General features: G+C 41.0%; 3 protein-coding genes across 8 annotated transcripts; 1 reads left to right on the top strand and 2 right to left on the bottom strand.

Annotated features, from left to right (window-relative positions):
* Positions 1 to 571: 571 nt before the first annotated feature.
* On the bottom strand, positions 572 to 12565 carry ASB4 (ankyrin repeat and SOCS box containing 4). The gene is made up of 5 exons (XM_082753175.1): positions 12337 to 12565; positions 8860 to 9159; positions 5743 to 6233; positions 2967 to 3080; positions 572 to 1489 (listed from the first exon to the last, which is right to left on the bottom strand). The coding sequence occupies exons 1-5, from the start codon at positions 12548 to 12550 to the stop codon at positions 1301 to 1303; spliced, it is 1308 nt and encodes a 435-aa protein (XP_082609301.1). The 5' UTR covers positions 12551 to 12565; the 3' UTR covers positions 572 to 1300.
* A 16504-nt stretch (positions 12566 to 29069) lies between these two features.
* LOC309874407 (serum paraoxonase/arylesterase 2) lies at positions 29070 to 41317 on the top strand. Its single transcript, XM_082752526.1, has 9 exons — positions 29070 to 29160; positions 31753 to 31823; positions 35642 to 35697; positions 36652 to 36817; positions 37872 to 37998; positions 38696 to 38896; positions 39543 to 39624; positions 40152 to 40280; positions 41037 to 41317. The coding sequence occupies exons 1-9, from the start codon at positions 29087 to 29089 to the stop codon at positions 41193 to 41195; spliced, it is 1065 nt and encodes a 354-aa protein (XP_082608652.1). The 5' UTR covers positions 29070 to 29086; the 3' UTR covers positions 41196 to 41317.
* A 903-nt stretch (positions 41318 to 42220) lies between these two features.
* PPP1R9A (protein phosphatase 1 regulatory subunit 9A) lies at positions 42221 to 202647 on the bottom strand. 6 transcript variants are annotated; one of them, XM_082752523.1, is made up of 19 exons: positions 202521 to 202647; positions 189802 to 191459; positions 110654 to 110786; positions 110044 to 110164; positions 104603 to 104707; positions 89504 to 89639; positions 81414 to 81569; positions 76165 to 76218; positions 73567 to 73796; positions 72129 to 72225; positions 71850 to 72021; positions 64773 to 64930; positions 63897 to 64197; positions 59674 to 59761; positions 59494 to 59571; positions 56219 to 56417; positions 53460 to 53579; positions 50150 to 50332; positions 42221 to 49155 (listed from the first exon to the last, which is right to left on the bottom strand). In XM_082752523.1, the coding sequence occupies exons 2-19, from the start codon at positions 191254 to 191256 to the stop codon at positions 48943 to 48945; spliced, it is 3999 nt and encodes a 1332-aa protein (XP_082608649.1). In that variant the 5' UTR covers positions 191257 to 191459; positions 202521 to 202647; the 3' UTR covers positions 42221 to 48942. The 6 variants fall into 6 exon arrangements, with proteins under 6 accessions (XP_082608649.1, XP_082608646.1, XP_082608647.1 ...); XM_082752520.1 differs by lacking the exon at positions 202521 to 202647 and adding an exon at positions 192228 to 192323; XM_082752521.1 differs by lacking the exon at positions 202521 to 202647 and adding an exon at positions 192168 to 192285.
* Between the last annotated feature and the right edge of the window lie 22839 nt (positions 202648 to 225486).

Here is a 225486-nt window from a genome sequence, read left to right as displayed (position 1 = left end):
CTGAACAGCTTGACCTCTCCTGTGTGTCTGGGAAGAGCCTAACGTGCTCAATAAAATGGGTTTTATCTGCAGGTCAAATCACACATTTGCCCTTGCTGCAGGATACCTAGTGTGTGCCCCTGCATCTCACCCTGTGAACAGGAGACAACAGCTTGGTAAGAACCAAATATTTCCTGCTGAGCAGGAAACCAGCACAGACAGGTCTGAAAGCACAGAGCATCTGGCAGGCCTGGTACAGCTTGGCCAGCACCTCTTCAGTGTGGAAACACCTTTCAGTTAAGGTGGGATTCTTCTCTCCTGTGCCTAGCTACCAAAATAAAAACAAAACCAAAAACCAACCAACCAACCAAACAAACAAACAAACACAATGTGGAATATAAGTGGAATATAGTCTGTGTTAATAGGCTAGGAATATTTTGTATTAAATGGACAGAAATGTTTGTGTTCTTCACATATCCCATCCAACACCATCCTGAGGGATGCACCTGTGTAAGCACAGTTGTTCAGCTTACATGAACAAGTCCAGTCCCTCTGCCTTTCTCAACACCAGGATGCAAATTTAATGTAGGTCACACTTAGGGTGGAAACAGGGACAGTTTCTTGCTAAGACTTACCCAGGCATAAATATGAATGCTCAGAAATTTCAGTGCTGTAGATTTTGATCCTGTTCACATACAATGACTGAGAGTGGGAAAAAAAAAATCTTACAATTAAAAATGATATTATTATGACAAAGCTTTATAAGGTACAGACAGGTGTAGTGAAGACTGAACTAAGACTGAATTCAGCATCAATCCGTAAGCAACTACTGAACTCCTGTCTGTGGTCATGATTCAAAGCAGTTCCCCCATTTCCTTCTGGGAAAGCATTTCTATGACTAATGGATGTACTACTTTTTGACAGTACCCTTTCTTTTACTCCTAAAATGACAGCTGAATAAAATTACAGTGAAACGGTACCAAAGGTTGCTTGGATTGAATCTAATGATATCTAGCAGGCAGTGGAATAAATACTCAAAGAAATGGAAGCATCACTGACAGGGTCATTGAAGCTAGAATGAACAAAGCATCCAAACACACAGCCCTGTGTTCGTATGGAGGGAGGCTGCTCCAGCTCTGCCTCCCTGCCCTGCTCTGTGGACTGCAGCCCCGAAAAGGGCCATAAATGCCAGCCCAGCTGCTAGCTGGCCGGAGACCATACAGAAGTGAAGGTCTCTGTGAGCCTGGAGCTCCAGCACCACGCAGAGGCGTGCAAATCTGGGAAGAGGCAGGCTGGGGCACGCAGCCAGCTCTGCTGCAGCTCAGTAGATTATCCCCTCTGGCTCCAGCAGCAAGTACTTCTTCATGGACACGGGGATGGAGAGTAAGGGGACGCCTCGGTGGCATCTTTCTGACAACATCACCCGAATAGCACATCTGCATAAGTGCATGAGCGACCGCGGTGAGTTGCTGCACACAGTGAACAATGAGTCGTAGAAATCCTGGTACCGCTGCAAAACACGAAAACAAAACAAAACAAAACAAAACAAAACAAAACAACAAAAAAAAAAAAAACACACAAGAGTATTTTAGGGCACTAAAGCTTCTTTCCTGTCCTCCCTTTCCCCTCCCAACACACGGTTCTTAGCAAGGGTAAAAACCTGTAGAGCTGCCCTGTCACCTTAAGCCGCTCACCGCAGCAGGAATTTGGTTTGGCCAAAATTATGCTTACCTCAAATACTTCGTGTTTATTATTACGCTTCATTATTACTATTTAGGAGAAAAAGGTCCTTAATGTTTCATTCTGTGTTCACATGATTATTTTTTTTCCTGAATAAAGCTGATCTGAAAAAAACAGTTGGTCTTGCAGTTCCTCTGGCTGCATAGCTCTGCATTAATAATAAAGATGATGTTCCCTAAGCATCACTGACAATATAAAGCAGACATTGGTATACTTAACTTCAGCACTGAGTTGAACATCCTGAAAAACCCTGGTATTAATCAAGAACTAGCTTTAAAATGGAATATTGGGACTATGCAGATTTCTGAAGTAATGGGATAATTATGTCAAAGCCCATCCCCCAATTTGGCACTTTGACAACATCTCTTCCCTCTTTGACCTCATTTTTCATTTAAATTCTCCCCTGTATTTGCAGCTAACCAGTCCTATGGTTAGAAACAGAAACTACAGAAACTTAACCCATGCAACAGAACCTAAATGTCTACCTAAATATATACCTTGTAATATGGTGCTTTTAAAACAATCGCTGACCTGAAAAAATATATAAATACACTCACTGGTAGATCTGAAGATACACCAGTCACAGCCAGAATATTTTGCACTTGCTGAGTGCAGGGATATCTGAGCTTCTGCAGCACCCCTGACAGGGAGTGCAGCAAAGGATAATGTCACTATGAGACTTTCTCAAAAAAAAAAAAAAAGTCTATTGAAATCTCCAGGTGACATAGAGATCCATTTATCTTCATTTTATTGAAGGAGATTCAATTTAAAACCAAAAACTTTTTACCCAACATAGCTGGAAAAGCAATATTTTTATTGGAAATAACTTTTTCTGAGAAACTATATTCAACTAAACTGTGTGAAAACATTTCACAAAATAAATAAATAACCAGCTTGTATGTCCAGACTGTTCTGAACTCTCTTATTCTCTCTTACAAAGATAAACTATTATTTAAAGCTACAGCATAACCCTGAACATCCCACATCACTGAAATTCCCACTGTCATCAGGACAACACAGAACAATCTGTATTTCTTAAGTGTTTTCAGCAGATTTGGATATGGTACCTATCTCAAAAGAAAAAATCCCCAGTTTGGGGCCAGCTTGTGTGAAGTGAATGATATTAAATGGAGAAGTCCAAATCCTCTTGTGTGTTATTTCCTTTCAAAAGCAATCTCAGTTTTCTGTGGCCAGGTACAGATAAATAAGCCTGGATTTTACTCAGTTACAACTCATTAAGAACTTACCTCAAAGACATCATCAGGTATGGCTGCTTTCCACTTAGATGTTGATTTGATGTGCTCATAAGAGTTGACGACAATCTCCACAGCTCTGGGGTGGGAATGACAGGCCTGTAGCACCTGCAGTCAGGATGTACAGAGACTATGAGCACCGCCAAGAGGCACTGGGGCTAGCCTGGCTGTGAGGACACACAGGAATGGACACATCTAAAATCACCTCTGCCTAATAACTTTAGCTCAGAAGGAGGAAATTGTTGCTCACACCCATGGAATAACACTTCACATTCACACGGTAGGATGTGCATTTCTGACCCACACAGCAGACAGGCTTTCACAGACAAAGCTGAAGAGCATCCCTCTGGGATAAATATCATCCTACACATTTTGCAGATGGGAAATGATAGATTGGAACCGAGCCCCGCTCCATGCAATGGGAGAAGGTGGAGGCAGGAAGAGGAGCCCCCAGGCCTGGCTCTCAAACACAATCTAGAAAAATTAGTTGTTTTGTTACAGATAGGACCAGCTCATCCTCAGCTCAGGAAGGCAAAAACAAAGGTTTAACATTTTTTTCCAAAGGTTCTGGTTGCTTGGATTGATAAAATTTTATATATACAGTGGAGGGACTGCAAAATTATGCTGAAGGCAAAAAATGAGAGAAAATGAGCCCTGACTAGAGCAAGCTTACCTCATTGCCTGATATAAGAAGGCTACCAGCTACAGTGCTTTGGGCTTTGAAGAGCTGCTGAAATTCTTTGGGAGGGATTTTGCAATTATTATTATTATTAGTAGTAGTAGTAACCAGCTATGAACCCAGGCCCAGAATTTCCCTTTATTTCTCACATTTCCTGAAAACAAGCCCAAGCTTCAGTGAGATCCATTTCAGTTTGAATGGATTTGTATTTCTAAAGGTCAGAAGTGGCAAACTGAATCATCTCAGCTGACCTCTAGTCTTTGGTTGAGGCCATAAAATATGCATTTTGTACAACCCAGTTCAGCATATTGGAGCCAGGTTTGATGAAGGCATGTAGGTTTTCTGAAATGAGAATGTGAATCAGCTCTGAAAAATTAGGCTTGAGCCAGCATTTAGAATTTGGAGTTTCAGGCTGATTAAGAGTGAATATGGGACCTGCATCTGGTTTCTGGCATTAGCAATGGCAATTTTGCTTCAGGCAAATGATATCAACCTTACAACAGATTTTGGGCATTCTGAGTCCATAGTTTACAGGACTCCTGCAAATCCTGGTACCACCAAACCCTGAATCACAGAATCACAGAATTTTCTAGGTTGGAAGAGACCTCAAGGTCATCGAGTCCAACCTCTGACCTAACGCTAACAGTCCCCACTAAACCATTTCCCTAAGCTCTACATCTAAACGTCTTTTAAAGACCTCCAGGGATGGTGACTCCACCACTTCCCTGGGCAGCCTGTTCCAGTGCCTCACAACCCTTTCAGTGAAGAAGTTCTTCCTAACATCTAACCTAAAACTCCCCTGGCTCAACTTAAGCCCATTCCCCCTCGTCCTGTCACCAGGCACGTGGGAGAACAGGCCAACCCCCACCTTGCTACAGCCTCCCTTGAGGTACCTATAAAGAGCGATAAGGTCGCCCCTGAGCCTCCTCTTCTCCAGGCTGAACAAGCCCAGCTCCCTCAGCCGCTCCTCGTAGGCCTTGTTCTCCAGGCCCCTCACCAGCTTTGTCGCCCTTCTCTGCACCCGCTCAAGCACCTCGATGTCCTTCTTGTAGCGAGGGGCCCAAAACTGAACACAGTACTCGAGGTGCGGCCTCACCAGAGCTGAGTACAGGGGGACGATCACCTCCCTAGCCCTGCTGGTCACACTGTTCCTAATACAAGCCAGGATGCCGTTGGCCTTCTTGGCCACCTGAGCACACTGCTGGTTCATATTCAGCCGACTATCCACCATCACTCCCAGGTCCTTCTCTGCCTGGCAGCTCTCCAACCATTCCTCTCCCAGTCTGTAGCTCTGCTTGGGGTTATTGCGCCCCAGGTGCAGGACCCGGCACTTGGCCTTGTTGAACTTCATGCAGTTGACCTCAGCCCATCGGTGCAGCCTATCCAGATCCTCCTGCAGAGCTTTCCTACCCTCGAGCAGATCGACACACGCACCTAACTTGGTGTCATCTGTGAACTTACTGAGGGTGCACTCGATGCCCTCGTCCAGATCATCGATGAAGATATTAAAGAGGACTGGCCCCAGCACCGAGCCCTGGGGGACGCCACTAGTGACTGGCCTCCAACTGGACTTGGCTCCATTCACCACGACTCTTTGGGCCCGGCTATCCAGCCAGTTTCTAACCCAACGAAGCATGCGCCAGTCCAAGCCAAGAGCAGCCAGTTTCTTGAGGAGAATGCTGTGGGAGATGGTGTCAAAAGCCTTGCTGAAGTCAAGGTAGACCACATCCACAGTCTTTCCCTCATCCACCCAGCGCGTCACTCTGTCATAGAAGGAGATCAGGTTCGTCAGGCATGACCTGCCTTTCATAAAGCCATGCTGACTGGGCCTGATCGCCTGCTTCCCCTGCAAGTGCTGCATGATGACTCTCAGGAGGATCTGCTCCATGAGCTTTCCTGGCACTGAGGTCAAACTGACAGGCCTGTAGTTTCCCGGGTCTGCCCTCCGGCCCTTCTTGTAGATGGGCGTCATGTTTGCTAGCCGCCAGTCGATTGGGACCTCCCCCCCTGAAGTTTGGGTCTCTCACCCCCCTCCTGTTCCAGACATCCCCTCTCTCTGTATCCCCGTGCTGTACAAAGCCATCCATTAACCTTGTGGAATTGCAGAGGATATATCCTGGCTGCTCCGTGGTTCAGCAGCAGCTGGTAGCAGATGTCAGGCTGGGCAGCTGGCCGTACAGATGTCACTTTTATGATGTACTGCAGGGGCGCACAGCCGTTGACATCCATGATGTTTGCCTCTGCCCCTGCCTCCAGCAGCATGTGCAGCAGCACGTGGTCACAGTTCCAGGCAGCTTTGTGGAGTGGTGACTTGAAATCCTCATCGCGGCTGTTCACCTCAGCTTTGTAGTCTAAGAGCATGCGGCAGATGAGGTGGTGGTCTGGGCTGTACGTCTGGTCCTTGTAGTGCAGGGCCCAGTAGGCCGCGCAGGCCAGCGGGGTCTCCAAGTGGGCATTGACGGCATCTACCTGTGCCCCTTGTTCCACGTAAAAGGCCACGAGCTCGGGGATACCCAAACGTGCGACAGTGTGCAGAGGGGTCTCCTCGTCCTGGTTGTTGGTTTTTATGTTCACGTTTGCACCTGCCAAGGAAAGATGATAGGAAAAAAAAATAATAATCAAGGGAACAGAATCCCAGTTCGGACAGCTCTCTGCTAGAGCCCTGCTACCCAAGGAGACTGTAAAGGATTGCAAACCCTTTTTTTTTTTTTTTTTTTCACATCAAAATACAATCAGCAAGGGTCAAGGATTCTGCATTGCTGAGGCCTCTGGGAAACCCTCAGAAACTTCACATTCTTGGATCCAGTTTCTGGTGTCATAGCTTGGCCCTTGAGCTGATAGAGGGCCTTTTCTGAACACTGCTTTGGAGCAGCATTCAGGTCCAAATCTCTGTGTGAAGTGCTTTTTCCTATAAATTAAGAACTGAAGGAAAAAGAAGATCTTTATTCCTACTCTGTAAAATAGCTCTGCTCAAATCTGTACCCTGAGAAAGCTTCCTGCAGCACCTCGTTGACTGTGAGCCTAGAAGGACATTTTATGATAGATCCATAGATTATTAAAATAAAATAAAATAAAATAAAATAAAATAAAATAAAATAAAATAAAATAAAATAAAATAAAATAAAATAAAATAAAATAAAATAAAATAAAATAAAATAAAATAAAAAAGAAAGTCCCCAGCTGAGGGTCTGGATCCTGTTTCCAAGCTGTTAACAGGACTGCTATAACAGCTCTATTTGTACCGAATTTATATTCCAGTTGAAGCAACAGCACCATCTACTGTGCGCCGAAGGGCAGCTGCTGCAGGACAGACGGACAGGAGCCCGGCCCCTGCCTTCTGCCAAAATAGTGCCAGGGCTCCGGATCTTGCAGCCCTGGGACTTTCCGGCTGCCTCCTTCCTTTCCATCCACCAGCAATTTGCGCTGAAGAAGTGCAAATTGCTGGAGGAATAGTTCTTAACACTGCTTATTAGAGGAAAGATCGGCGAGAGCCTGTTCCTGAAAGCAAAGCAGAACTGCAGTATAGTATATATCGTGTATACAATGTATATAGTGTGTGTGTATAGTTACACAATTTTATTTACTTATAAATAAATAAATAAATAAATAAATAAAATTGTTCTCTCCAGCCTCACGAAGCCATTACAAGGCCAAAGTTACACTAAAACCGAGCTGTACTAACGGAGAGGGAGAAAGAGGCGTGAGAAATTACCTCTGGGCTGAGTGCTAATCCCACTAAACCACGCTGAGCGTTACTCACGTTACACGGCCCTGAGAGGATCAGCAGCACAGGTCTGGAGGCGGTAAGCAAACCCGGGCACAGATCTGCCCGGCTGGCCGCTTGCCCAGGTGAGAAATGGTTAAACTGCGTTTACCTGAGCTGACCCGTGTGAGAGCACCAGTGCAGAGGGCAGGGTGGGAGATGCCAGTGGGAATCCTTGGGACAGGGACAGAAACAAAACCCTGTCTTTGGCTTTCGGGTGTGTGCACACTTGCCATGTTCTGCTCCAGACCTTGCCCACCTTGAATCTCTGTTTCACGTGGAGGTTTGTGTTTGCAGGGTGCTTTGGGATGAAGGCTGGCTTGCACAGTGCTATTATTCACTCACTGATGGGTGGGTGGAGGAAGCCTGCAGAATACAACCTTTCATTTGCAGCATTTTATAAAAGTACATTCGACTTTTAAGCTTTTCCATGGTAGCAAATTCAACTCCTGCTGTCAGGACTGCTTGCTTTGGGCAGGAGACAACTGGCAGTATTTATTTTCCTTTCTAGCAAACAAAATAATATGTATCTTTCCAGAAGAAGAAAAGTGATGTGGTTATTCATTTGGGATTTCAGACTGCCTTGCCCACAAAACATGCCTGGGCTCTACATCTCAAGAAAAACCTTCAAAACTTGTAGCCAAAAAACAACAACACGTGTTTGTATTTGCCATGGCACAGTGTGACAAATAGGGGAATCTGTCTATTTGTAACTTAGGGCTCTTGAACTGCCTGACTTTGCTGTACCCCTTTTATTAAGTCCTGAGACATTTTCCTGTGTAAAGGACACAGTGGAAGGAACAGCAATATACTTATCCATGAATTATATCTATTCATAACTTCATTTGTTACAGATGATCAACTACATAACATATCTCACTCCAGGAAAATTAAATTTTATATAATAACATTTTTTCCCCAGTAGGTACAGGAGTTTGGTAGCTGGCAATTAAGAGACTGTATGAAAAACTGCATGTTTTTCTCAGGGACAAGTCAAATACAAATTAATAGAAGAATTTATGGAGATCAAGGAAACGTGAGCAACAAAGACAGGGGTAGGGGCGCACTTTCATGTGAAAACTTTTCAATAGTAAATCTAGATGAAGAAGACAGAAACAAAAATAGAGAAGAAATTCATTCAGAGGAGCTCTTCTGCTGAAGGACTGGCTGGGCAGCAGGCTGGAAGCACTGAAATGGGAAACAGCCCTGGAGTAAGGGCCTGTGGCCAGGGTGAGGGGAGGTCAGATGGGGTGAGGAATCAGGGCAGGAGAAACTTCAGCTGATCAAAGAGATGGGGAAAAGAAGTCTGGGATGAAGAGGCGAGTCAGCTGGGGATGGGACGGATAAATATACGTACTTTGGCATCTTGCCTCCTAAGGCAAGCCACAAGTCATGCCCGCCATCTCTAGTCACACCGTGAGAGACTCTCCAGAGTTTTACCTTACCTCTCCAAATCAGCTGCTGGGCGCAAGGCATGGAGGTTCGTGTCGTACAGAAGTGCAGGGGCGCCTGCCCGCTCATTGAAAAGCAGTTCAGCTTAGCTCCATGGTTGCAAAGGATCTTGAGGCACTCGACATTTGCTGTTTCACACGCTATGTGGATTGCAGCTTTTCCATTGGGCCGGCAGTTGATTGTAGCTTTGTGATTGAGCAGGACCGAAAGACTCTCCAGATGCCCGTACATGACAGCCAGATGAAGCCCAGTTGCCCAGGATATTTTTAATTTGTAGCTAGGTAGCCAATACCCTGTACGAAACGAAAAAGCATTACCATCCTTGGCTAAGATTTTCCTTTGGATTATCCACCTACTGAGAACAATGGAGGAGGAAGAAAAGGCTGGAGATTTGGCTTAATTTGCCATCATTTCACCAGCTAGAGTTTAGTGCACACGTAGTTCTCTCAAGCATAACTTGATTTTCATTAGGTACTTTTCCTATGTGCACTGAATAGCCTGTCTTTTGGAGAGATAATTCCATGTAGATGTACTCCAAAGGCAGCTTTTGTTTTTCTGGTGACCTCTGGAGACTGAATGATGATGATGATAATAATAACAATATTATTATAACAATAATAACAATGCAAATATAGTAATATTTATATAATAATAATAACAATAATAGTAAAGGCTTAGTGCATTTGAAATGCCACTAGCTAAAAATACAGGGGAAATGGGCTCTTCAGTCTGCCAACAGCTAAACAAATAAGAATAAAAAGGAGTAAGTTGGAATAAGAAGGCAGTATTTACTCAGGCCAGTGACTCAACAGACAGCTTATCCTGCTGTTTCTGCGTGGGAGACTGCAGGATCATGCATGTCAGGAGCTGGATTCAGACTCCTAGTGATGCATTGCACATAGATGACCCGTGGCAATGTGGCTGCAGCTGTATCACAGACCTTCTGCCAACTACTGCCCCTGAGGAGCACGGAGTGAGGAGTTTTGATGTAGATGTAAACTTGGTGGAAGAGCCAAATAGAAGCAGGGGCAGCTTAGTATGAAATTTGGCTCCAAAATGTTCAGATTTTTCACAGATTTTTTTTTTTTAACTTATAAACAGGTGTAAGACCAATATTTGTTCCCAAGATAGGACTACATGTTTAATGCAGTCTCTGAAGTGATTACTATAATCATTTGTTAAAAAAAAATTATAAATAAATCTGTGCAGAAGAGCAGGATAAATCTGAAACTTTTCTTTCTCTTTATTTTTTTTTTTTTTTTAGGTACAGCAGCTGCTTCTTAGCTAGAATGTGCCTATAAAATTTTCTGGGTTTGATTTATTTATATCTACTTGGACAAATGCCTGGTTAAATACTGTTATCAAGAAAAAGAAAAATGCTGCAGATGTATAATGAGGCCAAATTAATTCAGACCTTTGTTTTTGAGTCTTTAGTTTTATACAGTTTTTCCACCTTAATTTCTCCTAGATACAATTTTTGCAGGAATCATATGTACTGCATTAGACAGGAAGAGAGATGGAGAGGAAGGAAGGAGACAGAAACAAACCACTGGTGGCAGAGAGAAACACCTTTTTCATCATTTGTCCGCAAACTGGGTGCCAGGTAGGTGGGCTGTATCCCAGAGTCTATGCACGCAGCACAGCAGGATGCTGAAACTGGATCCCCAACTGAACTCACATTTGGTGTTCCCCCTTGCTACCAGCCTGATCCCACACTGGGGTGGGCCTGAAGATATGTAGATGCCAGCCATAAATGATGTGAACAGCAGGACAGTGATCCTTAAAAGCCAAGTTACCCCTTTATACAGCCACAGCTTTCCTGCCTGAGACCACCCTTTATTTCCTTTACTTGTGCTGCTGCAGGTGAGCATCTCCCACATCCCCTGCCCAAACCCACAGACATCCCTGAGCCCAAGGGGATGGGACCTGGCACTGAGCAGGAAGAAGACACAGGCTTTGCAGGAGGCCTCTTTAAGCTCATCTGTTTCTTGGGGTGGAAACTAGCAATGGTGCACGAAAGGCCAGTGTCCTTGGCAGCTCTCAGCCTCTTTTGCAAGAGAGGAAGCCCCTCCGACACCCATGGCATCTCCTTCCCACTGCATTGCTTACAGCAGAGCTCAAGTTGTTTGAATGGCAGAGCTTAATTTTTCTCCCCTCTCCCTCCCCAAGGAAATCCCCCTCTTAAATCATGGTTATCTGGGATTCAGAACAAAGGCAAAATTTGCATTGTAGCTGACAGGGTGCCTTCTGCCTTTCAGAAAGACACAGCAGGTATACTGCTGTGATTTAGGCAATAGGGTGCATTTATCTCTTTCTCCAAAAGAAACGAGTTAATTCTTGCTGCCAAATGATCTACAATTAAAAATCCCATAGTCTTAAACTACAACCAGAACACATTTTAGCCTGCTGAGGGCAGAAGAGCAGATATTTTAGGATACACTCATCATTGTGTGGGTTAGCTCAGATGCTGTCCCCAAGGGAAGTAAGTCATGACTGCATCATCCTCACCCTTATGGAACCAAAAGAACAGCTGTTCGCTAAATAAGAGGTAAACACAGAACAGGGGAAGGGGTGGGATGTTGTCCCTCCCTTATGCCACAGGGGGAAAAAAAAAAAAAAGTGCATTTGCTGTGCTGCTGAGACTGGAGGTGTTTATCTCCACGTATGCCTAACTTCCTAACTTCTGGCAAAAGTTGGTCATTGCTGCTTTTCAGATACTCATGAGGAGTCTGTTAGCAAGTAGGTAATGAAGTCTATTGATTTCAGCAGACAGCAAACTTGTTTCATTGTTTTGAACTGTAAGTTTCTGGAAACTCAGTATCTGGCTGACAGCTGGTTTGGATTTTCTACCTTCCAGAACAGCTGAAATGTCTTCTCTGTTTTTGTTTTTGTTTTTTAATTATTATTTTTAATTTTAAGCCAAAATATTTTGATAAACCAGCAAATCCTCACTTTCTGTGAGCTTGAAAAACACAGCTCCTCCTATCCAGCAACATTCAAGGTCCATAGGTTTTCTTTAGCTCTCCTAAGCCAAGAAGAATTCACTGTACTACTATTGTAAACTGCAAATGGAAGAGACTGAACATTTTGTTTCTGAACTGTCTGTTTATGTGTTGGGGAACATGCAAGACATTTGTACACCACACTTAGCCTTTGTGTGTCTATTCTGGGCTTTGCAGTCTAATTCTCTGCAAGGAGATGGCAAAGGACCCCTCTTTCTGGACTTCCCTAAAGCTACAGCAGCTGCCCTGGTGGCGTGGAGGCTGGTGCTGGTGTCTGGCCTGCCCTGCACCAAGCCCTGCAGCACAGCTGATAAGCTCCCCTCCAGTGACCGTGGCCGTATGAGCCTCCTGACATTGCTGCCTGTGAGTCAACTTAGGCTGCAGCTTTAGGAGAGGCATGAGGCCACAGTTCCTGGAAAACTACCTGAACCCATCTACTTCCTGGCTTGTGAGTGCTGCCACGTTTACCTTGTTTATAGGATGCCAGGATCAGGTTTTCATCTTCCACTTCAAACACCGTGTCCACATCTATTTTCTTTTGGTTCAAGAGCTCTTCCAGTGTCTCATAGTCATTGGACTTCAGGGCTTCAAGGAAAGCCTTTTTCACCAACTTTGCAGCTGCATTTCGAGTCATTTTCCTCTCCGTGTTCTCTCCTTCTTTGCATGTCTCCTCCAGATCCATTTCCAAATGTATTTATTTGTGCTGTGAAGAGGGGTACACTGAGGTCCCTATAGCGCAGTTACATGCTGAAGTTCCTGAAGACCAGAAGGTAATTTTATCACTTGGTCATGCTGATCTGCTTGTTCTATTTATATGAGGAGCATTTCAGGCATTGAAATACCACTCTTAGATATCACCACACTCTTTTTGTGAAAGTAAGGACAGACACACTAGCAATAAAACCAGAATAAGAGATATCTCTACAGGCTTTATACACATTAAGCTTCACTAACCACGTGGCCGCCCTCTGCTCCTGCCATGCACTCACATTAAAAGACACTACGTCCTTGGTGCTGTTTCTCAGCTGGAGAAATACTTATATTTCCTTTCATAGTTACCATTAGTGATTTATTGACTGAAGAGGGATGTGGTGCTCGCTCTGCAGAAGCCTTTTAGCTAATGCATTTCAGAAAGAAAAAAAAAATCCAAGGGACTCTTCTTGTGGGAGGCAGCTCTTTCTTCTCCAGGACAGCATTCATCCTGTTGGTGCCGCTTGCATTCCTCCAGCCACCAGGCAGGCTTCCACAAGACCCCCCCACTATGCAGGTCTCACAGATGCCCTGATACATAAAGCCCCAAACATGGCTGTGTTGATCCAGCCGAGTCTGCTGCTGTACAATGCCCCGAGCAGCAGGAGTTCCCCAGGTTACTTAGGGACCACAGGTGGAAGGTGGAAGTGCACCCAGGAAGGAGAAATGCAAGGATGAAAGGGCTGCAGAGCTGTATGGCCACATTATGGGACAGGGGAGCTCTTTATACATTCACACTCCTTCCTGTGTGATTGCCTCCCTCTTAATTTCATCCTCTCAATAGTGGATGTCTCCACTCCATCCTTTAGGAGAAGAATGCTTGTCTGTCTGGCACGAGCAGAGAGACAAGATGTGAACTTCACATCCTATGTCACATCCTTGTTACTCACATGGCTTTTTTAAACCACGATATTCCTGAGAAGTCATGGGTGTACAGAGCGCTGATATGTGGCTGTCCTCAACAGTTCACCTCAGCTACACTTTCCATTTTGAAATGGACTTTTGTCTGTCTTTCATAAATATTATAGGATGGCACAAAGACACTCAATCTAGCTGTATAAAGGACCATGCCAGTACATCTCCATGTTGCTCTGCCATCTCACCAAGGCTGAGGTGCACAGACAAGCATGTGGCTGTGACAGACTGCTGTACGTCTGCTGAGCCATCATGCTTGCTCTTCATTGACAACCAAGGTGAAGTAATTTATGGTAGCTTGGCCCACGGTGAAAGAGAAGGCTGATCACAATTACCTCATAGTTGTCGTGGTCCAAGAGGGTGCACAGAGAGTGCACTTCAGAGGCACTACAACTTGCTCGCCTTCAGTACTTTGTGTGGCCCTGCTCTGATTCTCATAAAAATCTTCATTAACACTAATGAGCTTAACATAGAGAAAGGGAACAATTACAGATACCTCTTGCCTTTATATTTACTCATTTCCTGTAAGCTGCATTTGGGTCTAACCTTGACAAACCTACTTCCATAAGTACACTGGTTGTTTCAGTACCCTGGTGCTTTCAGCACAATTATATACAAGAATAAGGAAATGATATTATAAAAATAATAACAAAAGACGAGACTATTTTTTCCACAGGAAGACAAAATAACTTCTATTTATTAGCTTAAAGTGTGGTAAAAACACATTTAAGGATATAAAAATAAGGTAAGCTATTGGTGGGGTAAAAGGAGCAATTTTTACTGTGTCAATATTTTTGCAATATAACTTCCTACTGACTTCTCCATCACCATACCACAAGGTGGCAGTTTGATTTTGAAAGTCAAAACTGATGTCAACCAAGCCCCAAAGCTGCCAAATATTCTGAACATCTCACTGTGAAACAATGGCTCATTACTTGCTTAAAATAAATAACAGTACTGTTATTAATGGTACTTGTAGGATAGACTTGAGGCCACTGTGATGGGCACTGCAGACACACACATTATATCCTCTAAGAAATGTAGTTTTGGTATTTAGGATCAATTGTCCAAATTACACAGCTAACACAAAAGCAGGTTTTTAGAGGAAAGACAGCTCCTACCTCCACAGCTCACCCCTCCTCGTATGAACCACAGGCACAAAAACACCTGCACCTCACCAGGGCTGCCCTTGTAAGTGACTGCAGCAGGTCAGAAGAACCAGTTGTGAAGGGCTGCAGAAAGAAGAAAAAGGGCAAACAACACTTCTGGGGCACATGCTGCTTTCCACCTCAGGCAATGGGAGTGTCACCACAGACTTCGGATCAGCTGTGAGGACCCTCTTGGTCAAACAAAGCAGGTTATCACAGGCTTGCTCCAAAGTCCACTGAAGTCAAGGGAAATATTTACACTGATTTCAGTGGTTCATGTTCTTTATTAGGCTGGGCACTGGGCAGCAGAACTGAGCCAGGGAGAGCTGCCTAAAGGCAAGTGCATGAAGTAACATCGGGGTGATATTATGAGATGTGTGAGTGGTGGCAGAGGAGTTCATGTGAAAGCCAGAGATGTGATGGCTAATAAAAGACAAAGACAGCCTTAAGGAGAAAATGAGGAAAGATATACTGGTAGGCTGTGTGGAGTGTGTCTCCTGGGGAGACTGAAGGAGCCAGGGCCCCCTCATTAGCACCTGCTGATGCAGAGCAATGATATATTGGCAGCTCTGCAACCCACACCTCCACAGCAGTGTTGGAACAGCTCTAGCACCACAGAGCTTTGGAGGTGAAGATCAACATCCTGAACTCTATGCTGGGGCAGGCAGAAAGCCAGCAAAAGGGAAAAATGCTCCAAAAGGAGAGTTGTGATGCAGCTGGAGTAGTGGAAGAGAAAATACAGGATATACAGGAATATAGAAACCCATCCTAGCTGAGATCCAAGGTGAGCACAGCTGCCCATCAGCCTCTGTACAGCACCGCTGTCCCAGTGTCAATGACAGTAGCAGGGACCTTGAAGCATTGTGTGCACCCCACAGCTCTGAACCTTGCAGCAGTGTGAGCACACTTGGCTGGTGAGGCTTCAACTCTGCCCTTTCCTTGCCTCAGCAGATCGCTGGCTAAAGCAGGTTACTTAGGCAGTAATACTGCAGCCTCCATGCAAAGCCGTCTGTGCTGCTCAGAAGCCTGGCATGTTAAGGAGGGAAATGTACTGACATTCAGGTCTGTGTCCCTGAAGCAAGAAACAGATCATTGAGCTAATCCCACGCTTTCATCTCTTCTGAACAGTGCATGCTCTTAAAAATGCTGCTGCAGTAGTGATCGCAATCCACTCGCTTTGCTGTGGCTCTTACAGCACCTGCAGTACCAGGCCAAATCCGCCACCCCACTGCCCATGCTGCTTACAAATCCCTTGTTTCTTCCTGGCTGCTCTCACTTCCCAAACAGGATAAAGCATGATCCTTTTACCTATTTGTATCACACTTCTTTTGTCAATATTTGCACTGATTTTTTTCCTTGTTGTACATCCTTCTGCCTGCTTTAGCCATTGTTATATTTGATCTGATTTTATTCTTCCAGGGTGCTGGCTCTGAGTGTGAAGATTACAAAAATCTTTTCTATGTTCCTTGTTTTATTTCTCAGTAGAATAAAAATAATACAAAAATCTCTTCAGCTGTGCCAGGTGCAAACTATTTTCTCCAGGTGCTCAGCTTGTAAATCATCTTTTGAGAAAAGTCCTCTCTGTAAAATCACCCCTGTGGCTGCTTAACCTGAAACCACCTAAATATCATCAGTTTGGAATCCTCCTCTTGTTCTTTGATGCATTGTTTCACTCTTGTTCTTGTTTGCTAGGGATGGGGAAAAAAATGACACAGATTCCTCAAAGGCATTCAGACATCGGATTTCTGAGTCTCTGGAAGTCAAAATCCCAGAAGTGAGGCATCTTCCAGAGCCTGGGCATTCTAGTTTTTTCTTCAGTAAAGCAAGTATAATTTAGAAACATTTGTCAATAGAGATGCTTTGTCTTAGGGACATGTGTGTTACAAAACCAAAGGTTGACACCAGCAATCCTGAATTGTGCTCTCATGGAGCTTCATGACTGAAAACTTCATGACAAAAGCTTAGCCTATTCTTCCATGGGTTTCTTTGTGGTTTTCATGAGTGCTATTTCCATCTTCAGCTCCAAGGATCTGCTTCGTTTCTGCAGATTGTTCCAGCTTCTACTATCAATGTATTTATTAGGATGTCCAGAAGCTGCAGGGGGTTAGGGTTGCCTTAGCTACTGATGTTAGGATCTTAGCTCTTGAATTAGGGGTGTTTCAAAACTAAGAAATAATTTCTAAAAATGACCACAAACAATATAATTATTTGTTGACCTGTATAAAGTATGAACCAGACCCAATTCCTTTGCAAAACAATTAAAACAGATTCCACCTTTACCCACACACAATGCTTCTAGCCTCTCTTTGCTTCAAAGAGCAGGAATATTGTAAACAAGATACATCTATATAAAGACAAATTAAAATCTTATGATGAACAGCAATTTCAATGACTGGGAAAGAATCTTACCTAGCTATGTTTCCTGGATTTTTTTTTTCTTTTAGCTTTGTATTGTAGTATCTTACAATATTTAAACCAGCAGGATTTTGTAACCAAACTGACATGAATCTCTTACACTTCTTTCCTCCTGTTGAAATGAAGCAAGGACTATTGGATTGAAACGAAGCCTGTGGAAAGCATTTCTTTAAAGACAAGTGTTGCTTCACAACAGTGAGACAAAAATAATTCATTGCACACAGAAAGAGCCCCGCAGGTGGCTGTGTCTCTCCCACTCTCTTTCAGAGCTGACTGCGGCTTGGCCATGCTCCCTGGCAGGGCTGGCTCTTGCTGAACTCTGACAGTTGTTGGCTGAAGACGAGACATTCTCATCAGGCTGTTCCCAGCCACTTCTGCCTTGTCTGCTGAAGTGAAATCTGTGCAGAGCTGAGCTGTTGTGTGTGAGATGTTTCCTATATATGTTTTGCAAGTGTGGCAAGGCTCTAAAATGCCAGACTTTGGGGGTCAACATACTGATGCATGAAGGAGTATTAATACATTCAGCAGAAGCAGTATGGAATGACTATTCCTGCTCTCAAAGACTAAATTTGAACTGATGTTGAAATAAAGCATGTGGAATAATCTGCCAAAAGGGTGGAATGTGTGAAGAGGGAAGATGAGCTATCGCCAAATAAGCAGTGCATAACCACCAAGGCTAGATGCAGCAGAGATGCAGATAGGGACAGTGCAGGCCTGTGGTGGCTCAATAGTCATCATGCACTCGGGTGAAGGTGCCAAGGGTTTGGTGAATATTTTCAGTCTCCTGTGTTCTCTGTATTTATAAATCAGTCAGTGATAAACAGCAGTTTGTTGCATTTCTAAGCAACAGAAGCTGTTAAGCTTGCTTCTTTCTAGTGTTAACACCTACCTTCCCTGAATGTGACAGACCAAATCATTAGTTGAGTAAGTAATAATACAGCTATGTTAGTCTAAGTAAGAACGTGCATATTAGATGGGGTTTTTATCAGTACGGCACTGGATAAATCTTGCTTACACTGCAGGAATCCCAGCTCTTATTCACAGATATCAGAAATTTACATGAATGGTGCAAGGCTGGCTTGGCCTTGGTGGTATTGTAAGGGATGCAAAGCAAAGGGAATGAGAAGAGAATCATACTCTCCCACTGACCATCACAGTGGAGACTCTATGAAAAAAATTCTTATGTTGTATCAAAAGAATTAAATATGTTGATTCACCATTCTGAGTCCTTTAGCACAAAAGCAGAGAAAACAAAAGCAAATATTTTCCTTTAAGTTTACAGTTGCCATGATTTACACCAGTTATTATAAGATTCTCTAAGGAAAGAAAATAACTAATGCTACCATTTATCTCCTGAGCTTCTGAATGACTGAACCATTAATATGCTAAAAAACATCAACATCTTCCAGTTTATATTTTGATTCTCCGCGTATGGGTGTCAATAATGTTATATGGAATATCTATTGTAAAATTATATTCACTTTAATGAGGTCTAAATGCGTTTACTAGACCTGTATAGAAAAATGTGCTTGCAGTATTAAAATAATTTTATTTCCATTTAAAATCTGTTACCATAGTGACCAACCACAATTTCCTCAGTAGCCTTGTCTAAGAATTGTTTGTAGGCTTTATTTTTGCTTTGTTTTATTTTCTCTCCTGCAATCTGTGGGCCAAGCACTCATTTAAGTAATTTTTATTCTTTTTATGACCTGTCCTTTTCCAACCATATTCTCAGTTAAGTCAGTAAGAGTTCAGACTGAGTTTAAAACAAAGGTCATGACTTTGGCTCTTCCTTTTCAATAATTACTTAAGAAATAAAAAGATACAACGCTGCACACTGTGTGCTTAATTTTATCACCAACAGAGCATGCTAATTTAACATAAGAAAGAGTCCTAAAGTATCAAAAGCCTTGGGAGGCAGGTACCTTTTAGTATCAATATAATAGTCATGTCAAAGATATGCTGAATTGCATCTAAAGCTGAAAAGCACTTGGAGAAAAGCCTCACTATTTCAAGAAGGTTCTTTGTAACCAAGCCTTTTAAAAAATCAGCCCACTTATCACTCAGCTGCCGTCCTAATCTTTTCAATAATGTACTTCCTTTTGAGAAATGATAACTTGAAGTGGTGTTTATATTCCTGCTTGAGGCATGTGTCTTCTTCCAGGGAAGAACAGTCTAAGGAGCCTGCATACCACCCTGTTCTCTCCTCGTGAGGCTGTGGAAAATTGTTGCACTGGGGAGGCAGTGAGAATGTTTCTGAAGCAACAGTCAGCAGGCAGGAGAGATGCAGTTACTCTTTTTTTGCCATCACCCTTCTCAAGACCAGCCTTTTTATTCTTTTTTTTTTTTTTTTTTTTTTTTCTTCATGCACAGAGAAGCATAAGAAAACTATGCAAAGATAGATAGATCTTCATGCTCTCAAGTCTGGTGCTGGTACTTCTCCCCACCAGCTGGCTCTGGCTGTCATCTTGGCTCCTTCTCATTCACATCAGTGATGTTTAATGGCTAAATGGGAAAGATGAGCATGACCTGAGCAAATCTCTCACACCAAATCCCTCTCTAGCCAGAAGAAATATCCTCATCACCATAATATGTTCTGCATTTTTTTTTTTTTTTATTAAATTCAGACAACACCAATTTTTCAACACAGTTTTCTCTTCTGGTCAGAGTCCAGCTACACTGTAACTGAATATCTGTTTTTGGAGATCTGTGCTCTTATGGGAGGGCTGTCCTAACCTGCATAAAGCCTGAGCAGATAGCCTTCAGCAACACGTAAACCACTGCCAGACAGAAGCAACTAGCAAGAAGGTGAAGTTTGCCAAAAGAATAGGCAGATAATATATTACCTGGACTGTTAATGAATAAACCAAACAAGTGGTGCTCTGCAAGAGCAATCAAAGAAATACAAGTGACGAGCAATGAAACTGAGGCAGCAACAGATAGAGTTCAACAGAGCCCTTGTGAGAGGGTAGCTACCAAGTGGCATAATATAAAATATTCCAGAGTCTCCTATGTTAGTAGCATGTTCTCTTGTGTTTGTAGTAAATGGAAACAGCAGTCTGGTTGCTTCAGTGGTTGAATCTGTAAAGGCAAGCCAATCGTGAAAGTGATGGGAAAGACTTAATAGCAGTAATGATTTATGTGAGATTAACGATAATCCAAACACACTGTTCTCAGCATGGCTGCGTGTGCAAAAAAAAAAAAATAAAATTGATTGATACAAAGAAGATTAGAAGCATACAATATCTCTCTCTATTTATTTATTTTTTTTTCTTTAGAAACCAGTTCTTGCCAGCTCTACAAAGGAGACTGTGTGGGAAAACAGAATTAACCCTCTGTGTTTCAAACAGCAGGTTCTGTTTCCTGTGTACTGCCAGACAGAATTTCAGCTGGTCTCTGGGCTAGTTTATCCCTTTCTCAGTGAGGTGGCCCATGGTTTTGTGGTATAGTTTCAGTCCTGACTACCGAGAGCTGCACGTACTTTAAGTCACTTAATGTAGATTCCTGGCTGAGTTCCTCATTTTCTAGGGAGTGGGATAGTGGGATGTGTTGTAGCATAATTTTTGAAAAACATACAGATGTTTTAAAAATATTTAATAACTTTTAATTCTCCTGAGAATGCCTAATATTTAAAGATGACAACACAAGACTGGTACCTGCTGACTGTTTTAACCAGCTTTGACTAGGCGTACACGATGCACAACTCAATACCTTTTCTAGAGGCATAGTTTTTAAAGTCCACTACTATTTTAATAGTTTGCTAGCTCTGAGAGGGTAATTTTTTTTTTCTTCTTCTATACGTGCAGAACTTAGTGCAGCATCATAGGGGTTTGTTACTAGGACTTCCAGATACAAGACTAATATAAACATTTACAAGTCCTATAAAGAAATTTCCAACCTTCTTTCAAAAGTAAATTACAGATTTTTCAAAATGCAGTATTTTCATCAATACTTAGTTAAACCAGCTGATTTTTAGAATGCTTAGTAAAAATACACAGAAATAAAAGTTAATTAGTAAATAAGGAATGTGTCGTGGTGATACTAGAGACTACTTTCAAATCCTGTGAAGAAATAGAACATTATTTTTCTTTTATTATTTATATGTCTTATTTGTCTAACACCCAGATCAAACTTGTGATAAAAACAACTGCTGTGCTGTTCAACAGAACAAAATGAATTAAGTTCATCTAACTGCTCATCACTGAGTAAATGGAAAGTGCAGTGAAAGAACTAGTTATCCTGCAAATATACCTGATTCTTGGAGGATAGGTCTGCTATAAAAAATCTGTATCAAAGTCAAAATCAAGCAGTGTCTCCTAAAAAGCTGTTGGCAGCCAAATCCTAATACTTTAAACTACATGATACCACGCTGCTCATGCTGTACACCTGCTGAAGGGCTGCTAGAACAAGCCACCCAGGGTACTCAAAACAGATGAAGAGAAATTTCAGTGTTTCTGGGTATCAAGGATCCAACACCCCACTCTGTGCACCTTCTAACTCTTCTTTGTGTTTTCCTCGTGATGATATTGGGCAGAAAAGGCAAAGTCTAGTTTCTTTTCTAGAAAGTCCATCATGGCCTGATGGAATTCAACCTGCTGTTGAGCTGAATGAGGTTGAGAGCAGGGTGGAAGTTCACATCAGGCAGTGCTCTGCAGCATCCCATAGATGCATTCTCACTCTGCCACTCGTATTTCACCTCCTGCAGAAAGGCAGAGTGTAGAAGGGGTGTTTTTGGACTCTGCAAAGGCTCTGGCTCCACCAAGGCCGCATTCTTTGCTCCTTGGCACATGTTTGCATGCAAGAGGCTATGATGTAGCAACTCAGCGATTTCAGTGAGAGTTGGATTGGATCCTAGATTTTTCCCCAAATTATCTGTTCACGCTTTATGCTTAAAAGACTAAAATAGCTTATGAGTCCACATGAATTATACCTTTACATGTACATATGCTGTTGCAACAGTGTATATCTGTATATATGTGTATAACATTATATCTGAATGAAAATACTATGAGAGCTAAATAACAAGAGCGTTACCATAAATAGGTAAACCATCTCGTATTTAGCAGTGTAACTACAGGAATCTGTTTGCTTTTTCAGACTTACAGTGAGTATAATTTAAATGGACTCTTCCATGGGGCTAGTATTGGTTTTGTTTGCCCTTCTAGCTTAAGTAAATCTTAGCTGAAAGATTTTACACATTATTTTCATCTTAATTCTAGTGGAGAGTGGGTAATCATCCTGTGTGTAGGGACCAGATGTTACTTGCATACTCTATATTTAGTTGTCTGTCTCACCCTGTATACCCTGAGGATTAGATATCAGTATGTTTTCAAGTCATTGCTTTATGACAGTATATTTAGTTTTCACATCAGTTGTACCAGAAGGGTTTGAAATTTCAGAAAACAAATCTAGACACAGACAAAAACAATAAAGCAATACCTGCGTAAAGTTCTTCCCACTGAAAGCAGCACTAAGAATGTGTCATTCTGCTTGCTGGTGCTTAGGCAGGCTCGTGGGCTGGGTTTGTAATAACCCAGCATAACTGCCAAATATCTTTTAAGACTATTACTCAAAATTGCCAGAAAATATGAACAGAATTGATTCTGTTACTTCTCATGCACTGACTCTTCTGTCTTGCTGTCTTGGCCTCCAGACTGCTTTGCCTCCTTCTAGGTATGCTTCCCATGCTAAGGGCAATAGCTGCTCATTGCAATGCTGCTCTCTGGTTTGTAAACACTTTGCCCTGTACACCAATAACAAAATGAATGATGAAGGGTTATGGGTATGTGTTTACCCATATAAACAATCTCCCTACCACAGCAACTCTGTCTTCTCTGAATCTGTGATTCTCTCACTTCTAAGAGAAGGCCCTTAGCTGGAGCTCCCTGAGCACCCTGACAACAGCCCTTGCCTCTCCCTGCACATCTCCTGCCTGCAGCTGTACATGAATCTCTGCCTGCCAGATAAGAGAGTGGCTCAGCCAGCTCACTGCACACTGGGTGATCAGGCCAAACAGGTCCATTGAAGACTTGTTGCCATCTCACCTGGAGGTGAGGATGTTAATTTTGGTCTCTGCTGGTCCTGGCTCTCTGAATATTCCAGCCATACACTGCCTGTAGTCTTGATTCACTTGTAGAGTTTCAGGGTGTGGCTGCCATCCCTCCAATTAAGGAGTACGAAGTACTTTCCATGACACAGAATTGATGATAATACTATTATAACATTCTGCTTTAAAGGTTTCCTTACCTTTGAGTCATGTAAAACCTACACAGGCAACACCTACACTTACGTATTTGAAGCAACTCCGGTAATGCAAGAGTAACCAGGACTTGGAGCTGCGAGATTAAAGCAATCTTGGTGGTGTTAAACTGGATTTACATTGATGTAAATCTGAAAGTAGGATTAGGTAAACATGTGGGACAGTCCAGAAAGTGAGGAACCAGGTGTAGGAACCATAGTTCATGAAGAAACAAACACTTCTCTATTTATTCTTCATTTCCATTTCATCCTTTTCTTTATGCTGCATGGTGCCAATACAATTAAAGAACCCCACATTTTATAAATAAGCTTTGTATACTAAAACCCCTAACCAAAAAGTATCTATTTTAGCACAAAACATCTAAGCACAGTGTGTATAATAGCTTTTCTTGTTTGTTACAGGGTATATGTGTCAAGGCTAACTCCTTCCTTTCTTTGTCTTGAAATATTTTAAAAGCTGCAGAATTTTAAAATCTCACTTTGTATCTTTTTACTGGCATATTGTACCCTGAAAATTCAGAGCTTGAATTTTCTTTTCTGAGCAACTTGCCTGTTACTTGCAATACATTAAAAAAAAATAATAAAAATCATGGTAGCACAGAAATAACGCTTAATTAGGCATTTCCCTCTCGTTCCTTTTCTGTGTCATTGGGTTGTTCCACTTCAGTGAGAGGCTGTGATGGCATCAATACATCATCGCTATCACAGCAGACAGCAGCGAGCCTCCTGCATTGTGGATGTCTTCTCATAAGGCTGGGCTGGACTTTACCTTACCTTCCAGCACAGCACACAACTATGTGCTGTGCCTTGAATGCTGCATGCACTGGTGCTCACACCAGTGCAGCCAAGCCTCCAAGAGACACTGGCAGTGGTTAATATTTGACAGTGCTTTGAATCTCACTGTTCAGTGTTGTCCTGACTGCATTTTTATCTGAAAGAGCATGAAAGTAGTGCTCACAGAATGGGCTGATACTCTTGGTGCAATGCTTTTGTATGCCTGAGACTCTGAATTGGCAGAAGTGATGATGACAGGAACACGACTCACCTTTACTTGCATTTGAAGTAAAGTGGCTCCTTTATTTCACACACAGCTTTAATCTTTCAAAAGCTGCATGACCCTCTGCCTCCTTTGCATGACTGTTATCAGTCGTGGTGTTTGTTCGAGGCAGCTTGCAGCCAAGACAGCGGGATTTCACCTGTAAGTCTTCAGTATTGTATTGCAAGGCACACTACTAGCTCAGCATGCTTCTGCCTGGAAAAAGGCAGCATTATTTGCTTTATGCTTGTGACAAGGCTGAGCCATGGCAGCGCGATCAAAGCCATCAGTAATACCCTGCACACCCAGTGCTCTGTCAGCAGCAAAGGGCAGATTGCCTGGGAGGACCTCTTTGACTTTTAATTTAGCCTGGCATCTCTCCAGCTTAGCAATTCTGCCACCTATAAAATAATTAAAGCATCTCCCTTCGCTGCTGCTTCCAGATGCAGCAAGAAGTAGTGCTGCACAGCAGACAGTAAACAAGAGCTGTGCTAGGACATAGCCTTGCTTGGGGCTGTTTTTGACAGTGACAGTTTTTGACATCTTGTCATCACTGAGAGCCACTGCATTATCCCGTGCCATCACTAAATAAGCAAAATATGTTCAAAAACTTATTTGGACATCCAAATTTATGCATATGCCTCTGGGCTGCTTGTGGCTGGCAGTGCTGGAGTCTTTGGTTAGCTCTGCAAAGGCCAGGTAGAGACCTTGACTCTGCTCTCCTCAAACTAGGGCAAGGATGAAAGCCAGACTGTTTCTGCAAAAGCCTTTTCAACAGCCTCCCGAACAAATCTGTTGATGTCATTTTGACATGGATTTTTCTCAGCAGTTGAGAAAATCGATATACCTTGGTGTCACTGCAGGAATGTTTTTTACCTTTTTCTTTGCAAAGACACTAAGAATCTGTATTCCTGAACCCCTTGGGATGCCAACTCTTCAGTAGGTAATTATCATAACTTCCAGCTTTCAAACTAATTGGTGCCACCACATTTACATATAACAGCAAGATGTGAGCAGGGACTTTGCCTTGCTCTGTGACAGCTGCCCAACTGTAGGAATCTGTGCTCCTTGCTCTTGAATGGGGAGCAGAGAAATATTATTATTTTTTTATAGCTCCAGCAAAAACGAAGAACGCAGGGCTTAAGAAATTGCTGAGATCTTTGAGTAAGCAATCTGCAATTTCCCTTTGATCAGCTAACGGGGTTAAAATGGTTTTAGGCCATAGCCTTTGCAGAGATTTTTGCAATTTTTTTAATGATTGGCAGCTTTTGAAGCTCTTTCCCTCATTTTTATCTTTCAGTATGCAAGCCACAGGCTTTGCTTGTGCTTTCTGCCTGATTTCATGGTAAGCAGTTTGCTTGCTTGCCAGATTTTATTTTTACCTGAAGCTGGTGCAGCACCTGCATGTCAGCAGCCATCTGCTGGATTTGCCCTTGTCGTTAGTCCACTTCTATGATCTGTGTTCAGCAAAACGGATGGGTTCAGTTTAAGATTTCAGCAGTCTGTCTTCGAGACATTCCACTCTGTGCTGACATGTTCAGCTTGTTTCTAAAGTTAAGCTGTAGCAGCATCAAGGTTGGTCTCTGGTTGCTTCCTCATGTCTGTCTTGTCTTCATGGCCACATGACCTCTTCCAAATTTGACTCAGTATTTGTAAAGTAGCTCTCAAGACAGTGGCAGCTGTCTGACTCCTCACTGGTTATGGATCAGACTTGCTTTCAATGCCCTCCATAGCTTGGGAATTATTGCTCTACAATCAGTGCAATAATGATCTATTCCTAAATGTTTTTGCAAGCCTCTTCCATGTAACAGTGAGATAACACATTAGGAAGATTTCTAAATTATTAGTTACTTATCATAGAATCATAGAACAATATGGGTTGGAAGGGACCTTAAAGATCACCTGGTTCCAACCCCCTGCCATGGGCAGGGACACCTCCCACCAGACCAGGTTGCCCAAAGCCCCATCCAGCCTGGCCTTGAACACCTCCAGGGATGGGGCATCCACAGCTTCTCTGGGCAGCCTGTGCCAGGGCCTCACCATCCTCATTGTGGAGAATTTCCTCCTAACATCTAATCTAAATCTCCCCTCTTTTAGTTTAAAACCATTACCACTTGTCCTATCACTACACCCCCTGACACAGAGTCCCTCCCCAGCATTTCTGTAGCCCCCTTTTGGTACTGGCAGGCCACTATAAGGTCTGCCCAGAGCCTTCTCTTCTCCAGGCTGAAGAACCCCAACTCCCTCAGCCTGTCTTCATGGGAGAGGTGCTCCAGTCTCTTAATCATCCTCATGGCCTTTCTCTGGACTCATCCTAACAGGACCATGCCCTTCCTGTGCTGGGTGCCCCAGGGCTGAAGGCAGCACTCCAGCTGGGGTCTCAGGAGAGCAGAACAGAGGGGCAGAATCCCCTCCTTCGCCCTGCTGGCCACGCTGCTTTTGATGCAGCCCAGCAAACAGTTGGTTTTCAGGGCTGTAAGCACACATTGCCAGCTCACATTGAGCTTCTCATCCACCAACACCCCCAGGTCCTTCTCCTCAGGGCTGCTCTCAATGCCTTTGTTGCCCAGCCTGTATTTGTGCTTGGGATTGCCCCAGCCCAGGTGCAGGACCTTGCACTTGGCCTTGTTGAACCTCATGAGGTATGCATGGGCCCATTTTGTGTTGATACATCCTGAAATAATCTGAAGAGTCTAGTTAAGTTTGTCACGTCTGTGTTGTAAAAAATGCAATTAAAAATGTTTTAGCTTTTTAAAAGTTGCTTTGGTAACACACATTGTGTTTCATTAATGATTCAAACACGATGCATTTTGAAATAGTTTGTTGTGAAATCCAAATCTGTGTGGACACAGCTTCTGTATCTTATCTCCCAAAAAAGATGATACGTGATAGAGAAGCAGGCATAAAGGGCATATCTTCCACAAGTGAGACATTTAAGGCTTCCACAGGTAGAAATGATTTCCTTTACCTTTAGCCATGTGACTGTTACCTTGTGTTTACTCAGAGAGCTGTCTAACACCCTTTTACTGTGAGCAGAGAGAGGAAGACTAGGCATTTACGGAGTGCTGCTCACCTGGTTCTCCACATGAAATGAATCTCCTCCAACATGTTTACAGGGGGCCTCTCTGCTTTCCTTGTCTCTAGAGGAATCTAAGTGATTTAATCAGAAGAAGACATCCCACCTCCCTGCTCTGCTCACTTCCTCTGCTCCCCAGCTTGTTAGATTTTCCCCGACATGAACTCTACAGCTGATTATGTGCACACAACTCATTTCAGCTTTCAGACATCATTCTACACAGCAGGAGATCACTCCCAGGTCTCTCCCGTATTTCCCAAAGGCAAAGAGCTCAGGGGCAATTGTAACAGACGGAAGAGCAGCAGGGGGTTTCCAGCATTGCTGCAGCTGCTTGGCCAGCCAAGGGGGTGCTGGGGAGGGGCTGCTTGGGGGCTGACAGTGCCGAGGGGCGGATCCTGGGCTGGAGGGGTTATGTTGAGGAGGTAAGCTGGAGGTAAGCTGCTGAGACAGCCAGGCTTTTCTCTCAGTCAAGGGGGACCTGATGGGCAGAAACTTCAAGGGAGATTTACTCCCCCAGGCATCCAGAGAGTAGAGTTTTGTGCTTGGAGTAGTGACCGGAGGCTCCTTGTCTAAAGAACGCAGAGAAATGGCCACTTTTTAGGGAAGACATCCCAATCACAAAGTTTTATACTCCTTTCATAGGAATTACTACCTCCATGTAACTGTTTTCCTGCCCTGACTATGCAGACTGCCTAGGTGGTGTGATACCAGCAAAGAAAGCGATAAAAGCACCACTCACTTCAAGAGGAGACAGGGAACTACTTGAAAGAGATCTACTGAGAGTTACTACACAGGCAAAGCTCATCGACCTGAGCTGAAAAAAATTAGAAGCTGGGAAAGAGACTTGGGGGATTAATCCAATTTGCCCCTCGTTTTCTTATGCTTCCTTAAGCCCCTGGCTACAGCCACTGCTGGCTGTCGAGACAGACACTTGGCACATTATGACCAGCTCTGATGTCTACTCTTCATCTCCCCTGTGGATATCCACATTTTTTCAGATGAATGGCACCCACTTTTGGGACACTACAGGCAGTAAGTAGTATGTGCTTTTTCAAATTTAACTGCAGTGTCAATAACTAAATGAAAAATAACATGCCAACAAAGTGGTGCTGCAGCAGGCTGAAATACAGAACAGCTCTGGTGTAAGCCTTTTTACTCTATTGAACAATATGCTCCCAACTGGTCACAGTATGTTTTGTGATCTTACATTGTAATATTTTTTAACATATATAAACATATACACCCTGCAAGGCGTGCACCCCCAAAGCTCTGCTTGAGCAGCCTGCTGCGTGGGGACCCCGTAGGAGACCAAGGGGAGAAAGATGCTGGTGGGAGTGGGACGAGCATCACCCTTTGGAGGAAAATGGGAGGTGGGGTCACTTTTGGGGGGAAACTGAGACCTGGAGTCACTTTAGGGGGGAAATGAGACGTGGGTGCTCAGGGATCCCCGCGAGGACCGAGGGCAGAGGCTCCCCACCCGGGGCAGCGCCGCGCTGGGAGGGGCGGCCCGGGGCGGAGCGGGGCAGCCAGGCCCGGCCCGGCCCGTCCCGGGGCGGAGCAGAGCGGGGCTGGGAGGTGGCCGGGGCTCGGGGCTCGGGGCTCGGGGCTCGGGGAGCGGCCATGGGGAAGCTGCTGGCGGTGGCTGTGCTCGGGATGGCGGCGGCCCTGGCGGCGGAGCGGCTGCTGGCCTTTCGGTGAGGGCCGGGCGGGGGCGCGGGGGGCGGCCCCGCAGCGGGGGCACCGGGAGCGGGGCTGAAGGGAAGGGAGCCCCCGCGATGTTTTCCCCTGGTTTTGACACAGCCCCTGCGTGGGTGAGGTCTCCTCTGACCTCTGCGGACCGCTGTGGTCCTGAGGTTGGAGTTGGGTGGTCTTAGAGGTCCCTTCCAGCCCATTCTGTCTATGCTGCTATGCCCTCCAGCTCTCTGAGCCGTACGCCTGCAGTAATTGCCGCTAATTGCAGAAGGAGGTGAGCACTGCCTGCAGCCAGCCCCCCAAAACTCAGGACCCCCCAGGCACAGGTGTGCGTGCACCTTGCGCTACGTCCACAACTGCTGGCACCGTGCAGTGACCGTGGGGATGCCCCGCTCCCGGCCCCAAGAACAAATGCAATACTGGGAATTGGGTAGAGCCGTCTCTCCTGCTAAAAGCAGGGTCCCCCAGCATCTGTAGTGCTCGGTGGGTTTTCCTGCAAGTGGTGTTTTCAGCCCTAAGACAGGCAGGGAGCTGCGGCTGCTGCTAACGGCGTGCCCTGCAATCGTGGAGGCACAGCCCTCGGAGGAGAGCTGTGGGAATCCCAAATTCCCCTGCTGCCCACCCCCACCCAGAAGGCAGGAATCCAGCAAAGCCTTTTTGCGCTTCGGGTGCCTTGGGTATATTGTGTGTACATGGTGTGACACAAAAATCCCTGAAATGCTCAAAAGATAAGGCTTGGAGAACTGTTACAAGTCCTACAGACCTAATTCTTCCTAAACCGGGTTTGTTTATGCATCTGTTGTGTTGTTGATAGCTGCAGACTGGTCTTGAGTAAGACTCACGCAGCGGGAAAGAAATTCTTGTGTGTTACTGACTGAACTGACACGGATTCTGCTGTCGACGACTTGGAGTTGCTAATTCTTCCTTGAAGAAAGCCCTTACCAAATTTATAAAACCTGAGCATGATTTATACTGTGTTACTGGTTTCCTCAGAAGAATACACATATATGACATTGGCCATATATACATGAACACAGTGTTCCTATATGTACGTATATACGGGCATATATGGATTTTATATATGTGAACAATATCTATACGACCAGTATCTATTGTTCATATATGTACACAGCGTTATTATTTGATAACACTCCGTGCTGATACAGCCCTCAGCTTGCGTCCTGCTCAACGCAGCAGCATGCTTGCAGGAAGATGCTGGCGGTTTGGAGAGAACTGGGAGCAAAACCAGCAATTGGAGGTGATTTTCAGTCCTGTCAGGAAGAGGAAAGTTCTGGGACTGCTTAGTCGAGAGAAGAGGAGAAGTGAAAGAGAGAGAGGGCTTTGAATATGTAATAGGCTGCTGCCCAAGGAGGGGGAATGCCCACTGTGTGCGTCTCACAAAGCGGGACAGGGGGTGGAGGACTGGAACTGGAACAAGGAGGTGGCTGGGGAGAGGTGCCAAGCACTGGGGTGGCACCAGCTGGCAGAACTCCTGCTTTTCTTGAAGCTGCATCCCCCCCCAGTCTGCACATCTGATGTGTTTTTGGAAGGCCAGCTCGCTATCTAGGCCATCTGGCTTAGTAGCCGGGGCTGCCCGAGCTAGATAAACTGACACATTTTGAAAAAGCCTCTGTGTGTGCTGTAGGCTTGTGACCAGCGTCCTTTCGAATTACTCTCATTCCAGTTCACAAAGTGTTTCCCTGGGAATGCCGTCGGGATATCATCAGCTCTGCCTGGCTGCTGGCTGCGGTCCTGCTGTGCTTTGGGCGCTGCGGGGCTCGCAGACCGCTTGGGGAAAACTCTTGCAAATGGGAAAGGGAAAAGTCCCAGGCAAGCAGCAGTGCAAATGATCAGCCCAAGGCAGGGAGGGCTGTGCAGGGGACACCAGGGGCAAATGTAGCTAGATTTTGCTGTGGGATGTTTGCATTCAGAGTGTCCTGTGCTTGCAGCAAGTACATCCTCAACAGGACCGCAGAGTAGGCATGCAAAGAAGGGTGCATTATTAGATGTTAGCCTAAAAGGTTTTTAAGATGAAGGGACAGGGAAATGATTCTTGAGAATCCTACTTCCAACTCCCACTTGTTAGGACATGAGCAGTCCTGCCTTGCAACAGCACTGCTGCTGCTTTTGGATGTAGAATAAGAAATGGAGCGAGTAGCTGCTGGTGGCCTGGCCACCAGACGTAGCTGGAGGTTGGGGCAGAAGGTTGCCCTCTCCTCGTCTGAAACACTGATCCTAACTGCAGGCTGCTGCCGTGCTTAGGTGGTGGAAACCTGAAGAAAGCGTGGCTGACCCTTGAGTTATTTTGTCATTTTAGCTGTGGTGGGTGGCACAAGCTCCTGAAAGCTTGTGAAACTCCTGAAGTGGGTCAAGCTCCTGGAGATACTCCGTTCAGGAGAATCATTTCATCTCTGGATGCCTGTAACCACGGTGGTGGTTTGGAGCAATTGTTGTCAGGTCTGGGTTTTGCTTATTCAGTAATTTACATCTGATTCATCACTGAGATATGGCAGGCAATAAACTAAAGACACACAAGGAGTGTTGCTTTTTTTAGAAGTGGCTGTGTGCTGTCAACCTACCCTTTTCTCTTGCAGGAACAGACTCAATGCTGCACGGGAAATCGACCCCGTAACCCTCCCGAATTGCCAGCTCATAAAAGGGATTGGTATGTATTCAGAAACGCCGAGTCCACTGCTTTTGTCTGGTTTTATTCTGAAGCAGGTTGTGAAAGCCAGCTTCTCAGCCTGATCCTGAAAGTGCATTTGACTTTCAGACACACTTTGCTGCTTGGGCTTTCAAGCTAGGGAGAAGCCACAGGGAGAAAATTATACTGAAAATCTCGTTTGTTTGGCATGCTACTTTTTGTCATCGGTATTTAAAGCTTCTGTTCCTTTTTTTTTTATTATTTTATTTTTTGGATAACAAGTACCTTGCACACGCGGCTCCGCTGCTAATTCACTGAGTTTATTTGGCATTTGGATGAGGGGGAGCTGGCTGGTGGGGCAGGTGCCTTCAGGTGGCTGTCAGCTGGTGACAGCTTTAAGATGGGCCACGCTGCGAGGGTGGAAGCCTTCAAACAACACCACAGGCATGTGGTGAAGGAGCTGCCCGCCAGCTCCATGCCACCCCCTGGCTCAGCTCCTCGTTTTGGGGACTTTTAGGAGAGGATTGGTACAGCTCAGTGCAAACGGCGGAGCTCAGCGCAGTCACACAAAGTGGCTGTGTGGTTTCAAAGACCAAGGGGTCATATTTGTCATCTTAGTCTGGTTTGTGAAGAGGTTCAACAGAGCAGCTGGAATGTTGACTTTGTCCTTCAGGTCACGTGTTTAACACATGGGAATGCTTCTAACTTTTTTTTCCTTCTCCCTTTTGGACAACCCGAGTATAAAACCGACAGCTTTAAACACGCTGTCCGTCTCCCTTCCCCCCAGATTCTACTTTTTGAACTTAACAGAGCCTAAATGGCTTCTTTTTCCCCCTTCCTTACTATTTTCAGAAATGTCTTATATTCTGTTGAAATTTCCATGTATTTTGCATGGGTAATAAAGTCTTTGGATGAGGCTTTAGAGCCTCACCTTTCAGCTTGCTGAGTCACTGTGTTGATTTCGTCAATCTTGCTTCTTCCTCACGTCAGGAACATCTTTGTAAAGTCACATTACTGCAACGAGTGAGTGTATACAGAGTTCCTTTGCCTGGGGTTGCATGCAGAAGAAATACTTAGAAATTGCAATTGAAAAAAACTTTCCAACTCTTCAAGACTGAGCTGTAATTTACTCAAACAAGACTCAGGATAGTGGTTGATTGATGGTGATCTGTATATACATCACTTCTGAGTAATTATTTTAAGTACATCACTATCTCTATTTTACAAGACCTTTGCAAAATGCTCTGTTGAGGAAAGAAATAGAGCTGGAAATCACAGCCATTGTTCAGTTTAATTTCCAAACAATATCTCATTTTTGGTGCCTGACATTTACATGGGGATTAGGTGAATTCTGAGAACCCAGCCCTCCTTGGAGGCTGCAGCAGATCAATTTACAGAGCTCCATTTCTGCTTCTCCCCGGGCTCCTAAAACACCAGCCCTTCACACGGAGCTGTGTGCCACGCCTTGGCTCCACTCTGTCGTTTGCTGCTCTGAGAAAAATCAAAAGACAAAGCTAGCTTGGCAGGTCCGGTATGGTGGAAATAGAAACAACAAAGGGTTGCTGCAGATTCACAGGTTTGCATGTCCATGCAAACATCTTCGGTAATTCATTTCATGTGACTGGGAGGGCTGAATTAGGGACACTGAGGAGCCCTAGCATCAAGATGCTGCACAGGTAGCACTATTCGAACCAGGGCTTTTGCCCAGATCTGTAAGTTTGCTCACGTGGGTGGCTTTGTTTAAGTTGTCTTTGTACCTCTGCATCTTGGTCCTCCCGGGCCTTTTTCCTTTAAAATTCTATGATACATTGAATAAACAGTCTGTCTTTATTTTATTCTTTAAAATAGTCCTCGTGGCCTCTTATTTGGGACATAGGTAATGAGCTGGGTCAGCTCTGAGCAAAACAATTGTCAACTATCCACCCTGTGCATGGAAACAGAGGCATCTGGTGCAGTTTATCTTAATTACTTGAAAAGCGATGTGTCAGTTGTAAGGGAAGCAATGAAAAAATTCTCTAGTGGACCCTTTTATTTCTGCACAACTTCATCCTGCTTTCTCTCTCTTTTTTAAGACTTCGATCTGTTCAGCTTTTCAAATATTGTGCAATCTAAGCAAAGATGCAAACATTGAGCAAAGAAACAAAAAAACAACCTTGTAGCTCATCCTAAATCTCATTCTCAAATACGCAGAAAGGGATGGATTTGTTGAATAAACACTGTCTTCTGAATTTTATGGGTGTCTAATCATGTTGCTGGTTTATAGTAAGCTAACCATATGCCCTGAAGTAATTCCTGAAGTTCAAGAAGTGACTGCATAAATTGCTGGAGAAACGTGCATTTTGGAAGGATTCCTGGGACGCAGACATGCTAGTCACTTCCTTTGGGACACAACACTCATTTTTTGTTAGATGCCTCAGCAAAACACCGCGTACTGAGATAAAGAACAGAATAAATCGTGCTTCTAGGATAGACAGCAACTTTTCCTGGAATCTTGATTAAAAAAAAAACAAAACCCTACCTATTCCGATATTCTGGTGGACAAGCCCTCGGCGTGGCACAGTTGCCCAGCTGTGTTGCCCAAACTCCATCTGTTTTTGCCACCTAACAAGTCAGTTCCTCTCCCTTCTGCTGCAGGTGCCGGTGAGGGCAGAGCCCTCCCATCACATCCCCCCGGGGCCCCCGCAGCTCCGTCTCCCTCTCCAGCTCCTGCAGGATGCTGCTGAGCAAGCTTTTTCCTGCTTTCCCAACCGTGCTCTCCCTCTGCCACACGCGCCAGGAGCCCAGGAGCGCCCAGAATTTGCTTTGCTCTGCAGTTCCTAGGCGGCAGTGAGTGCTTCTGCAATTTGTAAGCAGCAGGGCAGCGCTCTCTCTTTGCTCCTCTCCCGTCCCAAATTTGTGCTTTTTAACCATCCACTGCCAGTGGGCTCTCTTCTCTCCTTCAGAGGAAGTAAATTACACCTCACACTATTTGCTGGCTCACCAGCGTGGTCTGCCAGCAAATGCTGTCTGTCTAGCTCATGTCACCACGAGCCTCTTGACATTTATCCATGTTATCTTTGCAGCAATCCCAGCAAGTGGGGAATTGCCACCAGCCCCGTTTTATAAATGGGTCCAGGCTTGTGGAGCCCAAGAGCTGGGGCAAAGAAAAGGAGCTTGTTGCTTAAACCAGCACGTCAGTAGAGCTGAAAATTCAGAATTTTAGTTGGGAAATGCAGGCCTTAAACATCTCTGTGCCCGCTGCCTCCAAAGTCCCATTGTGTCACCAACCCTGGTGTCTTGCTCCGCTGCAGGCAGCCCCAGGATGTGCTTTGGGAAGTCACCAGGCTGGGGTGGCCCCGGTGTGCCGGGATAATGTGGGGCAGGGGAGGTGTGATGGTGTGACCCACGGGGTGCAGCTGATTTGGTGAGAGCACTGAAAGGAGGGGATGGCAAACGTGCTCCTGAGTCAGACTAAAGCTCAGCGGAGAGCACTTGATCAAAGCCTGAAATTGCTGTAGTGCTCTTACTGAAGGGCTTTTATTTTATTTTTTTTCTTAGCAGGGAAAAATATTGCAGGGGCTGCAGGAACTGGCGATACTGGAAGCGATTACCCAGTTAAAATATGGTCTGATTATTCAAGTCCTCAGCTGTTAGAGCAGGTTCTCAGCCAGTCGAGAGCTTTAACTAAATATTTGGCTGTTCATCTTAACGAAGGGTCCCAGCCCAGCCCCAAGGATCGGCGTGCACAATTCCCTTTCACCAGAAAGTGGCATTCGTGTGAGCTGGGATTGCGCTAAATGGAAGTTGTGTGGGTTTTTTTCAGCGGAGAATGTTTAGGTTGTTTTATCTCTTTCTTGCAGAAAGGGGCTCGGAAGACATCGACATCCTTCCTAATGGTCTGGCTTTCATCAGCTCCGTAAGTGCCCGCGCTCCCTCTCTGCACAGGGGCTGTCTGCAGAGGGCAGAGGTGAAACCCGCAGCATGGGCTCCTCTTCTGCCCGCCTGGCTGGCTCCTTGGGATCAGCCCGGTCTTGAGTCGGCTTCACCACCCTTTCCTTCTGCTTGAGCAAGTGCATTTCTCAACACAGAAGTGCTGGTGGCGGCTCTCACACGTGTATCCCACTGCACTTGTGTAACCTTGAGTTTCTTTCGTGCTGCTTGCTTGAAATGTTGAAATGCCAACCTCCCCCTTGTTGAAAAGGTGTGTCAGCTCCCCGTCATCTTTAAAAAGCCCACACGAAACACAGATTTCGTGTGCTGATTTTGTTGTTCCTGATTGTTTCTTCTGGCCTCTAGGCTATAGTTTCTCAAGCTTTTCTTCGGAATCAGAAGGCCTAGGGATTATTTTCTAAAACAAAAGCCATTTAGTTTTGAATTATGTGCTCTGGGGACACGCAGAGAACAATATCATTGCAAAATGCATGGCAGAAATTGTGAGCTGCCACAGCACTGCCACGCACCACGGCTTTAGTTCGTTTCTGCTGGATGCGTTTGGCCGCACTGGGTGCCTCTGTCCCCGGTGCTGTGCTTGGTGCTGGCTGATGGGAACACTTGAGGTCTGGCACAGCCATTGGGCACCGTGGTGGGGCTGGTTGCACCTCAGTGGTGGCAGGAGGACACGGGGAGCTGGGAGGAGAGGCAGGGGGAAGGCTGTCCCAGCCAGGATGGGTGCCACCACAGTGGTAGAAGCTGGTGCCTTGTCCCCAGCAGCGTGGATCCCTCGGCCCTGTGACTTCAGGGTGCACGGGGGGAGCAGAAGGCAAGGCTGATGCACACTTGCAAAGCCTGAACAAGGCTGCAGTGTTTTCAGCCTTGCGGTGCTCCTGTTACTTTTCATCCAGAAACAACTTCTTATATTTTGATTTTACAGGGCTTGAAGTACCCAGGACTAAAGAGCTTCGCACCAGACAAACCAGGTGAAATATTTTTGATGGATTTGAATGAAGAGAAGCCCAGAGCAGTTGAACTGAGGATCAGCCGTGGGTTTGACCTGGCGTCGTTTAACCCTCATGGGATCAGCACTTACATAGACAAAGGTAAAGAGAGCTTTAACCTGGTAAGATATTAAATCTCAGCCTAAAGGGCAACAGGAATCCCTCTGGGGTCTTGCATCGGAGTCCCAATAGCCTGCGTGCACTTGGCGGGGGAGAAAAAGGTTTCCAGCCATTTGGTCTTTTTGGGTTCTTTTCTAGAGGTCGGCTGCTGAAGCAACCACGTTTGCATGTGGTCTCAGCCTGTCTGAGACAGAAAGCTGCCCTGTCTATTGAAAGGGAAGGAAACATGAGAGATGTTTGAAGAGTTGAAAGCCACACAAGGTTTATTTTGCCAGTTTACATCTGTCTCACCCTCGGGTTCAAGGGCTTTCAGGAGACACATGCTTGACGGACTAGCAGTGAGCAGACAAGAGGCAGTGAGTGCTCTCCAGTGACAGGCCACAGCCACCACTAAAAGATCCTTATGCTCTCCATCCTCTCTTTTTCCCTTGTCCTTTCACTGAGGCTTTTAGCAAGGCAATAATAGTCCAGCAAATGCTAAGAGAAAGAGACTCATTCCTGCAGCTTCACCTGCATCCGAAGGCAGGTACCCTTTTAGAGAAGCGCTACTGGAGATGTTGGTTGGCAGATAATTTAAGGTCTCACCAGCAGAGACTGCAGCTTTACAGGGATTACAAGAGAAGGCTTGAGGGCAGTTTTCTCAGGGGACATAAATAAACCAAAGTGCCCAAATTTGCTAGGGTTCCAGCCCTCCTTCCCAGCAAGCTGTGGCTATTTCATGTACCCACTCACTGTAGAGCATCAGACTGCAAAACCCAATGGTCTGGGCACAGAGATGGTGCCCTTACTTAATTTCTCCATTGGTAAGAATTGTAAAAATCTAGTTAATATGTCTGTGCTCCACAGGGTGAGCCCAGTCAAAGCGTAGCTGGAGATATGGATCCAGTTGCAGAGGCATCCTGTATTGCTTTGTTACTCGTCATTCTGCTTCTGAAGAGCCAGAGGGGAAAAGCACCAAAACCAAACCCAAAGTGTCCCATGCTAGTGTTGCAGAGATCTAGTGAAATTCATCCTTTCTCCATTTTCTCCTTTTAAGATGACACCGTGTACCTTTTTGTTGTGAATCACCCGCACCAGAAGAGCACAGTAGAAGTGTTTAAATTTGTAGAAGATGACAATTCTCTTGTGCATCTGAAAACCATTCGGCATGACCTTCTGATAAGGTACTGGAGCCAAATACAGTCTTCCCCAGAAGAACAGTAAAATCCAATGTAGGATGATTTTGGTATTAGAGCCTTATTAATACGAAATATCTTCTCTCTAATCAGCTTTCTGGTTTCTCTTATTGATTACTTCTTATCCTTACCATTATAAACTGTGTTCCTCAGTCTCTTCTATAATGAGATTTTTAATAGTTGTACCACTAAATCACTCGTCAGCTCCACTGCAACTGATGCCAGTGAATTAGCTTGGTTTGGCACTCACTTCATCTCTCATGTAACCCAGTCTCAGCTGATTGCAGATATCAATCTTCAGATACTTTATTAGTCTGAATTTGCGGTGTTGTAAAAATAAGCATGCTTTTAGCTATTTCTTTTTTCATTTTTGCATGCAGAGTTTTCTTGGTCTGCACTAATGCAAATTGACTGTAAGATAAAGGTAGCCTGAAAGATAAAGTTGTCACAACTCCTACTGTTTTTTTTTCTGGTTTCCAGCTGAATGTAATAAAAAGAGAAAAATTTCGATGGGCTTGTAGGCAGGTAGCCAGATCTCCAGTTTATGTCCTACCATCCTGGTCAGGTTTCAGCACTGCATAGTGCTGGACCTGTTTACCTTTCTCTCTCCCTCTCCCTCTTTTCATTTTCTCATTTTCCCTCTTTTTTTTCTTTCTTTTTTTTTTTTTTTTTTTTTTTTTTTCAGCGTGAATGATATAGTGGCTATGGGGCCAGACAGCTTCTATGCCACCAACGATCACTACTTCTCTGACTTCATCTTGATGTTCTTGGAGATGTTCTTGGGTTTAACCTGGTCAAACGTTGTTTACTACAGTCCAAAAGAAGTTAAAGAAGTAGCAGCTGACTTTTATTCAGCCAATGGAATTAACATTTCACCTGATAAAAAGTAAGTTTCTCCTTGCCTCAGATTTTGTTCAGTCAGGCACAAGAATCCTGAAATCCTACTCTGGGCACACAGGAGCTCTGTGGTCAGTGGCTAAACCGGCTCATATAAGGCAAGGTGCCACCTGCAAAACATAAGCGATGCAGAGGGTTTGTAGAACAGAAATCTTTAACTGCAGGCAGTGTTTCCTGCTCTGCGTGGTGGTTTGTGTACAACTGGAGCAAAAGCTGTTCCGTTTTAACCAGCTGATACAGAAGGTTGTGCATCTTGCTTGCAAGGATCAATGGGGCAGAATTTCTGAAAGCGAGGAAATGCTCTACAGTCCTCAAGTTTGTACCCCTGTGCTAGCCAGTCGTCTGGCTTAGACAGGTGGCCTTAAATTAAAAAAGAAAATAGATCTGGGGATATGACAAACCAAGGCCTGGTTCAGTGTCATAATGGAAGAATTGGCACAGTGTGAAGCTCCATTAGTGTCTCAGCAGGCTGGCTTTGGTTCAGTGCACTCTGGCCTGCTTGAAATTTCTATTACTATGCGAGGACTGTGAGCTGGCATTCCTTGCAGGAAGAGCCGGGTTTACACGTGAGGAACTGACTGTTCTTGGGGGTCTGCTTACTCGTGCACATTGCTAAGAGGTGCTTTCTTTTGAAGGTACATCTATGTTGCAGATGTATTAGATCATAAAGTCCATGTTATGGAAAAGCATGCTAATTGGAATTTAACCCATGTGAAGGTAAGGTGCTGCTGTTCCCCAAAAAGGCCTACGTGCAGGTTTCAGACAGATTAGTCCCCGTGAGGCTTCACCCCTCAGCCTGCTCACATGTGAATATTTGATCTGGAACAGCTCCTGCCGTGGGTTGGTGCCCCACTGCAGAGCTGCAGGTCTTCACCAGCAGGTCCAACCAGCAGCAGAGAGGGATCCTGAGCGCTGCTGGAGCCATGGTGGAAGGCTGCCTCGGGCAGCGTGGGTTAATCCAACAAGCACAGATAAAACCAACATGAGCATGGCTTGAAGGCAGCTGAAGGGGGAAGCCCAGAGCAGCGAGCAGGCTCCCAGCTCGGAGGAGGGGATAAAATACACTGGGTGGGGGGAGATGGCCCTAGGGGAGGAGAGAATGAAAAGAAATCGGGTTATGTGCAATGAGAGTCATGGATAAGCCTATTGATAATGACTGCAAATAAGACAGGTTTATACTTTGCTTCCAGGACTTATGATAGATTTACTGTCTCTCTTTTTCTTGCTTTCTCTCTGTTGGTTAGACTCTGCAGCTGGACACGCTCCTCGATAACCTGTCTGTCGACCCTGACACTGGGGACATCTGGACAGGCTGTCATCCCAATGGGATGAAGCTGTTCTACAGTGATCCAGAAAATCTTCCTGCCTCTGAGGTGCCTTTTGGGAGATGTCACTGGTCTCTGGGCTATGTCTGTGCCAGAAAGTGGCATTGTCCAAATCATCCTGGTTTAACTTAACATAGAAACAGTGCCTGCCTGGCCTCTCTGAAGGCAAAGACCACGCTGGCTCCCAGCTGAGAGCTTCTGCCCTCACATGGGAAACCTGAGCAGCACTCGCTCAGTTCACAAAACACCAATTCAGACCCTTTGGAGACAACAGAATAATTTCCACTTAGCAGTTCAGTCCGTCTGGACTCCTTAGGCTGCTTTCTGTGCAGCTGTGGCGGCGCAATCAGGTTTTGATGAACTGTGTTAATTACTGAGCCAGCACCTCTTTGCCAAACGAAAGCACTGACTGAGCGCAGAGCAGGGCCAGAAGCGTTCTCTCTGGAACGATTTGTCTGTGCAAGCGCTGCTCATCAGCAGGTGACACTGCAGTCCTCCTTCCCTCTGCACCCAGCGAGGCCCTGCAGCGGGGCATGAGGTGCTGATGGCTGGACGTTTGGTTTTAGAGCTGTCTGAAGCTCCCCGTAAGACACTTGTCAGAATTATCCCATTCGGTAGCAGCAGATTTAGGATAGTGGGCAGGTGTTTACTCTATCTGGAAAAAAAATACAGGGCGAAACTGCTGCAGTACGCAGCAGCTGATCCAGCTAATTCATTTAAATTAAGGTCTGGACGTTCCCTCTGCCCTCGGGGGGGATTTCCACCCACAGCACTCTCAGTAGACGTCTCCCCCTCCTCCGGCAGGTCCTGCGCATCCAGAACATCCTCTCGGAGGAGCCGGCGGTGACGCGCGTGTATGCAGACGATGGCTCCGTGCTGCAGGGCAGCTCGGTGGCGTCCGTCCATGATGGAAAGCTGCTCATCGGCACCGTCTTCCACAGAGCCCTGTACTGTGAGCTATAGCTGGTCCCGGGTAAGAGCTGCGGCAGGGGGAAGGATTTTAGTTCCTCGTGGACTCACCTAGTTTGTGCTAGATTTCCTAAGGATGAGACTGTTCCAATAAACGTTAACCAGAGCCATGGAAATGCATTGTAGCCTTCCTCTCCAGACTGAGAGATTTACCTAGCGGTAAAGGAAGCGGAACTGAAGGTGAGAAACCAGCTTCTCTTTAGAGTGGAGTGCCTGACGACAGTAACAGAGGGTAAAGCAGAAGTTCGGATGACAAATGACTGAAACCGTCAGACTCCGAATTGTCTGTTGTGACTGGACTTCTGGGTTTTGTCTGAGAAAATTGGTTTTGTTAATGAGAATTACTAACGACCAGTCTGGTGTGCTTTCTTGGCACTGACCCTGGCCTTTCCTAGGGACTGTGCTAGGGGTTCTTTTTCTAAGCCTTCCTGATCCGGGCTTTCCCTAACACTTCAGAAATCAGTGGAAGGAGAATAAACGATATTTTAGGCTCAATTCTTCCCTCTTCCCCTTTTAAACCATTTCCTAACATTACTTCACTTTCATGAGTCTTAATCCTGCTGAGAAAAGAGGGGGCATCGCTCTGGAGTGGTTTCTTACTGAGCCTTCTGGAGGGGGCTTAAAGAAGGCTGTTTTTTCCTTAATGAGCAGGAAACCAGTCCCAGAGACCTCCAGTGAAAAGCGCATTAGCTGTTACTGTCTGTCACAGCACAGGGAGCCTTCGAGGGCGCTTTGCCACAGTGACTGGCACCTGGAGTGGCTCCTGCCTGTCCTGTGCTGAGCTCCAGGCAGTGCGGAGCTGATTTCGGTGTGTGCTGGGCCCCCATTTCACAGTCACCCATCAGCACGTACCAGCAGCATTGTACTCTGCCATTAAAGGACCTAGCTGGGTTTTCATCCACTGATGTTTTTAGGGTGCTGGTTGCTCATCCTTTTCAATAAACAGAGTTAAGTGTCCTCTGAAGCTGGAAGTCACTTCAGTGCTTTGCAGCGCGCACTGCAGGACACTGGTCCTGCCGAAGCCGCCATCTGAACCACCGCTTGCCTGCCTGCCCCTGAGCGAGCTCTGCTTGCCTTAGCTTGCCTTTGCTCACAGTCTCCTGGCGCACAGACTGTGCCCACGGATCCTCTCCAGCAATGCCCGGCCCTAACCCAGGGAGCCGAGTGCTGCCCAGGGGCTGCTGTCTGCCTGTGGAGGCTTCGGTAAACCAGGGACTCATCCAGCTGCAGCAGGGGTTCAAGTGGTTTGCTCACCACAGCATGCAGACGGCTGATCAAGTGCCCCTCTACCGCACAGAATGGGCCCCAGATGAGGACAGCTTCTGTCTCGCTCTTTGCAGGTCTCGGCTTTAGCACCAGCCAGCAGCACCATGTGCTCAGCAATGCCGTTTACCGCAGCTCTGCCTTTGCTGTGCCTTCCTTTGCGATTGCTCTCCCTGCAGGATATTTTCAGTTTCCCTGGGAAGCGGCGTGCTTTCCTGCAGGGACCTGCGGCCCCTTCCAGCGCTGAGGAACACACGGTGTTCCCGAAGCAAAGCAGCAGGACTGATCCGAAGGAAGGGCTCACAATAAAGAGAGGCTGGGCTATTAACTCACTAGTGATTAGCCACCAGCATCCTGAGCTAACTCTAAAATAATTACTTTGTTTGTGTCACTCTTTGTTCTCAAGTTTGAAGCAGTGGTGGTAACAGAGCTGAAACACCGACTAGTCACTGTTTTGGGACTACATTTATGCTAACTCTAACGACCCCAAACCCAACCCTGCAGGCTCAGGCTGCAGGCTCAGGATGCTGCTGAGCAGATGCAAGTTTTGGACTTAGAGCCTCAGTGCTGTAATGCACCTATTTTAACTAAGTTCATCTGGTTCATGGGTTGGGGATGCTTTTATCTTCCTGCAGGTGGTGGCCGTATCAGCAGAAGGAAACATTTGTGATTTAGCCACGGGGAAACCCAGCCTGGGTTAGGAGGCTTCCCATCAGATTAAGGGCTGAGCACTTGGCCTAGATTCAGCCAGATGCAAATCCCAGGGACTGGAGTCACTAGACAGATTGGACAGTCAGTGCCCTCCTAATTTAATGCTTTAATAAAATAGAATAAATAAAATAACAGACTCGTTACCATGTCCAGCAGATGAGCTGTACTTTGGCTATGCAGAACGTCCACTACAGCCAACCTACACTTGAGAATAACAAGTTCAGTGCACCAAAACTAACGCAGGTTTAAAGACAAACATCGGCCAGCATCAGTGTGAAGGCAGCCTATTTGTATGTCCACCTGCAAGACTGGATGTACATTTCATCTGCATATTCAGAAAAAAAGGCCGTTACCTTTCCCTACCCTATTTTTTAAACCTAATTTAACATAATTACAGACTGTACACGATCCAAGCTGATGCCTGGGAACCACAGCCCTCTGGCCAGGAGCTGGGTTTAAAGTGATCTTCGGCAGCGAGCAAAAGGGAGGAAGGAGCGAGTGGGGCAAGGCTCCCCCCGCTGCCAACCCGGCACGTGCAGCAGCAGCTGCCCCCCATGCCTATCAGTGATTGTGTCCCGAAACAGCCAACAGCTGGGCAGGGAAGTGAGGACTCGGCACAGATTCTAATAAAGATTCAGGATTTCTCATTTTATTGCATTCGTTGTCTAACAACAATAATACTCATTGGCAAGAAATTTATTTACACTAACAAATTAACTTCAAACCACAAGGCTTTGTTGTTGGTATTTAAACTGTAAGAAAACAAAGGGCCACCATGATGTTTTGTTTTGATGTCTCCAAATAATGAAATATTAAAGAAAATTGTTTTCGGGGAAAACTCAACAATCTATAGAAGTTCGTATTAACCAAGCACAAGGGAACAAGCTCAGACATGGCACTACTGCGTCTTTCATGCAGATGATTAGACACCAAGATGTACAAACAAAAAGTTCAGGATCAACATGCACTTCATATACATTTAACCTCTTTAAAAAACAACAGAAAAAGGAAAAAATCTGAAGCGCAACCACCTCTTCAACCATAGAAAAGGAAACAACGTAAGAAGCCAATTTTTACAGTGAGCACAGTGCATTTTAGACCCACCTCTGTCAAACCATCTCCTCACGCCTGCGGCAGAAGCACCGGTCCCACCACCCCTTAGGGACAGAAAACGCGCTTTGTAATGAGGGATTGGAGGGCTCAGTGTCACGGTGGTGGTGTCACAGCTGTGAAAAGTCACAGTCCTACGGGTGGAGAAGCTACAGTGAGACACGCGGAGGAGGTCAACAAAAGGGACCGTGCCATCCCGCCGTCAACTGCGATGCCTGGGCACGTCACGGTGGGGGTCACGCACAGCCCCGCTCAGAAACGAGCTGCCGAAAGTGCGCCAACAGAACCCAAAGTCAGGTTTAGAAAATACAAAAACGGGTTTTTCTTCCCAGAATAGTAACACGGACACATCAGTCCTGCCAAGCTCCCCCTCACCACAAAACCACCCCGAGGCCAACACATGGGAAGACCTCCAGAGGAGCACCGTGGGGACGGTTTTAACAGAACTCCAAAATCTCTCCATCTGCAAAATACTGGAGACCCTACAAAAAACACAAGGGAAGCTCAGGGCGAGGGCTTCACTCCTCCACATCTCCCCCAGCCCCACGGCTCCCAGGCAGCCGCTGCCGACCTCCGTGCAGCGGGGCCTGCATGGATAGTGATGGAAGGACTTGTGCCTACACACACAACCCCACGTGCACCTATTTCAAGAGGAATCAAGCCACAAACAACCCGAACGTTTCATTTCTAGAAAGACCAATTAATTTCCTTATTTTCAGCCACTACCAAAACGAAACTGAACCCAAACTGTTCAACTCCTCTGTGCACTTTGCCCAACTCACCTGATAAGGACTTACGAGTTAATTAAGCATGTGCCTGCTTCTTTCAGACGTTTATTTATTTATTTATTTTCAGCGTTTTGGCCCACGGCACAGGTTTCCTGGGGTTTTGCAGTGAGGGAGAGCGTGGAATGAGGGAACTGCAACCAAAAGGGTCAGCCCCTCCGCCACTGGGTTTGATGGTACCGCAGGGGAAGTGGCCACACCTAAAAAGAGCCATGGTCGGGTTTTGTTTTTCCTCTGTAAACACATGGCTAAACAATTAACACACGACTTCATTCCTGCAAGCTTCCCTTAATTTTCAGTGCTGATAAACAGTACGGGCTGCACTGCAGGGTCTTTAAGGCGCCACGCCTGTGTGCAAAGATTTCGTTCTGGTTCTTAGTGACGCAGTGGTGCCCACAATGGCACTTCTTGGCCATGCACAACTAAGTAATGATCCTTCTCCTTCCTACTGTACAACTGGCTTCTGCACTAGTAACAAGTGGCATTTCTTTCCCTGGCTTTACATGGAGCTGAATGAACTCTCCAAAATCGCTACACAACATCGCCCACTCCTTGTTTGCCAGCACGTGAGCCAGAAGGTGGAGGGGGAGCAGCTCAGGAGGCTCCTTTCCAAAGCTCCCCATCCAGCTAACTCCCTTCTGTGGGCTGTGCCAGCTCCCTGCCAGGCTCTGTCCATGCACGTTTGCAGACCAGCAAGGTGCAGCAAGGTAAGCACAGCCAGAGCTCACAGAGGTGGCCTCACCTTGCAGAATCCAACTTCTCCGGGCAGCTGCGTCACCCCCCTGGGCAGCTGACCCAGGGACACGGCTAACGCCAAGCTGCCTGCACAGCTCTCTGAAGTCAGCACATCCAGAGCTGCTCTAACTCCAGAAATAAACAGGCAAAAGTAGGCTACAGTTACATCTGCAGGTGGTGAGCCCAAAGAAAAACTCTTTCCAGTCATTTAGCGTGGAGCATTTGTCTCTTCTTATTACACACACACACAAACCATTAGGCTGACTTAGCACTGGTGTACAGGAAATTAAGTCGACAATGATGAGACATCCTCATCTTCTGCTTCGTGTATGTCATTACACAACACAAGGGGAGGGAATGCAATGCAACTTTAAAAATCCTAGAGAACAGGAATACAAGTTTCAAACTGCACCGGTGTTCATGTCTGTAATCTGGTGACATTTCCATATGTCCCCAAAATGTTACCATACTTAATAAAAGGAACTGCATAAATTAGCACAGAAAGAGGAACAAACTCTTGACATTGCTTGGTTTGTTTTTTATGTGTTGATCAATATGCATTTATGGTTTTATTTTAAATTAAAGCTACTGCTTTTTAAGTTAGATTTTTTGCTTTTTTAATCAGAGACTAGCAAAGTGAAATTAGCACAAAGCAATAAAACCCACCAAATACCTAAAGGACTTAAGTCAAATTAGTTATTCTGCAGAGTAAGAGCTTGATTTACAAAGAAATTAATGAGAGACTGTTCTAGGCAGCAAGAGGGAAAACTCAAAGTGTGTAATGCCGAGCAGTCTGCTCAGGTTCCTAGGAAAACAGAGAACACAGAACAGGAACACCACCACAGATAACTGCATACAACCACTTAAACATTGTAATGTAAACATAATTTAAAATCATCAAATGCATTTTATCAACATTGTATTTAAAATATTAAATTTCCAGTTTCTTCCAGATAACTTCTCTTGAATATAAATTCAAAACCTCCTAAAATAACAGAATGTGAGTTTTATGAGGCTATTAAACATCTGTATATTTTTTCTCCAACGAAGAGTGCAGAAAGATTCATTTCAACGTGGAATTCTTGTTAGCAGGTATATTTTTTTGCCAGTGGTTTATCTCAAGAAAAATATCACAAGCCTTTAGAAATATTATGAAGTATCTCTTACGGTAATTTCATTTTTGTATTTGAATAGAGTATACATCAGAAACTTGTAGAAATTGGATTTGGAAGGAAAAATAAAACTAAGACTAAATAGATCTGTTGTGTATTAGTTTTGAATGAACTAGGCTCTGTCAGTTGACAGAGCATTTTACACATCATAGAAATTATTATGATCAAAGACATTTAACTCTAAACATTGCACCCCACCTGTTTCAAATCTGAACTTCAGAGAACTCGACAGACACAGATCTGAATGTCATAAAGTACAGAGCAGAAGAGAAGCCAAACTAAACAAACATTTTCTTCCAAAGAATTCAGTGTTGGCATTTTTTAGGCCGGCAATTGTTATGTTCAAATTTGTAAGTGTGCATCGACGTCTTAAACAATTCACATGTTAACGTGACTAACTAGATGGAGACTGCAACTTGCAGGATGCACAAAAGGAAAGTGATGCTTTTCAAATACAGACACTGCTGCATCCTTAGCTTTGACTAAGAGCAGTAATATAACACCTTCAGCTTCTTGCTGTAGATATTTGCCAGTTGTCTTTCCATTCCTTTCAAGAAATACTGAATATTTTAATGCTGCTCTTAAGAGGCACTAACATTATCCACTGCTTGTGTCATAGTCAAAACTACTCAGCAGGCTTCGCCAATGGACTCACAGACTGGGATAATAGAAACCTCTGACATATGTAACAAGACCACTGTTAATCCATCCAAATACTCTACAGCCTACACTTCAAAATTCTTGTTTCATTAGGGATATTCTTTAAACACATTAATAAAAACAGTTAATACATGGCAGCTTTGGATTTAGTAACCTTCACCTCCAGGGCAGCATTGATCCTAACAGAAATGTACTGAATTTAATTTTAGCCAGAATCCCTCTTCTTCCTCTTCTTAAAGTGCACTTCTGTAAAAACTGAAAGTCTTTAGCAGACTCTGAAAATGTTTCCAATGACAGCTTCATAACAGCACAGCACAAAACTTACACTTCCAATACTTATTGGAGAATGCATCTGATAATGTGGTGTTTTTCTTGGAAAAAAATACAAAACAAAACAAAATAAGCCCAGTTTCCTGTTCAAAATACATGAAAAAGAAAGCGGAGTGTGCTATAAGAAAGTTGCCTACACACTGGGAGCACAAAGAAATTTATACAGATCTATATGCTGTGCTCTAGTTAGAAATTCATCCTTGCTCAGATACCTAAAGGATAAATGTTATCCTCAGATTTCTGTGTAAACCCACATAATCATTTAAGGCTTTGCCTCCTTCCTGGATTAACTATTGTACAGTTAACAGAAAGAGTTTCACCTCCTGTCTTTTACCCAGGGTGGATGTCAACTCTCCTGTCTTTATCTCCAGTGTATATTAAGAAGTCACTGAACAGTTGTGTTTCCAGAGCAGCGTCGCTTCAAGGTACTGATGCAAGCTGAAACTTACTCCAGTAGACGGAACTGAGTATCCAAACCCAGCAGAGAAGCTGAAGTTCAGTCAGAAAGTCAGGTCAGCTCCTACCAGGCAGAGGATGACTCCTTGTACCCAGCTGAAGAAGCATTCACTGATCGCTTTGACTGGCCATCCTGGTCAGAAGAGGGGAAGCAGTGGACCATGCTCCTCAGCATCATGCTGGTTATTGAAGTGACCAAACACACAGAGCTCAATAGAAAAGAGTAGTTTGGAAGAAAACACCGCCACACGAATATGGAATTTGTTAGTTGTCCACAACAACGAAACGAACCGAGGGGCTGGGGCTGTTTAACATGGCAACAACAACGCGCGTGAGCTGGATATGGGGGAAAATAAAACTACACGATATAAAGTTCCCTAGTCGTCCTATTTATAGCCCCGTTTCTCTGTGCACACTCATGTAATGGATGCAAGAAAGCTGAAGGGGCAACAGAGCGGATAGGAGTTTCTCTTCCCCCGAAGTGCCTCCAGGTTACTAACTCAGCAGCACTTCTGCTCATCACTGCTCATTAGTGCCCTCTGTTGCATCTGATGAACACTTGTCTGTTTTCTTCGATTTCCTCTGCAGTTGCTCTTGTTCCTTCTTCCGAAGCTTTTCCCTTTGCTTTTCCATTTTCTCTTGAGCTTTGCGAGCTTTCTCCAGGGATGCTTTCATTTCCTTTAGCTTTTTTTTAATGATTGCTCTGTCCTGGGAAGATGTCATACCAAGAGCCTGAGATGGGGAAAACAAAATTAAAAAAGAAAGATATATTCATATTGTTTAATTTATCACCAAATTTATCGTATTCTAATAATAAATCTTCTCAGGTAGAAGACTGTCACAACTAAGCAAATTTGAGATATAGTCAGATACATTACTGAAGTGAAAGTAATAACTTTTTACACCTGTACTACTTTCCATGCTTTCCACTTGTACAATATTAAAAAATTAGATCTCATTGTAACCAAAATTCTGTTACACTCATTCCTTTGATCAAACGAGACAAAGAAATATTAAAGCTTTTGCCTGAAGCCATCAAAGTCTATGCAGAACAAGATTTCCCAATTCTCATGGCTATGTCTTAGTCAGAAGTTCTCTTGCTGCCTTCTAAAAACCTTGGAGTTAGTGAAATTTCAGAAACACCAAACTTTGACTCTCAGATATGCTGAGCCTCCCACAACTGCTTCCTACAGTTATTCCAGACAACACTAAGCTCATATTTTCACTGCAAGAACCAATGCATACTTTATACATCAGAACTGTATTTAGCTCCAAGAGAGTACAATTGGTACCCAGCGTTTGCCTCCAGTATCACAGTAAAACATTTTACAGTTGCTACTCCTGATGCATTTCTATTCACAATCTTCTCTGAATTGCCTTTTTGTAGAACAGAGCTGGATGAGAAATACACGCATGCAAATACCACTTATACATGCTACCGTATGATTCGTGCATGCAAGTATGGGTACATGACACGCACCCAGAGTTTTCACACAGCAAATGCCCCCTGTTTCTGGAGCTTCTGAACCTACGTGCACATGGGAATTTCTCCAAGTGCTGCTGCAGCTTTCTACTCCTTGTTTATTATTCTAGTCTATCACCACTCCACAGATGGGGTCCTCTGCTTTCTGGATTCTTCCTTTTCTCTGAATTCTTGCTTCCTTTAAGATTATCTCCAGTAACAACAAATAATACAGTTACCCCTTAAGTCCAGTCAGGCAGTTACCTTGAGCTTACTCCCATCCAGCTGAAGAAGATGCTCCCCGTTAATGTTTTGGGCACTGAACTCAGACACATACTGTTCAAGGTTGAGGCTCATTAACCAGTGGGAAACCTGTTGCACACTCCACTCCTGAACAGCCCGGTTCTGGCACTGACTGTGTTTTGGAGACTGTCCATCGTCCAGGATCTGTGACAAAAACATGCTGCGTTATTATTAAGAGGGTAACACCAACCAGAGACAGCATTTTTCTGTACAAACCACCAACGTCAGAGCAGAGGTGCCTGTGCTATCTTTATACTGCTATAATAACAACTTCACGCCACTGTGTTACCTCTGTACCTAACCAGATACCAGAATTGATGCATGGTACCTAAAAAGTTTTTTATTTATAAATAGAACAAGAAAAATGAACTGGCATTCCCTTTAACCCAAGCAGGGACTGAACTGTCCAGGTGGCACAGTTTAAAACAGGTACGCTCCTATGCCATCTCAAGACGTTTATTCCCCAAATTACAAGGTTTCTAACGGACGCAGTGAATTCTGCATCCCACTTCCTAGGCACATTCACTGATCTTTGTGCTGTGTTTAAGCTATAAAACTGGAAATTCAGGAAAAAAAAAAAAAAAAACAACTCAGAAAACCATTCTAAAGTTCAAAGCGGTGACACCAAACAGCCAGCGAGACCGATGTGCTACCCATGGAGGACTATGGGATGACACAGAGGGGTGGTAAGGAACACACAGTGATCCCACAGCCCTGCCTGTGCTGCAGAGGAGAGCACAGACACGGCACCAGGAGGGGCAGGTGGGTTTCAGCTGCTTTAGCCCCCCCTATGCCCCCTCTCTGCCACTTTCTTCCACCCAGGGTATGACGGTGGGGCCTGAGACAAAAGCTGCTCTGTTCAAGCCCCGGTCAGCAAAGCAGCTGCTCCGGGCTGCAGCAGCTGCCTCCTGTTCCTGCAGCTTTTCCACTGGGTTAGACGATGCTGGGAGCTCCTTCAGCTTCTGGCCACCCATCTCACAGGGACAGGAAGATAAGGGTTTAATCTCTGTCTTTTCCTCCTCGTGTAGCCAGCAGAAGCTTGGTGCTGCTGATGCTAGGCCTGGAGGATGTGCTCTGACACGGACCCTCCTTCCCCTTCCAACACACACAAAAACTGCACTTTGCCATGGCCGTGAGAGGAGAGAGGAACTGAAGACAACGCGAGAAGAAGCAGTGACAACTGCGTGTTGTGCTGGAACGAGGGGCTTTGCCACACGACACGGTAAAACAAGAAATGCAAATCTGCAAATGAGACGACACATTGCCACGCGATGGTCACACAGTTCACCACAACAGCACACTGGTATCTCACCTCATCATCAATCATATCCAGGCTCTGAGTGAGGGAGCAACAAAGAAATGGGAAAGAAAAGCATTATAGAAACAAAATACAGAACATGTAACAGCATGTAAAAGTTTGGGCAAGGGCAGCACCAAGATTTGCAAACAGATATGGCTACTCAAAAAACAAAGAGATTTCTTTAAAAGAAAATTATTTCCAGAAGCAGAGAGATTATGTTGAAAGCTCAGCACACACATGGTTTGGCAGCTAAGCCTTAAGCCTGAGATCGTGCCCGTGAAACCCCTTGAGCTCCTGGTCTTGACACACTGGAATCAATAGGCCCTTGCCTGATGGCTCCGATTGCAAGAGCGAAAACTCCTTAGTGAGAGGACCATAAAACACAGGCCCAGGGCTCCCTCCTGACCCTCTCCTTTAGTTGTTTTGTCTCCTTCAAATAATTATGTCAATATGCCCAAGAAGCCTGAGCAAAGGAGTGCTGTCAGCAATGCACCACAGCGGGTTCAAGAGCAATGGCAGCCTAATCCCTGTGAGGGTGGCTGCACAGCTTTCCCCTGCAGCTCTCACTGACCTTGCTGTCTTATTCACAGGCTGCAACTTGGGACGCTGCAGAGGATGGAGAAAACACTTTTGTTTTTACAGACCTGTTCGGACTTGGAATTTTTGAAGTAGAAAATCGAACAAGCCAAATGAAAACATTCTCCAATTTTTAATTCAGTGCTACTGGGCATTATCACAATCAAATACATAATATAACTCGAAGGAAAAATGATAAAAGAATGAATTGTATTATCAAGATAGTATTAATACTAAAGAAAGTGTTAATGATCTCTTTGCTCTTTTCAGTAATTCAAAGAATATACAGATTCCTGTCTACCCCTCTCCTGTGATTCTTAAAAACTGTTGCCCTTTATTATCTGCAGTAAGTAACCTCTACAGAATGGTTGGTCTTGCAGACTTCCATTTTGGCAAATGATGTTGGCATGGAATGGCTTTAGTTCTTTAAACCTATGCAAAGCATGCCAGCAGTAATAGCACAACTTAACTACTGTCATTAAGGAAAAAAAAAAAAAAAAAAAAAGGCAGAGATGCTTAAAGTTCCTCCTCTCTAGAGAAAACCCTGGTTCAAATCTGAAGTGGGAAATATTAAGTTCGTAATGAGTGTTTGAGTGTTTATAAGAGAACAAAAGAGCAGGTTTCTCGAGTCCACAGGACACATTGTCAGCTACTGTCAAATTGCACAGCTTCACTGACAATTGAGACAAAAAACAGAATCACAGAAATGTGTTTTCAATATATTATATTCCATTCAATTCTGTTACCAATTTATGGAGATAGGAATGCTTTTTTGCGTTATCACTGTTCAAACATCTAGTTTGATGAACTGAGCTCAAATCCACTGTGTATGTGCAGAGCAAGCACAAAGAGAAGGCAAACTGGATTAACACATACACATTCTAATCACTGCATACACAGGCAGGTACAGGAATACACAATAGCTGCATGTACAGGTCATTAGTATTTTAATGTATTAGGGTAAAATTAGTCTAGGTGAAGGTACCATACATTTCAACCGTATTTATCCAGTTATACTGTATCTTTATTATCTCAAAACTGTCTCAACTATATCTTTTTTAGTATATGTACATATAGGTCCACATATACATATTCAGAACGTAGGGAAAGTGTATTGAAATACGTGAGGATGGAACATCTCTTAGGAAACCAACTGCATTTTACAATACCGCATAACAATCCTATGATAAGACCATAGGGCCTTTATTTAAAATAATCATTATAGCAGCAACAAAATATAATCTATATAAAATATAATCTAGAAACCAAGATTAATTTCCTTCTCCCCTTCTACTGCCTAAAAAAATCCCTTAATTATTTCAGCAATTATCAAGAAAAATGCCACAGGACAAAGAAAATGACTATTTCCCATCTTAAACAATTTCATCAACATACCTCATCCGATGACAGTGCTAAGGAGTGTGAGAAACCTGGGGTTTTAGGCTCTGCTCCTAAACCACTCAGATCAGCTGAACTTGTGCTGCTGGGGCTGAAGTCATCGTTGAACGCAAAATTCTGTGGAGAAAAAAGAGGAGTTAGAATGACCAAACAATCTCAAACATGTAGCTAAAAGGGAAATTTGCTTTCTGTCTTCCAGGTTGGCATAGGTCAGGAGTGATATCAATTATTTACCAGAACAGTAACAATACACGTGAGGAAGCCTAATCTTTTGTATTGTTAATGATTTATAGAATACATAGAATATTTTTTGCCACTGTGTATTTCCAGAGACATCTTTGCTGGCTTAATGTCTCAGTGAGCAGCAAAATGGCCTGAAAGCAATTTATAGACTTCCTCTTAAGATACTGTCTATCATCATGGAGCTGTATTATTGCTTCTGCCGGTTAATCGATAGCATTTTGCTGTCCTCCAAATATTTAGGACAAGCATGGCGCACGCAGTAGTACAAAGAATAGGACAGAGGATTAATTAGCAGAGAGAAGTGGAAACTGCTACTGAAAGAGCAATGAGAATATCCTGTGAACCCATTTCTGATTCTTCCCTCTTTGCCTAAACCTTTAGAAAAAAAAAAAAAGGAAATTGAAAATAAAGAGATCTTCAAATACTGTATTGAATGTTATTGACTGGAATAATAACCATAAAACATTTTTTTCTTAAGAATGACAAATACCACACCTTTTAGCAAAGAATAGCAGAAGTGTGCACATTTTTTCAGAAATGCAGCAAAATTACCATCAGAAGAATACAAAAATTAACATGTTAGACTGGGAAAGCTTGACTTGGGAACCATAAAAAAAATCTAAAAAATATCAACAATTTAATATTCCACTTACATCAAATATACAGTTGATGATACAGACCTCTATTCTCTTTTGAGACCTCTAATTTCTACCCTATCACCTAAATAAGTATCAAACTTGATTTATCTTTGACAATCAGTTTTAAAAAAAATGATCCAAACATCAAAACTAAAAGGAACAACTAAAAATGATTCTTTTATCCCCCCCAAAGACATTTGACCTATTTTATCTGACAAAAAAAAAACAAGCCTTCCAAAACACCATGTCTTCATCCTCTTCAGTTTGCTGGAAATCCATCTGAATAAGTGGTATCATGCTGTGCTTTAAATCCTAAATAACAGCATAGATACTGTTAATTTAAGAACTTGCAACCTTACCACAGAACACCAAAACACTTTCCTGTTCAGATTTCTCACACCTACTTTTAGAATTAAGGTCCTGCTTTTCCTATTTCTTTGCAGTAGATGATAAGAAAATCTGAGCAGGTTTCTCAATATGGAAACTTTTAGACCACACAGCACTCTTGGGCCAGGAGTTCAACAACTCTAACTCCTGCTGTGTGAAGAACATTTTTTTTTTCCTTTTAAGTACTCTGATTTTTCTTTTAACCCTATTTTGTGTTTCACTTTTACAATGAATTTTAGTCTTTTTAATTGTCTGTGTGAAAAACACAAGATAGCCAAGGCCTGCTAGTAATAATAATGAGAGAGCAGGATGAAGGAAAACTGAACACAACAACCTTCACAACCTCACAGTAACTGTAAGAGGGTACGGGTACGTTTTTTTCCCAAATTGAAAATTATCTTTACATGTTTGTTTAACAACACAAACAAGATTTACATGTCTAATCCTCATCTTTCTTTTAAAAAGAAACCAGGTAGCTGATTATGATTATTATTTTTTATTTTAGGACTTCATCTGTGGTCTTCTCTCTCAATCTGACTTGCATGGGCCAACCTTGTGCTGTTCTCCCTTCCATATGGCAAAACCCCAAGTGTGACCTCGCATGGCTTTGTGCACAGCACAAGTAAGGTATCACAAGCTTATGGCACCAAAAGAAAAAGAAATACCTGTGGAAACAGCTATTAGGTATGTGCATGTGTATGCCTCTGCAGCAGACAGAGAAATTACATTTCTGATTCAAATTCCTGTATATGCAGTTGAGAACCACATCTGTTCCTTCCTACCAGACCGATATAAAAAGTAAATTGCTACAAGTTAGGAGAATACAGGCAGAGAAATATTTTCCAGAAGTGAAAATAAACATGAAAAAGCTAAGTACAGTACTAGAACTAAGGGTTATTTAATGAGTTATCATGCTGAAACATTCATGCACATAGAAGGGAATCACACAGATGTATTAAATCACAATAGTTTGTATTTGTAGTTCAAGCATCTTCATATAGAATTAAATCCAACATCCAACATGCATGACGAGCAGATTTCATTATTGGGGGAGAAAAAGGCAAATGACTGACAGCATACAGCATTTCTTCACTTGCAAACATCTCATTTGAATACGTTAAAAATGCGTAGGTATTCCCACAATCAGTCCTGAAGAATGCAGAAAATATCTACAATTGAATACACAAGTCTAGCATTTGTTCAGTGGATCCAAATGCTAATTTCCACTGGCACCACTTGTTTTTGTTACAGTACAGCACACCACAGTTAGTTTACTGAATTAATGTACATTAGGAGAAAGACAGTAAAAAGGTAGAATGTGGAATGGTACAATGATGGAGATGCTCTGCTCAGATGAACTGTTACCGTACAATGAACACCATGCACTGTTTATTGTAGTACTAACATATTGGCCTGTTCTTTTTCCAGAAACATGAAGCCAATTATGCCACTCAACACAGTGGGAATAAGGTAGTTTTTATTTTCTACCTTTGACCCTTTTTTAGCTGGACTTATATTTTCAGAGGAAGGTTCGGTTGAGCTGGTAGGTGATGGCAGGTTGCTGGAAGAATTGGATCCCTTGCCACTCTCTCCATACCATGTGAATGGTACACAGTGTGGGAGAGAGGAGGATCGCTCTGATAAAGATTTAGTGTTTGCTGATTTCTGCAGCATCTCTCTGGTGTTCCTGTTTAAGAGAAAGGAGCAGGAATTTGTGTTAGAGTAGAAAATATGAAAAAAATGCTACAGAGGTAGTTAATTGTAAAAAGAGTGACATTCCACGTAACTGTGACTAATCACCAGAGGGGCATGCAGCTGGTAACGGCATTCTTGAAATCTCTCTTTTAACAAAAGAAGAAAAAAGTGTGTTCTGATTTTTTTCTAACTCAAGCTCTCTTAGACAACATGTATCCAGAGAATGGGAAAGATGCCAACCCAAAAGACCTGTGTTTTGTTGTGAACCAGCTCTAGTCAAGAAGCCACACGTTGTGCTGGTGCCTTTCCAAGCCCTGGTGGTATCTCAGCACGATTAAATAGATCAGAGAGCACTGTCCCAAGCAGGCTCTGGTTCCCAGACAGGTCTGGCTCAGATTTGGACAACAGGCAGAATGAACCAGGTGTGCCTGTAACCACTACGTAGATGTACCTTGGTTACAACACCTAAATACTGATAGAGATCTAGATTTAAAAATTATTAAATATTAAAAATACTAATATAGAAACTCCTATGCAGTATTAGTAGCTTCTCTCTTTGTACTAACAAATGTTACAATGGATAATGTGATCAAAGCAAATGTAACAGTTATGAAATAAAATGCCTGAATTATTGGCATTTTATAAATATTTATATCATGTCAACATCATAGTATGCAAATTGAAGTTATCTATTCCAAGTGCCTACATCAAAGAACTTATGCGTATATCATGTTCTCACATTATCTGTATCAACTTCTGTATTAATGTTAACTAAGCCTGCTTCAGAGCTTGAAATTTGCACTGCCCTTAGCAGCCACCAGTAAACTGCAATCATATAAATCTCCCCTCAGCTTCCACCTTCTGGACAGCTTCTAAATCATGATGAACATAATCCCTAGCTCTGTGTATTGTGAAACCTCTTCTCTGTATGGATGAAATGGAGGTTGTCAGAATGCCCCCAGGCAGCGAAGCAGAACAAGAATCCTTTCTCCCTTTTGCTATATAAAGGTAGATGTGTCTGACACAGTCCTGTGCTCCTTCCTCATGCTCAGATATTGCTTGAGAAAAGAAAGAAAAAAACAATGATGTTGCTTGAATCACCTACTGCCAGTGTGGGGATTATGTATTTTCTACTTAAATGGGAGATTTTTAAAATATATTTAACATGAGTGGTAGTCTTAGGAAATAATTCAGGATTTTGAGTGCTACTTTTTGGCAATGGCAAAATAATGCTTGCAATATGCATCTGACAGCATGATTAATCCTATGACAATCAGTTGCTCTAAGTAATTATAACAGGATGCTGTCTTTTAATCATCTTCCTTGTTTCAAAGATCTTACACAGCTTTGGAATGTAAAGAAGACATCCTCACATTTTTCTCAGGCAAATTCTGTGGAGTTACTAACAAAGCAAGTGACAACTGGTGTTTAAGAAGTTATACTGAAATAATAACATTTCAGCTTACAGAGGCACAGTGAGGATTAAAAACGCTTATGAATTTTGAGTTTGAAAGCAGCATTAAACTCTGTTTTTGGTAACTGTATCCGAATTCAGAAATATTCAGTAACAAACAATACAAGTAACTGATTTATCAGATGGTCTAATAAGCAGCTGATCATCCTATGCTGTGATCTGCTTCCTCCAAGGAAGATAACTATTGGATCTCACAAGCATCTGTAACATACCATGCTGGCATTAGGAACACACCAAGTTCTGTGGGGTGTGCTTCCTACAAACAAGTGTGTATTCCTTTCTCCCACGCTGTGCTTGGTATGTAAATGCTACCCGGTGTTTAAAGCCCTCCTAAAGGCACTACCTGCCTTGCAGCTATGCACAGGTGCAGAGAATTTGGTTTAACAATCTCTCTCTCCCTCTCTTCCACTAAGGAAATAATGAGCATTAACTGCAGGGCACACTGCAAGCACTTTATGCCAGTGGAATTTCGACTGCAACAGTTTTTCTGACACTCGCGTAGAGGTGGTGACTGCTCTAAGTTCTCTGAAGATCCTGCCAGATCCGTGCAGAACACGGACGTGTGCTGCGTTACAACATTGACAATTCAGTACAGTGTGCCTAAGGGGTAACTCCAGAGTCTAATGTTTCTTCTGCTTCTGTGATTTATGGAGACTTGTCACTGGGCCTCCATGTGTTAGACTGTCAGCAAAACTCCACAAACTGTTACATACTGATTTTCAACTGCATACATTTTATGAGGAGCATTTGAACTTTGCTTTCTTTAGCTAGCTCTTCTACCATGTAGGTTTTCTTTTGCATTATTTCCTATTCAGAGAGTTTTTGAGTTGCTATGTCCTTTGGACTTTCAGAATGCATTGTGTTTGCTCAGCATTCCCAACATTTAACTGAATGCTTGCCTCTCATACCTAGAACCAGGTACCTGGGACTGTGTCAGATTCATCAGTATACAAGGAGAGGCCTTCAGTAAAAATCCACACTAGCTTTTGCAGAAAAGATTGCTTCCTGCCATTGAATGTTCATTTATTTATTCATTCAGAGTCTAGATGCTGATGATGTGGTCTCATCAGATCTCACAATTCCTTGCCTGAGAGCTGGGGACATGGCCAATGCAGTCAGCATTTTTCCTATCTACTTTCAACTTATGATGTTTACCTTCAGAAACAAACTCTTCTGAAAGCATTCCTGAAGTGACTGCAGTGAAGCTGTAGTGAATATCTGCTGCTCATCCTTGCTCTGGGGGCTTTTTCCAAAAAACGCGTGGAACTGTGTTAAGATTTCTGGATCAATGGTATTATTAACTTATTCTGAGTGTGTATGCATCTTGTAGGCCAGCTCTAATAATGTATTTCTGCAAATCCTATCAGTGGATGCAATGGCAGAAGTGATGCAAGCCTCCAAGTGTTTTTAGATTATTGGTTAGTCTTCTCTTAGTTAAGAAATCTAGGTTTCTAAGCTCAGAAGGTTGCCTCAAAGTTTAAAACATATTATCTGAAGGCAGTAAGACTGTTAACACTCCCAACAGCCAGGATGATTAGGTTTTCCCAGTATTTCTGGCATACCATTTCTTACATACTCCATCTTTTACCCATACCTACTGCCACAGGTCACCCTAACAGCTTCTTTCTCTTTCCGCTTCTTGCCCTTGTTTGAACTCCTTCTCAAGGGAGCCCTATAACAATATTAGAAAACATTAGGAAATGTTTTTTTTTTTTTCAAATTTTACTTTCATTCATTTTATTAAATAGTATATTTTAAGTAACAAAATGCTTACCCAAGATCTGCAAGTTTTCGCTTTAGTTTTTCTGCATGCCCTATAGTAGGGAGAGTTGATCTTGCTGCCTGGGCACATGTGGCACCATCTAGGATACATTCGTACATGGGAGAATGTACATTATTATTTTTAATTGCTACTGATAGCTATTCCACTTTCCATCCATCCAGAACAGTTTGTATATCTGTTCACAATTAGATATGCATACATGTACACAATTTAAAGATGTGCATTCTTCTCATTTTTAAGATGGGTGTGAAAAGTAATACAAACATAGTTTCACAACTTGAAAATACACATGAAGAAATCTTATTTTAATCAAAGAAAATGAAAAAAAAAGTTAATTTGGTTGAGCTTTAGTGAATATGTAGCAAGACAAACAACAAAAAGGATTTACAGGTAAATGTTACAGCAAATCCATTTTTGAACTCAGCTGTTCTCATTTTACAGAAATCATGTGGTAAGTGCACTCTACTTCAAAAATGATTGCTGAAATCCTTGCTTGAACTTTGGAGCAGAGGGTACTTCTTATGATGGATAAGCTAGGTGATACTTATCTGTTAACTACTCAGCTAAAATGAGTACTTAACTTGAAATTCAACCATTTCTATTAATAATAATAATAAAAAAAGTATTTTAGTCAATAAATTTGCCCTAAGACCTCTACCAATTTCTGATGGTTTCTGCATAAACTGTTAAAACCTAGAGGAAACTCACTGCAGTACCCATAAAGCAAAAACAATGACTCTTAAGTATGCAAAACACCCTGTGAAATCTACACGGCAGCTAAAACACGCAGCAGCTGAAAAAATCAGACACAGTTTCTGTGATTCTTAAGCACAAAGAGTGCTCCCAACTCTTCTAGAGGGAGCAAATGAAGGTCAGTTATTCGTGTCACTTGCGATTTGGTGACTTTACAATGCGACCTCAGATTTACAGTTGCTTTTAACCAAAAACACTGCTAGGTTTGTGGATTTCTCAGAAGTTAAGCCCTCAGAATCAGCCCAAAATACCACAGGACAGTGTATGTTGCTTTGTGGATAATATTTGGCTAAGTTTTCATTCAAGTACAAAATCCAGTGTGCAAGTGACTCATAAATCATTACGGAAAAAGCAGGAAAACAAGCCTCTTGAGACATCCATGCTCCAAAGGCCATACTATTTCTACTAACAAATGTTACCTTATGTTAACAAAAGCACTCAAGAACAACTGACAAGTATCCTCATGTCAAAAAAAGAAAACAAATAAAAGTTCCCCATGAGGAAAAAAAACAACAGAGTAATACAAAATGACAAGAGGTCAACATCTCTTGAGAAGAAACCCACCCCATGGCGGGTGTGGAGAACCTTAAGCAAGGTGCACTTTGCACCAACTCTACACTGTGCACACTCCTCTCTTTCTCCTCAAAGATCTGCTCATGGTTCCTCTTTCATCTTTAAGGTATACTTTTCATTTAACCACTGTCAAAATTGCCACTTTCAGGACTAAAAGATCACAATGCCTCTTTTCACACTGTACTCACAGCCAAGTGGAGTTTGGGAGCTGGGGGGTGGCGGGCTTTTGGTGAAATATCTTAATGAAAGTAAATGAAACTATAAGATGCCCTGCTTTAGTGGTGGGCAAATAATAAAAACATTTAGTAACTGGAGGTTTTGCTTCTGTAGTAGAGGAAAAAATCTGTAGAGCTCGGCAGGGAAACATAGCAGCTACCAGCTCCAGCCAGCTCCTGTCAGGCTTTTACATCACTCTGCTCCCACTCACACACAGCTTGGCCCAGCTGGAGTGCTTTGAATAGTGAGGATTTGCTGGGAAAAGCATTTATGCTGGCTGTGAGATACAGGGGAAGGTGGATGAGCTAGGCCCCTGTAACAGCTTTGGCAGAGGTTTAAACCTACAGGAGCTTGCATATGTGGAGGTACATATACATGTACTCATGGCAGAGGCCACGGAGCAGGACTGCAGGGCCTGGGCAGGAGGGACATTTGACCACCCTGGAAGGCTGCACCTCCCCTGACTCCCTCAAGTTCTTCAGAGAGGGTGACAGAGAGCTGGTTCTTCAGCATAAATCACACAGAAGCCATTTAATCTATCACTTTTGGCCTTCGAGAGCTGGTGTAAGTGATCTGCAGATGATGGATGTGAACGGAGCCTAGCCCTAACTTCTTGTCTCAAGGTCACAACACAGCTGAAGTCAGCCTCACATCAGCAGAGGATTGCCCACAGCGGTCACTTCAGCTGCCTTGTACGCAAGGTTGCACAAAGCAAGCAGAAGTGAAGAAAAAAGAATCAATCACACTTGTACATGAAAAAGTCGTGCTTAAAAGACAAAAGCAAGATTTTCACCATTTTGCAACAGAAGTGATCTCCTGACATTTCAGCTTGTCTACAACATTCAAGATCTCATAAGAAAAAAAAATATGATCTTGCTAAAGCTCACATTTGCTAATCAGAGATTAATCAGTGGACATGCATGTGTTCTCTTTCTATCTCTGAAAAAAAAAAACAAACAAAAAAAACACCAAAAAACAACTAGCTAAACACACAGAACAAACAGAATGACTCTTTTAATTTTCTGCAATGTTAGAGTTTGACAGCCCAATTAATAATCAATGAAAATAGTAACACTACAACACTTGTTGCAAAACAACTGCTTTAGGATATAGTTTGTAAAATTTATTAAGTGATTTTTTTTTTTTTAATTTGAAAGAAAATTGTTCTGCTTTGGTTTTCACATACCCATTAGAATCTGGGTACAATACTCATTAGAATCTGGATACAACCAAAAACACTGGTTGTTTATGTAATGATCACAGTGGGGAAGGCATGAAACCCTTCCTTATTTAGACATGGGTTATTTTTCAAACCTAAACTGGGAAGGAAAAAGCAACACAGCAGGTGGAGTATAACACCCTATTCCTTACACTATAAGGCTAATCTCCACCAAATTTTTATCAAGATATTTTTTATACATCAGATGTAAATGCAGGAGTTATGTCCCCATTGATAGAATAATGGCATGCTTACAATGAGGAGTCAGGAAAGTCATGTTCTTATGTTCACACCCTTATTTTTCACTTGCAAAATTCAGGCTCAGAATTTAACCCTGATTCATGAAGAAGCATACAATTAGTAACTATACAATAGACTAGCAATTTCAGATCCCATCTAAAAACGCCAGCATATATTAACCTATTCTAAATTAGACAAAACTTCATTAATCTGTCTTTAAAGAATTGGTATGAGAGCCTTGTATGACGATGAAGAAAACATAGGTTGTAAATAAATGGAAAGTCTTTTCATTTACACGGACAAACAAAAATCCTCATTGGGTTCTTCTTTTCAGTTAATTCCACTTAGTCAAAGACTATTCTGAACTTATCCAGGCCTATTCCTGCAGCTCTTACTCACAAACAATTTTATCATGTATTTTAGCTGATGTTACACTTAGAGAATGCAATGTGCATAGGCAAGAATACTAATGTGCTGTAAATTGCTAATTCTGACTTCTCAAGACATCTGAAACAGAGGGCTCAGCGTTCTGTGCAATATTGTATTGTGAATGCACTGAATAAACAAGTATTTGAGAAATGTACTTCAACTATGTATCACTGCATCATGTTACATGCAGCTTATATTCAAAGAATCTGAATGAAATATCTAGCAATGTGGCCAACTTTTCTAACAAATCACTCTTTCTTTCTATAAATGCAGAGTCCCCAGCCACTGACCTCTTGTTTAATCTAGAGTCTGTTGCCTCTCTGCAATTAAAAGCTACAATCTGTTATTCTTGCTTTACACTCTTTCTGACCCTCCAAAAAAAGCATCTAGCAGTGCCAAAATCACATCATTCAAATAAGTACAATATGTTAATCATGTTTCTAACACAAAGATGTCCTGAGGCCCAATAATTTTATGTTTTGAAGAAAACAGAGAAGATTTTCTTAAAGGCAACTTCCCCATATCTTTTTCAGAGTCTTTTTTTTTAAAAAAAAAAAAAAAAAAAAGAAGAAGAAAGATAGCTGTTCCTGAACTCATTTTAACTTTGTCCTTTTCTTATACCATCATACGAGGTCAACTGCAATTTTCTGACTTCCAGGTAGACAAAAGCAGTTATGAGAAGGTGGCCTTCTAGTTGCTATGGTTGTAGTACAAAATAGAAGTTCATAAATTAGATGTAAGTGAGCAAACTGATGCACCAATTTATTGTAAAAAATAATAATACCTTTATCTTGTAAAACATTCCTGCCAGATGGGTGATGCAAAGGAGATGCTTCAGAGCTGTGCCCAGATTTTGAAGGAGAGGAAAGTGGAGTGTGTCCCCGGGCATACAGGGAGAGGACACCTCCTTTGTGCTGCTGTCCTTCTTCTTGGTTTTCAGTTAGGTTGTCAAGTGAGATTGCTGCACTGCTAGCCACTGGGGAGAGGGAGGAAGCACCAGAATCTGATGCTGGTGAGGATGCTCTCATACAAATGGGCAGTGGTGATTTTGAAATGTGCATGGGACTACTGTAACTGTTTGACGGCTGTTGGTATAAGAGATTATAAAGCAGGTTATACCATTTAGTAACCAATCAGAGCAAGGTTTACTTTGAACATGCACTTCTTTTATTCATTATTTATTCTTCTATTTGTAAGAAGCACTTTAGCAATTCATGTCATTCATTACCTTTTAATACCACATAGTGTTGTTTATTGATATTTGCTTTCAGGTAGAAGTCAGAATCAGATAAAACAATGAGTAAATATCATATCAATTGTGTTAACAAATTAACAAACAGAGAAATGTAGGACTTAAGTTCCTTTCACCTCCTGCATAAATTAAAGGACCCACTTTGCATTATAAAGCACACATAAATCAAGAAGGCCAGGATTCCTGTTAAAAACAGAAAAAAAAAAACACAACCAAAAAACCCAGGTGTGCTGACTCAAAGGAGACTGGACTCACACATCACTCAAGGGCATTCATAGTGAACTGGCCACAGAGGAATGCATACTGCCTGTGCTACAATGCAAGGACAAAGACAGGGGATGAAAAGACTTACAGGGGCAATCTAGCATTCCAAAGGAAGCCTGAGAGAGAGGGCAGAGTCCTTCTCACCTTTCGTTCAAGACTGTCCTCTCCATCAGTTGAACTGATGCTGTCATAGAGCCTTGTTCTCGTTGGCCTCTGCCGCTTGTTCTTCACGGAAAGCTGAGCTCGAGTTTTCAGAGCTTTGGAGTCCAGTCTCTCTGTTTCTGGTACTGCTTCATTGAAATCTGTATGAGAACATGATTTAAAGCTGTTTGTAAAATATGTATCTTTTGGAATTAAACTAGTTTCTCCTAGGATATGGCCTGCAGCTGCTAACACACGCACTTTGCGTGTTTTACTCACATGTGTTTTTGGAATTGCTAGCAGACACACAAAAACCTAAACGTAAACCACTGACAGATCCATATCTAGTAGCTGCATCACAAAGAATCACCTGCAGATTTTAAAATTTTAGAGATTATTCCCATTGTTACATGATACCACAGCAAAATAATGTAGTTGCCCAGCATAGCTGCACTAGCCCAGAAAGCAGGTCCAAGATACTCCCCCAGACCTACTTAAATGCGCTTGGTCTACAGAGTGCTCCCCAATCACATCTTTAAGCAAAGGAATCCTCATCTCACTGCTGTTCAACAGACATTTTCCAGCATCTGGATGAATATATCACTTGAGACCTAGTAGGCCTAGTCATTTATTCCCAATCCTGCCTTTTTGAGCCACCCGAAGAGGACACACTGGACTGCAACTTCCTTGCACAGCTGCCTCACTAAGCATCTCCCTTATAACTTCACCAGTTTTGCAGGCTGCTTGTTGAATTACAACAGAAACATCCAGAGCCGTCCTCAGGCTGCTCTATATGTTATCATAACCAGAATGGCTGACAAATTTGGAGAACATGACTTGCTCTCTCCTGTACCAGGCGCCCTGCAAATAGCCTTGTACAATATGTGCAAATTATAGACGAGCAATGTCTGTAGTCAGTAGCACACAAGGTGTGATACAACTAGTATCCAAATAATCAGATAACCATTCGGAATTGGACTTATTTACAGGCAGCCTTTCTCGGGATTACGAAACAAGTGCTGAACTCATTCCTTTGGACCTCGGGACAGTGAAACAGCTTGCTTGCTCTGTCACAATATCCTTCACAGGAGGGGAAAGCAGAGAGAAATCTCATCTTCTGGATGCTGAGGTAGTCCATTGTTCAAAGTTATATGTGACAATGCAAATAAGGTGCCCAACTGTTTGCTCCAACCCTTTTGCAAGCAAAACCACATTTTTATTAGTACTGAATCTCATTTGTTATTTCCTCCTTTATTGCTCTGTCCTCAGAACCATCATCTCCTCTTGCAGATTCTTCTCTGCTTTATTCAGAGTTCCTTCAAACTCAAAAAACTTAAGCAAACTTAGCTAAGAAAAATGTTGCTGTCAGCACCATGCCTCATGGTCCCTAATACAAACCAATTAATACGAGCCACCTGACACCAATACAGCCCTGCCTCACTTGCTCTAAGACCACATCAGAAGCTACTTTGTCAGGCTCCTTTCCTTAGTGGGAGTCTAGAGGCCATGACTATTATTGTGATTATCACCATGTACTGTAGTTGCCTGTTTCCAACCTTCTAACAGCAACATATTTTGGCAAAATCATTAGTGAAGTAGTGCTACAGTTTTGCAGAAAGACCCCAAGAGAGCTGAAATAAATTTTCACTGCAGGCAACTGCCAGAGATGTTCAGTGAAGTTTATCATGACAGTTGAAATGAAATGAAATTAATCCATCCAGAAGACCCATGAAAGGCACCCCAAATTACAGTCACTCAAGACAGGAATGGGATGGCCATATGCTGTATGTGTACATGACAGAAGGGGCTCAATTTCTACCTGATCAGCTAGACAAACAACTATACTGTGTTGAGCAGGACATGGACTGTTAGGTCTGTTATTATGCTGATCTAATAGCTCAAAACCCTCTGAGAGATTTACAACAAGCAGTAATTATCCCAACAAAAATTAACAAGACAGTCATCAGAAGACCTGTGTGAAAGCTGGGAGATGTACTCTGCAATCCTGTTTCTTAACCCCTACAGAGTTGCTGTACTTTCTGAACACCTGGGGTTTGTGTAGGAGATGTTGTACTCCACCGTATGTACTTTAAAAGATTAAAATGCAAAGGAAATCCAAAGCTGCATTATTTTTTATATCATCATAAAAGAGCTGGACACTGACACTCTCACTCTTACTCCCTGTTGTCTTCATACATCTAACTTTCTGCTGGAAAACACAAGAAATTCTGTTTCATCAGTTTTGAAGACAAAGTAGGATTACATATTTCCCCTTTCATCTGCTGCTCAAACACCATTATGTGATGCACAGAAGTTGGAGAAATATTTCATATAAAAAATGGAACTGAGAAGCCAACTCATCTGCCTAGTTTCAAAGTCGCCCCATTCAAGAATGCCTTGTGAGGAAAAGCATACTAAACACTTCATCTATGACTTGCCTCTACAAATAGAGCTGACATCACTGCTGTTTGCTTAGCTGTCAATCATCTATTCAAATGAAATCTGAGTATTTCGGCAAAGTTAACATTTTATAAGGCCGCAATAAGGCAAAACTTTTTTTTTTCACATTTTATGCCAGACAAGAAATAGATTATTTATGGTTTCAGCCTTCTTTTTCGTTTGGCAATCCTCAAACTACAAATCAAATCAAAATCCGTTACGCTAATTTACTTGTCTAAGTACTGCATTCCTAACACACTAATTAATTAGCAGCCAATCTTACTGACATCTTTGCTTTAAACAAAGACATTTAGCTTTAAACAGAGACATCTTAGCCTTGCTGAATCCATCAACTTTCATAAAGCAGAAAATTTCTCAATGCTTTCCATGGCATGATGACCATCTCTCAGAGAATATGATCCAGCCCTGGGTGGAAACAGCTCGGTGACTTAACACCACCACCAAAATGCAGAGTTCTTGCTCTCTCCTCTGTATCCACAGCCCCTAGCTCCCAGTGACACCCTTCCAGCCCACCAGAGGATTTGGACCTCAGCTCCTCTGCAAGCTGATTGAAATGAGGGAACCAGAAGAAACTATCTGATTTTAGTCTGACATTCCAACTTCTTCCCTTCTTAAGTCAATTTTCTGTTGTTCTGATGAATTGAATGAGTGCACCAAGTGTCCTAGTGCTACAGCAGGACAGTGGATGAAGCAGAACCATGTGGTCAGACAAAGGGATGTTGTGGGGTCTCCCAGTTCAACACCAATGAGCTGTCAGTTTAGCTCAAACTGTCTCTTGAAATCAGAGCCACAGACTGACTTAGTAAAGTCCATTACATAGCTGAAGAGTAAGACTCCTTTAAAACTCATGTCTTTTTGCAGATCCATGTTGTCTTAAAGCACTGCAAGACTTCCAGCAGGGTGTCTCGCTTTTCTTCTTTGTGTAAGAGTTAAACTCCAGATATAGATGAAACTAGAAAATAGTGTAAAATTATGTTTCTGACGTTATTTGATAGGATACCCATCTATTGTCATGATTTGAACTTCTCATATTTTTTCTGTCAGGTGCACACAATCCCATATACTCATTCTGCTGATTGCCCAAATTATGCAAACCATCAACGCGGCACTGCAAACACTTATTTAACTAAGTGGTCACATTGGCCTTGTTTAAGTGAACCACCCCCTGGGCCTGCAGGTTGCTGCTCCCTCCATGCTAGAGCCAGGCTGTGAGCTCTCAGGGCCAGCTCTGAACTTAACCTTGGTTCAGCCTGCTGCAAAAAAAAATTGCTCAAAAGCATCAGGAAGGGTATTTTCCTAGGAATCTTCTAGCACACTAGGGAACATGATAAATATCTCAGAGGAATGTTATAACAGGTTCGATATTGCTTGTGGAGACACTCTAATTGGACTTTCTTTCAGAGGGCCTTGAACCACTTCACTGCAGAGGGCTTCCCTCTGTGTTATTTCAGTACCACTGTGTAGTGGGAAGCAGACCTCCTGTCCTCCCACTGCGTTTCCATTATACATGTACAGGCTGATACATTTCAAAACCTCCTTCTGTGAACTGATGCATCCCTGAGCATCCCAGGGCACCCAGCACAACCATCAAAGTGGCTTGAAGGGGCATTTGCAGAGATCAGCAAGGACTGTCCAAGCTGGTGTCAACACTGAACTGTCCAGGTTTCAAATCCTTGGCTCCTTCCAGATCATCTGTGAATAGCTTGATTCTCTGCCATGGACACAGCTCGTGACCACTAACTGAAGGCTTCATCAGCTTTTCTGTAATCTCAGAATAAATCAAATATTTGTAAAAGAAACACAACCCACAGGCTTCTGGTATTCCAATGCAAAACAAAGGACTCCGGGCTGTAACAGTTTTGCTTTCTCTCTGTAGCTTCCACTGATGTTCCTGGAAGCCTCTCACTATCAGGTTATGTGACAGCCCGAGGAGCCAGGCAGTCTGACACGATGTCCTCACGGCCAGACCACCTACGGGCAGGGACAGCCGTGCTCCTGTGGGCATGGCAGGCCAGTGCATCTGTTGGCTAGACCCAAATGTATTACAACACAAGAATATGATAAACACCTCAGTTCACCCTGAAGCAAAAAAAAACAACAAAAAAAGATATGTGCTTGCATCATTTTAATTTAAGGGATACATAAAATATGTATTTTTACATGAGCTGATTTTTAGGGAAGACAGACACAAGCTTCAGAGTAAAAATGACAGGATGCGTCTGCGCACATGCAGTCTCATCCTACCAACCTAAAGCTGAGGCTGAACAAGAAGTGTGCATTATATTGTTTGAATAAAAACTAGAAAAGAGACAGCAGTGCTTGTGTCAATGTCACGAAGATGCACAACACACTGTGCACTTAGGGAATCCTGATCAGCCTCCAGAGACATCATGGGCTTCTCCTCCTGCACTCAATAGCTCCTCTGCAAGAACGCATGGGGTGATTAGTTATTACACATATTGCCAGACAATGGTAAGTCCTTTTCTTAAAAGGCTTACATGGGAACAATATGAAGATATAGGCTCTGTCTGTAAATACCAAGTATCACTGCATTACAGACCGACACAGACTTCAGACACTCTGATACAGAATTTACCAGCAAAAGTATAAGGAAGTCAAAGAGTGCCACAGCATGTTTAGGTATCTCTTTATTCTAAAGAAGTCCTTTTTCTCTTGTTAAAAGCACGAATTCAGCCTGGAATCTAAGATCTAACTATGGCTTTTCTACTTCCAAAATATCATTGATGATTATCTGTTTTTTCTATCAAATAATTTGTTTTTTGTATTCAGGTAGTTAAATTTGAGCAGTTTTAAATTCACAGATTGCCCATTCTAACTCTCAGAAGCACTAACACTGGTCAACATCTTCCCAGGGGAATGTTGTCCTGGTGAAAAATGGCAGCTCTTAGAAATTGAAAATTTTCATGCAAATATGAGTTGAAAAATATGATTAAGAAGTACTGACATAGAGTTTTAATGCTTTAAAAAGATGCTTTTTGATTTTTTTTTACATGTAGAAATTCCTTTCAAATTGTATACAAAAAATAAAAAGTCTTATCAGCATTGAATTTTGCAGTCTTAGTGAAACAGAACATTCCACTGAACCACGCAAGGTACATATTGAAGAGGATGTCTGAGAATGCATTTCTCCTCCTGAGCTGTGGATGTGTGCTGACACTGCTAAAAATGTAAACATGATTTCTGGGAGGTAGGTAAACAAAATACACTTTCCTTCCCTGCTGTGATCTACTTGTAATGCCTACTGAGTCTCTATGCAGAAATACAGACTTGTCACCCTGAGTGCTTTCCTGAACTTCAGAGACTTCAGGATAATAAACACTTGCTAGAAAGAAAAAGCTATGTGGAGATTTGTGGAAACCAATTCCACAAGGTCTGTGTATCACACAGATACTGTTTCAGAAGGACAAGCCCTTTTTTATGTACATACATTATGTTAAAATATAATTCACATTGATTTGTCTGCAGAGCAATACTCAATTTGTTACTCCACACATGAGCTAACTGCTAAAATAGCAATTTTAATAAAACACCCCCGTGATTGCTAGAAATCAATTTAATTGGTAGCGCAATGCATTTTTCTTCACCAGAAAAATAAATAATATTATAGATTATTGAAAATGAAAATATTTCTAGGAATGAACTCTGGTGCTCCCTTGTCATAATCCCAGAACCTGATTTCACAGACTGTCACTAAATACACAGTAAGTATTGCTCCTGCACCAAACAATTTCATTCCAATGCTGTGAATCTAACGTTGGCTTCAATTCTGCATATACCTCAACAGTAAGGAAACACTTGCAGTTACAGAACTTAAAACTCTAACTGAAGCTATGAAAGTTATGTGTGTATTTTCACTGGCACAGTCTGAAAAAATAACAATGATCTTTTCTATGCAAAACAAGTAAAGGTTACAGTTACCCTGCCAACAGAATCATAGAATCATAGCACCTATCCACATCTTACCATTACCATAAGTTGTTTTGGCTCTTCGATAATGTAGAACAAAGTCCAACAGTTCTTATGCTGTAAATCAGGCTGTGCTGTAGACTACTATTATTTAATGAATGAACCAGGAAAGATTTTGCATTTTGTTCACAGAAGGCCCCATCCTGAGAAATGGTGAGCTCTACCTACACAGCTGCTTTTGATGTTAGTACCAAGGTGAGATCAGAACCCTGAAAAGATCCATTCAAAATGCTAAATTTAAGCTTGTTTTTGTAATTCTGGTAACTTCGTTCTTGCTTGATCTTTGGTGATCGGGTAATTAAGGATGAGTTTAGGAATGCAAGAAAACACAATTTTCTCCTATTTTATTAACACAACAGAAATTGTGGAATTAAACCTAAATGTTGATGGCATCTCACTGAAAATTCATTTAAGCTTTATGAAATCAACAATGGTCTTTATTAAAACATGCTAGTCACTTCCATTTCTTAATGAATATTCATGGTATAGTTATTCTGGAACTCTTTATTGTCATTATTTGATGACCTCTGGAAAAACAACAGCATTCCTGTGTTAGTACTTCCTTTAAATCCTAAATGATAACCATACTATTTATGTACACATTACAAGAGTTATGGATTGGTTCAAACAAACCTTGACTTAAGCCATCCAGACAGGACACTTGCTTAGTATCTAGATTTTCCACTGGATCTCCTCTAGAAACTTCTCCAAAAGATGTCTGCCTTTCAAATATGTTGTTGTTATTGTTAACCTGGCTCCCATTTTGCTTCAGTAGCCTGAAAACTTCTGCTTCCAAGTCTCGTATCTGGAAGAAATACAACACATTTTTAACTACAGCACACACACATCTGTATTTTTTTTCTGTATTATCAGACAGAATTGTCACCAAACCAATGAGTAAATAATACTCACACGAGCTTGTAAGCCTTGAACCTCTGCAAGATGTGCTTTCTCCAAATCTTCTATTTTCTTTCGTTCAGCTTCCTGGCGTTTGATGAAGTCAAGTTCTCTTAGGGGAAAAAAAAAAGAACAAGAAAAAGAAAAAGATGTTCTTGCTGTCATCAAAAAGCAATCACATTCAAACAGAAAATAAGATGTTCTGGTGTACCAGATGTTGGACTACGCATCAGAAAATTCTGTCCTTAACAAATATTTTACTATTAACCTAGAAATAAGTATGAAACTGCAATTAAGACAAAATGTAAGCAATTATTTATCATTCTATATCAATATGCTATGTGAAAATACAAAAAATAAAAAAGTAAAAGTCTCCATTCTGCTGTGGGAAATGGGATAGAATCTGTTTTATGAGAGTGCGACTGTACTTTTTCAGTGAAAGGACAGCCAGAAGTTTTCAGGTACAAATTTAATTTTCTAGTAAGTTTTAAGGAAATCTGTTAGGTGTTTTTAGGAGTCTAAGATAGTTAAAAACAATGGACTACATCTTTTACTAATATAAAGTGGAATAGCAACAGAAAAGCTATACAAGGTCAATCTATCTATTTTTCTTACTTCCTTTTACTTTGAAAATTGAAGGCACTTATGTTAAAAAGCACATGACATACCAGTTAGTTCTGGAACAGTCACGACATTCCAATATAGGTAATGACATTTTGAATATCTTTTTTTTTTTTTTTTTTAATTGGACAGGGTATTTACTTCTACGCTTCCAGTTTTCACTTGACATTGCTGTACATTTTTGAGTTTTCTTTTTTAAATGACCACATTTCAGCATTAATTAAAAAATGCTGCACAAAAGAACATTTGGGGAATGGAAACCATTATAGAAATATAAGATGTTATTATTCTTGCTAGCCATCAGGGAAAGGGACCACATGAAACAGAAGGGGGCAGGTAACCATCAGTTAGCTCAACAGCTCAAATAATCCTGGCATCTACAGGAGGAAGAAAAATAAGATGGAAAATGTAACAAAACAAATTGCTTTTGCGTGTTACATTAGTACAAAGCAGGAGTGAATCCAGCTGATATGTCACTATAAATTGCAGCAAACATTTCTAATCAAATGCTCTACTATGATTACTTTTGGTTGTTTGCAACCGTGTTTAGTTATCTACTAATCCTGAAACATTCTAATGTGGAATAAAACAGAATAAATCTTTATTTAGTTATAGTTATATATTTTTTCAGCAATATAAAACTAATACTTGAATAATACTAACGTTTTTGTTTTCAATGAAGACCTTGTGGTTTTCATGATAAAAAAAGTGAAAAATGTTGTTTACCTTACAGGGATTTAATAGTGGGTTGGTTTCATATAACAAAATATATCACATACATGTTTCCTATCTGGCCACTAATTCATTTGCTGAACCTGGCGTAGCTGCTTACTTTTGCTGAAAATCCTTGATTAATTTCTTTGCCTTGTTATATTTCTTCTCCAGAGCCTGATACTGGCTTTGCGTCTCCTTGAGGTGCTCATTCACTGTGTGACACAGGGTTTGTGCCTCAATCCAGTAACTCTCTAATTTCATCATCCTCTCCTTATTCTCCTCAATGTTCTGCTGCAGTTGGGTCTTCTCCAGCTCCCACCTCACCTTCTCATTCTCAGCTGCCTGCAGCTGAACAAAACAGTATAGATGCCAGTCAGTAAAAAGGTGCAAAGTGCAGCCGAATAGATTAGGATAAATTCAAACAACAGGAATAATGAAAATCACTGATTAACTATAAAAGTAATATGCTAGCAGAGAAAAGAGCATTTCAAGACTAGTACATACACTGATGCATACCTTACTCTTTCTCCTAAAATGAGGTAGAACCTTTGCTCTGTGTTACAGTGCAGCCTCATTGATTCTCTGAGATACACTAACACATTTTAAAACATCAATAGTGGAGTATTTATGTAAACTGCAGGGTTAATCAACCAGCACTGCAAATGAATTTTGCTCTATGTATCTCGCCCAGGAGTTCGAAAGCTTTCATACCCTTTCAGATGATGAGAAACATCATATCTGAAGAGGAATTCCAGATTCTATATTTAAGAACAATTTGAAAAACAATAGAAAAAAAGCCAATTGCATTTAATCTATCTGTTTTTTCCCCCAAATTGGAAATCCTATTGAAATCTTACAATGCCTTTTTTCATATCATAATCTTGCTTAATCTAGAAAGCCAAACAAACGAGGCTGGAAGTAGAATAGAAAATTTAACATCAGGTCATAACCTAGGATTATTTTCTGTTTAAGCAGGCATTGAGTTTTGCATCTAACACTGAAACGACGCCAGAATTATTATGAGGACAAAGACAACCTGTTATATTACTCTTGTTTTCTTTAAACTTGCTTACCACATTATAAGGAGCTAATATTAAAAGGAAAACATATCCTTGCTGTTGTAGATTCCTGCCCTTAAAGGTGCTAATTCTGCCAGACATATCAGCACTGTTTAACTTTCTGATCAGTGCGGTTCCGCTGCTATGTCCACTATTTGGCAACAGTGAAGTCCAGTGTTTTTTTCCAAGTGACCTCAAAGAAGCCTGAATATTACTGCTGAATTTATAATAATCCTTAGTGCCTGTGTAATGTTTTTTTTTTGTGTTAATTTTTGTTGTAGTTAGGCTTCTTAATTTCCAAAAGCTAGTTGCAAGTTTCAGCATTTGGCACCAAATAATGTTAGGGTTCAGGGTAGTGTATTTTTGCTCCCAGAATTTATGGAAGGAAACCCTGTCTTACACATCCCTGTTTACTTATCAAGACTGCTTCATTTGCTCTTGGCAGTTCTGCTAGCACCACGGACGATGCACACAAAACCAGAATAGGTTGTTTGCAATTTTAGTAGTAACACACACATAAACTAGCCACATTTTCTTTGGCTCTATTCAAAACACCATGTAAAGAAAGAAGTCCAACACAAAAAGATGTATTAACCCTAATCTTGCAAATGGATTTGCACAGATGAATGTTTACACCCACGCCATGAAGTCAGTGGGGCTTGGCACAGTCCCAAGGGATTGACCAAGCAGCTCCAATTGTTAGATTGGAACTGGAAAGTAGATGGGAGAAAAGATTTTTGACTTTTTGAACTGAAATAGTACAACAGAAATTGTTATTACAGAAAATAGTTGCATTCAGAATTTGATTTTAACAATACTTAATGCAAATTTGATAAACGCTATGCAAAATGCATGGTGAGTGCAAATGGTTGCTAGAAAGAAACAATCATCTAAAATATTTTTCTGAAGTACAATTTTCTCTTTGTCTTCCTTTATTTCCTTTATAATGTACTCAAACTGAAAAAGAAGGATGTTATTATAAAACCTAATTTTACTCAACAACAGAATTATCAGTTGACTTCCCTTAAAGCTTATCCTAATACAAAAATACAATTTCTTTTTATTGCTATTGCAAATTCAATCTAATAACTAGCAACCAATTGTGAGATGTTTTCTGTTAAGCTGGTAAGAACATCTAGAACATCTATTAAAGAGAACTGCAACAGTAAGAAACAGCTTTTATTTTTTTCCTGTATAAAAAAAAATAATATTTTAAATCTAAAACCTTTAAATATTTTTTTAAATGTCGAAAAAAGGAAACTAACATAAACAAGATATCTTAACATCACTAGCAAATAAAAAAATCTATTAATTTAGGCTTGAATATTCAATCCAAATATAATCTAAAAACCTGAGAAAATGCATTAGAATTGTAAAGCTAGAAATCTGCTATTTAGCCATTATGATATTCCTTAAAATGTATGTTTAATTGAAGCTGCACAAGTTGGCAGTTTCTCTTAATAGCAGCACTTAAGATTTTACGTGAAACTTTGAATAGAGAATATACAGCAAGACAAGATTGAGCTGAGCCACTGTGTTTCTTAATCTGCCTTTAATAAGGACGTTGATTTCTCCACCCACATAAAGATACATGTCTTCAGATCTGATTTTGCATGAGGAAAAAAATCAGCGTGTATTAACTGCATATTGATTCTTACCTTCGTCTTCAGCTTCTGAATTTCAGCTTCTGTAACTGCATGTTTGATTTGCAACTAAAATTGAAATATAAAATAAACAAGTGAAGTCACAGAGTACTCCAGTATTTTTAAAGCCTGTGCTGCAAGTTGAATACCTTATTACATAGCAGAAGGCCTTGAAGAGTGCTGCAGTGCAGTAGATTGTAAATTAAAATGTCTAGCTTGCAAAATGACTCAGACTGTGCAATCTAATTAAAGATAGGATGCCATCTAACCACTCATAATTTCAAATCAGAACATCCAATCTGTTTAGCAAAACCAAATGTCTTCTGCTTAAAAAAAAAAAAAAAAAGAAAAAAGAAAAAAAAAAAAAAAGATGTTATCCTGCTGGGCTGTGCTCTCCTCTAATGTGAATGTGAAATATGTCCCAGTGCTGTCAGGAAGTCCCTCGATACTGATTAAAGCAGGCATATTACAAAAGAGCAAATACAGGAATAAGTGATTTAACAACTAAGGGAGTTGGAAAACCTTCAGGGGATGACTCCACGTGTTTGCTCCACGCAAGAGAAAAGGTAAATTGATGCTATCCTTCCCCGCCATTAACTTGAGTTACTCTGCTCAAGCTAGCTAATTTCAAGGGAGAGCAGTTACACCAGGAAACAGTAAAAAAACAGGAAACAGCATACAGGCACACAAAATGACTGCAAGTAGATTAACAGCCCTGGCATTGTGCTAAAGGTTGTATTTACATTGCCAAGCACCGTGCCACAATAACAGGGGTTCTGTGCAGGGAAATGGTGGGTGCTGAGGACCTGGCACCCAGCTGCACGCCTTCCAGGGGATTTCTTTTGGATTAACCTACATCAGTCTGCTCCCCCCGAAACATCTTTGAGTTTGGTTTCCCCCCAGAGGATTAATATTTGCCTGTTCCAGGAATACACTGAAGCAGAAGCTGAAGCACAGCTTCCAAAGCATAACCACAATCCCAACGGCAATGATCATATGTACGCGTGTGTCCGACAGCGGCCTGCACCCAAATCCCCGCTGCTTTGCTGCTTAAGGCACACGATGCTGACAAACTGCTGGCAGGCCCCAAAACCCTACATCTACAGGACAGTTTAATGTGAACCAGTGACTTGTGTGTTGTCGGGTGAGGAGCAAGGGCATGGGCAAAACCCGAATTTAGCTTGAGCTAACACTGCAGGGAAGACAAAACCTTAGTTCATTATTTATGAATACCAGGAATCGTTACAGAAAAGCATGTTTTACACAGTGGTTACTACTCTTACAAGACTAAAGGAAGCCTTTGGGAACAGTTTATGTTGAGCTAGTGGTGCGCATGAGGGACTTGCACTGAATCACAAATTATCACCTCTTATGAAGCAGAGGTTACATTCTCAAAGGCCAGGCTGTTATAAAAAAATAAATAAATAAAAGAAGGTACAAACAATTCAAAAGAGAAATTCTTTTGGAGAAGAGGAATAATTTTTGAAATAGCAGCAGTTATCACAGAGCTGATCAGTACAACCATCCTTGAGAAAGGCCTAGCTGCTTTTGAAGTTCCATTTTCAGGGCACCTCTTGAACCCTCTTCTTGTGGCAGCGCAGGACACACATCCAGTTTGGTTTGCAAATCAGCCTCAGCTGATTTAGCGGATAAGCCTAGTCCCTGTTGCTGGAACATTACTGAATTTATTATGGGAGGAATAAGGAGGCACTCATGCAACTGGTTCCACCTGAGGAACTGTTCAGGCATCTTCTCCTTCCACCAGTCATCTCTTGGTTACTGTCTCTACAGGAGAATGTGAGCACTTCTAGTCCCTAGGGTTGTCAGCTGTCACTTAAATTGACCTCCCAACTTTGCACTAAAAAGCATTATGAATATTCTGGTGCAAGAGGTTAGTTGCAATTTTTGAGCTCACTCAAGCCAACCTCTGATCTGTAACTTGCAGAGACATTGATAACTAATTTTTCTAATTTTTCAATTTCTGTTGGTAGTGAAAGACAATGACAAAAAAATAGGAAAGAACAATCTCAAAATGTTACGGTGTTTATATAATGCCCAGACCTTTGCTTAGTTCAGGTCATTGAACCTCACATTCAAAACCTCATTGTTTTGGAGTGAGGTAAAATCAGGGGAAGGATGGACGCAATAGACTTTGCCCTTTGCAGAGTTAATAATGAAATCAAAAAGCCAAGACTCAAAGCCTTAGGCTACCTGCTCACAATCCATTCCCATCTCTAAAAATCCCACAAACCAGTAAGCAGCATTTATACAGCTTATTATGACATACAAATAAACTCCAAATTGTTGCATAAATGGCAATCTGCTCAGGTACAGATGGTTTTAACAGTTATTTTTACACTCTCTGTTATTATGTTAAAAAAATGAATACTGAGCACCCAGTTGGATCATTGAATCTGTACATGGTACAGCAGATCCCACTGAGGCAGAAGAAAAAAGACACTTTCCTGTCAAACAGGCAAATGTGTAAGGTGGACAACTAATTATGCCTGCAGAATACATGAGAAATACTAACACATTGTGGGTTAGACTGAATAGTGGGCAAGGTGAAGGATTTGACAAGCAGATTTGGACTCCATAGTTAAAAATACTGAAGCAAGTTTTCTAATAGGAGAACAAATATACTTTATTCCATGTCCTATATAAAGCCAGACAAATCCTTGGCAGATACTATTTTGCATTTTTGTTTCCTAAGTCAACATAAATCTGTGAAGGCTTCATTTTAACAAAAGATATTTTGAATAATTTTTGGCAAATTAATTTTCAAAGATGTCTTAAAAGCTGATTTTCTTCAAAACAATACAACTTTTTTTAATATACTGAAAGAGAGTATCTTGAATTCATCTAAGACTGCGAGAGGTAGATTGTAATGAAAAGCTAGTAAATGTTAAATAGCTGGAGTACAATGGGAATGAAAGCACTCAATAGAAACAAATAATATACATAAATTATTTTGTATAATCATGGCATATAATAATGCTATATATGTACATGATACATTCTAAATAATTTGCATATAATAATCTCTTTTTCTATAGATTTCATTAAGATGTGTGAAATATAACATCTAATTCTTAATAAGATGTCCCTTCTCCCTACAGATCTTGTCCTTCTTTAACCACCACAGCTAAAATAAAGCTTCCAGCTCTTTCTATAAAAGAAGTTAAGGAAAATCAGTCTCATTTTTTCTGTTGTACAGCCAGGAAAACAAGACACGCCAAAGTAGGGTGATTCACCCAGGAATGCCCACCTCTATTCTGACTTCCATTCCAAAAGCAAAGCATTTTCAAAGTATTTGAGCATATTTTTCTTTGCAAATACTGAATTCAACTAATTAGGTCAAACTATTATGTTTAAAGATTATGTCCAACCTACTTGTTTAATACTTTCATTAATCTCCACAGTAAGAACAGGAAAGAACAGTTATTCCTTAAATACAATTCCAGAAAACACTGTGTGGGCTTGTGCAATGTGATCATGAACAAGTCCTCTAGTGTTGAAGAAATTCAGGGCAAATACCAAGAAAAATACATGCACTCACTCTGCAAGAGCCAACAAAACGCAGCTGTGTACTGTTAAATACAATCAGCAAAACAAAAGTGGCATGCTCCTACCAGCGATAACTGTGTGGGTTAGTGAAAAAGAGTCCACTCTTATGCAGGAACATTTAATGTTTTCTTCTCAGGCTCTTATCCGCACTTAATCTGGAGGATTCCAGAGTCCCTTAGTCCAAATTTAATTCCTTACATCTGCATTTTAAGGCCATTAAGCCAGACAGGTCTACAGATAGCTGCATATCAGTTTGGACATGTTCAAGTACCTCAGTAGCCCAAGTTGATGGAAAATGTTTTCAAGCATAGCTGTACAGGTAAATTATTCAAAGCTCAGTGTCTTGTCCATCACAGCACCTCTGCTTTCCATAGCCTTGTTGCACTGGCACGGTCAGAATGGCAGCATCTTACCACCACATTGAGAAAATCATTATGCACGATGCAAAGTATTAGAAAATGAAGTCAACTGTCCTGCTAATTTGCATAACAGCCTGGACTTCAAAGTATGGAGTGAGAAAATTATCAGATAACTAAACTAAAAAACTTTAAGGAAACAATGATGTAAAAACAGTAAGTGTCCAGAAGGTAAAGAGAACACCACCAGAAAAAGGAAAGTCTGGTTGCTCAGTGACTGATTACTTTTTACATATTACTCTCACTGGAGACAAGTAACAATATACATTACACTTCTATAAAACACTGGTTTTGAGTGGAAGGAAAGGAAGAAGAGAGGACAGGGGAAGAAGAACAAAAAGTGAGCCTCTCTCTTTTCAAACTTCTGTCTGGGCCCAGCTAGCTTATGCTGCCCAAATCTCCTATGACATTCTGGTTCCTTACAGCATCTTCATTGCATTTAGAAAGAAAGATGATCTTTACTGTCATTTATTGTCTTTATTACTCTGGGTTTGGAGAAATCCACCTGTTCCATGTCTATTTGCATCAGAGTTCAGGAAAGTTCAGCAATAAACCACATTAAAAGCACAACCTAAAATGAGGAAGAAATGTTTCTCAGAACTTTGGTATGCTACACGAGCTCAGTGACTGTGATAAACATCATTGATAAAAGCTTCCGTTAGTGCCAGTGGATGCTACACAAACTCTACAACCACAGAGGTTTGGTAAAAGGCCAACTTGAAGCAGGTCTGCTTCCGCTGTATAGCATCTTTTTAAACACATAACTAAGTATATAATACTGCATACACTGATGAGTGCTGCATAATGATGCAAGAACTATGCAGAGTGCTGCATTTTCACTGAAATTTAATATTCATTATTTGATTTTCATGATCACTTTTGATTGGAATCGTACCAGAAAAAAAAAAAAAAAAGGAAAGAAAAAAGAAAGAATAAAAAAGCAACCTGCTGGTAATGAATTAACTTACACTTTGTCTTCCTGGTAAAAAAATGCAAATTAAGTGCTGAAGTAGAATAACTTTTTGTTCTGAAAATTAAATTATAAATTATCCTCCATCAACACAACAGTCCTTGAAAACTGATGTTAAAAAAAAATCAGAAAAACAGTTCTTTCTACTTCTTTTAAGCAGAACTTTTACAGCCCTTCAACAGCACCAGCTACACAAACAGCTAGAAATCAATTCTAGTATTTAAGAGAAATAACAAGCACAGGGCATTGGGATTGCTAGAAATCTAATTCCAGTAAGACATTTCAGAAATATTTTCTGATCTATAACTTACCTCTTTGAACTTGTGAGCTAGCTTGCTTGTGTCCACATCACTGGGGGAGAACATGTCATCATTTTCTGGAAGATCAAACACTTCGATAGCCATGTCACCTCCTGGAAGGACAGGTCCCATGTCTTCATCTTCTTCATCTGTAGCATATTCCCCTGTCTTAATTTTATAGCATTTAAGAAATTCTAGTTATCATCTTATTAGGCAGACTATTTAAAGACTAATAAAGCTAGCGGGCAAATACAGCATGCCGAATACAAGAAAGGTTATATTTTTATTTAGATATAATGCAAGCAGTTACAAATTCTATCAGATAAACTATAATTCCACAGTAGTATTTCAGAACATTAAGAGAGAGGAGAAAAGCATATCTTAAGCACTACACACTTCTAGGGGCCAGTTACTGGTTATACAGTTTTCATCCTTTTACAGATGAAGCTTTCTTTTCCATAGAAAGACCTCTCCCAATTCATTTCAAACTTAACAAGGAATCTTTTCCAAACAGAAATGGAAGCCAAATAGGATGGATAAGATTTTCACTGGCCTTTTTAAAGCCATTTGGAGGTAGAAATTCTCCAGAGATATTCCACACTGAATTTGAAAATCCATTGGTTTGTTCTTTATAAACAAATTCATGATATGAAAGTGACACCCACGCAAAAAGACAACAGCAGAAAAAAGAAACCAAGTGTCAGAGACAAGTTTAGAGACAAGTTAAAGTTTACAGAATTTTCACTCTGAGTAAGGAGCTGCTTTAGGTAGCTTTAAACAGGAAATGGGGGTGCCTCTTGGGCTAGTAAACCATAAGATGTGAACAATTTGCTGACAAAACTCTAAAAAAATCATAACCCATAATCAGTATCTCCAGATTAGACAAAAACAGTAATATTGAAGAGAAAATCTTGCAATATTAAAACCCAAGTTGCCTAGACAATCTTTCACACATACACCTGTACTCATCTCTTCCTGTACCTGATGTGGCTGGATACCTCTCTGCGGCAGCAGGGCTCCCTCTGTAAGCTGCAGTACATTGCATACGAATCACAAATACTCTGCTGCCTATGCAAGTGTGTACAAACATATTATAAAGCAAACGCTTCCTTCAGGGCTACATCTGGATTTATAAAGCACGGGAATAAATAAGCACATGGAAAAGGAAGGGTGGGAGAAACGGTGCAGTCCTTCATAGGTTAATGGAGTAATGCTTATAACACTGAGGTTTCGACAGAATTACACAAGTGTTTCTTCATGCCCTTTTGGCTCCTGATGTGAAGGTAAATAAAAAATAGTATCAGAACTGTATTCCCAGTAGTGCTCAAATTATTGATTAGTGCCATTTTTGTCAAAACAACTCTTCAAGAGGCAAGAAGTCAGATGTCCGAACAGTTCAAATCTCAACTTCCTACCTTCCCAGCTGTCATTTAAGCTTCTGTCTCTGTCATTTAAAAACTCGTGCATGCAAGCACAATGAGTGTAGATGTGTAAGTTTTAAAAAAAACAACAAACACAAAGCACACGGAAAATACAGAATGATTTGGTAAAGTAAGTGTTAAAAGAACTGCCATAAAGAAGGCAAACCACCAACATGTATGACCCAGCTGTACTTTAAGTATGTCACTGATAAAGCAAGCAATTTTTTAGGAGAGTTATCTCAGTCTGTATACATAAGTGGATATATATTCTGCAACTGAATATACACTAACCATTTATTTTATGCATTGTACGTGCACTAAGAATCTTCCTCTTAACCCCGCCCCGCCCCCCCAAAAATGGCTATACGCAGTTTCTGTCTAAACAAAATTATACAACTAACTTTCCTTGCTTTTTCCAGGAACATGCAACACCACCTTCACGTACTACCAGGGAGGCAAGAAGCCTCTAAAGAACTCTAAAGAACTCTAAAATCTCAATGAGATTTCTATTAAATGAGTTACTGTGGGTATAAAATACTAGCTAAACTCATGTACTGTCAATTTTGCAGTCACTGTCTCTGAAAAGTGTCTAAGGTGATATGCAACTATCATTTCTCCATGAAAACAAACAAACAACAAAGCACCTTGGCTGGTCCATTTGCAGTGGTGAGGAAATATCTGAAGCATGCAAAGAGGAGGCATCTTGGCTCAGCTCTGTGTGCTTTTTAAAGCAATATATTAATTTCATGCAAAATGCATTTTTAGTAAAAGAATAAAAAAAATGAGTTTAGTTAAAAATGATGTCTCCAGAGACTTAAACTAAAAAGAAATATTTCACAGAAAAAGAAGAAAAGAACATTTAAAATGGACTAAGTTATACTGGGGAAAAAAATCAAGAACAGGCAATATTCTACTGGTCTCAGGAGCCCCAGTGTTTGGGGAGGGACATCAGGCACATTAGAATGAGCACAAAGGAAAATCTTGCTGTACAGACTGAGTGTTGATGGGCACAGTCATTTTTGCTCCAATTAATACAAAAAGTAGTAATCAAAGCCAAACTCTGCAATTTGGTGGAGTAAACAAGACAGTGGGATGAAACAAACACATTAGAGAGCACAGAAATAAATGGGACTTCTGCTCTTGTCTTCAAACGATGTTCCCATCTTACAATCACATGAAGCACAAATAACAGGTTCAAAAGAAGTGATGTGTGCTTTACAGAAATAGAAGTTGTAAACTACAAAAAACATACTTTCCATAAACGAATTCTCGCTTTTACCTGACATGAACCTACTAACAGGTTGTTCAGACCCACTGCCAGTAAGCTAGAATAAGAAATTTAGTGTTTTACAAAAGCAGACAGACAGACAAAAGTTATTTAACTCAAAAATAACAAAGGGAACAGCAACTGCTTGAGGTTCCTCACAATTCATTTTGGTTTTGTAGTTGACAACAATATTCGTTGTACAGTAGCTAATGAAAACCCATGTGCTCTTTAAACAAAACCTTGGTCTCTTTAGTCTCTACAGGTGAGCAAAATTCATCCATGGAAAACAGGTGAGCAGAGGTCTATTTATTGTTTCAAAAGTACATAGGCCTCAAGGTTTCCCCATCTGCAGGAGTAGCTTCTGCTCCTAGCCATCTAATTTTGCTATACACTGTCACAGCAAGCAGCATGAAATCATCTTTATGAACATGAACTGCGTTTCCCACTTTAAAGAGGAAAATACATTATTCACATTGTTTAACTATGTTGTAAATTCTTGAAACAGGCCAAGCCCCCACAAGCACAAAGGAGCAGCAGCACCAGCCAAGAAAAGGCAGACAGACCTTCCCAAATCACCATAACAAAGGGTGCATCAAGCTAAATGTTGCATTGTAACTCCACGCAGTCAGGGAATGCCATTTGAAGAACTATAAAAATAGCTCGAACCCATCTCTTCATTTGATATTTCTGAGAGTTTACACTAAATTCTTTCAGAAGAGCTATATAATGCTACTGTATCAATCATTGCTTTTACAGAAGTAATTCATATTAATGATGGAAAAATTGCACTCTGAGAGGCCTTGTCTCACAGAAGTATTCTTTACATTTTAAGACATTTAAGCACACTGTACCATTCTTCTTTTTGCCTGTTTTGTGATATTCTCCAATGGTTTTAATGTTGTTTTCCTCTCAGAATATCTTGATAAATAAGAATTAAAAATGAAAAAGTACTCAAATGACTATTAGTGTCGTTCAAATACATAAAGATGTTGTTTCAAAGATGCCCTACAACCACTTGTCCATGGCCAGAGTGAACAGGATTTGTCAATATGATAATAATTTCAATTCCTGCATCACTTCAGGGCAGCAGGTCATCTGCTTCATGTGACTTTTGTCTTTCCGTGTTGAACACAAAGAAGATGGTTTCAGGTTCAAACTAAAATTCCATGAAATGTCATAATTTGACTACAGCATGCCCAGAACACTGTGTTAACACAGCAAAGTCAAGAGGTTTCAGTCAAGGATACAGATTTGGGTTTTATTTAGCAGGCTAGCTAGGTGATACAATGACAGTGCCTATTTGAAAGCCTTCAGGTCTTGTTTTTTGACAGGATACAACAAATTAGAATGATGTGGGATTTTAGGAAGCCAGAGGAACTGGTGATGAGTAAAGTTTGCAGCAGGCTACCTAGCAGCAGCACCTGAAATGCCATACTGTCCAATATTTGAGCTATCAGCAGCTCAGAGCGAAATGACATTTACTGCACGTACTGCTAGCACTGCCAGACCTAAGTAGTACATGAAAAATTACAGATACTGCTGGTTCTGCTTCGCTCATAGGAACATACCAACAAATTGTGAGCTGCTGCACATTTATCCTGCTTGCCTTTGCATGGATCCCACTATGCATACCTTTTTTTTTTTTTTTTTTGAAAGTGTTTGTCACTTCTGCCCAAGTTCTTGTGTTTCCGTGCAAAGACATGAATGACGCAGCATTTGAAAGCATCTTACAAGCTGTGACAATGTGCAAATCATTGTAGTAACAGATTCTCAAGTATATGCAGGACACTTCAGGGTTCGCACTACTTTTACAGTAAATGATGCTTCTTTGAGAAACACAGTGTTAGCATGAATCTTCCCCACCAAATAACGGACATACAACATTCCTGCAAGGTGAATGAGAAATTACAGCAGGCAAACAAATATCTAATTCAGCACATGACTGAAATCCAATGCATGCTGGCTGACAGAAGTCAAAATTTTCTCAGCATTGCTGCTATATTACATAACTATGATCCTTCCAGAATAATTAGATGAAGCTTGGGTTACAATGAAGACTATTAACCCTCAAACCAGAAGAATGCCAGCCAACTGGTGACACAGCAGAATACCAGGACCTGAACGTGCCTGGAACATGCTCTCTTCCTGTGATTTGGTCAGCTCACAACTTTAAAAAACACAGTCATGTGTAGCGACTCTAGGACTCAAACCCAGATTGCTGATTTCCTGCTCAGGAAACCTGATAAAATTTTGCTGTCTTTGAGGCTCAGAATTTGACAGCTGCAATGGAGGGTTGATAATGATCATTTTTTGTGTATTTATGTAGTGGTGTCGTTGGATATCCATGTCACCACATTTTAAGAACTGTATGAAAATGAATGGGATGGTTTCATAGCTCTGAGACTGAGCAACTCTTGTATAATTCTTTGTCATCTCAGCATGTCACATCTTACACTGGCAATCCACATTTTCCTGAGCTTCATACAGTCAGAATCACTATCGCCGTGAGCAGATAGACTTGAAAGTGTAAGTTTTTTGGTACATTTGTGGATGCATATTCATTCAGATAGTAGAAACTGGTATTTTCTTGCACCAAAGATGCCTTGCATACCAGAGCCAAAAAATGCAAGGCAGTGGAGTCTGACATACAGCCCCATTTGCCATAGCAGAGTAAGGTAAGATCAAGTACTGATGTTCATATTTTACAGTAAATAGAGCAGAAGTGTTTGTGGTGACCAAAAATGTCTTTGTACTGTGTTTAATGTGCATTAGAGCACATTACTACTTCCAATGTGACAATTGCCTGGTTGCAAATTATATGAGTTTACTTGCAAGGCACAGTCAGGTGACAAAAAAATAAACCACACTGAGGACTGCTGCAGGTTCCCAATACAATCTACTTCTTTATAATACTGTTAATTAAGAAGGGAAACATGACCTACTGCATACTTCAGCAACTACACTCCATCCATTTATTCTGAGAATAAGGCTTACCACCCATCTCCCATACACCATCATGTGGGAAATGGGTATAAAACTTTGGTGATCCCAACATTGTTTGTATTTGAGAACTGATGCACTCCTGCATTTGTTCTGAAGCCTAATTCCTTCTCCTACCAAAAGCAATTTTTGATGACACTCTGGATTTCCTGCAGTAGATGTCTCTTCCTTTCTTCCTCCCCCTTCCCTCACATACTACATAGACGTCCCATTTGCACTGCATAAACTAATGGGCAAAACATACAGATCATAGTCACAGATGTGGCCATCACCCCCTGTGTAGTGCTATAATAAGAAAATCATGCCTTTAAGCCTGTTAATTATTTGTACTACCTTCGTTTCTCTATGAATAGAAAACGCTTCCTGCATTTAACATTTTTCCTGTTAAAAATTTATGTCGGGAATGAAGCTTAAGAGTTTTTAACTTCTGAATTGCAAAAAGGACAAGAAGACACATCACAGAAAGTATCTGATACCTAGTTACTCCTGTCCTGTTTCACTGCTGTGCTGAGAAACCTTTGCATGGTCACCTGTATGAAAGTGTCACTGTTAGCATCAACACAGCAACAATACCTACTGAAGGCTGAGGTACCACCACGATCAATATTGATCCACACAGATTTAACAAGGTTTTCTTTATTGTCAGATGCTGAGTTCTGACATTCGCCTGGAGCATGAGGGCCAGCAAACCAAACCTTTGAGATTTTTGCAGGTGGATGTGTTCACTAAGTAAAAGGCTTAATGCATCAGCTGCTCGTGTAGGTCTGCCTTCAGCTACACATCCCTTTATGTGTACATCAGCTATCTAGGACACACCTCTCCTGCCAACACAAAAGCCACCAGACTATGTTTAAGACAAAAACGATGTCATGGGTCTTCAAACCCTGATGTCAACGGCATGCTGTGATGAGTTGTCTAATGTTCCAAAGGCTGGAGGGAATTGTCTCTTTTTTATTTCTGAGGTGAGGATAGATTTCCTTCAAGAAACTAATCAAGATCTTGAATTTTAATTCTAGGTTAAGCAGGAGTTAGAATAATAGCATATTTCTATTGGTTGAGGAGGGAACAGAGAGGATACGGACTTTCTAGCCTTCATGGTCTTGCACAAGCACACGTACATATTCATCCGTAATACCTACAACTTTCACTTATATGAGTTAATTATGCACCTATGATGGGATTCATTCTAACACATATTCAAAAATTTTTATTTTTAGCATCAGTGGAAACTGAAGTGACTGAAAGCATCACTGGGGCTAGATAGGATTTTACTAAGTTTTCTGGAACACTTCTTATGATCCTGACCTATTGCTAGTTTAACAGTGTGTTTCAAAATACTCTCAGCCAAGCATATCCTTATTTTACTTCAGACTATTTTTCTCCCACTTCACTGTTTAGAAGCCTTCTCTCAGGACCTAAAAGAATACTAAACTGAATTAAATGCATTGCATAAACTCTCTATCCTATCTCTCCTTCTCTATCTTCTCCTTCCCCAAATAAAAGAAAACAAAATTTTGGCCTCGGAAAAAACACAGTAATACATGGAGTCTGAGATTTCAAGTAATATTGTTCAAGATAATGTGAAAGGAAGGTGGTACGCTTGAGCTATGTGGAAGTGATTGGTTACACCAACTGCCTTTTATCCTAACTCAACCTAGCAGCTAATTTAGGGGTAGCATAGTCGTCTCTGAAAAAGATCTCTCGTTAATCTTTCTAAGTATCTTGACACTCAGGCATACTGGGAATTTTAAGAGCTGGAAGAATTTATGAAAAATAACTGAATAAAGCTGATAGCTTTAGAACCTTTGTATTGGAACATCAGGCACTAATCATGAAGATCAATAAATGCTTCAGACAAAGTAGGTTAATTCTGCATTCTGCAGAATAGCTGTTCACACAGAAACAATAAACAGTGCATGGAAGGAGGAGTCTTACTGGGAATTTTCAGAACATTTCTTAATGTTCTGAATAAAGACAAACATTAATTATTCTAGGAAAAAAATGAAAGGTCTAAATCTTTCCCAACCCTGTAGAAGTCAGAAGGTGACTTTTACCAGTTTTCACAAACATACAAAAAAAAAAAAAAGGCTTCAGAACATGCACAAGCAGATCAGTTTTTTTCCCTGATCTCAAACAAAGCAGGCACCTTCAGAAGAGCACTGATTACAGAAGCATCAACCAATTTGATATTTGCTTTTATGGAACAAAAGAAATCTTCTAAGTCCATGCTGAAAAGCTTTGCAGTAACTTTGTTCTTCAAATCAGATTGACTGCCAAACCCTAAAACTCAGCAGCAGGGGTAATTGACGGGTGCATAGTTGACCTCTGTGTGACAATTAAAAAGCAGAAACCAGGAAAATAGAAAACAGAACATTAAAAACCACTGCATAATGAAACACTAGAAAGCGAGTTACCTCATCATCATCTGCATCGTATTGTGCATAATGCTGTTCCAGGAGCTCTCTCTGGCGGCGTTCTTGTTCTAGAGTTTGGCTGATCAGCTGTGCAACCTCACTCACTTGTCCTGGTTTTTCTCGTCCAATTACGAACCTATAAAAAAATAAAAATGAAAAAATGATTATTCCTATTGTTTTACCAAAGTTCTTGATTTTTACCTGTTTTTAGTCTAGGGAGTAGCCTTTTTCTTCACAGATACATGGATGTGATCGCTTTAAACGTGCTCCGTGGACTCTTGTTTGCCAGAAGGGCACCACATGCCAGACACTGGGCGATCAGAACATCACGGTATTTATGGGATGAAAAAACAAAAGTGAAGGTGACCACTAAAGCATTCACTCCAAATTTCTGTAGAAAAGATTTACTGAAGTTGAACTCCACAGATACAGACCTAGAGCAGGGCAATTTTTTTAAAACAGTATCAGCTCTTCCAGTCCCCTAAGAGAAGCACATTTCTTGGAGGCCTATGGCAGTGCAGAGGAACAGTACCAGTATGAACAAACTTCTGACAGCTCACAGTGAAAGGAACATGTGCTAGGGTAACTTCTTTCTCCATCTTCTCGTACAAGACATTTCTGAGCTTTTCTATTATATTATATATATTATATATTTATATAATAGAAATATTATATATTTTATTATATTATATATATTATATAATATATATATATTATATTATATATTTCTATTATATATATTTATTATATAAAGCCTTTCTATTTGCTGTCTATAACAGAGAATCTCTTTCCACATTTTTAAACCTGACAGATACAGCCTCCCTAACTTTAAACTGAATTTAAAGCCTTTATTTCATGAACTTCAGTTGCTAGGGAGCATTTTTCTCCACTGTGAGCTATCATTGAACACTGGAAGTGTATTTCTTTGGCGTAACAAAAGACAATGAAAGTTACCTCTTTTTCTGGCTGAGACTTAAAATTCTGCTTCTGAGTTTTGCTTTCCACAACTGAAATTCAGAGTTGGCTTTGATTGTAACCCTTTTTTAAGCACAATGGCATAACCATAGTTAGGCATTTTGCTACCTGTAGCATTAATTATAAAAATACATGCTACGGTACTAACACTGTAAAATACTGAACAAAAGCTCTATTTAAAAACGTCAAGTTCAAGGAGTATTTTCTTAGCAGGCTAGAAAGACAATTAGGCAATTACAGATGAAAGAGTTATTATGCAGAGCTGAAAAGCATAATCAAGTGACATACTGCATATGATAAACTATTTGTTTCCACAACATCTGGCTCAAAATGATATATTTAATTTATTATTGGAACAGGAGGTAGAAGTGTGCATTATATCCTGTGTTAAGAAAATGATTTTGATTAGTACAGCCTCTTGCTGTTAATGTCATTTGGGATTTGGCATCCATGAATAAGCCAAGTTCCTGTGAGTGGATGAACCTGAATCCATTTTGTATGCCAAATGATTTGTCAGACTCTATGAAGTCAGGCACTATAGAAAGGAACACAACATGGAGAATATTTCAACATCACCAAAATACGCAAGTCAATAATTACTTCCAAAAGGTGAGAATGAGTGACTCTCTTTGAAACGACACAAGGTGCTCTGAAAATAATTTGCACGAAGGTGTCTTAGTTTAAAAACATTGATAAAAAGTAGAGAAGAAAACAGAAAAAAAACACTCAAGTAAATAACATCATTTTAATCTTGATCATAGCAGATCACAGTCTGGCACTCACATGCTACAATTACAAAACATGACAGCAATGATAAAGACCTGGGGCTGAAAGAAAAAGAATGTTTCTTCATGGCCTCTGTTCTTCATCTGTTCTGCACACTGACTCATAGTCGGATCCTGTTCCCTCTGAATTTTAATTTTACAGCCAAGTATTACAAAGACTAAAACAGCCACGCTTTCAGTCTCAAATGGGAGGAACAATGAACTTTCAATATTACTACATGCAGTAAAAAAGGATCCAACCCATGCTTGCCATGTATTTCTCTCCTCTATGTAAAAAGAAATTAAAAGAGAATATGGAAAAAAACCTTCTACTTTAAATAAACATCTTAAGCAAGGTTATGCATGAGTGTATTATTTGTACGCAGTAGAGAGCATGTTTGTAAACACACGAGGGAGATCACAGATATGGTAAATTATGGAACTACTAAAAGTAGTAAAAATATCATATTCCTTCCTGCCCTCTGCCTGGTACCTTCACCTCCCTTGGGAAATAAGATATTCAAAATCCTTCACACAATCATTTTTTATACTCAAGCCCTAGGACAGACAATATGTAATGGAACTAAAGTTGGATAACGCCTGATGATTTGGGATTAATTCATGAGGACTTTGGAGTTCTTACACTAGAAAAGGAAATTTTTCTGGTTTCCAGCTGAACTCCATTTGCATATTAGGAACGGTTTTGACCCTGTAGACTTTATTACAGTAATATTTTCATATAGACAAGGAAGTTCACGTAACAAATAAAGCTTTTTTTTTCCTCTCATCCCAAAGTCATACACAGTTTATAATGATTTTCAAGACTTGAATCATATGTCAGAATGAAGTTCCTCAATGACACCTGAAGCTGTTAGATGACATGAATAAAAGCCTCAAAGCAATGACAAAATATACAACAAATGCTTTCCAAAACAGAAATATGCAAGGAATCTTTTATTTTCCTATAATTTATTGCTTTAAAGTGAAATGTTTCCAAAGTGTCTGAAAATAAATATTCAGAAGCATTCAATCTGTGATTGATGTGAGTTCTAGGTACAGGATAGCAAACTTGTGAAATGGAGTATAATGTTGCAAACATTACAATTTTTACATACAAAATCAAATCTTTTGACATTCCATGACCTTAATAATACTAAACCATATATTACTTAATGAAACTATACTATATATTATAATGATGTTTAACCTACAGCTAAAATAACCCATAAAGTATAAATTTGTAAATGAAAGAGAGTCTTCTCTCTTTCAAATAAATATCCTTCTCCTAGAAGGAGAAGCAGTTATTAAAATGCTAAGCATGAATTAGATCTTTAAGCCCAGAATGGCTTTAAATACAACTATCATAATCTGAAGTGCTTAAGTATGCAAAAGAGACATAAGGTTGTGATTCACTGACCAGAAAATTAGTCACTGAACCATAATATGCACACTTCAGCGAAGTGGCTAATTATGTATTTCCCATCACTCCGCCTCACCAAAATTAAGCACATGCATTTCAGACTTGATTAATTAGTCTCAAGGGCCACAAGTATTATAACAAAGACCTATAAATTCTATCAGCAATAATGTCTTTAAGAAGCTGGTTATGTTTCTGGATATGAGACAAATGAGGGTTTTCAAACCTCAGGAAAGTCAGGAAATGCAAAATAAAACCCAGCAAATCTGCAAAGCTGTACTACAAGCCACAACTACACTAAATCTCAGACCATTACAGATAATTTCTGATGCCCACAAAACTGGAAGAGAGGAGAGAATGACACTGAGAAGCAGGGCATAAGCTGACCTTGATACTCACAGTTGCACATGGTATAGCTGAATTACCAGCTGTGAAATATTCTCTGCGGTCATGGTGTTAAGATAAACAGGGATAAGGCTGGGAACATAATTAGTATTTGACTCTATTTCAGAAATAAGAATATCTAAAAAATACAAAATCTGGAGAAATTGAAAATTAAAATGTAGTATTGGTGGTTAAGAAAAACATTCTACTGAAAGTGGCAGCAACACCAACATCTCCTGCAATCCAGTCAGGATTTAATGATTTTAAAGCAGACCCAGTATATGGCTTTCTGCATATTTGCAGGTTTTATTAAATAAGGATCTGCAGACCTGTGCTTCTTGAAATAACAAGTGTATATATATTATATATATATATAAAATATATATATATATAAAACTAGCCATGGGAAACAGAAACATCATTGTAAGAATTAATATAATTAAATAACATTTCCATTCTTCTAAGTACTTTCATACTAGCAAATGTGTAGAGCCAGCAGCTCTGTGACACAAACCTGAAGCTCTATAGCATGGATTTTTAGTGACTTATTCTCAATGAATGATTTCTCCTAAAAATACTTCAAGCATTATGTGCTCAGTAAAAAATAATTTAGCTTTGATTACTTAAATACAACAAAAAATAATTAATTAAGAATAAAACAAATTCACTTCAAGAAATAAAGAACATGTTTTTACTGCAACAGGATTCACAGTGACATTTTATCTTCTAACCCTTCCTAAAATATAGTTTAGTCAATAAAAAAAAAAAAACTTAGTAAATTTCATTGAATTTTTTTTACAGATTTTTTCTGAAGACTGGTTTAAAAAATGGCTTCCCTCTGAGCTTTAAAGCACAAAGCTGCTTCTGCTACCATTTATCTAATTTATTTCAAGATGTCTTTAATTACCTACCCTGGCTGCTTCCATTACAATAATAACCATATAATTAATCCAAAGAGCTAGAAGTGGTATGAACCCTGTAAGAAGGCAGTTTTATTTAGTTTCAGCAGTGCAAGCTGGAACTCGTCACTTCTTCACAAGATGGCAGCCTGCGACATGGAGGTCACAGACCGGGCATCAGGAATTCACCAACTGTGAGGTGCAATTACAGTTGTTCAAATTAAATGCTCTGAAACTTCAGAATCATTCAGGCTCTTGGAGGCACTGAATAGTTTGGGATGTATGGGAGCTCTGGGCCACCCCAGCCTTCCCCAGCTCAAAGCAGGGCCATCTCAGCCAGTCGGTCTGGAGCGGTTTTGAAGCCAGGGATGGAAAAATTCTGCTGCCTCATTGGGGAACCGGTCCCAGCGTTTGAGTTACCTCATAGCGCATTTTATTTTTGGATAATATGGAGTCAGAATTTCCCTTGCTGCAACTTCTGTTCACTGCACAGAGTACATACAAAGACTCTGGGTTCACCCTTTCTACCTCCACAAGGCAGCTGAGGCAGCAGGAAGATCCCTAAAATCCCATCCCGCTTTTCTTTGGGCTGAGGAAGTTCTTTCCACCTCTTCAGGGTGTTTTCTGCACAGCTGCTCAGCAGCTTGCCAGCCCCAGCTCACAGTGATGTGCAGGCCTGTTCTGCTCCAGGTGCAGGGTTCTCATTTGATAGGGTTTCTGCCAGCTCGCTGCTTCAGCCTGCACAAGTCCCTCTGTACAGCAGCTCTGCCCATTAGCCTACTGACCACTCTCCCCAGTTTCTTATCACCTGCAAGCTCCTAAGAGGCTTTCTGTCTTACGTCTGCCAGTCCACGCAGCCTGCCCTTGCATCAGAGACAGGCACACGTGCAGCAACCTGTAAAGCTGTTAGCTGGAACAAAGGAGAACTGAGGGCGAATGGCAGAAGGAAGTAAACGAGGTTTGCCTGGAGATTAGCGATGGCAGCGCCTCAAAATGAGCACAAGCAAGAGAACAACTCTGCCTGGAGATCAGCACCCAAAGTAACATGAGGAAGTAACCATCATCTGGAGGTGAAAGGGGCAATGACTGAATGAAGTCACCCAAGGTCATGTAAGAAACATCTGATGCAGCAACCCCTGCAATGCCCAGCTCAGGATGTTGACATGAAAAGCCAGCACAAAAGAGAGAACTTTGCTGAAGATCCTCCACAGAGCCTGGAGAAACAGCTGCCAGCACACTGAACTGCTGTGCAGAAACTCTGTAGAGCCTCTGTCCCTGACCCCACAGCCAGGATGAAGTAGGCTATGTGCTGTACCTCAAATGTGACGATGCATAGCAGCACCCTAAGTTATCAGTCATTTCAGCCAGTTGCCAGTTCCTTTTGCCCAGTCAGCACTCAGGACAGGTGTATGGGAACATGACTTGGTGTGGCCATGGCAGGAGCTGTAGGTAATGTGTAACAGTGATGAACCAAGAATGAGATGTGCGTGCAGTATGTGCTGCCAATTGCTGTTGTTGTTGAAACATTATTTTACTAACTTTGCTTATTTTTGAATTAATTTTAATTATTAAGTATTTCAATCGAACAAGGGATTATCGATTTCACTTGCATAACCATACTCACAACGACTGATCAGCTGCCACAGCACATGGTGACAAATCTGGTATATGGTGCATGGGCAGCAGGCGCTAAAGGTACAGAGAACCACATATGAACCCTTGCAGGAAACGTGGAAATGGCCCTGCAAGAATGTCCACGTCATTAATAAAGATATTAAATAGTACTGACCCCAGTATTCATCCCTGAAGGAATGCTACAAGTAACTGTCTGCCAGGCTTTATAATAGTGTCCATAAATAGACCTCTAACACTCTGGACCAGAAGTCCAGTTGACTTTCCACTCATCTTACAGACACTCTCCAGTCCCAATTTCATCAGATAGAAGGATATTTAAGGGGATCATGCCAAAAGCCTTGCTAAAGCCAACTTAAAATCTACTGCTCTCCCCTCATCCAGAGTCAGTCAGTGGAAAAACTGAGGCAATCACTGATTTATCTCCAACTTTTCTGCATCCATGGTTTCCTACTTCTGTTGCTTGAAACCCATCTTGTTGCCCTTCACATTCTCCACTAGTTTCAACTCTGGCTGAACTTCCACGTTCCTAATTCCGTTCCTACATGCTCAGCAACACTGCTATGCTCTTCTCAGGTAGCTTACCCCTGCTTCCACTTTCTGTGAACTTTGTTTTGAACCTTAACTGAGACAGCAGTTCCCTGTTCATCCATACTCTTCTGTCACACTTGCTCAAAACTACTGCACTACTTTTATGGTCCAAGGAGGGTGTCTCTTGGGCTCTTTTACCTTCCAGGTCAGTGTCCTACAGCATCCTGCCAAACAGATCCATGAAGAAGACAAAATTGCTCACCTGAAGTCCAGAGTTGTAATTCTAATATTTATCTTCATTCCTTTCCACTTTTTATACTCCACTATTTCATAGTTAATGCTGCTAAAGCTGCCATCAACCTTCACTGAAGAACTCAACAGTCCTTCCCTATTTGTCAGTAAGATTTAGCACACTGCTCACCTCAGCTGTCCCACTGAACACTTGTGTCAAAAAGTTGTTTATGATACACTCCACAGGTACCCTGGATTAATTGCACCCAACCATGCTGCCCTCGTGGTAGATGTTGGAGTAGTGTAAATCTCCTGTAAGTCTCTAACCATAACCTCTGAAATCACACGTCCACAGAGCCTTGTGACATATTCAGGATCTTCTTCAGTGGTATTAGTGGTGCTGGTGGAAGAGCAGCAAAATAACAGCTTAAGGGCCAGAAAAGGCTCAGCAGTCTCTCCACAGCATCTTGGATAGAAGTCCCTGACAAACTATGCTACTATCAACACTAAATGGTTATTAGAGTTAGACAATTAGAAAGTCATGTAAAAAAAAAAAACCAAACAACAAAACAGCAATATTAATGCACTTAGATTAATTATTTCCCCTAGAAATCAATTCTAGGCCAGGACCTCACTGACACATTAGCTTTATTCAGAACCACTTCAAAATTAGCCAATGGATTCAATATTTTGGCACCTCTCCAGGTTCTGGTCCTTACACTGCTCTGTGCTTCTGAGAGCCCTGCCAGGGAGCACTCTCTTCCATCTCCTCCAGCCAGCCTGACAGTTTCCCAACAAAACAATCATATAACAGTTTTTCTTGTATACACAATAATCATTTAATCAGCATTCTCTATAGCACCACACAAGCCTTACAGGAACGGCCTCAAAGAAACAAACTTGTAAGTCTATGCTTTACCGTTCCTGAATGTAAGTGAAGCACGTATGCCAACTCTGTTCAAAAGGTGCAAGTCCCATCTGGGAATGTTTCTACAACTGGACTGCATTTTGGGGTGAGATCTGCCTTTACTCATCCTTACCCTCGCTGGTATCTGTGGGAAGCCAATCCAGGAAGGAACTGCATATGGGTCAGAAGTAAGCTGCTGAGTTAGGACCACATCCACAGTCCACGTAATTCCATGACCCAGATTCTAGCCAAGCTGAACCACACTCATAGCACAATCCAGGTGCGGCCAAATGCTCTTATAACACCATCTTTGTGGTTTGCTGAGTTACCCTGCAAGGATGAATGTTGGGTATTTCTGCCCAGCTGTCACAATGTTATATCAGATTTATCAAGGTGCACCAAAACTTGCTGGCAACTTCCACAGCAAAACATATTTCACTTAGAAGGATGGAAGAAATTAGCTTAACAAACATTTATGGTGGCATTTTGGTTGCAGTGGTATGTTACTATGTTTAGATTCAACTGACTTGAGGATAAAGCGATTCAAAACCTGTCAAGTTGTTCCTTTTTGCAGAAAAGGAAAAGAAAACCCACTCCTTATGAAATCCAGCCTGATTAAATCTTATTATTTCATGTCACGTGCATTTTAAAAACAATGCTCTAGATACCTAGCAAAATAGTTTATATCTCAGCTAAAATGTTTGCATGAAGATGTATTTATATATTTCATGCTTAAACAGAGAATATCCTGTCCAAATGTGCAAATATTCCAGTAAGTAACTTACCATAAAATTCAAACTAGCTAGATCTCAGGACAGAGGGGCTATGCTTATGCCAGTAAATTTAACAGTGCCAGGAAGGGCTCCCAAGCATTAGTTATTGGTCATCTACGCTGTTAAATGACTGGAACAATCTTTGGAACTATTTGGCCCGAGTTAACTAGTACTCTACAAAATAATATTCAGACACAGTCCAGGAGGTAGCCCAGGCTAGGAGCTAGCTTGGATGTTTCCAACAGACAGTTTGGATGTGGCCACTCTGCTCTGCAAGGTAAAAACGCTGAACAGTGTGAACACAGAGCACTCTGGTGCCAGCTGGCTTCGGTGCCCACGGGCAGTCTGAGGCATGCTGCACCTACTTGAACAGGCTCAGCCAAGAAATACAAACAGCACTGCTGCACATCCAGCAAAGCACTGATGAGTGCAGTCTTACCTCCCCATTGCTAAGGGTTCACAGTGCTCATAAATAATTTTTCACGTTACGTTCAGCATGCTATGCCTAGTAGTCTTGTAGCATGGTTACCAGTCCTGATAGGTTTTATATGATGTAATTCTTTGTAATACTATACCAAAATCAACAGGAGAAATTCACATTGTTTTGGTACGAGGCACCACAAATTAAGTTTCTACTGGGTACCTAATTCAGGTTTATCAAAGACTTAACAATCTGCTCAAGAATCAGAACATCCACCAAGCACAAATGGCTTCTTAAGCAGCTCTTTATAAAGTCCCAGCACGACAAGCAGCACCGCAGAGTAAAGGACTTTTCTTTCCTTCTTTCTCTCTCCTTGGCTCCAGTACTTGGATTCAAGGAAACAGATAATGGCAAGAAAAGGAAGAACAAAAACATCACCTCCAGCCAGAAAGAAAAAAAAAAAAAAAAAAAGACGATTTAATCCAGCTCTCTGATTCAGACACAGAGGTAGCATCTTTTGCTTTTGGCTGCTGTGTCATTACCCGGGACTGGAAAGAAACAGAAATCTCTCCTGTGTCTTCCGCAGCATGGATCTGCATGGAGTATGGAGAATGCCAGCAAACGTTTAAAGGACACAGTTGTTTCACAGGACAAGAGCAAAGGCAGAGAAATTAAGAAAGAACAAGAGAAAATCTGCACAGGCAGGCACACTGAAGAAGGAAAAGATGATTATCTAGGGAAAGGATGCACAGAAATAAAGCAATGCTCTTCATGCTTACCGTGAGCAAATATCGTTCCCCACAGGGGTAGACGGCTGTTGGCTAGATCCTGCTGTTGACTTCATCTGTCCTCTATACTGTCTGATTACTTGCAAAGACACAACTATTTAAATTACCTTTCCAGATGTTATGATGTTAAACAAAAGTAACAACAGGCATGCAAATTACTGTTTTCTGAGACAGTATATTCTCCAGAAAGAAATCAGTTCAATGTTGGGGGAGAAATAGGCTGAAGAAAGAATAAATGATTTATCAAGTTTGTATTAATTAAGAAGTGAATATTTTAACTTTCTGCCCTTCAACTGCTCCCTGTGTAAGAGCTATCTAAAAAAGTAAAAACTTCATTCTTGCATTTCAGATTCCATTTGCACTACAGTAAGAGATAAAGAAATTAGGCTATGAACTGGGAATATGGGTTGAGACAAAGTCCTACTTTGAATTAAAACTGTCCAGAGAGGAACAGGCACAAAATGGTAATAAATGATTCTTTATGAGAACAGAGAATAATTAATAGTAGAGAGCCTCAGGGTTTGACTGCTATTGTTGGAACCTCTTCTTCAATGGTCTAGATTAATTAAACAGCAACACAGCAAAATTTGCTAACTAATTATTTAGCTTCTTAGCATCGGAAGATTTTGAGACATTTCAGAGGAGTTTAATTAAACAAGAGTTGTTAAATTCACTGCTGGGTCAGAATTAATACAATTAACTTCAAGGTGGTGCCTATCACGAGAACTGTTACAGGTTTTACCCAGGTTCTGTGGGGCTCCCTGAGAACTCAGGAGCTGACTAGGAAAGCACCATGAGAGCAACCGCTCAGTGCCTAGCAACAGTTTGGGAAGCTGAGAAAATGCTTAGTGGCATTCAGAAGACAGGATATGGAAAGGAGGACACGGAATTTAAAATTTGCCTCTCTAATAAGACTCTGAATTTGCTTAAATCTCTTAACAGAAACCTTCAGAGGAAAGCAGTAATGATAAAAACATACAAGCAGCATATGAAGGACTGGGATTTTCAGACAAATCACTCTCATACAATCCCCTTTCTTCTTATCAACCCAGTAAGACTTTCTGGCACCCTGACCTCCTTTCCTGGGACCCTGTGCTTCCCACATCTGCATAGGCATAAATCTTTGTCTTCGGTGAGGCTGCGAAGTGAAGTCACATCCCCCCAGTAATTGTTCCTTCATTTTCCAGACCCTACTGAAAACACCCACTTTTGTACTAGGAAGGACTGAGACTAGGCACATATAATAAAAAGCTGAAATTTTCTTTGTAAAAGAACTAACTTTTCTCTCTTTTAGGTGTGTTGAAGAAAAAACAAAAATCCCTGGAGGCATACAACTTTCCATGTGAACTTTCTCTGATAAGGACATTATGGTCCCTGGCATCCTTGCATTATGATGAAGAATGATCAGAGGGATGAGTGAGGTCACGCAGGCTCAAGATCACCCAAGCAACTTCAAAGAACTTTAGGTCTGCTACTCAGCACCACAGTCCATGAGGAAACAGCAAGCTAGGAAACAAAAGAATCCAGAGAAGCTCCACAACAGGATGGGATTCCCACTGTCAAGTTGCCTCCTTACCCTGTATTTCATGAAAGGAGGCACTGCTTGCAAGCTTCATGTTGATGGATTAGGTCCTAAATGGGTCAGAAGACGCACTGACCAATTAGTCACACTAGTCTGGTGCTGCCCTCTGACTGTTCCATGAACCCTATTAGAGAAGGACGACGCTCAATGAAACAGAAAAACAACACAAATTTCAAAAGAAAATTCCTCCTTTACACAATCAAAGATAAGATGTTAGTAAACTAAACAGTTAAGCAAAATTACAAAGAAGACTTGATATTTACGTGAATTAAAATAGCATTCATAGTTGCATTTGCCAGATTAGAGTCACGGGGGTACTAATTCTTAGCCCTAAAGACAGAAGCTGATTGCCAGCTGGGATTATGGAAGAATTCCCTCTCCTTCCTTCATCTCATAGGTTACCAGACTCCATCTGGTGGGTGCTGATTATCTCTCTATAAAACACTGTAAGAAAGAGTTGATGAATTTGTTATTGGAGAAGCCAAATTGGTTTGGCCAATGATCTTCTATTACGGTATGATAACTCTTCCAAATAGTTCAGTGCTTGAAACAGTGGACGAGGTAATAATAGATGCTTATATTTGCTCCTTTTCTCCCTCCCCCTCAACTAGAACAGTTCAAAAGGTAAAAGTCATGTTTTCATTTTCACAGATTCCTTACTATGTCAGCTACAGACAGTTTGGATATATTTTTCTGGCAGAAACATTGCAAAATCTATTCTAGGTCAATGACTTCCACTGTCAGGATAATTCAAAATGTTCAGAAAGCTCTAAGGAGAAAAATATATCACTCACTATTGGCATTACGCAAGCTTCCTGAAGAGGTATTGACTGCATTTATTGTAAAGAATTAAGAAGTGGCTTTAGTGTCATTCCGTTCATGAATGTCCTTTCCTTGCAGCTGATCCCATATAATAAACTTTGCTACAAAAACTAGCATGAGCTTTGACTAGATTCAGGAGAACAGAACTGTGTATATGTAATGCTGTGCTTTACAAGCAGAAGGTGATGCCAGCGAAATGCACACCGATCTGTGTGTGTGCAGGACACCAGGCAGAAGAAAGGCACACACATGTATGCGATAACCACTAAGATAACTATGCTTACTAAAGCAATTCCATAAAACTCACTGAACTGACACTGTTGAATAGCACACGTGAGTTAAGTATGTGTGCAAATTCTCTGGTGAGGGACAGACTCATGAAGATGCCTTGTCTTGAACTGAGCTGTGTATGAGTGTGAGTACGTTGCCTAGCCACTTGTACTTCAGAGGAGACACCACCATCAGGAAAGGCAGCAGGTATTTGTACAGCAGGTCATCTGGAGATGCAAACAACCTCTTCCAGTACTCCTGCTTCCCCCAGTGACATGGATTATTAACGGCAGCTGCCAAGGGAAGACTGCACTCAGAGGTCACTAGAACTGCTCTTCACACTTCCAGCAGGCACCAACTAATGGCTGGGGGTGTGTGAGTGAGGGAACCTGCCCAAAAGATCCCCTTATATTGCTCCCAAGGCTCCAGTTCAAAGAGAGTGGACATCAACAATTTTTCCATCTCAGCTCTACGAGTGTACCTGGGAAAGAGCATCTGACAAAAAACAACCATTCTCTCCACAAAACATGCAGAAGGCAGGGCCCTGGTATCATACAGGAAAGGAAAACAGTCAGCAAGATATAAATGCATTATTTCCTTTCATATCTAAATTCATCAATATTAGCTGTAGCTTACTTAACAAGCAAATGTTTAAACCTACAATAAGAACAAAACCATCAAACCATCCTGAAATCTCCATCTCCAAAAATAAAAGCTTTCTGGAACCATTTCTAATTTTGAACAGCTAAAAATCAACATAGCCCATTAGTGTCAGCAGAGCATCTGACAGCACGGCCATCAGGATCTGACCAGAACCTGGGCAGGACACTGATGCCACACAATGCTTAGCAACATCATTAAATCTTGTTCCCAGTTTATAGGAAACCGGGAAAAAAATCATGCATTTCTCAGCCAGTCTGTGTAAAACAGAAGAGTGATCTTTCTGTTTTTTTCTCCCATTAAGTTTTAAATGAAGCAAAAATAGAGGCAGTTGCACCACACTCTAGCCATTTCTTTCCTCTAATTATGTATACATTAGTAAGAGGCTGCTAACCAGACAGTATGCGAGTATGCACACAGATCCTTACACATCTATTTTAGTTAACAATATTTAAGTATAATTTTTACTTTAATACTAAAGTGATTTTTTTTTAAATCTGGTTGTGATACTAATGCACATGGTCATTTTTCCTGTGAAAATACAGTATCTTAAGCTTACTCATGAGGAAAATACAGAAGCTCACGCATCTCTCCTTGATAAACGAGACCTGTCAGAAACCAGCTATCCTTGCACACAGGATGCCTACCTAGTATTCTTGACAATGTGAGATCTACAGCAATGGAGAAACACTTTCTGCAGTGTATTATTTTATGACAAAGGGGGTCTAGATTACAACCAGTCTGACTGTAATTCATACACCATGAGAAGATTCTGGGAGCATTCTGTGTGAAAATCACTTCACTTTTCTTCCTTCCTCCAAACCCGTTATTTTTCCATAGAAGCAAGTATTCTATTCTGTAACTTATTCAATAATAATTTCACAGACCAAGCTGATTATGTGAGTACTTACCTTTTTCTTTTTGTTCTTTTTTTTGAGTTAAAACATCAAACAGAAAATACATATAACATTTGCTTTGTGTACTGAAACACAGAAGACATTATTCTCTGTCATAAGGATGTTATGTTCAGACGTCCCAGCTCTGCAGAAACCTAATAAAGTTGATATTCATTTTTATAGCCAACTTGGTAGGAATACTCACAGCATGTGTGTCTTCACAGATATGACCCATGTAGCTACAACTGCAAATGTTACACAAAAATATATTCACCTGTAATTATGCTATGATTTTTAAGATTTTTTTTCCTAAATAATCTCTTTTAATAAAAACCTTGACCAACCACCCCCACAACACTTTGCAGAATACATATTCCAGTATTATTCCTTAATGTTGTGCTGGAACAGGCATGGGATTTCTGTAGAAACCTGTATATAACATCACTGGCTGGGGGGAACTGCACATCTTACATCCAGTAGTTTAGTCATGGTTCAAAAGAAGTCAGCCCCAAAATCATCAATTAAATGTTTCAGCTGTATTCAATAGAGAGGATTTGGAGAGCAAGCTGAAAGGTGCCTACAGAATGGTTGCTGCTTTGCAATATGCCAAAGATATTCCTGGAATTATTTTGTAGAGTTAAATGTTTGCTGAAATTAACAAGCTATTAAGCAGAAAAGCTATGTGACAGAATATGTTTTTAAATGGCAAAACAGTTCATTTCTCAGGAAACACTGTTCTTATTCATTTACAAACATTTTACAGTCTTGTATTTTCATTCAGTTTCTAGGCTACTAATTATTTTACAGATGCTTGCAGTGATGCCTTTCAGTTAACTACAGCCTAGGATCAGACAGTCAGAATCCCAGAGATGGTGTAGGGACACGGGGAACTCAGTGAAAGAATACTGGGCTGTTAATCAAGCCAGTACTCTCAACACTACAGTGCCCAGTGCCCTCCTCCCTCAGAGGCTGCACTGGAGAGCCCTGGTGGGCTCACTACCTTACTCCTCCAGCCCTGGGGCTGTAGTGTGGCCAGCAGAGAAGGGACAAAAACCTCTGCTTCTACCAAAATAGACTGACTCTCCTATTAGAGAACCCAGGTAATCTTAAGTACTTAACCACCACTTCTTACTTCTAAAATACTCACCTGACCTTTCCTTTGGTGTTTCTAAGAACAGTCGCAGCAAAATTTTGTGTAACACCAACCAAACTGATGCCGTCAACTTCCACAATTTGGTCATTCACTTGGATCCTTTCAGAAGAAAAACAAATATATAAATAAGTTATGGTGAATTCTGGTGAATTCTTGGCAAAACTCAGCATACAGATTTTTTTAAAAAAATTGATTTTAAATGAAGACTTTAAACACAAAGTCATTCATAAAGTGACTGAGGTAAATATCACACACGCAAATCAAAAGACTTTCTTCCCTGAATTGAGACTGTGCCTTCCAACATAATATTGGCAAGTGCTAGGAAACATCATCAAGGGAGCAATGAAGAATGTATCTGTCTGCCCTTGCACATATCATAAATCCAGGTTCAAAGTTACCACTACAATTAACTGCATCAATCATCCAGTCATTTTCCCTGTATATAAATACAGCAATACAAATTCTTGCATTTGTCATATGACTTAAATTAAATGAGATACTTGAACAATTCTTATATCATTCTTTCCAAAGCCAATTTTGAAAAACAGCATAAGACATAGCTCTGGTATTTCACGCTAATGGAAAAAAATGTGGTATTTAACTAAAACAACCTGCTCATCTGTAGAGAAAAGAGCTTGTGCATCAGACTTAATTGTGACCTACTCTCTTAAAATATTTCATCTAACTTGCTTCAAAAAGATGAATTCCCAGTGTAAAAGAGATCATGGAGCACACAACAATAAGATCTAGGGCTGTTTTAACAAGGACTATCTGTTTGAAACCAAATGCCAATTTCCAGTTGATACACTGTTCAATGCAGGAAAAGTTAGGAGGAATATGAAAAGCGCTGCTTTATCTGAAACAGGCATAGCTCTGAAGTCCCTAGGGCTGGCATAAGAATCATCTGGATTACAAATATTTGGAAGGAGGACTACTATTTTAAACTGTCCTCTAGAGATACACAAACTCCTACAGCTTCGAAAATGAAAAAAAAAAGAAAAAAGAAAAAACAAAAAAGCATTCAGAATTAGTCAAAATGAGCAATTTTCAAGTACTTACATAGATGTTACTGATCCAAACAATACGGTTTATAAAGCAACCAAGAAACAGCTTTGAAAATTTTCCATTTTAATTATATGAAACTAACTAAATAAAGCGATTTAATTTCTTAGGATATCTTAGTGATAAGATTTCTTTTCAAAGACGAATTTTCACAGTAGAGGCCTTGAAAGAAGCTGAAGCATTTTGACTTGGGGAACACATTTCACTGTAAAGTCTGAGCCGATGCTTTGCAGTTGTACATGTGTTCAAGCTGTGTCTTCAATTCTTGGGACTCTGCTGATGAGTAAGAATTTCAGGATTTATTCTTTGGCAGCCTCACAACACGGAATGTCACTGTGTTCTGGAAGGGTTCTCCCTTCTGTACATAAGGAATTCCTATCTTGAAAATCACATCAGGCATTTAAATCTCAATTTTTATTTTTATTTTTTTGTGAAGCATTTAATAAATACACCTATCACATTGGTATCTATTGTATTTGGATACTGAAAAATTAATATTTTTACTGTAATTTAGCAAACACGAGGAGCAGTCAGATGGCAGCAGGTGTTCCAGGAAAGGAAGTTTAAGAAGCTGGTGCCCACTGAGGGGGAAGCTGTCACTTTCTTGGAAGAAAACTATATGGTGGAAGAAGAGATTCCTTTGTAATGGCAGCTTAGCTCCAAAACTTTACAAACTTCACTATGCAATGCTACTACTGTTCACACAGATACACAGCACACTATTTCAGGTGAGGAAATGTCATCGTAGAGAACTGTTGTCTGCAGCTTTGTCCACAGACTGCAACTGACTGATTCCATTTGTCTTTCAGATTTTGTTTCTCCTTTCTTGCCTGTACGGCTCCTAAATTCATTTCCAGCTCTTATTTTTATGACCATTGTCTTCTGAACCTCTCCTTTGGTGCATACACATATTTTAATTATACATAAGCATGCATATATATCACACAACATGCAATTAACATAATTAGCATTCAAATTATATAATTATGTTTAATTCAAAAAGAAGTTCCCTGTCGCTTGCCGTGTACTTTGCTGCATTGCCCAGACCAAAACACTCTCACAGCCATGTTCTCCTGGTGGTCTCCCTCTGCTGTGGGCGGCCCCTCTCCAGCCCCCTCCCAGTGCAGCTCCGGACTTTCCCTGTATCCAAAATGCAGCCCTAACCCCCACCGCAGGCAGAGCACCAAATAAGCCACCCCACCCACCCTCTAACCAAAACTGTGAGGAGCCTTCCCTTTTTTTGTTGGAAAGCCCCTTTACAGCCCCCTCCACCTGGGGCTCTAGGCTTCCTCTGTCTCTCAAATCTAATTTCCAACATGAAAGAAGAACTGGACTCAGCTTGGCAAAGCCTCAATTGTAAAGGCTTAACTGATTTTATCACTAATGACATTGGTAATTTTTCTGATAATTATTTTCTAATGGCCATGACTTAAACCTCTGCCTATGTAAAGCAGCACTTCAATAAACTAGCAACTACAGAAGTAAACCAACTAAAGTCAAATAAATACTTGCCTAATTCTGTATGATGAACTTGCCTTGCTCTGTATGATGAACTGAAAAATTTAACCTGTGCAGAGGTGAAGGCCAGAGTATTTTTCAAGTTAGTAACTATCTAATGTTTCAAAACAGTTGTTCTTGATGTTCTCAAAATACTCTGAAATGACTCATCATCATATTCACTTGAAAGAAAAAGCTATTAAATTAGTCAAGAAAAAATTTTTCTTATTCGCTCTAAGGACTGATGTTCTATTTTACACACTAATAATCACTCTTATTACTTATTAACGTGCTTCCATTTGGATTTATCTCAAAGCGCCCTCCTTGGTTAAAGACTGCCACAAAATGCCTTTTAATATGCCAACTACACACTTACTACATGTTTGTTTTTATCAACTTGGATCAAGCCTGTGCTTCCCAAATATTGAGAAACCTTTTTGTACAGATTCCAGGTCTCCAAGTACTTTCTATCATGAGTTGATGGGTCTTGCAATACACGATCGAAATTATCCTACAGATATTAGAATTGTAGAATCAGTTAGGTTGGAAAAGACCTCTCAGATCATCTAGTCCAACCTCTAACCTAGCACTGCCAAGTCCACCACTAAACCACATCCCTAAGGACCACAACCACACATCTTTTTAATACCCCCAGGGATGGTGACTCTACCACTTCCCTGGGCAGCCTGTTCCAACGCCTCACAACCCTTTCAGTGAAGAAATTCTTTCTAATATCCAACCTAAACCTCCCCTGGTGCAACTTAAGGCCATTTACTGTAATTTATTTATTGCAATTTATTTTAATAATAATAATTTATGTATTGCCATTTATTGCAATTTATCATAATACTTAAAATGATAGCTTCAGAGAGGCTGCTTGAAGATTGCTCTTCAATTATTCAGAGTATCTGATCCAACCACTGAAATACAGTTTCATTTCCTGTTTGGAGACTTTGATTTGCTATCAGTGTTAATGATTAACTGGGCTTTTCACAAAGAGGAAGTTAACAGGACCCTTTACAGTTGATGCACTTTATTACAGCACCGGCTGCTCCTGACTGAGAGGATTACATATCCCCTTCTCAAGTGAATGATCAGTCAGGCTCTCAAAGAAAATGAGAGGGCTATTTCTCAGCTGACTGAACATTCAGCCAGTTGAAAACCAACACAAATATTAGAATAGCCAAAGAAACATATATATATTTTTTTTTTCTCAGCTGACAAGCTCCTTTCAGAAGCCGTCTAGGGAAATGAAAGAAGAGCCTTGTAATTGAACATTAACTTCTGCAGCCCACTCAAACATGTGAATTATGAGCGGAGCAGAAAATACAGATCATCACAGACCAGGTGTGAGCTACTCTGATTTTCAACCACAGATTTTCACACAGAATGCCAGTAGTGAGCTTAATGCCTTTTGGCTGAGCTGGAGCATACCTTTCAGAAAAACTTTAACTTAAATTTAAAGTAATGAATGAATCTATGACATCTTAAGATGTCAGCTTCTCTACTTCCCTTCCTGATGTTTTAAACCTGTGATAAATCAGTCCTTGGCATTCAAGCTGGGGTCTTATTGCCAAAATCTGTTAAGATACCTGCAAGCCCAATCTGGAAAAAGCTATGCTTTAATAGTTTCAGAGCAATGTTATTAAACTCTGCAGACCCCTGACAGGTAGAGTCTTCTGATTTAATTTGTGTAGGGCTTCCACAGCAGAACAACCTTCTGGCTGGCATTTTAAGTACACAGAATGGGTAATGCACACCACTTCCATACTTTGCACAGGATGAAAAGTTGTATCAGTAAGGAAAGTATTATTGCAATATAGTTTTTAGAAGACAGCATAGACTTTAATTTAGAGTTTATTCTCACTCTCTTTACCTGTTATTGTGGTTAGTATTACTTGTAACTACCATTACTAAACATTATATTAGTCCATTTTTACATAAGTAGAGAATGCATAATTGCTAATATATCAGTTAAGTAATATTTTAATTGTACGCAAATTTTCAAAGGAATAAAGCAATGAATTACATGGATTGGAAGATGTTTAAGAATACCTTTTATCATTAAATGATTACACAGTAAAGTGCTTTTCTAACTTATAATGAGAAATTATGGCCTGATTGTGGCAGGTACTGTTTAATACAGAGACAACTCTACCCCATATGGTAAGACATACTGTACGTTCAAAAGAAATTCTTTGAACTGCATGTACCAAGTAAACAATTCTATAAGCAGACAGGTTTTCCACGAGCACTGTAGAAGACTACAAAACCCAATCCATTCCTTTAATGGGCAAGATTTATGGTGCAGCTTCCTACTGCAATCAAATAACGCAGTTTCAGTGCTGCAGGGGTGAAAACTGAACTTTGGAGAAGTATGCATATTTAGAAATACAAAGTAGCAATCTGTATTAGTAAGCTTAAAAGGGAGGTGCACTTAATAAAAGTTAATAGCTCAGAAACACCAAACTATTTTCCTAATCATATGTTGAGCAGAACTCTTTTTCATAAGTACTGATTATTTAAAGCTGGTTTGAAGCCAAAAGAACGTGGGACCTCAAAACCTTTGAAAACTAAACTACCTTCAAAAGAAATGTACAATTTGGAATCTCCAGCTTTACTCACATTAAGGCATCTTGCTTTTCAGGCAGTCACACACATTGGCAAATCTGTTCTCCTTTAACCATTTAAATTTTGCATCAAACTAGTGTATTTTCATATGTAACTTCAGGTACTTGAACCATACCAATAAAGTCTCAGAATTTTACAGCTTTCAGTTATCATGATATACATTAAACTAACAACTCTTTCTGAAGAAAAACATAAAACATAATAATTATTGCTGGGAAAGTTTCCAAATATTGAGTCTAGTTTACCTGCCATCTCTTTCTGCTGCTCCACCTTCTGTTACTGTTTTGACAAATATTCCCAGTTTTTCAAGGCCTGCATCTGCTCCGACTCCCATTCCAATAATGCTTATGCCAAGTCCATCTTCATCTGTGAAAAAGGCAAGCAAAGGCAGAAACTTCTTACATTTGTTTTATATAGTTACCTTGTAAGTAGACATTTATGCTTTGGTTCCTCTTGGTTTTCCATGTAAACAATGTTAATTCCTTTTGATTCCCCTTCAACGACTTGCTATTCTATTGTATTAACTGCACACAAAACTACTGCCTTTGCTGTATGAGGAGCTTAGAACAACAATCAAGATTTTTATTCTGCCAGTGGAGAATGAAAACATCACATAAACCACTGTGTGCCATCACGTGTTAGGGCAGTGACATGAAACAATTTTCTTAAGAAAATAAGGAATTCCACGTTTCTTAACTTCTTAATTCCTTATTAAAAAATTCTTAAACTCCAAAAAGCCCAGGCCATTAAAATGGATTCATGGAAATTCAGGATAGGCTGTGTAAGCACAAGTGGACTTCCTCAGACCTGCAGATAGGTTTCACATGAACAGGAACTGACACTCAGACTACATACCTTTTTCTAGTTCAACTGGGAAGAGCTCCAGCTTTTCCACACGCTTCTCAAGTTCATACTCAGCTGATGCAGCTACTGGGTCAACTTCATCGTTTCTTCTGTCATAGTCTTCATTGGAATATGTATTGAAAACCTGTGGAAACAGACCAAAAATTACTCAACTATCTACTCCAGAAAAAGTGCCAATTTGTGAAAACAGCTATTGCTTTTATCCTGTGATGTTGCAGAGTTTGAAAAGGCTTTTTTAAAGGCTTTTTAAAAAAGGCTTCTAAAGCTTGTTTTCATAGTTCAGATGCCAGAGTTTGCCAACCTAATTCACTTAACTGCCCACATTTGGCAGTAATGAAAGAATACTTATTATTAGTAGTAATAATTTTACTGAATTTCAGTCCCACACTGTATCATGTTTGTTAAGTCAAAGAAAAAAAAATAATTTTCCGTATCTCCTCTTTCCTCTGCATGGGCATCCTACAGAAGATTCTATTACAGAATCACAGAATCATGTAGATTGGAAGAGACCTCCAAAATCACCAAGTCCAACCTCTGACCCAACAACAACTAGCTCTATCACAGTTTCTCTCACAGTGTAAAGCGCTGCACCATGGTGTATAGCTGTACAGCTATTCCGAAGGTGGCAGGAAGCCTTTTTTTTTGGCATATAGCTGCACTTAGAGGCAACTCAACAGCTGCCTATGGAGCCAGGACACCAACTTGCTGCCCACAGCCATGCCAGGAGCTGAGCTCCTCTCCTCCTGAGGTTCACCTGCCACTTCCACTCGTCAAAGACAGCAATGGACTTTCAATACAAACTAGGCACCTATTTCAAGAACAACGACTGGTGTTTAATCTGTTACTGTTAAATGGAGATAAGTGAATACAGAGATAGTAAGAGATACGATACGTCAGATGGCAGTCTAGAAAAACAGAGAAAAACATCATGATTAGTCATGTGAAACAACTCTGAAGGTTTCTTTTGAGCGCCTTTCAGTAATAATGACAACAAAAGTGAATTTAGAAAAAAAAAAAACCACACAGTAGATTACATTGCTACTGACCCCAGTGTCTGTGTCTCCCCTATCCAGGTGTTTGTCAACAGAGGCTGTGAGCAACTGACTCCATTTCTGAGACCAGATGGACGCACTTCATGCTTAGAGAAAACAAATTTTTGAAAAACAATCCTGCTTTCCATCTAATCAACAAGCCAAGTGAAAAGAAGAAACAGTGATGACATACCTTCACTGGGAGATGCTGACTGTCCCAGAGAAGGTAGATAAATCTGTGCCAGGTTTGCTTGGCAGACCCTCCATCACCTATAAACTAGCAGCAGTGCCATGGAAACCTTACAAATACTCTGGGAAATGGAAGAAGCAACCATGTGCAAGTACTGATAAAACTGTCTCATGCAATAAAGACCTCATTGAAAGGCTGCTAAAATTTACTGCACATTAAGTTCTTTTAAATAGTGAATATATTAATGTTGCAGTAAAACACTCTTCTATACCACCATAAGTATAGTATCTGTATGGCTAACACAAAACAGCTGCAAAAAATATTTGCAAAAAGATGTTTTGTTCAGTGGGAAACATTTAACAAATTGCATCTTCCAAGAAAACTGACATAATGAACATTTTAAAAGAACACACAAATATATCTTGTATTGTTTGTTAGTAATATTGATGCAAGCAAAACTCTGTTAATTCTGGAATAATGATCCTAAGAAGCCTTCACAAATGTATCTAAAAGAAACGGAAGACAAGTCACACACTGAATGCTGTGCACTGCTGCTCTCAAGCCCTCCCCTAGACTTCTGTTTGGGGATGCACCACCTGCATCCGCATCCCGTGCCCTGGGAGGGCCGTGACTGATGCGTTACCTGCAGCTCCTGCTGTTAGCCCCACGCAGCGTTTGCACTGCCAGCTGAAATGCAGAAACAGAACAGAGGGTTTCACTTTACAGCCTGACAGAGGAATTCTGAAGAGCCTGTTGTTGCTCTCTGTTTTTCAAAGACTTAATGTTTTTCTCTGTTTTACACAAGGAAAAGCATTCTTCACATTACATATCACTGCTCGCTGCTTCTCTGTGGGTCTGAACACTTGAAGCGAGGAAGAAGCATGAACATGTTTTTCTATGTAGGCAGTGGCAAGCTAGAAATCAACCTGCAGATCTAACATATGTAGCCTGTACGTAGTGAAAAAGAAGTAGGTACAGGACAAAAGGCCATCCCATTTACCTTTCTGTTTACACATCTCTTCCCTGTCACAAGACTAGATCAAGAGCTCTCTCCCCAGCACATCAACTTGGTGGCAGACTTCCAGAAATGACTGTTAGCACTACGGGGTCCAAATCCAATCTTATTTACACTGACAATCAGCATTAAGGATCAATTGGTGAAGCTATACCCAATTAAAACTTTAGTGAGCTACGGTTTGACCACGAAGCCCCTAGGTCTGAAATGCAGCAGAGTCACAAAAGCAAGTACAGGTTAAGAAGCACTGCTGTGAGTTTAGCTTGGATTGTCTAATTTATCAACCTGATAAGAGAGAGAAACGTGTGTTTCAACTGTAGAACAGAGATGGATGTTATCGAGGGAAATGGAGGTACAGTCACCAGCTGACAAAGGATGGCAAGAGAGGCAGTATTGCTTGAAGAACACACAGATTAGATGAGGGTGAGGTATGGGAAAATACTTTATCACAAAATGAGTATGTTTATTTCTCGATTCATTTTCATCATGTTAACTGGCCCCACTTGTTTCCTTTTGTTCAATGGCTGCCATTAGTATATATTTAGGGCTACGAAGATGGTGAAAGGCCTTGAGGGGAAGACGTACGAGGAACGGCTGAGGTCACTGGGCCTGTTCAGCCTGGAGAAGAGGAGGCTGAGGGGAGACCTCATCACAGTCTACAACTTCCTCGTAAGGGGGTGTCGAGAGGCAGGAGACCTTTTCTCCATTAACACTAGTGACAGGACCCACGGGAACGGGGTTAAGCTGAGGCAGGGGAAATTTAGGCTGGACGTCAGGAGGGGGTTCTTCACAGAGAGGGTGGTTGCACACTGGAACAGGCTCCCCAGGGAAGTGGTCACTGCACCGAGCCTGTCTGAATTTAAGAAGAGATTGGACTGTGCACTTAGGCACATGGTCTGAACTTTTGGGTAGACCTGTGCGGTGTCAAGAGTTGGACTTGATGATCCTTAAGGGTCCCTTCCAACTCAGGATATTCTATGATTCTATGATTCTATATTTCAGCAGCAGCTTCAGATTAGCTGCAAAGAGACTGGATATGCTTCAGGAACATTTTCTTTTAAAGCCTCAAATCATATATTGACCTCTTGTTTGGGATGATCTTTATTGAACCCAATCAGACAGAAACCATGGCTTATAGGATCTTGCTTACTTCTGTGTAATATTTATATTTGTACACGAGAAGTGAATTAAGGATAGTACTGGTGGTGAATACTGTTACCATTGTCTTTAAATACAACATGCCACTCTTATCTGCTTTCTTATCTAAGCATTCAAAATGAGGCTGTAGGATCACTGATAGCATCAAGGTAAAAAAGTCTGTGTTTCCTACCTGGCATTAACTCACCATATTTTGTGTATTGGTCATACGATCTTGCCCATTGCCCTCAACGTGTGTTTTTACAGGAAGAAAGACGAAATTCTATTATGCCATTTACTTCATTTGGCACGATCACATTTAATGGTTGACTGATTCTATCAAATGAATCTACCAGTATTAAAACTAAGAAAAGGAAATTCGTGGTTGGATTTTTTTTTCTTTGTGACAGTCAATCCTCCATAGTAACGAACCACTTGTTCGTACAGACATGAGAACTGTCAGTCAAGACTTCGGTCTGCTAAAAATATAAAAGTTATGTTTTTTTTTCCCCCACAAAGTATGTTTAGCTTAAGTAGGCCTACTTCACCAAGTCTGTCACCACTGTGTTTCCTAGAGCATGCACAGGGTTGCAGATTTACAGCAACTCTCCCATTGCCTTGATAAACCAGAGCTGGTTTTGCCCTCACACTGGTTAAGTACCACTTCAAGGAAGTCTACTGAGCTGTTTCTTAAAGATTTTTTTTCGGGAATATTCAGTACATCATCCTAATCTGTGCTTGTACCTCTGAGGATTTAGAAAAAGCAAGTTTTCACAGAATTCATCTTTGACATTTACAAGAATTTACAAAAACACTCATAAGCACAGGAGGTGACAACCTAACCAATACTCAGGCTAAATGTGTATGTCAAGACCACCAAAGCCTGGAGAACTGACTGGTTCACCCAGACACGACTGTTAACAGAACTTCTGTCTTCGCTAATGTGAAAGAGAAAGGGTCATCAACAAGTCATCTGGCACCAAAAAAAAACACAAACATACGTGACCACTTGCTTTTCTTTCCAAGAGCAGTGACAGAGCACAGTCTAGAAGACACACATCACTAACTGCAACAGTACATGTTGCAGATCCTAATTCAGAAAAAGAAAAACATTCTAGATGTAGTAATCATTTTAATGAATAAGACCAGAAAAATGCAACAGCAGTTGGAAACTGATTCTTCTGGGGAAAAGGAGAAGTTGTATAGGAAACCAAAATTGGAGCATTTTCTTGCAGCTCTCAAGTAGCAAGAATCTTTGCAGAAATTTGCTGGCAGTAGTCAGGAGGTAGTAACAAATTTTAAGGAAGTAAAAAAGGAGATGAGCTATGAAGAACCACATGTGCTATCCTCCCAACTAGCCAGCTCAGTGCTGTGTTCACCATGCTATTAGTGCTGCATACTGTAAACCCTGCAACATAAAAACTGACTCGTGTTAAAAAAGTCCCAAACAGACTGAGTATGCCCTGGATATGTTTATACTTCCTTGTCATGTTGTGCCAAGGAACAAGACCTGATCCTTGGCCCAGGCTCTGCTGCCTGCCTGGCTGTCTGTGACTTTTGTCGAGGGACTAGTGCCTGATATGGGGAATGAGCTGTGTGTGAGCTGCATGCTGCTGGCACCTCTTTGCAGCAGCTGTCCTACCACATCTGCAGTCACACAAGTCTTTGACACACTTGCAGTCTCTCTTACGGACAGCTTGTGATCACACCAGGTCATCCCACCTCAGGAGCCACTGCCAACATAAGCTGGTGACCACTGTGTAATGCCTCCTATGAAACCATGCCTTCCACCCACCGCTGCTGTTGCTGTGATAATGCCCACTCCTCATGCCTCTGTCCAGAAATTAAAAAAAACAACATCTAAGATCCAACCCACTTAGCTGGATCACCATGCACAGGAAAGCAGCACAGCAGAAAATGGCACAAAACATTCGCAGTAAGTCATGCCTCTGGCACCAGTTCTGGGGCAGGGAGTAGTTGTCACAACCACTACCTCACTGTAACAATGCCACGTAAGAACAAGGGATTGCTACTTTTCCCCAACATTTTCTTCTTTCTGAAAATTCAAGGGTTTTTTGGTTTCATGGGTCTTGCACGGAGCCATGGTTGCTGCTACGGCAGTCACGTAGCATCAAGAAAATGAATGTGCCTTCTCAGAGACACACCTGATGCTCATCGCTTCAGTGCAAGATGCTTGCTTTAGTACACACAACAAGCTCCATCAGAGTGATAATTATTATTATTAACCTCCTCGTGTGCTATTTTTAAAACTTGAAAAATTTGGCACAGCTTTGTTCCCTATCTTCCTTGCATAAGCAGCAGCACACGAATAAATCATCTCCCTCCACATCCTGGCAAGAAGCCCTGAGAAGGATCAGGTGTTCTTTTTGATATACAACATTACCATGCAAACATCCAACGCAGGAAGGTGAATAATTACAAAAATGCCTTACAGTTTCTCTTTTTATTATAAGGTATCCCCAGGATGCACGATGTATTTCGTGGCAGGGTATAAAAAGACCTAAGTGCTGTGGAGATAATGACAGAGGACTCTCACATGGAGGGAACAAAACTTGGCACAAACAGTGTCCGTATTTGGGGAGTGCAGATCTTACGAGCACAAACTCTGACCCTTTGCATCACCCATTGTCCCCCCAAGGAGAATAAACTTGCTTTCCCTGCACTGAAATTGGGAGAAAACTGAAAGGTACAAATGCTAAAGACAACTGATCGCCTGACACTATGGATGCATCCTCTGTCAACCTTCATTACGACAGCAATTACAATTTCCTTCTGCTGGTTCTGCCACATACACCCCATTAACTTTGGGAAAAGATGAAAACTCTGAAGTTGTCTTTAATGCAGACATGGACGAAAAGCATAAATATTCTGTACAAGAAGTATTATTGTTAATTTAATTATAGCTACAGCTGGAGTTTCAGACTGTCTCGTTTCAGTGATTGCACAGACAAGTTCTGTTTTGACTGGTAGCAAGAATACAAATGAGGAGACATTAATTACACCATTTTGACAAAGGACATTCAGAAAAACATTACAAGCTGTGGATGACACCTTCAATATTTTCTTGGGTCTTTAAGTCTCCAAAAGCACATAATGGCACCTCCCTACCACCTGTGAGGAGGAACAGCTATGTTCCCAGGTTTGTTGCAAACAATTTCAGTCATTTTACGCTCAGCTCCTATTTTAAGAATATACTAAACCAGACTGCTGGGCTTCCTCCACTAAGGACGAAAAATTCTCTTGTGGGGAGAGAAGTGAGGAAGAGCAGGTGTCGTTTGAGGAATCAGACGTGTTTATGGCCACGGTGCTGATCTGCTGTGCTGCGCTCCAAGCACAAGCAGTTCGGAGCAGTGTTCCTGTGCTGCACGCTGTGAAGGCAGGAGGCAGATGAAGCGCTGAGGACAACCCCTCCTGCTGTGCTTAGGAAGCTAAATAAGAGAAAAAAATCAGTTTGACCATTCGTTATCTACTGCTTCAAAATCTCCTTACAGTATAACTTCAGAGTGGAGGGGAAGCTCTGACAATGTCCGAAACGGATGATTTGTCTTTGCTTTTCTCTCAAAGAGTCTTTTTTCCTGTGATGTGGTCCCCTTGTTAAAGCAAAAAGGAGTGAGTCAGTGAGAAGGAGCTGACAGGGGCTCCCTCCAACCCTGCTGGCTTCGCGCTCCCCCCAAACCTGCGTGGGCATCAGCTGTCACACACACTTCGGAAGGGAAGCACCAAGGAGATGAATCTTCCCAAGAAGCAATTGCAGGGATGAGACACAGATGGGAATTAGACAGTCGCAATATTGAAAGAAACTGATAGTCTAACAGCAAAATCAAGTCTGGGCTTTCCCTCAGAAAGCTCTGCAGGAGAAAGATCTGTTCTAGGCTGCCTGAAACTCTGGCAAAAAGAACTGTACAGAATATTTTAGCCCCTGAAATCCTAAAAGTATCTGGGCCCCAGACTTCTCAATCCCACAAAGACCTCTTCTTACACATGACAGAGCGCCAGGAGCAACTGCTGCCACGCATGATCAAACCATTCAATTTTTGGATGCGAAGCTGGAAAATATTACCTCCAGATACTCTTTTAGCCAACTAGCACTCACTACCAAGTCTTCTGGCTATTAGCATGGTCCTGAAGACTGTGCCTAGTAAAAACAAGCTGTGGCACTGCCACCACATCTCAGCAGACATCCATGCAGCTTCACTCCCCTGTCCACAGCAGCATGTGCTGCATATGGCCAGCCCGTGGGCAGAAGCACCCAGCTGATGCTGACTCCAAAATGTGCTTGGCACTGCCCACAGGGACACAGGCATCTCAGTGCACAGGTTAATCACTTGGCATCCATCACGCCTCTGACACACCTGGGCTTTTGCTTCCTAGTATAAATGGTTAGACAGCCAGACAGACTTCATTTTTGAGCTCATTTCACTCGAACTAATATCCTCAGTTTTACACAAGGCAGTTTCAGGCCCAAGCACAGAATTGAAATTGTTTTGGTGGCGCTGATGGATCATCTCCTGCTATCAACGAGGAAAGGGTGCTCATTCTCTCTGACCTCATTACTGCATTTGCTAGGGTTAGATCAAGAGGTCCAACTGCATCAGCTCAGAAGGACTGCAGGGACTAAAAATAACCCAGCTAAAGTGCTCGAGTCCTTCCAAGAAGAATACATCAATGTAGAGCAGTGCAGGGAATAGCTCTTCCACTCCAAATCCCTTACCTGAGCATTTATAAGCTCTCACACAGTGATATTTAAAACATTTGTACCACTTATGGTTGGATGGAAGTCCGTCAAAGATGCCCTCATCTGTTCCTCACCGGGTCTCCTCGTAGCTAGATTTTAGGGCTGCAGCACTTCCTAACATTTTTCAGCTTTCTGATCACTCCCAAGTCCTATGTGTACACCTGCTCTGAACTCCAGCATAACTTCAAATCCCTTTTGTAAGAGTTAGCGGTTAGGTAAGAGCCCGCCAGAGCAGATGAACAGAGCTCTTTTTACTACATCAACTGCATTACATGATATTTATTGACATGACACTTAATTCTCCAGTACAGAAGGATTTGATTTCACTGTCATATTCTTCTGTAACTCTTCAGTGAGATTTGACTTCTCCTACATTGATCCTCACTATCAAATTTGTGACCAAGTTTTCTTCACCCTTTGCCCAGACAGGTTGAAACAACTCGATCACTGTGAGACACCACTGGCAACCCTACTTCATTATGAAAAGTGACAACCTGCCTCACTCTTTCTTCTTCTCTTTTAATCTGTTACTACATCAGTCAGTGACCTTTCATTTAATCCAGTGACAGTTTAATTTTCTTCAGAGTGATGAAGATGCAGTGAATGTCTTTTTGAAAAATATCAGAGTACCAGACAGATCTCGCTTACCTTCTGTCCTGCTAAAGCCTTTGCAGTACTGTAATGAAACTGTGAGGCATGACTTCTCCCTATGAAATGATTACACAGTCTGTACATGTTTCCAATAATTTTTATTACAGAACTCTTTCTACCAATTTGCCCAGCATATAAACTAGCAATCTGTGGTTTTCTGTCTTCCATCAGAGTCTTGTTTTTTTAAACTGGTATTATCATGCTGCCTTCCTGTCCTCTGGTACTGAGGCAAAGCAGCACATTTCACTCTGTACTTAATACTCCTGTAATTTCATACTGGAATTCATTTGCAATTCTTGGGTAAATATAATTTATTTCTAGTGGTTTATTACTATTCGTTTTTTCAATGGTATACAATTTCTTCTACAAAACTTTGAGATAATTTCTCTACTTAAAAACACCTTAATGCAGGGACTTTTTGTTATTGTGAATGGCAACGCAAAACATCCATTAGCGTTCCTGTCAGGTCAAGTAGCTTCCCTAAGCAGTCCTGTAGCATCTTGGCAATCATTTGGCTTTACCAATTTTCTAGCAAGCTTCCTATTCCAGACTTTTGAGGTTTTATGTTTTCAGCAAATCATTCTTCAAAATCTTTTTTCTTCCTTCTTCTGATCCTGCAGCCTCGCATACTTAAGAACTACAGGCTGCCAGGTCTTGTCTTCAAGTAATTAAATTACCTGAGTTGGGATATTTAAAACTGGCTTTACCGTAATTTTCATCCTGTATCTTGAATACATGAAATGTCCTGGTTTTGAATAAAGGCATGACTTGTTTGAGATAATGCTCTTCCAGTGGCTAATCCAAGAGGTGGGTAGCTCCCTAATGGCTTCTCTTCTTCAGTAATATCCATCAATATTTGTGTACCAGAGAAAAACAGGATGTGCTCCTGATACGTGACTGTGCATCCAAATTCCAGAAAAGAAACTCCACTTGGGGAGAAGATCAGAAATGTACACAGGATGCATCTGTACCAAGGCACCCACGGCAACACCCTGAGGAGGGGAGAGCGGTGGTACCACCAGCGCCTGTCCTGCCAGCGGGGGTACAGCTCTCCTGGGTGTGGACCCCTGCACAAACAACTCTCACTCCCAACAAATCTGCTTCCTATCACCTCTTAATGTACTTTACAACATCTTAATTGCAATATTCTCTAAAAAGATTATGTTTGGCTATATTTTCAGGCCAAATCCATAGCATGGCGAGCTTTACTAAATACAGGCGCTAACCTAAAATCAGCAGTAACTACTAAATTACATACTCAAAAATGTCAAAATTACTTCTCAGAATTACAGCATTGAATAAAAATATATTAACACCTGCTATGCCATGAAGCCAATATTTTCCATTCCTACTGTAATTCACAAAATTAAACTATTATAAAATAGAAGAAAAATCTCATTAAGCCTATTTATGTTCTTCATTTTCTGTTAATTTATTTTCTAATTAAGAAAATAATCTAAACACATTTCTAACTCATTCTTTCTGTTTCAAGTATAAACACCAATGCCTCTTACTTTTTCTAGTAATAGTCCTTATCTCCAAGATCATGTTGTGTGAAAGACATCAACTGCTTTCTCAGCCCCACCTTCTTCTCTCATAGAACGCAGTAAGAACTCCATGTAGCTCAACTTTGACATATTGGTAGAAAAACGTGGCCTTCTTGGCACCTTTACATCAAATAGTAGGCCAAATGTTCAGATTTCTGCTTATCCGTAATCTCAAATTTTCTATGTTCAAATAGAATTTTCATCTCATCCCATACTGCTACTTGGGACTCAGTTCAAAGTGTGATTTTTTTTAGGTATCTGTTTTTATTAAGTAACTTCCTAGATTCAGAGAGGTTATTTACCCTACTAATTATTACTTAATCCATTTTTGTACTAGTTTTGTTACTGATGTAATAGTTTTATTACAATTTACATAACTATTTGTCCACAGAGCAGAAAAATACAAAGTCATTGTTGTTGGAAATTAGATGTGTGCCCCATGTGAAAACTTCATGCTGTTACTCTTAAGATAGGTCAGAATAATTAGGAGGTAAAAATAAGCACCAGTGCTGAAGAGTAGCATCTAAGTTAATACAGATCTGATCTTCAGATTAGGTCTAAAAAAAACATAAACCATTTGATTTATATTGTGTCATTAGAAATGAGTATTATATGGTAAAGGAGATTACGATCACCTGAAAATACTAAGTTTCATATCACTGCTATACAACTCTGCTCATTAAAGGTAAGTAATTTTTTAAAAGTAATATTCAGCCTTTCAGATGTAAATATTCTATATTGTGTGTGCTACTACAAGGATGGTCAATGAGGAGATACAGTACTCTCTTTTCTTAGGGTGAGTTTTCCTCATGCTTGAAGGGGATCATTCCTTTCTGAAAACACCGAGTCAGGAAAAAAAATCAGTTCAATCCCTACGAAACAGAAGTTGTGTGGAAGTATTGCTCTCTAGATACCAATTCTTGTTTGACTCCATTAATGAGCTTGGGTTAACAGCACTGCTGCTTCCTATATGGGGGGGCACGGATACCCCTCTGACTTCACCTGTGTTTTTTTATTGAGGTGTATTTTTCAAAGCCTCAGCCTCTTTCTTCCACAGCAGTGTGTATTGCTGACCCTGACGGAGATAGTCTCCAGCCCTCTGCTAATTACCCTCCTGGTCATTGCCAAGCAGCATTCCTCTTTTTCAGAGATGTTGGAACATGAGATCCCTGCAAAGCAAAGAGAGGCAGAACAATACTTGAACAAATGATCTCACAGAACAAAAGCAGCCGAGATGCAGCCTGCCCCACAACTCCTGGTGAGGGCAGTTCAGAAACAGAGGCTGAGAATGGCAGAAAGAGAAGAGGGTGCTCTGCAGCTTGAGAGCGAGCTACTCTGACTGTGTCCACTGAATGCAAACTCCTGCTGAAAGGGAACTTCTTGGAGGCTGTAATTTTAACAGGGACAAGCTTTGCAGTGGCAGAATGGGAACTTTCCCATGTTGCATCCCTTTAGGGTTGGTCAATAGCCTGTTGAAAACCGGGACTGCAGCCCTGCACCAACAGTCTTCTCGGGGGGGTTCGGGGACTTGAGAACAAGGTGGGGTCCTCTGAAACCAAATTAATACTTATGTACTTAACAAGCTATAAAAACCACAAAGCTGATCTGAGGACTCTAGTCTTCCTTATCCATTCCTGTACCCTTGTTTGCCACCTTGATCTAGCACACAGAGAACTGTGGAGACCAGGCTCGGGTTGGGGTGAGGCCTCGCAGAGGGCTTGGCCTGGTCCCTCCGGGGAGCCCCCTGGGGAAGCAGCAGTCCCACCCCACCCAACTTCAGGGACAGCACACATGCCATGAGAAACACAGAAGACATAAATCATTTTTTTTCTTTTCCACACAGGCAGCAAATTATGGCCTTTAGAGTGTTGCAGGCAAATATGCCTCTAAAGCAATGCTGGAAAACCTCAAGGTATTTCCCCATGGCAACAGCCCCTAATCCCCCCAAAACCAGTTCCCTCGATGGCAAATACTGAATTACTTCAACACACAACGTTTTATAATGTCTCTCTGCTCTTTTTTTTCATTTTAAACTCATTTTCCATGCAGCTCTAGGTCGTACCTGAACATTATTACACTTATCTTTTGCTGAAAGGCAGACTGAGGAATGGAGAAAGGCTCCCCCTCCCCAGGCTTTGCAAGATCTCTGCTGCTAAAACACTGCTCTCTGTGAATCCACAACTTTCACAGCTATTTAGCTTGCTGTGTCTCAGTTTTGTCTTCATAACTGAGCGAAACAGCATGGTGCCCTGAAACCTTCAGCTGACAAAGACATCTCAATATTTGTAACTGAATATTCATTTTTTTTGCATACAGTGATTATAATGCAATGAGTTGATTTTTTTTTTTCCCTTTCTATCCTCACTATTTTTTTCAGTCATTACCATCATTACAAATTGGAAATTCCAATACCATCCTGTTTTTCTCCAATGTTAATGGTACGCGCTAAATGATTTTCACTGAATTCTGCTTGATGAGTTTTGCAGACTTTAGATCTAAATCTTCTTGGGCAGCACGCTACTTTTTTTTTTTTTTTTAATATATAATGCAGAGGATTGGAAGCAACAGTACAATGGGATGAAGAAATGATGAATGAGGTGACTCCCCAGCATCTTAATCGTTATATATGAATCCCATGGAGACTTTTTAAGTTTTGTGTACTTTTAGGTATGCTTCATGTGTAATTCCTTCCTTTGTCCTGACCATGTCTTTTTTTAAGTCTACTTTGTATTACTTTGTAAACATTTGTAAAATTTGTAAATATTTACATTGCAATTGTTTAAGTCTTCCACTGCCTATTTGTTAGTAATCCACAGTTTAGAAATAGAGAAGAAAAAAATAAAGGAAAAAAAAAAATCAAATTTTCTCTCATGTAGCTTGACAATCACATGCCCAGAGGCAAGCTTCACTGCACTACACTTCCATAAAGCTCAGGGTTCCTCAGAAACCTTCTCTTGCCAGACCTCCTTCACAGATCCTAGATACATCTAGGTACAGGAATTTGGCAAGTTACTGCCTATAGCAGCCTGGTACCTGTACATCTCAGCTGCTTTGGCTGACTGTAAGTCCACTCCTGTTTTGGGGAAAGGTAAAAACATTTGTCTAGGCCCTGAGAATCTCTTTGCAATGAAGTGAAGAAGCAGTTCCAAGCATACATCTATAGATACGCTGTATTAAAAAATATATTAAACTATCAGTAAGAATATTTAAGAACAAAATTCATTTCAAATGCAACAGCAGATATATTTTATCACTCCCTTGGCATGCCCTTCTATTGCCAAGGTAACAAACTAGCATGTTCAAGAACTCCTTGTATTTCTGAATGTGAAAATAAGCATGCAAAAGAAAACATTTGTAGTGAACTGAGTCTGACAAATTAATTACAATACAGTACAGCCCTATGACACAGCCCGTGAGCCAGACCTTTAGCATCTGAACAGGTTCAAAGGACAGGAGAGCATGAAGCAAAGCTAGAATTTCTTTTGCTAAACATTTATTCCTGAATCTGCTGCGGTATTTCTTCCAGATCCTTGCATCACTGCCAATTTACATCGTAACTGAGGGTGCTATTTTTCTCCTGCCTTCGTGAGTGCGACACACGAGCTGGCCAAGAGTAAATACTGTTTCTGGTACCAATTAGTACAGCCTGCCATACAGTAGCGATGTCACCATGAATCAACACTTCAGTATTTCTTCTGCCAGCAACCACTCGCTCCCTCAGTCTAGAAGTCAAGGCGTCCAAATGCAAAGTACAAATGCCACTAATGCTCCCAGAGGCAAACAACTGAAACAAAATATTGAATATTCATAAAACATTCTTAATTCTAGTTAAAATGAACCTCATCAGAAGAGATAAATTATGTAATCTGCATATTTGCCAAAAATAATTCTACAGAAATAAAATTTGACAAGCAATTCATTTTGTTCATTTACACATTTCAGAACTGTTAGGAGAATAATTTGGAGAATAAAAACTATGCAAGAAAGTGATCGTGCACATTACATTTGAAGACTTTCTGAATAAATTATACAGAGGCAATTCATCCAATCCTAGTTTTATTGTGAAATTATTACATATATTATAAACTGAACAAGAATGAACACAATGGTATTAATACACAGTGCTATGTACCCCTTTAAAGCAAAGAACAGAACAGGGGTGGAAGAAAAGATTTAGATGGAAACTGTCTGACTTGGTGTCCAAGTTTCTCAGTGTATATCTGCATCTGTTCTACTTTTTACAGGTGCAAATGTGCAACTACCCAGAAGGTTTTATGACTCTCCCATATACATTGCCTCATTTCTACCTGATAGTGCACTTGGTACTAATTGATACTGCTGCAGATGCAGCAAAGCCTGAATGACCAACTCAGCAAGGAGGCTCTCCAGCACCGTCAACCACAAGATCTTCAGGACAAGGCACAAGAAGCAAATGCAAATGCATGATGCTCTTTGGTGGAAGCCCTCCTGAATCTCTAACATTGTCTTACCATCACAATAACTACGTTCATATAAAAATAAAAAATAAAGAAATGCTTGGCTATTTTTTATTTGAAATTCTTACTTAATGAATTCTTATTCAATGGCTTAGCAACATAAAGATATTCCCACAGTGTAAGAAGCATGTGGGAAATTCTGTTATAATTGACAGAAAAGACTCCAAGAAAAGAGAGTCTTGGAGTTTTTTAAGAAAAACTCAAAGATGAGATACACTCTTCCTTTGCAGAGTGCCAGCACAGAGACTACTCATTACTTAAGTATGGGGCTTAAGAGCTGAAGCATGGTTTAAGTATGACACTAGGTATTAGGCAGCCCTTCCACCACCCTTCTGTACAGGGTAAAGATAATCCCCCTGCTGAAGGTAGCATGTTACTGAGGGTATTCACTTTCTACTACAAGCATGTATTTTTGCACATTGACTAAAATGCTCATGATTTAAAAAATATGAAGCCTTTTCTACACTATTGCTATATTCATGTTAACTTTACCATGCAACAATATAAACGAGAGCAATTAATGCAGTGTTGAATTCATTTGGTAGGTGTGTTGCATCCACTCCCACCAAAAACCAGCCACTCATCCTGTTAATGCTGTTGCTTGTATATAAAAATGGACAAATGGGCAGAAGCTAAGAGGATTAAAGGAAAAGCTTCTGTAACGCAGCAAAAGGTTTGCTGTATTTTGTAAACATCCTTCCAATGTAAAGTGCAAGGCAGCAGTCTCGGTGCCAGATCGCTACTCAATTACTTCACATCACGGATTTACCAATCCCTTAATTGCACCTGCAGGAAGAATTCATTTTGGCTGACTGCATTTCTTCTAATGATGGTTTCACATTCACACTGTTTAGCACAATGAATTGCATCCTAGTAAGATGCAAAAAGTGCCTGGAGTAAGCAGGAGAATGCTTATCCATTAAGCATTCCGACCAAGTGTATTGTATTACAGTTAACCACTCCAGTGCTTCCAAAATCGGACAGTTTGTATTTCCAGAGGAGTTTATTCTCCCTAATGCCTCCCTCCTAATGTTGTACGCAGGGTAAGAGAGACTGACAGAAGCTGAGAACAGGGGTTCCCTGATCTGACCACGAAACTGGTTCAAACATGCCAGCTGTAAGTGCAATTTAAAAAATGGCATTAGCTGAGCAAGAAACAGAAGGTTGCAAATGTGTGCATACAGTAGAGCCAAATGAATAGACAAAGAGAAGGAAGGATCACAGGGATAAGCCGGTATTAATGAATAAGGCTAGCTCGGGATGAGACTACAGCAATAATGCCGTAAAGTGGGGATTCAGAATAAATACATTTAAAGTGACTCGATTCAAAACTGGTTTTGGACGTTTTTCAACTTCATTGTTTGCTACACAACATCAGCACAAAATCTGATACTATTCCCTTGAGATCAATACCAAAATTGACTTTATCAACCCCAAGAGGAAGAGATACGTGTCTATTCTATGGCTGTTTTCTACTCTACTCCTTATACTTTGAAAGAAACAAAATGAGCACAGAAACTACAATGAATCTACAATGAGCTTTACTTGCATGTAGTATTTACACAATATTACTTGTGTTCAAATTTTCTGCATGAATTCTGATTTTTTAGATGTTTCCTACCTATCAATTTGTGGTGGATTTGAAATGCTGGAGAGCCAAATGCAAAGCACAGCATCTACTGCTGTCCATCCTTACAAAATCTTTGTGGAGCTACATGGAGCCCAGACTGCCAGGACCAAAGCTCTCCAGTTTTTCCATCGAAGACATGGAGGAAATGTTCTTGTGCTACTTTACAGGGCTGTTACTGCTGTGACTCTATAAAACAAAGCTGAAGACTTTGCTGGCCCCATTGACACCACCTCCTTGTGCAGAAGGGTTACATGAACCTTCTCCATCAATACCTGTTGGGAGAGGAAAGAGTTCTGACTCCTGCCATGCTCCTGTCATTCAAAATGCATTCACATTTTGCTTTGGTTTTGTTTTGTAAAGCATTCTGGTATTCATTTGTTGTTGTTGCTGTTGTTGTTCCCCCCCTGCAGTGACACATTGCTTTACTGTTCTGGGCTTGGCCACCATCTCCCTGTGCGTGTCTGCATGGACCCAGCACACACAGACAGGTGGGCAGAGCAGCAGGTGGGGCACCATGTCCGTACCCATCCACTGCAGGACATGAAGACAGACGTGGGCATGATGTGAGCCCACAGCTGCCCCTGCCACCCACAAGCAGCGAAGGCAGCCACGGAAGTAGATGGACAGCCAAAAAACTCCCGGGTCTTTGTAGCTGACTTAACTGCTCCAAGCTTCCCAATTTCCAGGCTCAACTTCTTGACTTGCTTCAGATAGAAATAACCAAAGCTCAAGACAAGTATTCCATGCTAGTGAGGGAAAGTAAAATACACGGTGTAGCCTTCTGTCCAGATGTGACCAAGCGGAGGAGGAGAAAGCTCTGCTTATCGTTTGCAGAAATTAAGAACTGTAAAAGTTTTGGCAGAGCCTCTCCCCATTATGCCAGAGAGGGGAATGAAGCAGAGACGTTCACCGGAGGGCAGGCCAGTTATTCCTCATACGGCTGGTACTGCTGGTACTCACAGTAACTGCATTCTGGTTGCAAACAGCTGCACATTTCTCTTTAAAGTAAAGCAGCCAGCGTTTAGTGGAAGCTGGACACATGCCAGACAACAAATTAAAACGGATATAATCTGTGTATGACAGCCTATAAACCCAGTACAGCAAGCCTTGCCATAATCTTAGCAGGATTTTAAGAGTTACCCCAACCTAAGACAATGAATAAAGAGAAAATACACAAAGATCTCTAAAAAAATTATGACAGTGAAATATTTTTATGTTAACTAGTTTTTATCATCTTAAAAAAAAAAAAAAAAGCGAAGATGTGGTCATTGCCTAAACTACCATCTGAGGATGGATCAGAGGAATTCAGCAAACTAATCTTACAAAACTTTGCTAACACACATTTAAACAGATAACCTACATTTAAACAGGCAACAGATAACCTCAGCAATTTTTAAGAATCTCCAAGTAAAAAAACCACGTGTGTCCTTGTCCGTGCTTTTAGAAGCGCATCTTTTACAATGCTCTCTTACAGTTCCAGTTTTAAGAATAACTAAAAATGCTGAAAGGCTCCATTTTTGATCAAAATATACTTGATTTAACTTTTGTAGATCAAATATAAGCAAAAATAGAAAACAATGTAAAACAATCTTTGCAAGTCCTTTAATATTAGGAACAAAAGTCAGTAGTAGCTCAAGAAAACCAAAGGCAATGAATTTAGCACTCACTGGCAGATTGTACATGACAGAGACAACAGGTACAAAGCGTATGCAACTCCTGAATGCTTTTTACCCCTAAAAATACAATTGTGAATAAAGCCACTGTTTTGGATGACAGAGTTAGAGACAAAGTAGTGTGGGAAAATAAAGATGTGGCTGGACATCGAAACAGTCTGCTAAGCTGGTAAAACATTTATCTTGAAATCTTGAATTTTAACCTTACTGTTATTGATTAAACACTGAAACTCTAAGGCAACAAAAGAGCACCGCTTCCTCGCAAACAAAGTATTTGACAATGTAGCATAACATGATTATTTTAAAAAAGGCTTTTCTGTTGTACTAATAAAATTAATAACCACAACCACAGTTCTGTGTATAAATCAGCTTGAGTTTTATCTTTCTATTTCTTGCAATTAAATAATAGAAGCCACAGTGTTTAAAAAGATGCTATCAGCCACTTTAGTCTCGAAGGAAATAAATGTTTTCTCAAATTATGGAATAAAGACAAAATGATAGAAAGGTTTGCCAAAAGTAAAGATTCATCCAAACATATATATATTTCTCAAGACCAACAGGGTCAGCCACACACAGGTTGTGCAGATCCCCTACCTGAGTCTGGACTGAATACCACACAGTTTGGAGACAAGGACCCTGCAAATTTAAGATAGGTTCCCTCCACTTTTTTAAAAAATAGAACACAAAATATTGCCTCTTTGGAATTCAAACATCTCTAGAAGCATGAACACCTCCATTGCAAAAGGCATCATAAATTCATGAAGCTACAATAAAAAAGAAGAGTGCAGAAAATATTGGAGAGGAGAAAGGCAGTCAAGTTTCAAATTGCAACTGCAACACTGGGGAGCGTAGGGCATTTATCATTTTCCTTAACTTTCCAAATAACATTTTAATCTAAATGGCTGAACGGTTTTGCTGCCAAAGGGAACATCAGCAACATGCGGTTGTTGCAGAAAATGATGCAGAGAACTGGGGGTTTTATAACAACAACAGTTACTGAAACCTGGGTGCCGGTACTCTGAATTAAAACCAGATTGAACATATCATGCACGTTTATGCCTATTTCTCACGAAAGGTACATGACATTCCTTTAACTCAAGTTTTAAAATACTTTATCTGATTGAGCAGGCCTTCTAAAAGTACCATTAAAGTAATCTTACTTCACCCACATTTACATTGAAAGCCCACCTGTCTGACCAGAAGGGCAGCTGTCCTAATCTGCATCATACTCAAGCTTTCAAATGGTGAAGATACACTATCTTCCATGCCCAAAGCTTAATTTTATTTATGATAAATGTCATAACTCAATAAAGAAGGCACAATAAAAATACAAAGTGTAATTCTTACGTCTTTATGCTGTTAGGGCAAGCTAAGCAGCAGGAGATTTACGGAAAAGCCATCTTGCCTCTGTTTAGGAAAGAACTTTTATTTTATTAACCCAGGAGATTTCTCTGAGCTTTTTCAAGGACAGGTGCTTGAAAAATACATGCACAAAATGGATTTTATCATGTGCACAGAAACTGAATTTTGGATACAAGAGTGGTTCTTCAAACTCAAGCTCTGTAATTGTTGTACCCAAGTCGTATGACTTATACTGACTTCTGCCAAAACAGATCAGGACAAAAACCCTTCCACTGAGCAACATTAATAATTTAAAAAATGTCACTTTGCCTCTCAAAAATCAAATGCTTGATTAACTAGTGACTTATCCAAGGAATCAGGAGGTAGCTAGCGAGAGACTACTGCTACGTGATAACCACCTCTACCAAACCAGCACTGCTCTTGCCTAACAGACCATCTGCAATGGAGATATTGCCCCTCCACTACGGCTGAAACCCCTCAGGAGGCTCATTAAGCCTTCATGGTTGTGAAACACAAAGCCACGAGCCTACTCTTGGGGGCAAAGCAGGCTAAATCTTGCCCTCTGGAGTTAAAGCAGCACATCCAGGACAGTCATAGCGTACCATCCATCCTCAGTGCTAGAAACAGCCTGAGAGACTGGAAGAAGTTTTTCTCGAGTGATAGTTATGAAAAACAGTGTGATGCTAAGTAATAAAAGCAAGCATTTTTCTACTTTCTTATCTATTACTGACAAGGTGAAATAAAATACACACCAAACCGTTTGTGTTACCTCCAGTTGAACCAACAAAGCAGAAAGAGGAAGAAACCTCACATCTGGCACTAAAGCAAGAGGAGGCACCACTCTCCATGGGCTCATTCACTTCTGTCTGCTTTTAATAAGGTCTTAAATTACATTTTTAAAGAAGAAAATTTAATCCACTCCGGAACAAAAGGCTTTCCTGTAATGGCCCCTTAAGCAATGAAAACCCAGTAGCACAACTTTGCATTTTGAACTTTCTTTTTTGCCTGCAGTTTGGGTCTCCAGGTGGGATGCAGTGCCCTAGCAGTTTTGTGATGTGCTTTTGTGAAATGCTCCACACGGCATCCAAACTCCTCCTGACAGTGCCGCAAATGACAGAGAGGAAAGATGCAGTTCATCTACCCAACGAGCACCTGGGCACCGGCTAACAGCAAGGTTGAAAGTACATATTTAGTACAGAGTGTGGCTTGTGCATGACTGCACAGTATCAGGGAAAAGGAAAAATTACTTCTGCAGCTGGGATTTTTCACCAGAGGGGCCATAGCAGCACAATTTTCTGCATGAAGCACATGATCTGAAAACCAAAATCACAACTTCAAAAGAGGCACAGCAGTGTTTTTTTTTCAGTGAGATTTAGAAGTACATCTAAGAGAAATGGAACAGGAGAAAAACTGTATATTTCTGACTAACTTCAGTCTGGTGGATCGAAAACCGGAGAACAGTATGAGGCTGGAAGATACGAAAATGTCTTGATACAAAGTTACAGGGTTATCAATGGCACTCTGTATTCTAGATCCAAACAGTATGTTTAAATAAAAAAAAAAAAAAAGCAGTTCATAAAAGTAATATATAAATGTAATTTCCAAAATACTTATTTATTTTTTTTTTATGCATGGTCCAGGGACTCCTCTTGTGCTCGGTTGCAGACCCGCAGCACCCCGGGGTGCTGCCGGCTGTGAGCAGGGCAATGAAAGTGATGCTCCTGGGATGCTCATCTCAGCAGCACCTGCAGGAGGGGAGAGAAGGCCTCACCTCCCTCATGTCCCAGGAGCAACTGCAACATTTCTGGGCTCCTTTACCCACTGAGCAAACAAATTCATCATATTTAATCAACTCAGTGTCAAAAGGCGAATACTGCTATCTGAGGAGTTCTGTTAACCTAAAATATTCTCTCATTTCATGACTGTTGAAGTTTTACGCTGTGAAATAAAAATATTTAAATAGCAATGTGAGGTGTGTAATAGAATACCAGTAATCCATCACACTTGCCATATCTGAAATACCTTTTTGAACAGCCAAGTGAATGAATGATGCTGTCCGGACAGCTAGGTTCAAAGCTGAAGATGGGCGTAAGGGCTCATCCTGCCTAACCATCACCTGGCTGTTTGATCTGTAAGGACAAGTTTCAGCACTAGAGCAGCTACACGTTATATCTTAATCACATTCCTCTGCAATGAAACAATCAGCATCAAGTTCTGACCTGAAAGTTACATAAATCAGTTTATTTTCCTAGAGGATGGGATGAATGCAGATGAAGAATTGATCATATTACTGGTCCTCTATCTGTAACTGAACTGGTCAAAACTGTATTTTGTTATATGTTCATATCATGGATGAGACCAAACTGATATTGATTTTTTTTCTCTACAATAAAGTCAGAAGAACTCAATTTAGAACAAGATATTAAAAACAAAACAAACAAACGAAAAAAACCCTGCCCAATAACCTGCCGGTAGAGTAATATTTCAAAATAGATATTTATAACTGTCCAAATATCAAATTATATACTATTACAATAATGCTACATGAACGTATTTATTGTTTTCTCTAGCCATCCATTAAAAAGACCTTATTAAAAACGTGTTTTCCCAAGATACACTTTTTTCTCTAACTTACGATAGCGCGTTGTACATCTAAAAAGCCATCGTCTCTCTCATGAGACATTCAGCAATTTTTAAAAAATCTGTATTGCATTTACATCACATAAACATACTTCTAATATTCAAAACCCAGCAAATTCATTATATAACATCCTTGAAAACTATTTGTAGGATTTAACAGGTAAGGCTGTACGTAGAAACATCTTCATATAGGGTGAAAATGGTTGTCAGAAAGGATGCAGCCTAATATATAAGTTTTAAATACTACTGTTAACATTGCAATATTCAAAACTATTTTAAGTGCCCAAAATTCACGTTTCAAACAGACATATTTTAAGCCAAATTTGGGAAAGAGGGGAAAACAGGAAGTTGAGAACAGATCAAACCTCATATTTTTAGCCTTTGTCTCGATACTGCCCGTAAACTCAAAAAGTAGATGCTCCCCAGTTCTATAAAATATCTGCAATAAAATGATACAGGTATAAAACCAACTCATGACAGAGCACGTCTTTGAGTTTTGTGTATTTGACAGTGTGTGCCACCATTAAATTCTTATTAATGAAGAGGCTTTCATATAAACTATGTTAGGATAATTGTAACATAATAATAGCTATCACAATACCAATTATTATACATAATATGTATTATTAATGTAATTAAGGTATTATTATATAATATTTGTATAATTAATGTAATGTATATTATTAATGTATATTCTCATTATATTATTAATAAGCAGCTATTGTGAAAGACATCCAAGTTATATAATTATTTCCCATTTAGCCAAAGTCTAAACTCCAGGAAAATACATATACCTACGTACATGCATTCATTGATTTTCTTTTATTTCAAAAAATGTGGCCCCATCATATTTTATTTTATTACTACTTCCTCACCTGTCATCCAGTAACTGAGGAGACCAAGTATTTCACCAGTCAACCTAACAAATAGTAAGCACCACTGGCATATATTCTTGATCCTATGAGGTCTTGTGAGTCTGAAAGTTGTGCAGTGGATGGAAGCAGAATTGAAGGAAAAAAACATATGAGTTCCTGTCATTTAGGGCAGATTTAAGTATTTCACTTTTTGTGATTTCAGCCCCTCTCCCTCCAATCATCGTGGTGAAGACATGCATCTGGAGTCTTCCCCTGCTGCTACATTTTAGATGCTGTTTTGTATCAGCTGATAAACACCAAATATCTTTCCCTTCCAGAGAGAAGCATGCAACGATCCCACAGAGGACCACGACAGGGTCAGTAACCCACGGCATACACAGAAAGTGACACAGGCACGCAGGCTTGGCAGACCTGGGTATGGTAACAAACCACTTTTTTCTGAACCAGAGACACTTACTAGTTCTACTGTAGAAAAAAAAATAATGTAAATGACATGTGATGGTGTGTTTTCCCCAAAACAAGAAATACATTAGTATTTCTTGGTAAGAACATGACTTCTTAAATCAAAGCCTGTGCTGTGGCTGCTGGTCAGACATGGTCTAGTAGAACGAGGAATTACGTCCTTAGCTTTGTAAACTGAAGGCTTGTCTTCAGCATTTTAAACATCAGTGCTTTTAAATACTCCTTTCTTTTGACAAATTATTTTCAGAAAATTTATAAAGTTTGATTGCAGTTGGTATATCAATAGCCTGGCAATCTCCTTTTCCTCACAAGCCCATGACTGCAAGTACTGAAATAGGCAAAGAGAGATCAGAAAGCCTTAGAAAGATATTTCCATGAGAATACAGTTGAAAAATATGAAATATTTTTGAATACAAAAACAAAATATTATGAAAAGTGCCATGCTACAGAAGTTATTGTGTAAACTATGACTGCCTAAAATGTTCTCCCAACAGAAAGACAACTGAAGAAAACCAGGCTTCAGCAATGAGGGATTTTGGAAGCTACCACAGCACACTGAGATACTTGGTCTGAAGATACCCGTTTGCTATGCTCTGAGGTAACTGAACTGCTGCTTAAACTATATACACACATGAACAAAAATAACCTGGATAACCTAACGCCCTATTTTGTTCTACAGACCTTTTGTAGAACAGTCTTTTTTTTCTACAAACAGCTTGCGCAATATGGACACTTCTTTGCCTTTTTCTCCAAACTCCTCCAAAGAAATGCAGAAATTTTGAAAACGCAGGCTATAGGTAAGGTGTCCAGAAGCAGGGAACATTAAAACCACACAGTAAAAGAATTAATTAGCAGAAACGGCCAAAATACAAATTTGCATTACAAGCAAATTGTTGGTTTTGCATATTTAAGTCAGAAAATACACGTGCTGAGAGAAATTGGTCAACCTGACTGGTCAAAATCACAAATCAAACAGCTCCAGGCTTAGCTGGAGTGGTCAAGAGTGATTTCCAGAGAGTCTCATCAGAGACCTGATCTGTACAGAAATGGACAGATAAGCAGAAATGGATGAAAAAAGACCAGAATCAGATATGTGACTAAACCACTGCTATTTCAGCTACTAGCAATGGCCCTTGGGGCTCTCAGTAGCTAGATGTAATACAGAAAGGAGTCCCATTATAATACTGAGAGTGTAAGGAGGGATTCAAACCACCACCATCCCCATCCAAACTACTCTCATGCCACTGGACTAACACAAGCACACTGAAACAAGCTTCACCCCCTGTAAATCCATTAACGTCATGATGGCAAGTTTAAAGGCATTCAGATCTGCCTTCCAAACAAGTCACGGAGACATTTCCAATTCATTTCAACTGTCAATATCAGGCCATTAGCCAGTGGTTTGCAAACGCCTACCACCCTGCATTACAGATTGTTCCTATGCAGGAATCACAGGCATACACTGAATTGGAAAGTTCAGAGGCTCTTCCAATGGTTCTTGCGCAATATGGACACTTCTTTGCCTTTTTTTTTTTTCTTAGATGCGTAAAGGCATCTAAGCTACCCAGGAAGGTCCCAGGTAATGCATACATGCTTATTTCATTTAAGGAAACATCACCCTTCAAGTATATAATCAGGCTTCTTAGTGAGACAGGAAGTCTAGTCCTGCCTGCAAACATTGTATTTCTCAATTACTAGTACATAAAATGCAAAGATGAGGTTATAGGCATCTGACGCCAAGTTCACTTCCAAAAAATTGTTTGTAGACAAACAGGAATAGCACAGAGATTTTGACTAATTCCTTTTCACCCTGTCCTGCTTCCGACCCAAACACACAAAGGGACCAAGATGAATGACATATGCCACCTATCAGCAATTTTTAATTTAAAATTATTTTCAGTATTTTTATATCAAAGAACAACCAAAAAAGGCTACGCCACTGCTCTTTTCTTTGTAAGTAAATATGGGGAAAAATTTACTCTTTTGTAATGCAGCATGTGGCTTCCTCCTTCAGTGGAACAAGAACACACGAACATTTCCTTGTCTTTCCTATTTTTCTTTCTTATTTTTTAACATTAAATGTTTATGAAGCACAAGATGCGCATTTTCTGCACTTTAGAACAGATGTTTTCCATTTTCTTTGGTTAGCCAAATAATCCCTTAATTAAATATCTACATAGAGAACCTTGAGAACTGAATTTATGTTTTAAATCACATATTCCTCTACTTTGTTATTTTGCATTTACTCACCCTGCTATGTAGACATGTTGCATATAAAACTATACATGGCAAATATGAACAGTACTGATTCTCAAAAACAAAATTGTTTTACAAGATCATCATTTAAGTCACTATACTTGTATGATTTATTATATCTGTATTTCTATATTAAAGGTGAAACAAACTTAATTTGTCAGCTAATTGGACAATTGTACTTTTACAGTGACAAGTAGAAACTAATTCCCAAATGTTGCCCAGACAGCAAAAGCATAAATGCTGACCAGCGAACAGCCCTCATATTGAACCTTTTACTCCCACTGTTTACTGAAGACATTTCAGAGAACAAGCAGAAAAAAAATGTGACTATTATCCCATAGTTAAAATGCATCATATATCCAAACAGTAAACTGAATACTGAGATGAACTCTATTAATGAAAGAATTCTTCAAAATATATTTCCAACATCATAGCACTGCATTTTTTCTCTATTAACTTTTAAGAGAGTCATTTTTCAAAAAATAATTACACATTTATACATTACAGAAAAATGACCTCAACATTTCCTGTTACGGATAGGAGACTTATTTAGCATTCATATGGGAAAAGTATTTAGAAGTCTGGTTATCTGTCCCTCAACATACTTCTCTAGAGTATAACATTGGATCAAACCCACAAACACGTTTTTACTGAAGCAGAGAGGACTGCAAGATTAGGTTAAAGCTACAGTATCTGTATCCTTTTCCAGGGCATCAAACACGAGGTAATCCTATTATTTCCTAATACACTGACTAATTTATTTGGCATGTTAAAAATACCAGCAGTTCACCTTTGCTCACCAGTGAGGACCCTACAATAAACTGCCAGTGTTTCATGGCATCTACCAATTATTGACTGTGATTTTATGTTCAGCAGTTAGCTCTCGTATTAAAATCCAGGAGGTAGCACAGTTACTAAGTGAAAGAAGGAAAACTATATACCATATTAAACATGCTAAATTTAGAAAGACAAATTTCCCCTCCAGAAACGAAGTTTTGTAATAAAATGCCTAACAAACATGTATAAATATCATATAGATTATATTAATCTATAATACAATTATTTCAGTATTGATGTTGATTTATATTTTTGCTTTGATTTTACATATTTATATATTATATACAAATATTTAACATTTGTATGTTGATGTTTTCCTATTAGAATATTAAATGCCTATATTAAATATAATTTTAAAAAAAGCATGACATATATAAAATACAACTTTCACAGTGAAGGAAAATTTGGATAAAAGACGAGCAAGTCCATAATGTATCTAAAATAAAGGGTGTTGTATTTCTCCTCAGTGGATTTTCTGCGGTTTAGGTGCTTTTACTTGTAAAGTGATCGCTTGGAGAGTCTCCCAGAATCTCCACAGAGAATCCAGGACAGACCACCCCAACCAGCACGCCAAACGAACACACAGCAGTCCCAGCCTGGGCCTTCAAATCTACTACAAATCATTCCTGGAAAGAGAATATCATGGAAATTTTAAATTGATGCTAAAATTGGTGTTGGCTGACTTAAGTGGGTCTGTAGGCGGTGTGAATTCTGCAGCACAGAGAACTCGCGGCAGCTGGCAGGCCGAGAGCCGCGCTGGAGGCCCCTCGGCTGGGGTCGCAAGCCTGGGTGTGAGAAATTCCTAGCAGAAGGCAGGGAAGATAAGGCTCCATGAAGATGCTCAGACGTTGGAGCAGGTTGCTCAAAAAAACTGGGGAGTCCCCCTGGTCTTTGGGGAGACTCAAGGCTTGCCCTGAGCCGGCCTCAACCTGCTCTGCACCAGGGTAAAGGAGAGGTCCCCAGGTCCCTTATTTACAAATCCAACCAGTCCGTGCTTCTGCAGATGAGCACAGCAAAATCTAGTGTTTACACATCAGGTAATTACATTTAGCAACACACCAGCAGGCAAGATTGAGATAAATCCCCAAAGAAAAGCTTTAAAACATCTTCTGAAGCATTTCCTAAGAGCGAAGTACCACATGTTGCGACTGGCCATTACCTGCCACAAGGCTTCTCTGTTGCCCTGGCTCCTTCCTGCCTCTGCAACCTGGCTGATGGAGTCAGCCCCAGGGGCCGACTGTCTGCTCCACTTCCTCACACCACACGTGTGCCTTCTGGCCTGCTCGGTGACGGTGACTTCTCTCCGGCAGTGCTATTTTTGACTGCCCAGGGCCGGCCTTCCCTCTTAGGGATGTGCCAGACATCAGACGGCTTTAGGTACACAGCTCCCACTGCACGACGCTGTTCTCTCTGGCACTTTCTCATGGAAGTAAAAGTTATTATTACTTCTCATTTCAGAAACCTCATACTTGGGGTGATTTATTTTCTCTTCCCACTACCTGTGTCAATTACCATGCATAGTTCTCGCATTGTATTCAACGATAAAAGAGTATGCCCTAAAGCCCCTACAAACGCCCTACAGACGCCCACCTATCAACAACATTTCATTCAGGGATGAGTGGAACTCATCAATTAGTTAAGGAATTTCATATTTCACCCACATTTTTTCCACCTGTGAGCTCTGTCAGACAATCCTTTATTGTGATCCTATGGTTTTAATTTCTTATAAATAATAATGCTGTATTTGTAATAGAAATGTACTCTATTAGCTATTTTAAAATGGCACCCTGTAGGGGATACGTAGCCCATGAAACTCAAGAGTCACGAACAACTCAATAGCATGCAACCCTGCAAAAGAAAAGATTTCATTATTTATTTCTAATACATCTGAAGTCTGCATAAAAATTCAGCTCCCCAGCTTTAACTTCAAGGAGACAGAAATAGGACTGCCTACAAAAATCTTCCATTTTTCCACAAGCCTTGCCGGAGAGCGTGAATTTTGCTTTTGTATTGTTCTTTTTGCTAGGAAGCCTACTAAGAAAGCAGTATTTGGACTACTTTTTAATTACTGCGTAGATATTGCTGGGAGGAAAATCTACTAATTTTAGAGATTAGTATAATTATTTAACTAAAACTGGCAATGAAAAAAGGGGGAAAAAAAAGTCTTGTATTTAAAAAAAAAAAACACAGAAAACTGATTACATCAGTGCTTGAAAAATTTATATTTGTAACCTGTGGGTTACTGTGATCTACTAAGACAATAAATAATAAACAGACCCTGCCGTAGGTCCAGTATGTGGTCAGTAAAGGGCTGATATATCAGGAAAGGCTTAACCTAGTCTCCCTCGCCTGTTGAGTACCTAAGTGGCTTAGCAATTTGGTTCACTCTACAAGTGCAACATTAAATACCATGTCTCCATGCAGTTCTCATTGCAAGTCCCTATGCACAGGAATCTAAAGATTGCTAATGATCTGTAATCCAAAAACAGAAATAAGAAAGAGGTGGCTAATCTCTTTGTGAGGCACTCTCCTAAAGATTAACAGATGACTAGACTGCAAGAATATTAAAGACCAAAAGCTGAATGAAAGTGACTAAAGGTATTGTTTGCTTTGCCGTTCTTTCTTAAACACATCTAATTAATTAGCATTGTTAATTAATTGGCACTATTTCTTCATGGCAAGTTCAACTAAGAAGTTACTCAGGTTCTAGTTCAACTTTTGGAAATAAATGGAAAGAAGGAGTCTCCCTCATTTGTTCATAGTCTGTTTTATATAGAAGGGTATTTCATGTATCCTATCAGGGACAAAAATTCAGGACATTATTATACTTAATCATACAGTGCAGATATTCTCTCACTCCTCTCTTCCCTGTTTAGGAAAACAGCAATATTTCAGGTTGTGCATGATGTATTTTTTCTTATCTTTCTGCAGTCTCCTAAGGTGCATTTTACATTATCACTGCTTGCATAAACACCGTGCTTTCTCAAATGCCATTACTGCCGACAACTACCATCACAGTTTGACGTCAGAAACACTGAGGGGTCAAGTGCTTCACATAAAATTTTAATCTGTTTCCAAAAGCATTTCTTTTGCATCACCGTTGATGCAATTTCTGCAAGAAACAGAGGAGAAAAACATGAGCTTCAGACTGTTACACTGGATTATTCAGGAAACTGTTCAGTAGCAAACCAAGCTGTTAGCAATACCCTATCTAGACTGAACAAGGTAGTCACACTGGCTAGTGGGATAAACAGAGACATAGAAAAGTTACAATTATAAAATAAAAATTGGGACACGGAATCGAGAGACAACAAAACACTGAATGGCATCTTCTAGAATAGACTGAGAATTATTTCTTTAATCTCTTATTGGTAATGTAAAGATTGTCCCTAGAAGATATCCGCCTCTTACAGACAGGCCTCTCTGCTTAGCATGTTGAGAAAAGAGCTAAGGCATCCTTCCAAACTGCTGCATTTAATTCAGCAGGAAAACTCCTCTGCATTGCACAAACAAGTTAAATGCTCGTACACCTTCAAGCGCAGCTCCCTTGAGCCCTGGTATAGCACTTCTGCCCCTCTTAGTACCAAAGCTTTTTCACCTGCTAGCTCTCAGAGCAAAACCTCCCCTTGTGTTGGACCCGTTCCTTCCAAAACTAGCAGGGAGAGCACAAAGGCTTTGGCTCTTAAAAGAACCATGTCCTCGTACAGAAGCTGTCAATGCTCCCATTTACAGTGTTCCTAGGTATTTTTGCTAAGCTATAAAAAGTGCCTCTTTCAAATACATTGTACAAAGAAGGAAGTCAAAGTTTATTGTCTGCCTAAAGTTAATTTCAGAAGAATAAAATTTCCATCTCTTTCATTATGGAAAAAAGCATCTACCATCATATGCAGACACTAAGAAAGGTAAATCACTGAGGTCACATTTCTTCATCATTCCTTGTTCAGATCTTCTGAGCACTCATCCAGGCGCTAACACAAAGCCTGGTGGCACTTCTGGGGCTGTAATTACCATTCCGTTCCCTCGGTGGAAACTTCATATTTGACTCAAAATCCTTTATACTTATAATGGTGGTTTTTTATTGCCAAAGTAGTAACAGAAGAGCAAGAGCAGATTTGCAAGACAAAATGAGCTTCTCACCACGTCGCAGGTCGGACCAGTCCCAGCAGTGCCTTTTAGCCCGGTGGTGTCAGTGCTGACCATGAGTGTTTTATGTTTGGAAGAGCAACCAGGACAACCCACCTCTGACAAAATGATCTGAGAGCAGCAGATCAGTCTACCTCAGTTTTTAAAAATGTCTGCCTCCTGTAAAATCTGGAGGTACTCACGGCTACCTGACGTGGAACTAGTGAAGGTTTGCTTGCTGAAGCAGAGGCTGAAGCCGCAGCCTGTCCGGCGCTGTGCTCCTGCACAGCCACGCTGTTGGAAGACAGAAGGCAGAGAGGGGAAGAGATCTGGGAAGGCCCCCTCTGGTCTAAACAGCAGGCTGCTGGGAAAGGATTTAGACACACTCAGCGATGGGACAAAGGACCTTTGAGTTGAGAACAGCATCAGTTCATTGCCGCTCCACAATGAACTCTCCTTCTTGAAGACAACTCTCTCAACAGAGTTTTTTGGCATCATTTTCTGCCCGTACCCTTTTCTGGGCCAGATGCATGGAGCCCATTCCCTACCCCTCAGCTCTCCAAAACCACCACAAACACAGGCTGATGGCCAGAGATGCCACCAGGGGCTGCCATGCTCCCAGCACAGCTGGTACTCCCAAAGGGATGAGATTTATCTATGTATCTATGTTGGTAAATAACAACTACTGCAAACGATTTAAAAGCACAACAGACTGCATGCCAGAGCTTGTGCCTGTGTGCAAGCCCTGCTAAGTCTCACAAGACAGGTACAGCTTTGCAGAGAAATGATGCCTGCAGACATCAAATAGGTCACTGCCATTTAAAGGAAACAAAGAGATACCAAAAATCTGCTCAAGTCTTTGTTTAATAAAAAGGGATGGGTCGGACAAGAAGTCAAACCAAATGTAATTAACCTTCAGAAAGGCTAGTGCTGTAAGATAAAACAAAAGCTGATCATACGCAGAAGGAAGATGTGCCATAAAACCTAACCTTGAATCAAATATTGCCAATAAACTAAAGCTGACTTCCAGCACATTATTATATACTTCTGTGTCTCTAAAGGCCTTTTCACCCTCCACAATAGTCCACTGTAATTGTCACATGGTAATCAGATCTGTTGAGTATGCAGGAACTTGCTCCCTTTCAAAATGTTATGCTGCTTACAAAGGATTTTATTCATTAAAGAGATTAATAGCTGTTCTTTGAACTCCCTCTCCTTCACCCAAGTCTGTGCGGACTGCCAGGCCAGTGCTGACTGAAAGGAGTTGAGAAGGGCTTCGGGAACTCGCCTGGGAGGACAAAAGCGAACTTAGATGAAAAATCTTACTGGGTATCAAAACTGAAAAGAAATTCCCAAGCAAATATGCTGTCCTTATTAAAAGAGATAAGCCATAAAAAACACATTTTCAGTAGAAATATGATGATGATTTCTTGCTCTCCATTTCATGCACTTGAGAATCAGATGATTCAGTCTATGGTTAGGAAAGCTCTTAGATAACCACGAGAAACACATCACAGAAATCTCCACCACAGACAGGTGAGCAAGGACCTTGTTGTGTTACAAGAGCTTATCCCAACCACAAGGAATCCGCAAGAAAACAAGCAAGGGCATACTTATGCTGTGTTGATACTTAATCATTGCCTTGCTTTTAGGGAGGGGTTGTTCATATAGGCTCCCTGCACAGATGTGAGGTAGTTACTGATAAAAAGAACACAGAAATTCTTTCTTCTTTTTCTGTTTGTAAATGTTTTATTCACCAAACTTTTAAAATTACATTTTAAAATCACATCTGAAACCTACTGGGGGAAGCAAATATAATTAATTTGCATTTATTCAAGCATATAATTTTATATGCATTCTGATGTCCACCTCAGTATGAAAAAGGGTCTGGAAGAGAATTTAAAGGCTGTGGAAAACAAATGCTCAATGCAAGCTGAGTTAAGTACCTACATTCCTCTAAATCTAAATTGTTAAATTTAAGTAATTAAAGAAAATGACTATGTTTGGAATTGCCATTATGGTCTTAAAATATTAAATTCAATCCCAAATAGATAACTTCTAGCATTAGAAGAAGCTTGAGAAATGTCATCCCAAGGCTTTATTTTCCCAAAAAAGCTTTAACATCTGAAAATGGCAACTTACTGCAGGATAATTTTCTTTCCCCTTCCCGTAGCTGTAGGTAATTTGATTTTGGTTCAAGAAGTGCCATTTAGGGAAGCCCAGGACTCTTGTTTTAAAAGAATTGAATCTGACCAAAAAGTAACAATGCCAAAAAATAAAAAAGGATCACTGCAAACTAGTGGCTTCCAACTTAATTTCGATCTTGGCATGCCATCTGGGTGTTTATTCAATTAAGCCTCCTGCTAGTTCCCATTAAAGCACTGAACACCTCTGATACATGGCAAACTTTGGGCAGAAATGAAGACGATGAGACAGCCGTCGTGCACGTCCCACCGGCAGAACTTCCCTGGCTGGCCTCAGCAGAACCCCAACGCAGTTGGCTCAGTACTTGCCACAGGAGCTCCCGTCTAAATGATGAATTCATCTAAACTGAATACAGTCATAATTAAGCACGGACAGAAATAAAACATCCAGCTGATTTGCAACTAAATGGCACACGGCAAAATAAAAGCAGCTATCACAGCACCAAGAAATATGTAAATGAATGCTGAAGCACAGCCGCAAGCCTAACATCGTGAAACTTGGGTTAGAGGCAATCACTGTTCCTCTGATAGCTATGCCAGACCCATTTGCTCAGAGCCTGTGCCATAACAAGAAGAAAGTCGTTAATAATGGCAACGAGAAGTCAATGCAATTAATAGGGACTTGTAGGATGTTTGCCCAGATGCAAAGATCCTTCCTGCTCGAGCAGTCTGAGGTGCCATGGTGCTACGTCAAGCTGCCAAGCAGCTCTTCCATGATTGTTTGAACATCTGGGAGGCAAGAAGAGCCTGCATGCTCTCATTTCCTCTTCTTAAGGGACAATGGCTAGCTCTGCACATAAAAATTAACACTAAAAGTCCGGAAGTAAACAGCACTCAAGGTATTTTAAATGGAGAAATCACATTGCAATCAAATCCAAAACAATAGCTAGTTACGGCTTTCAGAGCAATGTGCAACAAAAATACGGCTACTGCTTCTGGTTTATACAACATGTACCCAAAATGACAGCAACAGTTTACGGAACGCTTCCCACATGCACTACAGTCCATTTAATGGATCGGGACATCTATTCCTCAAAACCCTGCTTGCCCCCTGCAAGACTCTGAGGGAGCACAGAGCCCAGGCTCCTGCGCAGGGAGGCTGTGGAAGATGAAGGGCTGCTGGCCCCAGGAGACACCACACCTCCTTAGGAAAGAGAACTGTGGAAAACAGACAGACAAAACACCTGTAAAGCACATTTTCTCCTCAGATAAGAATTCAGTCCACCCTCTATTCCAAATCCATGGAAGACTTGCCAGCAGCAGAGAGGTTGTTTCATTTCTGCTTTTTCTTTTTCAACCTGCTTATTCCAAATTAGAGCACTACTGGAGACTGATGTCCCGAGGATGGACCTGGGCTTCAGGCTTCCCAGGTCCTGACCAGCCCTATCCCTATTCCAATGGGAAACAGAGGTTTTTAAAACAGAGGTCTGCATAAATGTGGTGTTCGATCTTAGCAGCAGCAACAAAGCATGAGGTTGAAAGGGGAAAAAAACATTTAAAATGATGGTTTTCATGTGTCTGTTTTACTGAAAGCCTGCATCCAGGTGGTGACCCTGCCCACCCCGTGCACTCCAGCAGGATCCATGACACCGCCACCAAGGGCTTTCCATGATCAGCAACATGTGAACTCAGGAAAAGGGCTATTTTTGTTCCGTCACAGCTCCTTTACTGGCTCTGACTTTCCCTAAGCAGCTCAGTAGCTCAGCAGACTGCTCCAGCTTATCAAAGCCGAGTGACTCTGCTGAACATCACAACCTTCAAGCAGCTGAGAAGTGTCCTCGCTCTGCTCACTGTTCCCTCTACCTCACCCTCCTGAACCTCTTGCTTCAAGCCAGTACAAACACGCAGTAAACATCCCACTAAGGAGGTGCCAGGCATATTAAAACGTAGAGAAGTAGCCCCAGTTTGTGTAACTACAAGTGCTCCAGAAATCCTCAAGGGTCAGCTGGTTTAGGTTACACGCCCCACATTTTCTTTCCTTCCATTGTCAGCTATTAAAAAAATCACAAAACCAGAAATACATGCCAGGGAAGGATAAGGGATGTAACTGTTCTCGTAAGGCAGATAAAAAAAGAACAAGGAAGTATAGTGCACAACAGAAGGAAGCAAAACAGAAACGACCCCTCGAAATCCTGAACAATGAACTCTGCTTGTATTTAAGGAGATAGTAAGGTGACCAACCCATCAGAGTACGACTACAAAGTTAGGTGTAGAAAGTGAAAAGACCAAGCTTTCATTACCTAAACAAAAGATGCCACTAAACCTCTGGCAGGAAGGCAAGCGCAATCCATAAACAGGAGGACAACCAGGCACCTTGCATGCTATAAATACTGACCAAAGAAAAATGATCATTCATTCTTTGTGACAGCAGCCACCAGATTATACATTAGCAGTGTAGACGCTCAGAAGCAAAACTACAAAAATACTCACTGAAACGGCCTTTGTTTTTCAGGTGTTTTAATTAACACACCAGTTTGGGGTGCTGCTTAAGTCCATTCCCAAATTAATTACAATTCTAAGCTGTGTGTACTTGGGTGCAGGCAAATCTCCTAACTCTCATTATGTCCACGAACTAACAACAGCACACTCGAAGGCTAATTTAGAAAATCAATTTCCAGTATAAAATATTTAACTATCTTAGGGGATTTACTTCCCATACAATTTACCTACAAGATCTTATATATTTGTTTTGGGCTATGCATGAGCTCTATATTTTCCCAAGGCAGACAGGAGGTTGTGTTTTTTTTTGTTCATTTGTTTTTTCCTGCCAATTTGAAAAGATTAAATGAATTTTGCATGTATTTGATTGCTCTTCCTTAACGTATACACAAAAGCAGTGTGCTATGACCTGTGCTGCTGTTCTTGAAGCCGTTTTTCCACAAACTAATTGCTCCACAGTACACTGAAACATCATGCTCATGTGTAAGCACCTTCCTGATCAGGCAAACTTCATTTCAAAAGCAACTCGGAAAACCTGTGACAATTTACTGAAGAAAATCACATCAGTAACAAAGAGAAACTCTTTCATTACGCTTCCTGCGCAGCCTGCATTTGGCTTGTTCTGATGTTTTGGAAAAGTAGGAGCTGTTTCAGAAAAGCAAAACAAAACAGGACTCTCCATACAGATAACATCAACAGATACACGCAGCATTCCCCTTTCCTAGTAGTTTTGGTAAATCCATGGGTCTCACGTAAAGCTTGAAAACAATGAAAGCCGCAGCCAACCTGAGGCAGAATGGGCTTGGTCAGAGAGAGGGAAATTCTGCAGAGGGGAATTACCTCAACAGCTGGGTTATTATTAACATCTCTTCTACATTTGGGGGACCTAACACAAAAATGTAAAGCTGCAGAACTATCTCACTGGGAAGAAACCATCTGCAGAAACCCATCCCAAGAAACTTCTGCAGGGAATGCGTGCTAGCACAGCTGGCAAAATCACTGTCTTACAGGAGCAAGCTTAGTTTGCTAACTTTGCTTTTAACCCAGGATATTTCCTTTCATTTCTGTAGCCTTTTATTTTTTCCTTTCCTGTCTGCTCGTACTTTAAATAGCATTTGTTGGCCTGGGACGACACAGAGTCAGATTTCCTGAGCAGGGACTGTGATTTTTGTATCAGCAGCATCTGATCCTGTGTGTTTCCGGCAGATAGAGCAGGGACACCACCTGATTTCTGCACTTGTGCTCTGGATGTTAAGTACCACCTGAAAGCCTGAGAGATCGCAAATCTGTGTCTTTGTGCCAGGTAAACTGATCTCTAAGAGTCTGCAATAGATAACTCCCCTTTTTTTTGTGTGTGTGTGTGAGGTTTTGTAATCCCGATTAGCCCTGTGGCTCAGCCCTGTGCTGGAGGTAAAAGCACGCAGCCCAAGCCCAGCGCAGGTGGACTGAAACCACAGGTAATTAAGAGCAACCCACATCGTACCTCTGGAGCTCCTGGCTCCTCCTGGGACGTCTTATCTCCATCAGGAGAACTGCTCTTTCTGCAATTCACGATGAACACTTTTTATAGCACGGACTAACCCTCGGAGTCCGCGCTGCAGCAGGAACTGTATGCGTGTGTCAGCACGGTACCTGATTTCTGAAAAATGTAATGATCATGTGGAGATGATGACAGATTTATCCAGGCCCCTGTGTAAACAGGATTCGGAGAAACAATGTTAAATTGAGTTATGTGACTTGATACAATCAACACCTTCCGAAATCCAAATCAAGAGGGAACACTGCAGCATTAAGTTAAATTACTGAGTTCAAGCACAGGTTATCCCCTTCACCTTTAGTCATAACATAAATCCCTTTGGAAAGTATTAATTTCTGGCTGCTTAACGATGATGTTTTATACAACTGCATATTCAACTCAGCAGGCCTTTCCAAAATCCCAGCTGTGACCTAGTGTTCCTACTGACTACTTCTGACAGATAAAGTTGCACCGAAGGTTTCTGTAAAGTTTTCAGATATGTGTGTGACAGGACCCACAGAAAGAGAGGCACTCATCAAAACTGCTTTGATTTTCTTTTGCCAGCATCTTCTCTCATTTCTTGCATTGGAATGACACTTACTGTCTGTAATCCTCCACCAGTCACCCTGCTGAAGTCCCCCCCAGTCTTCTCCTTTGCCCTATGTTTTCCCATTCTCCTTACATGACATTACAAGGGAGAGTGTTTATGCCATGTAATTCCAGGTTAGCAAGCTGGCTTTCCTCTCGAAACAATGGGAGCAGCACCTCCACCCCATGACTCAGAGCAGAAACCTGGTGAGGAGGAGCATCGATCCGAATGCACGCACCCAGGAGAAGGGACCACAAGTGCCTAGTAGAGGCTGTAACCAAGATGAGTGGTTGCTAGACACTGCATGTTGGATATGTGCCTATTTCTTCCAAAAGGCCAGGAGGAGAGAGTCAAAGTACACAGTCAATAATTCAGAGCAGGATGAAGAGCACATCGCTGCTTAAAATCACAACTACAGAAAGTGGAAATCTGCTCAGAATGAGAAGCAGTGATGGGGAACATGATTCTAAGCACATCGTTCTTCTTTTTAAGAAAAAAAAAGAAAAGGAAAATATTCTGATTAACGCCTGCTCCTCCAAAACTCACGGGTCTGTATGACAAGTGATCTGCCAGGAATTTATTTATTTGTTAAAGGGAACTTCGAAGTCTCACTTACAAAACAATCATAGGAGACAACAATTCATATCCAGACGAGCACTTAACAACCACCAAGACCCTTCCAAACCATCGTCAGGGCACACTGGCAGAGTTTACATGGACTGTCAGACAACTGACTGAAAGGTATTGCTCCTTCCTACATTCTTCCTTCCAGAACACGCTGAACAAGCACTGCGGTGTCTCACACTTTGCCCTTGGAATAGATCTTCTGTGGTGTGGCATCTGCTCCAAAGATTTAGCAGAAATCTTAACAAATATATTACCTAGTATTTTTCATCTGTTCACTTCTAATAGGACTGAGATGAAACCCATTTAATGCCTGATTCTACAGAGATTCAACCAGACCTTGATAGATTTACCAATCTCAGCGGCTTTTCTAAGATTCCTGGATCTCAAAAGCAGATGAAACAATTTCTGATGGTTTTCCATTTTGCTATACTGCATTAAAAATTGCAGCTTGAAGCAAGTTCTCACAGCTGAATTAATAGCTCCTGGACACAGCTTAAAATGGAAAACTCCGGTATAAACTACAGCATCAACATCAAGGTTAAATTCTCACAGCATCTGAGCCTTTCAGCAAGGTTTTTTCACATGTTTTGACTATATTTTCAAGGCCCAGTTTTTTCACCCTTCCCTCAAAAGAAATAACAATTACCTTGTAGTAAATGTAATTATTTGTCTGAATTACAGAGAGAACATTTAATTTAAGCAAGATCACATTATTTAAATGACAATAATTATTGGGCTTGCCCAAAGACATTTTCTCTCCATTGCAAAGTCATTAAGGACAAAATGGTCAGGAGCTTTTCAGATGGTATGCGTCATGGTTGAATACCATAAAAACAGTAAATATACAGCCTTGAGTTTAATGGAGAGAATTCTGTAAAAGGCTACAAAGAGGTTCTGGAAAGGTCCCTTTATCAGATTCCTTTCAGCTGTTTTAAAGCATAAGCTGTATATAGTCCTCTAACAGCAGATAGATTTGCCCAAAGGATGCCATCAAATTGTTCTCTTACCTAAAAATAAATTTCGCTTAATGCTTCAATAAATGTTTGTACACACACTTAGCTCTCCAATGCCTCCAGATATTTATGTGCAGCACACAACAGTGTGTGTGCAGGAGCACGTACATGCTTGCCATGCTGAATTTCTCAATGCAACCCTTAGCACTCCCATTAAGGTCTTCCAACACTAACGAAGAAACTTTCCTGTCTCATGCAATGTGCTTTCAGGTGGCCTCTAAGAGTTATTTAGCTTTTTGTTTTCTGAATACATAGCAGTAATTTATTGAAATTTTCTATTCCCTATAATTCCTGGAAGTTCTGCTGCAACAAACTCCTCTTACCTATCAAGGACTCCAGTACTACTTTCCTCTAATACTCTGACATGGGCTGTGCTTACTTCTCCATTCTCACATAAAACATATTGCACAACACAACAACTTTCATCCCCTCAGAGGGAACATCTGATCACCAGTACAGTACGCTCACTCAATTCCAGCACTGAATGCAGCCTCCCAGCTGAGCAGATGCAGATTTGCTGCATCCCAGGAAGGATTAGAAAAGCATTGCACACCTTTCAATGAGTATATGGGAAAACTGGTGTCACATTAGTCCTGATTTGGACTAAAAATCAAGAAGTGAAAAAGTTTTTCTGCTTACCACTGTGCCATCCACAGCATTTAAAGTATTTTCCCCTTAAACCAATTAAGGTATCAAGATCAGGATAGCCAGCATGTCACCACAGTATCTACCTGGAGGTATAAAGAACCAGGCACATAACAAAAGCCAGGGAAATACATCTGATTCATATTAAGAGTCACTCCAAGTATTCTAATAGGCTGGGTATATTTCTAAAGAAACATAAAAGTTCAGATTTTTTCCTCACTTTGGTACATATTTAGAACATCTGAGATTTTCCTAGAGGAAGAGCAGAATATACCAAACTTTCACTTAAAAATAAAAACTACTTTGAACAAAAATATGTAGCCAGATCTATTTTTAGCATTTTACATTATTAGAACAAGAAATACTTGAAAAAGATATTTCCCAAATGGTTAAAAACTACCACACACTGAATTTAATTTCTCTAAATTATCAAGAACACTGGGAAATTTCTGTAAATTTCTCAAAAACACTTGGAAAATCTTAAAAAGAATGGATCGCTCCACGATACCCCTAGAAATTTTGTTTGCATTCTATGTAGTCCTTACTTTTTTTTTTATTTACTTAAAACTTTCCTGAAAATCACGGTGACCAAGATAGAGAAAACCTTCTGGTCATTGCTTGCAAATGCCTTATTCTTTTTAACTGAGAGTTTGATTTAGGGCTACCTTATTTAAAATAAATAAATAAATAAAAATGCATCATAATATATATATTAAAACCTTGCTATGTTTTTTTGCTATTTTTGTCAATAAACTCCATGAAGAACTTCAGACAATGAGTTCTTCATCATGTCTCAAAAAAAATCTTCCCTGATAAAGAAATAACCCTTCTTCCCATCTTACCAGCTGTTTAATTAGCAAACAAAATGCAGCACTAACAACCAAAGGCAGCAACCTGCCTCCAGGTGCTGCAGAGGAATGAAGCTAAAGCTTGGGGGATGTTTTGGGATGGGCTCGATGAAGATCTGCTGCGATTTGATGAAGCTCTGCTGAAACTTGCAGGCTGCACCCAAAGGATGCTGTCCTCTCTCCCCCTTGGCTGTGTGTGTCTCCGTCTCCTTTACACTCAAACTGGCCATTACACAATCGCATGCTCAGAGATCAACAACTCAGAAAGCTGCGTGACTTTATGAGGGGATAAACTGCAATATCCCACAGGAGGTTCTCTTTGACGGTCCTGATCTACTGCAGTTTAAAGAAGCTGAACCGGTTTTAGTAGGGTGAGTTACTTCCTCCTGCTAAGCTGTAACAAAGAGATAATAACTTTGGACTTGGACATATGAACACACTTCTCCTTTTCTTAGTTGCTCTTCCCATGTTTTCCCAGAAGTTCTCTCTTCTAGGCCTGCCCTCTTTGACTCCTCTCTGAGACGAAACAGCAAGTGCAAGTAGTTTGTCTGCTATCGCTTCTGGGGAAGGACGGCTGCTGCTGCTGCTAGCATCAAGGGCGGTCACCTACCTGTCGTAAAGCTTGTCTCGGATCTCGAGCCTAGCAGAGGTTCAGGACAGAAAACACAGCCTTACAGCTCTTGTATGCACCACTTATCAAGATGCTGATAACAACGCAGTCCCAAATAAATCAAAGAAAATGAACAAGCTGTTAGCTACAGGGCGCACTTCAAATATGAAGCACTATGATTCAGTCATTGAAGACTGAAAAATTATTGCAAGCAATTCGGCAAGATACCCAGAAAGAACAAAATGCCCTCAGTCAAACAGAAGTCTGTCAAGTGAATCCATTCTATCTGAAGGGCTCTAAACTACAAATAAACCTTAAAAAAAATAATATACATATATGTTTACATGAGTTATAAAGAAACATTTTAAATTAAGTTTTCAAGCCAAAGTCAAGAACGCTGTAGAAGTTTATTTCTATTCTGCTCTGTTTTGCAGCCTCTGGGAGTTGAGTTCATGCAAGACTTGACCAAAATGTACTATGGGCAGGAGCAGCAGGTGCATCCACTTTCTGTTAATGTAAATCCCTGATATCTTTGCTGAGACTGGAAAAAATGCTGCTGTCACTGCACTTTGAGTTACGAGAGCTGACATTTTACATGGTACACGTTACTTGCTAAATCAAAATTACAGCCACACAAAACCTGTGTCTATGCATTCATGTCTTAGAGCACTTCCTCAAGGAAAAATGCGGATTAAACTTAAGGTTTTACAGGGAACAGTTAATTTCATGAACTTTTGCTCCATCTTACCCCTGAAAAAAGGCTGAGACACAGCAGCACGCTGCAGGTACACACCCCACTCCTCAAAGTCTCTGCTACAGAGCAATTGTTTTCAATTCCATCAAGTAACTGAATCAGAATATAACACTTCAGAGCCATTATTAGATTCACATCTACTCCTAATTCAAGAATTATTTGTTATTTCATGGAGACAGCTTGCAAGGATTCTGTCCTAATGAACAAAGGTATCCTTAAACTGGGTCTATAAAAGCATGCAAGTTCAGTCATTATCATCATAAGCTCCTCATCGATAACATATACAGTAAAAATTTTACAACGGTCAAAGAAAATGTATTTATTTTGCATGATGAGTAAACGTATCCTCAGCTCACTGTCAACAGAAGAGCCAGTCTCAAGTTTACTAAAATCAACTGGTTTTGACACATACAGTTAAGATAGAGAATTTGAGGATGCAAGTGAACTAGACACATGTAAAAATTAACTCATAACAGCTGAATACTCCAAAGTAAGAAGTCCTAATAAGACTTTCTAAAATACTACAATCTGAAAACAAAACAAACAAAAACAATCCTTTTATATTTTAAGACCTCACATTTAAATACACACGGATTCCTCTAAATTGTGTTCTTCTCTTTTGTTTTACATTTTAAAAATACTTTAGCACTAGTCACTAGAGTTAAAGGAAGGGCAGTAAAGACACTTTTCTTCATGCCAGTCCTATTATGCCTATTTTGTACTGCTGCCTGCTTCAGCTCGTATTTATTACCAGTGGTTGTACAAAGGACCTTTCTCTATATAGATCAGAAAAGCTTTTACTTCTATCCTGCTTTATCTTAGAAATTTGCTACCTACTGCTTTGTACTGAGAAATGCATCCACATGGCACATTCTGTTTTATGTGAGTCTGCAAACATTCACGACATAACAGCATGAATTAGAGGTTGCAACAGTTTTAATAAACATTTTTCCTTTTATAAAAGCCTAATGCTGAAATTGTATTCCCTTCTGCCATTTGAGACTTTATATTCAGTGAGTTCCTGCTTTCCTAAATTACATTTTCTCATGATACAAGTGCATAACTTTACTGTGTAGGCTGCAAATCTGGTGGGAAAAAAAACATTTTTTAGAAATGTCGAGTACTATCCGATTATCATTTTGTGGCAAGTTTTCCGCCTACATTAAAACCCACAGATAGTAAAAGTCAAAAGGAGCTGTGTTACACACCAGCTTGGCTTCAAAGGGAATATAATTACTGCTTTTGTGCTGAATTTAGTGGCTTTTTTTTAACCACTTTACATTTCCAAAACTGAGCCCGGAAACATCTGTATTTTAAACCACTTGTGTTATATTAAAATATATGTTTCCCAGCAGCCATGTTGTAAATTTTCCCAGTTACTCTGGATTCTGAATATTCCCAACTGCTCTACAGACGTAATACTACTTCTGGTTGAAGATTAATGGTTAAGAATATCGACAGCACCATTTTTTTAAAAAACCATCTACAGCCTCACTGGTGCTGCAGCTATTTGGGCATGGGATGAGTACCACCAGCATTGTACCCCGAATGCTGGGCATCTCACTGACCGCAGCTATGCAAAAAATGACAGGCTGAATGGTCACAGCACTTCACTTGCCACTCCAGAGCATCGGTGCATTGACTCTGAGCACTGCAGGGTAGGCAGGCAACAGGGCAAGCTGCTTGTGGGGCAGGATCTGTTTGAGGCTGGACTCAGTGATCTTGGAGATCTCTTCCAACCTAAATGTTTCTGTGACTCTGTGATCCATCCCAAGGAAAACCCAGGCTCTGACCCTGCACAAATTCAAAGTCGTGCAACTCAGTTCAAAGTGGAGATGAACGCAGCTCTCAGACTTGGCTTCAGGGAATCTGGGCTTCTGAGCGAGCAAGCTTCGGGGTAGCTGCTTGCTTTGACTTCTATTATACAAAGTGTTCTGCAAATAACAGCAGTTATTTCTCCGAGGCAATTAGACGTGTTTTAAAAAGAACCCCTTATATAAGCCCTTCGCAACTGAGGAAAGAGCAATTAACTTGCATAATTGTTAGCTGGGACCTGTAGTTTCAGCAATGCAGCTCAGCATGCCTTCAAGACGGCCAGGCATGGCCCGTTAAATACCACGCACCGCGAAACGCTGCCACCGTGGGGGTTCACCCCCTTTTCATGCACACACAGCCCCATCACTGCAACAAATGGAGGGCAGATGGAGGCAGAGACGACCTTCAAGAGCAGTCCTCAGATGCCAATGTTATTTCCATAAATTTTATTCCCCTCCTCAAGACAGAACATTTCTCTGTAGTATTATGGTTGGCTGAGCAGAGCTGGAGGAAATGTGAATTAAAAATCCCATTAGAGTGGCGCACGTCCGACTCCATACAAGTAATGAGATATAGAAATTTCCATACGATCTGTGCTTAAATAAGCATCAAGGGAGGTTTGGAACACAAGTTGAAAGGTATGTATTAATCATTAGAAGAGAAAATTTAATTCAAAAAAAATAGAAAAGTAAAAATTGGAAAAAAAATATCTATGTGAATCTTTTGGGCAAAAATTATTTTGGGGGGAATAAAGATCCCGTTATTTGAATATTTACAGATACTCAACATTTTATTTATGACCCAGCACTGCTCTGAGGGGAAAAGTGATGATGCTGTGCTGGTCATGTTACCGCCTCTCCACTGCAGCTTCAAGAAGGCAGAAAGTCTTAACGTGCTGGGTCATCTGCCCTGCCATCACCCTGATCCCTGACCTCATATTTCTGAACTCTACATTTGGGATGCTCCTTTTTTCCCCTTCTCTTCTCAGCACTTAACATTTGTTTCATTGCAAACTGCACCTGAATGCATTATTTAAGTACTGAAGTAACTACATGTGCAAATGTATGCTCTTGCTCAGTAGCTCTTCTGCACAATTAATTATTGAAAACGTAGTACGAAGTGTTCAGAGGCAGAAAGAACAACCTGGAGGTTAGCTGCTTACCTTCACTGGAGACAGGTGAGGCTCAGTCTCCATTACTGAAATTCTCTTTTGGTAACTAAAGCAGCCACCTCACAGGAACATCTCATGTAGGCATGCTGCAGCAGCACAGAGCAGGATTTAAAGCAGTCCCATTCCTTTGCACATTTTAACACACTGCAGTGCTCAATGAAGTCTGGTTTGCACTGACGGAGTCAATCAGCCAAGGGAGCTCAGCGCTTTAATTGCTCTCGTGTAAAATTACTTTGTTCAAATGTTCCTTATGCACACAGGGCAGGTAATCAGTAGAACTCACTAATTCCAAGGCTGCTTCAAACCTGAGCCTCTCTCACCTCTAAGCACCTTAATATTAAAATAAGGTACCTTAAACGGAGGATCATTATAGTCCTCTCTGCTGGATGCAAGATGAATGTTAAAAACCCTCTGTGCTGAGTCAGTGTGAGCAGACACTGCCAGGGAGTAGTGGGAGGGCAAGTGGTCACCATGTGTGATGCTGAAGCACAACCTTACGGCCTCTGGTGCTGGGTCTGGGCCTTCATCTGCCCTCCCATCCTCCTCCTCATGCTTGGTGCAGCCCTGCCAGGGGGCAGCTCCCACCCTGACCCACCTCCTGTCAGCAAGGAAGGGTCAGGATCAAACTAACAGGGGGAAAATTAGCACAGCACTACACTTCAAATTCAGGACTGTATTTCCAAAAGCAGCCTGTGGTTTGGGGAGCAACTGCTTCCAAGTCCTCCGCCTGAGATGTCTCGAGCGCTATTTTCATCTCAGCTGAACATTTACCGCTCCCCTGGAAATTAGCAGGAGAGGTGGGTGCTCAACATCTCTGCAAAGCACGGCAGTGCTTCTGCAAGGGAAAAAACGTTAAATCCGAAACGTTTAAAATTAGGAGATCTAATTGCTACCCAATTTTAGGAACAATGCCAAACAAACAATGTCTTGGAAATAAAAAAGAAAGGGTAAATTAGCTTAAAAGAAAACGTAGGGAAAAAAGCAGCAGTTTGAAATGCACATCGCTTCCACATCCACACTCTCGATTTTTCATCGCCTTGGGGATGTGCCAGCATGCTGAAAAGATGAAAAACAACGTTCTTCCAAAGGGGTCACACAGGCAACGTGCTACCAACCCTCAACAAATTAATAATACAAATGGTTTTACATTTATTTGGGAATACTTTCGATTAATAGGGCTCCTTGAAAGGTTGTTGGATATTTTATTACGGCGACATTTCTACTCTGCATGCTTCTGCGTGCAATTTATACTCTACAAAAGATCTATTTTAACACAGGAAAAGACTCCACTAAAACTGGGTATTTAGGTCATTTATATTACTGCAGCGAAGCGTCACTTATTTCGTCTGATACTCCTAGCCGTTCTGTCATTTGCCAAGAGTGATGTTTGCACTCAGAAAACTGTGGCGAGTCAGTAAAGGCAGGCAGGATCTGACCTGAACTGGCACCAGGGTTAGGACTTGAACCTTCACTGCAGGCTGTGCCCGTGCGGCAGAGCTCAGCTTTCCTTCTCACCACGAGTCCAGGATCGGCTCTCAACGGATGCAAGGAAAGAAACAAGGAAGGAGATTTCTACTCATCAATGAAAATTTTGATTTAATGATTCTGTGCAGTGAGGTATTAAGCAACACGAGCAGAATATGCTGGACAGCTAGCAGAGAGTTTAAAGTGACCACCCAGGCGGCCTCTGACAGAAGCAGAAAGGCACCAAACACCTGGTTTACAGTCACAGCACGTAAACCACAATCACTACTTCATCCCCATCAGCTCTTGGGTACCCTGGGTCTTCCCCCAGCTCTGCCTGCTGTAGGTGTCAGTCAGTTGCCTAAAAGGCAAACCATTGTTAACAATAATGTTTGGAATTGTACAAAAGGAATAAAAACCTCCATTGCCGCAGCCTTTAGGCCTGAGGAAAGACAGGATGAAGATGCCACTGGCAGCATCCTCTTCGAGTTTGTTTAAGGACAAGCGGGATTCAGTCACTGCTGGATGGACTAGGAATAGTTTGTCAGGGAAGGAGGAAAGGGGAGAGAGTCGCTGAATTGCTCTCAACACACGCTTGCCTTCAGCAGAGCTCTGGTCTGCTGCCACAGGGCTCCAACACTCACAATCTTTTGCAATCTCTTTGGACATGATTGCAAATAAAACCCAGGAATGAACAAATTTAAAATTGTGAATGTTAGTATGTAGGTAGAACTCTAATATTTAATATTTATCTAAAAGCTAGTGACTTGTGTCTTGTGCAACTCAAGCAGCAGTGAGTAAACTTGCTTATGTTTGCTTTTTTTGGTGCATTTTCAGGTAACCACAAACTGTATCCATGGAGGATGCACGTCCAGAACAATAAAACCCATAGAAGTAACAGCACATATGGTTATAACTATAACAGTTGGACTACAAACTCTTCATTTTCACTGTCTGCTGGACTTTCTGCTCTGTAGATGGCTGCTATCTTCCTTTTGCTTCTTGCTTCTTCTGTCAGTATTAAAAGGATGTCATCATCACAACTTGCCTTTATCTCCTGCCACTCTCAGCTACGGATCAGACCAATCTATACTGGCATTTCAGCTAGCAAAATTACTCCAAATCCCTTTCATTACTGGACAACTAAATAATGATTTCTCTCAGGTGGTAATACTTCTTGTCACTTTCCTGCATCCGTGTACTGATAGTGGAGAACAATGATGCATCCTAAACCTCACCAGCACCGACGGTATCGTGGTAATATCCTTAATAGTCTTCAAACTGCTTTCCTTTGAACAAGACAAACAAAAGAAATCCATTTGCTCAGACCTTTCACGAACTGCGCATTTTGAAACTTCAAGTCAAAATAAAGGGCATAGATGCAGTGATCAAAGAGCAGCTGCTAGCTTAATCCATCAGTAAAAGGATCCAAACAAAAGCTTAAACTAGCAAAATGACAAGAATGCAAAACGTTGAGGCTAGAATTTCCATTCATGGCAAAGGAAAATGTTCCTCTCAAGTAACTGCAGAGATATAAAATAATCTGCAGACATTATGATGTTTATGAATCCTCAGCTTCAGAGCAATTCATTGACAAAACCATTACAATCTACTACACAGCAAATGTAGTGTTTTTCCTGAGATTCATGCTACTTCTCCTTTACTGCTGCTAAAGAAACAGCCAGCTTGTTTGGGCTATGGAATTAAGATAGAGTGCAATTATTTTTTTGTTATTAAATGGCTTGTGAATCTACCTGTTTATTTAATACAACCCATGGTGCAGGTAGCCAAGTGGAACAGGTCTTATTTACTAAAATAATTAGATAATTTTTTAGGAAAAGTTGTTGTGAAGTGCCTGAACAAAGAATGAAAATTACAGTATGGGAAGAGCAGGTTACAGTCAGCTCAGAGACAAAGCATAACCAGATATATGAAAAACTCTTCCCAGGCTGACGCCTGAATTTGAGAGCAGAGTCCACTACTAAAGACTTCTGTCCCCTGAGGCCTGGGAACAAAGCACTTGGAGCAATGACAAGTTCATATTTAAATTGCTGCACCTACAATTACAACGGGAAGAACACCATACACCTTTTTTATAGAGTCATTTCTGCCAGGGCTGTTGATCTTTTATGTTAGTGCAATGCAAAGAAATTTTGCAAACTTCATTTCCAACAGAAATTAAGAACCCAACCCAAACCAGTGCTTTAACAACTCCTGAATTTACAGAATTGGCAATGTGAACAGGAAAGAAATAAGATGGTGGGAGACAGGAATTTATTTTTTTTTTTTTTTGTACATAGGCAGGATGAACACAGGAAGGCAGGAAGATGATTTGCTCCAGACCTCCTTACATTAAAAGGTACTGGAGGCACTGACCGCTGATGCACAGCCTTGTTGGTACATGCTGCATGTTGAGGGTTTCTGAGGTTGCATTCAAAGCCACAAGGTAAAGACAGACCACTGAGGTCTCCTAAAAGAGATTTGTCTAAGTCTGTGTTAAACACTTAGGCTTCCCAGCGCCCTGAAATCAAAGTAGCCAGTCCAGAGCAAGCTCACTTTAACCTTAGTGAAGCAACAGAGCTCAACAAAAGCACATTTTTGACTCTTAGAGCATTCAATTTTTGAGCACCGGCAAACAGAAAGGAGAGCAAAATCGCCTTAGTGATAATTTACAAAATGTAGCTACAAGATACTGATTTTCACCAAGATATATTAATTTAAATTAACAATTAATAAAACTTAATGTGCAGTTTAGTACTTCTTGGCTGAATATGATGTTCTATAACACCTGGTCTTCCCACTTGCTGATTCACTATAACCAAACTAGGAATCACTTCATGGCCGTGACTACATGCCGGCCAGCTGCACAGCCTAGCCCATAAGGGAAGATGAAGACATGAAGCACCTAACTGCAGCTCCCTTGGGGAATTAAAAAAGCTAATTTAAAGCCAAATTTATTCAAAACACTTAACTGGAAAAAATACAATATTCTGATATTTTAAATCAAGACTAAACGTTTCAATTTCTCCTCAATAGTTCTTTGTAGCAATTTTCACTAAAACTAAGTAATTGCGGATTATTTTATTCTGGGGATGTAGTCATCATTTTCCAAAACAAGGAGATATTTTTGACCAAACACACGATCATTTCATAAAAAATATAATTAAGCCAAGTTCACAGCGCAAAACTATTCATTCTTTAAAACACAGTGAATAATTGTGTTTGTTACTGTCTAAAAGTAGCTCAATAGACTTCAAAATATGGACTTCCAAGATGATTCACTCTTTGGAGAATAACGCTCCCTTTTTTAAAAATAGCACTGCTTATCAATAAGCAAAGGTAGTGCTTTATCAGAAAAATCTGACACCCACCAGAGGACACAGTCGAAGAAACACAACCTGGATGCTTTACAAACCTACCAGCAATTTACAGGCTATCAGACAGCCTCTACATTGATCATATCGTTAGCTGGTGTAACCAGTCTTACCTTGGCAAAGTATTATGGGTTTTACCCTTCAATATGTAGAATTTGCAGACTTTTGGAGCACACAAGAAATGATTTATATTGAATCTTCTCTATATTTTCACGTATCTTATGTTTCTCCATTTTCTTCCAATGCCTGTGCTACCTACATGGAGAGGAAATCTGTGTCTGACCTCAGAGCCACCTATAATTCAGTACGTGATTCATACAGACATACAGTGCTTTGCAAGAGGAGAAAAATACACACAAGTATGTGGTAATGTAACAGAGCATACTAATAAAACTCTCCAACTCTGCTTTAGCGTGGTTTTGAAGCACACAAATTCTTTTGACTTACAGAAGCACTCTGTCCAGTGCTCCATCACCCTCACAGTAAAGAAGTGCCCTCTCATATTTATCCAGAACCTCCTGTGCTTCAGTTTGTTCCTGTTGCCTCTTGTCCTGTTGCTGGGCACCACTGAAAAGCGTCCAGCCCTGTCCTCTTGACACCCTCTCTTTAGACATTTGTACCCACTGATAAGATCCCCTCTCAGTTTTCTCTTCTCCAAGCTAAGAGGCCCAGCTCTCTCAGCCTCTCCTCGTGCGACAGATGCTCCAGCCCCCTCATCATCTTTGTAGCCCTCCCCTAGAATTGCTACAGGAGCTCCACATCCCTCTTCTACTGAGGAGCCCATAACTGGAAACAGGACTCCAGGTGATCAGCTATTAAAATACTGACAATTAAACGAAACTAAAATGGCAGTGGAACTTCTTAAAACTTTTAAGATTAAACTTTTCTGTGCAGGGAGTCCTTGTTATTCTTTACTAAAACGAGGAAGCCAAATTCACCTATCACCAGCTGCAAGAGGCAGAATCAGGTGCAAACCCCTTATATGGAGATAATTAAAATGTAGGAAGGCACTTTGATTTAAGCAAAGCCAGAGTTAGAGGCAGAGACAGAGTGATTAACCTCTGAAGCCCACCAGTTTCCTTTACCAGCCTTAGATATCAAAATGTGAACGCCTGTAGCTGAGCTAGCTAGCTAAACTAGCTATGGCTAAATTCATGATTAAGGTAAAGAAGAAATGGGGCCATTTGGAATCCAGTTCAGCTGTTTCAGACATCTCCCTGAGGGATGATATTAATTACACTGGCTAGGCTGACTGCACTGTCATTGGCTATAAACCTTAAGGTTACTACCTCAGACCAGCTTTTACTGACTTTTCTACTGCATCTACTTCTAGTGAGGTAGCACTCACTGCTTAACAACATGCATTTCTCTGTACTTGAGGTCAGAATAAAAAAACACCTGTATGCTGTGTGAGACCACCTCAGTAAAAAACTGAGGTATTTTGTCTAGATGAACTTCAGAGGTACCTTACTCATCTCTACCCACGACAATGTGAACAAAAAAAAAGAAATACCAATGGATAAGTAAAACAGGATTTCTTTTTTCTCCTTATTCAGGCTGCCTGTGACCTGAAAAAACAGCAAATCAGCTGTTCATGATGGAAAGCTGGCTCACGATACATTTGCCTAGAAACACACATGGTGAAGAACACAGCAAAGGAAGGCAAGGTGCCTAGCTGTCCTCTGTAGGATTTATCCCTCTACTTTTAGATAGCATCCACTGGTGCAAGCACATCAGAAGTCCCTGGTTCCAGGTTTCTCAGTTCAGTTTAATTAACTCCCCTGACAGAAAGCAGGATAGCTCTGCTGTAGTTTTTCATAGAGAATGAGCTTAGCTATGCAAACAGAAGTATGCCTGATATCAGTGGCATTTTAGAGCTGACAAGTTTGTCAGCTCTAACACGTTAGAAAAATCCATAGCTCTTGTGTGATAAATCTGCCAAAATGAAGTGAAAAAGCATGCATCTGCAAGCATTAATTTCTTCTGTCACTGTCTTGATCCAGCACATAGAAAGAAGCTAAGGTATTTCACTTAAGGTTTTATAATATGGGCATAATCCTAAAGGCACCTTCTAATTTTTGGACCAAACTCTGCTACTTCAGGGTACTTGATAATATCTTTCACAAATGTACTGTAGCCAATCTTAAAACTACCTGTATGCCTTCTATCCTCATATGAAGATTCAAGGCCCATTGATCAAGTATTAATAACTGACCTCTATTTTCCATCCTGAATCCACCCTCATAATGGCTCTCTTGGATGCCATTACTGTCAGCTCTGTTCACCTGACCATTTCAGTGCAAATTCAAGTTTCTTAAATGCAAAACCCTGGAACTCTAAACAATTGCTCAGCCTAGTTTTTCCCAGTCCCTTATTACCTGTACTAGAAATACCTCAGCATACATCTCTAAAGACACACTTAGAATCATACAATCATTAAGGTTTGAAAAGACCTTCCAGATCATCTGGTCCAACCATCAACCTACCACCAATGTCACCCACTAAACCCTGTCTCTAAGCACTCGTCCAACCTTTCCTTGAACACCCCCAGGGACGGTGACTCCACCACCTCCCTGAGCAACCTGTCCCAATGCCCGACTGCTCTTTCTGAGCAGAAATGTCTCCTCATTTCCTACCTGAACCTCCCCTGGTGCAACTTGAGGCCATTCCCTCTAATCCTATTGCTAGTTGCCTGTGAGAAGAGACTGACCCCCAAATCCCCACAGCTTCCTATCAAGTAGCTGTAGAGAACAATGAGGTCTCCTGAGCCTCCTCTTCCCCAGACTAGACACCCTCAGTTCCCTCAGCCGCTCCTCACATGACTTGTGCTCAGCTTCATGGTTTCATCAGCTTCATGGAACTTCTCTGGACATGCTCCAGGGCCTCGATGTCCTTCGTGTAGTGAGGGGCCCAAAGCTGAACACTTGAGGTGCAGCCTCACCAGAGCTGAGTACAGGGGGACGATCACCTCCCTGCTCCTGCTGGCTACACTGTTCCTGATACAAGCCAGGATGCCATTGGCCACGTGGGCACACTGTTGGCTCATGTTCAGGTGAGCATCAACCAGCATCCCCAGATCCTTTTCCTCTGCTCAGCTTTCAAGCCACCCTGCCCCAAGCCTGCAGCACTACATGCGGTTGTTGTGATCAAAGTGCAGGACCCGGCACTTAGCCATGTTGAACCTATTCCCATTGGCCTCTGCCCATTGTCCCGTCCTGTCCAGGTCTCTCTGTTTGATTGACACTTCCCCCCAACTAGTGTCATCTGCAAACTTACTGAGGGTGCACTCAATTCCCTCACCCAAACCATCAATAAAGATATTAAAGAGGATGGGCCCCAACACCGACCCCTGGGGAACACCACTGGTGACCAGTCACCTGCTGGATTTCACTCCATTCACCACCACTCTCTGGGCCCAGCCATTCAGCCAGTTTTTAACCCAGCAAAGAGTGTGCCTGTCCAAGCCATGGGCTGCCAGCTTCTCCATGAGAATGTTATGGGAGACTGTGTCAAAGGCTTTGCTGAAGTTCAGGTAAACTACCTCAACAGCCTTTCCCTCATCCACCAGGCACGTCACCCAGTCGTTGAAGGAGATGAGGTTGGTCAGGCAAGACTTGCCTTTCATGAACCCATGCTGGCTGGCCTGATTCCCTGGTTGTCTTGCACATACTCACACACACTGCCTTTAAATATAAACTTGCAAGATAGACACATAGCCTCAACAGATTTATCATATTAATCCTATCACTGACAAAGAATAGAGGTATTTCCTTCTTTCTCCTGAATTTCCAGGAGGTATCAGTCATCAACCTGAAAGTACATAACAGCACTTCTGACTGATTTTAACTTCACATCTATTACACCAATCTTCAAGGTCTGCTGGTTCTTCTTTTTCTGCATTGTTTATATCCACAAATTTTACATGATCAACTATCTCCACAGTTGCTTTTTTGTCATCATCAGCACTGAAAACATTCTTCAACTCTTGAGAAAGTCTATCCAGCAACTTCTCACTAGCTTGACTGCTCTGCTTTCAACACTGACATGATCTACACACCCAATTTGCTACCTGCATTACAACTCTACAGCACCCGCAGGAATAAAACTGCTCTTTTTTCTACTTAAATTGAAATTACACCAATGCTCAAAACAAGTTTCACAGCTTCACAGAGTGATTGAGGTTGGAAGGGACCTCTGGAGGTGACATGGTCCAACCCCCCAGCTCAAGCAAGGCCACCTACAGCCACTTGTTCAGGACCATGTCCAGACAGCTTCTGAACATCTCCAACATGGAAGACTCCACAACTTCTCTGGGCAGTGCTCACATGTCCTCATAGTGAAAAAGTGTTTCTTGATGTTCAGATGAACAGCAGCTGCTGATTCATATTCATCTCCACCAGCGCCCCAGGTTCCTCTTCACCAACTTGCTTTCCAGCCAGGCAGCCCCCTGCATGTCATGGTGCCTGGGGTTGTTCTTCCCCATGCGCAGGACTCTGCACTTCTCCAGGTTTAGCTGCATGAGGTTCCTGCCAGCCCATTTCTCCTGCCTCTCCAGGCCCCTCTGGATGGCAGCATGATCCTCTGGTGTGTCCACACTCCTCCCGACCTTGTGCCATCTGCAAACTCACTGAGGGTACGTGCTGCCCCATCTTCCAGATCACTGGGGAAGACGTTGAACAGGACTGGGCCCAGTACGGACCCTGGGGCACACTGTAGGTTACTGGCCTCCAGCCAGACTTCATGCCACTGATCACCACTCTCTGAGCTCAATTCTGCCAATTTTGAATCCACCTCACTGCCTGCTCACATCCAGCCCCTGCTTCATCTTGTCTGTGAAAATGCTACAGGAGACAGTGTAGAAAGCCTGACTGAAGTCAACTTAGGCAAGATTCACTGCTCTCCCCTCACCTCCCAAGCCAGTCACTTCTTCCATCACAGATGGTTACCAGGTTGGTCAAGAATAGCTTCCCCTTTGTGAATCCATGTCGACTACTCCGGATGGCCCTATTTATTTTAAATGTTTTTAAAATACTGGAAAACATCATGTCTGTAATCAGGACGTCAGTAGATAAAAATGACATAATTACATCTCTTTTTTTTAAATGTAAATTTACATCAACTGAGAATATCTCGTTTCAGTCTAAAGCATGTTTTTTCTGATTTCAGGAGCACATTTTTTCCAAGTAACAAAGCAGATCACATGTCATTCACACACATATTTTTTTCCCAGAGGCAAGAGGAAAAATAAAAAGAAAATAGATTCTGTGCACACTTTCTAACTACATCTTAAAATTTCAAGAGATTTCTTATGAACTTTAACAACCAGTAAAAAATCCCTCTTAAAACCTATCGCCAAATCTTTGGTTTCTAATTGTTTGAATCCTAGTAGGTAATTGTAAGTGTACTAATCAAGCAAGAAAAACTGCATTACGTTCTAGGTAAGTATATAAATCCTGCTCTCAAATATTTTTCCTTCCAATTAAGCATGTTTTAAACATGATAAAGCTTACAAGAAAAATACTATTGAAAATTCCAGAAACTCATCTTACTACAGATTTCAGGATGAAACTTTTTTTTTACCTGAATTCCAGAATAAATAATATCTAACAATCACATATAAGAATTCTGTTCACCCTCAGGAAATGTTTCAATGACCTGAATATGTCAGAAAGAGGGAGAAGCAAATGACCATACTGAGAAATACGTGAATGAGAAAACAGTAAGCCAGCTATTTACTGTGCCACTGTAAATAATTTTTACCACAATTCAGCATATGCTTAAAATTACTTAATTACTATTTAAAAACCATCTGTGATGCACAATATATGATTTTGCTATATACACTGTCATAAAGCATCATCTCAAATACACCAGAAGGCAAAAGCACAGATAGTTCTGCCTAGAAAGCACAATATCGCTGGAAGTCTCTTGGGAGACAGAGAGCTTTCTCTTATCAACACTTTAATTTTCAAGAAAAGCAACCAGAAATAACAGATAAGTAGCTTTATATTGAAAATAAAATACCATTCTGATTTTCAGAATAACTATTATTCAACTTCCATGTTTATAGTTAAATCTGAAAAAAAAAATAGTTCAATGAAGTCTCGTATCATTGGAATAAAGTACCAGGAGATAGGGAGAAAAATCAGTGTTTCTATGCTGTGCCAAAAAAAAAAAAAAAAAAAAAAAGAGTCAACAAAGAGAGTCAACTTTTAGTGTTTATTTATTACATAAGTAAAAGAATGAAATTGTAATAGCATGGAGATTGGCAACTGATCAGTGAAAACTGAAGGAGAAGGAAAAGCTAAAGGGGAAAAAAAGAAGCAATATCTTATTGTTCCTTTTCTGGTCTTCAATGAAACGCTAAGAAAAATACAGCTCTCAGGAGAGCCTACCCCAAGGAAGCTGGGACTGAACAAATCACTAGATTGGGTATCAAAGGAGATGCATGGCCCATCCTACTCGCCAGCTCCAGGGCAGTACCACCGTGTGTGTGCTGAAGCTCCTCTTGGTGACACTGCGCAACAGCTGCTCTACGCCTGTGCAACCAGATGTTTCTGAACTACCACTACACAGCTGCATAATTTAACCTCCGACGTCAGCGTACAGCTTTGTGCCTCTCCATTATTGTTTTTGTTTGCTTGTTTTTGCATGCAGTTGGGAGATATTTATATCTTTTCAAAATATACAATAACATTAGCCCTTGCTGCTGTGTTTTCAAGGGCTAAAATGAAAAATAAGCACAATGTGTTACTTGAACTTAATAAAAAACTCTGAAATACTAATACATCTGGAACAAAGAGATTAACATTCTTCAATTAAGACAGGAGAAAGCTTGCCTCAAATTGATTTGCACTCAGTACATACTATTTCATCCGTTCAGAGATTAGATGTGTGGGTAAACTGGTTTCCAAGGTAACTGGACTAACCATGGGGAAGTCATCAGGGTGATAAGTAATTCAAAAAATTCGGAAGGTACCATGCGGAAATGGAAGTCATTGAACTGTGGCTACTAAGATAAACCTGAGATTTACTTATTTTACATAAAGTAGAATAGGATTATTTAGAACAGTGTTTCTAATGTTAAACTGCAAGGTCATGAACGGTGCCTGAAAATCTGACATGCAGCCAGCAGGGAAGGTACAAGGAGCACAAGCATGAAATCACTGACACACGAGCTTCAGCGCTCATGCATCCCCAGCTCTCTCCAAAGTTTTTGCTGCAGTGCTATCATGTAGGGTAAACCAGCAACACAGACCCCCAAGCAGCAACAGGGAATCCGCAAAGTATTATAACAGAGAAAACAGCTGAAGAATGAGTGTTAGGGCTTGGGAGTTAAGTTCTGCAACAAATGCCCCTGAAAGAAAGTGAACTCAACAAACCCGGATGTCTGCACACTGATAATGGTTTTTTGTTTGTTTGTTTGTTTTCTCCCCAGGTTTAGAGCTCTAGGCAATGCAATTCTTAGAAATACAGTGAGATAACAACAAAGCAAAACATTTTGCTTATTTAAATGTTTAATTCTTACACGCATGCTTAAGTATCACTAAATACAGTACTTAAGATTGCAATTTTGGATTTGGATACCATGATTCAGCAAATGTTTAAATTGACTACACAAACTAGAAGGAATGAGCTTTTCAGCCAAAAACAAAACAAAACAAACAAAAACCCACCAAAATCCTCCTATCATTTGGAGCAAAGTAAAACACAACTGAGTAATGAAATAAAAATAGGCTGGCCATAGATAGTACCTTCTAGGTGTTTGCTTCTCGTTATGCACAAATTGCACAGAGTATACCAAGTTGCAATATCAATCCATACTGCAATTTAAATTCAAGGCAAAAACAGAACAGAGTATCTGTTTGCAGACAGGGTTTTCAACTGTAGATATGCATACATACACAGCTGGAATAGAAGATTTTGAATGCAAAAGAGGAAATTAAATTTTGAAGACCAATAATCAGCAAAAATAGGAACAATGTACCTAAAAAAGTAATAAAAACAATTTGCCATATGTGTAGATGTCCTCATCCCTAACCCACACGCCCTCCCACCATGCCCAGTGGCAGCGTGGTGCTTTCTGAGCAAACTTTGTGTGGAGATGGGTTACAGGAGAGACTCCAGTGAAGCACCTCCACCTGGAGACCAGAAAATTTCCTCCTGGTGCACTACCACCCTCCTGTACCCTTTCTTCTGGCAGCACAGGGATGAAAACTGTGTGCAGTTCTGGGCACCACAGTATAAAAAGGACATGAAACTGTTGGAAAGTGTCCAGAGGAGGGCTACGAAGATGGTGAAAGGCCTTGAGGGGAAGACGTACGAGGAACGGCTGAGGTCACTGGGCCTGTTCAGCCTGGAGAAGAGGAGGCTGAGGGGAGACCTCATCACAGTCTACAACTTCCTCGTAAGGGGGTGTCGAGAGGCAGGAGACCTTTTCTCCATTAACACTAGTGACAGGACCCGCGGGAACGGGGTTAAGCTGAGGCAGGGGAAATTTAGGCTGGACGTCAGGAGGGGGTTCTTCACAGAGAGGGTGGTTGCACACTGGAACAGGCTCCCCAGGGAAGTGGTCACTGCACCGAGCCTGTCTGAATTTAAGAAGAGATTGGACTGTGCACTTAGGCACATGGTCTGAACTTTTGGGTAGACCTGTGCGGTGTCAAGAGTTGGACTTGATGATCCTTAAGGGTCCCTTCCAACTCAGGATATTCTATGATTCTATGATTCTATGAAAAGACCATTTTCTTCCACAGAGGTGGAAGAGGGGCTTTCTGCAAAACCCATGGTGGGGCAAACACTCTGATGCACGGCCAGGCCCAAGGTCACAAAATGGCGGGCACGTGAGGGACAAAGTCTGTCTTTGGGCAGGGCCTACTCGGGCAGCTCATTTTATTTGTTTTAAATACATCACTGTGGCACTCTAGATGTGAAGGATTTGCAGTTGTTACTCTATACTGTGGGAAAGTATGTTACTTTTTTTTTTTTTTCAGTGCTCCAAATAGCATTTCTGAAAGCTTTTGAAAAGACATGGGAAAGAAAAGACCAGCTCATATCTGAAATACTTTCCAGAACTCAATCCTCTAAGCTGCTTCTCAACCTAGGAACGGCATCACCTACTGCAAAAATTCAGGGTGCTTCTGTTGGAATATAAGCTGAAATAGCTTTGCACTCAATGCAAATATCCCTAAATCGCATGAAATCTGCTAATTTTCTAATTTTCAGTACCAGAAGAAGTTTGATACAGCACCAAGATAACCTTGGCATAAATATCTTGTGCAAAAATATCTTGAGCAGATTCAGACACAAAGTCCTCCAGGTTACATAATGACTCTGAAAACTACTTAAAGAACACAATAAGGAATACATTTTCTTAACTTATCCACAGAGAGAAAAGAAAGCTTCCCTAAGGAGAATTCACTGCACTGGGGGAAGGCATTAATTTTGGTCTCACTAACAGCAGGACTCTACTGCAATTCTACATCTGCCCACAATTTCGTAAAACAAAAGCAAAAAAAAAAAATCTTATCAAAGTCTGGGGCACATAGCAGCACAAAAGCAAAAAAGACAGGCCTTATGATCTTGGTGATACTTCTTAAAAGACCGGAAGTCCAGAGAGCTTCTCAATGGGATGGAATAATGTTGTTTGTTTGCTTAGTTCAACATCTCTGCATCAAGCTTCCCAGCACTTTCAGTCATAGCTTAGCACAGGAAGAGTCGCTGTACTTGCTGGGTAAACATGACTTAAAACACCACAGGGAAAAAAAAAAAAAAAAAAAGGCCACCAGCTGTAAAAGAAGTAAAACAACATACAGCTGCCTCTACAGAATGGCACAGAGATGAATCAGTCATCCCCTGCAACTGCTGGAGAAAAATCCCTGATCCTTTAAATGTTGCATTCTTCAAAAAAAGCTTACCAGAAGTCCACACACAAGCCCCAGCTTTAGTCTCTGGTCTAAGGAGAAGAACACACACTTAACTTAGTGCCCCAAACAGGATCCTACATACTAAATGCAACCGTGAGAAGAATTCTGCCTTTGAATTGGAAGTCTTCTAAACTATGCCATTCAATTGCCATAAATCAAATGTTGCCAAACCACCAAATAAATTCTACAATGCTATTACTTCTCTCTGTTGTACTGGATTTTTCTAAGAACATACCTTACTTAGACCTTAACTTACAATTGATATTGGGGGGGGGGGGGGGAAGATGTCACTACATCAAAGCGCATCTTTGATTCCTCAGCAGAAAAAATCATCTGGTGTTCACAGTTGCTTATTGAATATAAAATTATTAGTAAAACCTATATCCATCCATCAGCTATTGAACAGGCAGGCTATGGAGAATTCATTTGGCTTATTTTATGTAACATTTAAAAGAAGAGAAAGTATATGACTTCATGGCAAGGTAAATTAGTCTCTTATTGAGCACCAAACTGCTACAAGACTGCCTTTGGTACCAATCTGCCTAGTGTAATTTTAATTCAGGTACACCAAATTTATACTGCTGCCTGCAGCAATATATACACGTAGACCCCATGATGCTCCCCCAACTCTTATCTCTTCTGTTTCCTGTACGTAGCTTGATACTGTAGTACAAAGCAAAGGGGTACGGATTCTGAGAATTGTAATTTGTTTCCTACTTCTGTTGGCCAAGCATATAATTACATCCATGACAGCTAATATTTTCAAACAAGTATCAAGACACATTGGACTACTGCTGTGAAGAAAGTCAGCACTATCATAAAAACACTAGGAACTCAAAGTGCACGTTAGAGCTGCTTTCTTTTACCTCCTGTGTAGTAATTTCAGTTTCAGTTCTGCCAAAGATACCATTGCTAATAAACCCACTCTTGACAGCCGGAGTTACACGTGAGCTACAATTCTGTCCAAAGTACACATTAGCCACTTTTTTAATTTCTGAAGCCTGCCTTCACGTTTACTGTGGAGCTATTAAAATTAGAAAGGTATGTTTTGGAGGTGTTGAAGACTGCATAGAAGCTCTCTTGAATCCAAACAGTGAAGGGCAGAGCAGTGGTTCAGGAATGAGGCAACCACTTGAAGATGCAGCTGCAATCCCTGGTTTTGGCCAGAGACCTCCTCTGTACCTGATTTACCTGTAGGTAAGTGATCGAACATTGTAATTGCAAATCACATTTTCTTTCTGACAACAGTTCATTGATATCATAAGATTCCCAAAAAGCAGTTATCTGAATTTTAACATGTTTATGTAGCATTAAAATTTGAAGCTCTCAGTTCTATCTCTTCCACTAATCTCAGCAACATAACTAAGAACTACTTCATTTTCCTCCATTTCTCGCCCTACTACATTATCTATGGGGCTGATTTATATTCATTATGCAGACAAGGAGATATTCTGGTCACAAAGTGAATAGCTCAATAAGGCTCTGACTGTATGCCAGAAACAGGGCAGCTTCAGGACATGAATAAGAAAATCTATCCTGGTCATCCAAGGTTCTCTATTCACTGATGTTTTATTTCTGTTTTTTTTTTTTTTTTTCCTTGGGATTACACCTGACATTCAACTTGCATTAGAGTAGTAAAGTTTAATATTATTCCTCCTCATCTCCCAGGCACCGCTTTCAAATAAATTAATGGGAAAAACAACCTAAAAAGAAGTCAGGTTTCAACTGATACTGCATTTGAAGAAAACAGCATGGAAAAGCATCCAGAAGAGGAGGTAGTTTGAGAAACAAACACTGTTTGTTATCACTAACTGGGGACTATACACAGTAAAGTATTTATGGTCTTATTTGCTGGTCAAAGCAAAATACAACATTTTTGTGCTGACTGAATTAAAAATCTGGAGTTGAGCCCTTAAAATCCCACAAAATCCAAAGGGAAATTAAGTTGTTTTAGGGATGCTGCTCCACAAAGTAAGCATAAACACCACCATGGCCCTGCTCTAGAGTCAATGTACCGAGTACTGCAGCCTCTCTAACCTCTTTTGCTTCTTCCAGCGTACACCCCTAAAAAGAGCTACAAGCAGATGCCTCCCTTTACTTGGGAATAAAAGTCTACAATTCTCTCTGGAAGGCAGGTGACCATCACATTTAATCAAAAGAAAGGGCAAGACCTGGCTCTCTTCTTGAAAGCCTATCCAGGAGAGGAAGAGATGGCAGTGGTATGCCTTTACAAAAAGGGCCAAGTGGCTTTGACACTCAACCACTACGTGGCAGTTGTATTCAATTACCTTTAAGTTAAAGAACCATTTTTTAATCTATTAGCTCCTTATATATTTAATTGTAAGGAGTCATTCAGTGAGTCTTAGATCAAAAAAAAAAAATGCCCTCATTGTTGAAGGCGAATAGACTACATAGTAAGCTACACAATCTTTTGTGCTCTTTCCAGTGGCAGGATCTGCAAATTCTTTCTGTAGAGATTGTGGCTTTGGTCCCATGTTCAACAGAAAGAATGGAAGAGCACACTATTTAACCTACAGCATGATGTTGTAATAATGTTCTGCAAAATGACGGAGTAAGGTCTGAGTGCCTCCCCTTCCTAGGCACTTGCTCTGAAGATGGTTATTCTTCCAATTTATTTTATTTACTGCCTGCACAAGCCAAAGTTTTTATAAGTATTGATTATAGATTTGTAACACACCTGAAGAAGCTCCCAGCCCTCACGGAACAATGCATACACACTCCAGGATCACTAAACAAGAAACCCCATTAAGCAGTAACAATAGTTTTCCTGGCATCTTCTTGATCAGCTTAGAGTTGAGATGTGATCGCACAGAGGAGACTTGCTGACTAGTAATTAATCTCATCAAGAATTGCTTTCAACTGAAGGCACTATGCTCTCTTTCATGAAGCTGATGGCATTTGTTAGAAGCTGTCACCCAAAAACGCATGATTTTTTAGTTATACATAGAAAGTACTGAAAGCTAGAAACTTTAAGTCATTTGGTTTCTTTTCAAAGTAGCTTTATTTATTTATTTATTTTGAATGCTGCTAGATACTGAAACTGCTTCCAGCAAAACATTAGCTTATCCTTTTGTTACCATGACATATACCTGAAGCAGACTCTTTTTGACACAGCTCCTGTAGCTGTCTGAAGGGACCACCTTGCCGGTACTTGGTATAATTAGACAGCAGGCTACATGCTCAGCAGTGTTTTAAGACTCCTTGCAAAACAGACCGCAGTTCCCAGGGTTTACTGCTTTGGGAGTACAATCAGAGCAAAGAGTAAAGGCCAGCCCAGCCCACAATGCTCAGATTTTGTTTTTTCATCGCAGGTATTTTGCTGTGGCATTCTTTTTTTGGTTCACTCTTTTCCAGCAGATGAGCTGTCAAATCTTTCTCTTACAGCAGACTGTAGACAAACCTATACACTTTTCCTTAACTATGATATGAAATTGAAATGTCTTTGTAATGCAGATCCAGTACATCAGTAAGGCAGGACTGTAAAACAGAAGTAGTATTGCTAAGTCATTTAAGTGCGTCTATAAATAAGTCCACATTAAACTTCTACACTGCTGGAGTTAACACTGAAAAAAAATCCCATATCCATGACGTGTATCTTCTTATGATCTTAGCTAAAAAGTACCTGACAATATCATTGCTATGCTTTTAGCACAGGTGGGAAGTGCACTGGTAATTCACGTAGAGGTTCTCTGAGGTTTTATGGTTGCAATTATGCATACGTCTTTAAGAAAAATTCCCGTAAGTCATCTCAATTTAGCAAGCTTTAACACTGACATCATGTTTCGCTTTATTACACCACTCTCAAATTTTTTATGGCCTGAACTTTTGCTCACTCAAATTTGCTCCTTTGCGTTTATTTGCTGTCACACACCTGTGAGAAAAGGAGGCAAGGCATGTCAGTGCAGCTGTTATCCTGATGCACACTTTATCCATCACCACCATAGGAACAGAAAAACTAGTATCTGTACGCTTCGTCACTGGCATCATCATGTCTGTACAATTGCCCTGTCACAAACGCATGCTCATAGCTTATTTTCTGTTCCCAAAGTGCTAACCAAACGGTGCAGAAGACCCAGCACATGACTCAGATGTGTTGTAACGACAGTCTCCAGCACTGTCATCTGCCCACCCCACACAGTGTGGTTTGCAGATGCGCTAGTTCAGACACACCATGGTGGTGAATGCCACCATAAATTCAGGATTTCCTCCCCTTCCGCTGTCCCCGTGGTTGGTACTCCATCACATGCTGTCAGAAATCTTTGCATGCAACCTCAGTGATCTGAATCAGAGCCAATGCTGTAACTACTGAAAATCTGCTGCCAGTACGAATCAACTAATTTACTGATCAAATTCATGACAGAAGCAGGACAAAGTGCTGTTCAATATCAGGGAGTCCCTAAAATATCTTGTTTCTGATGCTAATGCTCTGAGTTCTGCACCAAGCACACAAATAAGGATATTAGCACAAACAGTTGATTCCAACACAGGTATTTTAAACATAGCTTATTCTACAGTTGTATTTTTTCCACTTTAGGAACTTAATAAAAAAGGAGGTCTAACAGGGACCAGCGGGCAGTCATCCTTCTCCTCTGCTGCAAAAGATAAAATTCTGACCTTTGGTTTCTAAGTAATCCAAGCCAGTCTTTAAAATACAGCTCATATTCAGAAAGCAAACAAGAGGAGCTGTATCTTGGAATTTCAGTGCTAATGAAAGACAAAGAATTCAATCTAGTATTTCATGATTATAGTACCAGCCTTGTTAAATACAGAACAAAAAAATACCTTACACCAGATCACACCATACTTACACTTAGCAGATATTTTTACTACTCTCTCCTAGGAGATTTACCTTGCACTGTGAACATTTTTGCAGATAAAGCAAATCCCACACCCTTGGGAGCATTATGTTTACTATTAAATAATAATTTACAGCGTTTTTAAGACAAAAAATTTCTCTTTCAAAACCTTTTGATGAATTACTATTACAACATTTTACTAGTCAAATATCTGCATACACAAATAAGTGTGTTCCTTTGATTTTTAATCTTCTGGGTGAACAGGTGTGTATTTTAAAAAGCAGATCTACCTATAAGAGCTGGCCAGGTGAAGCACATAATCCCTGCAACAATGCCCAGAGAATTCCTCATCCACCAAATAGTCCACCCTTTAAATCCATCTCTCCCCAATTCAGAGATCAGGATGCCACGTGGGACCGTGTCAAAGGCCTTACAGAAGTCCAGGTAGATGACATCAGTTGGTCTTCAACTGATGCAGTCACTCCATCAGAGAAGGCCACCAGAATGGTCAGGCACGATTTGCCCTTGGTGAAGCTGTGCTGGATGTCTTGGATCACCTCCTTGTCCTGCACATGCCCTTGACATTGCTTCCAGGAGGATCTGTCCCAAGATCTTCCCAGGCACAGAAGTGAGGCTCCCAGGTCTGTAGCTCCCTGGGTCTTCCTTTCTAACGCCATCAGCCAGTTCCCTCAAGACCCTGGGATGCATGCCCTCAGGGCCCACAGACTTGTGCCTTGATTGATTCAGTCCTTCATTTTTACCCACGAGCTCTCATCCTGTCAGTGCCTGTTTGGGACAATTCACGGGTATTTCCCTGTGGCTTCCTGAAGTGCTGGTGTCCCCTGGTTCTTCTCTGTCACTCTGAAGTACATCGCTTTCCCTCACTGACTCTAGTTTAAAGCTCTGCTAATGAGGCCAGCCAGCATGCCACACGGGGCACTCTTACCCCATATGCTCAGGTGTGCCTCATCTGGTGTCAGCATGCCTGGACTCTCAGATGTGCGCCTAGAATTGTAGAGGTCAAAACCCCAAGTGTGGCACCAGCCACAAAGCCATTCACCTGATCCCTTTGTCTCCTTGGGTTCCAGTCAACAATAAAATGGAAATTCCATTTATTCCTTATGTCCATTGCTGTCTAATTAGTTTCTTAATCATTGAAACATTTTTATGTAGATAAACCTGATAATATACTTTAAGATAATATAAAATATATTTTAGAGCTATACCTCTTACAAAGAGGATGAATTAGGATCTTGCTATAAAAATGATAACAAAATAAAGACATAGAAAGAATTTACATAAAGTGCTATGTTTGAGTAAAAGAGATAAAGTGTGATGCCGATGTGAAGTTAGGAGATAAAGTGAATGAGGACATGAACGAACTGAGAATGAATGAAGCTGCTTTGCATTTACAAAGCTTAGCAAGTTAAATCTGACATATAAATGTTTTCATGCTCATCTAGATCACTTGTATTGTCATACCAAAAAATACAGCGTGAGACAAAATCACAGCAGTTACACAGGCTGCAGTATTTTAATGAACATTGTCCCACAAAAGAAAGCAACTTCCAGTTAATAAACCAGCAAATATTAATTAATCGGTTCAAGTGCATTCCTGAGAGCACACCAGAACTGCCGTCAGCAGCTGAGCAGAGACAGATGCAAAATGCAGTACTGCTGAACTGTTACAGGCAGAACAGACGTACAGTCTACGAAATCCAAAAGAATGTTTTTTTCAGTTTAAACCTGAACAAAATGGAAACAGACACAGGGATCTTTTCTGATTAACAACTGCTTCCATGGAAAAAAAAAAAAAAAAAAAAAAAAACACATATCACTAACAGAAGATAAAGAAATCACACCAAAAAAATGCACAGACAGTGCTTTACCAAAATAAACTCAGTAAGAGAAAACATAAAAGGCACCACAGAAAATTTTTCAGTCTTTCCAGTGACTTTGCTCTATGTAAAACAATGACAAAAATTAATAAACTGATAGTTAAAAAGAAAAGAGAAGCTTATTTTTTCTCTACTCTTTAGAATGTAATGCAAAATGTCAAGTATGTAGCCCCAGAAAACAAGGTAACAGAAAATAAAAACTGAAATGATGTCTTAGGCCATCAACAATAATAACTGCAGCCTGGCAACTACCCAGAATCAATATAGGGAAGGGGGGGAAAAAAAAAAAAAAAAAAAAAAAAAGCAGGCTGCAACACTCAGATAACATCAGGAAGTCAATTGAGGCAAAGTGGTAAAGAAAGGTTCAATTTCGTTTTTCAGATAACACCGTACCACGGGACTACTGATGCGCTGGTAAACGGCATGGATTAATAACAAGCATTCTCCAGAGCTTAGAGAGACACAAATTCCATTGGACTATGCAAATAAAATAAATAACAAAAATCATCTATGAGCACAAGAGACCTGCTTTAAAAGATCAACTTTTAAGCCAGAAGTATAAAGAACAATTTGCTCTATAGTCCTGTTTTTCTGTTTTAATCCCTTTATTCAAAATGCAACACAAATAAAAATCCCACTAATCTCTCACATGTTTTTATATCTTGCCATTGGTCGTGTCCGGTGATACCAACTTACTGGGAGATGTTGAACTTGATGAAATCAGCAAAATGCCTTTTCCCATCATTATTGGAAGGATTTCATAGGTAAACTCAAAAATGTTAGCAACTCGATGCATTTCACTAAGTAACTTTGCAATTGCAGTGACGCTGTACAGCACAGAGCGGAATTATTTACCAATATAACCACAGGTTTTGAGTACATGACCACACCTGAGCATTCATGCTCTAATTCTCAACAGAGCTAACACAGCTGAGGGACAGGCAGCAAGAGGAACATGTATTTAGGCTACTGGCACGTGTAAAATGTCAGCAGGCTTTGCCTTTGCTGCAAATGAACAGTACCCATCAACAGTTTTATTTTTCTTCGGGTTCTTTTGAATGTCTCTTCTTAGTCATAAATACTGAAGTAATAGTACTTTTAAAAACATTTCCCAAATCTTTTTGTATTGTTAAATATTACTTATAAACTTAGGTCATTCTGTTCATCCTATACAAAGTATTTACAAAAAAAACACCTTCAAACCCTTTTTTAAAGATAGTTACTTTGATTGACAAACAGGAAACATTGCTGTGTCTAAGTTTCTGTTAACAGGAAATACTAAAAGGCTATGAATAATCTTTAAGCTAAACCCACTGTCTGTTGGGGTAATGCATGTACATGTATATATGCACAAGGATGTCATCCAACTTGTGTCACCAACTGAGGTGACATCCTGTGTGCCATCAAATCAACAGAGCTGCAATTCTTCCCTTTGCTTTTTTTTTTTTTTTTTTTTTTTTGCAAAGTGGCAGAATGCTGCATCTTCTAGATATTTCCTCATTGTTTGAAGTCCAGAAAAATTCAGCTCTGTGACCACGTTCTACCACAAAGCACCATCTGCCATATGGTTCTACAATATTTAATAGTGAAATCCTCATTAACAATTAAATACAAATTATCAACACTGAAAAACAAGGGATAAAGTTTGAAGACAACTCAAAGAACAACCCAGGACTTCCCTACCTAAATGAGTTTTATGGGAAGGAAAATACGTAAGAAACCTCTTCATCCCAGACATTTATCTGACCCCACTCCACCATAATTACAGGTAGCAATTATGGGCTAAAGTTGCGCCAGGGGTGTTTTAGGTTGGATGTTAGGAAGAACTTCTTTACCAAAAGAGTTGTTAGACATTGGAATGGGCTGCCCAGGGAAGTGGTGGAGTCACCATCCCTGGAGATCTTTAAAAGACGTTTAGATGTAGAGCTTAGGGATATGGTTTAGTGGGGACTGTTAGTGTTAGGTCAGAGGTTGGACTCAGTGAACTTGAGGTCTCTTCCAACCTAGACAATTCTGTGATTCTGTAATTCAAGCTGTATTCAATGAGCTCTTGTTAAAATATCCATGTATGTTTAAACAAGGGTAACTATTACAAGCAGGGAATGTCAAACAGGAACTGCTGCATCACCTTTGGATTTCCAAGACCTTGGATTCTTATTGAAATGGAGAATCATCTAGGCTGGAAAAGACCTTCAAGACCTCCAACCATCAACATCACCTATCAAGTCCCACCACTAAGACAAGTCATAACATGATAAATAACATGAGAAGTCTCTTAGCATATTTTACAAATGACAAATTTTAAAGAATTAATCTTGGATGCAATTCAGCTGCTTCCTTTGCCAGAGGTCACTATCAGGAACATAACTACTTTTCTGATGTAAATGAAGCCTTAATCACAGAGTGGCTGAGGATGGAAGGGACCTGTGGAGGCCACCTGGTCTGATCCCCTGGCCAATGGGCCAAGGGTTGGCCACCCAGAGCAGGGTGCCCAGGCCCATGTCCAGATAGCTTCTGAAGCTCTCCAAGGAGCAGATCCCACAGCCTCTCTGGGCAACCCGTGCCAGTGCTCGGTCACCCACACAGCACAGATGTGCTTCCTGATGCTCAGGGGAACCTCCTGTGTTTCAGGTTGTGCCCACTGCCACTGTCACTGGGCACTATGACAAGAGCCTGGCTCTGTCCTCTTTGCACCCTCCCTTCAGGTATTACACACAGGAGCAATGATCACCCTGAGATTTCTCTTCTCCAGGCTCAATAGTCCTGGCTCTCTCAGCCGTTCCTCGAAGGTGAGATGCTCCGGCCCATTCACCAACCTAGAGGCCCTGCGTTGGACTCTGCAGTGTGCCCATGTCTCTCTTGCACTGAGAAGCCCAGCATACCTGATGAGGCCTCACCAAGGCTCAGCAGAGGAGAAGTATCACCTCCCTCAACCTGCTGGCACTACAACACACTGCTTGGTGTCCACCAGGACCCCTCGGTCCTTTTCTGCAAGGCTGCTTTCCAGCCAGACAGCCCCCAGCACGTCCTGGTGCCTGGGTTGTTCCTCCCTCCCCAGGTGCAGATGATCTTGGCCCTTCATGAAGTTCCCATCAGCCAACTTCTCCATTTTGACAATTTTCAATCTACCTCCTGTCTGTTCATCCAGCCCACAGTTCATCAGCTTTTCCACAAGGACGCTATGTCAAAAGCCTTCCTGAATTGAAAGCAGACAAGCTCCAATGCTCTCCCCTCATCTACCAAGCCAGTCATTTCATAGTAGAAGGTTATCGGGTTGGTCATGTGTGTCTTCTCCATTTTAATGGTCAAGACTTACTGGTAATGACTGTAGCACGCACTGGTACTTACAGACAGTAACTTCTGGTCGTCATTTTGGACCTACAGCTACTAAGGTTAGAAACTACTTTACTGACCATAAGGATAGAAGAGAAAAAAAATTTACAACTCAATTTAAGGGGATTTCCCCCTCCCTAGATTTTAAATATTAACACAAAAGCAATGTGCAAAATACCAAGAATGCAGTTTTTAGGTAGCTTTCCAAGTTAATAGAGGGGATAAAACTGAGCAACTACTCCAAAGGAGAAGGGTGGGCAAAGACAAATAAAAAGCTGTGTGGTCTGGCAGCCTCATGGTCTTCAGCACCATACTGAAACATTCTTGGTTTCATTAGTACACTCTGCCACATTTCTAGCTTATAACTACTGTGTTGTTTGTTTTTTCCCCTAGAGTGCTCAAAATCTCCAAAATCAAGAGTTTTCTCTGGTTTGCCCTTACACAGTATTAAAATAAGTATTTTGTTTAGTAAGTCCATGCACAATAAAGCCTACTGGACAACTACAAATATTGACATCAACAAACAGGTATCTTTGGCTTCTAGGAAGGCAGAGCTATCAGTAAAATACTTGAATATGTCAGAATCCACATACCTAGAGTGTCGAAATATGTCAATATCTGAATATGTCAATCTTAAAAATGACTGCAAACTTACAAAGATGTGAAGATGATTACAAGCTGGATAAAACCTTGAGAGGTTTGTTTACCATGGAGGCCACGATCTAGATGAATTAGACAGGAATTTGATAGTATGACTTTTAAGAGCCTCTATAGCTTACTGCCTTAAAACAAATAATGTGAATACTAAATGCATAATACAGGAACGTTATCAACTAAAAGGCACTAGGCCTACATGCAGCACAGTCAGAATATTAAAAGATATCCTTTCAACGAGAACCAGCATCTTATGCCCTTGAGACCATGCACTGAATAATGAGGTAGATGGAGACTGCAGAGAGGAACATAGGAAAGTTACAGATGTGCTCAGGCTAAAAAGCACTGCTCCACGTGCGATAACACAAGGCAAACCTCTCGTAAGAGCTCAATTCCACATTCACACCTTCCCCTGACCTCATCATATGGAAATACCCGAGTGGGCCGACAGGTCCCCTGGATCGGTCCTGGTGAGCAAAATCAGCTTCTGCTCTCACCAGGATACTTTCCCTATGCGAAGGACACCGGAGAACAACAGGTATCCTTTTGTACCATTTAACTCCAGGAATGGCAGGGACTTTTTTTTAACAGATTATTCGTGGCCTGCAAATTCAACAGCACTGAAGGAAATTCCATCCCTCAGTGGAATTAATAGACACTGTTAGACAATACAATAGCCTATTAGGAGCATAGGAAAAGAGAAGGAAATTGTCTGTGTCATTGCCTGCCATTACGATGCTTTAATCCTACTTGGAAAATGCTCAATTCCACCTTAAAAGGGGAACACTGCCACTTAGCCCTTGGGTGCTTTTTCTTTATGAATATACCAGAGATGCAATTATGCTCTTTTTCAATACTTTGCCATCCCTCACTGAGCAAGATAAATTTATTAAGCCCCCTGTTTTATGATGGAACTCACCACGAAAATGAAAGATTAAGAGCAGCTAGTTGCTGCAGCTCTCCTGCAAACTCACTGGGCTGAAGCAAAATTCAGCACAGTCCTGATGAAGTCTCCTTAGTGAGTTATAAAAAGACTTTCAGAAATTCCCTACCGCTACCAAAATATGTTGCTTCATGTATCCAGAATGCCATTTCCCGTCCTCACAGCTGCATTACACCACGGGTTGCCGCTGTCATTCTGCGCGAGTGAGTCGCAGGGTGGCTTTCTCCTGAGCTCTCTCCCTACAAATGAGGGAGTTTGCTGTGAAACTTCTTACCCATAAATCCACCTCCACAGCTCAAGCCTGCCCAGTCGCCCGTATTTTACTGCAATCCTTCTATGCAATGGTAGGCTTCCCCACTTGCTGCCATAAGCAAGTGTCATTAGCATGCTCCCACTTCCAAAAAGAGAACTACTGAAATTTTTAACAAGGTCTTCCATCTCATCAAAGGCAGATACTAATTTAGTCTGACATATGCTACCTCTCATAAATCCATCCACATGTATTCCATTTTTCCATTTGCCTCCCTGCCTTCAATTATTCTTTTTAAAGTTTCTTCTATTGCTTTGCTATAGAAGAAAAAAAAAAAAGATTAAGAATTTTCAAGCTGCCAGAACCACCTCTACTACTCTATTCTAAAAAATAGCTGCTGCATTTGCTCTTTTGAAGTTAAATTACCATCTCTGTTTTGATACTGCTGTTAGTTCTGTGTTTTGAAACGTTTGCTACAAGACTTTCTGAAATACTGCCTCCTCCCTCTAGCCCCCATCAAACGTGAGCACTGGGAACTTTAGACTTCATCTTCATTTCACTTGAAGAAATTCCACTGTCAGAGTTTCTTCCCATACACCCTATTTCAGTCTTAATCGTGACCCTATGTGCAACATGACCAACTGCATCAAAAATGAAGGCAAAACATTAATATAAACCGGGGATGATAGTTCTAATCACAACCTCCTGCTTACTGCATAACGCCCCACTTCCTGTCCTGTTTTGTAGTTAACAGATAAAAAGCTTTCTACTTCTTGGATTATTTTCCTTTACAAGGTCAAACTCAGCTTGATTTCTGGCAAGATCCTATTCACACTTTAAAACTTCTGAACTCTCTGACAACTTTCATTTTTTCAAACAACCCCTTTTGCCACTCCTTGCAAATTCTTGGCTAGCTTCTGATACTCTCCTTGGCTGACTTTTCTTTTAGTCGGGTCCGTGATTCTTCTGCTCATGTACTCTGCCTTTTCCTGGGATGCAAATCCAAATACAGGTTTTCTAATTCTGAATCATGGAGGTTCCAAGAACCCAACCTTAATTCCCTTAGCTCTTTGTTTCACCTAATTTCAGTCTATTTCCCTACAGCTTTCAGTCTGCACTTCCGAAATTCAAAACCTTTAATTGGAAAACCCTTTAAATTTAAACCACGTAAACCTCTGATTCATTCAACCAACCACTCAATGTAAACTCGGTTTCTACAAACGGCTCTTCTCGAATGACCCCAGTGATTGTAAACCCAAGATCTAAGGAACATTATTTCTGTTTAGTTCAGCAACTGTGTGTGAACACTGCATCCAGGAATAACCAGTCCCTAGACCTAGTAATGAAATTAAACTCTCCACAATATATTGGGCTAGAATAACAGCTTAATTGTATTTACTGTATTCCAATATAATTTCCTGAATATTTAATGTAAGAAAACTTGTCTGCACCTGAAATTACCATGTGCAGAAGACTCTGATTCAGTGAAAGCATACAACCCCACCTCAATAATGCACTTCACATGAGATAACCATGTAGGAGACACTTGTGCTGGAATGTCTTATCCCTTCCTCGTTGTTCTTCACCTGAGAGCATCCACTCTTTGAATGCTTAGTATTTACAGGAAAATATTTATTGTTCCTTTCCCTGACAAAAAATATTAAAGCTTCTGCCAAGATTTCTCATAACAAACGTAATTAAAACATAAAGCCAGGTCCCAGAAATGCTCTATATATTGTACCACCGGCACAAAGAAGTTTTAAGTTGTTAACTTTTACAAATAATGAAAGTTAGCATCATAATCTCTGATTACAACACAACACAACCTACTGTATTACTACCCTGTCTGTAGAGTTCCCTATGCCTGAAAAAATGCATAAACTCATGTTATGTGCCAGAATATGCATAGCTCAAGCTACCCAAACAATAGCTCAGTATCTCAAACTACTTTACAAATGGGGATTAATAGAGTTGTTAAACATCTTGCTGTCCATTTTACAGAGCTCAAATACCAGCATAAAGGGTTCAGTGACTTATTCAATATTACAAGAGAAATCAGCGCCAGAGCCTGAGGCTATTTAATTCCTAGTTTCGTGCTTCAGCCAAAACCACCTTCCTCTCCTAACGCTGTAACCAAAGCATGGACACAGGAGCTACAGTGGAGAAGCAAATTTAAGGAAAGAGCAAAAATCCCTTTGTGATTTCAGAAGGAAGCTACGCATCTTTATTTATCTGTACAGATTCTTAAGCAACCCACTCAAAAACAGATGAATTTCTCATATTCTGTACTCATTTTAAATATAACATAGCCTGCAGATCCTTCTGCAAGTCCTGCCTTTGACATCCACCTCCCAGAAGTGCCCTAACTCATGCCAGGACTACTTCATTTAGAGAATCATAGGCTCACTGAGCCTGGCAGGGAGATGTGGAGATCATCCAAATTCAGCTCCATGTTCACTTAATCGAAACACGAATAGAAGCATGAGCAAGGCAGGAGCCTGGGACCGTAAAATGCTTATGGACAGGTTAATTCTGACGTATGACTTCCTGATCCAAAACAATTCATCAACATCTTAACAGCCATGGGTAAATACCATACCAAATGTTGAATCAGCCAAGAAGTATTTCCTTTTTCAACACTGAGACTTGAAAATGTTTTCAGCGTACCTTATTTTGATGTTTATTAGGTAAAGAATAATAATATTTTGGAGAGTAATGATTTCCAAAGTAATTATAGTGTCAAATTGTTTCAGACTCATTCTTCATCATAATTCACAAACCTGAATATGTTTTAATGAGAGAAATGGGGAATAACTATAGGAAAAAATTACTCCTTCAACTGATTTTTAAATTAAAAAAACAAAAACAAAACAGCATACAGTTCCTAAGAAATTTCAAGACAACTTCAGTAAATACAACTGTCATTTATACTTTACACTAAGCTACGGTCATGGTACTTCTTGTAAAACCTCTTCAAGGCTCACTTGAAAAAAAAAGAGAAAAGCACGAATTCAGATTCCTGAAGAAAATGTGAACCAAACATAATCCGGAAAACTGAAATGCCATACTCACCTTGCACCACAGAAGAGAGAAAGAAGCTATGAAGCACTCACAAGTGCTTACAACCCCTTTGTGTAGAACTAGTCGAAGCACGGAGGAGACATCTGCAATATCCCTTCCATTCCTGTTAGCTTCCCTTATCCCTAGGGACACCTCTCGTCCCACCACAAGTTGCCCTCCCCAAGCCCCTCAGCCAGGCAGGACAAAGTCAGAGCAGCAGAAACTTGCACAAGGAGGGTCAGCAGCAGACACCAAACAGCTTTAAATGGTTCAACACGGACCTTGTGCCAGAAAGAGGGCACTAACTGAAGGTGTAGCCATCAGCTACCAAGATATCAGACTTGTGGGAAGAAAGAGAGGCGAGCATTCATCTTCCACCCTAATTCCATCCAGGACAGAGGAAGGATGGCTCATAAACATTTATGATTTGGACAATTAATACATTCCCAGGTGCCAAAGCGTGCAAAGATATGAGGTAATAAATTGTGCACTGCTGGCCAACCCTGCCCAATTAGCCTGCAATGTTTGGGAAGCAGCAAATTTTGTGTCCAGAGAGGGCTTACGAAGCTGGTGAAGGGCCTAGAGCACAAGTCCTGTGAGGAGCGGCTGAGGGAACTGGGGTTGTTCAGTCTGGAGAAGAGGAGACTCAGGGGATACCTTATTGCTCTCTACAATTACATCAAAGGAGACTGTAATGACGTGGGGGTCAGTTTCTTCTCCCAAGCAAGAAGCCACAGGACAAGAGGAAATGGGTTCAGGTTGAACCAGGGGAGGTTTAGGTTGGATATTAGGAAAAATTTCTTTACTGAAAGGGTTGATAGTCATTGGAGCAGGCTGCACAGGAAAGTGGTAGTGTCACCATCCCTGGAGATATTTAAAAGACATGTGGATAAGGTGCTAAGGGACGTGGTTTAGTGGTGGGCTTGGCAGTGCTCGGTTCATGGCTGGAAGAGATCTCCAAGATCATCAAGTCCAACCTCAATGATTCTGTGACTCTTCAGCGCCAAACCCCAGTCAACTCTGCAAAAACTCAACTGAAGACCAATAAACCACACGATTTCTGCTTTTGTTTTCATAGAAAACCATCCTGAAAGAAAAACAAAAAAAAAAACAAAAAAAAAAAAACAAAAAAAAAAACACCACACATTTGATTGTATTTTTGCACAACCACTCACACCAGTGATGCGACACTCCAAATACCAAGAAATTCCCCAAGCCTGCAGTGACCCCCAGGCAGCCACCTACTCCAACACAGACAAGATCAGCAACCATAACACACAGTCCTAGAGCAGAGCACAGGATCCGTGACAGGGAAATTACAGGCTCCAACAGAGCAGAATTGCAAGTAACCCTTGACTTGAGCGCTTCTCTTCACAGCAAGTTTCTAAATAAGTTTCCTGCTCAGGCAATAACCAGGATTCAATCTTGATCAGTGTGATAAATAAAATGTTATTTGTTCATCCTCCTGCCTATATTTCAGTACTTCTCATAGTCCAAAGCATCTCCACTTATGGGACAAAAGGCCTCTCCTAAATGCCAACAGAATCTCCTTCCATCTCTTTGCTCTTCCATCTTAGCGCTTTTCTCATTTATTTCTTAAATATCTACCTGAAAATTCCCTCGAAAAAATAGTTTAACCATCAGAGATTTAAAGACATTTATGCTGTCGAGACCCTTGAGTGGCACTCACTACCCACTCGTTTTGCAGGATACACATTCAAATGCCAATTCTGTTAATTATTTCAGAGCTCACCTGGAGAAGGAGAGAGGAGGAACAATACCGTGAAATTCGCACTAAACATCTCAAGTTTGGATTGGACTTTTAACACTGCTGTGTAGCAGAGTAGCTGAGCACAAATTGCTCCATTTTAACAAAGGCAAATTGGTTTTCAGCAGTTCAGAAAATACTCCTAAGTTGCTTTGTGTTTTTTCTCTCTCAGTTATACTATGCGTAAGACAACTAAGAAAAGTATTAACAAAAGACATTATGCACAGTAACACATTAAGTTGTCAAGAATGGAAAAATTCTTACACGGTTACTGTCTCTTTGGCTAGTGAGCATCATTTCCATGTGCTGGGCAGCTGAAGAGAGTGATCTGCTAAATCTGTATGCCAGAAGTGCGAGAGGGGACAGAGCACAAGTCCCCATTGCTCAGTGCACTGACCACTGACACATATTTGCTGGACAGAAACTGCTTATCAAAGGTGGATGTTGACCTCCTAGCAGCGTGCTGAATTAGCAAAGCTGTGAAAGAGGCAATGTGGGATCCCAGAGGACCACAAGCTCCCCAGGACCCGCAGGGTTTTCCCCAGCTGCTCTTCTCCAGATCCCTGCCCCGAGTGATGCCATGGCCGAGGGAGTCACGGAGTGCAGGAGGAAAGGGAGAAGGCTAGGCAAAAGTAGCTTTTCATTTTCCACAGCTTCTGCTGTGCTTCTTCCTCTTAGCGAAGCCTTCCTCGAGGTCTCACTTCTGCTTTCGCCACGTGCCCAGAGGATTGCACGTGTCTGCGGTGCCTGGGACAGAAAGCACTCGCATGGGATCTCCCAACCTCTTCCACACTCCTCGCTACATGCAGCTTTTATTCTGTCTTCCTGCTATCTACAATGCTAAAATAATTAAAGCAATGATTCTTTTACTTTGGGTAAGCTCGTTAAGAATGCTCTATTCCTAAAGCCATGACAAATGGACTCTCTCATTACTTCAACAAACAATTGATGGACTGTTACTATCACTTGATAATATATAACATGAAATAAATATAGCACGAAGATCTCAAGAAGAAAATTGTTTTATCTAAATAAAAAGAGAATATTCTTGTAACACTTGGGCATGATAGCATAATTCAGACAGCCTGCAGTAATACACCAAAGCAGCAACATCACTGTTAGCTCTTTCGAAACTGGAAAAGCAACAAATCTTAACATCAAGAATAGTATCGGTGTAGTTGCTTTCTGAATTCTTATGCTGTGGAACTGTAATAAATATTATAACGCAATTTTCTATGCATGATTGATAAACTTTTCAGAAGGCAGAAACATCATCTTGTCTGTTCGGACAGCCTAAGGGGGAAGGGGAGGGAGGGGGGAACTTCCATAATCCTTTGTAATACAAGTTTTCCCTACTTCATCTCCAAAAAATTTAAAGAAAACGGTCTAGTTTAATTACACGAATAATCCAGAGGGAGCACAAACACTGTTTGAATTCTTGGTGAATGACACAAGCCTGAATAAAATACTAACAACAACAAAATCCATCATCTTGGCTCTGAAAATTTTGTTTCAGTGTAAAAAATGGTATTTTACAAGCTCAAAGAACACAAGACCATTCACCTTCCTCCACCCCCCTAATAAACAAACATGGAAACCTGGTTACCTCATTCAGATCAAGAAAATATGCAAACATATATACCTTACTCTAACACAAACCACAGATGATGATAAAGCAGACCTTGCAAATCACATTCCCTCATGTTCAGCAGTGACACTTGTTAGTTGATTTAATAATTTTCATTAATAAATGTGCACAATAACAGTAAAGTGCATCTGAATAAAAGATTTTTAATTTAACAATGTGTACATTTCAAGTACTCCACCATATCTGGCTTTTTCAAGAGCCATTTCTGGAAAAATGACTATGTTTTTGCATTGTGCACTTGAGACCATTTGCACCGCTTGGAAATAAAATGCTTTTATAACACATCCCTGAGACTCAGTAGTCAAATGCTGGTATAACAAAAGCACAGCTAGGTATTCCTTCCTAGCTGGAAATACCCCAAACAGCCCACATTCTTAGCTGTAATTTCAAGGTACTTAAAAAGAAAGCAGAAAGAACTCTGCAACAAACCCAGCCAGGTATTTTAGCCAAGTGGCTTTTACCTTTCTGTAGCCTCTCACTTGCACTGACATATACTAAACACACATAAATTAGGGTTTAGTAAAGTTTACAAGAGTGAAGATGCTACTAGAAAAGACGAGCAATTCAGAAAGGACAGTGACGGCCCTCTGCTAGCGAGGGAGAACCACTCTACAACAGTACACTACATTTCATGACGCAGTGTTTAAGCACAGTGACTTTAAAGAACATCTGAGGAGAGCCGAAGAAAAGCCATCTGATCTAAAGAAGGCACAATTTCAGATGAGAAAAACACAACGACCAGCACAAAGGCCACCAAATACCCCCTTCTATGTTTCACCGCGTGATTATAGTTTAGTCGCGTAAGTCAAAACATGCATGTTAAAATTCTCAGAGTTCATAAGCCTTGCTGTCATTCCCAATTTCTGTGAGCTCAGTCAGCCATCAAGGAGGCTAGGAAATGACACAAGCTCATCAGAGCTCAGCTTCCTTACTTCATTTAAGGTTACGCTCGCTGGCTGACTGTAATAAAACCATATACCGAGAGATCCTCTGCAATCTTTTCAGAGCCAAATTCAACTGTCAAAGCGTACCTCATAAAAAGCTGTGTTTGAAAATCAACCAAACCGCAGGAAAAGAATGTAGGAAACTTTACCTTAATCGGAGCACGGCTGAACTGTATTTTTCTGTTGGCTGGGATTTCGTCTTCATCTGGCAATCCATTAATTTCAGAGTATTCCATATCAGGCTCGTAACAGTTATTTTCGTCACTGTCATCCTGATCATCCTGTTCAGTACCTGTCTCTCCCCAGTCCGAGTTATACCTCGATCGTACCCTATACACATTGTAGTCAGAGTGCATGTACACATGGGAACTCTGGAAATTATTCACATCTTCATGCACTTCTTTTTCACTTGCATCATCGTAATGGGTCTCGGTGGCATCCGAAACGGCATCTGCTGCTAAATCTGAAACTAAATTTCTCGGTGTTTCTGCAGCTTCAGGCCTATCAGCGATGCCCTCTGCATGTTCTGACAGTTCCTTTGGTCGCAAGGCAATTTCTGCGTCTGTTTTTGACTTACTCCTCGCAGAACTGTCCACACATCTTTCACTGTCAAGTACCGACTCCTGTTGACTCCCCACGGAGCTCTCACCAGGGTCAGCACTTGCTTCTGCATTCTTTTTTATTTCTTCAGTTGTTTTTGAACCTGACGGCGTGCCTGTAGACACCTTCTGTCGCGGTGCTGACGGCGCGCTATTCTGCTGAGAGTGCTCAACAGACATGGGGCCTGCAGCCGGTTTGGCTGGCGGAGACCACGTGCTGGCATCCTTCAGAGGGCTGAAGCCCTCGAGGTTTGCAACAGGGGAGGAGATATTTGCGACAGTGGAGGAGAGGTTTAGCGGGTAGTGACCAGTTACGGAGTACTCTTCGTTGTTCTCTGCCTTTTCCAGAACGATTACGTTGTGTGCGTCAGCGTTCTCAAACACGGCGCTGAGCTGACTCACCGTTGGGGAGACGGTCTCAGTCCTGGGGCTCAGGCTGTCCAGGGAATCGGTGCTGCCCCTGTGAGACTTGGAGCTGCACCACTCATCCGCGAGCTCGGTGGACGCCGCTTTCTCTTTCTTTGGGGAATAGCGATTGGAGGGGCCCGTCTCATGAGCGTTTCGCTCGAACATCTTCCGAGTTTCGGTAAACTTGGAGTAAGAAGGGCCATCGTGGATAGTATCAAACCTACTAATCCTTTCCGAAACAGAAGACTCCAACTTTACAATTGAACCGTCTGTTTTTTCTACAAATTCTTTGGGCCTGATTCGTCTTTGAGGCGATGGAGGGCCACCCTTCCCCCTGGTTTTGGGGGCAACTCCAGCGCTCTCCGTGGGCTCCATGCCCATCTGCATAAACAAGTTCTTAATCCTATTGACATTTGAGCCATATTTCCTTCCCCTGCTCTGAGAGGCCTCTCCTTCCTCTTTCGTTTTTTGGTCTCCATCTGATTTCGGTTTGTCAAAGGTGCTTTTCAGCGCCTGGAACTCAGTCCTGTAAGCATTCCTGTGAGGAGAGGCACTCCGGAGGGTCGATCTCTCTCCCGAGGACTCCGTTTTCATCATGTTTACTTCAGGGCTGCAAAACCAGCTCACATAGTTTCCCCGGTGCCGCTCTCAGTCAGCTGCTACAACCGAGATCCTGCTTGGGAAGGGTTTTCCTCAGGAGGCAGTGCCCTGCAGCGGGGCCATCCTCTGGAGAAGCTCTGGAGGCAGGTACCTAAGCACAGGCAGGACGGAGGGCTTCGGAGGGCAGCAGCAGCTTCAACCTGCAACAGAAAGCAGGGTTCCCTGAATCGGCAGGCACTTGCGCTTCCCTAAATCCGAGCCCTGATTTCCCTCCGCGGTTATTCGACAGATTTTACAAAAGAAGCGGAAAAAAAATATGAAATAAAATACCAATCTCACGCTACACTGACACGTGGAAACTTGTCAGCCCAAAACTTTTGCACGCTGAGACATTTGCAAGCCGGGGGGGCATCGCTCCGCAGCGCAAGGCTCACAAAGAAGGACGGTGCCACGGACAGGCAAGCAGAGGCAGCACGGAAACGCTCCTCCTGATAGCGAATTTTTCCAAAAAATTTAAAAAAAAAAAAAAAAAAACCCCGAACGCCTGAGTTACTCACGAATAACCATGGCAATGAGCGCATCGATAGAGAGATTCATGCAAGCGCGGCGGCTCCGCTTCCCCGGCTCTCTCCGGGAAATGGTAGCGGTGCCATCAAAGGCGAGGCGCTCCCCCCCAAAAAACGGGGCTGGCAGCTCGGGGAGCTGCACCCAAACTCCCCGCAGCAGCCGCAGGAAGGGGCCGGAGTCGCGGCCGCCCCCGGAGCCCATCCCGGTGCCCGCGGGGCTCCGTCCCCCCCCGCCCCGCCGCCCATTTCCTCGCCCCCGCTGCGCCGCTGGCTGCGGGGAGCCAAGTTGAGCCCCGGAGCCCCCCGCACACCCGCACCGCTCCCCTCCCGCACCGCCAGCACCTTGCGGCGGGGCCTCGGGGAACAAAAGCCCGGTGCCGGGGGGCTCCCCCGCAGCCTTACCCGGCCGCCCGCTCCTGCTCCTCCTCCTCCTCCTCCTCGGCGGCTCTGCGGAGAGCTGACGGCAGCCGCCAGCCGCCCCAACGCCATTGCAGGCGGCCGGGGCCGCCGAGCGGGGGGGGGAGGAGGAGGAAGAGGAGGAGGAGGAGGAGAAGGAGGAGAAGCCGCCGCGCCCCGCCGCAGCCGTCCCCTTCCCTCCCTGCCTCCCTCCGCCTGGCACGGCTCGGCCCGGCCGCTGACAGGTGCCTCACCTCCGGGGCTAGAGAGAGAGAGAGAGCGAGGCAGCAGGCGGCCGGCAGCGCTGCCGGGTGGGCACCGCCGCCCTCAGCTCCCCCCCGGCCAGGCGCGGAGCCGGGGTGCGCAGGGCGAGGAGGGGAAGGCTGCGGGGCGGGAGGGGCGGCTGTGGAGCCGGCCGCCTTCCCTCGCCGCTGCTCCCAGCCAGCCACTGAACCCTGCCGACACGCAGGGGAAATGCGGCCGCAGCGCTCAGCAGCTGCTGGAGGGGACAGGAGGGGACAAGGGGGACGTAGGGGGACCGGGCATCTCACAGCTGGCGGCCCCATAACCTGCTGGCCCCCCGTCACCAACAGGGAACCTCTAGGTGATGGGTGAAATCGGCAGGTAATCGCCTAGCGACTCCCAGGGAAAGTTCATTAAGCTAATTGCAGGGAAACGGCCTGGAAAAGTAGTTGCGTAAACATCCGGAAAAAAAATAATAATAATTAAAAAAATAATAATAATAAAAAAAAAGGGCCTGGAGACGTGCAAATTGTGCAAAATAATTATTAGGCAGACGGAATGATGGAGGTGCCAGGGACTGCAAATGAAGACATTGGGTGTACAGCCCTGCAGACTTAATTCATTAGCTTAATGAGACTGAAGCATGGCGGCTACACCCTTAAGTGCTCACAGGTGCCGGTCTCTGGTTAATCTAATTGGCACCAAGGGTGTGCAGCTCAAAATGTTCCCCTGGATATCCAGCACGCTGAAATTGACAGGAAAGCTGCAAACCTTTTAATCGTGGGCTGTGGAGTGGCTTCTGCTTGGGATGCAAGGAGAGGGGCAGGGCAAGAGGCCAAGGGGGTGTCCGCTGCCCTGGGGGCCGCTGAGAATCGCCATGGCATGGCAGAAGGGTGAGGGAACGCTGGTTTCACAGCTTCTTGTGGTGAGGAGACCTGTGGTGGTTGCCTGCACCAGCACGAGAACTATTTCAACTCACCAAGACACCCCCTGTTAAATGCCAAAGCATCAGAGAGTACCACAGATCTGAGGATCCTGGCAGGGCCCTTCTGTTGGTGTGATTTTGTAGCAAAAAGCCTGTAAGAATACCAAGAGAGCTGCTTGACTCTTGAAGAGACAAACGGAGAACTTCAAGTCTCCTTGAAGAGGAATAGGGACAGAGAGCAGAAATTTGAACATTTTGTTTCCTTTGTGATTTTATACTGAATATGCAGAGTGCTTGAAGATCTTAGCGTGTACAAGATGTGTATCTGGAAGAGTTTTATAATTTACATTCACAAGCAAAAAAAGTGACACAAGCAAACACTAAAATGAGATGAAATAATTGAAGCAATTTTAAAAAGACTAATTAGCACCTAATTATGTAAAGATATCCACGACCATATCCAGAGCCATAAATGTTGTTTAAATTATTTTTATAGTAGAAATTAGGCAAACAAAATGGACATTTCTCCCCTCCTAATAAATATTTTTAACAATGTACCCAAGAAAACATTCATATTATTTCATGGCAGAGTAGTGCAAACTCTATGCTATGTCCTGGTGGAAAGCGGGGAAACTTGCTGATGCTCACAGCAGGAGCACACAATAGATACCAAGCTTTCCATGATGAGAAAGATTAAATATTACATTTTGGTTCTTCTTAAATGTGTTGTAAATAGGCAGCGTAGCAGTTCAAGCAGACACTGCCCGGCTTTCACACAGAATCCAATGCAAAATTATTTTAAGTAATGTTACATTCCACCAATGCCACCTCATGATCACAACCACCAAGACTTGTAGAAACTACTGGCATTTTTGGCTGCTCAATCAGAGACCATTTGGACCTTATTTAGGGGCTCCGACTTTGGCCAGGGACATCTAAGCTATTCACACACACGAATCACTTACAAAATGTTTTTCAATCCCATCCGTATTTACCTAGTGTCTATGTTAAAGAGCATTAATGTAGTCTCAAGGATAATAAACTGTATTTTGTTTTGATTAGAACATCACTTTCGAAGAGAGACTCTTCATATGTGAGCGTGGCCTTGCGCCTAACTATAAAAATCACAGTTGTGTGTCCTTTTACATTTTCAGTATTTCTGTGACAATCCGTTTAACTAGAAGGTATTTTTAGACTCTGCTAAAGCATGACTGACATTTCTGTTAATTCCTGAGGAACACTAAAATGCTGCACAGCATACTTCAGGGAAGATAAGAGACCAAGGTCCTCCTTTTATGTTAGTATAAATTCAGACTAACTTCACTGAAGTTACAGAATTACTCAGCTTGCCAACCAGTGCAAATTTAAAACCTGTTCGGTTCAGTATGTACCTATGCTAGAAAATGGCTAGAGTCATTTTACTTGTGCCAGAGTAACAACTCCATTCAAACGATCATGAATTTGCGCATATGACAGGAAGAGAGACCCCAGCTGTTTAACCTGACAGCATCACTTTAAATTGCACTCGGTATCTTTTTAAACCAGTTTTTACACAGTCCTCCAAGACTGAAAATAATTGATCTCCAGTTTATTTTAGATGTGTGAATTATATTTACTTACAAACATGACTATTTGGATGTCATTGATGGGTAGTTTTGAGTCACTTCGGTGCTTCTAAGCTACTCAGGTTTTGAGATAACAATTTATTCACGCAGCAGAGTGGCAATCCAAGTTTTTCTACGTGGCTCAGGCAAAAGAAGAAACTCATTCCATCATCCATCTCCTGTCAATGTCTTTCAAGTCCTGAAAGATAATATCTGTATTCACGGGAGTAAACGGAAACTATTTCCCTCCTCTGATCTTTGGCTGAGAAAGCCCCTATCTGCTATCCCACCAGGCCACTGCACAGGAGGATTTACTTCCTTATACATATCACAGCATAAGCAGAATTGAGTTCTATTTTTAACACTCAGACATGAATTTTTATTACATAATCTACTTTAAAGAAAAAGAACAATATATATATATATATTTATATATAAACATATGCAAAATATATATACATTTTGGAAGATAAGGTAAGTTCAAGTTAGGGTAGACCCTACAAGAGTAGCACCAGACTAAACTGAACAACAAACAGCTGCAATAAGGATTTGATAAGCTTTAATTTCAAACATTTACAATGTGTTACTGCACTAGGTGTAATTCTTCTCCATAGGAAGGCATTAATAGTTAAAAATGGGAGCTCATTAATACCGCTAATTTGGCAAGAAGATTGTGCTGTTTTTACATAGAACATGTCAAGCTACTTGAAAGCTCAAGAATAGAGTCAAAAAAATTAAAAAGAACTTTGTCCTGAATGAGCTGAAGAAAATCGGAGGTAATGATAACAAAACTGCATATTCTAGCAGTTTATCAGAAAGGCAAATATTAGCATTATGAGGGCCTAAACTCAGACTAGTAATAGCCTTTTCTCAGTTGCAGTGAGGAGACCATCGCATCCAGTCTCAAACATTCCACTTTTAAACCATTTAAGAAATGTAGAGTTATGGCTAGAAAACAAAATGGAATTTTCAGAAGGGAAAGATGTGAATTGCACTCTGTGTGCAACTATTTATTGTTGAAATAGTGGTTTTGTCAATATTAAAAGCTAGAAATCTTAGGAATGCTCAGAAGAGCTGTGTTTTGAGGTATGCAGCCTCCTAACACAGACTCTCAATGCTGAACTCTGAATTTTCAGCACAACACTGAAAATTATCAGTTACCAGCCTAGCTAGATTGATGCCAGCTAGTTGCAGAAAATACACGATCTCACGGCAAAATAAAAGACTACATGTTTGGTCTGCTAGGAGCTTACTAAGAACCAAACCCTGGCAAAACGTCATGTTAGGCTCTTTGGGTGGAGAAAATATTAGAAAACTTTCCAGAAAACAGATATTTGACAGAATGAGTAAAATACTTATTTTGGTATGGTGAATGGTACCTGTCACACACTTTGATTCATCAGACAAGAATCATATGTAGGTACATGGCATAGAGAATTCTGTCTCCATACCAGCATCAGCAAGAAAGAGTCAGAGCTGGAAAAGTTAGTGCTCTAAGAGATCCAAACCAGGATGGCTGAAATCTCACATATTCTTTGTTTACAACAAAGAAGTGTTCAAGGCCAGGCTGGATGGGGCTTTGGGCAGCCTGGTCTGGTGGGAGGTGTCCCTGCCCATAGCAGGGTGGTTGGAAGTAGGTGGTCTTTAAGGTCCCTTCCAACCCAAACCATTCGGTGATTCTCTGTGTCTGTGATTCTAAATAAGGTGGTTATATTTTCCATAAGTGTCCCAGTCGATTAATCAGAAGCACAAATAATAGATTGTTGGGAGCCTCATAATAATTTCATGATTAATATTGTTTCTTAAGGTACACACTTTCTTATTATAATAAAATCATTTTTCTGTTGAAAAGAAAAAATTTCTTGACAGAATCTAGAAAAAGGAAAATAATGGGGTTTGTCAGTCTGTGCAAAAGCATTATCTCAGAGTGTTTCTTGTGCAGTAAGTAACCCCTATTATTCTTAAAGAAAGAGCACTTAGTGAGCCAGAGGAAAATTGGGAGAACAGGGAGAAGTATACCGGATGCTCAGAGCTTACAAGTGTACTTGATACAATATAACACACAAGTAAATCTGATTACTGAGTTCAGTAATCATTACCTTGCCTAATCAGATAATGTTTTGTGCCATGAGGAAGAAAAGACGGCAATTTTAGCTTTCATTTTTTCTAAGTGACTGACCATTCAAATTTAGTTGTACTTTGGAGCCTTCTCTCATTCTGGAAACAGCAACAGATGACTTATCAGAGAGGGAAACAGAGGCTGGAGTTCATAAAATGCAGCACAACAGTGCTGCCTCGCAGTGTGAAATCCCTTGGCAAGCAGGAAAAATATTTGTCTGGATTGCTCCACCCTGAAGCTGATGAATATGCCTGGATTGGGGCTCACATTGTAAATAACCCATCTCAAGCTGTCCAGGTAACATTGATCTGGTTGCATTCCAGATGTATCTGTTTCACCTTTTTCTTTTTAAAAACAGCAATTAAAAAAAAAAAAAGGGGGGGGGGAGGGGGGGAGAAAGCCCCACACTGCTGTTTAGCTAAGAACAGTCATCTACTATTTCTAGACTGTACAACAAAACACAGCTTTCCCATACCTCAGTTACCTGCCGCATACTTGGATTGCATTTCCCCCTGCCTTATAGGTACTGTCTTGCTAATACATCCTCAGTGGAAATACTCTCTCAAAGCTAGATTTGGTAATCAGTTTAATTTAGTGCACCAGAGCATTCAGTACTTAATTACTATGTTCTGTACGGCTATACAAAAGCAAGTCAGCTTAAAAATAGTCAGTTATTTTGGAAAAGCTGTGCTCTTTGCCAAAGCACAGAAGCCCTATCACTATGCTGCAATTGCTGTAAAGAAACTATAAAGAAATTCAAGTTACCAGTTAGAAGTGCCTACAAAGAGTAGCTGTGAGCTAATAATAAAGCACTTGTGTAAAAGGAAAGAGAAATCATAAAGGGTGACCAGTTCATCACACCATTAAAAAGAAAAATGAGAACACTGCCAACACGTCAAAACACAAAACATAAGAATTAACAAATCAAAGTCTACAAATTTACAATGACATCTTTAATAAAGGGTAGGAACGCTCACGTTAATCAGAATAGAATTACAGAGGAATAGGATGACAGTGATATTTTATAAAACAGAACAAGCAATTGCATTAGTCTGAAGAGAAAAGCTTTTGAGGACCTAGGCCTTTGCCCAAGACAAAAATAGATAGGAACAGCTCCTATCACATAGCCAGCTTGGAACAAGCAAAACCACCAAGCCACCAGGAAAACAGATAAAGGAAAGATCACAGTTCTACATGCCGAATAGCAGGTCTAATATGAAACTCTCAGGTGTCTAATATATATATATAAATCTTAGATGATGACTTTCGAGGTGAGTGAAGAGCAGCTCTTTGGCTCTCCCTATCGGATCAAAGGGGAAACGCCTCGCTTGTGGCAGATGTGTTTTAATGTATTGGTGTGAAACGACCTGGAGTAGAAAAAAAGTATGGTTTCTTCCTTGCTCTTAAGAGTTACGTTCCATTAGTTGTGTAATTATAAGTGGAAAGGTGCATCACTAGACAAGGGGAACCTCTTATCATTTCCCTGTTGAGTCAGTGAGAACACAAAAGTGAGACCAGTGATAAAATGATTTTTCTTCTTTAAGAAAAAATCAGTTGAAATGCTGAGTAGGTGCAAGCTACCAGCAACACAAGATAGAAGGAGAATGAAAAATTTTGTTACCTGGAATAGTTCTACTTTTTCTTCAAGAAAAGGGCTGCATTCTGGAAAGCTGGGTTGGTTAAATTGGTGTAATATAGATTTCTAGTAATCACAAAGCAGGTGCACAACTTCTCAGAGAGAAGTTACCTATCTCTAGATGAATTTGAGAAGCCATGATTTGGATCAGCAAACATTAGAATAAGCCTGCAAAATGGGTGTAGGCAATGGACCCCTAGCTCTGCAGAAGTGTCTGTTTAAAACAGAGGCTAAAAGGACTCTTGCTACCACAGAAAGGTATATTCACGCACAACCCGCCCATCCATTTTCACAAAACAAATTATGTCTGATCTGGTCATTTGTAACTTCACTGTGAAATGACAAAGAGACTGGAGAGCTCCAGTGAATGGCACTTGGCCCACTGTGTATTCAAGTGCCCCCTGTCAAAGGTGACCATTTTCATCCATTCAGGAGTCATGCACACATTAGCACAATAACAAGATCACTTAGTAAATAACCTAGTAGTAGGGCTTGGACCAAGGCATTTCTATGTACTATTGCCTGGGCAGCAGCAGGAGATACTTCAGCGAGGCTGCCTGAGTGTGCATTTGCTAACAGTAGCAAATATACCAACACCAAGAAGCCTTTAGCGAGTGAGTGGGAGTGGATTCAGAACCAAGAAGAAACAGAATGCAATTTTTAAAGTGTTTTAGCAACAGTTTTGTGTAATTTGAACAGTTGCAGTGAAATTCTTTATAACGGGGTCACATAAGTTGTTTTTCCTCTGTATTGTGCTGGCGTTGCTATATATAATACACCTCTTACCAATGACCAATATCTCCAGGCACTATCTCGTGGTCTAAGAAAATGGCTGAGAACGAGGGAGGAGAGAGGGCTGGACTGAAGGGTGAAGGAAGGAAAAGGAGATTACAGGGGTTGAAGCCAGTTTAGACCTGCTACCCAGCAGTCTGTATGAGTTTCATGCTGTGCCATGTGAAAGAGAAAACACAGTGTTTAGGAATAGATGGTGAGGAGGTGGAGGCAGAAGGGAAATACAGATGGGTACAAAACTGCCAACGACGTGTCAAATTTGAGAAGTTGTTAAGGAGTGCATGAGGAGCAAAAGAACTTGGCCCTTTTTATTATCCATCAATTTAGGTCGTAATGGAGCTTTCAGATAAGGAATAAGAACATTTATTTAAATCTCTACAGCAGTTATGTCTACAACACGGATATTCTCTCTAGTGTCTGCCTTTCCTACCAGGCATGAAATTTATCTCCAGCTGGGGTGGGTCACACAGCAGAAGCACCATCTAATCAGCCTTAAAAAATCCCTGCTGTAGGTAAATAGTTTTGCTTAGTACTTGAAGAGCTCCAGCCCGCCTTGTAGTTGGAACAAGGAAAGAAGTTTTTAGAAAGTAAAAGGAAAGAGGAGGCTCAGGCAATGCAGGAATGATTAGCTGTCGTGGCAGTGCTCCTCCCAGATTGCACAGAGGACTGAGTAAGGGCAAAACCCTACAAACAACAGGGAAGTTACTGGAATGGGAGAGGAGAAAAGAGCACTCTTCTGGTCTGAGAGACTGCTTGGTCAGCTTTGCACAACTGCCCTACAAGAGCACATAAAGGTAGTGAAGAGACTGATCCGATCAGATAAAGAAATTCCTTTGTTATTCCACCGCCAGGAAAAATATAAGTAGATATTTAATGTAGTATGAGGTAGTAGTAACTCATGGTGCTACTACTAGTAATGCACAGTGCCATTCAGCGAAGGAAAAAGAACACGGTGCACCAAGTCTTCAGAAACAGCTGAGAGAGTGGGAGTTGAGATCAAACCTAAATTCACCAGCACTACAATTCGCCCATGCACGATGTTCTAAGCAGTTTGTAAGTGCTTTGGAGAGGCCATCTAAAGCTATACATAGATGCGTGCCTGCAAACGGGTACCACATTACTATCTTGGTAAAAAAAAATACGAGGATGCTAGGCATAAGTTTAACTATGATCATTTTTCACTTCCCACAACTGTAAAGCTGCCAAGTCCTGCTAGATGCCCGAGTAAGAATTTGTGGACTGCTGGAGAGAGCATGCACCAAGTAAGGGAGTTAAGATTTTTATTTTTTTTTCAGGTTTTCATTGTTCTCCCTTGTCCCTGGATAGCAGATGATAGCATTATCATGGATGGATTATTAGTTAACAAGAATATTCTCAGGAATTCTAATTATAAAAATTAGGCAAGTGTCAGAACACAGGGAAAAACAGGTTGGCCTGGTGTATTAACTGTTTTAAGCTTAAAAGCACAACTGAGACAACTTATCAGAAAAAAAAATAATAAAATAAAATAAAATAAAATAAAATAAAATAAAATAAAATAAAATAAAATAAAATAAAATAAAATATTTTTTTTCTATTGCAAAGAGAAAACATTAAATTCTGCTGTCTTAACTACTGTAAAATTCACATTGTATTAAGATATTACATTCTGCTTTTTAAGAGGAGAAAGATTAAGTCATCAAATTATTCTAGGGCTTCAATGAATTCATTATGTGTAAAAATTATGGGACATGCAGTAACATTGTGGATGGATGAAGAGAAGACAGAATGTATTTCTGACTATATCAAACCATCCTCATCACACAAAAAGGAAATGTCTGCAAACCTCCCAGACTGCAGAGAGCACTGGGTTATCTGAAAACTAATTTTAGAACTCTGAATCTCTACTGTAAAGGTAGAAACATGGGCAATGCACACATAAGGGTCAGCTACTTATTTTTAGGCAGGCCTTCAGATTGCTGCCTGAAGCATTTCCTATTGCTCTTAAATGCTTTTGTGGTTTTTTGATTTTATTTTAAACAGATTTTCTGAAGCTTACAAACAGAGCAGCTGAAATAGCAAACTCGCTAAATAGCCAGCAGAATTACCTGCTGGTGACAGAACAAAATTGAAAGAATTTTGAATAGTGAGGGGGCAAAGGAGGAGACATTTTAAGGAAATACAAATATATGTTACTACTTGGACCTTCCTTTCAATGTGCTGAGTAAAACTGGGGTTCAGGTAAGTAAAAGGGTAAGTAAAGCATCCTCCAACAGACAGTATGCATCTTATGTTACTCTGAACCACAAAAGAGAAAACATTGTAGTGATCAAAAGACAGGCTGAACGAGTTATTTTAGGATCTCCAAGTACAAGTCATCATACTTTTTTTGCCCCTTAACTTTTCTGGTGTCTATTCACACATATATGCTTCATAAAAACTGTTTAGCTTGGGTGTAAACAAGCTTATACTGTTTTCTACATTTACACATGGCACTTATCCTTTCTGTCCTTGTGGTCTATGTCCTGGCAACCAGTGTTAGCAGGAACTTTAGGGATTCAGAATCTCAAGCCTGGACCTTTATTTTTTTTCTGACTTTACTCTAAAACCTTTGCTCTTTCAACCCATCCTACTGCAAGAAGGAATGATTTCTGCTAGTTTACACTTTGAGGAGACTGAATTCCTGCCCACCTTTTTCCCTTTCCCTTTCTTCCGGTCTTGTTTCCTCTTTCCCTTTCTTCCCCTGTCTTGGTAGATATAAGCCATTTGATCCAGTGCTCAATGGAAATCACTGAGCATGCAGTTCTCTTTAACATATCACCTTCTCCATTTCATTTTTAGTGAGTATAAGGTTTAAAAAAAAAAAAAAAAGCAAAGCATAAACTTGAAATAAAATATCTAAGTATCTGCTATTAATAGTTAGAGATGCACACTATGTCTCAGATTAAAGCTACCTGTAATGCCTTATGCCACAGAATATATGATGATCCATGATACATACCAGCTATCCTTGTAGTCAGAGAATGTAATCCTAGAAATCTTGAGTTTGATCATGACTTCCATTTCAGCAATAAGTCAATAACAAGGTCCTCGCGCACGCAAGACCAAAAAGAAAATGAACAACTTTTTGCTAAAGAAATAAGAAAGTTCTCAAGGAGATAAATCAGTAGGGGTATGATCATCAGGCCACATAGGTGGGGAAGTTCATGAAATTTTGTTGTAGGAATGAGTCATGAATTCTTCACTAACTGATTCATCTGTAGCACATGAAATTTTAAAGAGGACACATACAGAGCAGTCTGTGTTCTTCATGGAAGGCTCAGAATTGGAGAAGAAAAATAGATGCTACAAAGGAGAATTAGATTTTTAAAATTAGTATGGTAATCTTGGGTGTGATTAAGAGCATGTCAGCTTAACTTTTCATCTTCTGAGAGCAGACCATAACTCATCACAAAACAGACATTGTTTTTGAAGTAAGAGTAATTGTTGCAGACTACACTGACTTAAAATGTTCTGTAAGTAGAGATTCACCTTAACATGGAAACTGTTCACTTCTCATGCACTACTGGCTGCTCTTTGTTACTTTTGGAGTAGGGAATCGGGTTTGTATTTATTTATTTATTTATTTAACACACCTTACTTAGGTGTAATTGATTCTCTTATTTCTAGCCTATGGAAAATAAACTGTACAAAGTAACAAGTTAATGGAAGCCAGTATTTTCTTAAAAAACAGAAGTCCGAAATATTGGGCTATGTCACAACTACTTCTATGTACAGTTTGCAAGCTGATTTTGTATATTTAACCAATCGCAAGCAGTAGGAAATTACAGAGCTGGTGCTAATTTTCAAGTGCTTATTTCTTTGTTTAACCAAGCCTGTACAAACGAATTCAATTAAATCTCCGCCAGAACCCTGAGTGAAATGTTAACTCTTTTCAAACTTACTGAATGGAAATGGATATAGACCAAAACCAGGAGTTCTGCCACAGGACTGTGCCCACGGAGGTAGAGAATGGTGGCCAAATCCCCATGAACACACAAAGCATAACCTGCTCCACAGTAGGTAGGTGTAGGAACTGTCCCTTTTCCCTGCTACTTCTTAGTTGAGCTAATCACAGCTCATAGTAAACATACAGGAGAAATCTAACTACTAAGCCCCCCCTGTGGCATCATCTTATCCCCCCACACACAATGGTCTTCCTCTACAGGGCTACAAAGCAAAGAGCAGCATGAGAAAAGTTTCTGCACCTCCCACATCGGGATGCCATGTTTATACAGAGAAAACAAGGAGAAGGTCATCTCCGTGGCCCTTCAGCAAAGAGCCTGTGGCTTTGCCTGCCTGAACAAGGGGCAGCTAAGCTTGTGGTATTGTTCTCCTCTCTTTACCCATGCACACAGACAAGGGTTAGGTACACAGGGCCACTGAGGGAAAAGCAGATGAGGAGGGGAAGCCAACAGAGCATTTTTCTCTGGGGCTTTTGTTTTGAGAGGTCAAGGAAGCCTGACAGCATGGTACAAGTCTCCCAAAATACAGTCACAGACTCAGTCTTCCTAGAGCTTGAGTGGGAGTGCTGGTGGGAACATTTTGCCCCTTGAAAAGAGCACAGTATAAATCCCCAGCAGACTGCTGTGTTAAGTCACAGCCATGTTACTGAGGACAAAAATGTAAACCCACTTATTAGACTAGATCATCTTCTAGCCTAAGTCACCGTCACTTGAGTCATTCTGCACCAGGGCATCTGCTGAGTTCTGTTCTGTGAGCCTAACTCCTCTGTGACAGAAACTGATCACAAGACAGCCTTTAATCTCAGTGCAATCAGGAACAGATCAGTCCTGAGGAAGGTTATGCTTCCAACATACCGAATCCCATTTGTTTCTTGGGTGCTGATTTTCCTCTTCCTGATCAAATTCCTTGCCTGTTGCTCTAGGATCTTCTGTTCTAAGACTTATTTCTTCCCTTAAAAATAAATAAATAAATAACATAAAATAAAAGATAATTCAATAAGTGTTACAATAAGCAGAAGACATGATATTTTTTTAGATACAGACAGTATCATTGGATGCTTATGCAGTTAGAATAATTGATCCTGGGATATGTCATTATGAGATCTACAGAAGATCAGAAGAAGAAATTAAGTAGTTTAAGCAGCAGCTGGAATAACGATAGATGGAATGTAATTCTTTAGCTACTTCCCACCATTTTAAAAGTTGAAGTTAACACTAAGACTAGTCTTTTCCACTCTTACTTACCTTATTTATACTTCTAAAGTTTACATTTCATGGATTTAAGGACTTTAAGAAATAGAGACCTCTTGTGTGAAAGACTTCTTAGCGGTAATTAAGTGACTTCTTGCTAAATTCTCTAATAGCTGTCTCAAAGGTTTCTGTGGAGTTAAATATATTTGGCATGCAAAATTGGAAGAGACAACATAACGCATACATTACATCGTTTAAATAAACAATAAAAATATTATTTGTTTATACAAGGCTACATAAATATGCAAAACTTCCCTGACAGACCTGTCTGGCCAGGTCATTAAAATAATTCTACTTTAATGCCTCTACCCTTCACTGGGAATTGGACTTTTTCTTTTCTTTTCTAATTTAAAATTAATACTGTAAGTCTTGCAGATAAAAACTTGCCCCAGCATATTGACATTTAACATGAATGTCACGGTAACAAGCTCCTTTTAAACAACTCTTGCAAGATTCTGTATAATCCCTTTTCTAACCTAGTTTACATTTTAAAAGCTCCTGGAAGCTTTTCATCTCATAAGGAAGTTCAAATAGTAAAATACAGTAAAACAAAGATGACTGACAAACGAGGGTGATATCAGACAGCAAGCACATGGAAAACAGATTTTTAATGATTATAAATTAGTTGTTGCTTGTATTTCTTCAAAGACTCTTAGACCCTAGTTTACTTACTGAGAACACATCATTTCCTTCGATAGATAAGAAAAAAATGCATATGTGATAGTCTTGCCTTCCGCTGAGATAGATCACTTTACAAAAGAGTAAATTTTGTATTAGTATTCACTTACCAAGATCTTCAGCAGTGAAAAGAGCTGTATCATTAACTCTGACTTGTACTGTGTCAAAATAAGATGAATTCCAGCAGTGGGGCATATCACGTGCCATTTAAGATGGATACAGCCCTGCATTAATCAGCCAGGACTACCCAAGTACATCTCTAATCTAGTAGAAATAAAAGCTCTCAAGGGGAAAAAGATGGCCTGGTACTTCAGTGAAAGGTTTCCTAAACCATCTACATTTGTACAATGAACTGCAGGAACTTAGGGTCCGGTACAAAGAACACCACAGGATATAACCATAGCTACTCGAGAAAGTCACTGCAAATTCCAGATGTGATTTCCAACCAACTTAGCAGCACACTAACCTACCCAAATTATTTACTTCAGTGAGATTAGTCTGATTAAAATGAATTAGCCAACTTAAAGTTGGATTTTAAGTACAGTTTTCTTATGAAGGCAAGCCTACTTTCTTGGAGCGTTGCCCACATTTATCACACTTGGACATTTTGTTCAGAGCAGACATAACATTTTTGATAATATACAGTCTGTAGGATAAAGCCGCAGCAGTTTGTCATGGGTGGGCTGATCCTCGCCCACTTGAGTTAGACAGGTTTCGTAGGACTTGTGAGAACAGCAGAGAGCTTCTCTCATGATTAATAAGCACGCAGCATTGTTCGATCTCCCAGGAAACAACGCTGTTTGATTTGGGCACGCTGTCATGAAATGTCAAGTGTATCAACCCTGTCCTTTGTTCCTCTATCTCCTATCAGATCTTTAGGAACCACCACCATTTCTGCTGTTTTTATATGATGATCATCGCATTCTCTCTCACTGCACCACCCAGACCTTCCAGGTAAGCAGCAGCTCTGATACCTCCCAAAAAAATACGAAGTGTTTGAGATTTATGATTCATCAGCGGTAACAGTCTTTGGTTTCTCCTCTAATAATCATCTTGCCTAAGTGTCTGCAGTCAGCAATTAGGGATCTAGCTCAGAGAACATTAGGGAACAGAGTGTTAAGCAGCCTACCAATATTAGTGTCTGGTGGCTCATTATCATACTCCACATCCATGACAAAAACCCACAAGCCTGTTTTACAGACTGTAGCAAAGAGAAGGAGCAGGCTCTTTTCCAGCATCATGTCAGTTAGGTCAGATCGTCAAGCCACACTGAATTTCAGTGATGTCCTTCACCCTTGGATGTCGGGGCTAGTATAGGGCTCGAAGCAGATGTAAGAACTGGGTAAACACTTGTTTCAGTCAAGCAGTAATATGTGAATAAACTCTGCTAGGCATTAAAAACATGGAAATACTCTTCACTTGCGTTTACCTTTGATCACAAGGCTCATATTGGGCAGTAAATTAACATGAAGATGTGTTAAAACATTCAATAAAAAATCCAATACCAGAACTCAGGAACAAAATTAGCACTAGTTTGCACTTTTAAACTGTACACCTCTTTTTTGAAGGGTCTCTGTGCATGGCTAAGGGTGCCCAAACAAAATGATCCCAAGACACAGTGTGACACTTCACCAGAACCACATACTCCCTAGCTGCACTTCATCTGCCACCCCATCCAGCTACTCTACTTGGTATTTCTCGATATTGCTACTAATACAACTGGGTTTTTATCTCAACAGCCCATTAAAACACTACTTAAATACTGAAAAATCATCTTACACTTTTTTAATGCAAGCGTTTCATTTTATTTTAGCTCCATCCACAAGCTAAGAAAAAATACTTACAACTTGAGTCCTGGTTTTTAAATATAGTAATTGCCTACAGTGTTTAAAACATACTAATTACTGGTAACAGACAGAAATGGGATTTCTTAATTTAGTCACTGGATTAAATCATTAATCGCGTCCATGTCTGATATATTTTACAATGCAGAAATAACAATATCTGTTCTCCCTCAGGATCTATCATTTCAACTAATTGGGAAATTTTTTTTTTCAAACACTGTAATAATGTTCTATGTATACACTTTTATCTCTTATGTTTATGAAATAGAGATCAAATCATTGCACAAAAGTGTATGTTAAGTACTTAAGCTGTAAAATGGCAGAAAATCAGAGGATGGTAAAGAGTTTAAAAATGAGATTAAAAGAAAATGTAATTATTTAAACATATCTTGCTATTTACCCTTCTTTAGTTCAAGTTTTGAATTGAACAACCCTCACTGTAGCCAATATTCAGTCATGGTAAGGAGCACTCAATGTTGTGCAGAAGCCTGGACAGATCACTTTTGGAGAAAAGTCAATGCCAGCACCTGGAAAGCTGTTCCCAGGATTTCTGCAGGACCATTTAGCGGCCTCTGCTGTGTTGCATGCACGAAGTAGCTCTGTACACCTGCCAGGCTTCTCATCAGCTCACCTCCTAGTGACCACAGCTCCTTCCTCATCTTCCCTGGCCTACAAATGTTTGCATTCAACAGAGAGTTTCCTTTTCTATCACTCAGGAAATCAAAAAGCACAGAAAAATATACTGGTTTTCCCTTTCACTCCAGCTAGTATGAACCCTACAGGTATACAATGCACACTTGGCTTCCTTCCAGAGGCCTTTTTTTTTTTTTTCTTTCCTCTCCTTCAAAACAAAATAAGCTCTAGTGCCTTCCATTAAACACTGGAGAAGTAAATCTTTGTCCACTGGTAAAAAGCAAGATTATTATTTGACTGTTTCGAGACTCATCAGTTCTCATTCTCTGGTTCCCATGGAAACTATCCCCAGTGAAGTTTGAGAGGGGCTATGTGCACAGCAGAAATGCCGATAATAATGGAGAGAATTAAGTTTCTGCAGGAGGAAATCTTAAGTCATTTTGAAATTTTGTCCAGGCCTTGGATGGCAAATCATCGGCTCATTTCGTTTCTGCCAAACAAAAATGAAGAAATGAGTATTTTGCAATGATGATTTTTAGTTCTTGAGATTTTAAAGGAAAAAAATGGGTATTGGAATAAGGAAATGTATTTTCTCTGAACAGGGATCAGTGTAATCAGCGTAAAACAAAAAGTACACTATTAGGCTTAAATTAGTCCAATAACAGACAATGTTTTATGAGAGACTGTACATCTAATTTTATGGGTAAAATTCTGTCATCAGACATACATCTACAGTCTCTCCTGAATCACTGAGACTGTTTCACTGAACCTCTGCTATAAATTAATTTAGCGGAGTAAGAATTAATATATAATTGTTGGAAGTGGCCCAGCATCCTCAAGAGAAAAGACAGAGGTAAGGGGCTACATTTAAAAATTCAGAGAAAAAAAAAAAAAAAAGTATGAGAGCTCTATTAAATTCTGATCCTTGATGAATGAAAGGCAGTAGGTTCAATAATGACAGTACTTCATAAAAAATCCTATGCTTAAAATTAAATCTAATTATCTTCTGTAGAAAGAAGTTATGCAGATTTAAAACAAGCTCGATGATTGAAAGAAGTGGTTATAACGACGAGCAATGTTACAGAGACCTGACTATCAGGTAAAGTATCACAAAAATTACGATTAGGAACTATTTTATTTGATTTGGAAATAGAATTGGCACTAGCATGGAGCCCTATTCAGACAGAAGTTAAAGCGAGCCAGTTAAGGCTGCAATCAACACAGACCTTGAACACCTCCATAACTGTATAGCAATTCCAAACCCATAAACCAGTCAGCTGCAAGTGCTTACTCCAAGGGGTACCTCTCATTTAAACCTAAAAGTTTCTGAAACAAAATGCTTCTGTGTGAGCAGAAAATGAAGCATCTTGGTAGCTGTGTCACTTGCCTATTCTAACTGAAGACCCTGAGCCCCCAGGCTCCCAAGGAACACGATACCTGCACTGCCAACATACCAAACCTCCAGCAGGAGCCCAGAGCACTTCACAAAATGGAGAGGTGAACGTTTTCTTGGGAAACACAGGCAGAGAGAAAGAAATTGTGGCAGGCATTCATCTCCACCCAGCATCCTGCTGGTTAGCACGCTCACTGGAAATACAGGAGACAACCAGGTTGAAGGTTTTTCAGCAAGGGGTTTGTGTCCTGCCTCGAAAACATGCTTACACACCAGACTGGGAGGTAGGCTGAGCACAGGGAGGGGAGCACAATGCATGGAGGAGGAGAGTGTGTAGCTACTACCCTGAGTAGCTACGGCCGCCACCTGAATGACAAGAACATGGGTTGCAGCCCTACGACTGGGCTTGGTGCTGAGCTTAAAACGCACAAACAAGTCTGCGAGCTGGGAGTGGAGTCCAAAAGTTACCCCTCCCTGCTGGGAAAGCCGGGCCAGGAGTCATCCTCCTGCCGGCTCGAGGCCTCCCGCATTCCTCGGGGCCTACTCACACAGCATCAGCACCGCTCCCTCCCAGCCCCGGCATCCCCGTCAGGCACTTCCCCAGGGCCTGGGAGACGCAACCTCAACCTGCCCACGCGAGCAGCGAGCCCTAACAAACCGCTCCGTGTACTGCTCCAGGTCCCGAGCCGCCCAGGAGCGGTGTGAGGAAGAGGGAAACCACCAGAGGGTTTTTTCGCCTTTATTAGGAAAAGACACGGAAGGATGAAAAGCAAGGACCAGAGCTGGGAGAAGGAGCACTGCGTGCAGCAGCAGGAGGGGCGGCGTGCCAGTGGAAGGAGGTGCCCGTTGCCCACACGAAGCTAAATGCCAAAGCTGCAGAAGGAGGCAGGATCTCAGAGACATCCCCATTGCTTTAATTGGCTCACAGGGGCTTCCTGCCGAGCACGCCGACTCTTGCAGATCCCCCTTCCCCATATGCAACATATGTCACCCCAACTGCTTCGCAGAGGTAATTAGGGTGCCAAACCCCCGAAAGTTATGCACAGTAGCCCTTTTTCCATTTCTTCACTTTCTTTCACCAGCCCCTACAGAGCTAAGCTTTCCATTTTTTAAAAGAGGAAAGAAAATAAGCTTTCTATTCCACAGGGGTGGCAAGGATAAATGTGCTGAAGATCGAGATGCTCAGACACTACAGTAATGAGGGCTGTGTGTGGCACAGGACTGACCGGACAGAGGTGGGATAGAAACCTCAAATCTTCCCTATGCAGACAGCAAACCTAATGAAGGAGAAGAGAGTAATATGAAATGATCCCAGATGACTAGAATATAGCGCTGGTTTAAAAAGACTGACCCACCAATATTGTGGGAGGAAAACATCCCTACAGGCTACACTAAAATCACAAGCTTTCGACACAAAAGCAAGAAGCAGCTGAACCACCCTCAAAATTCTCTCCTCGTTCTGCTGCCTACGTGAAGGAGAGACAGTAACAGCCTAGGCCAGTACTTATCCCCCCACAGTATTGCAGCACAATAAAAAAGGAAAAATGGTTTGGAACTGACACAACCAAAATTAGATATATTTTTTTTATCCCTGAACTGGGGACGGGAAGAAGCAGATGAACAAGAACAGAAGTGAAAAGCTTTGGCACAAAGCTGAGTTGGGCTCTGATTTTGACCCTGCTGCTAGAGCTGCCTGGAGAAAGACATTTCTGCTTCACAAAAGCTGAGATTTCAAAATCTGGCTTGAAGCCAAACCGAGATGAAATTTCAAAGCTTGTAGCCTCCAAACATGAATTTTGGGAAATAAGCAATATGCTTCATTTTCTACAGAGTAATGATCCTACAATACAAAAGCAGCATTTGTTATAAAAACATAGAATTTAGACTTCAGAATTATCTATTTTTGTAAATGTAGTTTCAGTCAAATCTATGATTTGACAAAACACTTTAGAATAACTGTATTTTTTTGATGAAATGGTCTGTGAAGTCTCTGTACATACCTACTCACAAATAAAATACATGAATGAAAACAACAAAGTAGGAATTGGACACAGAGATCAAATCGGAAGACAAGCAATAAGCATGAAAAAAGACAGATGTTTGAAAACATGAGGATGAATGTAATACAAAGAGGCTATGTGCATTGTCATGTCTCAGGTGAAAGAATGTGTCTATCCACAGATATTCAGGATTTCAAAATGGCACCAATTGCCATTTGAAGAGCACTGATAGGGACAAGCCCAGTGGAGTGTGCGTATAAAGCCTTAATAGTTCAGTAAGATAAGAACAAATACATTGCAGTTTTTTATCAAATTAATTAGTTCCTTTCTCCTGATTTTACTAAGCTGTCTCTGCTTGATCACTGTGCCACAGAAGCAGACCTCAGCATCCCTTTGTATTTACATCATTTCAGCACAGATTGACAGCAGAGCCTCACTGCTGTAAATAACAGAAGTCACAGACTGAAGCCCAGAGATAGCAGATCTAAGGTTTTCTATCCTCTCCTTCCCTCAGGCACACAAATACATTTGGGAAGTTGCCCATTTTCTGAGTCACATAAACTCTGTTTTATATGTAGAAAAAATATGGAAAATAGGAGAGATGGATAAAAATAAGACCCGTCTGGGAGAACCCAGAAGTTTCTAACATTCACCGCTGTGTACAGTTAAGAGCTGTGGAGCTGCTCAGCAGAGGGCCTAGTTTGGAAGCCTAAGGTTGCCATCTTTTGGAATTGCATGTGTAGTGTGTAGCTCTCATTCAGTGCCATTTCATGAGGTCAGGAAGCAGCAGTAGCTTAGTGAAAGTTTTTTTTTTTTTTTTTTTTTTTTTTTTATCAGGCAAATTGCTTTACACTGAAAGACATGTGTTTTAATCAATAGTAGCATCAGCCTTCTGATAAAATTTCCATGCTTTTCTTGTAGTCAGTATATACACCACCTGGGTATACTCAGAATACTTCTACAGCTCAGTGTGAAGGACCCCAAATCAGCTAGTGCCTTACATGTAAATGCTGCATCTCCTGCTTTTTGAAGGGAGCATATGGAAAGGCTTTTTAACCTCCAACCAGCCCGTTCCTCTGCTCCTTTCCAGTCTCCCCTTCCTCACCTTGGAGGCAAGCTGACCTAGTGCTTACTCTGGAGGCTTCCAATCTCCCTCCTGCCATGGAGGGCCTGCAGCCACCCTTACCCCCTCCTCTGCCCATCCCACCCTGTGCGCCATCCTCTCCCAGCTGTGCAACTTGCAGTGCTCTCAGAGAAGGTGCCACCTTTGCTGTCCCTCATCCAGAGTGCAGCAGACGGGACAAGAGGCATTAGCGATGAAAATAACATCTGTATGGTGGGTATGCCTGGCACAGCTGGTGACTGAGCAAACTGGAATAAAACCCTAAATTGACTCTGTTGATACAGTTCTCTAGTTATCATCAGGCCAAACTATGTAAGATGTTGGCAAGGAAGGCCAACTTGTTCCTCGTTTTTTCAGTGGTGCCCAGTGACAGGACAAGAGGCATAGGCACAAACTGGAATACAAGAAATTCCACTTAAATGTAAGAAAACACTTTTTGACTGTGAGGGTGGTCAAACACTGGAACAGGCTGGCCACAGGGGCTGAAATCTCCATCCTTCCAGGTACTCAAAGCCCAGCTGGTCACGGCCTAAGCAACCTACTGTAAGTGACCTTGCTCTAAACCAGGGTCTGAAATTCCCATCAGTTCACAGTGGCCACATATTTATTTTCCAAGCACGTGTCTCTATGCCTCTCTCCCCTCGGAGGCACTCCTTTGAAACTTTCTCAAAGTTACAATCCTATCTAACCTTCAGTTCACTCCATAAATATCTTCTTCTATGATGCCTGCAAAATTTGATGATGATTATTGAGTCATTAATGGGTTGCAACTACTACTAACTGAGGCATTCTCACTGCTCTTACTAATCCTCCTGTGTTTTTGTGTTCTTTGGTCATCTTGTTTTATATTTAGGGTGTAAACCCTTGGAGTTAGGACTGGCTTTTTGTTCTATGTTTAAACAGCCTCAAGCACTTTATGCATTCCTAGAGTGCCTAGATACTATGGTAACAGCAAACAGTAGTAAAACTGATCCGTGGATTTAAGTTTGAGAAAGCACATTATCTATCACTTTTATTTTTAGATACTTGCTCAAGAAGGTTTTCATCTTGGAAGATATTCATTTCACTTAGGTTTAGCCATGTAACTGCCAGCGACCTCATGGAAAGATAGATAAGCATCATTAGCAAAGCATTCATCTCGCTTATCTCAAGAGACCTACCTCAGCCTTGCATGTACTGCCCTGTTCTTTTCACTTATTAGAAAAGGAGCATAGACACCTAACATTTAGCTGGCTGATACTAGGCAAAAAGTCAACCTTAGTCAACCCCTAGCGGAGACCTGGATCTATATACTTATCAGTAAACACCTAGCTTTGAAAATTTATGTTTCTATAGCCTGGACAAAGGAACATAAGATTTTTTTTTTCCCCCCAAAGAATGGCAGGGAGGAATATTAAATGTCTTATAGCAACCCATCATTCGTGGGATTTAGCTGTAAGATCATACTTTACCACGTAACTGTCTGTCTTTACAGCTGATAGGAGATTCCTATCTTCATCCACTTCTCATTGTGCACTGAACCTGTATTAACAAACACACATTTTTCTCATCACAGACTGCAAAGCTGCTGTGAAACACAAAAAGCCACTCAGCTGAGCTCTTCACGTTTCAGTTAAACATGCTGAAGATCTGGCTTAGGCTTTCCTAAAAGATATTCAAATGCTTATTAACTTAGGCCGCACTGGAGTAGCACAATAACCTAAAATTCGGCTGAGGACTCAGAAAGGACTGTTAGAATAACTCCAGTTATTCTGGAAAGTAAGTGCTCCTGTAAATGACATTCAGTATATTAGCATTTATGTCTGGGTGAGGAAACAGCCTGTTAGAAGTCATAATGGATGACTGTTGTGATATATGAAATAATCAACTCCAACAGTCTGATATTAGTGAGTTGTACAGCCAAGCAATTAACATCCTGCTTTTCAATATAACTTAAGCTATGCAATAATAGTGAGAAAAATGTATTATTTTTTTTCCCTCAACATACCGGCCAAGGCTGTGCAGTGTCCTACACAATTTGCAGCTAATACTGAGTAAAAGAGATTTAGAGAGAGAACTTTTTGTTTCTTTGTTGTGAAATTCAGTCATGCAGGGAGAGAACAAGTGTATACTATTCTTTCAGAAAAAGAAGCATCTGTAATGATTGCCAAGAAAGAGTCACTTGCTCTCTTAATGAAGTGCAAAATCTTGGTCAGGGGCTGGAAATAAGTTTAAGTTGCATTTGTATTTCAGTAGGAGCAGTGCAAAAAAAAACTTTACGGATAACTATAGCCGTCATCTCCACAGTTAGCCAAAGAAGGTGGAATTAATTTTGGAGCTTCCCATGCTTTGTAAGTTTGTGAGAATGTAAATGCATCATTGACAAAGGTTAGACCTCTTCGTTGTTTTCTCAGTTGGTGGAGAAGGAGGGGAACTGTGGCAGGCAGGATTTAGGTTCAGCTTTAGCATCTTTATCTCATACCTAAGCATGATTTTACTCACTAAGTAGACTTAGTGATCCTAAAGTGTAAGTAGATACAAAATACTACAATTCCTTTTTAAATAAACACAGAGAAACAAGGAGGCCTTCAAACATAAATATTGGTTCAAGATTTAGTGTAATTTTAAAACTTTGATGGCAGCACTGCTCAAGATTATTCTGAAAAAAATCTCATTTTGGAAAATATTCTATGTTCCTCTTCATGTTGATATTAGCTCATAAAGCCAAAGATTTGGCTAAACTCTCTTAAGACAGGAGTTCAAATTACTGACATTAGAAAGGAGGTGGTGATATGAAAATGAAGAGTAGCTAGTTGAACTCAGGGTAGGAAACTGAAGTAAAACTGAACATACTTGCCTCATTTTTGTTTCCTAAGTAATTATAAAACTCCGTGTGGGATCTTTTAGAGAGAGAATCCACTTTAGTCTGTGAATGTTCCCATACCAGTATTTAAAGATGTAAGACAAAGCTCAGCCATACTGTAGCAGTCACACTACCAACACTGAAAGTCAGGCATTCATTAACTAAATGGTAATTTGATCATGTAAGTGAGCTCTTTCTGCAAGATAGAGTCTTTCTTGTCACACTTATGCAAATCTGTTAAACTTTCTGCTTGCAGCAGAACTGTGCACTTGCCCTATGTAGGCTAAACACTAGTTACATGATTATTAAAAGTTCTTTGTTCCTAGCTCCAAGGTAGAAACAAAAGAGAAAGGTACTGAAATGCCAATTAAGAGCCATGATTTGTTATTTCACACCTACTTAAATATCAGGATCTTCAGTCTGGCAGTTTCAATGGGAATATTCCACTCTGTTCAACTATACTTACCACCCCAACTGTGTTTATAATCTCACAGCAGTTGTCCCCATTAAAAAGCACCTTTCTGTGCTTTTACAGCTCCAGCATCCTCCTGTTTGTCAGAACAACACATCTATCATTTTGTAGTCATTCTTCTCTCCCACCATTCTCAATATTTTGCCAAGTCCTGTTGATTCCTCCTTTACAATAATGCGTCCTCGGAAAATAAGTAAGTCCCTTCTTTCACTCCCTGTGGCTGAAACCTTTCTTTGAGCTCTGATCATCTTTCTTCTAAATTTCCTAAGCTACTCTTACCTCCTCTGTTGCTTTTTACTCAGTACTCCCACAGTTGCTGTAAACCTTTTCCATAAAAGTGATCCCTATTACAAACCATGAATCACCTCACTAGCTTCTTCCATCCTGGCAACCAAGTATTTCCAGTTCTGTTTATCCTATTCTTTCTGATATTTCTGATCGTGTTTTCCATCCTATATCCAACTGCATTGGCACTTCCAATCCGACTCCATTCGGGCATTGGTACCGCTTCCCATGCAGCAAACTTCCAGTTTCCTTCCCAAAACGCATCGCTTCCACGCAAATGGTTATTCTACATATGTCCTTCTAGCAACATCTTTACACAAGAAAAGCAGTTTTTGAATATTCCTGAGCCAAACAACAAAAACTTCAGCACACAGCTTTCTACACAGCCTGTGTGACAGGCTCACATTAGAACTTCACGGAGAATTAAATACTGTAATTTCTAGCTTAATGCAGCTGATCTACTACATAAAGGTCCTCCTACACAGTCAGCTCGTTCATGCAGAGATTTTGTCTTTGTTCTGACACTTTGCTGAGAACATGTATGTCTTCCGTTCATAGAATATCGGACATTTATTCTTCTAAAGGCAAAATAACTCCCTGCCTCTCCCTTCCTTCCAAAAATACGAACTATCCTCCCTCTCTTCCCCCCAAAAGCTAAGCAAACCTCTAATTAATGATTAAATGACTTGAATCACTAACTTGCCTGGTGGCAATAGTTTTAAAACTAGGGGGCTGTTACAGGGTTATGCACATGGAATTACATGTAACTATACTTTTATGGAGAAAACACCCAAATTTGTTCTTCTGATAATGTGGTCTAGCCACATTATAAAATTGTGTATTCAGAATAAAATAAAACTTGATCTTCTTGTATGATAACTGAGCTTATAGTTTTAAATGAAGCTAATTGTGTCTCACCAAATAATCGAAATTGATCTGTGTATGATGCTGCCCCCAAACTCCTGTGACTCAGAAGTCTGGTGAAGATCCCAAAACTTTAAAAAACAAGGAGGGCAGCAGTGTTTTCTCCTGCTCTGTTGCAAGTGCCCCTGCACTTTGTTCAGCTTACCAAGTCACTTCTTTGTAACTGTACTGGAGCTTAAAATACTTCAGATCTGCTCTCTGTCTGGAGCCTTACAATGCAGAGAAGCTCTGTCCCAGTCACATCACTGCGCAGCTCTCTGCTCCACCTTCATGTGCTGTGGACTCATGCACAGTTGTTAACAAATGTGGTGACCAGACTGGGTAACAAACTCCCGGGCTATTCAGAAATGACTGACCTGCTTCGGAGTACCCACTCCCTCTACAGTCTTATTTTTAGGTTTCCATTTCCTAACTTGGAAAATTTTTCCTATCATTGTTTTCCCTGGGTTCCAGAATACTCTGCAGGTTGTGTATAGCTCATTATTTTATTCAAAAAGATGGTTAAAAATTTGTCAGCTGGTTAAAAACTTGTCAGCTGGTTAAAAACTTCTAACACAAATAGAACTGTCACCCTTGGTACTGTAAATAAACATCTAGCTGCTTTTTATCATGGCAAATAGAAGGCACCTGAGACTTTCGTTCACTTTGCTCACTCCTTTAGGCCACTTAGTGCAAACACATTCCTCATTTGCTGCTCAGACCCAAACACTTTCTGTGATCCCCCACCCCAAAACAACTCTAGTTAAATCCTCAGCTTTCTACCCTTCACCGAGCTCTACATCTTCTCTCTCCTTTGTATCTCTTTATCTGCCTGGTAACCTCACTATTACCAAAGATCACAAGCAATAAAGGCCTAAATAACCAGAGCAACCATGTGTATTAAAGAAAATGTATCAGAGAAAGGAAAAAAATACAAATGTGTGTGACCTTCAAAACTTGTCCACTAACGCCTCCTGACATCATTCAGGGCACGTAACTCCCTCGGCAACCAAAACTACATTAGCTTAAAACAGTGCCCCTACCCAAAGAAGGTTGCCCTGTGCTTAGTGACAAAGCAAATATATTTATGAAAATGCAGTTCTTGTATGGAAGTTTAAAAGCTGAACTTTGTAACCTGCTCAGTTTTCCTAACCCCTTTTTTTCCCTTTTGCCTGAAGGCATTCCCATTGCCTTTCCCTTAGCACATACAGCTTCTGAGTGATGTTCTCACACCCGTAATCCATCTGTACACCTGTGCTTGGGAGCCAGACTCCTTCTGCATCCCACCTTAGGAGTCCTTCCCTTTTGCCTATTCAATGGTAAAATATATGAACTAACCAGAAGAACAGATACATGCGATATTCAGTTCCCTTTACAGTCATGTATCACTTCTAAGAAACAACACACAGCTTTTCTTGGCATGAGGAAATGAACAGCTCAGGGTACAGTACTTCCTGTCACACAGCAGATGTCACACTACCATTTGATATACATCATTATGAACAAAAACCTAAAGACATTCTCTGTTTTGGGGGGGGATGAATTATCAAGTAGGCCCCTTCCAGTAAACCAGGGTGAACTCCTACTGCGCCTAGTAGAGAAACGCTGTTTGCAGTGAGCTACTGCCCTTTAAACAAGAACATTAAGTGCTCCTTGTGAGTTCACATTGCAAACCCAGGCTCTCTTTGTGCATCACATCCTTCACTTGTAGGAAGGCAACTGTAAGTTCCTTGACACAGCTCTCTTAGGGTAAACAGCATCCCATTTATCTGCAGCACACCCCCTGCAAGGAACTGTGCAGATCCACAGGCCCTGCCTCTTGCACTGCTTGCCAGAATCTTTTCGCAATTGCCTGCTTGCTGCAGGCACTCACTGAAAGGTCAGAGATAGCACAGTGCTGCCAAAAGGTCTCCTTCTCATGACGGCAGCACAATGACAGGCCTAAGAGACCCCAGTCTTGGCTGTGAAATGTCGATGTGGCAAGATGGCTTGGTTACCTCGAAGAGAGGAAGGAGGGGAGAGGATGACCAAGGGCAAAGGAGAAAAACAAGCTCCTAAAAGTGGTCTGGAGGGAATGGTCACTCACAGACAGGAAAGGCAGGCTGAAGTGTAGGAGTGTGGTCTGTGGAACATTTTATAGCAGAATAAAAGCAGCCCCTGCTTCTTTCCTCTGCCTTTGGAATTTCACAAACCAGAGGCAGGTATACTATTGTTAGTTCAAAAGTCATCTAAGCTGGCCTCTGCAGTACAGCAAAAGAGAGAAACCCGAATCAAGTTCTGTGATCTATTAAATGTGAAGGCTCAAGCACTACCAGGTATGTTCATGTCTGTAGCACTGACCCATAAGGCACGTTGAGGCTGCCCATCATGGTCCTGCTCTGACCCCCGCTGAGGTGCTCATGATGCAGACTCTGGATGTGTTGCCTGCCCTATGCTGGGTACTTACTTAGCCAGTAACACTGAAGCAAAAGTTAAACTCAGAAACACTCCATAGTGTCAAGAAATGGCATGAGAGACAGCACACAGAAAAGCAGAGAGGTCTAAATACTGTTCTGCAGTTTTTGCAAATCTGTACACAAAAGAACAAAGCCATTTCTGCAGGAACACGTCAAAGAATGCAGACTACATTCAAAGGAATATATTACATACACTGTCATGCAGTTACACAAGAAACAAGAAACGTGGACAAAAACCCATGCACAAAATTTGGAATATTATTTTAAACTTTTTTGGTTTAAAAATTGATGCATACATTAAGGTTTAGTTTTAATTATTTGAACAGAAGAAAGAGAGATTTAAAGGTAGACATTCTAAACAGATTGGAGAGGGAGAAGAAGATATGTATGTGTCAAACAAAGATTTAAATCTCCAAAGCAATTCAGAGTTGCTGTGGGAAATGGAGGCCTTACTCTACAGTGAAAACATGCTCATGCTAAATATTCAGAATGTCAACCAAACAAAATAAGATTAAACAAGAAGCTTTACATCTACAGTCTGTGTTTGGTATAGAAACTGTTTTGTATGTGCAAATGGAAGATTTTATGGTGCAGAGCTACATTTCCAAACAATGAAATTCAATCTCATTTAAAACCCACATTTGCTAGCAGTGCACAAACTAAGGAAATGACAGACCACAATTTGACTTAGAGATCTGTAATAATGCTCTGCTTACGAACAATCTTCAGAAAATTACTTTGAATCAAAAGGCAGCAAGAGTCTATTAGAAAACAACACCAAAATGCTTAAATGATCCACAACTTTTGCATGTGTACAAAGGCAAAAAACAATGACCTGCTAGGAAGCTGTAGCACATTTCCATGTGACAATTACAGGAGCAAACCTGGAAGAGTCAGAAAACACCTTTCTTCTCTTTCTGCAGAAGCTGAAAAGATACATTTGAGTCCGTCAGATCTGAATGAGAACATGTCATCCACACGTATGGATAGGACTGGATCCAGAAATCTGGATATTAAGAAAAGTTTTGCCGAACTTTCGCAAAATTTGCACAAAATCCTTCCAAATATGAGGATCACAGGACTTGTTACATATTAGCTCTTCCTTCTACCTCTCCCCAGTAGCGGACCTAGATCTGCTGGCATGGCCCAGTGGACTTGCCCTCATTCACTAGATAAAAGCACGATTTGCAGTCCAGTGCAGTAACTATACCCTTTTCTCTACGTTAGCTAATTTAGTGTTCACGTGATTCACCATGATCAGCTATGAAAACCTCATGCAAAGAAAGCAAATCTGCCCATGATTTGATAAGTGAAACTCCTGAACCATGAACAACCCTGGAAAAAGCCCTAATGTATTAACATTTTGGGCCCCTGAATTTGAAATGATCTAATTTTGCAGAGTGCTGAGTTTTCAATTCCTGCTGAAGTTGACGATAGCAAAGGACAGGACCTGTGTAGGTCACTCCTTCACAGATTCATTTCTATTTTCTTTGATCACATGCCTTCACCTGCCTGGTCCTCCACTTCTCTGCCTGAAACCCTATACTCCAACCACTCATTACATTTTTCCCCTCATCAACTATGACACTTCACCAGCTGATATGTTTGGCAACTGGAAGATATTTACTTTGCTAGTCAGACAACACCACAACACAGCAAAACAGGATAAGCTTCTCCTGAACAAAATATGTCTTTCTTGCCAAAAGATACAAGCATTTGATATTTGAAGACGTAGGAGTTAAACAACAGAGTCATCTGAGCACAGTCGTGTTTATATGCGGCATTTCTCCTGAAGAGTACACACACCTGGCTCCCTTGGTACTTACTCTCTGGAAACCAAATTTTAATGTTTGCTGCTGTCAGTCCTTATATATCTCACGAAGACACATCTATACCAGATGCAAAACTAGTCTAAGATCCTGGAAATGAACTCCACACTACTCAAAGCTAGTTGAGATATGTTTAGATAAGGCACACCTTTGGATCTCAATTTAGACAGAATTGCTTTCAACAGCATTGGAACAAAAGCTGCATTCCTCTCTTCCAGCCTCCACACTGTCAGTGCTGCAAACCTGATTGCTGTACTCTGTGACACGCTCTTTGTTTAGTCTTCCTTAACTGCTTCCCTTAAACTGCCACTTTTGATCTGGTTCCATCCACGTAAGGTAACATCTCACGCAAAAACACTGGAGAGCATATGAGAGTTATTTAAAAGAAAATATACAAGTATTTCATTGTTCCTCCAAGCAAGGCTTGTTCTGGAACAGAAAGAAAACTTGTTCTTTGTTCTGTAAAAACCTTGGCCCTTCTTCCAATCATAGCTTTCAAATTTCATGCCTTCAGGCTGCAAACATTCCATTTTTCATCAAACCATTTTCTTAAATGTGCACACAACACTCACATCTGTCACAAGCTTCTTGCTCTGTTCCTCTGAGGCGTTTCTGCAACTCCCACACTCTTGGCAGGAACCGACTTCAGGTACAAAACCAACACACTCCTCTATTCATCATCTAGGATGTATGATTAAATTTCTTTCTTCAAAGTTGTTGCCCTAAGCTCTGGGTGTTGACTCTCCTTATGTGAGGAGCTCTGCCTTGTTCAGTGTTGACCCATGTTTCCACCTCTTTGGGCTGAGAGTTCATAATAAAGCTGGATCTGTATGCTGCATACCCCGGCCAGATCCAAGCTATACGCTAAGATCCAAGGTTTGGCACCTGCATGAGATCCTACTCCACCCCCCAATTTGTTCATAGACTCTATCTTGACATAAAAACTGCTTCTCCAAAGAAGCATTGATTTATTGCATCAAGCAGAATAAAGGATTTAAGGTCACATACATACGCAGTCTCACTTATTTATAATAACGCACATGAAGCCCCTTGAAAGAATGTGCAATGTTCATAAATCAGAAAAATTTTATTGCCAGAGCTGGACATGAAGATCTACTCACTTGCATTTGCCACTGTGCTCACTTAGGGCATTGTTTCTCTAATAACTTAGGGCATTGTTTCTCTGATAGTTTCTTCTGAGCTAGCTCTATGCATCTGGGGAGCGTTATCATCATGCAGATGCACTCCAGGGCCTATGCTCTGCTGGAAAAAATAGAAAAAAAAGAAAAAAAAAAAGTTAATTCAAAGTATAAATAATCTCGTATTCCCACGAGCAGGACCTCTGAAGTACAGAGGACCCTTGTTAGTTAAATTATCCATAAAAGGTGCATAGCTTTAGGCAGCCACATGTTAACAGAACTTAAAAGTTCTCATTTTTCAGCAGTTTACTCTGGTAATTGTGTTTCACATATGCTTTTGAAGAGACACCCACCTTCTCAGGTGGGGGAGGTTTGCCTTGATGTGAAATACAAGAAAGGCTGAAACAAGAAATCTTTGTAGGTAACTTAAGACTTGATGAACAATGAAGAATCACTTCAGAATTTTAAACTAATTTAGTCATCACACTAAACAATCTGTTCAGAATTTAAAAGAAATTGAGCCAAATTTAAGAACCGAAGATTTAGGAATAGCAGAGCCCATGGAAAGAACAGGAAAATATTATTGTAGGGACACTTAATGCTGGGCTAAGTAGCCACATAATCTGAGTACTACAGACATTTAAAGAACTTCAGATAATGATTCGGGACCTATTTTTCCTCCATGTTACATCAATGTAGGCACTGTATTTATTTATTGTGACATTCTACAAAGCATAGTCCTTCCCAACACAGAGCAAGGAGAGAAAAATTAAACTTATTGTCTGTCTAGCTATTTTTATGCTTTCTAGAATATTAATTCTTTGAACCAATATGCTCCCTAAAATCTTTGACCAGAGGAAAAATTACATGACAGAAATCAGAGTCCACAGCTTTTTCTTTTAAACTAAGGTATTCCTTAGTATTCCTTAGCATTCCTAAAGAATGCCGTCAGCGAGCACTCAGTCACAGTCATGTTTGAAATGGAAGCCTCTCACAAGTGAAAAGACCATCTCAATGCTGTTCCACACTTGCTGCTGCCCTGTGGTAGAGGGAGAGGTGGAAAAACGTGGGCCATCCATGCCTATAAACAGTGACAGTTCTCCAGTATTGACAGGAACCCATATTTCAGGTGCAGTTGAGTTTTTGTCTGGAAAGTCACAAGAACTATTTAGACACATGAAACTGTAATCTCTGTAATAAAGTCAGAGTCATTGACACAGCGGGCTACTGGCTATACACGTGCAGGTTCAGCAAACTCTAAAGTTGCCTGCGGGCTGTTTTAACTTAGAGTGTCTAATTTCTTCCAACTTCTTTTTATTATTATTATTCTCATTTATCACTTCCATATTTGGATATATGCAACCCTCTTTCTTTGAGCACATGGTATTTTCCAAGACAGATGCCAAATTCTAGTGAAAACTAGTACATCACAGAATTCAGTCTTTTGTGTTCCCCTTAAGCATCTGAAATTCTGCGAAAAAATATAGAATACATAGGCTAAATCAGCTAAAAACAGAGTTCATAAAAGTCTACTTCTGTTCAACTCTGGAAGATAATTTTGAATAACGTACTTTGTTTAAATAAGCACTTGTGGGTTGCATTTCAAATAACATTAAAGCCTAATTTTTTAAGCTTAACATAAAAGCCTAATTTTTGAAGTTTTGTTGTTGTTGTTGTTGTTGCATATAGTTTCTGGTAGCATTACTACATTTAAAATATAGTTAAACACTGCATAAGAACTATCTGTTTACTGCAATCACAAATTGTCATAGCAATGTGCCAAACAGCTTCCAGTCAACACTAGAAAAACAGAACTAAGAAAGAAAAGAGAATCCTTGGAATGCAATGAAAGGTGTTATTATAAACTCCCAAGGAATGGCAAACAGGAAAAAGAACTTTAGTTAATCTTTCTTGTTTTACATAATAACTAGTAGCAGTCGTTATCTTTAATTAAAGTTATATATAGGTACATTTTTTTCGCAACGACAGTGCCTTAAAAAAAACAAAACCACCACCAGCAACAACAACAACAAAAAAAAGCATACTTTTTTCTCCTTAGGTGGGCTGATCTTCAGAAGCATTAAGCACTTGCAAGGTTTTAGCATCTATAAATATCAAGCTGCAAGCACCCATGCTCTAGAAGAGAAAGAGGCAAAAGGATTAGGCTGCATGAGGTTGACTGCCTGCTGTGTCTGAAGAAGAAAATAAACCTTCAAACCAAACCTGCAGAACACATGGGGATACAGTAATTGTGACTACTGCAGCCATTAAAAAAAATAAAAAAATAAAAAGTATTTATATTATAGAATTAAAAAACAAACAAACAAACAAAAACAGTTAAAAAGTACTTTAGGAAGTGTTAGAAACCAGCTTTTCTACTCACCAAAGCACTTTATATGGAGAATATCAATGCAGCCCTTTCCATTCATTCTATAACAGCCTGTCTGTTAGGTTATGGTACAAGGAGAGTACCTTGTACCTTGTACCTTCTGGAAGTAAATACTTCCAGAAAGAGTATTTTTCACCAAGATCAAGTTGTTGGTGGCTGATGTAAACATGTTGTCTTGTCCATATTGTGAATGTGAGTAAGGAGGGAATCCTTAAAAAGTGCACAGCACTATCCAGAGTTTCTCAGGGAAGTCTTGCAGGGCTAGGTGAGTGTTGTACAATTCAAAATGCCAGCTTCAAGATATGACTTAAAAAAAAAGACCCAGATATGCACCCACACCCCAGGGCTGCAGGGAAGGAAGGAAGCAATTGGCCAAGGCAGGCCCACTCTTCCTCACAGATCAATGGCACATAAATGTTTCTTCTTGGGCAGTGTATCCCACAAACACGTTCTAGGTGAGTGTAGCCTTCTTTCTGTGCAGACATCGTTCTGATGAACACTACACTGCTGCTACTGCATTGAAAACCTTTGATGGTGACAGTTTTATAGCATCTGTAAGAATAACAACTCAACATGATACAACTTGGAAGGCAAATGGTAATTAATAAGGTGATGACAGTACAGGTGTTTACAAGAATCAGGCCTTTTACTAGCATCAAGACTGTTGTTGGAAAGCCATCAGCTTTCTCTCTCATTAGTTTAAACATTACCATCACAGGAGGAGCT

This window comes from Aythya marila (assembly GCF_965140915.1).
Source record: "Aythya marila genome assembly, chromosome: 2".
In the NCBI taxonomy this organism is placed as follows: Eukaryota; Metazoa; Chordata; class Aves; order Anseriformes; family Anatidae; genus Aythya; species Aythya marila.
This window is presented reverse-complemented; position numbering and strand designations above follow the sequence as displayed.

What these genes read in the sequence shown, in the direction of transcription:
- ASB4 (XM_082753175.1), bottom strand. Translation starts at nt 12,550, where the DNA reads ATGGATCTGGAGGAGACATGCAAAGAAGGAGAGAACACGGAGAGGAAA. An exon ending in ATCCTCTGCAATTCCACAAG is followed by an intron (nt 3,081 to 5,742) that starts GTTAATGGATGG and finishes TCCTGACTGCAG; the next exon opens with GTGCTACAGGCCTGTCATTC. An exon ending in TACCTGATGATGTCTTTGAG is followed by an intron (nt 1,490 to 2,966) that starts GTAAGTTCTTAA and finishes CGTGTTTTGCAG; the next exon opens with CGGTACCAGGATTTCTACGA.
- LOC309874407 (XM_082752526.1), top strand. Translation starts at nt 29,087, where the DNA reads ATGGGGAAGCTGCTGGCGGTGGCTGTGCTCGGGATGGCGGCGGCCCTG. An exon ending in GAGCGGCTGCTGGCCTTTCG is followed by an intron (nt 29,161 to 31,752) that starts GTGAGGGCCGGG and finishes TTTCTCTTGCAG; the next exon opens with GAACAGACTCAATGCTGCAC. An exon ending in GGAATTTAACCCATGTGAAG is followed by an intron (nt 39,625 to 40,151) that starts GTAAGGTGCTGC and finishes TCTGTTGGTTAG; the next exon opens with ACTCTGCAGCTGGACACGCT.
- PPP1R9A (XM_082752523.1), bottom strand. Translation starts at nt 191,256, where the DNA reads ATGATGAAAACGGAGTCCTCGGGAGAGAGATCGACCCTCCGGAGTGCC. An exon ending in TTCAGAAGCTGAAGACGAAG is followed by an intron (nt 73,797 to 76,164) that starts GTAAGAATCAAT and finishes TGTTTTGTTCAG; the next exon opens with CTGCAGGCAGCTGAGAATGA. An exon ending in CGAAAACTTGCAGATCTTGG is followed by an intron (nt 59,572 to 59,673) that starts GTAAGCATTTTG and finishes ATATTGTTATAG; the next exon opens with GGCTCCCTTGAGAAGGAGTT.